Below are 287,153 nucleotides of genomic sequence, written 5' to 3' on the forward strand. Positions count from 1 at the left end.
TACCAATGAAACTCACCAAACCATCGTCGTGCACAAATTCATCTACTACATAGCTCTCTACCCTATATTCTTCCTCACCGATGGGTTGTTCTTTCAGGGTAGGTTCAATCTCAATAGGCTCCTGTCCTATGTGTAAGGCTCGAGAGGGGAACAGCGAGGCTCTATGGCCACATCCCTGGCACTTAAAATAGGTCAAGCCGGATGGGTCGAGTTGTGCTGGGTTAGGTTGAATTGGAGCCCTTGTGGTAAAATCGAGGGAGGAAGAGGTACCACTATTGTGAGGTAATGACTCAGGAGTGTGCAGTGTTCAGGAGTACAGTGTTCAGCAGGAGTATGCGTCGGAGTGGGGATGGCTGCTAGAAGAGCTAGAGGAGGCTTGCGTGGAGTTGATCTATTGGAGTAAGAAGGATAGGTGTGATTGCTAAGAGTGGGACGGCCACTAATGATAGGGTTATTGTAAAGCGTTTGGCAGAGTTTGAGATCCTCGACAATCCGTGCAGCCTTTCGATCAAGTAATTCTGTCTCCAAGTATGGATTAAGTCCGGTTTTAAATTTGGATATGACAGCTTGAGGATTCTCCTTGAATGGACAACTTATCTAAATTCTTCGAATTGGGTGATGTAGTCTACCCTGTTGTAGCTTATCCCATTGATCTAGGAGATTATCTAAATAAGCAACATGTACATATTTCTCACGCGACTTATCTTTCATTTGGGGCCACGTGTCTATGGGTGGCTGTCGTCAGTTATAGATTCAAAATTCATGGTTCTCCCAAAACATTTGCTTGACCCCCTGATTTCATTTTGGCGTAGTAAACTTTCTGCATCTCGAGCATATCATATCATTTGAAATAACTGCTAAATTTGGATTCCCAATCAAGGTATTCCTTAGGGTCTCTAGATCCCTCACAATACGAAATATCGACTTTGACACTCCTCTGAATCTGTTGCCATTGATTGTCAAGATCCGAATGATGGTGATCACGAGGTTGTACCCTATCCTCGGGAGGATAGGGGTCATCTTGTCCATGACAATTCCTATTCCAACCTTGATGTCTATCCTCAGGCAGATAGGGATCATTCGGTGGTGGATGATTCCTATCACGTCCTGTGATTCTATCCTCAGGCAGATAGCAATCGTCACAGGGTAGATGATTTCTATCTTGTGGATGTCGATCTTCTAGTGGATAGGGATCATTCCATGGTGGATGATTCCTATCACGTCCCAAGGTTCTATTCTCAAATTGATAGGGATCATCATGACGATTCCTATCGCGACCTAGGGTTCTAGCATCGAGAAGGTTCAGATCGTCACGCTTAGGATGATTCTGATTACGACCTCTAGATGTACTCTCAAGCCGATATGGATTATATTTTCAGGATGATTTCTATCGTGCTCTGGAGGCCTAGGATCGGGTGGGTACGGGTCATCACAATCACGTTGATTCCTTTCATGACTGCGAGTTTCTAACATGTAAGTTTGCTAACTAACCACATCAATAAAATTTGTTAGACGGTTGTCCATGATGGTTAGACGTGTGTTAACATCACGAAAACTATTTTGGACAATGTTCAACATGCGGTCGACATCCCCACGTGATGAGGATGGTGGAGCAAGTGGAGACGAGTCTTGGATCGGGATAGAGACCTCACGGTCATCTAGGAAAGGATCAGTCATTGCGGAGACGACAAGTTTGCATGAACGAACATGCATGCAAATGAAATGAAGATGGATGATGTCTACGAATGTGAAGTGCGTAGGCTGACACAGGTTAGGCTCTAATACCAATTTGATGCAGGATGATAGGACTAACAAAGGTGGGATGGCTAACTTGGCTAGGATTGGATGAATCAGACCACAGTTACCCATTCAAATTCGAAAACATGAGCCCGATGTAATTAATGATGGTGCAGCCTCTTTCCTTATTGGAGGACGGGGCCACTATCTTACAACGACCATAGTGAAAAGAAAGCAACAATTTCAAAATATTTGAGCGGTCGATCGCTAGAAGATTCAAAGGCCTAATCAACTAATTGCTAGAAGATTCAAAAGCGAAATCTGATAATCCGACGATAGTGGATAAACAACCGAGGAACATTAGACAAAGAACATGAACACCGAAGAGACAGGAAGTTGAGACGTTGGCCAGTGAGGGATGTGTATGAAGTTGATGGAGCGTAAGGAACAGTCGTGCACATGCGCCTAGAACAGTCGTGCACATGCGCTCTTGGGCCTGAGCCGCGGCTGGGACCATGCAGACGCGGGCAGTAGTTGTGCGCCCAAGGACACGATAGTGGTGATAACACCATAATTTATGTATTTATTTCATGTTATTAGCACGATTTTATGCATTTAAAGAGCTTAAAATGGGGTTGTTATCATATATTTACATGAAAATAGTGTTTTCAAGTGATTTCTGATTTTTCCCTAATTTTCTATTAATTTTATGAATTTTAAAGGACTTATTGAAGCTCAAAATAACTATTTTTGAATGAAAATGGCAAATTTAATATTTCATTGCGACATTCATCAGCATGGGGATGAATGAGTGAATTTTCTAGAATTTTCTAGAATTTTTTACGAATTTTTTGGATTTTTCTGAGATTTATTTGAAGAGGAAATGTATTTATTCTAAGGAAAAAAGGTATATTTATAAGAAAAAAAAAGTATTTATATAATTTTCGAACTTTGAAGGGCCTTTTTGCAACGTTTCATTGCAAAAAGACCCTGAAAACAGCTCTCGGTCGCCACTACAGGCGTAAAGATCTAATTTAAAATCTTCCAGGGTTCTATTGCAAATACTTTATTTATTGTTTTAATGTTTCAGAAGAAAAGCGGAGGAGAGAGAATGCGGGAAGGACAGATACACAAATACTTTAGGGCGGCATTCACTTGCAATTTTTCATTTTATAAAGGGCTTCGTCGGGAAAAAGAGCAAGGAATCTCTCGCGTGTCGACGTGGCACTTTCATGGCCGTCGGATTAGAATCCGATGGGGCGTGAAGAGGGAGAAGCTCCGGGAGGTAAGTTCACCACCTGTGCGGCACATGCGACGCGCACGCACGGGCGGTGACGTGGAGCATGCGGATTCATCCGTACGGTTTAAAAACCATGCGCCACGTGCAAGCTTAATGTATACAAATAGTTTTCTTACCTTTCTATTTCTATTTTTTCTTTTTTTGCCAGGGAGTACGTGGCGCAGCGAGGAAGCACCCGCCTGAAGAAATTGAAACGGCGTCGCCAATGAAATGGCGACACCTCAGCGTGCGGTTAGGAAAAATAAATAAATTAATAAATGAATTAATCCAATGGCTCACATTGGTTTAAATTCATTTATTCATAACTTTTGATCTAGAAGTCTGATTGCAATGATTTTTTATGGATTTGCTCGTATTGATCCCCTCTTTCTATCTGTATGGTTGGATCATTGAGATCAAGCCAGTATTGATAGATATTAATTAATTACTAATTAGGGGTAAAATAGTAATTTATTCCATTTTACCTAGGTACAAAAGCCGAATTTCGAGAGGAGGGGATCATTCTTGATGGTTCTCTATCACAGCTGCAAGACGGAGAGGAGCCCCAGCCTGGATCAACTTGTTTGGTACTTTTCCCTTTCATTGTATTTGGATTTTTGTGCATTTTGAATGAAATTAGTTCAATTTCTTGTTTCTTCTTCTTGATTCTGATCTGAACTTCTAAATCGCTTGGCTTGAGTGGCATGTACAAGCCCTGATTAGGATTGAGAGGAGAATTTGAGGGATTTAACTAGGCATTCAACTGCATTCCCATAGAAAAACTCTAAAAATTAGATTTAATTCTTAGGAGATTAAATTACCCACACTTCATTTCTGAATTATCAAACTTGCAAAAACCAACCAAACTCAAATCAAAAATTCCTTCCAACCTCTCTAGTTGAACTCTTTGACCATTTTATTCGGATCAAAGAAGCCAATTTAGAGCTCCCCATTTCTTCTATTCATCTCATCTCTTCTACCCCCCCCCCTTTTTCTAAACTTCTCATTTAATTAGGATGATTTGATCTTCATTCAAGATCAAATTAACTTTAATTAGTGTCAAATTATTCAAGTTGATCATCAATTGAATTAACTTACTAGCTTCCCTTGGACGACACTCGTACTTATCACTATACATCTTAAGTAGAGTTTTTTATAAATTTTATTGCATAAGCCAAAATTCACAACGACAAGGGCTAAAAACTCATAATTTCTACCCCTATTTTTGGCTTATCAAGTGGCCAGGACTGAGCGAGCGCGGGCAGCGGCCGTGTGCGCATGGGCATGCAATCATGGTGCAAGTGACAACGGTCCTGCACTCGGCTGAAAAAGGAAAAGGTTGTGCGCGCGTAGGCATGAACGCCAGTCGAGGGGTGACCTTTAGTTAACGACAGCGGTAGCGCCAAGAAGAGGCAACGGCGGCTCGAAAAGGAAGAGGACTAGGGAAATTTTTCCTTAATAAGAAAAAAATTAAATTCTTAAAGAAAATTCACCAAGTGTTTCTTACAATATTGACCTATGTATAGGTGTTAGGCCCCTAACTAGGCGGCATTCCCTGCCTAGAGGCCTGCGTGCTTATTGGGAGGGCGTGTCCGCGTTTTCAGCTCACGACATTAAAGGACTGAGTCATTATGGGTAGTGATGCCCAAATACCTGATCTTTCAGGCCATTGCCCCTGTACGTGGTGATACACTACAGACGGTGCACGTGCCCGTCCACGCCCAAGGTGGGACGGATCAGGTACGGTCTGCGTGTATAGGGCATGCGGGCTGACAAGCGTGTGCGTGCGCGCGCCAAATGCTATGCGCTAGAGCCAAGCGCCACGTGCAGGTGCCAACGCTACGCGCGAGCGCCATGCGCCACGCAGGAACGAGACACGCGGTGCGCAGTGCAGGATGCACAAGCCGGGCGGCATGCCATGGGTGCAGCACGCGGAGTTGTGCGAGTGCGCCGTAGCGTCCGCGTGGGCAGTGCGCGCATTGGGTGTGCAGGGTGCGGGGAAGGGAGACATCCCGGCTAGGAGACTAAGGCATGTGGTGCATTGAGACCGCCGGGATAGCACAGAGGATGCGTAGCGCTCCCACGGGTAGTGCTGGGTGGGCAGTGCCCAGCTTGGGGGCGTCGAATGCGTCTGGGCCGTGGAGAGTGTGCGCGAGGTTATTGACACGGGTGCTGGTGGTGTGTGTGATCGTCAAGGCAGAGGTGGTGTGTGTGATCCCCACACCCGCAGGCGCACGGTGCCCGGCCCAAGGCACTTGTGTAGCGGCACAGTGGGCACACGCGCACGAAGCAGCGGCCTCGAGGTGGTGCGGCGACACTGCATAGGCACAAGAGGCCTCGTCTCGTTCGTTGTATCACCCCTCGTCTTCCCCAATGTAACGATCCCAATGTTGATGTACTCTTTTATGAAATTAATGCGACGACCCTATTCCCTGACATGGTGCCTCCCCATCCTCTCCTCTAACCCCTTACATGAAATCTTAAGCATCTGCAAAGATTTCCGCTGCAAGAGATCACAGCTGCTCAGTGTTTTGCACCGAACATAAAGGACAGCACATATAAGATTTAACCATGTGATAATAGGCCTTAGAGGAAAGAGAAACTACGGTAACAATTAATTTAAAAATCTAATGTTTAAAAGAAAATGGTGACGTGTTGACATGACACACAAATGACTGTTCTGAAGCTAGCATTGAGGACGTGTCATGACGCGGGATGTCTCAAAAGAAGGTGGAGGCACGTCCAGTACCGGTGCATTATCGTGGTCGCCATCACTCTATCTCTATCTATATCTCTATCTCTATTTCTATACATATCTCTCTCCTTTATTGTATCTCTATTTCTATACATATCTCTATCTTTTACTCAATCTCTATCTTTTTTCTATCTCTATCTCTATTTCTATCCCTATCTCTATCTCCATCTCTATCTCTATCTCTATCTCTATGTCTATGTCTATGTCTATCTCTATATCTATCTCTATCGCTATATCTATCTCTATCTCTATCTCTATCTCTATCATTATTCCTATCTCTATCTCTATATCTATCATTATCTCTATCTTCGTCATTATCTCTCAATTATTATCTCTATCTCCTTAAAAATCTCTACTCTTTCTCTATCTTTTTTCCTATCTCTATCTCCAACTCTACCTCTACCTATATTTCTATCTTTATCTTTATTATAATCTCTATCTTTATCTCTACACATCTCTCTCTCTCGAGCTCTTCCTTTATCTCTATCACTATCTCTAGCTCTATCTCTATCTGGATCTTTACCTAGATCTCTATCTGAAACTCTATCTTTATCCCTATCTCTTTCTCTATCTCTTACTCTATCACTACATGTCTATCTGGATCTCTATCTCTATCTCTATCTCTATGTCTATCTCATTCTCCCTCTCTATCTCTATTTTTATCTCTATCTCTATCTCTATCTCGATCTCAATCTTTATCGCTATATCTAACTCCATCTCTATATCTATCTTTATCTCTATCTCCGTCATTATCTCTCTATTATTATCACTATCTCTTTATAAATATCTACTCTTTCTCTATCTTTTTCTCTATCTCTAACTCTACCTCTATCTATATTTCTATCGCTATCTTTATCATAATCTCTATCTTTATCTCTATACATATCTCTATCTCTCTCCAGATCATTTTTTATCTCTATCTCTTTCTCGCGCGTGGTATGATATTTGGCACGCCGACGCGCCACTTGCTTCCCATCCTCAGTTTGTACCACACCATGTGCGCCTCACTATAGCCCAGTTGCTTAGAAGCAACACACCCCACCTCTGGGAGCAGCACGGTCTCCCCTTGGACGCCTTCCTCGAGGTCCATACAACGCCCCTCGACCCTCATTCTGATGATGCTATCTGGACTCTCACACCCCATGGCACCTACACTTGTCGCTCCTCTTGGGAGCATTACCACGAGAATTTCCCCCCACAGGCCTGGGGTCCGCGCATCTGGCATCCAGCGATTCACATGCGAGTCTCCTTTTTCTTTTGGAGACTCATACACAGAGGCCTCCCGACGGATGATCGCGTGACTCGCATAGGCTATTCCCTTAGTTCACAGTGCCATTGCTGTCCCACCCACCCTCACGCGGAGACGGTTGACCACCTCTTCTTCCACAGTGAGACAGCAGTGTCATGTTGGCGTCTCATTACCGATCGCCTTCGACCTCTTACCCCGTCTGAGTGTTTTTGCAAGTTTATCCTCTCGCCAACTCGCTCTATAAGGAGCCCCATCCTCCCCATCACCATAGCTTACCTTCTATGGGAGATTTGGAAAGGGCGAAATTCCTCTCGTTTTGCAGGTACACCCATGCGTGCAGCGGACATCATGAGACGAGTTCAGTTGTGGCTTCGGCGGATTCATCCTCTTCTGCCCCCCCGAGTCGGCCGATCAGAGTTTGCGTGTAGGCTCCTCCGCTCCATTGGGATCTCGGTAACCCCCGTTGTGACCCGCATCCAGTATCGAGTTATCCATTGGCGTCCACCGTCCATAGGCTACCTCAAACTAAATGTAGATGGTGCGGCGAAAGGGAACCCGGGGCCCACCGGAGGCGGAGGCATCCTCCGAGATCACACAGGGAGTTTCCTTTTTACCTTCTCTTCCTTTTATGGTGTACAAACTAATACGGTAGCCGAGGCTATGGCGATACGTGACGGTCTCCTCCTCTGTGAGGAACAGAACCTTCATAATATCGTCATGGAATCGGACTCACAGCTATTAGTTGATATGTTTCGTACAGGCACATGCTCTCAGTGACGACTACATCGAGCGTGGAGAGACATCACGCGGTGCCGCTCGCGTATCGCGTGCTTTCGTCATCAGGTGAGAGAGGGCAACCAAACAGCTGATGCCCTCGCCAACCATGCGGTACAAGCTTGCACCCCCCACTTCACTTTTCTATTCTTGGCAGGAGCTTCCACCCATGGCCCGAGGATGACATCGGCTCGATCGTCTTGGCCTACCCTCCCTCCGCACACGCCGCCTCTACGTGAGGACAGGCCCGCGAGATTGGAGGATTGTCTGGAGCGCTGGCGTACGAGGCGTGGACCGCGCTTGCCCCGACTAGAGCGTCACTACGCACTACTTCCAGCACACATGACGACGGCAAAGACCCACCCCCACTAGAGCGCCGCCAAGCGCTACAACGACCTCGTGCAGCCGCCCTAGAGAGACGCCGACCTACACTCTTCCCCGAGCGTTCGTGAGGTACCACGTATGTATCTTTTCTTTTCCCTAACTATGGCCGTGGACGAGTGGGATCTGCGTGTAATTGGGATATATATACTCGATCCACGCCCACAAACATTGAAAAACACTACACTTTATAAATAAAATCTCCCTGGGTGGCATCCAGGGCACGGATGGATCGGAGTACTGGCACAACCTAGGGTTACGTGCACTCTGCACCGTGATTTTTGCTAAAAACAAATATATATATACATAATATATATATATATATATATATATATATATATATATATATATATATATATATATATATATATATCTCTTTCTCTATCACTATCTCTAGCTCTAATCTCTATTTGGATCTTAACCTAGATCTCTATCTGAAAGTCTATCTTTTTCCCTATCGCTTTCCCTACCTCTTCCTCTATCACTACATGTCTATCTGGATCTCTATCTGTATCTCTATCTCTATATCTATCTCTATCTCCCTCTCTATCTCTATCTCTATCTCTATCTCTATCTCTATCTCTATCTATATCTATTTCTCTATCTCTATCTCTATCTCTATCTCTATCTCTATCTCTATCTCTATCTCTATCTCTATCTCTATCTCTATCTCTATCCCTATCCCTACTTCTAACTCTATCTCTATCTCTCTCCGTATCTCTATCTCTATATGTAGAGATAGTATTAGAGATAAAGATAGAGATATGGATAGAGATCGAGGTAGAAATAGAGGTACAGATAGAGATAAAGTTAAAGATAGAAAAATATAAATAGATAAAAATAACAATAAAACTAAGGATATAGGTTAAGATAGAGAGAGAGAGAGAGAGAGAGAGAAATATAGAATAAGAGATACAGATAGAGATAGAGATAAAGATAGAGATTAAAAAAAAAGATAGAAAAATATAAATAGATAAAAAAAACAATAAAACTAAGGATATAGGTTAAGATAGAGAGAGAGAGACAAAGATAGAATGAGAGATACAGATAGTGATATAGATAAAGAGAAATACAAACATAGATAGAAATGCAGATTTTTTATCCAGATAAAGACAGACATAGAGATAATGATAGTGATAAAGATCCAGATAGAGACTGACATAGAGATCAAGATATGCATGTAGATAGAGAAAGAGATAGATATAATGATAACGATAGAGATAGAGATAGAGATAGAGACAGAGATAGGGATAGAGATAGAGATAGAGATAGAGATAGAGATAGAGATAGAGATAGAGGTAGAGATAGAGATAGAGATAGATATAGCGATAGAGATCGATATAGAGATAAAGATAGCGAAAGAGATAGAGATGGAGATAAAGATAGAGATAGAGAAAGAAATGCATCTAGAGATAGAGATAGAGATAGAGATAGAGACAGAGATAGAGATAGAGATAGAGATAGAGATAGAGATATAGATAGAGATAGAGATAGACATAGAGATAGAGATAGAGATAGAGATAGAGATAGAGATAGAGATAGAGATAGAAGATAGAGATAGAGATAGAGATAGAGATAGAGATAGAGATAGAGATAGAGATAGAGATAGAGATAGAGATAGAGATAGAGATAGAGATAGAGATAGAGATAGAGATAGAGATAGAGATAGAGATAGAGATAGAGATAGAGATAGAGATAGAGATAGAGATAGAGATAGAGATAGAGATAGAGATAGAGATAGAGATAGAGATAGAGATAGAGATAGAGATAGAGATAGAGATAGAGATAGAGATAGAGATAGAGATAGAGATAGAGATAGAGATAGACATAGAGATAGCGATAGAGATTGAGATAGAGGTAGGGATAGAGATAGAGATAAAGACAGAGATAGAGATAGGGACAGAGATAGGGATAGAGATAGAGATAGAGATAGAGTTAGAGAGAGAGATAGAGATAGAGATAGAGATAGAGATAGAGATAGAGATAGAGATAGAGATAGAGATAGAGATAGAGATAGAGATAGAGATAGAGATAGAGATAGAGATCAAGATAGAGATAGAGATAGAGATAGAGATAGAGATAGAGACAGAGATAGAGATAGAGATAGAGATAGAGATAGAGATAGAGATAGAGATAGAGATAGAGATAGAGATAGAGATAGAGATAGAGATAGAGATAGAGATAGAGATAGAGATAGAGATAGAGATAGAGATAGAGATAGAGATAGAGATAGAGATAGAGATAGAGATAGAGATAGATATAGCGATAGAGATAGATATAGAGATAAAGATAGCGAAAGAGATAGAGATGGAGATAAAGATAGAGATAGAGAAAGAGATAGAGTGAGAGATAGAGATAGAGATAGAGAGAGATAGAGATAGAGATGGAGATAGAGATAGAGATAGAGATAGATATACAGATAGAGATAGGGGAAGATGTAAAGAGATAAATATATTCAAAGATAGCGATAGAGATGAAGATAGAGAAAAATATTTAGATAGATATAGACATAGCGATAGGGATAGACATATAGGTAAATATGTAGATACAGAGAGGGATATGGATTCAGATAAAGGGAAAGATAGAGATCGAGACAAAGATAAAGATAGAGATATATCGACATGTAGAGATAAAGATAGAGATAGAGACAGAATTATAGAAGGCGATAGAGATAGATATAAATATAAAGATCGACTTAGTGATTGAGACAGATATAGACATAGTGATAGGGATGGACATATTGGTAAATATATTGATACAGATAGGGATAGAGAGAAACATAAATATGTGGATCTAGGTAGAGAAATAGAGATACAAATAGAGATAGATTAAAATATATCGATACAGATAGAAATACATTTAGATTTGGGTATAGTGACGCGTTTAGAGATTTACCTGTAGATAAATTTAAAGATAGCCATAGAGATAGAAATACAGGGAGAGATAGATATAAAAATTGAGATAGAGATAAACAAAGTTATCGGCATAAAGATACATATAGATATAGAGATAGAGATAAAAATAGAGATAGAAATAGAGACAGAGATAAAGATAGAGATAGAGATAGAGATAAAGATACAGATAGAAATAAAGATAGATCTAGAGATGGAGATAAAGATAGAGACAGAGATATGGATAGCAAATAGACATATAGTTACATATAGAGATAGAGACAGTGATAGAGATAGAGCTCAAGATATAGATAACAATAGAAAAAGAGATAGAGATAGATATAGAGATAGTGTTGTGACTGATGTAGAGACAGAAATAGATATAGAGATAGAGAAAGAGATAGCAACCAATGTTGAGTTAGAGATCGAGATTGAGATAGAGATGAGATAGAGATAAAATAGAGATAGATATAGAGATAGAGATATAGATAGAAATAGAGATGGAGATAAAGATAGTGATAAAGATAGAGAAAACGATAGAGATAGAGATAAAAATGTAGATATATATAGAGATAAATATAAATATTGACTTAAAATTCATGATAGAGATAGAGATAGATATAGATATAGAGTTAGAGATAGAGATAGAGAAAAAATAGAGATGAGATAGAGATAGATATAGTTATAGAGAGAGAAATACAGATGGAGATGGAGATAAAGATAGTGATAGATATAGAGAAAAAGAAAGTGATAGAGATAAAAATATATATAAGAGATATCGATAAATATAGAAATTGACAAAACATTTATGAGAGAGAGACACATAGAGATAGATAAAGGGATAGAGATAAAGATATATATAAAGATAGGGATCGAGATTGATATAGAGATAAAGATAGAATGAGAGATAGAGATAGAGCGAGCAATCCAGAAAACATTAAAGATATCGATAGAGACAGAGGTTGAGATAGAGGTAGAATAGAGACAGAGATGTAGAAAGAGATAGAGGTAGAGATAGAGATTGAGATAAATATTACGATAGAGATAGACATAGATATTAAGATAGAGACAAAAGTAGAAATAAAGATAGAGATAAAGAAACAGATAGAGATAGAGATCGTGATAAAGATAGAGATAGAGATAGAGATAAAGAAACAGGTAGAGATAGAGATCGTAATAAAGATAGAGATAGAAATAGAAATAAACATAGAGACAGAGATTGAGATAGAGATATTGATAGAGATAGATAAAGAGATAGAGATAGAGATAAAAAAAGACGTAAAGATATAGATAGAGATACAGATAGAGATAGAGATAGAGATAGAGATAGAGATAGAGATAGAGATAGAGATTGAGATAGAGATAGAGATAGAGATAGAGATAGAGATAGAGATAGAGATAGAGATAGAAACAGACATAGATAAAGATAGAGATAGAGATAGAGATAGAGATAGAGATAGAGATAGATGATAACTTGCAAATTAACATGATTAAGTAAGGATCTTTACAATATGTTTATGTGTTTTAATAACTATATTTGCATGTTATCATATAAAAATGAAGATAGATCACTTAGCCTTTGATTTTACTATTATTTCTGATTTTGTTATCATTTTTTACATGGGATTTAACCTCATTTCAGTGAATAAATATTTTTTACCGGGCCTTAAATACTTGGCTAAATGTTGGAAAGGGCTTTCTTAATGTTTCCGGAATTTGTTCCATATTTTTATAATTTGTTGACCATTATATAGCCAAGAAATGATTTTTATATATTTAAATAATACGTATTTAATTTATGTGGTATTTGATAATATATTTATATATATATCAAGGGGAATCCACATCATTTGCCCAAAATTTTGGTGAATAAATGGATTTATATTATTTAAATAAAATTAAGAGAGAGAAAAAACATTATTGTCTCATTATGGCATCGCGAATCGCGATGCCATCATGAGCACATGATTCTATATATATATATATATATATATATATATATATATATATATATATATATATATATATATTATGGCGGAAAAGTTTGGTTTTGATTTTTCTTTATATATATATATCTACCACGTCGGTTAGCTGCGTGCATTAAATGCAAGCGGCAACCAACACATGTGCTCTCCTTTGCACGTGAATCGGTTAGCCGGTGCATTAAATGCACGTGGTAACTGACACGCACGTGCGCAGCATATTTTTTTAAAGTCGTTAGCGCGTGCATTTAATGCACGCGCTAACCGACCTATTAAATGCACACGGAAATCGACGCTGCAAAACATTAAAAAAAGCAAGACGGTAAGCTTACCATATTTTTTTATTATTATGGACGATGCATAAGTCCAACATTGCGGCTCCTTTTGTCGTTTCTGCCTATTTTACATTAAAAAAAATTAAACGAAGGGCTTTCAAGCCTGGCTGTCCGAATTGAGGTACCTACATCCCGATCGCACATGCATAATTCTATATCAGCAGTACTCACTAGCCACGCCACCACTTCTGTGTGGGCTGGTAGAGACTCTCGCGATCTCTCGATCCTGAGCTTTCACACTCATGGTGTGATTTATATGTCGAGCAGGTGATTATGGTGCATCCTATAAATTTTGTGTACTTTATTCTAGATAATTGTGTGAAATATGTTCTATGTATCTACTAAATGAGATAGATGATCTGGTAGACTTAATTATTTTTGTACTGCTTAGCCTAGTCGTAAATGATATTCAAATGTATCAAGCCCGAGGTGATGATGAGCCCTAAAGAATTTTATGTGAATGCCCCCCAGGCCCAAGGCATGGGAATAAGGGTAACAATGATATGAAAACAAAATTCATGATACTTTTTTATCCTCATCCTCCAAATTATTCCATAGATTGATGATGTCTTTCTAACCATCTTCTGCCCCAAAATAAGGATCAGTCAATTCTGCCCGAAGGGCAATCTCCTCTTCTTCTTAAACAACTTCAGCCTTCACATGAAGTTATCATTGGAATTAGTAGACCGTCTATGTTATTTTTGAAATCTTATTTATGGCAATATTTTATTTTTCAAATACTATTCAGTGTCCCTTTTTTTTCACATCTGTACATTACACACAAACCTTACACTTCACCCATTCAACTGCCATGTCAACGACGGAGAGCGCTTTACCTCAAATAGATGAGGAGTCGGCATTTGAGGAATAACCAGTAGAGCATACTGCTGATGTGTAGGAGCCCCATGGACGAGCAAAACGTTCACCCATTCTAAAGTACTTCACAGTTGTTGGGGATTCGACATACGAGTGTGAAATTTGTCGCACGAAGAATGAGACAAAGGCAGTCTATTTGAAGTGCCCAATAGAAGGTAGTACTAGTGTCTTTTGGCATCATTTCAATTTTATTCATCCGAAAGAACATGATGGGCTGAAGGCCAGCACTAGTACGCAACGATGTAAAGATGACTTAGCACGCGACAAGACATAAGGTCTCTTCGGCAGAAGGCGACCATTGAGGGGTCGAACAAGAGACCAAGACGCCATTGGTAGGCTAGTTTGTTGCACGGACTTGCCATGGCGTTGGGTTGATATAGATGCTTGGAAGGAGACATGGTGATTTGCGATAGAGAGTGAGGTACCCTCCCCGAGTGCCCGAGTCATGAAGGCATGAACGATGAAATTGTTTGAGAGAATGAAGACATAGTTCATTCGCACATTTGCAGATGTCGATAGTGTGGGGGTGACATCTGATGATTGGATAGTGGAAAATGGTTGTGGACTTTTGGGCATAACAGTTCATTGGATTGATACTCGTTGGACGTATCGTGAACTTACCCTCGGCATTCTCGAGTTCTATGGGAAGCACGATGGGGATTCTATTACAGAAATTCTTGTCAAGGTGCATCAAGACTATGGGCTCGACTCGAAGGCGAGTAATGTTAGGACTACTGTATTTGATACTTTTCAATGTACACTCTAACGTTTAATGTGATTTCCATCATCGTTATGTGTCATTACCACTGATAACGCATCAAGCAACAAAAAAATGATGGCCATATTAGGAAGAAGACTGTGTGAAAGGAGCATAGGGTTCAGTGCCAGGCGACACATTCCATGTGTCACACAAATAGTCCACATCTTCATTTACATTGCATTAAAGAGCTTTTATGTACCCAATACGACACCCATAGACAAGGAGGAGAGTAATATCAGCATGGCTGCTGATATATATGATAGTGAATCAGACGTGGAGGAGGGCGAAGAGGACATCTCATTGTAGTGACGTGACGGTTCACTTGGGGACATTTGACTAAAGTGAGAATAGTAGTTTGAGATATTCGTCAATCAACAAGCGACGGAGATATTATGTTGGTATATGCATGACACATAAATTAAAGCAAAGATCGCCCTCACTTCCCTGCCTGATACGATGGAGTAGCAAGCACGAGATGCTAGAAGAAGCTATTGTCAAAAGGGATGTGATTGATGCAAGGGGTTGCATTCTTCACGACAAGGGGTAGCCAGACGAAGATCCCGCGTGATGAATGAGAGTTGCTTATAAAGTTTTCCTTCTTACTGTTGGGTTGTAGAGACCTTGACATGGATGAATAAATCAAAATATTCCCCAGTGGAAGACTTGAACTGAATCGAATGGCATCATTAAAACCATGAAATGAAGTACCTTTGCACATATCAAATCCGTGATTTCTTCAATCCCGGAGCTAGACAAGTCGAGCTGCTCAAGTGTGCAGCCTCTAGACATATCCACATGATCCTCGGCACGTCGAATCTCCTCCTCTTTGAATAGCCCCATTCAATCTTAATTGTCATTATTACGTTGTCTCGATCACATTTGGGATGGAGAGGGACTGTGGGTAGAAGGGCGAAGAAAGGGAAAAACCCTCAAACAGTTCTAGCCTTGGTGAATTTCGTTTAGGGCCTTCCCCTATTATACTAAATGGATATTTTTCACAATAACCCCCAAAACTCAAACATATATTCTGACGTCTAAAAAACTATTTGTGGGTGACCCTTTAGGCCAGTGTATTAGTCTAGTTAACGACTTTAGTAGCCCAATAACCTTTATTGGCCTTCCAAATTAATTAACGATATCATCATATAGATTAATTAACATTGGATCTATTTAACCCAATCAATAGGTCGAGTCTCCAACACGTGGGGTGCCAAGCTAAACCTCGTGCTTTAGAAGATACAAAGGAATGTGTATCGACTCACTCTTGGAACATGTTCATCATCGTTACCTTGCACGTAGAATCCCTCATTAACTTGAGGCTCCTTAGATGACTTAGGGTATGGTCAACTGTCAAACCCTAATCGATCATCTGAGTTAGTACCGATGCGTTCAGAAATCATCGTAGAACTCTTCTCCAATATTTCACTACCTTGGCCAAGGACTTCATTGCATCGTCTTCCTTGAGTTGTCACCTCTTATATCGAGGGTGGACGATCCCATCTAGACCACTCAATCATCTTCGTGAACTTTTTTATGTACCTGAACTAAGATCGTTTAGAATCCCATGATTAGAGACTCGTCGACTGTATTCCTTGGTGTACCTGAACCGTCCATCTACAAGACATCTTTGGTGTCTCAAGTCTACGGACCACTTAATCACAACGTGAATCAACCTGATTAAAAGTTTGGTATAATATCATTTTGGGATTCGTACGAATCAATTTAGTGAATCAATTAAAAGTTGGTACAAAAGAGCACCCACTATTTATCCTTAGTGTTTCCACACTAATGGCTATGGGACCGGCCATATCATCATATGAGTGAGGCTATATACTGTTATTCTATCAGGATACTTTGATGTCCTTCTTGTGTATCCATCGAATAGGAATATCTAGAACACATACTTGAAAACTAGTGATTTTCCTTCTACGATCTCATCATAATTCATTAAGTCTGATCGTGTATTCATGGACTTCATTATAAGCATCACATGTGCACTATAATGAATATGTAGTATTAATGAACATGGAACAAAATGTGGAATGTGTGATTGGCTTGTCGATCACATATATTTTCATCACTTACTGGGACCTTTCTTGTACACAACCGATCATGTTAGCATATCTAAGGAGTCTGTCATTGGGGATGTCCTCCTCCTCATGCGGGTATTAGCACGACACGTGGAGGACCTCATGAAGCGGTTGTTGAGTCCACACTGTTCACCAACCAAAGACTGCCACAGGATGAACGCGCATCATTGCGGCACGTAGTTGTTGCCATGAGACAAAACTAGCCACATTTAAGTTGTTGTGGAACAATGATGCCATGCTAGCTCCCTCATTACTTGACCCATTTTGCAAGGGGTCAATGTTTGACAAGGCATCCTATTTGAAGGCCCTATCCTTTGTTCAAGGAATTCTCCCTACTACACTGACATTTTCCCATGATCGACGTGACACAACCATGCCCCCGCAACAACAACCATCAAAGGATTGGGTCTGTTAGGCCCTTAGCAGCGAACTGTCTATAAGAACAACCTCGCCAGCTTCCCCTTTGAAAGAAATGGAGACATTCCTACGTAGTACATACAACACATCAAGGAGGGGGAGACTCTATGATGGCGTAGCCCTCAAGTTATCTAGTTATTTTTTTTTTTTTTTGTTTTTCTAAGTCTAGGTAAAAATTTCCTGTTTTCGCTTAGGGTTTTTCCTTTGTAACCCAAGGGGCCTATATATAGGACCCCTAAGGTAAGAGTAAGAACAAGTCTAATTTTGAATTTTTGGAAAGAAAGATCCCGTTCCCGTTTTGAGAGAAGAGAGTAACAGAGAGGGCGGACGGACGGGCCGACTTTGGCCACCCGTCCTGCCTCCCCTCCTGTCAGGACAGGCCGACGGAACCCTAGGCGCCGCCGCCGGGGTCCCAGGTCGGTGGAGCGCCGCCGGATCGCGGAGCCGCCGCGATGAGGCGCCGCGCAGTAGCGCCGCAGCCGTCAGCGGCGCCGCCGCCGCCGCAGCCGCCGCAGCCGCCGCGGCCGCGGCAGCGGCCGGCCGCAGCCGCCCGCGCAGCCGCAGCTCGACGCGGCCGCAGCTGCCGGCCCGCAGCGCCGCGCCGCGCCGCAGCTGCGCAGCCGCGGCCGCGCCGCCGCGCCGCCGTGGGCGCGAGCCGCCGACGCCGCCGCGAGTACGGCCGCAGCCGGCGGCCGCCGCCCCGCGGCAGCTCGCGGCGCAACCGCCCGCAGCGCCGTCGGCGCAGCAGCCGCGGCCGCAGCCGCCGCCGCGCGAAGCGGCCGCAGCCCGAGCGCCACCGCTGATGCGCGCGCAGCCGCCCGCAGCGCCGCGGCCGCCCGCGGCCAGCGCCCGCAGCGACCGCCACGCCCTCGCGGCGCCGCCGCGCTCGGGAGCCGCAGCCGACACCGCCGGCGCCGCCGCCGCCGCAGCCGGCAGCGCCGCGCCGCCAGCAGCCAGCGGCGTCGCCGCGGCAGCGGGTCGGCGCCGCAGCAGCGCGGCCGCCCGCAGCCGCCCGCAGCCGCCGCGCCGCGTAGCGCGCAGCACCGAGCGGCCACCGCTGACGCGGCGGCCGCAGCGCCAGCGGCCGCCGCCTAGCGCGCGGCCGCCGCACGCGGCCGCAGCTGCGGCGCGCCGCCCGCCCTGCGCAGCGGCGCGCGCCGCCACCGCCCTGGCGCGCGCGCCGCTCGACGCGGCCGCGAGCCGCCGCGCCGCGCGGCGCCGCGCAGCCGCGAGCGGCGCGCCGCAACCCGCGGCGCCGCAGCCGCAGCCGCCAGGTCGGCCGCAGCGGCCGCGGCGCCGTAGCCGCCGGCCGGAGCGCCGCAGCAGCCGCAACCGCTGGAGCGCCCGCAGCCGCCGGAGCGGCCGCAGCAGCTCGCAGCTGGAGCGCCGCAGCCGCCGGATCGGCCGCGGTAGCCCAGCGGCAGCCGCGGCCGCCGCAGCCACCCGCACCGCCGAACCGCGCCGACGTTGCCGCTGCACCGAAGTCGCAAGGCGCCCTCGACGGCCGCCCGCCGCGCGCCCACACTGGTCAGTCCTCAGTCGCGACTCCGCCCATTCGCCGGAGCATTATGGGTCGGTGCCTCTATTCCGGTCCAAGGCCCACTCGATGAACTGCCTCCGCGTCGCGCGTGCCGCATCTCGCGCCTCAAAGCGCCGCCCCTCCGAAGTCCAGCCGCCAGCCTTCGCGCCTCAAACCACTCTCCGGAAGCCCAATCGCCATGCACGCATCTCGAGGATGCCACGACAGCTCTATGCCCGTTACGGGCTAACCTAATGGACCGCCACCATCTCGGTGGTCTGTTACCCGAAGCGAGGCCCACTACCGCGGCTCAATATCCCGGCAATCTCCGCCGCCGCGCGCGCTATATCCGGCTGCCGCGCTGCCGCCATCTTGGCCGCTGCCCACCTTCGGTCATCGACATCTCGGCGTCGCCGCCACCATCTTCGCCGCCGCCACTATTGCTGACCATCGCCGCCGCCACACGACGCCGCCTATGGCCGTCTTATGTAGCGGCTAGTTCGCCGCCGTCCTCACCATCCGGCCGGCTGAACACCCCCCCCTTCCACCGGTAGTCGGGCCCACCAACGCCCTAACGACTACCTGTGGAGCGCAGACCACGTGGAGATAGAGTCTACTTCGGCCCTCCAACGAATTGAGGACCCCAGGACAAGATCTTTCAGGGACACCCACCAACAAGGCGGGCGTGCCGCCCAAGATGAACGTCCCCGAGAGGGACGAACGGACTGCACGCTCCCGCCGCACGACGTCGACAATGTCCGTCCTGCATCACTCTACACATGCCCAATGTTTTTGTCTATGCAACACTATCAAAAATTGCATGTAAATCTCTATCAATGCCTACTACAAGTGCTCCCTCAGAATGGTTGTTCTCCGCTAGTAGAGCAATTGTCATTTATGAGAGATCGGGTTTGGACGCGATGAATATTGAGGCACTTGTCTGTGTAAAGTGTTGGTGTCGAGGAGGAAAAACTAAATGGTATGATATTTTCCATGACACTGAAATTGATGTTGACCCAAATACATCAGGTATGATTCTAATTTATCTTCAGTTATGTTTACATATGGATGGTCAATTGAGATGGGTTTTTATTTCAGATGTCGTATTAGCTTCCAAGTGGTAGGACGCCTGTGATGATACATTACATGGGATTTACGATGAAGTTCATGCAGCATTGTGAAGACAAATATAACTTTTCCAAAGACGGAGAAACACATTTTTCAGAATTCTTTTCTTACTACAAGTACATTGTCTATAGCTTTTTTGACATATGATACTTTTTTACTTTATATTTGCGTGTTACAATGAATATTACCTATGCCATATAGAGCATGACAGGTGCCATGACATCATGGTGGCGACGACGTCAACGCATCGACGCCAGACGCATCACCACCATCGTCCAAAGTCAACGCAACCGCTGCAGACTTGCCGCCATCATCACCGAATTAAGTCAACACGCCCGCATGATAAACTCAAATAAGGGTAGTCATTTTCATGCATTATTCATCTTAAATCTCCTACAAGTAAGCACAACATTGCCAAAAATGCTTATTTTGCATAGTAATGAGATCATGCCTTTTCACTTTCCCAATGATTAAAAAGCTTACATTTTCTACTTAATTAATGTTTCCATCAATGCTTTGACATGCATTTCACAAGTTATACAGTTTTGGGATTAACTTTTAAGCGGATTTGAGTGATATTTCTAACCCCTACTTGATCATTGAGTCAAGTGGAATATGAATCTAACGATTTCCCTAGTGTGTTGACTCTTCAGGTCAATGTAGACTTTTGATGGTCATAAAATTACGAAATTTTATGGGGAAGTCAAGACAGGAGTCTTGAGGCTTGGGACAAAATTTCAAGTCAAAAGGAGCAATGAAGAAAAAGATGCATGCTAACAAGTGGAGTTGACTCAATCAATAGGCTTGGTATAAAGGAAGCTTGAAGGAGACCTTCTAGAACATCCTTGGAGGCTTCCAGGTTGATCAAGAGACATGAGAGTGACTCCAGCTGGCAGATCCTGTTTGGAGGAGAGCCCAGAGTCGAGATCCAGCCCAGGATCCATGAGGTGGAACCCATCCACCCATCCATTCCAGCTCAAATCCAAGGGCTAGAGATGACTTGTAACAAACTCTAACCAACTTGTTCTTTTCCCTCCAAATTCAACCTGGAGGGAAAGAATCTGGTTGGTTGGGGTCTGATCACCTGGATTGAGGCCTCAAGAACTCAATCCTGGACGTTCATCCATGATCCAACAACCAAGAATGGTGGGAACAAACACATGTACCCCTATAAAAGGGCCCCCCTCACCCTCCTTTAGGGCATCCAAGAATTCAGTATTATTTTGTTCACTTTCTTTCTTTTCTGAGATTGTTCCTGGGTCCACCTTCATTTTGGAGGTGCAAGGAGTCTTCTAGGAGCGTCCTGGATCTCAAGCCAGTTGGTAGGGACCTGGAGAAACAACCTTGGGCCCTTTGGGGTATCACAAAAAAAGGTCACGTGCTTATTCTTATCCTATCTCCTCCTGGAATTTTCCTTAGCTTCTTGGCTATCCTTAAGCAGATAGCCAACGTCTCAAGCTTTCCAAAGCCAACTCACACGTGTCAAACCGATATATGGAACTCCATATATCATTGTTTTGGTCCACCGCACGTGAGAGGACCTCCGTGCGCGTGACCAGTGGCAGAGCGCTGAAGCCCAGCGCACAAACAACGCTTCCGCCCGCACATTCAGCAGCAGAATCTCTCTCTTACTCTCCTTTTCTCACTCAATTAAATTCAGAATTTTTCATCTCTCCCTTGAGACAATAAAAAATTCTGAAAAAATTCTCAAAAATCATTCTCAGTCTAAGCTTCCTACGGAAATTTTTTTACACTTGGTAAAATTCATATCATCTTTATTAATTGAACATAAACCTGCTTAATCACTAAAAAAATTACAAAAGAGGTTTATACAAATCTTGAACTTGAAATACTAATTGAAATTCATCCTAACTAGTTACCTAGCTCCCTGAGGGATCGACCCTTACTAAAATACTACTAGTAAGGAAATAAAATTATTATTGGTACTTAACTATCCTTACAAACGACTTATGATCAATTTTACCCCTTAGTTTGGACCAATCACAGCATAAAGCACATCTCCACCCATGCACGCCCCCTCACACGTCCTGACACGTCGCCAAAGGCAGATCCAGAACTGCCCCCTAACGTGACACAAAACCACGTCGCTAGTCACGTCGCTCGTCTTTATTTTTATTTCTTTAAACTATATTTTCTCTTTCCTCCAAGGCCTATATGTATAGGCCAATGTTTCAAGAAACAGTTAGGCAAGTTTATTTCAAGAATCGAGTTATCTTTCTATTCTTGGAGTACTTGGCCCAACCCTAGCCTCCCTATCTCTACCTTCATTCGTCGTCACCGCCGCCGCCGTCGTCGTCGCCTCGCGCCACCAGCTACCCTCTGTTCCATCTCGCCGTCACCGCCCGCACAAACAGCACTAGGCTGCCCACCCAGGGCCGCCCAAGGCCACCCCTGGGCCGCCCAAGACAGCCCGCCCTAGGCCGCCCAAGGCTGTCGCCTAGGACAGCCCAAGGCCGCCGCCCCGCGCCGCCCTAGGCAGCCCGCCCAGGCCACCCTAGGCCACCATAGGAAACCCAAACTGGGCCGCCCAGGACAACCCAAGGCCGCCACCCAGGGCCACCTAAGGCCACCCGCCCTAGGCCGCCCAATGCCCGCCCAGGACAACCCAAGGCCGCCGCCCAGGGCCACCCAAGGCAGCCCGCCCCTAGGCTGCCCAGGGCTGCCGCCCAGAACAGCCCAAGGCCGCTGCCCAGGGTCATCCACGACAGCCCGTCCTAGGCCGCCCAAGGCTGCCGCCCTAGACAGCCCAAGGCCGCCGCCCAAGGTCACTTGCCCTGGCTGCCCAAGGCTGCTTGCCCAGGGCAGCCCCAAGCCACCCAAGGACGCCCGCCTAGGGTCACCCAAGGCACACCAGTGCCCTCGCACGCCAGCCCTGTTTGTGTTTGCACTCGTCCGCCTCGCTCTTTGCCAGGGCCGTATAACGCGCGGAACGCCCAGACCCTCTCGTCTAGTGGGCCATTCAATGCCCGGAATCGCCCAGTCTCGTCATGACCAGAATTCCATGCAACCTCTTCACGCACTACGGTGCCGAGGTACGCCTGAACTCTTTGGTGTCGAAGTGTTCTTCGTATAGTGTTCCGCGAGAATTCTCCACCGCCGACAAATTTGATTTGATTTGGAACTCCCTAAAATTCTCTCTATTGTGAATTTCCCTCGTGACGTGAATTCGAGTATTGGATTTGGTGCTTCGGTATCGTCGCGATGCTTGAAGACAGTACTCCCGCCCTCAGCGAGGAACGGGGCTACACCACCAGTATTTCATCGGTTTTTAAGTTTCGAATTCGATCGTGTGGATTCGTGTAGCTTCCACCCGTCGTTGTCCTACCCATCCCCACAGTCGTCTTTTTCCCTAGTTGTCATGCATCACATCAGGTAATGAACCAGAAACACATTGACACCTACCATGTCGGAGTATGCATCTACTCATTCAACGCCTGGAGAAGAAACCACAAGACTCAACTATGCACGTCATCAGCTCTGACTCTCAAGATGACGACGATAGTAATGAAAGGTCTAATCAAAATAACGAAGACAACACTATCAATGCCCCTCAATTCTCACAGGAGAAAATTGAGTTGATTGATGCCAGTACCATATGAATCCTTGCAAGCGTTCACTTCATTCCAAGTGAGCCCATACCAGAGGCGCACATCCTAGTGAGCAGTGATCCATTTTTTGGGCCATGGGTATACCACACCTATTGGACCCGCTATAACTTTACCCTAGCAATGATTAACTTTGTCAAGTTTTTGGTCCCCCTAGCATCTATAAAAGGCAACATCCATCACCGAATAGTGACGGTGGGGGAAATAAATGGCTTGTGGAATGAGAACATATGATCAACATAATCCATTATCTGCAACAAGCAGTATACAACTTTCCAAAAATCGTCTCAAACTCAACAATGGCTTCCATACTTTTAACATTTAGTATGGTTTTTCCTATACAACTTCATATAATCAACATAAGTGAACCATGTTCGTAATCCGTTATCTGTTCTGATATCGTAGACGACATCGTATCTGTTATCTTCTTAACAATATCGACATCTAATATCGTTATCACAATAACAATGTCCATAAACATTATTCGTTAATTAAGTCATAACAGTATCTGTTATTGTTATCGATATCGTCATCCAAAAATTGTCACGTCCAGGAGTCTCGACGATTGACGAGACAAGAAACTGTTCGTTGTCTAGGGACGGGATGATTGTAGTGTGCATGACCATCCTGTCGGGGCCTTGGATGGCGGATGGGACGATTTATGCGTCATGTGGGAGTCAAGTATCAACTTGATAACTCCAGCTTAAATTTGAGACCTGCTAAGCCACGTGTCAATTTCTGAGTGGCCAAATGTACTGTCTTCTCCCGGATGTGAGACGGGACGAACTCTGGAGAGGACGATTTGGACGAACTTCTATGAGTTAGGACAATCTTCGTACTGTCCCGTCCATCGTCCCCGTCCTTAAAGATCGTGCACAGGCAGAGAGGTATAAATATCAGTTCAAGAGTTGTTGGTTTATATTTTTCTCTCAGAGGGGAAGCGCCTCCGAGAGAGGGAGCCATGGCGGCATATTCGAGCGTCATCGGAGGCCCTTGCCGGAGCCAGCCCTCCATCTGCTGCACCGTATCATCCTCTTCGGCCTCGTTCGGATCGCACAAGAGGATCGCGATGTCGTCTGCTGGCAATCTCAGGTCGAATCTGTCTTTTTCGGGGTCTGTTTTATGGAGCAAGGGAATTTACCCGTGGAGGCGGGGCCTGTGGATCACTCCGGAAGAAAATGGAGTGTATTCAGTATGCCGTTCCTCCAATGGCATGTCCTCGATGGACGGCGGCGAATCGGAGGTTGCTGTTGATGCTTTCATGTGGAATTTACATTTTCCATGCCTTCCTTATTTTTGTTTGGGCTTAGGCTTCCAATTCGATGTTCTTTTTGCCCGACGGTTGGATTTCTGTTAATTCTTGCGTCGACGTTGTATTTGAGTGCTCCTTGGTCGCCTTGGAATTGATCATGACTTATAAGTAGGGTGTGGATTCAGTATCCTCTATATTTTATCTAAAACTCGTCCGTACTTTTTCCCTAAGCTTCGTACGAGTTCTTTATTGCGAATTATTTCATGTTCTTCTATGTTGTCGACCATTGCACATAATTAACCACTCATGTAATTTAACAAAATGTAAACTAAGGATGATTACCGACTTCAAATAATTTGTTAAATCTCTTTCAGGCGTATCTAATTTACTCCCATCGATAGCCCCCAAAAAAATAGGTTTCTTAAGAGACACAATTACGTTTCTTCAACTCTGTTTTGAGGAATTGTGACCCTAAATTTTCACTCATGCTTATTGATTTCATATGAACGTAATTAATTCTTCTTCAACTTGTCGAAACTCCTTCGAGATTACTTTTTCATATCCTTCCGCTTTAACATTTTACCTCTTATTTTGAAATTGATGGCGAGAAGTTATAGGAAAACACAGTCTCTGTCATGAGTATTGATACAGACTCCAACCGTTGTGAGGAAGATATCTATCATTTCAGCTCCTACAGGGGCATTTTTGTCTTTTCTCCATTGCATGTCTTTCTTTTGGATTTTGAAATTTGAAGCCCGGTCTAGGATTTTCCTTCCTTGTCTGGATCCTTTCAAACCACTACGTGCCCTTGTCTTAAAGATCGATCTCTCTTATTTCCCAACTTAGATCTCTTCCTCTTCAGTCCATCTTTTTCAATCAATTGAGGTGATATTCAATATATTATTCGAGGTTTACCTTCCAATAGAACATTTTTTTGTATCACTGAGAAAGATTGATTGTTGCCGCTTTTTATATTCATTCTTCTCCCTAAACAATCACACGATACATTATTACAGGATGAATTGGATAGCTTTGGTGTATGCGATCCCTTATGTTCTGTGGATGACATCAGCTCGGAGGACTACAAGGACAACTATCAACCTAAAACTGACCTGCTAAAAGCTGCTGTTGTTGTTGGCTCAGCTCTAGTGGGGGCCATAGCAATTAATCATTCATGGGTAGCTGACAATCAGGTGTGATTCTGCTAAACTTGATTTATTTTCTATTTCATAAATTTTTTGTATGTCATGCTCTGCTCAGGGCTGCCTTGCTCCTACACTAACAAGTAGGGTTTTGGATAGAGAAATTAAAAGAACTCTAAAAATAGAGAAATCAAGCCAGCAAAGTTGCTCCTCATTACAATGTGGCACACTCATATTTATTGGCAAAGGAAGAAGCTTCTAAACTTCTATAAGTGATTCGGGCATGGATGACTTATATCATTCGTCCAATACCCTACTGTCATGTGGCATCCCCCGGTCCTGGAGGTCTGGAATCCAAATGGTTCCAAAACGGGTACCATTTGGGATGGAATCAGTATGGGACAAATTTTCCACCTTCAAGTCCATTCCATGGGGGTTGTGTGAGGGGAGGGAGTGACAGCGTGCAGGGGCAGCAGCGGATAAGAGGGCATGGAATCAGTGAGTCAGCTAGGCAGGACGAGGGAGGATGGCGCAGTGGTGCGCTGCTTTTTGAGTAGTCGGAAAGCAGAGGGGAGGTCACGGGATGACATAGTGCTGGAGCAGGCAAGTGAGAGGGGAATTCGTCCCGAACTGTACCTTCCGTTTCAGACCATCCTCGATCCTGTCTGAGGGTTGGGATGTAGGGTGGTCTTGAATGGTAACAGTTCCCAGACTGGTCCCATTTGGGACGGAAATGGATCTTTACTGGTACTCTTACCTCTCCTGTGGTCCCTCACTGGTACTCTTCAACTGTCCCCTGACCCTACATCTTGATTTCACTAGAACTTCCCTAGGTGCTTCTACAGCTTGCTATTCCAGAAACATTTACCAGAAATCTGGAGAACTTTGTAGACCTGGGTTCAACTAATATTTTAACTAGTCTTAATCTCAGATGTATGCATCTTTGTTTTACAAGATTTTATTCAACGACAAATAATATTTGTCTTTCCAAGCAGACCATTAATTTTTTATTTTTTTGGAAAGAAATTAATTTTGTTTTGGTATGCATGGCCTAAGTGCAGGATGCTGCCATGGCACTGGTGTTTGGACTTGGTTATGCGGGCATTGTGTTTGAAGAGTCCCTAGCATTCAACAAAAGTGGAGTTGCATTGTTGATGGCTGTTGTTTTGTGGACTATCAGAAGCCTTGGGGTGAGAAGATAATGATGCTTCTAATTATTGTCACGATGGATTCCTCTCTATTTCCTTCAGAATGTGCAATCAATATTCCCGTCATTATATTTCTGTATGTGTACGTTAATCTTTTTCCAAAGAAAAAGGTAGATGACCCAGGATATCTGTCTGCGTTATTCCAAGGATATTTCTCAGAAGCTCCATTCTGGAAACCGATCGACCTGTTGACTCGATGCAACTCAACCAAGGGAAAATATCACTCCAAGAAGATGATTCTGATGCTTTGACGCGACAGAGAGAGTTAGACAACAAACAACTCAGGCGTCCCACATTGGCAAACTCCCAGCCCCTCTGATACCAGCTGACCTTCACCCAGAGACAAACCTAAAAACACAAATCCCTCTTAACCCTTGTCCTCAATTTTTGTATAAGGGAAGGTTAATAGGCTTAACACAAGAGTTACAAGCACTCACATGCTGGGTCTGATTGGGCCCCTTGCATGGAGGGAATAAGTTATCACGACTCTGACTATTATCTATATCCATACATGTTACCTAGCTCTCCTCATGTTCCTTTTGATGGACCAAGACTTGACTTATTAAAGATTGTGCATTTAGAAATCTGCTTGAGATTATTGTTGCCAGGATCTGAGGTCCTTGAAAGAGATGCATTGTGTGTGGAGCATCTGAGGTCTAAAATGTGAGAAGAGATAATTGGATAAGGGAAGACTCAGAGCAGTTGCAAGAGCCAAGGGTCCCACCAGGCTAGTGTTTGCCCGTCCTGATACCGGTACCGGATGCCGGTATCGGGACGGATGCTGTACTGGATACCGGAAATTGCCTTTCCGGTATCCGGTTTTTTCGATATCTGGATACCGAATATCAGTATCGGATATCGGTTGCTACAGTGCCGATATCCGATACCGGTATCCGTCCGATACCGGCATCCGTCTCCGTTTCAGGGGGGCAGATGACGGTACCGGATATCGGATGCGAATATCGGTTTTCGATACCCGCATCAAATTATTTAACACTCTCTCTCTCTCACCCGTTCACTCTCTCTTCCTCTTGTTCTCTCTCTCTATCCGTCTCTCGTTCGGGTTCTCGCTCTCTCTCTCTTTTCTCTCCCTCTCGCTCTAGCTTTTCATGCCCCTCTCTCTCCAAAAAATATGAAACGCACATTAACCCCACATTTTTCTCTCCTAACATTTCGGACCGCTAGCATCTCACATTTCGCAGAGGAATAGCTATTATTATAATATATCTCAACCTCATTTAATATATACTAGTAAAATTTTCTAAAATCTCCCATGTGGGATAACTGGATTCAGAGTTTACGTTAACTTTGAATCCTGTTATCCCATATGGAAGAAAAAAAAAAATTTGCACACTATATAATGAGGGGCATTGAATATATTTCGAATTCAAATATTGTGGTCGATAGCCGATATCCGATATCGGATATCGGTTTTTCGATATCTGGATATCAGTTTTCCGATATCCGGCATCCGGTATCCGTCTCCGACATCCGGATATCGGAAAACCGATATCCGGTATCCTATACCGTTCCTCGTCCTCACCCCCCGATATCCGGTACCGATATCCGTCAACCCCTGATAGACGGATATCGCCCGATATCCGATATCCGATATCTGGAACCGTCCCATTTTTTTCCGGATATCGGATATCGGTTGTCCGATACCGGATATCGGACGGATATCGGGACGGCGAACACTACACCAGGCATAGAAAACAACTCAGATAGTTTCCCCAGGTATTCCAGACCCATTGAGGTATGATGGCCTTAATGTTCTACTTGGGGTCAATATATCAAACTTATTCAGGAAGGAAGGATCTTTTAGATCATCTTTATAATGCTTTTGATCCAATGGAAGAGAGCTACAAGGTTTTGAAGAAGGAAGATGCTTTGGTTCAAGCTTAGCTCTTGGGCTACTGAAGACTGCTAAGGAGATCTGGGATCAGGCCCATAAACATAGTTCCAAATGACTTGGTTGGTGCATTTACAGCCTTGTATCAAAAGTGGCTAACCTGGGGCAAGGAGAGAAGACTGTGGCTGCATATGGCAACCAACTGCAAGCCATTTGGAGAGAAATCAATCGCTATCGTCCAGTTAAAAATCAATATGTGGAGAGAGACTTTACAAGTTTCAGATGGGTCTGATTATGAAGAGTGAGTATCCAACTTTTGAATAGGGAGAAGTTACCTGATATAGAGTAAGCAATCTGTTGAAAAACAGACGAGATCCCTGAGATCCCACTTCCTTCTCTGATGATGCTCATCTCTCTGTTGGGCACAGAGAATACCTGGTGGCTAGGGTTTGAATAAACAAAACAAGGCACACAGTCCTTTCTTCCACGCTGGATTTAATACCAGCCAGTTACAGAGTTCATGGGGCCCACATACTTAAGTTATATGGGCCACTAAACACAGGTATGGGCCACTTATAAGACGTGGCCCATTTACATTACTTATAAAGGGAAAAATAAAAGGAAATAAGAAATGCAACTAAGATAGATAGCTCTAATCAACACAATCAAACATATGCATGAAGAAGAGGACAGATTGGGAGTGGTGTTGGAACCATCAGAGGGAGAATGGTATAATACATCGTGATCTAAGGAACAATGTACAAGATCCCCTTATGACTTAAGTGGATAACACATTCTACTGTTATAGTTATATTTGAGACATGTGGAAATGAATAATTCTGACGTCAATTGGGTTGCTGACATGACCTTCTTACTCAATTCACTAAAAAAATAAAGGAAAGAAGTGTGAACAGCTTATAACATGTGGCCCACTTACATAACTATTTAAACATGAAAGAGAAAGGAATACCAAAAATAGAAGACAGATAGGAAACAGATAATTACGCTGTGGGAGCCCCATGCCTGCAGCCCTATGCTTTTCATGCCCGAGTATTTTCTTTTCAGGGGGGAACTCCAATGTGGGAGCCCTGTGCCCCCAGCCCCGTGAACCCAGTTGTTAGCGCATCCCTTTGGGGAGAACTGGCAGAGATGATCTCAAAATTCCAGGGATTTCTACTGCTGTTGGGATCACTTCAATGTGATGCTAGCAACAGAAGACATACCTCATGGCGCAGGCTGATGGGACTCGGGATCTGAAGATTTTTTTGGCACTCATCGCAGGGGCGTCTCTGAAGGTAATGGAGCCGGTTGACTGTACATACACATGGAAAAGCTAGGCGGGCCCTACAACCATATAGTGATTGGACGGCATCCTATGTTTGATAGAGCTCCTCAAGCAATTCCCGCGTGTAGATGTGCGGTTGCTTTCCTTGACCTCTGTCAGATCACACTCCAAGTATGGCATTCACAGGAGAGATCCCCACAATCCACATACTTTAGGATGGGCAGATCTTGGCTCCAGGAGGGTTCCAACGAGGAAATACCAAAAGGGTGGACAGATGGTCTACGGCAGCGGTTGGCAACAGGAATTGAAGAAATCTCAAATTATAAAATAAATATCTAAAACTCTAAATGCCCCTTATTAATTTTCTACTGGTTGGTCCGTAAAGATAAAAAATGAAATTTGATGCAACTTCTCATCACAAATTAGTCAAAATGCCCCCCCCCCCTTCCTCCTAATTCTCAGAAGTCCACAGTTGATGTCCTCCAATACTATGAGATCCCTATATTGTCCTCCCCAATCACTGGTTATAGGGATCTTGACTTTGAGTGACTGGTTCTACATTGGTTGGTTTTAGGTAAATACTGAGATAAGCGGGTTTCTACTCAGAAGCAGACATTGGTCATCAAAATTTGATGGAAATAAAATTCTTTCAATTACTGTGGGCAGTCGTCTTTGTCTCTTCTCACCATCTTTTTTTACCTTTCAACCTTGTCCTAGATCTCTACCGCTTCCTAAAACTTTACCTCAATCTATGTTTCTGTTTCTTCCTCTACCGTAGGCTTAACCTCGTCCTAGATCTCTATGCTATATCAATCTCTATCACTATCTCGAGCTCCATCCCCAACTACATCTTGTTTTGTCTGTATATCCCTATCTCTCTCCGTTTTTCATATTTTCATGTTTTTTTTCTTGTTTTTTAACTTATTTAGGGATGTCTTAACCTGGTTCACTGCGAATTTTTTTAATTGCCTTGCAGGTCCCTGATTCAGAAATAGCTGTTAATGAATTAACTCATGCATCTGCAGAAGTAAGTGAGATAGTCTTCTTCTTACTCGGGGCAATGACAATAGTTGAAATAATAGATGCACACCAAGGTTTCAAGCTTGTAACTGACAATATTACCACTAGAAAGCCTCGGACTCTCCTGTGGGTGGTATGTAGTCTTTTTCCAGTCAGATAATTTGATCAACTTGAGATTTTCGCTGTTCAATTCTTGATTAAAATTTAAGAAATATTGAAACATTTTTGCACCAATTTGTAGGTGGGTTTTGTCACCTTCTTTCTCAGTTCTGTGCTTGACAATTTGACGTCTACTATTGTTATGGTTTCCTTGCTGAGGAAGCTGACGCCACCTTCAGAATATAGGAAGTAAGTCATTTTTTGGTGCTTTATGGGTAGTATGCTGGAGTTGGGCAAGTTAGATAACTAGAAATCCTAGTATAACATGACGGGAAAAGGCCTAATCTCTCAATTTTTAGGTGAAAACATTTAATTTGCAATTTGAGAACTGGTCTCATTTGATCATTGCGTATCAGTTATAAACGTTTCAAGATAATTTCCTTTTTGATTATCCTCCTTTTGATTCTGCTGAAAACAGTTAACTGAAACATAAGTATTCGTCGATTCATATCCATCACGAATTTTGTCTATAATCTCAACTTTTAGTTGAGTTGATGTCAAGAATTTGTAGAGTCAATCTTGCTTCGTATACTGCCATTCGTCCAAGTCAGGGTTCTTTATAGGACGATAACGGTTAATTTATTGCCAAGTAGCTGGTAGTTTGTTGAGGTGGACGGTCACTGTCTTTTCTCCTTGGATAAGGCTGGCTGCCCTTCTGATCAAGCTGTATATTCTCCAATATCTTCCTTTAGAAATGCTCTTATGTGCTTGATCCCAGATCACCGTGGTTGTCTTCATAAGTAGGAAATTCTTACACCCATTGTCGAGCGTGCTCCCCAGAAACCAAACTCGTATTAGGTCATCACCTTGCCTCCATGACTTGTACCCTGCACTGCTTGGGTCAACAATGATAAATAAATGTGTCAGACAGAGATGCCAGGAATGATGTCTATGTATTGGGCCCAATCCATCATTCTTGAGTGGTTCAGAGATGCCAAGAAAAATAAGTTGTACTGTCGGCTCGCAGTCTTGCAGTGATCTTTGATAATTACAAATCACCTTTGTCATCTCTTTGGCCATCCTTTCAACCCAGGGAGTCTAACCTCTTCCCTTGGAGAACCTTCTAGTCTCCTTCGAATGGCAGGTTGCATCCTTCCGAGATGAGAGAACAGAAGTATTAAACTATTGTGGGTATTGAGGTGCTCATCAAATGGAGTGATCTGCCTCCTTCCAAGGCCACCTCTGAGGCAGCCGGCTAAATTGGGTGATGATTCCCTCCGTTCCTCCTTGAGAACAAGATGGGTCTCACAGCCAGCATAATGTTTTGCCCCCAGTTCTCTACTACCTCGCTGGACAATGGTGGCATTGCTGTGTGGCGGGTTCCCTTGCAGATGAACCCGTGAAAGATCAAAGTGGCCCAAAAGCATCCAAAGTCAACTCTGCATTCTCCACCAAGAAAGCTGATCAGCTCAAGGAGTTTCTCCAAGAGCTTGGGCCACAACAGGGCAACATGGATGTGAGTGATCCAAGAGATAATCTGCTGTCTACATGTTGCAGGAGGACAGATATCAGACAAAGGAGAAATGTCATGGCTATCCGCCAAAAGACAAACATCATGGCAACCCAGGTGAAAGGAGAAGACTTCCTCAAACTGAAGTAGGAGATTGACAAACTTGAAGGACTAATAAGCTGTACACCCATGGCAAGGTCTTGCAACATTTATGCCTTACCTTTTGCTAAGATTCTCGTACACAGAGAGAATAGAGAAGAGGGGAGGAGATATAAGCTCTTAGGGCAACAGAAGCAAGAACACAAAAAGAGTTATTTCATTTCATAAAAACACGATATTTATACAGATGGCCGTGTAATGGCTAGTAGGGGCGTATCATGTGCAGTACTCACGTGATACGCTCTAACACTTTGTACGAAGTTATCCAATTCACATAAAAATTTTCTGGTTTCTTGATGCTGGGCGCAAAAGATCATGTCTCCAAGTAGAGAATGATTTGATATTTTGTCAGTTTATGATCCACACAAGGTACTGATTGCAGGTGGATGATTTCTTTGAGGATGCATTGGTGATGTTGAACTTAATGGATTATAACTTAGTTTGTCTTAATGTGCCTGGACTTATGGCACATCTCGATGACAAGTGTTTTCTGTATGACATGGTGTGGATTCTGAGGATTGGACATCATAGGCTAGATGAGGGTCTCCTACTCCTAGAGGATAATACTGTGACATGCCTTTCATCGTTAAGTTCCTTGAGCTATGGTGGATAGGTTCTTGCTACTTCACAATCATGTGGGACACCCCTCTAAAATGTAAAGAACTTGGTTTCACTCAGTTTCTAATGGGATTGTTGTCAACACCCTGTCGTGTGAGACTTCTCATTTAGCTAATATGGACATTTAAATTTCAGATGAAAGAAGTTTGCATCTTCCTGATCACATTCAAAGGGATCTATGAAGGACCATTCCCTACCTCGAGCTTATTCAGATGGAAATGATTTATCTTATTTGTGGATATTTAACTTTTTCTAGTTTGGGTTTTGTATGTTGGATGGTATAATTTGCATAGGTTATGATAAAGGAGAGATTCAGCTACTGAATGAAAGCCTATCTCAACAACTTGATATTAGGGGACTTGGTTGCATTAAATTATTTTATGGGAATTGAGGCTGCTTGCTCCGAGGAGGGTACTTTCATATCACAACATACCTATGTCCTTGATTTACTCCATCATAAATATAGAGCTTAAAAAAGCAATAAGACATCCCGCCTATGAACAAGGACTATATTCAGGGAAACTGATTCATTTAAATCATACTAAATCAGGTATATCAATTCATCTTATCATGTTTGCCTGAGATGGCAACATCTGCCGAGATATACTTTGATGCTAATTATGTTCAACTGTGGGTAGATGATCAACATCAGTTTATCGTGCCTTCACTGGAGGAAGCCTGGTCACGTATATTAGGATTCCAATCTGTGGTTCATTATATACGTGATGCATGGTAGGTGTGAGGGCTGTTAGAAGGTTTGAACTTGTATTCTCAAGGGAAATTAAGCAATGAGTCTGCTATATATAATACTCTCTACTCTGTTTAACATGATAGACCCAAGCACATGGTGATAGATAAATGATCAGTTTTTGGTGAATTAGCAAGTATCATTCTCTTTTACTCTTGAACCTCTTGTATTAAGTCACTCACCTCTCTAAGTGGTTACTAAGATTTTGTTTTAAATTTCACTTCCTCACATGGGTACCTAAGTGGGGCCGGACCCTCTCTTGCTTGCAGATCGTATTAAAACAAGAATAGGTCGTAAAATTGAAGTTGTTTACGGTCAAACCCTCAAAAAAAGATGTGCCTCGCAGGAGAAGGGCTCCGTTGTTTATACGATAAAAGGAGTTTTGCTAAAGGAGTTATCAATTGTCTAGAATAGAATGTGATGCGTTCTTCACAAGAACGTATCATCAGCATTCAAAAAGAGGAAACCCAACAGAACACATGCAAATGTTTGCACGTGTGAATCACTTTAAAAGGAGGAACAACCCGCACCAAGAGGAAATGGGCATTGTTCTTGGGAACCTTGCCGGCAATGGGAAAGAAGCACTGGAGGCCAGAGCAGCAGAGGATTCGTCCGCGGCTGGAGGTAACTTGTCCATCAAGGGCGGTCCATTTCTATCTTTCTTTTCGTCTCTCTCTCTCAAGACAGATTCATCAGAGCATTCTTGGACATTTCTTGATTTGATTGGCAATTGAGTTCAATCAAGTTATTTCTGGTTAATTCCTTTTTGTGATACAAGCTGAATGTGTTAGACTGTCTTTGTTGTGTATAGCCCATTAAGTTCAAGCTCTGGGATTGTTTATTTTTTTTTTTGAGGAAAATAGAGAGAGTCCCCCATAATAGGGACCCCCCGTTGCCATTGATATAATGACATAGAAAATCAAGTCATGCATTACAAGGGGGACGAAATCAGGGGGCCACAGCCACCTCTCTTCCAAAAATTTGCCAATCCCCTAGCGTCGTGCAGAATAGCATCGACGGAGGGAGGCCTCCCCTTGAAGATGACTTCATTTCGGTGTAGCCATATCGCCCAAAGGTGGGCGAAGATCCGTTGCCACTCCGGCTCCCGGCGGAACAGCCCACCACTGATGGAGTTCCAAAAGTCCTCTTCAGTAGCGGGGTCAACGCTACCCACCCCGGCCGCCTGCCACACAGCCTGGGCCGTCGGGCATCGGAAGAACAGGTGGCCACAGTCTTCCACCGCCCCGGAGCATAGGACACATTCGGCAGTATTCCCCGGGTACCAGCGTTGATGGAACTGTCGCGTCACCAGTCTACGCTGCAAGAGAAGCCAGCCGAAGATTTTCACCTTCAGTGGGATTCGCCGCCTCCACAGTATTCGACTTCGGGGTATGAGGGAGCGGTCTGCTGGACTCCCCTGTCCCCGCAGAATGCGGTATGCAGTTTGGCCGAAAAACTGGCTCCTCGCCACTCCCAGGTGTCCCGCGCCCCGTCTTGCGGCTGCAAAGAGGCAATCAATCGCTGTAACTGGAGGAAGTCTTCCATTCGTTGCTCGGAAAGATGGGCAGGTAATGTTGGGCACCACGCATTGTCCCACATCCCCCGAACCGGGGCACTGGGAGCGGGCAAGAGACCATATAATCTGGGGAATAGGTCTCGCAGGGGCCCAAGACCGGTCCAATCGTCCAACCAGAACCGAAGGCTGGTTCCATCCCCTAGCTTCGGCCGAAAGAGAGGCTGAGCCTTGGCGAAGACTCCCCTCAGCCCCCTGATGAAAGCGGAGTCTCCTCGGAGGGGTGTAGCCCATTGCTCCCAGTCCATTCCCCTTCTGTAGCTGTCGTGCAGGACCGCCGTGACCTGATCTGATGGAGGCTGCATCAGTCGACGTACCCATTTGATCAGCAGAGCCATGTTGGTGTACTGAATGTGCCTGACACCGAGGCCTCCCTGTGACGTGGGGAGACATACAGTGTCCCAGCTGACGAGGGCCACGCCCCTCGATTCCCCTTGACTGAGCCCGCTCCAAAAAAATCGCCGCATGCAGCTTTCAAGCCTTCTACGAACGCTCACCGGCATCCTGAAGACTGACATGAAGTGTAGAGGAATCGCGGCTAGCACAGCCTTCACCAAGACCAGTCGCCCTCCTCGAGACAAGAGACGACCTCGCCAGCCTCCCAGCCGTTGTTCAACCCTCTCCACCACCGGTTGCCATTCTCGTGCTCCAACTCGGCCATCAGTGAGAGGCAGGCCCAAATACCGAATGGGCAGGGAGCCAATCGGCGTATATAGAAGTTGGGAGCACTGACACAAATCTTCTGGAGATAGCCCGATACCGACGAGTGTAGACTTGGCCCTATTCAGTTTGAGTCCAGAGAAATCGGAGAAGATGTCCAGCAAGATCGAGAGGTTCTCAGCCTCCTCCACCGATCCCTCGATGAAAAAAGTAGTGTCGTCTGCATACTGAAGGAGTGGGATCCCGCTAGGCCAGCCAGGGGTGTGAAATCCTCTGAGCAGCCCCCTTGCACACAACCGTTCCGAGCACCGCGTCAAGGTATCCGCCGCCAATATAAATAAAAGCGGGGCCAGTGGACATCCTTGCCGGATACCCCTTTGGGGGTGGATCCAGCCCCCTTGAGGTCGGCCATTGACTAGGACTGCAAAAGTGCTGGTCGCTACGCAGAGCTTCATCCATCGCACCCAAACCTCCGGGAAACCACGCTTGCGCAATACATTCCAGAGATATCGCCAGTCAAGCGTATCATATGCCTTGGCAAAGTCCACCTTCCACATAAATCCGGAGGTGCCTGTTCGCCTCCAGGCCGCAAGAATTTCCTCTGCCACAACCACACTCTCCACCATGTGTCTACCCGGGACAAAAGCAGATTGAAGAGGGCTCACTAAGTAGCCGATTACCTCGCGGAGTCTGTTGGCAAGTACCTTGGCGATGATCAGGTATATCGAATTGGAGAGAGCGATGGGCCTGAACTCTCCCACTTGTTCAGCGCCCGGACATTTTGGGATAAGCAGGATATAAGCTTTGTTCAGCCGGTCCATCTCGCAGGTACCATTCCGGAATTCCTCCAAAGTCGCCATGACCTCCGGACCCACCATATCCCAGCACTCCTTGTAGAAGAAAATTGGCATGCCGTCCGGTCCCGGAGCCCCTTCAGCATTCAACCCACGAATGGCCAGCTGAGCCTCTTCAGTTGAGAAAGGCTCGATTAGCTTAGTCCGTTGCTCTTCCGAGATCCTGGGTGCGTCGGCTCCAGACCACTTCCATTTGTTACGCGGTCCCCAACGGTAGAAAGCCCGAAAGTGGTTAGCTAGGGCACGTCCAACCTCCGTCTGGCCGCTGACCACTGTCCCCTCCACCCGTAAATGGTTGATCTTGTTCATTCTTCGTCTCCCACTTGCTGCTTGATGGAAGAAGCGGGTATTTGCATCCCCTGCCGCCAGCCAAAGCTGCCGTGATCGCTGTCGCCAGTCCATTTCAGTCTTTAAATCCTCCTCAGCCACTACGTCCCGATGGGCTTGACGCGTCGCCAACTCCTCCGCTGATAAAGGCCGGCTATCCTCCTCTGTGTCCCATTGTTGTATCTCCGCAAGAGCAGCGTCCCTGGTTTGGTTCCGGTCCTCGCGAATCTTCCGGCGGAAGTCGATGAGGTGTCGGCGGAGCCCTGTCAGCTTAGTAGCCAGCCGTGCCGACGCTGATCCGATAGCAGGAACGGTACCCCACCACTCGGCAACTCGCCTCTTGAAGCCCTCCTCTCGTAACCAGGAACGATCTAGCTTGAAATAGGGGGGCTTTGCAGTTCCTGTTTGTGCCTGCCAGGAAATAGGAGTATGATCAGAAATAGGGCGGGGTCGGGACGTGACCTCTGCGAGCGGAAACATCTCCAGCAGCGCGATGGAGCATAGGAATCGATCGAGCCGAGAGCGCGCCAGAGGGCCTGCTGCGCTTCGCCAGGTGAATCGTCGGTCCGAGGGCCCCATTTCTTGAAATCCACAGTTGGCCAGTAGGTTCCTGAACTCCGCCGAACCTGGGTCCATCCCCCCCAAGCCATTCGGCCTGTCCTCGGCCGCCACAGTCACATTGAAATCACCACCAATGAGAATCGGGAGCTCCTGGAATTTGTGGGCAAAGGCGTAAATATCTTCCCACAGTTCCCCTCTTCGCGAGGCCGGTGGTCCGTAGGCCGAGGCCACCACCCATGTCCGCCCGTCCTCACGGTTGGACAAACGGGCCGCAACCACATGCCGCCCTTTCCACTCCTCCAGCTTATCAAAGTCCTCCGCCCTCCAAGCCACTGCAATACCCCCTGATCGGCCAATTGCATCACCGGTTACGTGTGCTCCATCACCCCCCCGGCCGAGGGCGCCCCACACTTGGGGTAGATCCTGCTCTAACATAGTCTCTTGGATGCACACCACCTTTGCCCCCCATTCATTGATATATCTTCCCACTACTCCTCGCCTTCGCTCGTCACGGAGGCCTCGCACGTTCCATGAGAGGCAATTCATGGGGAGGCTACCGTGGCACCCTCTACTGTCGAAGCCATCATAGCTCCTGCTGCCTCCGCAATCATTCTCGTCTTGGGATGTTCAACACGTTCTGGCGCTGTCCCCTGGGAGCTGGGCTCAGCCGCGATAGGGGCAGCTGGGGAGGTGGCCCCTTCGTCTGCCATGACACCTTCCCTTGTTGCTTGAGTCCATGCTTCTCTCCCCTCTGGGATTGTTTATGAAAGGTTAATTTAAATAAAGTTCTGTTAGCTGGCGCATTATATGTCGTTCTTTTTCCTTATATCTCTTTCTGTATTTGGTCCAATATGAGGCACATTATGTAAAACCCGTATACCCTAATATATTTAGGGTACACGGGAACAATTGAAGAGTAATTATTATTGTTTTTCTGTTCTTCTCGTGAGTTGGTCTCCTTCCACCCGTCGCCTTGGGTTTGGCTGGAGGAGAAGCTCTCAAGGGAAAGTTCACAAGTTCTATGTAGTATTGATGTTAAAGGTATGGTGAGACCTCTCCCTGCCATCAAATATCTTCAATATACGAAATTTGATGCGGTATTATTTCAAAAAAAACGAAACCTGCTGTGGTCATTTCTGTGATTGATCTGTACAGTTTAATTTGATAGTAATGGTCATTATTGTGCTGCTTATAATATGTTACTCAGATTGCTAAACTGATATGTTGCCACACGACGTATCGGTGCCCTCTTCCTCAAACTTGGTGAACTGAAAGCTATTACCACCGAAAGAGAGTTCAACGGCAGGTAGTCCAGAGAGGGAAGGGGAGGTAACAACTGAGAACAGAGATGGGGTGAGGGGAGGGAATAGATGACGGTGGAACGTCGCGAGGTGGCCGCTGCTCGTTGGCGATTGAGACCTGCAAGTGGAGGGAGGGTGAGGACGACCAGACGAAGGAAGAAGATCGGGAGCAAAGGGGAGAGGGAGAAGGGTTTTACTGACCAAGCACTTGTCTGCCCTAACCCTATGGCCGTCGGACCCTTCAAACTCCTTTAGCGGGCTGGGCCTCCCTTGTGTTCTTGGGCCTTCGTTTGCAAGAGATAGGGGGCAAATAAACCATACCGACTGTGAATTTTCTCTCTTTAATATATTCTGAACATTTGTGAAGCTCCTTTCCTACAATATTCTAATGCAGGCTTCACTTATTTTGGGACTGATTTATAATCTTCATTGTTGGCTGCGAGTACCTGAAATTGCATTATCCCATGAAAAATATTTATAACTAACTCTTCCCGACTGTATATGAAAAGAAAGGCCTTATCTACACTTACATTGCATGTTGGTTTCTCGAATGTCCCAGGTTTCTTGGTGCAGTGGTTGTAATAGCAGCAAATGCTGGTGGCGCATGGACACCAATCGGTGATGTTACCACAACCATGTTATGGATTCATGGTCAGATATCTACTTTGCAAACGATGCAGGTGGCGTTTTTAGTTAACCTTCGGTTTTCATTCTTATATTGCTTGTGTATATCTTGTTTCATTCCAACTTAAATTGGGAAAGTTAAAGACAGGGGTGAGAGGCGAGCAGAGGTTTGAGGGGTGAGCATCACCTAATGGTAGTTACGGCAGAGAGAGCACAGAGAGTGAGAGAGAGAGAGAGAGAGAGAGAGAGAGAGATGAGCATCACTTATAGGTATTTACGGCTGAGAGAGCGGCGAGAGAGAGAGAGAGAGAGAGAGGTGAATGGTGGGGTGGCGTATTTAAGTGGTAGTCTCCTCTGACGTGAGGGAAGGAATCCTTTATTTACTCTTTTGTGTTCTTCAATCTGTTAATTTTTCAGTGGGTCGCATCATTCTTATCCGCTTGAAAGTGTAATACGGCATGAGAGTTTAGCTTTCCTTAGAAAGAGTTAGTGGATGTACTCCACTTTTCTTGCGACTTTCTGTTTATGGGTGAAAAAACTACAGGAAGTCCTTTTATAAGAAACTGCAGAAAGTCGTACATAATATTTTTGTTGTTTTTGGGCTCTCTGCATGGTTGTGCCAACTTTCTTTTCAGCGCATCATTCTTTTATAAGGATCCCACTTGTCTTCCATTATCCATCATTAATTTCAAATGTATCATCCAAGAACACAACCAGACTGATGACACCGTGCATAGATTTGTCAAGTTTTGATTAAACCTGTCATCATTCTATAAAGAATGATCTCACGTTCACCCATAATTAATTCAAAAAAAGACTGGTAACTTTTTGTTTCAATTTGAATGATTTAACGAAGTGAATACCATGCATTTATCTGTCAACTTTGTCAACTTGTCTCCATTTCGCCGGAAATCCAATTAGTTTCTCACTTTGACGCATCATCCACATCATTTAATTTTAAAATAAATAAAGAACTGACTTGAATGATTTTTTTTCCGGTTGGGCTGTTTGCGTAAGTATGTCAACTTTTGTTTCAACTCATCGTCATTTGGAGAAACCCAGTTGTATCACATTGACCACATAATCCGTATACCTCAATTTTTAAAAAAAACTGGTGACAGCTTTTCTTGACACTGGTCCTCTATATACCTGTCCCAAAGGCGAATCTAGTTTTTGCTAAGGGACAGCTATTCAACGTGAATCTTTTTTCTCCAATGAAGCAGCTTGGTTAGAGATGTCAGACTTATTATGCTTCAACACAGTATTGGAAACCCGGATAGTTGTCTCACATTGGATTTCAAGATATAACTGATGACAACTTTTCGAGTTGAATGTTTTTCTTCTTGATCTTTAAACCTTTTGACATATATCATCATTCTTAAATACTTCTATATTAATAATCCGTTACTAAAAATCATTTTTTTCCTGTCTGCCAGGGCTTGTTCATTCCCTCAGTCATTTCCCTGGCTGTCCCTCTTGCCCTCATGTCCCTGACCAGGTAGTCTAAACTCAATCACTAAACGCACACGACTTCCCTCCCACCCGCCCTCCTAACATCGCCTCCATTTACCCAAACAGTGAAGTCAATAACAACGGCCAGAGTTCTGAGGACGTGTTGGCTTCGGAGCAGATGGCCCCCCGAGGGCAGCTCGTCTTCGGTGTCGGCGTCGGGGTGCTAATCCTTGTTCCTGTCTTCAAAGCTGCGACCGGGCTTCCTCCTTTTATGGGTATGCTTCTAGGTCTTGGGGTGCTCTGGGTATTGACAGACGCCATCCATTATGGAGAATCAGGAAGACAAAGGCTCAAAGTCCCTCAAGCTCTGTCCAGGATTGACACCCAGGGGATCCTCTTCTTTCTTGGAATTCTTCTCTCTGTGGGCAGGTAACCTCTCCGACGGCCTCTTCTTTTCAATATTCAATAGAAGAAAACTTTCTTTACCAGTTTGAAAAAGAAGTCTCTTCTTTTGTGGCGGAAGAAAGTGTTGGATCGATCCTCTCAATGTTTGCGTGAATAATGGGTCATTATAAGAGTGAAGAGGATTGATTCCATAATTTTCTTATGGTAGAAGCCATATAAAAACTAGACAATGTTAATATATTTTTGCACGATAAAGATTATCGTAAATTTGAAGATTGAAAAGGATTCACCCCAAACTTTCCTCTGGAATAAACACCGTAAAAAATGTGCACTGATTTGGATAACATTATTTTTCATTATTTCTCGACTATTCATGTAGCTATTTTTACTCCACATGAGACCCTCTTCTTATTGATGACAAAAAAGGGGCTCGCTTTTGCTTAATCTAAAGTGATATTAAATTTCTTTCTCTTAGCATGTTGGACCAAGATGGACTTATATTTTAATAATGAAATTTCTCCTTGTAATCAAGAGGATCAAACCATTTATCCCTACTCATTTTCAGAGAGTAAATCCAATAGTTTGAAAAGCAGTTGGGAGAAATAGTTCGAGCCTCTTGATTATAAAAAGAAATGTAGCCATTAAAATTTATATATATTCCACCTTTTTCGTACACGCTAAGAAACAGAAAATATCTCTGTCCACCCTGTAATCTACCTTTTTCCTTCTTGTTTTCTCCCCAAATATTCACCCTGGAAGCTGCTGAACTGCTCAGAGAAGTTTGCCCAGTATTTAGATACGCTCATATTCCAAAAATACTGAATGGCGCACAGTGTTAATTTTCTAACTCCTTAAAAAAAGTCTTTAATCGACACTATGTTCTTCATGGTTGTTCTTTCCGACAGTTTAAAGAAGTGGGCATTAGATGCCCAAGATTCTACAATTTCTAATTGTAGACATTCTCAAACCATTTTTTTCTGGCTCCTAATCGATCTCATTCAAAACTGACTTGGCCTTAATCAAAGCTATTGTCTTTCCTGCCCTGTCTGAAATTTCAGCCTGGAGGCAGCCGGGCTGCTCAGAGAAGTGGCAAACTATTTGGACGCCAATATCCCGAACATCGAGCTGATTGCCAGCGCCATTGGGGTGGTGTCAGCCATTATAGACAACGTGCCCTTGGTGGCCGCCACCATGGGCATGTACGATCTTTCCGCCTTCCCCCAGGACTCGGAGTTTTGGCAGCTCATCGCCTTCTGTGCCGGCACCGGCGGCTCCATGCTCATCATTGGCTCGGCAGCCGGTGTTGCCTTCATGGGAATGGAAAAAGTCGACTTTTTCTGGTATCTTCGCAAGGTGAGAAATCCATCCATTCATGTTTCTACCACTTTGGAGCCTTTCTGTTGGTTTATTTTCCCCTTCCTTTGAATGGTACGCCTTAACGTTGATCGTTTCTTCGCCAGGTGAGCGGATTCGCTTTTGCAGGGTACGCAGCTGGTATAGTCGCGTTCTTGGCAGCTCAGAATCTTCACTTCTCGCTGCCCTCTGTTGCCCAGCTGTCATTCCTCCCTGGATTGTAGTAAATCCCCAGTGTATTGCGTATGGCACGTGGAAGGAGGCTGATTTTGGTGTTTCCCTATGGGCATTATTCAGATATGAAAGCTTCCAGGTTATTCATCAAATATTCTCCGACGTGCCATGTTTCCTTATTTTTATGGATTTTGAAGTGAGCATATTGAGCATTTTGAAGTGAGGACCTGATTGTAGACTAAGCAAAAAACCAACAGATGAAATAAAAGTTTATGTCATGTATTCATGAGTGGGCTAAATCTGGATGACAAACATCGTTGAATCAATCTTTATTCAAACATGGAAGTAAACAATCTTCAGAAGATGCAATCAATTGATTTTGAATATAGTGAAGAAAGATGTGATCACCTTTCAGAATTTTGAATACAGTGAAGAAAGGGCATGCAAAAATCATTAAAGTCAATCGTCAAACATGGATATAATCATCTTCAGAACATATAATCAATTGATTTGTTGACTAGAATGAAGTAAGATGCAATCATCTTCGGAGGACTCATACGGTATAAACATGGAACAGGGACTCACTAGACATTTCTTAACTTGTCGATGAGAGGGCGATATATTTCCCTTTTTCTCAGGGAGCCAAGAGACTTTGTCAGGGCTTGCCACCGAGCTGGGTTGCTTTGCCCCACAAGCTTGGACGGTGCCCTCAAAAGTTTCCTGCGCGTATACCATGAACCCCCTCGCCAACCCAGAGCATATCTGACATGGATAAAAAAAAGAGTACGTAAAACAAGAACATAAAAATATAAACACAATTTTTTTTAATCGCTCGATTTTGGCCGATGTTGGAGCATGATTCCAAGATAATGCTCTTGCGAACTTTTTCATTTCCTGATTATTTGTTGCGGCTTCTTAAGGCCCTGTGATTTTTTCCGGTTTTTATCACGGCAAAGTCAGCTTGTACAGAACTTGCAAGAAACATTGTTTTCCTAATAGAGTTTCAAAAATGACATCCATGGGAAGATTCTTGTCCAGATTCTTGAGGTTAAAAAATGACATCCAAGGGATTGAGTATTTCAATAGTCTGACATTATGGTGAAGGAAGAGTTGACTGTTTTGATGGAGCATGCTCCAATTCTTTAACAATGCTGGGCGAATCCAAGAACAAATAAACAAATAATATCTAATTTTCCGCCAAGAAATATCTGATTTCCCCATACACAAGTATTAATGAAATCAGAGGGCAATTGAAAAATTAATGAGGCAATATTCTAGAAGGTTCTGGCATTCCACTTGCTTGAGGGGATCACGGAGGCGAATAGGACCCCATGCCTGAGATTTACACTACTATTGACATGGAAGAAGATGACCCTCGAGAACCACACTTTGAGCTCTCGATGAAATCTGTGGTAGGACTCACGGCTCCTGGGTCGATGAAGCTTCAGTGTAACATTGGCCAGAGGACGGTCACAGTCCTCGTCAACTGTGGCGCTATGCATAATTTCTGGGCTCAAAAAAATAATTTTCAAAAAAAAAAAAAAATTTCTGGGCTCAAGATCTGGTGGACCAGCTGCTACTCCCCGTTTTGTCCACAGGGAATTATGGTGTCATTCTGGGCAATTTGGAAGCAGTGCGAAGGCAGGGCGTATGTCTGCACGTCAAGCTGACACTACAGGGGATTGACATTATTGAAGGTTACTTGCCAATTGAGTAGACGAGCACTGACGTGATCCTCAGGATGAAGTGGTTATACACTCCGGGAACCATCGCAGTAGATTGAGCATGACTGACCTTGACGTTCAGTTTGGGTAAGTCAAGGGTCACACTGCAGTGGGATCTCTCTGAGATCGTTTATGGTGGAGCTGCAACAGGACAGACCAGATGTCGTGGAAATAGTTGGTACTTGAAAAGGGATGTTCAATTTCTTTGATCATGGTTGGTAAATCAAGGGAAAGATGAGTCATATGTGGATAAAATGCCAGAATTATCATCCCTCTAATGTAGCATATGGCACATTCCCATGAAACCAATACATGTTGTCGTCGGGGGATGAAGGAAAATGTTAGGGCTCTCAGCTGTGTTGCAGAGAGCATTTTGATGAAGACAGGCATCACGAAAAAAATTCGTAGCGAAATAGGCATCTCTTAGTTATGTTGCTGGCGGCACTCTTTCATGACACAATAAATATCAAGGGATTGATGGGATTAAAGAACAAAGAAAAGGGGGGACCAAAACACCAGATCATTAGCTGGAATTAGGAGAGAAAAAATATTCACATTCTATGAGGATACTGATATTCGCATCCAGTCATTTCAATCTTCAAGTCATATTCTCTTATTTCTATCTAAATGCTAACGTAAGTTTAGAGCCCTCCTTTCAGAAAAACTTAAGTATAGAACATGTGTTCTGAGATGCCCAGAGGAAAGAGAGAAGTCCAGGTTATGCGTGCACACATACATATTATTTCATTAAAAAAAAGAACGGTGGCAAGGCCAACAGATTTTGATCTTAAGTTGAGAAAAAAAATAAAGAATGGCAACATGTGAGCACCCAAAAATTGGACTCACCCAACAATCAACGATGTCCATGCACTTGCCAGACAAGTTGCCAAGCTCACACCTCCAGAAGCGACAATCTTTCTCATCCCTTCATGGTTCACATCGGAACTGTTTCGCATCTGTGCATGTAAATATAAGTATTAAACACGGTATATGCAATAATCGCAGGGAACTTGCAAAGTCAGATTCTTAATTCGACGCAACCAACATAAGCAATAAATAACATCAAGAAAACAGTTGATCAACTAAGCACTGGCGCGATGATTTAAAACAGATAAAATAACCTCCAAAGGTCTTACAACGACTTGCTTCAAAGAAGTGGCCGACGGAGACCAAAAGAGAATGATTCTGAGAACAAGAGGGCAAAACCAAAAAATAGTGAATCAAGGAGAATATCGATGGCCCAAAGATCTTAAATTGACGTCAACCTTGAAAATCAACGTCATTCCATGTAGAAAGATTTGGAAAATGTCAAATATCCAGGTACGCAGGATGGAGAAAGGGAAGCAATTCGTAGGATAGAGAAAGAGAGAGGATAGTTTGGGGATCTCGATGGTCGAGCTTCCCTCCTGGATTGCAGGCCTGGTCCTGCTCCCCAGCTTCCGGCTGCAGTCTGCAAATGATTCTTGAAGAGAGGTATTCGATGCCCCCTCGCTCTTTGCTTGGGCTTTGTTGGAACCCTCACAGGCCTTCCCATTGGTCGAATCTTTATTTCCGTCTTTGGTAGTTCTTGGAAACAAAGTGTCGCGAATCAGAATCTTTCTTATAGAATTCACAAAAGCACAGATGAATACAAAGAATGTTTAATAATTTCTTATGTATCACATTTACTGCTTTTCCGTTCAGAGCTCAGGTTCCCCCTTAGTTCAACAAGGTGCTGTATGTGCCTACTGGCACACGCGTGCCTTCCTCTGATAGGTCTTAGGGAGGTTTGTATCATCATCTTGGGCCACGTAGGTCATTTGGTCACTAGCCAATTTGGGTTTGTTTCTCCCTTTAAAAAGGTATGTAGTCCTTCACTACGGAGGGTACCGAAGTTGAAGATGTGATATGGACTAAACCCTCTCGTCTCTTATGTGTCTCAATCCCCTTTCCTCCCCACTATGATTCTCTTCCCACACCCCCCCCCGCAAAAAAAAACCCTGCCTCCTCTGTTTGGCCGCTTCTCTTCCCTTTACCCAATAAATCAAGGTTCATATCATATTTTAGCAAAAGACATAGTTGAGGGTGAAAATAAGAGATTTCGAGCATTTTTATTGCGTAAATTAAAATCGGTTTGTCTCTAAAGTTAAGTGTTTCCAATCGGACAACAGATGACTGTATCTTTAGTTCAATACTCTATGTCTGAAGGCATAATTTACAGTTTCCAGGTACTTTGTACTCTGATAGGATCCTAGGGGTAATTTCGTCATGTTAGCCCACAGGGGCGTTCTAGTCATTTGAGGTTATGTATTTCCCTTTAAATAGGGATGCCCTCCCTTTAGGAGGGCAGCCAAGAAAGAAGAAGAATAATGAAGTAGAGCCTTGTCTCCCCTCTCCAAGTCCAGGTCTGGCCTCTCCTCTCCATTCACGATCCCCGTTCCCCGAGATCGTCTCTACCTCACCGCATCTTCACGCGGCTCGTTCCCGGCTGGTCCCTACCCACTCAGCTCGGCCTTTCCCCGACCATTCCCATTCCATTATCATTTACCTCAATGCCTATGGGTCGATATGGTTCTCGCTGCTTCTCTCCTCACTGATGGACATAGTAGTCTGATCGACCTACTGCTATTCATTACCAGCATTTTTCACAAAAATTTATTTGACTCCAAACAATCTTTCAGCGGACAGATTATGAGCACATCCATAACCCACAAAGGGTAAATAGATCCTCATTGCATCAACTGCCCCTTCGCTAGTTATTTCTCCACTTAAAAATTTTAAAAATTCACTCTTGTAGCAGCAATTTTGCGTCTCCACGGATGTAAATAACTCATTTTTCCTCTGTTGAACACCAGCTGTCGAGCTGTGGTGGCTAGGGTTTGGAAGAAGAACAAAACAACACTTCATTAACCTAGCGAACAGTGTTTTCCCCCATTTATGGGCTTACAAGTGGGCCCAGAAATTACAGGGCCCATTACAACATAAGTGGGCCCGAAAAATAAAGAAAAGAAACTAAAGTAAAATAGAAGAACAAATGGTTGCTTCCAACACTCCCCCTCAAGCTGGTGAGTAGATGCTTTGGACTCCCAGCTTGCTCAGCAACCGGTCAAATAGAGATCTGGACAATCCCTTGGTAAGCACATCTGCTGTCTGTTTAGTTGACTTCACATATTGAATATAAACGTGTGCTTGGTCCATCTTCTCCTTGATCCAATGCTTGTTCAGCTCAATATGTTTTGTTCTATCACGTAGGACTGGGTTATGGGCAATGTCAATTGCTGTTTTACTATCACAGTATACTACCGTAGGTTTGTTCGGTGCCACCCCAATCTCTGCAAGGATATTTCGTATCCATAGGGTCTCACTGATGCCTTTGACTAAGGCTCTGTATTCAGCTTCAGCACAAGATAATGCAATTACTGATTGTTTCTTGCTCCTCCGCGTAACCACACTGGTGTGTTCCCATTTCAGCTGAAGAAAATTCCATCACCTGCTGAGCCATTACATGGAACGCTGCCTGCAAATGAGACTGGCGTGTACTATCCATAAATCTGCTCAACAACCCTACTGCAAAAGCTATATCTGGTCTTGTATGATTCAAATAGATGACTTTCCCAATCAACCTCTAGAATTGCCCTTTATCCACTTGTACTTCCTCTTCACAAGGACCCAGTTTTGTATTGGGATCGACGGGTACAGGAGATGGTTTGCATCCACTGATTCCTGCTTCTTGAAGGAGATCCAGAACATACTTATGTTGTGAGATGAATATGCCCTGGGAAGAGTAAGCGACTTCAATACCCAGAAAATATCTTAGTTTTCCAAGACTTGATTTCAAATGTTCCAGCTAACTTGGTACTCAACGATCGATTCTCAAGATCATCATCACCTGTAATAACAATATCCTCAACGTAAAATAATAAAATCGAAACTTAACCAGAGGTAGAGTGCTTCAGGAAGAGTGAATGATCACCATTACGTTGCACATAAACCATGGACTTCATGCAACATGAGAACTTCCCAAACCATGCTCTTGGGGATTACTTCAGTTCATAAAGTGTCTTCTTCAACTTACAAACCTTTCCTGATTCAGACTCGTAGTATCCGGGGGGTTGCTCCATATAAATCTCCTCATTTAAGTCACAATGGAGGAAGGCATTTTTGACGTCATACTGTAACAATGACAAATCCAGATTTGCTGCTAGGGAGAGAGGGATCCGCACTGTGTTTATCTTTGCAACAGGCACAAATGTCTCCCCATAATCGATACCATAGGCTTGTGTATAGACTTTAGCCACTAGCAGGGCTTTGTACCATTCTAAACTGCCATCAGCCTAATATTTCACAGTAAAGACCCATCTGCAACCTACTGGATGTTTGCCAGGTGGTGTATACACACAAGAAGACTCATAAATTACTCCTTGTGCCTTGAAGTACTTGATTTTTCATTAATGAAATCCCTTGCATTAGCAGAACGCAGTCGTTTAATGGAAATATCAAACTGATTTTTCACCATGTGACATAACGTTTGAAATACAGCAGCAACATCTGACTTGGATTCAAATAAATATACCCAGGTTAGCCGTGTGCAATCATCAATGAACACAATAAAATATTGTGCACCTGTTAACACTATAGTAGACGATGGACCCCACACATCACAGTGAACAAGAGCAAATGGTACTTCACTTTGTTTACTTTTCCCATAAAAGATGCGCGCTTATGCTTGGCAAACTGACATGTATCACAATAAAGATCAACGACATTCAAGTCTTTAAATAACACTGGGAACATATGTTTTAACACTTCAAATGACGGATGCCCAAGACGACAATGCATCAAATTGATCTGCTCCATTCGTCCGCCCTCCTTTGGCTCTTGTGTAGTGTAGCACAATGTAGCATCTCCACCACCTTCACTGCTGACATACAAGAACCCATTCTTCACTTTAAAAGGTGAAGTCCTCTGGTTCTTTGCCTTACCATAAACAAACACATCATCAGTTGTCATAGAAAATATAAGATTCAAATCTTTGACAAATCTCTGTGGAGATATTAGTTGGGCTTTGAGGCCAGGGACATGTAGAACATGTCTAATAAGGTCAAGACCTGTAACTTTCACATCCCCCAAACCTGTCACCGGAAGGACTTCTCCCCCCTGCCGTGAACACCCTTTTTTCTCCTTTATAAAACTTAGAATAATTGGAAGTCATATCATCAGTTGCACCAGTATCTACTATCGAGTCAGATAAGATATGATCAGGATAGGTAGATAGTTCACCAGCTTGGGCCATGGATGTAGAGCTTATCATGGTCTTGATCTTCTCAAATTCTTCCTTCAGAGTAGCATAGTCTTCAACAGTAGTCTTAGAGGCAGTCTTCTTGGAGGCTTGTCCTTGCTCTGCTTCATCACCAGATTCACTTTCTCTGGTGTCAGAGACATAGGCTTGTGCAGGTTTGGAAGGACGACCATGTAGGATCCAGCAGTTGTCCTTAATATCATTCTTTCTCTTGCAATAAGAGCAATATAGGTTGAATCTACCCTGCTGTTTACTTCCTTGTCCTTTCTGCTCTGGAGCTTTCATCTGCCTGCTTTCCCTGATACTTTGTAGTTGTGCCTTCACGTTCCTCTGACGCACCCTTCTGCTGCTGCTTTGTTTTCGCCATGAGATCTGCTCCTGTTTCCTTCTTGTCATTTCCATAAGCCATTCGTCTTTCCTCATCTATTACAAGTTGAATGGCTGCCTCTAAATCTGGAAATGTTCTCGGTTGAGAATTTGACTCTGGAGTCCTTCATATTTCTTATTTAGTCCCATAAGGAATCTAAGCATACGATCCTGTAGTGTAGCCTGCCACTCATATGGATGATTGATTGGTCTGAGATGATCAATCTCTCGCCAGATTGCCTGAACTTCTTCAGCAAACTCTGTAACCGACATTCCTCCTTGCACCACTGTAGTTGCTCTGGTCACCAGCTCAAAGATCCTCCAGGCATGACTCTTTCTTACATTGCTCCTGTGCAGATGGTCCCAGATACTTTTAGCTGTCTTCAGGTACAGGTATTTCCTGAACCGATCTCCAGCCATACTGCCCAGTAACCACGCATGTACACCTGCATCCTCCTTCTTCCAGGCTTTATACTTTGGATTCTCTGGGTCTATCTCTTCCTTGAGATGATAGACTACTCCTTTACTCTCAAGGATTAGTTCAATATACTGGCTCCAATCAAGTAAATTGAAGCCATTAAATTTAACAACTTCAGGGACAATAGGGAAGAGTATTGATCTCAGACTCTTCAGTTATTTCATCATTTTGTAGGGTTTTCTTCATTCAGTGTTTTCATACAAGGACATTGTTGAAGAACTTTCTAGCCATTGTGTCACAATGCTATATATAATGAAAGAATTTTTTTCTCGCGTGAGGGTAGCACAGCTACTTCAGTTAATTTGACTCTCATTCTTGTCATCTATTTTGCGACTTCTATGACGGTCATATCTTAGGCCACCAAGCATCAGAAACTTAATAAGAGTACTTCTGAGCGACTTTTTTGGGAAGGTATGAAGTGAAGGATTCGAAACATATAAAAGAATGCAATCTTTGTTTAAAAAGCAGCCACATCTGTTGATACACTCTTGATAATGCAACTTCGAACTGAATCAAGAATTGTATCGAAATTCCAAGAATGTCCACGGAGAAGACAATATACAGATGAGAATGAAGTAATGCAGGTAGCAGATCTTGACGACTCTCTGGACGCGAGAGTTCCTTCACGATCTCGGGCGGCGACTCCCTCCTTGGGCGAAGCTCCTCCCTCTTGGCGGCAGAAGAACCTCTGCCTCCCTCTCGACTCCTGAGAGCTGACTTGGGTTACAAGAAAAGATGGTTAGCCTTAACCTGTCCGCCTTTATTTATAAGGGCATAGCCGACGCCCTTCCCTTTCCACCCCTTTGGTCAGTAGGACTGGTCAACGGGCCTGTGACCCGATCTAGCTTTCCTTCTTTGGTATTTCTTGTAATAGCGCTTATCATCTGTCCAGCGGGATTTCTCCGTGCCATTCTAATTTCTCATCAAATATGTTTGATTAATCTGGCAGGTGAAATTTTATCTCGTATTTGTGGATCTCCTTACGACAACAGTCACTTCATAAAACCACAACCTACTATTTTTTCACCAGTTTCATATTTTTAACTCTTTAAACCTCAATTTTGTCTGTTCACAGATACGCCCTTCGAAAGCACATATCCAGACTAAAACGGGGCAGACCCCCTAATTAATGGGGATCGTATGTCCTTCGTGACCTAAAATAAGGGGGATTTCTCCCAAATCTACAAACGCAACATCTGCTTTCACTTTCTTGTGTTTTTTTCTTCACCTTCTTTTCCCAGCGCTAATCTAGCAGGAGAACCAGTTCTGGAGATCTCCATAAGAAAAAGGAGGGCTTCAATCTGCATCAAAACCAACATATTGATCTCAGGGCTCTTTCAATGCCCAAGAAGTGGTAAATAGTTCCATGTGCAACTCCAAATAAGCTCTATATGCGACTCGAAGTCCAATAAGGCAACTATGACCGACAGGGACAAAATTTTCACCAGTTCCTTCTAGCTACAAAATTTTCCGTTCATTGCTGCGATCCTCTATTCAGCTGCTTTGTCACCCTCAACAAAATTGGTGCCTATTCATTTGTTATCCAGTTATCTACAATTTGTTGCATCTTGGACAAACTCACCCGGATGTTTTGTTTTTATCGCAATAAAGTACTAGAAGTACCAACGAGTAAAGTTATATGCCAGTAATTTAGGCACTGTGTCTATGGTAGCAGACTGAGGCTGTTTTGTTCTTTACCCAGGGAGGTCCCAATCGAGATACAATTTTCTCTACCAGACCAAGAGGGCAATATGATTGTAAGACATAGATATAAACTACAATATAGATCTTCAAAAACAAAAAAAACTGATGTTAAAGCAGGCGGGTAGGTACTAAAAACAAATAAAAAAAAACGAAATTGGAAATGAATCTGGAAATAAAACCCAATAAGATAAATACTCACAGCTTCTTCAATTGACTCAAGTCGTGTTTCAATGCTTCTTTGATGGTAGTGCCGTAAGGAATATCCTGTGCAATGAAAAATCTGAAAACATAAGTAGCCCGTGTCTGATAAGATGATTGGCTTCACCGCGCAATGGGAATGCTAATGGAGCAATTTGAAATAAATACAAACTTAAAGAAATCATCTGAATCACAGCAAAGTTCCACTGTAGAGCAATCGGTTCTTATAATACAACTGTGTTGAATAAATCCAACGAATTAGTTGTAATCCCGCTACTGTAGCTACCTCACCCTTTTTCAATTAATCTGATGATCCAGGAACTCCATAAACGAATGATATCATTAAGTAAATGATAATACTGTGAAGAATGCAGAGAATTCTGCCTTTGGGAACAGATAGGACAAATGAGGCTTTTTTGAGACAAATGAGAAAGATGCAGAAGAAGTTTATTGAGATTTTTGATACAGAGAAAAGGGGAAAAGCTCACATGTAAACAGGTTGGGAAAGACTTTCCTTTATAGGCTAAGTCCTTTCTCAAGATAGCCGTTGGGGGCAACGGTCATATAGCCGTTGCCCCAACGGCTATTTTAAGGGGCAAAAAGGTCATTCTTTGAGGAGCGATAGAAAAAAGAAAGATAAAAAGGAAAAGAGAAAGGAAAAAGGAAGAGAAAGTAGGAGAGAGATAGGTGGGCCATTTATAACTCATGGCCCACCTTTTTACATGTGTGTCAAAATAGAAAAGGATGAAATTAGATATTTAACAAATACCAACAGTTAAAATATGTTTTCTAGAGTTACAAGATAACAGAAATAACGTCCGAGTATGGAGCTTAAGATTATTGATCGTACATTTTATTTAAATTACAACTCCTAAAATAAATGACTTGGATAATTAAATTACGACTTCTTCAATTTAGACCTGAAAATCGCTGGCTTCTCAGGCTTGTCTGATTTCAGAAAATATGAGGAAACAGTGATTAATTGCCAAAACTGGACCCAGTCTGTTGTTCATTCAGCATTGCTGTATATGCATTTTCCAAAATTAATATTTTTCATTGTTAAGCCTCCTTTTGGTAATCCACCAAAATAAATGGAAACTTTCTCTTCTTTAAAAATCTTCTTCAGACTGAGGTTAATTTTTTAGGTTTTAACATTTACAATTTAGGGTTTAGAGTATAGAATTTAGGTAGATGGATTCACGGATAAAATGTAAACAAATCTAGCGGAGAAGATCAGTACTAAGACAAAGTATCAACACCTCGATCCCACATGAAAATCACAACTGGAAACCATTTTGTAAATCATTCCACAACGCTGCGTAATGGTCACTTCATTCAATTGTTCTCTATTCCTCACGAAGTGCTTTATAATCAACAACATCGAGGGGAAATAAAGGGGTAGAAAAGAAAGCCGTGTCAGATAGCACCTGCCCATGCGGTAGCGAGTGATGCCACAGAAGTCGAGATGGTGAACACGACTCGATGCCTCTCAAAGATATCCTGGGATCACGTTCAGGAGAAAGGCAAACTGTAAAACTCATTCCACTAAATGCGCGCACTGACTATCAAATTTGGGAACAAATTACTCTTTAGTCAGTTCAGAATCAACTTCACCAAATTATTCAGCATATATCTCGAATAATAGCAGAAATTCGCAAAAAAACAGGAGATCAGGAGACATTCCAAGATGTAAGGCTCGAATCAAACCTTCGTCAAGATGTAAAAATTACTCTTTAGTCAGTTCAGAATCAACTTCATCAAAATAATTTCAGCATATATCTCAAATAATGGCAGAAATTCGCAAAAAAACAGAAGATCAGGAGACATTCCAAGATGCAAGGCTCAAATCAAACCTTCGTCGAGAAGTAAACGTCCTGAACTGCTGACCAGGAGTTGGATGCCCTCCTCCGTAGGACGGATAAGGGAGCGCGTAAGGTAGGATGATTCCCCAATCTCCCGAACCAGATCAGATTCACCTTCGGCATCGATACTCTCGCCGCACCCCGCCAATATCATCGGTCCATGGCGGAATCAAGCAGAGAAAGTTGTTCGAATTGCGTCGCCCCGCTCAAAGCAAAAAATAGAGGAGAGATTCTTGGCCACGAAAATAACCTTTTATACTAATCCGCAGTGCTAAGCCGTCTGTGATAACGGTATCTGATTTACCATTTATCATATACCGTACGATATCATATATGATTACGATATACCATAATATCATATAACATTTGGCAATCGTAAATCATATTTCATATAACATCGTCAGTTGCCTTCAATCTAGTATTGATAAGGACTACGTTATCATCATCGATGATGATGATGAAGAGGTGGCTACTACAGATGATGATGGTGAAAAAGGAGTAATGAATTTGAGCATAAACTTTAGTTTAAATGAATTTTTAACAACGAATATCAACTTCCTCGTATCTCTTTCCCTTATCTTTATATCTATCTCTATAATCAGTATAATATCTTCATCTGTGTATTGCCTCTATGTTGCTCTCTCTCCCTATATCTCTCACATGATATTGAATCAGAGCGATGGAGATAGCCAGAGATGAAGAGAGGCATCATGCAACTTAATGTTCATAAACACACTATAGATGAAATATTTTATAAACACCTTAATTTTTATATCAGAATTAACGAACCATTATGAGAATACATGGCTTAATTTATAGAATTTTCTACTTTTTATTAGTGAAGCTTTGAAGTCAAGGGCAAAATTTATTGGCCTCTCTTTTTTGGTCAAATTAAACAACTTTTTTAAGAGTTAAATAACCAACCGTCATATTTTAAGGTATTGTTTAAGTACTGTTTTCAAGTAATCTCGGAAAAAAATGTTTAATGTATATCGGGCCATCTAAATGTAAAATCAAATCAAACATTGCTTTGAGATGTGAGAACGAAATATATCTTGTATAGCATCTCGAAACAGTTACAAGGGAAAACAATTCGTAGCACTCCACATATGTGGAAAGTCAATCCACTATTAGTTGGGTTTTAGAACTTAATTTAATTTGTATTCTATAATGAAATTCAAAAAAGGTTGAAACATAAATTTATAAATATTTAAGAATGCACATTCAATGTATTTTGGTATACAGCCTACTAGCCAAATAACAAACACCATTACAATATTCTACTCTAATCTTTTTTTATACACTCAATGTGAAGACTGAAAGAGAGAGAGAGAGAGAGAGGGTCTTTGCCGGTCGTCTCAGATACCTAAATAGAGCGCCACGTACCTTCGGATAGCCGCTGACCTTTCGTGGAATTGACCGTTGCCAGCACGAACTTTCGGCAAATAGAATATACTAGCCACCGGCGTTTTTACCTCTTTAATTGTCAGCGGGTACGTCGCCCGACGCAATTACCGTATTTGATGACGTTTTCCCTCTCTTTACATTTCACTAGAAGTTTATAAAATTCTAATAAAATAGAACGATCGACAAGAAGGCCCGCATTTGATCGGATCATCCAACCACTAATTATCAACAGATTAAAGAGAGGAAGAAGCAATCGCTATCGTTTTCCAGAATCAAATACAGCAAAGAATAAAGATTAAGATGGGCCTCGATTTCATCGGATCATCCAACCACTAATTATCAACAGAATCAATCAAACACGGCAAAGAATAAAGAATTACCTGACAGCGATTAATCAAAAAGATTAAGAAGTTCCCGGTCGACGATGATTGAGGCTAGTTCCCCGCCGGAAAAGCGCACGGACCGAACTCTGCCACCACAGCCATGAGATTCCGCGATTTTGAATCAACGATGGGAATTAGGAAGGTTTTCGATTAATAATTACCGGGCGGTTGACGAACGACGACGGCGGCGTGGTGGAAATCGCAGGCGGAGGGTTCCCGGCGGTTCTTCTGATAGTAGCCGTTGAAGGCGAAGGAGGCGTGGGCCTCGAGCGTGTTCGGCTCGAAGCACTCCCCCCCCGGCTCGATCGCCCCGCAGTCCACCCCACCATCTCCGCACGCGAAGTCCAGCGCCGCCTGCAACGTCGCCGGCTCGGCCAGCCCCGCCGCCACGCACCAGCTCGCCGCGCCGCCCTCGACCTGGTCCCGGACCGCCGCGGTCGCTCTCTCGAGGCGGAAAGCCACCTCGTAGACCCGGTCCTCGCTGGGGTAGAAGAGGCCGTAGTTCCTCTCCGAGCTCGGCCCCGGCTTGCTGTTCTCGTTGAAGAGCGCGAACAGGAACACGTCGAGCTCGGCGAGCGGCCGAGCCGGGGTTCCGCCATCGCCGGCGAGGATCCGATTCGCGAGGTTACCGTTGTAGGCCGCCGCGTTCTCCGGCGAAGCCCCGATCTCGCCTTCGTCGCCCTTGGACGGCCATCCCGTCTCGGAGACCACCAGCCGGAGATCGCCGTAGCCGAGCGCGGCCATGGCGGAGTACACCGCGTCGAGCTGCGCGTCCAGGAGGCTGTAGTAGAGGAGCCCGCTGGCGGGGTCGCGGTCGCCGGAATTGGGGCGGAAGAGCGCGTAGTCGATCGAGATCTCGCCGGAGTTGGCGGAGTAGGCGAAGAACGGGTAGGCGTTCACCATGAGGTACGATCCCGTTCGGCGGAGTAGATCCAGCATCGGAGCCACGATCGAGGTCGCGAGATCTGGCTGGAACGCTCCGGCGGAGGGAGGATACGAGGTTTGGAGCGCGGTGAGAGCCAGTGGAGAGGAGATTTTGACGGATCCGTCCAGATCGGCGTCTGCTAGAGCTCGGTGGATGTTTGCCATGGCAGGGACTAGCGCCGGAGTGAGGTTGGCGGCGATCGGGGAGGCGAAGACCTCGTTTCCCACCGCGATCGCGCGGATCTGCGTGTTCGGGAGCCAGGCGGCGACGTTGTTCTTCACCCAGTCTTGCGCGAACGAGGGATTCGCTGCGGTGGCGGTCAGGAGCTCGTTCGGGAGGGCGATTACGACGCCGATTCCGGTGCCGGAGAGCGCGCTGAGGACGGCCGGATCGGCGTCGTAGAGCTTGACCTGAGAAACTCCCTGCGCGACCAGTAGCTGCGCGACCTTCTCCGGAGGCGGCAGATCGTCCCCCAATCTGCCATAGTTCACTCCGATCGCGCCTCCCGCAGCAGCGCCTTCATCAAATCAAACCAGAAAAACCATCACAAATCGAAAATTATCCGCGATTGCTAGCCGATCATCGTTAAAACTCCTCAATTTGGCACCGACAAGCTCGCGATCGTTCGCGGAAATTCTCACCTGCGAGCGAAAGAAGCGTCTGCGCCACGAGAATGAGATCGAGAGGAGAAATCGCCATCGCCGTCTTCTTCCCCGAGCAAATCCGCAGCGTGGAAGGAAAGGAGAAGGAGAACGAAGAACCAAGTACGGACAAATCGTACGAGGTATCTCCGAATATATATACTATAGCCCGGACTTCAGCGAGAAGAGAGGGTGAGTGGGTGACGTGGCAGTAAGTGGGCCCTGGAGGGATCGTGTCAGTGCAGTTAGTGTCTGTCGTGCGCCACGTATCCGTGCTATTGCTAAACGGTATATTAGAGTGGGGCCCGCGGCCAGCTGGCTATTCGACCGTTGCCGGCACGCTCGCGCCGCACGTGCCTACGAAACAACGGCTATCTTGCCTCTTTAATTGTCAGTTTGTCACCGGGCCAGTCGCGACTCGGACTGGAAGAGGGATGTCCTAGTGACAGATAGTGGGTAAATAAAAAACAAATATTTTCAAATTGGGTGATCTATTATTCTTCATTAGAACGACAACGTCATTGGGAAACATTGGTCGAAGCATCGCTGACTTTCATCTGGAGAAATGTCAAATTATGTTGACTGTAATTTCTTTGTCAATGACGGCTCTCGACCACCATGTCAACAGGAGCATCATCAATGAGATAAATGTTGACTCTGGCTTTTCCCTGTTATGACATCAGTATAGTGCAGGATCGTCCAGGACGAAGATCAAATCATCCTACCTCCCAATTTTTAGAAGTTTGATTAAAATGTCACATCCAAGGTGTCTTGTCCCAATTTTTCGTCCACGTCCCATCCCCTTAAAAAACCATCCTGTTCAGGACATTCTCATCCCGTCTGACATCCAGAACGAAACAGTATGTGTGTGTCAGCATGAGGCCACTTAGAATTTGACAGCTGGGAGCCGGTAATACACATGACTTTATGCACCAGAAAAGTAGCAGAGAGAAAAGGCACAAAGAGAGAAAGAATGAGAGAGAGAGAGAGAAGTAGAGAGAGTAAGAGACAGAGTAAGAGGTATGTCCTAATTTATCTCCCTCTCTATCTTCTATATTCTGTGAAGCAACCTTGAACTACTTAGTTGCTCAGTTTTTCTTTGGATCAATCATCCTCATTGTTATTTTTTCGGGATTTACTCTCATATAATTTGCACTAACTCATTTGGGCAATGTGATAGTTCTCAAAACGAAGGAGAAGCCTCACATTTTGATTCTCTCTCAGAATTTATCTGTAATATTTACTAGGGTTTTTTTGTAAACACAAATTTTACTAGTAAATATGATGCAAGACAGCTACATGGATGTGGGAAAGATGCGTAACGACGACTGAAGGTGGATTAAACAAGCTATCATTCACAAAGATGACTTAGATTACCTAAATCTGAGGATATTGTGATGGCGACCAAGACAACGCACCAGTACAGGGCGTGCCTCCACTTTCACATGAGACGTCCAGCGTCATGACACGTCGCCAACGCCAACTTCAGAACTGTCCATTGGCATGACACGTCGACACGTCGCAAATGTCGTTTAATATTAGAAATTTTAATTAACAGTTATCTTATTTTCTCCTTCCTCCAAGGCCTATACAGAGGCCAATGTTGTAAAAAAAACTTGATAAATTTCTTTTGGAATTGAAGTTTCTTCTTCTAAAGGAAGTTTGCCCTAGCCGTCTTCCCTTCCCAGCCACCGCCGCTGCCTCTTGCAGCCGCCACCCCCGTGAGAGAAGACCACTTGGCCTCTTGCGCCCGTGCGCGCGCAGCCACCTACCCTCGTCCACCGCGCGCACACCCGCCTTCCTCGCCCGTCACGCGCATGGCCACCTGTCCGCTCCAACCGCATGCACCACCCCTCATCCGCACCCACCGTGCACACAGCCGCCCGTCCGCACCGGCCGCCCACCCGCGCCCGCCACCCGCACGTCCGCTTGCCCGCGCTTGTCGCGCGCACGTCTACCTGCTGCGCCTGCCACACAGCCGTCCGCCCGCGCCCGCCGCGTGCACGACTGCTTCTCCGCGCACAGAGCGCCGCTTCTTGCCCTCTTTGTCACCACTTGCAACCGCTAGCACCGTTGTCCGCCGCTTGGCCATCGCGTGCAACCGCCTACCCCAAGTTGCCCACGCAGCCATTCGTCGCCGTGCATACTGTTTAGGTTTCGGGGGGCGATTCTCCCCTTGACCCCCTGCCAACTGACCGCGCAATTGGATCCGTGACACCCTGTCTAAGTGCACGTCACTCGCCCCGCCCCGCCCCCCTCCCCGCCAACGACACGTCAAGAATTACCCCCACCACCACAGCACATTGCTCTAATGCCGAGGTAGATTCTATCCTCTTTGGTGTCGATGTTCTTCATCTAGTGTTCCTCAATTGTTTTTCCACCGATGTCGGGTTATCTGATTTGGATTTTGAATCTTCTAGTGATTAGTTGATTAGGCCTTTGAATGTTCTAGCAATCGACCGTTCGATTTATTGAATTTGTTGCTTTGTTTTCACCACGGTGGTTGTAAGACAGTACTCCCGCCCTCCAACGAGGAAAGGGGCTGCACCATTAGTATTTACACCAGAATTAAATTGATATAACACGATCAGCGCCGGGATCGAACGGCTCGTGTTACACCACAAGGAGGGCGAGTGCACTCATGTTATATAGCGGAGACAAGTAATGATGATGTCAGGTTAATGATAATGTGATAATTAAATCAATGAGAAGTATAAATCTGACGTCGACGGACACCAACGACCACTAGGCTACGGTAAGTGTGACCTGGGAATGCCACTAGGCTCGCGATGACCCGGACGACGGGTTGAGGGCGTACGGTGCGAGTACAACTATTGCCGCTCATGCGAGCACCGTTCAAAGAGCCAACCAAGATAGTATCAATAGAAACCTATTCCCACTTATGTTTCCTTTCTATCACTAAACTAACCCCGGCGGTGGAGACACGCTCGGGAGGCACTGAAAGAAATAATTGAATGCTTAAGAGGGATGAAGTGTGGGCATACTCGATTCGTGATGGCTGGGCTGACTTTTATTTGAGTGATAGGGAGTCCAGTAGGCGACCCCTGGAGAGCAGTCAGGCGATGACGAGCAACGACGAGGCAATGGCGAACGACGACAATGCAAGAAACAACAAAGGCAGTGATGTGCGTAGTGGCAACGTCGATGAGCGCGATGGTGGTGTCAATAGTGTGATAGCAGAGTGGCGCGGGCTTGGGGTGGGGCAGCCGGCGCACCGGAGTAAGCAGCAACAGGCGTGGCAACAAGTGCAACAGTGGTAGGGCGCGGCGGCGCAGACGCAGTAGAGTGACGTGGCGTGGAGGCAAGGAAGTAAGTAGGGCGCGATGGCTAGGCGACAGCAGGGTACTACAGTTGTGGCTGCGAGGGGCTACGGCGACCACGGGCTGTTGCAGCGGCCAAGGGCAGCAACGACGACTCTGGTGGCTGTGGGCTGATCTGGCAGCCAAGGGCAGCTATTGCAGCTCCGGTGGCTGCGTGCTGATCTGGAGGCCAAGGGCAGCCACAGCGGCTCCCGTGGCTGTGGCGGATCCGGCGGCCACGAGCTGTTGTGGTGGCTGTGGGCGGCTAAGGGCAGGGGCAGCTGTGGGCAATCAAGAGCGGCTCTGACTACGAGCAAAGGTGGCCGCAGCGCCAATCGTCGAGCTGCCGAGAGGCGGCTGCGACGCCAGCCACGAGGGCGGCCGCGGGATGACCTGGCTTCTAGACCATGACCAGCGCCCGCGGGGTCGGCCGCGGGGTCGACCGCGGGGCGGCAGTCGCTGGATGGCCGCGGGATGCAACCAAGGTTTGAGGGCCAAAGGGTGATGGCGGTTGGAGTTCTAGCGAAGGCTACGGCGACAGTGATTTTCGGCGCAGGCAGCAGCGGTTCTCGGCAAACTCTAGGGTTTTTTTTTTTTTCTCTCTCTCTCTCTCTATTTTTGTAGTGGCATTTTCGTAAATATGATGAAAACTAAAAAACACTAAAAAATCAGGAAAAATCACGGGAGCAGTTTTTCTACAATCTTTCTTCTCTTCTCTTCCTATGGGCGGGCCCCACTTTTTATTAGGGAAAATATGGGCCTCCCCCTTAGGAATGAAGGGGAAGAAGGCCTAATTAAAATTAATTAGGTCCCCCAATAAGAGAGAGAGGCACACGAACATGCCAACACATGTGCTGACATACGCGCAAATGTTTAGGTCCGTACAACGGTCAAAACACATGTGAATAGGCAAGAAATAAACACATACGCGGCCGACATACAAAGCCGACTTAACAAAAAATATATATAGAAAGATAACGTCAAAACTTTGAGGTCGTTGACGAGGCTGGTACTCCGAAGGATGGTCTCACGCATGAGCTCTCACTCGACGAACTGGTTTGACGGGGTCTTCGAAGCTGGATGGTCCCCCATCAACAGAATAATTAAAAACCTTTTGAAAAACGTCCACAGTAAAATGAAAGTGTGATGTACCTATATAAAAAGGAAATAAGCCCCATTGGGAGTTTCATGGCTTACATACTGAGAAGTCTTATCTACTTCTAAACATTATGTTCGTCTTTTGACTTTCATCCTCACCAACAAGCAAAGTTTCAGCTTCTCTAACATAACCTAAAAACAAATGATAGAAAGGTTTTATGGGATTCTCACAACTAAAGTCTGGAAACATCCCAAACAGTTCCTTCGGTAATAAGACATATGGAGTAAAACACACAATTTTGAAACATGAAGCATAGTGAGCTCAAAATATGCTATAAAATGTAAAGTAATAATAATAATCTTCAGGACTCTTATTCACAGAAGACTCATATTCCTGAAAAAAATTGTCCTCTTCTACCTCATCCTCATAAGGTGAAAAAATTTGCTTCTTGTACAAAGCCTGAAAGTGAATGATATTCTTAGAAACATAAAAGAGACCTACGGATTCAGCAAAGAATGTAGGCACATCCCACCCTTACATCGACCTTCTAACTTTATAAATAAAAAATTGGCCTTCTGATATTCAGAATTATTATATGATTATAAATTCTCCATCTCATCTCTATGGATCCTCTGAGTTGTAAAGAGCTATCATGCCAAAACATACAAAATAAAATAAATCAGTACATTGAGCCCCGCCATGTCATATCCAAGTATAACATCATATTCTTCATTAGCTTCAATCAGATTCATTAATATTGCTACATGAGTATAATATCATGCTTCTGTACTTCAGGTATGATATCATACTCCACATCATATTCAATGACATACAGCATTACACAGAAAATGTTTTGGAAAGTAAGCACTTTTGACCTAGAATGATACCTCTCAATGGCTTCCATCGCTTCTAAATTTTGGCCCAATATCTGAGATTTAAAAACTGAACTGCTGATGGTGTCAGATTCTTTCTTTGAAAAAAATTAATAAATAAACACAAATTTCTTTTGAACTTGATATGCGATTCTTTCAAAAAAATATGATGTGCAATTATTAATGTTTCCAAACATTTAGAGGCAGCAACCGGAAGATGATTTCGAGTTTCATGTTCTTTATTAAAAATATAAAAATCATGAGATAAATGTAACAATTAATGTGTTGTCAGACCCCTCAACTAAATTCATTGCTAGTCCCATAGCAATGCCCTTAAATTTTCCTTGGATCATCCACTTACCTTACAAACCTGAGCGCATGAGTATATAGTGTTAGAAGTATCAATTACACCTCTAAGTACGAATAACCCCATGAAATACTAGAACCCCATGATCAACTCCCTTGAGGTTTTGGAAAGAGCTGGTGGTCATGAGGAGTGAAGCTTACTTCTCGCAGGGTATGATACTATAATCCAGGCAGTGATCAAACATTTCTCTCTCTCTATGTCACTCTCTCAAATATGGTGGCTAATTAGTGCTCGGGATTCCCCACTAACCTTCTTCCTACCTGAAAGTGAAGGATGACCATTCTTCTCCTCTTGTTTGAGCACAGAATATCAAATGTGTGTCAACGAAATAAGGTGGTGAGGATAAAATAATAGGTCTCTATGGTTAAACACGGAACAGAAAGGTGGAATGGCACAAGAGAGGGGTAAAAGGTGGATAACAAGAAATGAAAGATGAACAAAGGGCACATATTACTTAAGATATCCTACTCCCAAGATCAACGAATGTGCAGAAGAGGTATAGAACGAGGCGACGATGACTTTGCATCCTCAAGGATGAAGAAAATATTTTCAAAGTAAGCAATGAACACATGTAAAACATCAGATGAGGGAAGATGACGATGAACAAATATGGTGATATCCATGCAAAAATAAATAAACTACAACAAGCCCCCCACGAATTTTTTCTTTTGCTTCTCGGATTTTTCTTGCTATTGAGGACTTCCATTTTTTTGGTTTCTTTTTTTTATTTCTTATTTTTCTGCTTTCTTGCTTTTTCCTTTTTTTGCTTGCCTGCTTTTTTTTCTCGTTGCTTTTTTTCTTGCTTGCTTTTTTTCTTTTTCTTTTCTTTCAAAAGGGGCAGAATCAAATATATGAAAACAATCAATCCTACTTAAACAAAGAAAACATCACACAAATGATCTCCCTAACACGACGAACATGTCTCACAAAATAATAAAGGATGATAAATAACTAAAAAGTGATGACACCTCACTCCCATTCAAAGCGAGAATAGCTGGTGATATCTGAAGTAGAGAAGAAAAGAAGAAATAAGGAGGGAAAGAAGGAAAGATAATAACCGAGAGGGAGGAAAGAAAGGCTTGGGATTTGGGCATATCTTAAGTAATACGAAAATGGGTTCAAGTTGGGTTCCTATAAAAGATATGGTGTGGTACACATGGGTAGTCAAAGGTGAGATGGAGATGGTAATGAGGCGTTTCAAATTTTGGTTTTAGGTAGCTCAAGGAAAAGTGATTCTGTGCTCGAGACTTGAAGAAATGACCACCCTTACCCCAAGTAAGATTCCATTTAATGGAAATCCAAAACAATCAAGTAAGTTCTGCTAACAGAAGGTGGTACAATGAAGTTGTTCACTCAGCACTCAACCTAGGAAAATAGTACTTCAACCCCTTGATTTTCATGTCTGTTCGTCACCCTACCAGATATCCTAACAACTTAGAAGCTTAACATGTGAGTCTAGACCCATGGCTCATACCATCAAAAGGTACACTTGATCTGCTACAAGAGCTTAACTTTTGTACACATGCTTCTAAGGTGTAAAGTAAATGAACTCTCCAAGGCGGGTTTGATTAAATTCATGAATGAAAATTTTGAAACAATTCAATATCTTACACAAATTATTTCCCCACCCAATTTTGATTTGATGCGTGGAATTAAAAAAATGGATCTCATGTAATGGTGTTTTCTCATCCCCAACTTAAAACATGCACAGTACCTAGTGCAAGAAAAGCAAATAAATGGCAAACCACAGTTCCTTCTGTTCATTCAGCTTATGAAATGAAAATAATTTATCCTTGAATACTTGTGCTTCTTCTGCGTGCTTCCTCTTGATATCCTGGTTATTAAAAAAGTCAATCAAAAAGGTAAATATGAGATCACAGTAGCAAAGTCTCACAAGAATAATGTAGTGAAGATAAAATCTCGGACGAAACAGTGGAACTCGGTACTTTGCGTAAGCGGATGACTTCCCTGGTGAAAGCCAAGGTGATGTCTTTGGAAGAAAATAGATGTTTGAGGGAAATGAAGAGACTGTATTGGGACAGTCCTTCAATATTGATGAGAATAGAATCATACTCTTCCGATTGAAGGATACTCTATGTAGGTGCACCTTAGTACTCTATGTAGGTGGATGAATTCCCTAGAGAAAAGCCAAGGTGATGTCTTTGGTGAAATATGGATGATTGCACGATATCATAGTCTAAGATAACTCCCACAATGGCTTATGCGACTGGAAGACTAGGATAGGGTCGATCAAGTTCAGCAGGATGACATGGAAGTTTTGAGTCACAATGAAACCGTGGACTGTAATGGTGAGATTTCTACATGATAGATTTCCTCTCATCTTCATAACATTGCCCAGGAGAATTTCTAGATGGTGTGTCAATTCGCTGCGCATAAATAATGTGTCGCTTCGCCATTAGTGGGGACAAAAATGTTTTGTCATTCAGCTCGCCTTGGATTTTAAGCATGCCAATGGTGGTGAGGCCCACTGCAGATTCCAGAGAAAAAGGTCGTGTGTTTAGGCTCTAGGGATTTGCGGACTCCTATATTGTATGCCAAGAAGCTGATGGCCATAGGGCCCACAGTACAGATGGCAGGCAAATAACCCATTAGCTTTTTTCTTACTGTCTCTATCTAAACCCTAACCTTGGACTCTCGCCCGCTCCTTTATGTTAAAGATTCTTCACCCACTGCTCGAGAGAGGGAGTTCACAGAACTGGAGCCCCTAGTGGCTAGGTGATCCTGCTCCCCTCATTCTCTCCTTTTTTCCCCACTGGTGATTTCTTACGTCGTCTTGACAAGATAATTTGAAAAGTGCAAGTTCATTTGTAGGAAAGGGGTCTTACCATTTTGGTATTAGAGCTATACTCCAGTGCATGTCAAAGGACCTTAAACTGGCGCATATTGAAAATATTTGACAGGTTCAGCAGTTGACCATGCCTTCTAATAGCACATTTGCGACCAACACAGGACCAGTGACGGGAACCATCCCTGGCTGCCGCTACCAATCCTACCGACATATCGGTATACAGCGTGGACACCCACTCTATGTGGTAATCTGCTCAACGAAGATGTTAGTTTCGGTCAGGGACGTCAAGGGGATCATCAACATACATACGGCAAAGGAGACCATTTATTTTTAGGGTAGATTACAGAAGGGTGACTCCAGCTTGTCAATCAGAATTTCCATCTTCACCATATACTTGCGCATGAGAAGCTTCAGCTAGTAGCAATGCATCTAGACGGGAATGGGTAAGACTGATTTGGTTATCAGAATGATCTCTACTGGTTTTTGGACAGGGACAAGTATTGATGGCGATTCTTTTTTATTTGAAAACGTATGAGACAATCACCCACCTGACAAGTACATGGTTCAAGCCCTAGGGCCATATTACATGTATAAATTTTCCTCTTCATCTCCCGTCACGAGGAAAACCAAGATGCTATGAGACCTTCTATCTCATGTGCGAGCTCGTCTGTAGAGGCCTTCCCCCCTCGGAAGATCACCTCATTTCTGTGTAACCAGATTCCCCAGAGCACTGTCAGGGCTCAGCCCCCCACTTCTCTACGTTTGGGACCAGTCCTTTGCATGGACTCCCAAAAGGCCTCCTCTGATGACGCGTTCACCACCAACTGTGCTTTGGTGGCCCAAACTGCGCGTGCAAAAGGGTATCCAAAAAATGAATGATTGCATTCCTCATTGTCTCTCATGCACAACATGCGTACCGTCGGGGCATTTGGATACATCCTCTTGAGAAAGACGCGGGTCACCATTCTCTTTCGCAGCAGAGCCGCCCAAAAATCTTGACCTTAATCGGAACCTTAAGATGCCAGATGGCTCAACATGCCTGGATCGTATTGATGGTGAATCTATAAGAGCTTTGGGTATTCGACCGAGGAAGCTTACCACTGCCTATTCAAACTAGAGCAGCAGGGAGCCGTGGAGGAGATCATAGCAGAGATCGAGCAGACCCCGGATGTGCTTTTTCCATAATTTAAAACATGCTCAGGAAAACTTTTCTACGGGCAGTGCATCGTGAATTCAAGCCAAAGTCCAGCGTTAGAGGCCTCAGTCCTTGGATGAGCTCCAAGAGTATGCATTGGAAGTATTGGTTATCATCAGTTTTGTGGACCTTTGTTCAGCCTTGAAAGAAGTCATCACGTGCCTGTCAGGAAAGATGATATCACCATTTGGAGGGAGCTGGAGGCCGACACAACTCTTTGGAAAGTAATGATAGAAATCAGCAAGAGATCAAGGATCAGTGGGTACAACATCAAAGAGAAGTTTCTGGTTTTCAAAGGCGCCTCGTCCTCCCTTCCACGTCCACCCTTATGGAGGAGGATATCCTACTTGATTTCTATTCTCAAGCTATAGGGGGCCACACAGGATTCTTGTGCGCCTTCCAACAGATCAACTAGCAGTACTTTGGTAGCGCATGAATACTGGCACAATATAATATATCAGTATCACAAATGCCTCACAAAGAAGGCATGATACTGACTACACAGAATCTCAAATGAAAAATTCTGCAGACAAGCATTGGTGGACATCGCCTTTGAGGTAGATGTTCTGTGCTATATACATATATATAGAAGAAAGGTGGTCTGTATTATGTAAGCTGCACCCTAATCCGAAGTACTTAGTGGCTGACGATTAAACAAGAAATTGAGGCCCTCTGTACTTTAGTCCAAATTGCATTTTTTACCGGGGGAGCTGTGAAAAAAGCTTGAATTTCTGGCCCATGCAACAATTCAGCCCCTGTTCCATGCCTCTCAGCTTTGTAAAGCGATGGGCCTGGATCGAACGTCTCAAAAAGTGCCCAAGGTGCTGTCTAAAGATCTGCTATGGCAGGTCAAACCCAAGGTGCTGCTCCCCAATAAACCCATTGTAACTGGCACACATGCAATTCTTAAGTGGCCTCATCTACCTGATTTTGAATCAACATGAAAGGATGCTATACAGATCGAAGGATGCTATGGCAGCTCGCAGACAAGTTTGCTCTCCAAGAGGGAGAAATTTTTTGGAACTCATTCTGGGTCTACTGTAAGACGGGCCATGACCATCCAAGAACTGGAGGCCGGGCAGAGGAATCCAACAATTCAGGCCCATTAGGGCGAATATTGTGGGTTTGATAACTGGCCTAAATGGAGAAGGCGAGAGGAAAACAGCCAGCAAAATGGTGGAGCCTTTTAATATCCCTCTCTCTCTCTATGTGTGTGTATGTGCGTCTCTCCATCACTCTCTTGTCCTTCTCTAACCAGGTGGATCGACTTTCAATGATCAAGTCGCATGAGGACAAACTCGCTGCTGCTCTGAGTGTCCACAAGCCCCTTTCCTTCCTTGTTCCTCAGAATGTAATGAACATGGGTTGACATTGAGTTATACATCATCTTGGTACCGGCTGCCACATGGACTCTATCAAAATCTAGTGTCTTAAATAGCCAATTGCATCTTGGGGAAAGTTAAATTTCTTTGCATTGATCCATAATTTGTTAGCATGCAGGAGTTTGAACACTACTTGAAGTCGTTGATCATGCCCGGTCTAGTTCTTACCGTAAACTAAGAAATGATTGAAAAATGTGAAAAAACATTGATGAAGACATGGTCTTAAAGTTGAATTCATGAGAGCTTGAAACATAGTTGGCATGTTTGATGAGGAGTTGTCATCGTCCTTGTGATTCTTCCACGCCAGGTAAATTCATCTGTTTTCCTGAAGACTAAGATGATGACATGTCAACATCTATCATCCTTCTATCTCTTGAATGAGATAGAGAACTACTCACAATCGAAACTCAAAACTATGATGTTAAACTCGAAAGTCACTAAAAACCAAGTGATGAACAATTAATTAATCTTGAATCTCACAGAAAAAGGTCTTGATGAAAGGAAGTCACGATTTTTTGTGAAAAGAAGTTATGATGATGAAAATCCAGAATAAAAACGAGCTTGACCTCAAGAGTAGCCTTGGCTATGCAAGTTAAAGCTGCTTTCACGTATGATATTCTAGCTGCCTTCGAGTTAAAGCTGTCTTCTTCAGCATTAGAGCTTACTATAACTGCACGTTCTTTGTGTTGCTGAGAAAAAAAAGGAAAACATAATAAGAATATAGACAAAAGCAATACGAGATCGTCAAAACTAAGTTAGTAAAGACATAACGTAAGCTCTAAAAATCTTTATTTCCGTGCTCAACATAACCCAGCCCATGATATCAACCCGATTAATCTTTTCCCTCAAAGAATTCTTTCTCTTTCTCGTCCACTCATTAAGTAGAACACCAAGGGTATCGAACAGCACTTTGACAACCTAATAAGTCTGGATCGATACGATTGCAGAAAAATTAGCAAATTTTTGTCTCTTCTCGGAGGATTGTTGAGAAACACGAGAGTAAACAGTTAATTCCCGCCGAATCGACAGTCGCAGTGAAAAGCAGCCATTGCGAGAGTTCTAGCGGCTTCGAGCAAAAGGATGAAATGGACAAACGGAAAGAGGAATTTGAAGGCAGACCTTGTAATGTAGCAGGAAAGGAAACCCGGAGAAAATCGAAACCCCGAGAAAATCGACAATCTCTCTGGAAATCGACAATTTGAAGGCAGACATTGGAATGTAGCAGGAAAGGAAACTCGGAGAAAATCGACAATCTCTCTGGAAATCGACGATTTAAAGGCAGACCTTGGAATGTAGCAGGAAAGGAAACTCGGAGAAAATCGACAATCTGTCTGGAAATCGACAATCTTTCGAAGAAAATCGAAAAGGAAGAAATCGACAATCTCTTTGGAAAGGAAACTCGGAGAAAATCAAACAAACGGAAAGAGTAATTTGAATGCAGACCTTGGAATGTACCAGGAAAGAACACCGCCATGGCGCTCCCGCTCTCTCACACAGACTAACCTCTCACAGAAGCTTAAAATTCCATCAGATGAAATAGTGGCCCCCTCTGCAAGAAAATAAATCCTCCGCTCTCAACTCTGGTTAAACCAGTGTTAACCGGATTGGTTAACGGGATTGGAACACGTACCCCACGTATGGGAGTAAAAATTCATAGACGGCTAGGATTATTTGGCATCGAGTTGTAATCACAACGGCTCTCTTTTAACCATACATTTAACCCAGGACTGTAGTCTAGATCGGACATCCCTCTTACCCTTTCACTGTTTCTTACGCACTGTACTTCTCTCTCTCTCTCTCTCTCTCTCTCTCTCTCTCTCTCTCTCTCTCTCTCTCTCTCTCTCTCTCTCTCTCTCTCTCTCTCTCTCTCTCTCTCTCTCTCTCTCTCCCTCTCTCTCTCCCTCTCTCTCCCTCTCTCTCCCTCTCTCTCTCTCTCTCTCTCTCTCTCCCTCTCTCTCTCGCGCTCTCCTTCTCTCTCTCTCTCTCTCTCTCTCTCTCTCCCTCTCTCTCCCTCTCTCTCTCTCTCCCTCTCTCTCTCCCTCTCTCCCCCTCTCCCTCTCTCCCTCTCTCCCTCTCTCCCTCTCTCTCTCTCTCTCTCTCTCTCTCTCTCTCTCTCTCCATATATAAAAATATATATATATATATATATATGTGACTCCTCAATATCACAATCCTTATCTCATCTGTTGAAGATCTCTTTCTGTCCCACATTCACGAGAAAGAGAGATAAGAGTGAGAGTAGGAAAGTGAGAGAAGGGGATGAAAGCTACCCATTTACTGGACAGATCCTTGTCCTTCTGTAGGAAGTAGGGATCGGGGATTCAAACTGATTGTTCAAATGTTCGATTGGATCAGGCATTTGAACAATCGAATTTGAACCTCGATTAGACACAATTTAAATTTGATTTGAACCCGATCTTTGCATCGAGTTCGGATCGATTTTTTCAAACAGCCCAATGTTCGGATCGAATAATCAAATTTGATCCAAGAGACCTTTTAAAATGATTCAGATCCTCTAGAAGGGCACTAATGGGCCAATGGGCTTGGCAGAAATCTCACCAATCATTTGATCCATTATATAAGGCAGGCCTATAAATGCTTTAGACTCCTTAGTAAAAGACATCCTGAATTTTCATTTGGAATTTTAGTGAAAGTGTTAGACGATTATTTTTTTTCTCTCTCTCTCTCTCTAGAATTCTGAGAGTTAATGAGGGCCAAGTGGAAGGTGAGCTAACAAGGCCTAGGTCGGAGAGATAAGTCCTCTCTCAACTCCCTCTTCTAAGGGTTCCCTCCTCTCTCTCTCCCTACATTGGAGCTACCAAAGGATCCAAGACGTGAAAAACGTCCAGAGTTTGTGGAGGTGGAAGGAGAGGCCAACCATCTAGGGTAAGCCAATTATTTATGTCTCTACCCTTCTCCTCCTTTTGACTAATATTGATTTCTTAGGGTAGAAATCAAGGTTAGGGGTTCTTTCTCTCTCTTGACCACATGACTTTGTGGGAATTGGGTGTTCTTGGCCGAACATACCCAATCCACACACAACACAAGGCAGATCCAACAAGTGTGGGGTGGAACAACCTATCTTGCAAGTCTTGGTCAAAATTACATTTTCGACCAAGATTTATTCAGTTAAGAATAAGTCTATTTTGAATTTGTTCCTGATTTATTTCAAACAAATTAAATAAAAAAATATCTTAAAAACCTAAAAATCACAAAAACGTGTTCTGAAGTTACCTGAATTTTTTAACACTCATTAAAAATCATTTCAATGGGTAAATCCATAAGTTTTACACCCCATTCAATCAAAATAAACTTGAATATAATTCCTAAAATTCTTACACAGATTTTAGCTTAAATCCACTCAGATTTTAGTCCAGTTGCTCTATGTGGTTTGACCCTCACTCCCCTATCAATGAGAAATATAAGTTTATTGATAAATCTATGGAACTGCTCACTCGACCTAGTTTAGTTATACTTAGTATAAATAACGTGGAATCCTAGTTCCTACATTATCAGAAGTTAGGGCTGAAAATGTTTTAAAATGCAGAGCAGAGATTCTTCTACTAGGAATGAATGTTTTAAAGCAATGGACTGATGATAAACTAAATATCAGAGCTAGTGTGATGGCGCGACGCAGACCCCCTCATATCTCTATTTTGTAGTTTGAAAAGGGGCCCCATCCACCTCTCCCCTATAAAAGGGAAAGAAGGGAGGAGGGAGGAGAAGAGGAGCAAGGAGGAAGGAGGGTGCCGCTGCCGTCGTCCAGCCCGTGCCGCCGCTGCCGCCACTGTCGCCGCGCCGCACTGCCACTGCCGCTGTCCAGCCATGCCGCTGCCGCCCGCGCCGCACTGTCGCCGCCGCTGTCCAGCCCACGCTGCTGCTGCTGTCCGCGCCGCACAGTCATCGTCGCAGGAGCCGTGCGCCTCCGCTTCGCCGTCCGGGGATCGCACCGCTGTTGTCGCTACCTGGCGCCTCGCTTGCGGGTCTCCGCGCATCGCTGCGTGCGACTCTCTCGTGCGACAAGCCGCCACACCGGCCGCCACCGTCCGCGCTCGAGGCCCACTACCCACTCCTGTGCATTCCCGGCCGCTTGAGACTCCAGTCACAACCTATGACTGCCACTCGCCGCCCGCATCCTCGTCCCCTCACCTGCACCAGTCCAGGCTGACGGAGCCGCTAGCCACCCCCCTTTGTGGCCGCCGGCCGCCGCCCGCGTCACACTTCCTGGCTCGCACGAGGGACTAGCCGCTTGAGCCGCCAGCTGCAGCCTACAGCCGCCGCTCGTTGCCCACGCCATGCCCCTCGCCCGCGCACGCTTGGGCATCTAAGCTGCTCATGGCCCCCATGGGAGGCGAACAGTGCCCTTGCGTGCCCGCTCGCGCTGCCCCGGCACACAGTCCTTGTGGGCTCTCTGCTTGATTGCCCGCGCCGCACCGGAGCCATCGACCGTCGACGCCCCGTGCCGCACGATCCACAGCCGCCGACGAAGCTGCAACAGATTGGCGTGCTATATTGAGAGGGACATGTTGAGAGAACAACAGAATAGTATAGTGTCCTACCTGTTTGGTGTGACGAAATCCAGCGGGAACCATCCCATTCGGGTGCGTAGTCGTTCTTGACTCGTCGGACGAGGTTCGAGAGGTCTGACCTACCCCCCCTGGGTGACTCCGTCGAGGCCTGGAGATCGGCACTCACCTCGAGTCGGCACTTGCACATACTGCAATTAGACGCTCACGCATCTCATCGTAATTCGTATCTGCCTAGTATCATTATTGGACAATGCCTCAATCGTAGTCCGATACATGCCTCATTTCGACATCGAGCCGACACCCTCGGTGATGACCGGACGACGTTTTGACGACGTCTGACATCATAGTGTTAACATGTATAGGTTGGTCAACCATATAACTATTTCAGTAACTACTTTAAAAAATAATATTTAAGTGGATATTTAGATTGAACATAGATATTTTGTAAAAAGAATTCAGCAATTAGTTTGAGAAAATGTGAGCAGAGAGGGGCATACCTTTTCTCACTTTATAATGTTAGAAATCATAACATAAATAGAAAATTTAATTAGCAAATATTTTGTGATGTCAGCATGCCCAAATTCTTTAGTACTTTTTTATTTATATAGTCACTATGGAGGGAAATGCCTCATTAAACTATGTTTTGTGGAAGAAATTTGTCTAATGTAGTATAATCGTGCAGAATGGAATTATCGATTATAGTGTGGCACTCTGGAGGTTTCGCCATGTGGGGACTTAGTGTTGATCCATGGAGGCATGGTGGTTCAAGATGGCAAGGTTCTCTTGAAATTAAACTATATTTTATTTCATATCCTATTGTCCTTGTGAGGTCACACATAGTTAGGGGAATAGTCAAAGAACTCTGGTTGGGATATCCTTAGTTTTGGAGAAAGGGACTAGCCATACCAGAATAAAATTGTGTATCATCCCTCTGATCTGCCTCATTTGACACTCTTATGGCATAGCGTACTTAAAGAAACCAATTCACCAACCTAGAGAGATCACATTGATTAATAAAAAGTATATTCATTATTGTGGATATAAAAATAGATGGATGCTTCAAGATATATTATAAAGGCTCTTTACCTATCTCACAATCTTTTTTGCTTTGGCTATATCTTTACCACTATTTTATTCTCACACTACCTTTGGTTCTCTCTCAAACTCTCTTTCTTGCTACATCTCTTACTCTCTTGCTTCTTTATGTTCCCCTAGTTATTTCTCTCTTCTTTCTGACTTTTCACTCTTGTTCTAGGTCTTTCTCTCTCTTCTATAGCTCTTTTCCTCTCACTTGAGCTCTCTCCCCTGCTCTTGGTTTCTCAGTTTCTCTTTCTCACTCACTTCATATCTCATTATTTCCCTTCTCTCGCCTTCTTGCATTCTTTATCTCTCTCCTTTCTTTAGGTTTCATTTGTAAATAGGGTTTAATTTTTTACTCTAACACATCAGACCCAACATCAAACCACACGATCAAACATAATATAAGTGTTGTATTAATGTATCACATGATGGATATTAAGTGTGATGAAAATATATGTGGACGGAAATCCAATCACACATTCCACATCACGTTCCATGTTAATTAAAGGAACATATTCATTATAATGCACATGCGATGCTTATAATGAAATCCATGAATACATGATCTGACTTAGTGAATTATGATGAGATCGTAATACGAAGATCACTAGTCTTTAAGCATGTGTTCTAAACATTCTTTTTCGAAGGATGCGTGAGAAGGAAATCAAAGTATCCGGATAGAATAGTACTATCAAGCCTCACTCATATGATGAGTATGACCTATCCCGTATCCATTAATGTGGAGACACAAAGGATAGATAGTGGGTGCTCTTTAGAGGAAAGAGTTCACTGAATTGATCCGTACGAATCCCTGAATGGTATTATATCAAACTTTCAATCAGATCGATTCATGTCACGGCTGTGTAAGTGGTCCTTGGACCTGAGACATCAAAGACGTCTTGTGGACGGACAGTTGTCCTTTGACTATGGCCAACGAGTCTTTAATCATGGGATTCTAAATGGTCTTAGTTCGGGTGCATCAATAAGTTCACGAAGGCGATTGAGTGGTAAAGATGGGATCTTCCACCCTCAAGGAAGACGATGCAACAAAGTTCTTGGCTAAGGTAGTGAAATATCGAAGAAGAGTTCTCTGATGATTTGCGAATGCATCAGTACTAACTCGGATGATCGATTAGGGTTTGAATGTTTACCAAACCCTAAGTCATCCTAAGAACGTCAAGTGGATGAGGGATTATACATATACAGTAACTGGTGATAAACATGTTCCATGAGTGAGTCGATACACACTCCTTTGTATCTTCTAGAACATCAGGTGTAGCTTGACACCCCACGTATTGGAGACTCAGCCTATCGATTGGGATAAATCGATCCGATGTTAATTAATCTATATGATGATATAGTTAATTCATTGGAAAGTCCAATAAAGGTTATTGGGCCATTAGAGTCGTTAACTAGACAAATATATGGGCCTAGAGGGTCACACGCAAATGATCTTTTGGACGTCGAAAGATATACTTAAGTTTTGGGGGTTTTTATGAAAAATATCCACTTAGTATAAATAGGAGAAGGCCCTGAACAAAATTCAACTAAGCCAGAATTTTTCAGGGTCCTTCCCTTCTTCTCCCCTTTCCCATCACCCCTCTTCATGTCTGATGTGATCGGAACGGCGTAACGACGACGGTGGAGGTAGAACAGAGCTTGTCAACGACAAGGAGGAGATTCAACGTGCTGAGGATTGCGCATATACGTGTAGAGGCTGCACACTTGAGCAGCTCGACTCGTCTCACTACTGGATCCGAGAAATTACGGAAGCGATTCGTGCAAAGGTACTTCGTTTATCGATTTTCATGATGTCTTTTGATTCTGTTCAAGTCTTCCACTGCCAAATATTTTGATTTATTTATCCATGTCAAGGACTCAAGAACCCAAAATTGTGGTTGTCAAGCCAATCACACCACCATGTTTAGTTAAGTTCGTTATTATTTTGGTGTGATGTTTATAATAAAGTCAATGAATGCATGCAATGACATAGTGAATTATAATGAGCACCCACGATTCGTGCAAAGGTACTTCGTTTATTGGTTTTAGTGAATTATACGTGCAAAGACGAATATCAAATTATCCAGATAGAATGGCATTGCCTGATCCTACTTATGCGAAAAGTATAGCTGATACTAAGACTATTAGTGTTACCACACTAAGAACTTTTTGTGGGTGCTCTTTGGAGAAAGAGTTCACTTAATGTATCCGTAAAAATCCCTGAAGGGTATTATACCTAAAGGTCAATCAGGTTGATTCATGTCACGGTTGTATAAGTGATCTACTGACCTGATACACCAAGGACATATCATGAATAGACGACTATATTTTGACTATGCCTTACGAGCCTCTAATCATGGTATACAAACAAGTCATAACTCAGATGTAGTAATAAGCTTACGGAGATGATTGAGTGGTCAAGATGGGATCATCCACCCTCGGTATAAGAGGAGATTGATTTAAGTAAGACAACGCATAAAATCCCTAGCCAGGGTAGTGAGGATATTGGAGAAGGCGTTCTCGAATGATCCCCGTTACACATCAGTACTAATCAATTAAGGGATTAAGTTTTGACAATAAAACATACCCTAAGTCGTTCGAGAGTCTCATGCGGATGATGGAATATACATATACCGTAACCAATGGCACTAAAGGTTCCATGAGAGAGTTCAACACTACTCGGTAGCTTCTAGAGCATGAGGTGTAGCTTGGAACCGCAAAGGCTGGAAACTTAACATATCGATTGGGTTAAATTTATCCTTATTAAATTAATATGTACATTGATATACTTAATTAATAAGTTTGGTCAATAATTGTTATTGGGCCACTAAAGTTATTAACTAGAACGATACATGGGCCTAGAGGGTCACACGCATAAGGTCATAAGGGCATTGGTGAACATATTTTACTTTTTGGGTTTTTGAGAAAAACCTTTAAGTAAAATATAAAGAGGGAGAGGGCTTTCATTTCAAGCACCAGGCCACCCATATTCGATAGCCCTCCATTTCACCACTCTCTTCTCCACTCATCAAAGGAGAGTGTCTTGATGGTGAGAACATCTTCTAGATTTTCAAGAAGCGTTGAAGAAGAAGATGTGGAGATCCAAGCGTCGAGTGATCACGTAGATACTTCTTAGAGGCCGGACGTGTGAATGACTTCAGAGCAATCTCGAAACGACAAAGTCAAGGGTGGAATGAGTTCCTCAAAAGATACATTCAATGTTTGTTTAAAGATCGATTATGAATTGATCAACGCGCTTCCACATTCATGGAATCATGTTTTCCATGGACGAACCAAACCACAGAACTTCAACGCCACATACTCCTATGCCTTATATGAGATTAGATGTTATGATGCATTATATGTTTTAATATCGACCGTGCGAATTAAAGACAACAGGATGAAAAGATAATCAGGAGGAATTAACTTATGGTTATAATTAAATACCATACTGATTCCATTATAACATTTATGTCACTTGGTTTTATATATGCACCGACATAAATTTACATTCTCTTGAGAGAATACAATGATTCAAACTAATGTTCATGTATATGCTTCATTCTATTTTCTTTTGTGTATCTAAATTTCCTCATGTTCTCAAATGCTTCCCTAGTTTATTTATGGTATCACAGCACATATAATAACATTTCTGATTGAACATCTGTCTCCTAATCTGTCATTGCTAGGAATCAAGCAATGGAAACTTATATAAGACAAGTCCCAACAATGCTTCAGATTGGATATAGTGATGGCACTCAAGCTCGCCAGAAACAGCTATCAGTCTTGGAAGAGTTCAATTCTACCATTACTCAACAACTATGATCTAATCAAATATATTGAAGGAACTCCTCCATCCTTGTCTATTTCATATTAATATGGAAATATTGTAAAAAATCCAAGCTACAAATTATGGTGAAAGGTGGATCAGTAAGTTTTTGAATTACTTGATGTAACCTTATAAGAATATAGTATTCCCAATAACAATAGAGAAACGTTTTAAATGAAGTCTGGCAGAAACTATATAATGCTTTCTCAAGCAGAAATAAATCATGAATAATGGATCTTCAAATACAATTTCATAACATGAATAAGTTGGTGGAAGGTAAATCTTTTAGTCTCCACTCATATCATCGCTAAATTGGCCTCTTCATCTTATAATCTTGTTCTTCACAAAGGACGTAATGGTTTTCACTTTGTAAAATTAATTACTTTAGATAATTTTATTTGTAACAACATGGATATCCCATAAATCTATCATCATTAGAAAAATCATGAATCATTTTTACTATAGATACTATATTTAAAAATTTATTGCGATATAAGGAGTAATGATCATAGTTTATATAAACCTATAATACTATGGGAACCTAAACCTGTGAAACATTATCATGAATATATAACCTATATTACTATGAGACCTTTTACATGTTCTGAAATATGTATCTTCAACAGATTAAAATTTTTTGATGTGCTCCATAAAAACTAATTAGAACGGGGAATACTATGGAGTGGAGTATAATAATCAAAATTTAAAATTTAAATATCATAAGTATTTTATGAGTTGACCGTGACAGAACCAGCACTTAAGTTGCCGCTAGGTGCTCCAATTGAAGCTCCGCTCTGAACCTCTCCCGCCCTTAGTGCATGAGCAAAACCCCCCAGTGGCGTGAGTTTATGAGCTGGAGTGGGAGGAAAAGAACTGGAAAAAACAAACATAAGAAACAAAGCAACTAAGTACTACCCCATTGTTGTACTTTATTTAAATCTCCCCCTGAGTTATTTAGTAAGTATTGGAGACCTACGGTTCAACTCTCTTTCATTTTTGTGTTGGAAAGTGAAATTAATTTAGTACGAGATCGCTTCACACCTCGCAACTTTTCACAAAGGTTTAAGAAAAGCTTAATGTTGTGGGTAATAAAAATTTAAAAACTATTTAGGAAAAAATCAATGACTAGAGCTATCAATTAATTACATTTCTTTCAAATTTTTATTATATTATTTTGATTGAATATATAGTTTATTGTTGTGAAATATTTATGAGAATATTCAAAACATTTTAACCAAATGGTATACTTTTAATATAAATTGTTTGAAATGACTATGTCAATATCATTTATTGGTATGGTTTATAAATATGCATGTAATATTTATGTTTTTTAGCATATCCAAGTTTCATATTATTTATATTATTTTTAAAGTACGTTTTTTACCTTCATAAAATAGGTATAAAAGAAAAATGTCAATTTTATGTTATTCTACATAAATTCATCTGTAAAAAGATATAAAAATTGAATAAACCATATTAAAAAGATATGTTTTTCCTTGGGCCTACCAGGTTTCCATGTCTGTTGACTCGCACGCACACACGCACGTGGAACTCCTTAGTCCGTGGATCAAGCTCTCTTATAAAAAATGAACTGCCCATATATTCTATTCTGTCATAAAAAAAATTAATTTCTATCAATAATGATATCCAAAGTAAGAGAAACGCTATGCTTAACATTGATAGAACTTAGATTTTCATGAGAGTTTATATTACGTATAGATTCATCCCATAAGAATTTATTGAAATTCCCACAATGGAAATTCCCACTTCAACGCTCACATATTCTCTAATAGTCAATCAAATTATATCGCTGATATCTTCTTATTCACAATTTAGTTAGATGACACCCTCTTTCATAAAGTAAAAATTTTATAAAGTTGACCTCCTATGGCCATGAAACAATTATTTTGTACTTTTATTAGAGAGTCGACGCCAAATATTTTAAATGAAATTTGAATAACTATTAGATAATGTACGTCAAATAGATCAGCCACAGCGCAAAATTTCCAACGAATTGTCTTGATTGATTGCCATCTTTAATACGACTTGACTAGGACGAGAGAACAAAAAATAATTTGTGACATCGTCTGAAAACAGTGAATATATAGATTAGAGGCAACAGTTGTAGAGGGTAACTTCGGCCACCGTTTTCGTTCACCCTTTTTTATGGGTTAGAAGATACCACTGATTTATGAATCATTGATAGATAAGGCCGATTAGTGACTCATCCATTGACTTGACATGAAGAAGCCAAAAATCTCTGATTTACTTGGTAAAACAACGGGGGAAAGATTAATAAGGTAGAAGGTAATATGGGGAAGACTTCAAGAATTAAGGTGGGTTTCGGAATAGTGAGGGCAACCAAACTAAAATACAGGTGTTGTGCCACAATCAATTGCTTTGATAACACCCCCAAAGCAATTGATTACTATTACATTCTATCAAGCCGATTCTTTGATAACACCCCCAAAGCAATCCTATTACATTCTAACACAGAGAATTATCTCCTTCTTTATTCGAAGCCTCTCTCTCTCTCTCTCTCTCTCTCTCTCTCTCTCTCTCTCTTCATTGCTGTTCTTGCTAGTAATGTTGATGTAACCATCTAACCGTTCATCGATATTTTTCTATATAATTAATCAGTCGGGCTGCCCGCATATCTACTTGTTTCCAGTGCTTGAATCCAAGAAGATATCAATGGTGATAATTAAGTGGGTAAGACTCCTCTGACCTCGTAATATGTAAATGAATGATCATATTAATTAAAAGATAAACAGCTAAATTAGAATTGTATGAGAGTTACGCCGAGAGTAAACGCGATGGACAGAAATAATATTCTTATATTAAAATAGTACAAGTGGATTGACCCATGTTTAAAGTAGAAAACGAGTCGTGAATTAGTTGTGAATGAATACGGGTGTTTGGCTTTTCCTCACGTACAAGCTACGACGGAGGTGCGAGATAAAGTCAACGCGCTTCGCTGTTTCCTCTTCCAGTTCCTAATAATTTCTCTTCGGCTTGATAGAATGTAATAGGATTGAGGCTCATGGATGGGAGCCCAAGGTTGGCCGGACGGATGAGGCTATGTGTTGGATTGGCAGCGTTGAGAAGGGACGTCTGGTTAGCAATTTTCTGGGTGATCTTGGTTGCTTTCTTCATTTTGGGAATTCTTCATCGAGCGCAAGTATCAGCTCCCTTTTCTCCTCATGCCCTCGACGATGCCAAGTTCTCGTTGCCGCAGCGGCCACCGAAGAATGGTAAATAGATAGATAGATAGATAGATAGATAGATAGATACATAGATACATAGATAGATAGATAGATAGATAGATAGATAGATACATAGATACATAGATACATAGATACATAGATAGATAGATAGATAGATACATAGATACATAGATAGATAGATAGATAGATACATAGATACATAGATACATAGATACATAGATACATAGATACATAGATACATAGATAGATAGATACATAGATAGATAGATACATAGATACATAGATACATAGATACATAGATAGATAGATACATAGAACAAAACTTATACGAGATGGTTGCGAAAAGTAGATACATATACATGTGTTATTACATTTTTAGGTTATTATTTTGTAGATAGTCTTGGAGAATAGAAAGAGAAAAAATAGAAATAACAATGTGTTTGAACCTTGCTCTCTCACTTCAGCAACTCACACAGAGAAGAGAAGCACAGGCCCTCACTCTTTTGATCTCACACAGAGAAAAAAGATAAGTTTTCACTTTCTTGATCTCACTCAGAGAAGGAAAGATTAAGCTCTCACTCTCTTGATCTCACACAGAGAAACAAGAAGAAAGAACACTTTGAGAGAGGAAGGAACTAATTGATGCACACAACATAGTAAAACAATAGAACTCATACATATTTATAGGCACTCCCCCATAACTGCCTATGGACTTAAACAAAGCCTAGTGATCCATGCTAACTTAGCTTATTCCTTGATTTATTCAAACTTTAACTCGTAAAAGAACAGACTCAAGATTAACTATCCAACACAATGAACAAATGCAGGTTTTCCAAGGAGCCCTGGGAGAGAAAGATTCGTCACCACACAGAGAGACGTGTTCCTGGGGGGGCTTCTCGCCAAAGGAATCAACATTGCTTCCTGCCGTTGCAGATACGAGGCAGTGAAGTACCGTAACCCTTCATCCTACAAACCTTCACCGTACTTACTAAAGAAGCTCCGGAATTATGAAGATTACCACCGTCAATGCCAACCCTTTTCCCATGGCTACAACAACGCCATTCCCTCCCTTCTCAGCAATAATGGCAACACCAAAACTTCAACTGACTGCAAATATCTTCTGTACACGCCAGTCTATGGTCTAGGAAACAGGATAATCACTCTTGTATCTTCCTTTCTCTACGCTCTCCTCACTCGTAGAGTTCTTCTGATTGACAAGGCCGGAAGTTTCTCCAATCTCTTCTGCGAGCCGTTTCCTAATTCCAGTTGGATTATCCCGGAAGATTTCCCTTTGAAAAATCTCTATTTCAACAGAGATGACCCCCACAGCTACGGTTCGTTGGTTAAGGAGAAGGGTAATTTAAGTTCGCTGCCTTCTTTCGTCTATGCTCACTTAGAGTCTAATTATGGAGAAGAGGACGCTAAATTCTTCTTTGAAGAGGATCAGAGAGCTTTGCAAGAGGTTACATGGCTGCTTATAAGATCAGATATTTACTACGCAGCGGGTTTGTTTCTGAATACAGATTTTCAGCCAGAGCTTTTTAAATTGTTCCCAGAAAAAGCAGTCTCTTTCCATCATCTCATCCGTTATCTCCTTCATCCTTCAAATAAAGTATGGGATATGATTGTAAGGTACTATGAAACTTATCTTTCTGCCGGGAGTGAAACTCTGGGCATTCAAATAAGGCTCATCGAGCAGTACAACGTTCCCTTCGAGGCCGTCTCGGAGCAGGTACAGTTTTTCTAATTTTTTATGTAACAATATCCTGGACCCGCTGCTTGTTTGATTTTAATTATACTTAATTGTTTTTATATTTTTTTCGAAGCAGGTACTTAACTGTACGTTTAAGGAGAACTTGCTGCCGGAAACAGCAAAAGATAGTGCACAGAAGGTAGTAGAAAAATCGAAGAAGAAGATTAAAAACGTTGTTGTAACAACATTATTTCCCGGCTACGCTGAAGTGATTAAAAACATGTATTTGGAGCATCCGGCGGCGAGCGGTGATCTGATAAGTGTTCATCAGCCCAGCCAGGAGCAAAAACAGGTAATGGGTAATGAACTTCATGATATAAAAGCATGGACGGAGATGAATTTGCTGAGCTTTTCAAATGCTCTAGTGACCACTGCTTGGTCGACTTTTGGCTATGTTGCTCAAGGACTTGGTGGTCTTAAACCTTGGATTCTTCTTAGGCCTGAGAGATCTTCATATCCGGACCCTACCTCTTGCTACAGGGATATATCTATGGAGCCCTGCTTTCATCAGCCACCAAAGTCTCTTATTGAGAAGATGACGAGTGGGGGAGACAAGGTTGCCCGTTATGTTGGGCAGTGTATTGATGCAGAGGGAGGAATAAAGGTTTATGATCTAGAAATTTAGATTTATGATGATGATAAACAGAGGTTCTGAACCGAAGGCAGTGAAAACAATTCTCATGATGCATTGGATACGAAAGGGAAAATGGAAATGAGAGAATTAAATAATTTCTGGAATAATGGGTACTCTTGTTACGTCCTCATGACCCATTTTCATTATATTGAACAGTAAGTTTTCAAGAAGAATACAGTGCATGAGTCAGAAAAGATGTTTGTCCGATTTACTGCTTTAATCCTCATTTGATTTTTTTTCATTTTATTCCTCAGTTTTGTGGGTCATAAAAGGCACTTACAAGTAAAGTGAGGATTTAATAGATAAGAAATAAATACCCCATAATGAAATTGTTTCCATGTCTCCTTATTATTTTTTTATTTAATTCAGCCTATTTTAAAGAAAGAATTATTTAATTGAAAAGTTTCTTATGTGAAAGATTCTGTTGAAACCACATCAATTCTTGGATATATTTTTTAATTTAATTTTATCCTATTTGTATTTTATGTTTTTGAGTATTTTTTAGGCCTCACTGGATGTAAAACTGCAGTTGATCACTGAAGATAAACAATATAACAGAAGAAATAAGGATTTTTAGATGAAAAGAATAATCACATAAATTTTATCTCTATACTGAATCAAACTTTGGTATGTAACATCATAGTTCCTTTTTAAAATTAAATTTCATGTAACTATGCCTGAGTCAATTGTTCTGGTACTTCATCACGCGGATGTCATTATCTTTGAGACAAAAGGAAAGCATAATGCTCAAGGCACGCTAATGTAAATATACAGATTTTAAAATCCAAAGTTATAAAATAGTATCATTTTAATACCTTTTTCTAGCGTAAGGAAATTGAATATTCAAATTGTGTAAGCCAGAAAGAACTGAATTGTTTTAATTGGTTGGTTTATTAATTTTGCACGTAGCAGTCATATGGTAATTATATAGATTTTTGTAACTATAATTCATTCTTTAATGATGATTAAAAAGTAAATGGAAAACATTTTAAGTTGACTAATAGAGAGAACTGATTGAGTGGTAAAAATTAGTTTGATGGTGTATACCTAACTCCAGACTTTTTTCACAACTTAATCACTTTGGGTAAAATAATAAAAATATGGACGAATATTATTTTAACAAGTGATAAAGTCAGATAAAATCATTAGTAGTTATACTATTACTTTTTTTTTCAAGAGAATTTTTGTCTAAATTAATTTTAAGAATTATAATGAACCTAATTTATCCCTTTGTTCACACCATTTTCCTGTTTTTTTATATATTTAGTATTATTGAAGAGTATTTATCATAAAAATTTGTGAATTTTCTTGATAAATCTTTGAATTTTAAGTAAGAAAAATCATTATAGTTTTTTTATTGCCTTTAATCCGAATTTATTGTTGTTTCAATGAGCCAAAGACTTTGATAATATCTGATTTGACATGCAAATCAGGACAATCATATTTTAAATTATATTTTTTCATATTCTTAATCTATTTTAAATTTAAATCTAGTTTTTTCTATATTTGATTAAAATATAGGCTAAAACACAAAATTTCTTGAGCATTACATGCGTTTAAGTTTTCGGTCAAGGTCAGATTGCGAGCAAAAGCAAGAGCGGGAGTGAAGCGACGGTGCCTAGGAGCGAAGGTTATGATATTTTGAACATAAAACATTATCTTTAGATAAGTTGAAAGCAAAAGAAAGTCACATTTTAACAGTATTGACTTATAAGGGATACTTGTTAATGAAATATAACTTAACTGCAATAAAAATTACATACTTTGTGCAAAAACAATTCACATAACTACATAGTTTAGACTTGAACTTGTGCATGTGTTTCAAGGCCTGCATTTCATAGGGATGTATGGAGCTCCCGTCGATGATCGTTTTTCACTATGATACGATTCATAACATGAATCTTGAAGACAAACTTTAGATTCATTGATCTCTTTTTTTACTACTAAAAAGTAGCGTCAATAGGCCCACCCAAGCTCATCACTCTTGGTAGATTCATATAGATGAAGAAAATGAGTAGTAAATTTGGTGGTGTGAGAGAACTCGTAAAAAGAGTAAATTAGTGATAAAAAGAGTAGAGTAGTCATAAACCTGAATTTGGGTCAAATAAGTCTTTTTAGGGCTCTGATTTATGCAACAATATTTGTAAAATTGTCCTTACATAAAATTGGGTGAGTAAGGATTAAATCCACAAGGAACAGGTAATTGAAAATTAAATTACATTTAAAATATATTTAAAACAATTATATTGTATGTGATTTATATTTTTCTCAATTTTTAAGTATTTTATAAATAAGAAACTGAATGAAATAAAAGAAAACTAGTCAAAACTATTTTAAATAGAATAACATACATGTTTATTTTATTTTATATAAGCTTTAATAATTAAATATGATTTTTTTAGGAATTATTGGGGTTTTTTAGGGCAAATAATAATTTTAATGTTGAAGAAAACCTTCAACCATAGTTTGTAGGCGGCAGCGCTTCACCAGGTGGGTAGTAGACTAAAAATGCTATAATTTTTACTATATGAGGAATTTTTCAATGCTATTTGATGCATGGGAAAGCTTGGAGTCTAGGATATCCATTGGAATGTTAACTAGATAAAAAAGTGATAAAATTTAAATAAATCATTCAGGAGATTACACAAACCTTGTTGTCACTTCCCCAAGGCCAAATGGTGATCTTTCTCCAAGAATCTTGATCACCCTAGAACTCTCTCTTCCACACTCGTGTAGAACAAGAATGGATCAAAGAAATATGATGTACTAGGACTCCATTTACAAGTTGGGAGCAGAAATCTAAGATAAGTGATAAGTCTACATGAAGCATTGTAGATGGAAGGTAATTACATCCGTTTGCGACAAAGTTGACCATGTTTGTGCATGATCAACAACAAAATGGGATATATGTCCATAACTAGCGAAATGTAATGAATGCTCAACTTTTATGTTTAAACTAATGGTTCTTTTTCTTAAAAGCACCACAGATGATTATTCTATTAAAAGGAATATTTAGCAGCTACAAAGCATCATGAGTGGAAAAAAAATGAATTAAATAATAAAACAAAATGACTATTATTTTCGGAGCAACATATGGAGCATTAGAGTTAAGTGTTTTCATTACATAGGCAGTTCCAAAACGTGGTGTCCAATTTTAATATATTTTGGTATTTTCAACAGAGCACTTGCAAGGAGTGCGACCCGACGAGTAGAAGGAATTAGTGCACACGACAAGAAGGGACACACTAGTTCAAGACTTACTAAGTAATGGTTGGCGGCACTTGTATTCCCACGCGGAAAAGAGAATTATTCCATATGGGATACGAAATATGAGCGTTAACGTGGCAACGTCCAACCAGATGACTCCAAGAAGACAAATCACTTTTGGGGAAAACAGAAAAAAAGAAGTGGGAAAAAAAAGCACGAGGAGTCGTCAAGAGGGGAAATAAGAAACGAAGAGAAATCGAGGGGGAGGCCCCAAAAAAATTGGAAATGAAGAATCAAGAAGAGGACGCGAGAGCGTGAAGAAGGAGAGGTAGCAACCAAAAGCAGAAGGCACGAAGGTGGAGCAGAATCTTCAGAGTAAACTTCTTCCAATCTGGTAAAAAGTTTCATTTTTGTGTAACTCGCCCAACTCCAAATGATATGTATGGAGTAATGAAACGAAGTTTGATTTTGGAGCATCACAAAGGAGAGGAACTTTAGCTTTCATTATCAACAGTGGTTGTGAGTCAAATTTACAATTTGACTAATGTTAGTAATCATTTTAATTTTCCTTGTGTAGGAGACAATACAGTTAGCTATTCTCATAAATTGAATATTCAGAGTGGTTGTTGGATTGAGTAGTTAGTACGTGTAGAAGAACTTCTAATTATTAGTTAAACTGTTAGCCTTTCCCAGAGGTTTGATACCCCACTCACAAGCTATACATTAAGTCTGATATGAATGTGATTAGGGAATTACTTTGTAAGTTGAAATGAGCAACGATTAATTTAGCAATCCTAAATTCGGCTTATCAATGAGATACAAAGAGATTGGACAAGAGGATAAATAGAATGTCCTAACTCTCCCAGCTATTGGATTTAATTCCAAGGGTTTGGAGTGCTAGGATTTATAGATTTCCAGCCTTGACCCAGATTTGAAAATACGTCTTTCAAATTCAAATTATGGGTTAGTTCCACAATTATTGAATTTAGTTGGCCTGGTCTTTTAGGATGTTTGAATGGGATTCGAGCCTGGGTGTCTCGTGTATTGGGCCTCCTCTTATATGGCTTAGGTTTCAAATTTCCTACCATTTGTATCTCAAAATAACCATTGTATTTGCCTAAGTCCTGTTTTTCATATAAATCTCCAAGAAGATATAAAACTCCAAGAAGCTATACATTCATATCAAAATAATTTAGAAATTATTGATAAACTTTATTATAAAATAACCGTTGTAACTGTTTTTCATATCTCAAAAGATTATGTTTTTCATATAAATCATAAATTCCTCATTTTATTCTTAAATGGTGAAAAATGCTAGTAAAAATTTAAAGTTTATCGACCAAATTTGATGTTATCAAGTAGAAAGAGGTCTCGTGGAAATATGGGAAGATAATAGGAGGATATAAGGGTATAGCATGAAAGATATAAATCAACATACTATGGATATGGAGGAAATAGTTACTTCGCCAATTCCATGTGTCACAACCTTACAATCTGATGCTAGGGAAAATTTTTTAATCATTCAGGTTCTAGGAACAGCCCATATCGGACGCCCCAATTCAATGTGGAACAAGATAAAGTTATGTTTCAGTATGATATTTGATCAAAAGTGGAGCTCCATCCTTTGTTACATCGAAGAAATACAATATTATCATGGACCATCAAATGCGAGAATGCAATGTAGGAAGATGATTGGCATGACAAAGTGTTAAATTCAGTGTCGACCACGTGCATCAGGAGAAAGTCTTGCTCAGGGTGAAAATGATGCACAAATAATATTGTACTGCATAATGTTAGCTGTTTGGTTCCCATTGTGTAGGTCCTAATAAATGGTGATGAGCCTTCCACGCCACTTCCTGATGTTCTTCTAAAGGTGTCAAAGAAAACAATGTAAACAGGAATCTTTAAATAATATATCAGTAATCATAGAAATAGGAAAAAAACAAAATATTGTGTTTGTATGGCTTAGAGCATAATGTTGTCTCCGAGAAGTCCCAAGTTTGACTAGGAGCATTTGATGCCAAATGACAGTGCCCCAGAACTGTTTAGGGGAATGTCCTTTAAAATATTTTTGAAGATGAATGACAATAGTAGTTTCCTTTTAGGATTAGATCCATTTAGGTTGGTCTACATTTAGGTCAAGTTGAATCACTAAGGCATCATTAAAGATATCTAAGGAGAGAATATGCTAGTCCAGCAGTAATCTACACCCCTGCTTAAGGAGTCAATACACCTTGTGATAATGGGATGTAAAAATGTGAGAGCTGGCCAATTGTGTATCACTAATGTTAATTTCTTTCACCTATTGGGTCAATTACTTAAGCAAGGGGTAGATTACATAAATCTACTAACTTATCCATCTCTGGGGTCATCAAATACCATCCATATACCAACCCAACTAATCAAATTTGCTGAATCAAAGGAGGCTATGGTCAAGCACAATACATAAATCTCATTCTACTATTGTAGGCAACATAATCCGTATGTGGAATCAACTTTACCATACAATACAAAAGTACTATTTGTTACAGTGGGCCCATCAACAGTCTCCAGTGAAAGAGGTCCAATGCAGTATTCTCCTCATAGGCAATTGCATTAAAGCTCAAAATAGACGCTATATTTACTTCCCCTTCACCAAAATATCTTTCTACATCATCATGATATAAGTCAAGAATAGGCGTCAGATGATCACTGTCATGATATTAAAGAGTCAAAGATGTAAAAACTCCCATAGACTCATCAATTCGTTTGTCTATATGATCATCATGGTTTTTTTAGGACTGATGGTGATCACTAAAGTTGTCATCATGATCGTCCATGCACAGTCAGAGCTCAAGATTCTTGGCCCATTCTGGAATTGATGGATGTACTATGTCTCCAATGTCCGCTTCATCTAGTGATGATGTGGTTTCACCAATATGATGAGATTCTAATGCATCCAGTCTAGTCATCAATTGATCATTTCTGTGGTTGATCATTAACATCTTCTACATCATCTTCATCATCATATCCTCCATAGAATAATTGGTAGAAGGTGACTGGGCATGATTAGGTGCATGCAAATACTCATGACTGGGAGGAGAGAGATGTAGTTCAGGGTTCCTCTCCTGCCTGAATGGAGTAAACATATGTACATAGGGTGAATTAGGGTACCTAATACATCCAGTTGACCTTCCTTTAATATAAATAGGTCTCTTGGCTGACTTTGGTCTTGGATTTCCATAGTGCCTCCATAAGGATGTACTATGTCTCCATAAGGGGTGTCCTCATAGGCATCCTTAAGGTGTGAACGATGAGTGTATTTTCTACCATGACACTGGTATTTTCACAAAATTTCATATTAAGTCTCTTCCCACTAATAAAATTATTTAGTTAGATCTCTAAACAATTCCCCGGCTCGACCTTTAAAGATGATGTGACATAACCTCATTCGAGCTATAATAAGTGAGACATGATGAAAGTGGTGTTTGTCACATACATGGGGGAAAACCCAAGATGCTCACATGGTTCTTACATGAGATATCCCTAAAGAATAGGTCGAAGGCTTCATAAATGACTCTACCCTAAAGACTTTGCATCCATCAAGGAGCACATCAATCCTAATGGCATGCATAAAAGACATTGATATTTAATCTTCTCCTGGTCCTGCTCTTCCATTGGATTTATAATTCTAGTACAGGTGGTATGGTTCAACAAGCTCTCCATGGAAGCATCCAAAATGAGAGGTGTCTCCGTAAGGATGATTTTGGTCAACATAATGAATATAAGCAGGGTGAAAATGATTTTTCCTAATAAAATAATTATTTTTTATTTTTCCTAATTCCTCTATCTAACCAAGTACTACTATTTTCAAAAATCACACTATAATCCTTATAAAACTATGAGTTACAAAATAGGGTAAAATAGGGTGGAACCAGTATTGAATATAGAAAGTACATAAATTCTCAAAGACAAATGTACCTGACTTCTCTAAATAAAATACTTAGTGGTACCAAAACAAAGTCTACCTATAGTGAGTAAAAAATTCAAACCAAAATACAAATTTACTTTGACATTTTCCAAAGATTTTTCTACTTTAAAGCTATACCAAAACTACATCATATAGACAAATTACAATGTATTCCTATTGAAATCAATTTTTTTTCGCAACTAAGATCACAAATGAAAAAAGAAAATAAAAGCTGATAAGAAAATAAATCCAACTAAAAAAATGAATCTACTCCAAGGTACCCCAATTGCTGGCAACGATGCCAGTTTGATGAAACAAAATTAGGGGTACCAATAAGTCATTGTAATTAATTTTACTCAACAAAATGTTTATAAAATTTTAATCTCACTCACTGATGTAGCAGAGAGCCAGGTCTATCCTACTGGATTTTAGAGATAAAGGGTTTGCCATACTACTTCAGGATGGAGGATCAGGTTGGAGTAGATAAAGGGGCAAAGTAAGAGTAACATGTTAAACAGGGGACATTACTAATTATGTCATGTATAGATAAGTTCTATATGAAGCTGTCATATCTCAAAAAGACCCTAACTAGAGAAGGGATCTTGCCTATGGTTGTCTGAATGGGGGTGGAGTCCTACGTGTGGCTTTCTAGGAGCCGAGTCCTATATGTGGGGTGATATCAAGTGGTGGAGGTCCTATAAGAGTGCATAATGGCGGGATCTAGTGCGTATCTATTGTCTCCCACCACACAAATCCCATGATCTAGTCGATGAGGAGCTAGAAGATGGTGTCCCATAAGAGGGCAGAACAATGGGAGCATCTAGAGCGTATTTTGGTCAAACAATGTGTCTGGTTGTTCAAATGTGTTTCAAATACCCTTCTGAATGGCAAAGCCTTGCGGATGATTGGATCAACCCCGTTCTTCACCCATGGGTGAGTGGAGGTGGAGTCCTAGTGCGTGACATTTTTTGGGAAAACTAATTGAACTGAAAGGAATTTTAGGATTACCATATGATTCCAATAATTAGAAATATGTGTGACATGCATGCCAATTTCACATTCCACATCTTCTTTTATATCCATTGATATCATATATATTCATTTTGATGCACGTGTGATTCTAATAATTGAAGCTCATGAATGCATGCAATCACTGAGTGAATTATGATGATATCATGATATAGATATCACTAGTCTTTAAACATGAGTTCTAAACATTCGTATTCATAGGATACTCAAAAAAGGACATTACAATCTCTAGATAGAATAGGACTGTCTAGTCGCACTGAAAAGTGATGAGTGTCGCCAATCCCATAAACATTAGTGTAAAGACATTAATGATTCATATTGGATTCTCCTTAGGGAGAAAGTTTGTTAAATTGATCTATATGAATCCTTGAATGTTATGGTACCTCTCATCAATCAGGTTGATTCATGTCATAGTTGTGTAAGCAGTCCTTAGACTTGAGATATCAAAGACACCTTGTGAATGGACGGTTGTGTTTTGATTATGAATTACAAGTCTCTAATTAAAGTATTCCAAACCATGCTACCTATGATTCATCTAAAAATCCACAAAGGTGATTGTGTGGTCAAGATTGAATCGTTAGACCTTGATACTAGAGGAGATTAACTCAAGGAACATTGTGTAGTTAAATCCCTGGCCAAGGTAGTGGAAATATCAAAGAATGTGGTTTGTGATGATGTCATCATGCACCAATAGTAACTAGAATGACTATGGTTTGACGATAAACAATATCATAAGTCATGTTGGAGTCTCGTGTAGATGAGGGATTAAATATACAAGGTAAATGGTGATAGTAAAGGTTCCACAAAAGAGTTGATATACTATTTCATCTCTTCACGGGCCTGAGGTGCATCATGGCATCCCACATGCTGGAATACTTTAATTAACCTATATGTGGTATACTTAATAATGTTAGCCAAATAATGATTATTGGGCCAATTGAGGTTATTAACTACACTACGACATGAGCTAGAGGGTCACATGCACTAGGTTCGCGAACTTTTGTTAATTTTCTCAAGGATATGGACTTTTATGAAATTTACACTACACAATATACATAAAGCGCGGCACCCTCATTTGATACTCATACAAGTTAGTTTATGTGCCTACTTCTTTATAATCTTCCTCTTTCTCGAGTGCTTTTTAGAATGGGGAATGAATGGAAAGGAAATCAGATTTCCAACGATAGAGTTCATGGAAATAAGATGAGACCTAGTGCTCTAAAGATCACATGGATAGGTCTACAGTTTGATCATCTCAAGGGCTTGAAGATGATCATTTGACGAACCACAAAATCATTGATTCTATCTACAAAATGGCTATGTATTTGTTTTTCTTTTGTTCTTGATATTCACATCCACTTTCGACTCAATATTGTGTTGCACAATGGAATTGGAATCTTCTCGATCAAACCCAAAAATTTCCCAGCACTGTCTAGCAATAGACACACATAACTAAAGGGAAATATATGAGTAGATGAAGCAAAATCACTTGGGAAATATATGAGCAGATGAAGCAAAATCACTTGAGAAAGAAACTCTAGCTTAGTAACATATTTTGAACCTCTGAATTTAATTTTTTAAATTTTATTTCAATATTTATTCTGTACTAAATTTTCATTTTTTGGTCTTTGACTTTTTTCATATATCATTTTAGGTGACACCAGATCAAGGAACGACTATGAACCTTAGTTTTAGTGACAAAATATTATGCACATGATGGTGGCCTCTGTTTTATAGACTAATTCCACTTTATGTATTTGATGCAGTTATAATACAAAAATTAATATATATATATATATTGTAGGTACTCTTGAGGTTTTTCTTCACTTATATAAACAAGCACATTACATTAAAGATGATCTTTCTACCTTTTCGAAGACACTGATTTAAATTCATCGTATATTATACTGATCTTTGGAAGCTGATGGTAGACTTTTGGATCTCATCATCTATGCCATGGCTCATGAAAATATTTTGGTAAAATGATTAATAAATTAATGATGTCATCTTTTCTATCTAAACCATGGTTTTTGTTCAAAATGAAGGTCACAATATTTAAAATTTTTTAATAAAATTGCATTTTCAGCAACAAATTATGAATTTAAAATTCACAATTTAATGATTAAAAATTAATTTATGAAATATTAGTATATTAAAGGAATAATTCCTTCAATGCTAGAGAAAAGGACAATTCAGAAATAAAATATAATAATTATAAAACTAATTTTATAGTTATTATAAAAATTTTAAGTAATTGTATCAGATAGTCGGGTCTCACAGCAAGAGATGTCTTTGTTAACCCCAAAGTATAGTCAAACAATAGACTTTATTCAATGAAATGAATTGCTTAATTTCATGACTGGTATGTGTTCTTAAGTACATTTTTTGGACTTTTTCACAAAAAATAATTATTAACTGAAAAAATATAAATTGTGAATATGATAATTTAAATAAAGCATTCAATAAACTGTTTCACGAAATATCTTCTTTCTTTTTATTACATTTACCTAGGGTATGTGTATGTTTGTTTCTGAACTTTATGGGTTAAATAGAATTTACTCCATGAAATGAATTGCTTAAATTCAAGATTGATATGTGTTTTTAAGTACCTTTATGGACTTTTTCAAGGAAAATAAGTATTCTCTTAAAAAAATCTAAATTGTGAATATGGTAATTAAATAAAGCATTCAATAGATAATTGTTTCACGAAATATGTTCTTTCTTTTTATCAAAACTATGTAGGGTATGTGCATGCTTGTTGCTGAACTTTATGGGTATTAATAGAAGTATGGGGAAGTAGGGGAAACCCTCTCCATAGGAGCAAAAAAAATGGTTGTTGAGCTCGTGAGGGGTGCAAACTCTAACCACTAAAGTCCACATATTACAAATCCAAGCTTTTGGAAAGTCCTCTAGATCAAATCAAATAGTAAGGCATTTGTAGTATTGTGCTTTGATGACCACTTGGCACTTGAAGCGATCTAGAGCTAGGTACCTCTTATCTATGTCATATCTAAGAAGTCATTTCGAGAAACCATCACACAAATGTGATATAAAACAGTGATGTCAAATGCAAAAACTCTCTGGAGGGTGAGTAATCCTTGAGCTTTGTGGGGATGTCGTCATGGATTGTATCCCTATCACCATTGGGCCAATGGCATGAACCATTTAGAAAATTAATTTGATGTTACCGATATAGTTTCTCCCTCATCATATCTTCGTGACTTGGAAAGTGGGGGACTTAGCTGGGACCAATGGTTACTCCTATATTAGGTTTATCTTCTGATCCATCCTCGATAAATAACATTACAAGGAAAGCAGATGCATGCTTATCCATGCTCTTTTTTGCATCTTTATCATTAATTTGAATTTGGTGTGGATGCGTCAATGTTCATGGGAGAGAAATGTGGAAATATGATCCAAAAAACCTATTTATGTAAGGTATGCTTTCCATCTAATTGAAGTCACTAGATATGCTCAATAAATGACAATCGAAATGCATCGTTGATAAATTCTTGAATACATTAAAAAATTGTTTATATTCATGGTAGATAAATCGTTTGGATGATTGATCTGTGTTTATATTCAAATCAACAAGAATTTTGTTATATAGAATCTAGACCCCTAATAGCTAAAAGTTATAATGCATCATCTTCTTGCAATGATGCTTTCTTATAATTATTCAAAAACTATAATAAAGTGCTCATACACATTCCCTATTCAAGGCAATTGTCAAATCGAGAGCCTCAACCTACCGTCTATTCACTCACAATGAAACCTCATACCTGACAAATATCTTGATTGGAGGATCACAAGGAGCGTTGGAAGAGAGTGTACATGATGAGTTACCTAGGCGATATCCACATCATAGAGTTCTTGCAAAAACATTCAATGAGGTGATGATGGCCCCTCCTACTCAAGCACTAACGCTTCGGGGCTGATCCCTTACTACTAGGATCCAAGGACTCCTTAGTGATCTGCTCTTGTACCACACTATATATCTTCCCTTTGTGTGGTGGGTGTGGACAAGTGAGGTCCAAGTGATTCAAATATTTATGTTCACTACACACCAAAAAACTCTTGCAAACACTAAACCAGTACATATATAAAACTTCCCTTGGTGGCGGCTTGGGCACGCCTGGATGAGTTTAAGAATGCGACCTTTGAGTTTGTCCTACCCTCCACCATCTTTTTCCATTAGAAAAACAATGCAAAGTTTATGTTTTGTGCAGTAAAATAATTATATATGCATGTTATCCAACTTAAAATGATAAAATCTAAGTTTGGAGAGATATTCCATTTTTTGTGGATTTGTTGGTATATTTATTGACTTCTCTAATATCATATTCTTAATGAATATAATTTTCTGAGTTGGACTATATTGTTTATGAATTTATGGAAATTAGATTCAGGAACATATAAATATTCTTCGTCAAAATCTGTATTTGTGTATTTTTATGACTAATTGGATTTGAAAATAATTTATTTAATATTTTTGGTTTTAAAGTCATGCCTTGCCACCTGTCTCCATTTGATTTGACCAAAATGGTGGCTAATCAACATTTTATGACAATTATTAGTGAAACTACTCATTACAAAAGCTGTCACGATGGCACCAAAAATTGAGATGCCATAGGGGCCAATTGATTATCCTAAGCCATTTTATTTTTTAATTCGTAGGGGTGATGGGAAAAAATAAAAAAGATAATATTGACATATTAACAAATGCGCTAGCCGAGATTGAGAAAAGGTGGCCCACTAGCGTGGTGCCACATCAACAACAAAAGACATTGACATGGCACATAAATCCGCATCACCACATGTCACGTGGTCAAATCTGGAGCTAAGAACACTGTTTTTACAGAACATGCGTTGGCCTCAATGCTTGGGCAAGATTGTTGAGCAGCCTTCACTTCTGCTGCATAAGTCTCTTTGAAGTACTTGAGAGTGCTTTTCTTTCTTGGCACGTGTATCATTTTAATGGATAAAGCATCTAAAATCCATTGTAGCAACTCAATAATTCACATGTTATAAATAATTCTATTCCAATTTAGGAATTTTTTCCACCTGCAATTAATGATATAAGAATACATGGCTGACATGTATTGGAAATGGATCCCAATTTAGAAAAGGAATTAAGTAAAAAATTATATCCATTTGCCAGTGATTGATGATGGGGATGGCAGGTTGTTGTATACCAATTTTGGAATGCTTTCTAATTGCAATTAGAGACCTCAGAACACATGCTCTAATTGAAATTTTAGAATACAATTAAATAATCTTAGATTTCTATTTAATTAGTGATTGATGACAGGGTAGCAGGTTATTTGTATGCCAATTTTGGAATGCTTTCGAATCACAATTAGAGACCTCAGAATACATGGTTTACGTCTAATGTGAATGGATTTCAATTGAGGAATAGATTCAAATAAACTTAGATTTCTATTTAATTACTGATTAATGAGAGGGCTAACTGGTTATTGTATTCCCATTTTGGAATGCATTAGAATTGCAATTAGAGACCTCGTAACATAGTTTACGTGTAATGTGAATGGATTTCGATTGAGGAATAGATTCAAATAAACTTAGATTTCCATTTAATTACTGATTAATGAGAGGGCTAACTGGTTATTGTATTCCAGTTTGGAATGCGTTAGAATTGCAATTAGAGACCTCATAACTAGGGTTTGACGTTGTGGACCGGGGACCGGTCGGACTGAACCGAACTGGGACCGAAAAAAGACCGGACCGGAAGTGGACCGAACTTTAGGTAAGGTTTAGGTCCATGCCAAAAAACTGGACCAGACCGGACCCTATCATCCCACAAGAACGAGCAAGACTGAGCTGGGACCGACCAAGACCGGACCGGAACCGGACCGAACTTCAGGTACGGTTTAGGTCCATGCCATAAAACTGGACCGGACCGGGACCGTCAAACCCTACACATAACACACGGTTTACATGTAATGTGAATGGATTTCAATTTAGGCATACAAATAAAGGGTTAATAGCAATTTAGGCATACAAATAAAGAGTTAACCTTAGCTTTTTTTTTGGCACGGTATATCCCAAACTCACTAAGTCGTCTGCGATATATCGCGGTAATGACGTGGAGTCCATCGTGGCTGCCAGGTGGATGTCTGGCCAGATTTTTACCTGGCGGAACCCACCTGGCCGCCATGCTGGATTACACGTCATCACCGTGATATGTCTATCTGTCAAGGGTTTAACTTAAAGAGAGAGAGGCATTCTAGAGAGAGAGGGAGAGAGAGGCGTGCTAGAAAGAGAGAGAAGGAGAGAGAGGTTCTAGAGAGAGAAAGAGGTGTTCTAGAGAGAGAGGCATTGTTCTCTAGAACACCTCTCTTTCTCTCTCTAGAACACCTCTCTTTCTCTATCTAGAACACCTCTCTTTCTCTCTCTAGAACCTGTCAAGGATTTTGTGATAAGAGAGAGAGGCATTCTAGAGAGAGAGAGGGAGAGAGAGGCGTGCTAGAAAGAGAGAGAGGTTCTAGAGAGAAAGAGAGGCGTTCTAGAGCGAGAAAGAGAGGTGTTCTAGAGAACAACGTCTCTCTCTAGAACACCTCTCTTTCTCTCTCTAGAAAACCTCTCTCTCTCCTTCTCTCTAGAACTCTCTCTCTCTCTCTCTCGCTCTCTTGGCAGGTAGACATATCACGGTGATGACGTGGAATCCAACGTGGCGGCCAGGTGGGTTCTGCCAGGTAAAAATCTGGCCGGAGATCCACCTGGCAGCCACGATGGACTCCGCGTCATTACCGCGATATATCGCAGACGACTTAGTGAGTTTGGGATATACCTGCCAAAAAAAAGCTAAGGTTAACTCACAGACTTTGGACATGGTTTGGGATGTACCGTGCTGTTAACCCACAAATAAATAAGCTTTTATTTCCATTTTCTCAGTGACTGATGATAGGGCTAGGAGGTTATTGTATACCAATTTTGGAATGCTTTTGAATTGCAATTTGAGATCTCAGAAAACATGGCTTACATGTAAAGTGAATGGATTTGAATTGAGGAATAAACTCAAATAAAACTTATATTTGCATTTAATTAGTGATTAATGAGAGGGCTAACAGGTTATTATTGTATTTTAGTTTTAAATCGACTTCCTGTAGATATATTGTCCAAGCTTGAACACTCTCAAAACCCTAAACCCCATGGCTACTGCAGCCATGGCGAAGTCGGGGAAGAAGAAGAAATCGTCGGCGAAGCCGGCGGACATGGACGGGCTGCTCTCCGAGGTCGCCTCCTTCGCCTCCTCCATAGGCCTCTCGTCTTCCATTCCCTCCTCTGGCTTCGACGACTCCGATTTCCGCAAGACCGGCGCAATGATTCCTCCAAAACCAGACCCCAAACAGCCGATTAGCGTAGCGCCAAGGCCCAACAAAACCGGCGGAGACATGCCCGTCAAGCCCAAAAACAACCCTCTTGATCGCATTGATTTGTTCGACGGAGACTCGAAGATGCTTGTCAAGGGGAAAAAGCTGGCTTTGATGATGGCGACCTCGCCGTTGGGATCTTGGTACGAGGAATCGAGTGAATTGGAGGCGAGATTGGGTAAAGAAGTGAACTTGACGGCGAAATCTTCGATGGGTTTGGATGAGGTTAAGCGGGTTGTGGAGTCGAAGAAGGAGCTTGCCCGGAGATTGATGATGCAGTATGCCGAGGATTATGAAGCTAGGACAAGGCAGGGCGAATGGAATCTTGTTCGGACTGCGGCCAAGTCGGGCACGACTAATGATAAGGTTGCTGCTCTGGCAACGCTGGTGGGTGACAATCCTGTCGCGAATCTTAAGTCTCTTGACATTCTTCTTGGTGAGTTCCTGTTGAATTGCTTCATCTGGCCATTTTTTTCTGACGCCAGTTTCTGGAAACGTTGACAATTTCTTTATTTACTTTCAAGCAGTGGGGTAAGCTTGAATTGTGGACTGTAAAGGCAGGCTTCTTGATTTAAAAATTTGTGTCGAATGAATAGTTAACATTTTGTTTTAAAAATTCATGTGTAGTGGTCAATCTCTGTCTAATTAATTGAATATGTTTTGCAGGATTGGTTAATGCGAAGGTGGGTAAACGCTATGCTTTTAAAGGATTTGACCATTTGGCTGAGTTGTTCAGAACCAGGTCAGTGATGGGATGTTTGTTTATTATTTCGTAAAGTAGGTTGAAATTTACTGCACGTGGGGAATGTTACCTCATTGCGTAGATTATTATTTTTGCGTTTTGTTGTAGCTTCAACTTTTTGGTGCTTCCTTCGTTTGCTTTCAGTTGTGACGTGAATAGTGGGATTATCAATGCAGGTGTTAGAATTGTGATGGTGTTGTGTAAGTTGACGAAACTTACACATTAATGTTCCTTGTGGTTAAACTCATATATTTTGATGACGCTACTTAAAATGTAAAACATCTTCTCCAATGAGTTGGCAGTTTACTTGGCCTATGTCTTTTTATATTTTCTTCTTGTCAATTCATGAATTCAAACTTTGTCTTTTTTTGGCATTGGTCTTGTTGAACGACGGAACCAGGTATTTCTTTGAGAAGGAACCAAAGAGTCAAGAAATTTTTTTTTGTTTTTTTCATATCTGTAAAAATATCCCTCTTTTTCATAAAATACGTTGTCCAAAAGGAATTACTTCTTTTAGTTTCTTTCATCTGAAAGGTTTTCTTCTTTTAAAGTGCTCTTATTACGAAATAGTGCTTTGTGCCTGAGAATCAAGGCACCCACTTTTGTGGATTCAAGGGCTGAACTAATCTTTTCTGTGGGCTCAGAATTAAAAACCTTTTAAGCAAAGTAAGGTTTTGACGTCTCAAGGCCAACTGCAAATTAAAGTGATATTGATTTGCGTGAACACCATTACCAGACCGCAAATTGAATTCATATTGATTCCAGTAAGGCTGTGGTCAATTGATATTGACCATCAATATTCCTGTAACTTTGATGACAGGTTGCACTCAATGTTCCCTTTCTTAAAAATCTTGAATTATTTGGTAATTATTGGTGGCTCCTGCTTTACTCTGTGTACTAATTGGGAACTTTTGCCATGGTATTAACTTTTCCTTGTGCTGGTGCGACAGGCTTTTGCCCGACCGCAAATTAAAGTGCCTTTTGCAACGTCAGGTTGATAAGTTACCTGAATCAGCTGACGGTCATTCTTTATTACTCTTCTGGCACTGGGAAGAATGCTTGAAACATCGGTATTCCTCCTTCTTAATTGTCTAGATGAACTATTTTATTCCGTTTTATTGTCGAAATGCCTAAATATTCATGGCCATGATTCATGGTACAAATTCGCTAATCTTCTGTTGTACCAATTTCTAATAGTCCTGTTCGGTTTTTTTGCTAAAAACATTAAGCCCCCTTCAGGAACTAATGCAGAACGATATTCCTTTATCTGCAACTTACATTTTATATTGTATCACAATCAACGTAGAAATCTTTGAGAAAGTTGGGAATAACTCATACTTTGCTTCCCTGTAATCATGAAAACAGATCCCTTGGGGCATTGTCGAGCCCTCTGCTCTTCTAATTCGAAAGGCAATATAAGCTCAATATTCCTTTGTCAAGATGTCAAGTGACCTAGTAATCAATGTGATGCTCTAGTGATGTTACTCAATATTTCCGTCTTGTTTGGGCGTGAAAAAGTGAAGTCAGTAAGGAGAACCGAAGAATGCTGAGGGGTTAGGCTTGGAGATGATTAGTATGACCTAGGAATTTGAGTACAATTTTGTTAAGAGACACGGTGTAGCAGGGTCTTCGACTAGGTAGTATTTGGAACCTTTGAAGTCCGTTTACAGGTAATTTTAGCCCTCCATGTGAGATCTCTCCTCTTCTACTCTCTGCTTTAGCCCTCTTCTCTTATGACTTTTCTTCTTCCTAGAAGAACCTTAGCATGTATGTGTCGACTCTTGGCTGAACGGAAGAGAGAATAAGAGGCAGGGTGGCGGGAGGAATTCCACCGCCCTGGGAGCGGGGGAATGAAAAACCTAGAAAAACAAGTGGAATTGCTCAATGTCATTCATGTTCTATCTGCCTTAAATAGGGAAATAGAGTTTTACACTCTTACACAAAACCCTTTGAGAATCTAGGGAAAGACATTTTAACCCTACAATCTAAAAGTATTAGACTTTTCTTTGTTACTTAACTGCGGCATGTGATGTTTGTTCAGAGATTTTCATATCGTTTCTCCTTGGTGTATAAAGTGTTGAGCCGCATGAAGTTTGTTGACGTTGATAAGGCACTCCTTTTTTGCGTGTCATCTGTCGGTTATATATCCTTGAGGGTTTATTCAGACTCATAACCAACGGAACCCTTGCATCATTAGTATATCAGTATTCTATGGGGATTATTTCTTAAAAAAAGTATCCTATGGGGATTATTTCTTAAAAAAAATATTCTATGGGGATTCTTTGTTGAGGTCCTAATATGTCTTTTGACTCAAACCCATTTTTCCTTCAGACATATCGGACCACAACTTATTCTGTGTTTTGAATTTTCCATTCCCTCTTTCATCGATTCCTCAGTAGTTTTTTAAAAACAGATTCCTAATGTAAGGAGAGCCCTTGGAAAGATTTTCATTGATTATTTATTATTTATGCACTCTACATGTTCTGGAAAATTAAAATTATCTATCATCTTATTCCGTGATTAAAATTTTAAATGTAGAAAATTGATGCATAGGTAGATGTGATGGAAGAATGGCCGTTTCTGCCCTTTTTCATGTCCCGAAGCTTTTTTCATTCTCTGGTTGATAACCCCATTAGCATTCACAAAGAACAGAGAAATGAAAACACCGGATGATCCTTAATCAGCAGCTAACTTTACAGGTTTCTTCATATTTTTTTGGGCATGAACTTTCAATCTTTAGATTTAACTTTAAAAAAGCAATGAAGTAGAAGCATAACATGTGAAGCACAAAGACACAAGTACTGCAAAGTGTTGACACACAACCAAACTTGGGGGTGGACGAATTCATAATTTAGCAGCACGCTGGCCTTGATCTTAGTCACAAAGTCAAGCAGCGTTTGCAATCGCAACTGAAGTCTTCGAATATATTAGAGTTGAGTAGTGGGGTCTGCCCCTTGAGAGAGAACACAATGTGCTATATTGCCAAGAGAATTTACTAAGTAGGCTGCGCAACCTTGGTAATCTGACACTTGGCTGATACATCAACAATGGCGGGTAGGCACCACGCCTAACCCACTGGATCATCTCACCCACCCACGACTGGAATGTTGATTCCACACTGCACGCTTGTGGTACTTTGGCAAAGGATATGCCTCAATGCTTACTTCGGATGTGACACACTATGTGCAGGATCCAGAAGCTGTGGTAATGAGCATGAATTCTCCTTCCCTGCGTCGGTGCCACCCCTGGTTAGCCAATGCTTTGCACAAAGACTGGTATTGACTCTGCATAAATCGTCACCAAAGAGTACGGCAGGTGTCGCCGTCCAATGGTGCACAGAGGGTGCGTGAACGGCACGCGTAGGTTCATTGTTAGTTGTGGCGTGTCCACTGTAGCAGGAGCGATCCGGGCACATGTGCAGACCTGCCTTCAAGAGCGCATGTGTGGCGTGATGTTTGCTGTCACTGCCTTCAAGAGCGCACGTAACAAGCTGGCCGGTCTGTGTGGGAAGCCGCCAAAGCGCACCTAGATGGGGCCCTGCCACCATGCACAACACAGCCAAGGTGGACTCCCCAGGCCTACGCTTGGCAGCCACGCTGGTGGTGTAGATGTTGGGTGCACGGCTGCTGCTACATTAACCCAAACAGATGGGGGGCCTCACTAGTGTGTCCCGAAGAAAGAGAAAGAGCCTATTATTTCCTTCTTCCTCTTGCTAGAGAATTATGTTTACGAATAGTGAAAGCTCAGGTTGACAAACCCTAGAGGGTTTGGAGGAGAAGAAGGGTCGATGGAGGTTGAGAAATGAGAGAATAGATTGACATAAGAGAGTAAGTGGCTTACATTGGGGTATTTATACCCTATGAGAGAGAGGAAATAAGAGCTCCTAAAGGGCTTATAGAATAGGGCCCAATAGGAGGATAAGCACTTAACTAACACCCCCCCGCAAGCGAAGTATGGATGTCGTCCATATTGAGCTTGGATACAGCACGTTGAAGCAGCGGCCGGGGCAGTCCCTTGGTGAGGACATCCGCTGCCTGGTCAGCAGAGGAGACGTATTCGAGGTCGAAGAGGCCCTCGTCCATACGTTCCTTGAAGAAATAGCGGTTGCGCTCCATGTGCTTGATGCGCCCTTGCTGTCCGGGGTTCTTGGCCAAGGCGATAGTGGATTTGTTGTCACAGAAGAAGTGGATTGGTCCCACATACTTCACGCGAAGATCGGCGAGGATGTTGTGGATCCACTGTCCCTCGGCTGCCCCATCAGCAAGAGCACGAAATTCGGCCTCGGCACTGGAGCGGGACACCTTGTCCTGCTTGCTACTTTTCCAGCTGACGAGGCTGCCAAGAATGAACGTGCAGTACCCCGTGGTAGACCGACAATCCACAACGGAGCCAGCAAAACCGGCATCGGTGTACACCTTCCCCGCCTTGTCCGAGCTAGGAGGGAAGAGGAGTCCCTTGCCCGGCCAGCCCTGGAGATACGAAAGTACCCGGTGGGCGGCTTGACTGTGGATCTCCCTCGGTGAGTGCATGAACTGACTGAGCAGGTTGACCGCGAAGGCAATGTCGGGCCGAGTGTGAGTCAGGTAGAGGAGTTTGCCCACCAACTGCTGATAGCAGTGAGCATTCGTCAAAGGAGAGTCCTCGCCCTTGCCCAACTTGACGTTGGGGTCGATAGGAGTGCTCACTGGCGCACACCCGGTCATTCCTGTCAAAGTCAGCAAGTCGACGGCGTACTTCTGCTGTGAAACAAAGAGGCCCCGTGAGGAGTACGCCACCTCAAGGCCGAGGAAATATCGGAGAAGGCCAAGGGCCTTGATCTCAAATTCCTTGGCCAGGGTGGTGCTAAGACGAACGGCTTCAGCAGCATCTGATCCCGTGATGAGGATGTCGTCGACGTACACAGCAAGGATGGAGATCCCGGTCGGACGGTGGCGGAAGAACAAAGTGGCATCTCCGTTGCTCTGAGTGTACCCTTCGGCTTTCAGAATAGCGGAGAACCGGCCGAACCACATGCGCGGAGACTGCTTTAGTCCATAATGGGACTTCCGCAGTCGGCAGACGTGGCCAGGGGGGCCGAGAGAGTAACCCGGCGGCTGCTGCATGTACACCTCCTCCGTCAAGTCGCCATGCAAGAAGGCATTCTTGACGTCGAACTGTCGGATAGCCCACCGGAAGTGAGCCGCGAGGGCGAGGAGGAGGCGAACGGTCTCCATCTTCGCCACAGGTGAGAACGTCTCGAAGTAGTCCACTCCGTAAGACTGGGTGAACCCGCGAGCCACAAGTCGAGACTTGTAGCGCTCAAGGGTGCCATCCGCATGATGCTTCTTGGTGTGGACCCACTTGCAATCCACCGCCCGCTTGCCAAGAGGGAGGGGGACGATGTTCCAAGTGCGGTTTCGGAGTAGAGACTGCATCTCCTCGTCCATCGCCGCTTTCCAATTAGGAGAAGCGATAGCATTGGCTAAGCGGCGAGGGATGGGATCCGACTCGATGCGAGCAAGAAACAGCCGGTCGAAGGAAAGAAAATGCGAAAGAGGATAACGGGGCGTCTGAGTGCACTGACGAACCCCTTTCCGGAGGGCAATGGGCCATCCCAACTGGTCGTCATCGTCGAGAGAGGTTGAGGATGGCTCGGCCAACGGAAGATGAGCGGAAGCAGTGGGGGAGGGGGAGTCCTCGGGGGGAGGACGAGAAACCTCCACGGGAGAATCAGATGACGGAGCAGGGGAAGAAGACTCGTCATGGGAGGGAAGGAAAGGATCATCAAGGGGAGGAGGCGCAACGGGAAGCGAGGAGGATGACTCGAGAGGGGACTGATCGGAGGAAGGAGGAAGAGGAGGAGCATGCCGGATGGCGGGAAGCGAAGATGGGGAGGACAGCACGTCCAAAGGCCCCTCGGGGTCACCGACGGAGAAGAATCAAAGGAGAGGGATCATGGAAGGAGGAAGAAGATGCGGAGCGGTGGGCTCCAAGAGAGGAACAGGCCCCAAGTGGGGAGCGAGGAGCCTCATCCAACGGGAGGCGGGATGAGGAAGAGTGGGCCCCAAAATAGGGTTCATGCTCGGCAAAGGTGACAGTTGCCGAGATGAAGTATCGCCGAGATGGCGGATGGTAGCACCGATACCCCTTCTGAAGAGAGGAGTACCCAACAGCACGAGCGTCAAGCTTTGTCCGGCCCGGAGACGTGTCGTGGACATATGCCGTGCAGCCGAATATCCGTGGCAAGAGTCCCGTCCGCCGGCACGCGTCGGGGAAGGCCGCGCTCATCCGGTCCAGGGGGCTAGAGAACGCCAACAGCTGGGTGGGAATGCGATTGACGAGATGGGTGCTCGTCAGAACGGCATCGCCCCAATACGGCCACGAGGCCTTGGCGTCGATAAGGAGCATCCGGGCCGTCGAGGTGACATAGCCGATGCGGCGTTCGGCTAGTCCGTTCTGCTCCGGGGTGGCAGGGCATGAAGATTCGTGGAGGATCCCCCGGTCGGCGAAGAAGGTGTCGAGGTCGTTGTTGAAGAAGTCGCGGGCATTATCCGAGCGAAACCGCTGGATGCCCCGACCAAACTGCGTCGCCACCATCGCACAAAAATGACGGACATTCTGCGCAACTTCCGACTTCGCGGTGAGGAGGTAGACCCACGTATAGCGAGTTGCCTCGTCCACAAGTAGAAGGAAGTACCGATGACCTTTCAAGCTAGGTTTCGGGGCAGGTCCCCACACGTCGCTATGCACCCGGAACAGCGGGACAGATGTGTGAGCCGAGGACGGAGTGAAGGAAGAACGGCGATGCTTCGCCAACTGACAAGCGTCACACACCAAGGTCTTAAGGTCCAAGCCAGAACATAATTCAGGGGAAAGACGCTGAAGAGTCGCAAAAGGCGGGTGGCCCAGCCGCTGGTGCGTCATCAGGAGTCGTCCCCACCGCTGCTCGGCCCCCGTCCGAAGTGTCCGGTGCACCGCGAAGCACTGCGACCGTCCCCCATCATCCAGCAACAGCAGCCCGTTCTCCCGCCTAATCCGTGTAGTCCGGCCGACCTTGTCAGACAGAAACATGCCGTCAGGTTGGAGATGAAATGAGCACTGGACGGCATCAACAAGGCGTTGTGGTGACAGAAGTACAGCCCGCAGGTCGGGAACGTGGAGGACGTTGCGGACCACACCAAGGCCGTCCACATAGACTGCCCCGATTCCAGCCACACGTAGTCGTCCACCCCCGGCCGTGAGAACAGTACGTGCACCACTATGCCGGACGTAGGAGACGAACCAAGTGTTGAGGGGGGTCATGTGCTCAGTGGCCCCCGAGTCAAGCACCCAAGTCGTGTCCGATACGACCGGCGAGTGAAACGCCGTATGGCCGCAATACCAAGTGTCGGCAGGGGAGGAAGACGCACCAAATGTGCCGAAGTAGGCGGTCGAAGAAGGCTGCATGGCTGCCACCTGATCACGGAGCCGGGCAAGCTCGGCTTGGATGCTGTCCAGAGCCGTGGTAGACGTGCTCGGGGCCGGGGAAGATTCAGATTGGGCCAACATGGCCTTGCTATCCGCCTCTTTCTTCTTTCGCCAGTCGTTGAGACGTTTAGTGCACTTGTTCTTCCAGTGGCCCGGCTTCCCGCAATAGGTGCAGACGGGTGTTTTTGCAGGGCGGGCAGCGGCTGCCGGAGTCGGTAAGAGGGCCGAGGACTGCCCAGCAGCGGCAGCAGGTGCTGCCAGAAGAGCAGAGGACTCAGCCGGGTCGGAGGTGGGAGTCCCATGGAGAAGGAGATGACTCTCTTCCTCCTGGAGCTCCTGAACCAACGTCTCGAGATCCGGAGGGCCATCTTTGTTGTGCAGGGCCCGACGACGAATGGCCTCATATTCCCGGTTTAGGCCGTTGAGAAACCCCATGATGCGCAGGATAAGCATGTTCTGATAGGTCTTGCACTTGGGGTCGTCCGTTGGCAGGTAGTGGTCCACTTCATCCCACGCCTTCTTGTGTGCGAGAGCATAATCGGAGATCGACAGAGAGCCCTGTTTCAGGTTGGAAGCTTGAGCAGCGAGGGCGTAGATGCGCCACCAATCATTCTCCCGCCCGCAAAATTTCGTGGCTTGGTCCCAAAACCCTTTGACCGTTTTCTGATGGGGAAAGCGGTCGCGGAAATCGGGGGCCAATGTGAACGTGGACAGCCACCCAAGAATGAACTGCTCCTCGGCGTCCCAAGCCGCATAGTGAGGGTGATCGGCGGTCAAGGGATCCTCGGTGCAGTGCTTGTACAGTTGACGGGATTTGAGGGTGGTCTCGATGAAGCGAGACCACTGCAGAAGATTCGGGCCGCGGAGAAGAGTTGATTCCGGGACCAGAGGCAACGGATGAGTGATCTTGTAGGAGAGCGGCTTCTCCGCAAAGTCGGTCTCTGTGTAAGGCATGGTTTCCTCAAGAAAAAAAAACTGGGGGGCGGCGGCGGCGGCTGCAGCGGACGGAGCGGAGTGCGAGGACCTTCACAGCAACTGACTGGCTGCGGCTTGCTGTGCGGCTGGCTGCGCGGCTGGCTGTGAGGCTGGCTGCACGGCTGACTGCTCGGCTGGCTGCGCGACTGGCTGTGCAGCTGGCTGCGCAGCTGGCTGTGCGGCTGGCTGCGCGGCTGGCTGTGCGGCTGGCTGTGCGGCTGGCTGTGCGGCTGGCTGCGCGGCTGACTGCGCTGCGGGCTGCGCGGCTGGCTGTGCGGCTAACTGCGCTGCGGGCTGCGCGGCTGGCTGCGCGGCTGAGCGGGCTGCGCGGCGGCTTGCTGCTGTACGGCTGGCTGGTCGCGCGGCGGCTGGCTGCTGCGCGGCTTGCTGCTGTGCGGCTGGCTGGTCGCGCGGCGGCTGGCTGCTGCGCTGCTGGCTGGTCGCGCGGTGGCTGGCTGTGCGCGGCGGCTGGTCGCGCGGCTGTGCTGGCTGCGAGGAGGCTGCTGCGCGGAAGTCCTCAGGTGAGAACGTGAGATCAAACCCTAGAGATCAAACCAAGAAGGCTGCAGAGAACAGCCTTTCTAGGGTTTCAAAGGAGAAACCCTAGAAATGAGGAAGGAGGGAGGGAGGGTGAGATCAAGGGGATCTCAAACCCTAAAGGGTGATGTCAAACCCTAGAGAGGAGAGGGAAGATCAGGAGCCCTAGGGCTCTGATACCATGACAAACCCTAGAGGGTTTGGAGGAGAAGAAGGGTCGATGGAGGTTGAGAAATGAGAGAATAGATTGACATAAGAGAGTAAGTGGCTTACATTGGGGTATTTATACCCTATGAGAGAGAGGAAATAAGAGCTCCTAAAGGGCTTATAGAATAGGGCCCAATAGGAGGATAAGCACTTAACTAACACAGGTCTTTTCCATCTATCCACACAATTACTTATGTTGTCAATCAAAGTTGAACTCTTGTCTGGATGATTATATACATTCAAATCTTCATTTTTATAATTTTGACGCCTTAAAATCTCTTGTGGCTTTAGTTATGAGAAATTTGTTGCTGTACTTGAAGAAGCTTCTAAGGACATGCTTCCAAGTTTAAAGGATCTGGCTATCAAGGTATCCCTTTTAGTGCGATTGAAGTATTTTTTGCATTTCTAGACTTTCTCTGTTTTAGTCCCAATGGCTTGAAGTCGCTTTTATGTTACATTTATGCAGCTGCTGTATGGTCTACTGAGAAGCAAAATGGAGCAAGAACGCAAACTGCTCTTTGCTCTTGTTAACAAAGTGAGTCGTCTCTGCATTTAGCCTCATTTTGTTCCTTTTTTGATAGGATTATCTATGTTCTGGGATACAAAAGTATGAGTTATTTTTATTGCTACCTTTCGTGGAGACATCGTCTTATAATTGATCCAGGATCGCTGAATCTCATTATGATTATGCCTACATTTCAAATGCAGCTGGGAGATCCAGTTCGAAAGGCTGCATCTTCTGCAGGGTATTATCTTACATGCCTTTTATCTGAGCACCCGAATATGAAGGTAATGCCACTGTGTCAACCATGTTCTGTCGAGCTGCACCTGCCCGTGTAAAAATTCATCAGTTTTTATTATCTTACTTTTGCTGTATCTAGATGCCAACAATGTTGTGGTAAAGCCAGTAATAGTTTCATTGAATTGATGGAGCCAGCCCTTCATTTTATGTTGATCACGTTTGTGCTTTTGTAATGGCTCTGAATATGATGACTCGATTGAGCCTCTAACAGTTAAGATAGTTCCAGAAATCAACAAGAAGATACAATCTCTCTCAGTTTTAATTCGGGGAAAAGTAATCAAGGACAAGGTTGCATTCAAGGATGGGGTTGGGGAGGATTGGGAATGGGAGAAGTTTGAGGGATGGGAGGTGAAGAAACAAGGGGGAGCACCGGATTGTTGATTCTCCTTCTTAAAGAGAATATCTCTCAGCTCCATCCGCGATGGGTAACCAATTTTTGATTGTTTAAAAGTTTCGCCGGCTCTTTTATAAGCTCAATAATGGCCAGTAAGGGCATTTGTTTGAATGATCCACATGTGAGTAAGATGCATGTGGTTGGTTGTTTCTTAGCACCCTTTTTGAGTGATGAGTCGTGGGAAGGACCTTATCAACTTTATCATTGATTATTAGTTTGTGTTCACTTGTGGACCCCATATGGTCTCTCTTTCTTGTACTTTCTTTGTATAGTTTGCGTTAGTGGGCCACGTGCTAAGTGGTCCACATATCTTTCCTTCATTTGTTAAGGATATGTATGGGAGGTCGCATGGTATAAGTGACTAGAGTTGCCTATTTCTCACAGTGGACATATGTGACTTAACCAGGTGAATCAAGATTCAAGATTAGGTTTTTAAGTACTCCCTTTTGTCTACCCTTCACAGGACAGATGGTGGCAGCTGAAGAGGAAGACGAAGAGGAAGAGGGAGATCAAGTGCACCACTGTCAATAGTGCTTCGCCCCAGAGAGACTTCGGCACAACTTGAAGGCGTCCCCGACGCATGTGGAAGTCCCTCTATGGACTCAAGCAGTCCCCGCGCATGTGGTTTGGGAGGTTCTCCTCTGTTCTGAAGACCGAAGGGTACACTCAGAGCAATGAAGATGCCTCTCTCTTCTTCCGTCACCGCCCGACCGGTGTCTCCATTCTTGCCGTGTACGTCGACGACATCCTTATCACGGGATCTGATGCTGCCGAAGCTGTCCGCCTCAGCACTGCCTTGGCTAAGGAGTTTGAGATCAAGGCCCTAGGCCTTCTTCGCTACTTCCTTGGTCTTGAGGTAGCCTACTCCCCCCGTGGGATCTTCGTCTCGCAACAGAAATACGCCGTCGACTTACTGGCACTGACAGGGATGACCGATTGTGCGCCGGTGAGCACTCCCATTGATCCCAACGTGAAGTTGGGCAAAGGGGACGATTCGCCGCTGACGAGTTCCCACCGGTATCAGCAGCTGGTGGGGAAGCTCCTCTACTTGACGCACACTCGGCCCGACATCGCCTTCGCCGTCAACCTGCTCAGTCAGTTTATGCACTCCCCACGGGAGATTCACCATCAGGCCGCCCACCGGGTCCTTGCTCTTCCCTCGCAGCACTGACCAGACAGTGAAAGTCTACACTGATGCTGACTTTGCCGGCTCCGTTGTGGATCATCAGTCTACCACGGGCTACTGCACATTTGTTTTTGGCAGTCTCGTCAGCTGGAAAAGTAGCAAGCAGGACAAAGTCTCCCGCTCTAGCGCCGAAGCTGAGTACCGCGCACTCGCCGATGGGGCCTCTGAGGGCCAGTGGATCTACGGCATCCTTCACGATCTTCGCGTGGAGTATGCTAGCCCGATTCCCTTCTTCTGCGACAACAAGTCGACGATCGCGTTGGCCAAGAACCCTGGACAACAGGGCCGCATCAAGCACATGGAGCGCAACCGCTACTTCTTCAAGGAGCGAGTTGACGAAGGGATCTTTGACCTGGACTTTGTTGCATCCGCCGACCAGGCAGCGGACATCCTTACCAAGGGACTCTCCCGCCCTCTTCTTCAACGTGCTGTCTCCATGCTCGGTATGGAAGATATCCATACTTCGCTTGCGGGGGGGTGTTAGTGATTGACTATCCCTCATGGGCTAATGGGCCCTATTCTATAAGCCCATTAGCCCTATTATCCTCTCTCCCTCTTAGGGTACATATACCCTTACATGTACTCTGTTCAAGTTATGTCATTATCTTCTTCTTCTCTTCCCCAACAAAAGGATGTCGTCGACGTACACGGCAAGAATGGAGACACCGGTTGGGCGGTGACGGAAGAAGAGAGAGGCATCTCCATTGCTCTGAGTGTACCCTTCGGTCTTCAGAACAGAGGAGAACCTCCCAAACCACATGCGCGGGGACTGCTTGAGTCCATAGAGGGACTTCCGCAGTCCATAGATGCTCCATCAGAAGGCGTCCCCGACGCTGCTCAGCCACCGAGAGAAGAGTCCGGTGCACCATGAAGCACTGGGAGCGGCCTCCATCGTCCAGCATCAGCAGTCCGTTCTCCCGCCTAATCGGTGTAGTCCGGCCCACCTTGTCAGACAGAAACATGCCGTCAGGTTGTAGGTGGAAGGAGCAGGAGATAGCATCAACTAAGCGCTGCGGAGACATAAGCACGGCCCGCAGGTCAGGGACATGGAGAACGTTGTGGACCACACCGAGGCCGTCCACATAGACTGCCCCGATTCCGGCCACACGGAGACGTCCACCCCCGGCCGTGAGGACAGTGCGGCCACCACGATGCCGCTCATATGATACAAACCGGGCATTGCTCGGGGTCATGTGTTCGGTAGCCCCCGAATCAAGGACCCACGTCGTATCGGAGACGACAGGTGAGTGGAAGGCCGTATGGCCACAGTACCATGCATCTGAAGATGAAGGAGGGGAAGACGCACCAAAGCCGCCGAAGTAGGCCGTGGACGGATTCTGCAGGGCAGCCATCTGGTCACGGAGGCGGGCCAAATCTGCCTGAAGCTGGTCCATGGTCACTGCAGAGGGGCTGGCGGAGGAGGAATCAGAATGGGCCACCATGGCCTTGCCTTCTGCGGCCTCTTTCTTCTTTCGCCAGTCATTCAGGCGCTTCTTGCACTTGTTCTTCCCGTGGCCCGGTTTGCCGCAATACGAGCAAATCGTCGTCCCAGCTGGAGGAGCGGCGGAGGTGGGCGTAGGGAGGATCGACGGTGCCTTGCCGCCTGAAGAGAGGGCAGAAAGTAGTGCGGTCGACTCACCCAGGGGCCGGAGGAGGGAGTCCCATGGAGGAGGAAGTGGCTTTCCTCTTCTTGAAGCTCCTTCACCAACTCCTCGAGGGCAGGAGGACCTTCCTTGCGGTGCAAGGCACGACGACGTACGTCATCATACTCGCAGTTCAGGCCGCTGAGGAAGCCTATGATCCGCAGAAGAAGCACATTCTGGAACGTCTTGGACGTCGGATCGTCGAGCGGTAGGTAGTAATCCACTTCATCCCACATCTTCTTGTGGGCAAGTGCATATTCAGAGATCGTCAACGACCCCTGACGGAGATTGCTGGCCTGACTTGCAAGGGAATAAAGACGCCACCAGTCGCTTTCCCGGCCACAGAAGGAGCGCACCTGATCCCAGAAGCCTTTCACCGTTTTCTGATGCGGAAGACGGTCGCGGAAATCTGGAGCCAGGGTGTACGTATACATCCAGCCGAGGATGAACTGGTCCTCAACGTCCCACGCTGCATAATGTGGGTGGTCGATGGTAAGGGGGTCTTCAGTGCAATGCTTGAAGAGCTGGCGTGCCTTCAAGGTGGTCTCGACGAAGCGCATCCACGGGAGTAGATTCAGGCCCCGTAAGAGTGTCGTCTCGGGGACCGACGGAAGCGGATGAGCCACCTTGTAGGACAGTGGCTTCTCCAGGAAGTCGGTCTCGGTGAACGGCATGGTGCTGTTACGGTGATGCTACGGCAGTGCTGCGGCTGCGGCTGCTATGCGTGCGCGGCGGCTGCGGGCTGCGGCTGCTGTGCGTGCACGGCGGCTATAGGTGGGCGATGTCAAACCCTAGGGAAGGAGGTCTGGAGCTCTGATACCATGTTGGGGAAGAGAAGAAGAAGATAATGACATAACTTGAACAGAGTACATGTAAGGGTATATGTACCTTAAGAGGGAGAGAGGATAAAAGGGCTAATGGGCTTATAGAATAGGGCCCATTAGCCCATGAGGGATAGTCTATCACTAACAACTGTCAATAGTGCTTCGCCCCAGAGAGACTTCGGCACAACTTGACAAAGGAAAAGAACCCTAACAGTGTCCATATTATGTCTTATGTTCCTCTCAGTAACACCATTTTGCTGTGGGGTGTTGACGCATGATGATTCATGGATAATGCCCTGCATTGGAAGTAGGTCGTCAATGTTCAATAGAAATAATCTCTTGCATTGTCTGACTTGAACTTCCTCACTTGAACGCCAAATTGTGTCTTCCCAGTGAGAGAAAATGCTTAACAACCTCAGTGACTTCTGACTTATTCTTGAGGTGATATTTCCATGCCATCCTGCCTGTTGCGGTCATCCGCTAGTATTATAAACCTCCGTGCCTTGTTTAAAGACAAGGTAGCACGCGGGCACTGTCCCCATACATCGGGGCGTACAAGATGAAATAGTTTGACTTGTTCTACAATAGAAGCACTGTCTTCTCCTACTTATTCCCCACCTACCATCAGTGCAGTGGTCACTCTATCATCCACGTTCAGCAGTCCATGTTTTTATATTGCTCTAATCCTTCGTTTGAACTTTGTAATGCATATAAAACCACTAGTGGAGTCAAATGTTAGTGAAAGGCACACATATTTTACCAACTTCTGAGGAGAAATCAAATGAGCTTTCAATTTAGGTACATGAAGAACTTGTTTAAGAAGACTGAGGCCTTTGATTCCTGTACCAATGAGTGTAACTTGGAGTATTTCTCCCCCTGGAGTATTCAACGAATTTGGATAAGACCGATCATATGATCTGTTGGCCCAGAGTCAATGACCCATTCTGACATTTTGTGTACATGAGATGTGTTGAAGGAAGCAATATACTCACTAATGCATGACATAGATTTTCTGGGTTTGTTGACTAAGTTCGTCTTGTCCAGCACTTCCTTCCAGCGGAGGAAATCAGGAAATGAGATTTGGGGTCCATCATCTGCTCTTGTGGCTGGTTCATTGCAATGACTCCTGTGTAGTTGTGACATGTGTTTGGCTTTGACGAGGTGGTTAACCATGTATATCCCAGCTCCTGGCTTTGACGAGGCGCTCCTTTCTTGTATAGTTGTGACATGTGTCTGGTTCCAGCGCCTGCGAAGTAGGCTTGGACCTCTGCAGTTTTGGTTATTCATCTCACACGATGGGTCATGGGTGCTGGTAAATTTTCTGTCTTGATTACAGGAGCAGTGCTCGCCTCCACTGTCACTGCGTTCTCCTTGCATCTGGTGTACAGTGTCCATGACTTCCTTCAAAAATGATCTGGATGGCCTTCTCCAGACGTGGAACCTTCTCCTGATTGAGGATTTGATTCCGCGAGGAATCATACTCAGCATGTAGCTGCACGAGGAACTTATATAGGCGATCTTGCACACCATACTTTTGACATGTGCATGTTGTGCCAAGGACGGATCTTTAGGGGTCAATTTTACGCTGTAGGCACTCAAGCTTGTTCACGTATTGTTGAACATTCTTATCTCCCTGCTGAGGCCGTGCCTTGGTAATCTTTTCTATAATCTGCCAGGAATTAGTCTTCTTCTAGCAGATTTTGTGTACTTGGTCCCCAACATTTTTTGTTGTTTCTAGGAGATACTTTTGATCAAATCTCCTCTCAAACTACCTAGAAGTGATGCTTTGACTAGATCATTATCCAACTTCCACTCACTATATTTTAGATCCGATGGTTTCACATTGTGATATGATGGTTCAGCCTTCGTCCTTCAAGAATAAGCTCCACATACTTGCTCCATGGTATGAGATTGAATCCAGTATGCTTCATTGACCCAGGGATGCCTTGATGTACCAATGCTGTCCTCACTTGTCCTTGCTGCTCATGTTGAAGAGCAGTTTTCAATCCATCCTCCATTTCTCCGAGAACGTATGTCCAACAGCCCGACCACACTTTGACAACAACCCGCAGCACGTTCTTTTGCATGTCCTTTCTCGTGCACCGCCAGCGAGATAACTGATGATACTAAACTTTGTTGGTTGATTGCAATATGGGGTTTTAGATGCAACTCCAGATGCGGCTCTTTGAGCATTAGCTTGCCGGCACTGTTCCATGCTCATCACAATATGTAAGATACGGCTACGGACAGGGGCGGTAGCACCTATGGAGTTCTTCTCCCCTCTTTGTAGGTTACACTCCCATGCAATCTGATACCATATCGTTCAAGAACAAGAGAGAGGTAGAGGAACCCTGAACAAGAAAGCAGAACAATAGAGCACAACGACTTTTTTCATTTTCCGTAAAACCTGGTTTCAATACCAGGTGTCAGTACAACATGGACAGGATAATGGGAAGACCCATTATCCTGGATCCGCTAAAGTGATCCGATATTCCGTGTTACAATGCGATTGGCTGACAGAGTGTTCTCGATCACTCTAAATATATTTATATGATGATTATACCTTCCAAGATCTTGGCCAACCAGGTGGTGATTGGCGACCTAGTAGGACCTTACAGATTTGACTTTTTTCCAAGAAGATAACTGGTTGATGGCTTAGTTGTAGCAGCCGAGATTATGATAGCGTGTAAAAGAAAGAAGGTTGTGGGGTTTATGTTGATGGTGGGATTTGCTAGAATTTACGGCTGACTTGAGTGGGATTTACTGTGGGCATCTTTTCAATGTCAAGGCTTTCCATGAGAATGGTGGGGTTGGGCTAAGAGATGTATTACATCCCCCTCTTTTCAATACTGGTGAATGTGGCCCATGAAGAGGGATGTTCTCAATTGCTAAGGGGGGTCAGACAAGAATGAACACTTGCACCAGTGCTTTTTGTCTTGGCTGCAGATGCCCTTGCTATAAGCACAATGGGATTTCAGACCCCTAGCTCCCCAGCAGGTATCCCTCTGCTAATAATCTTTCCACTCTGCTGGACCTGTTTGGAGATTGTTTAAGACTTCATTTTAATCGTGTCATGTGAGCCTTTGTTGGCTTTAGGTTATTGCAATGTGAGGCCCTATGTTCCAAGGCTTTGGGGACACCGATTAGGACAGTATCCATGCAATATCTGTGCTGCTGTTGACAGTGTTCATCTCAAGAACACGGATTGGTGGCAGGTACTAGAGAAGGTGGAACAGTTGTTAGAGGGATGGCAGATCAGAGTGCTGTCGAGAGGGGGGCACTTGGTGTTGCTGCTGCACGTGCTCTCAGCTATCCCCATGTTTTACTTCTCAATTTCAGCATTTCTGGTGGGGGTTGGCCGACGTCTAGAATATAAGATGAGGAGATTGCTATGCAAAAGTTCTAGGTCAGTGGAAGGGAGGGGAATGGCGCTGGTATCTAAGGACAAGGTCTGGAGGTGGATATGTCTCTACAGTGTGGAACTAGCATGGACTGGAAGAAGCACGCGGCTCCGGCACTAGTGTTGCCTACGTTATGGTAGGGGCTTAGGCAGATTTTCCATTAAGTCCTGGATTTCTTCTGTGCCAAGGTCTGGACAGCCTTCTGCTTTTGGCCTGAGGACTGGTAGGCTTGGGCACACTAGGGGCAGAATGCCTGTTTGCCCTTGCACAGACCCCTCAGGCCACAGTTGGAATTGCTGGGATGGTGCATGGCGGACACCTTGTTCAACCAGAGGCTCGAGGACTATACAAGTATGCTGCAGTCCATAGTAGACCTATGTCCACTGAGAGGAACACCAGAGGGTTGGGTTGGAACTACACATCCTTCTATGTCTGGGGGGGTTACGCAAGGCTGAGAATCAGAAACATAAAGGAAGAACCAAGGACCAAACCACGTATGGCATGCCATGGGGAAACAAAACCCTTCTAAATGAACGGTTTTTGGTTAGCTGCTCCTTTGTCAAAGACTCTGAAATAGGTCGTCCAGAAAAGCTGGCTCCGGGAAGCTTCGGTGGAATGTATTATGTGCGTAGGACATGAAGTAGACTGTGCCAATCTATTCTCCGAATCTCCATTTGCTGATCAGTATGGGCTCACCAGCCAAACACAGGTGTGGGTCTCTCCTCAGAAGGGACCTGGCATTCTATACAGGCCGGTGCACTCGGGAGAAAGCTGTGCATAGTCGACCATTTGCGGTTTTCTGGAAAATATGACTGCTGGGAAAGAAGGTTATCTTCGTGGAGACATCACTGGATGGTGTTGTTCAAGTAGTGGCAAGTATTGCCTCTTTATGGTTTTAAGGACCGCAGCCACAAATGTTGTGACACTTTAGGCCTTTTATGTACTTAATTATCAACTCTATTTCTCTCATCAGGAGGATTGCCGATTTTAGGTTGTCTTCCTTAATGTCTTCGAAAAAGGAAAAAAAGAAAACCTACTTGTTCATTCCTCTAAATTCCCAATATTTACACTTGGTTTACATTGGGTTGGGTGTCAGTGGATCTGTTATGATGGATCTAGTCTAATCAGATATTGTAAGGGTATTAACGCTGTACTGAATAGTTACATGTTGCTTGACAATAAGTAAACTGATAAACAATAGGAACATGAACTTGCGAATGCTGGCATTTGCACTCTCCCAAGAAATATGCGAGCAGTTATCCAAGTGTATCTCAGGGGCCTGAAAAACAATCTTCAATAGCTTATCCTGCTTAATGATCTTTTACTTTCGAATGGATAGAAGTTATTTGAGATCCTAGACTGTTGAAGTTGCTCATTATCTGAAAATTTCAAACCTAATCTCTTCTTTGCAGCTTGTTGTCATTGAAGAGGTTGATGCCTTCATATTTCGACCTCACATGGGATTGCGGTCAAAGTATCATGCGGTAAGTTCCACTGTCATACAGCCATGATTTGCCTATATTTTTGGTGTATACCTTTTCTACATTTTAGCTTTGTTTCAGCTGCCACTCTGGTGTATGAATAACATTTAGCATGGATGCTATTTTATTATAGTGTTAACGAATAGCCCAAATAACAAGTGTGTTGCTTTTGTTTCTTGTTTTCCACTCTTCATATTTTTTTTTGAAAACATATGGGGCTTTCACCCGAACAAATCAGTAACCACCTGACAAGTTCATGGTTCGAGCCCTAGGGCTCTATCACATGTTTCCACTGTTCATGATACTTGAACTATATCTTCCTCAGCTCACTATTAAAATCTTTCAACTATGCCTACTTTGAGTCTGAGAATTTTGTTGCTTTTTCTGGCATGATCTTTATCTCGTATCTTACTGATACACCTTGGTATAACTGTATCCAGGTCAATTTTTTGAGCCAAATTCTTCTGTCGAGAAAAGGTGATGGTGCTAAAGTGGCTAAGCGCTTAGTTGACATCTATTTTGCGTTATTCAAGGTAATTAGCAATAGATTAGGTCATCTTTTTGCACTGTGCTAGTTATTGTAAATTTTTGCATATCATATAGGTAAGTTGATATTGAAAAAAAACCAGATAGCTAAGTTGATTTTCTATGTGATGAACAGTTGCCTCAGAACGTATCTCACAAAATTCTCATTTTCTCATTTGTTTTATTATTTAGCTTCTGTATAATGGCTCAGTGGGAGTATTTTTATTCTCCATTTCTCCCTGTTTATTCTTACTGATGTTTTTGGCATTTAATCAGTTTTGTGAGTTCTGGTGAACTGGAGCCCTAGCCGACTGGTGGGAGAAAACAACAGAATACTTTATTAATTCTCACTACATACACGTACCAATATGGGCTACATATTAATGGACCTATTATAACAACCATATTATAATAGAAGAAAGTACAAAAAAGAAAGTACACTCTCAACTTCTATCTGATCCTGCAGTTGTGGAGCTTCTCCACCTGTTCAAACCCTAGCCGCCAGAGAGAGAGAAAGGAAGGGAGAGACAGATTCAACAAAAGAAAAGAAACCCTTAACGATTCAAGAAGGTTTCCCAGTATTTAAACTGGGTTTACAGTTATTGGGTCTCGCAGACCCAATACGATGGATCCGCCATCATAAGGGTATTTCTACAGTACCAAGACTTATAGGGTTTTAACAAAAGAAAGAAAAATAAAATAAAATTAAAAGACTGTCTGCTGACATACACAAAACAAGAAATGTAGATAATAATAGTTGACTGCCAACTAACATCCCTCCTCACGCGGGTAGGTAGATGCTTCTAAGTCTCTGCTTGGACGTGTGTTGCTGAAAGATGCTTCCCTGTAGGCCTTAGGTGAGTAGATCTGCCTCTTGTGAAGTGGTGGACACATACTGCAGCTGAATCATCTTCTGATCTACCTTTTTGCGCATGAAATACCTGTTGATTTCAATGTGTATTGGTTGATCATGTTGCGCTGGATTGTGAGCTATATTAATGGCTGATTTACTGTCACTGTATAACAACATTAGTTACCCATATTGTACTAAAAAATCATCCAAAATTAATTGTAGCCATATCCCTTCAGTTGCACCCTCTTTCAATGCTCTGTATGCAGCCAGTGCACTAGATAAGGCAACAACAGGCTGTTTGTTACTATTTCATGTAATTGAAACTCCCCCAGGAATGAACAGCCCTGTAGTCGATCAACAATGATCGTGGATCCTCCATAGTCTGAGTCTGTACTGATGCCTCATTCAACCATGTTTCTTGAAAATTAACCTATGTTCTGCGGTAGCTTTTCTGTAGGAGAATACTCTGTATGCTGCCTGCTAATGATGTTCTCTGGGGGTATGCATTGATTGACTTAGAAATTCAACAGAAAATGCAGTGTTTTGCCTTGTATGATTCAAATAGATAAGTTTTCCAACTAATCGCTGGTACCTCTCCGAATTCCATGAGGTGATTCTTCACTTAGAACTAACTTTGTATTAGGTTCAAGTGGGGTTGCAGATGGCTTACAACCACTCATCGCTGTCTCTTCCTATAAATCAAGGATGTATTTCCGGGGAGAGATAAAGGTAACATCTTTTGAGTATGTAACCTCAATACCCAAAAGAATCTTAACTATTTCTGAAACTTGACCTCGAATACTTCTGATAGATATCATCCAAAGATTCCATTTCTTCCTTGAGGTCACCGGTGAGGAATGTATCATCTGCATACATGAGATGGATTGCAATGCATCCAGATGACGACTGCTTCACAAACAAAGTATGATCATGGTTGCCCTGAATGTAATCCATAGCTTTTAGTGCTTGAGAGAACTTTCCAAACCATGCCCTTGGAGACTTTACAACCTGAGAGACTTTACAACCTGACACATGTATTCCAAGATTTCTGTGATTATACTAATGTCAAACAAGTAAAACATTTTTTCGCACTCCTAAGTTTTCTATCGTTCTCACTACCAAAACCAGTTACGGGTAGTGCTAGGTTCTGATGTCGTCCCTTCTTCTTGGTGACGCTCTTGAATGGCCAGAGTGAGCCTGACTTCTCGGACGTTGTTCATGTGGGTTCCCGTAATTCTTCTTTGTGTGGCCCTTCGTTTACAGTGATGACATACTACATTGCTCTGATAAACTTTCCTCTCTGTCCTTTAGGTGTTGGATCAAAATTCCGTGTAATACTGGTTCATGTCACACACTTGCTCCCTTGTCAGTTGTGGTTTTCTGTCCCTTCAACCTGTTCTATTTTCCTTTTTATGTGCTCCTGGAATCAGCTGTAGGCGACTATTGGGTACATTCTCGTGATTAAGAATTTGACTTTTCAATGCCTGGTATTTAGTATTTAGACCCATTGAAGATTAAAACATCTTATTTCTTAGAGGTTATTCCCAGTAATTTTGATTAAGAGTTTGTCCGTAATAGTCCATTTACAGCCAAATAGCTCATAATTCATTAAGACTTTTATGAAGCACATTTTTTGTGATGCTTCCCAACAGGAACGCATAGACATTGTCATTATCGGGTTTCCACACCTTATATGATGAATCATCTGGGTTAACATCAGTGATCGAGTGATCACCCAACAGTCTCTTGAGCAGAGTGAGTTCCACCATCTGACCCCACTGATCAAAATTTCGGGCATTGTATTGAAAGCTTTCTGCAATAGCAGGAATGAAACGCATTACCTTATAGGAAATGTGACTCAGATCTCCTTGTGTACCCTGGCATTACCTTATTGGAGGTAGCCATCCTCAATTGGTGCATGCATGTACAGAGTCACCGTTAATGGCAAATTTCTGGTTTCTACTACAAACTGTTGGACTGAGTCGCCGGCCTTGTTGTCGTACGCAGATGTGCTGCCTTGTAAAGCACTTGGTCTCAAACATCGTTAACCAACTTTTTCAAGATGTTGGCAGACTGGATTGTTTGGACCGGTATGGCCTTTTGACAAACACCTTGTCTCTGACCTTGTCAACCTCCCAGTGTTGAGCACACAAGATACTAAGGGTACATCAACTTTTGATGGCAACACTGGTGATACAATGATGATATCCGCCCAGACGGAGACACTGGGTCCAAATCTGTGTAATCTGACGACATTATCTGATGATGAAACTGAAGGAAGTTGACAGAGACACTCGCTGGCCGAATCTCATGACGACAGCGTGCGCTGACTTCTTCGGTCTCATACCATATGAGGTCTGGAGAACTGTATCCCACGCCTACAGGTGAAAGAAAACAATGGAAGACTCAATAGTGGGACCAGACTGATTGAGTCCTGGATTACAATAGGGAGAGAGTTCAGCGGATCAGATCTTTGTAGACCTGATTGGTTAACATGAGAAGAAATCCGATGACGTAGGGGCTGAGTAAAAATGAAGAAGAATTTATGGAAAATGACTATCTGACCGAGGATCATGCTTAGAAATTCCCCAGAGGGCTTCTCGATGCAGTACCTGATATTGGGTCCAGAATTATGCTTTTGAATATGTTAGGGTGAAGACTTTATCCTTTCAAACTTTGTATCAAGAGGTATTGAAATTAAAATCATGCTATTCCTGTTGTCATACTGGAATATCACATGTTATGCTTTGATTTCTTAAAAAAATGATTATTTTCTTTGATATCTTGTTTCCTTTATTAATTTATAATAAAAAGCCAATCAAAACACCAAACATCTGCCCCTTTAAGATTTTAATCTAAAATAATATTTCCATTTAAGCAGCTTAATTTTTTACGGCTGTGTCATCATATAAACAGACTAAATTCTAACGACATGATGATATTTAAATTCTCTTATGGACGAAGTAGTATCCTTCCATGATTGGGAAAAAGCCAACAATAAAAATATGCTTCTCGAATTAGACAAGTCTCCTAGATGAGGAAAGATAGAGAATGGATAACAATGGATGGAAGTCCGGATGCCTGAGAATAATGAAACATTCTGTCCTGAATAACGTACAACTTCCCGAGTCAGCTGCCTGACCTTTCTGGATATCAACTTCATGAAATCTCGCTACCCTACTTATTTATATTGCTTGTAAGATGTGCTATTTTCATCAATTCTAGTCAAGGAAATACATAAGAAAGAATAAATAAAGAGCTGTCAATCGCCGCTGAGCGTATGTGTTGACCAAGCAGGACGGGAAGAGACATAACCCTATGAATAAGGGAAGCGGAGATAGGGTAAGGCAGTCTTTTCTTTTCTTGGAACTCGAGGGCGACAGTTACACCGTCAAAGGTCCAGAGTAAGGGGAACCAGCCTGCTGATCTGGATGGAGCTTGTTGTGATCGAGGAGTTATTCAAGATCGAGGGCGGAGCTTCGCCAAGGGAAGGGTGCCATCCAGATCTTCTATTCTCAAAATCTTGTCACCGAGCTATTCAAGATCAAGGAAGGAGCTTCGCCAATGAAAGGGGGCCCGTCCAGATCTTCTATATCCAAATCTTCTCACCGTACCCATTCATGTTCAAACTTGGCCTACATTGGACAGTTATATCGACTTCCTGAATTTTCGTTAGAACTATTCCATTGATACTACATTGGCGTATGATATCACTTACTGGCCTTGTTAGTGTTTGGACTTAATGTTCTCACTCGCTTTCTTTATAGTTTCGACTATAGATCCTTCCATAAAAGGAAAAAGACTATGAAACTTATAAGTTCTTTTTTCTAAAGAAGAACTTGTAAAGTCTTAACTAAGGCAATTCTTTTTTCTAAAGACTGTGAAACCCTAACCTAGGTTAGGAGGAAGAAGATGAGATTGAGAGAAGAAGAATAATCCCATGATAGTGAAGGTACATGAGTTGGGTATATATACCCTAGGAGAGAGAAACGAGAATAAGAGGGTAATGGGCTAAACATAGAGGCCCATTACCCATACAAGATATATCTCACTAACAGCCCCCCGCAAGCGAGGTGTGGATGTCGTCCATGCCGAGCTTGGAGACAGCACGTAGCAGGAGGGGGTTGGAGAGGCCTTTGGTCAGAACATCTGCAGCCTGGTCGGCGGAAGGAACAAACTGGAGGTCAAAGATGCCCTCATCCATCCGCTCCTTGAAGAAGTAGCGGTCACGCTCCATATGCTTGATCCGACCAGTCTGGCCAGGGTTCTTGGCCAAGGCAATAGCCGACTTGTTGTCGCAGTAGAAGTGAATCGGGCCGGTATACTTGACGCGAAGTTCGCACAAGATCCCGTAGATCCACTGGCCTTCCGACGCCCCATCGGCAAGGGCACGGAATTCTGCCTCGGCGCTGGAGCAGGACACCTTGTCCTGCTTACTGCTTTTCCAGCTGACAAGGCCACCAAACACGGCGCAATACCGGTGGGGGATCAGCAGTCGACGACGGACCCAGCAAAATCAGCATCCGTATAAACCTTCACAGTCAGGTCATTGCTCCGTGGGAAGAGTAGGCCCTTCTCGGGGCAGCCTTTCAGGTATGCAAGGACCCGATTGGCGGCCTGGCGATGAATCTCATGCGGAGCGTGCATGAACTGGCTGAGAAGGTTGACGGCGAAGCTGATGTCCGGGCGAGTGTGGGTCAAATACAGAAGCTTCCCCACCAGCTGCTGGTACTGGTAGGGGTTGACCGGTGGAGAATCGCCCCCTTCGCCCAACTTCACGTTGGGATCAATGGGCGTCCGGAGAGGAGAGCAATCAGTCATGCCCATCAGTGCCAGGAGATCAACAGCATACTTCTGCTGAGATAGGAAGATGCCGCGAGACGAGTAGGCAACCTCAAGGCCCAAAAAATAGCGGAGAGGGCCGAGTGCCTTAATCTCAAACTCCCGAGCAAGAGCGAGACCGAGGCGAGAGGCTTCAGCAGTGTCGGAGCCAGTAATCAGCATGTCGTCGACGTAGACCACCAGGATGGCAACCCCGGCCGGCCCGTGACGGAAGAAGATCGTAGCATCACCGTTACTCTGAGTGTAACCTTCAGCGCGCATGACGGAAGAGAAGCGTCCGAACCACATCCGCGGAGACTGCTTCAGTCCATACAAGGACTTCCGCAATCTGCAGACTGTGCCCGGAGGACCGAGGGGATACCCGGGGGGGTGGCTCATGTAGACCTCCTCCTCAAGATCGCCGTGGAGAAAGGCTTTCTTCACGTCAAACTGCCGGATCAACCACCCATGATGAGCGGCGAGTGCCATAAGGAGACGGACGGATTCCATCTTTCGCCACGGGAGAGAAGGTCTCGAAATAGTCGATGCCGTAGGACTGCGTAAAGCCCCGAGCGACAAGCCGAGACTTGCGACGCTCAAGTGAGCCATCCGCACGGTGCTTCGGGGTGTGAACCCTCTTGCACCCCACGGCCTTCTTTCCCTGGGGGAGAGGAACGACGTCCCAAGTATGGTTTTTTTCCAGAGCCCTCATTTCTTCGTCCATAGCCGCCTTCCAATGAGGACAGGCAAGGGCATCGGCCAGGCGGCGTGGGACAGAGACCGAAGTAATGCGGGTCAAGAAGAGACGGTATGAGGGACTCAAGCGGTCGTAGGAGAGGTAATGAGAGAGGGGGTAGAGAGGTGTGCGGGTGCACTGGCGGACGCCTTTGTGAAGAGCGATCGGCCAGTCAAGAGAGTCATCGTCAGCACTAGAGGGGGCCGACGGAGAGGGAGAACCAACGGGAGTAGGAGCGGAAGCAATGGAAGTGGGAGAGGACGGCCTGGCAGGAAGAAAGGACTCGGGTGGAGTGGGAAGCAAAGGAGAGGGGTTACTCGGGTCCAAAGTGGAAGACAGCTGAGGAGGGGACGACGAGGGAGGAATCACGTCCGTAGGGGAATGACTGGCTGGGGACGCAGCAGGAGGAAAGGGATCTAACAAAGGGGATGGGGAAACCTCGCCAAGCAGAAGGCCGGAAGAGGAGGCGGCGAAGAAAGGTTGAAACTCAGCGAAGGTGATGTTGGCAGACACGAAGAAACGACGAGTGGGAGGGTGATAGCATTTGTACCCCTTTTGGAGAGAGGAGTAGCCGACGAAGACGCACTTGAGGGCACGGGCGTCAAGCTTCGTCAAAGTGGGCGCCGTGTCGTGGACGTATGCCGTGCACCCGAAGACACGAGGAAGGAGGCCCGTTCGTAATGTCACAGCTGGAAAGGCAGTCGACATACGATCGAGCGGACTACAGAACTGAAGAGTCTGAGATGGTAGCCGGTTGACGAGGTGGGTGGCCGTCAAGACAGCTTCGCCCCAGTATGTCCAAGGGACGGAGTAGTTCACGAGCAGAGTGCGGGCGGTAGATGTCACGTAACCAATCCGACGTTCTGCCATGCCATTCTGCTCCGGGGTGGCAACGCAGGACGTCTCATGGAGAACACCACATGTAGCAAAGTACGAGGTCAGCTCCTGGTTGACGTAGTTGCGAGCGTTGTCCGAGCGGAAACGTTGAATTGGGCGGCCAAACTGAGTCTGAACCATTGTGCAGAACTGCTGAACGGTGGCGGCGACAGCGGACTTGGTAGGCAGCAAGTAAGTCCACGTGTAGCGGGTGGCTTCATCAACAAAGAGGAGAAACCAGCGGTGCCCCTTCAGACTAGGCCGCGGAGCCGGGCCCCACACATCACTGTGAACACGATACAGCGGCACCGTCGTATGAGAAGTAGATGGAGAAAATGACGAACGTCGATGTTTGGCTAACTGACATGCCTCGCAAACAACGGTCTGAAGGTCCAAGCCCATACATAAGGACGGAAGCAAACGCTGTAAAGTAGAAAACGGCGGGTGGCCGAGGCGCTGATGAGTGAGCTGAAGGCGGTCGCGGCGAGAGTCAGCCGTGGTGTGAAGGCTGCGCTGCACCATGAAACACGATCGGTCCCCATCCTCGAACAGCAGCAATCCCCGATCCCGTCTAATCGGTGTAATCTTCCGCACCTTGTTAGACAAGAAGATCCCATCAGGTTGGATGTGGAAGGAACACTGAACCGCATCAACAAGGCGTTGCGGTGATAGAAGCAAAGCTCGAAGAGACGGAACATGGAGAACGTTGGGGATGAAACCAAGACCATCCACGTGGATAGTCCCGATACCAGCCACTCAAGACGCCCGCCCGGCAGTGAGGACAGCCGGTTCCCACCATGCCTCTCATAAGATACGAACCGGTGATTGAACGGGGTCATGTGTTCCGTGGCCCCCGTATCAAGCACCCAAGTGGTATCCGACAGGAGAGGAGCGGTGAGAGCCGTATGTCCGCAATACCACGAATCAGAAGTAGAGGCAAGAGGCGCACTGAGCGTCCCGAAGGAAGCCATAGGCTGAGTCTGGAGGGCGGTCATCTACACAGACAACCGAGCAAGATCCGCCTGTAACTGCTCCATGGTGACGGTGGCACTGCCAGTCGAGGAGAGAGCCGGGGCAGGGACAGCCGCAACATGAGCTTTGGCATCTTTGGCAGCTTGGAGATCAAACTGCTTCTTCCTGCACCGCTTCGCCGTGTGGCGGCGCTTGCCGCAGTAAGTACAAACCAGTTTGTCTCGCGGGTCGGCAACCGAGTCCGGGGGAGCAGAGTGGGAAGGCACCGGTGGACGCGGCAGTAACCCAGGCGAGTCCCCAGAGCGGGAGACTAATGCAGTGGAGTCGGCCGGGTTCGCCATGTCGGGACGATCACGGCGAAGACTGCTCTCCAGCTCAATCAGGTCCTTGACCACGGCATCAAACTCCGGGAGAGTGCCCCGGGTGTGCAAGGTGCGGCGACGCACCTCGGCATACTCCGGGTTGAGGCGATCGAGGAAGGACAAGAAGCGGAGACGAAGAGCATGACGCCGGTCCACTCCGTGCGGGTCACCAACCGGCATGTAGTAGTCAACCTCCCGCCACAGGGCATTGTGAGCCAAGCTGTAGTCCATGATGGACAGCGTCCCTTGGCGGAGAGCCTTCGCACGCTCCTGGCGAGAAGATGCGCCAGTGGTCGCATCATGGCCACAGTACTTGTGGGCATAATCCCAAATCTCCTTCGGGGTAGTCAAGTGGAGGAACTTATCGTAGACCGAAGTAGACAGCGTGTGATTCAGCAGCCAGGAGTGGATGAAATTTTGCTCAGCATCAAAGGCACCATAGTGCGGGTCGGTCGGGGCAAGCGGCGGGCATATCAAATGTTTGTGGAGAAGCCGGCCTTTGAGTGTCGACTCCACGAACTTGATCCAGGCCAACAATTGAGGAGCGCTCAAGCGACAGCACTCTGGAGCAGGAGGAAGAGGGAGACCGATCTTCGGAGAAGGGAGGTCTCTCCCGAAGTCGGCCGCGGTGAAGACGGGAGCCTGCACCGGGGGGTTCTCGTCAGACGAGGACCCTGAGTTGACGGTAGACATGAGGGGCAGGCTGGCGGCTGCTGCCTGCGGAGAGCGGGCGACGGCGGCGGGCGGCGGCCGAGGGCTGCGGCTGGCGGCTGCTGCCTGCGAAGAGCGGGCGGCGGCCTAGGGCTGCTGTTGGCGGCTGCTGCCTGCGGAGGGCGGGCGGCGGCTGCGGGGCGGCTGCGGGCGGCTGCGGGCGCGGGCGGCCGAGGGCTGCGGCTGGCGGCTGCTGCCTGCGAAGAGCGGGCGGCGGCCTAGGGCTGCTGTTGGCGGCTGCTGCCTGCGGAGGGCGGGCGGCGGCTGCGGGCGGCGGCCTAGGGCTGCGGCTGACGAATGCTGCCTGCGGAGAGCGGGCGGCGGCTGGCGGCTGCTGCCTGCGGAGAGCGGGCGGCGGCCTAGGGCTGCGGCGGGCGGCTGCTGCCTGCGGAGGGCGGGCGGCGGCCAAGGGCTGCGGCTGGCGGCTGCTGCCTACGGAGAGCGGGCGGCGGCTGCGGGCGGCGGCCTAGGGCTGCGGCTGGCGGTTGCTGCCTGCGGAGGGCGGGCGGCGGCTGCGGGCGACGGTTGCGGGCGGCGGCCTAGGGCTGCGGCTGGCGGCGGCTGCCTGCGTAGAGCGGGCGGCGGCTGCGGACGGCGGCGGCTGCCTGCGGAGAGCGGGCGGCGTCTGTGGGCGGCGGCCTAGGGCTGCGGTGGCTGCGAGACGGATCACCAGAAAGGGGAAAGAAGGGAGAAGCAAGGCTGGTGAGTCTGCAAGGCAGACAGTGGCAGCCGAAGCAAGGAGGAAGGTCTGGATCAAGAGCTTTGCTCTGATACCATGTGAAACCCTAACCTAGGTTAGGAGGAAGAAGATGAGATTGAGAGAAGAAGAATAATCCCATGATAGTGAAGGTACATGAGTTGGGTATATATACCCTAGGAGAGAGAAACGAGAATAAGAGGGTAATGGGCTAAACATAGAGGCCCATTACCCATACAAGATATATCTCACTAACAGATATCACTTACTGGCCTTGTTAGTGTTTGGACTTAATGTTCTCACTCGCTTTCTTTATAGTTTCGACTATAGATCCTTCCATAAAAGGAAAAAGACTATGAAACTGATAAGTTCTTTTTTCTAAAGAAGAACTTGTAAAGTCTTAACTAAGGCAATTCCTGAAAATGCTCTCATGAACTTGTTAGCAGTTTTGTACTGAACATGCTGATCTCTCATTTAATTCTTTATGCTGGTTTCATTTTTACAGGTCCTTATATCCTCAGGGCTTGACAAACCAGAGGATGGTAGTGCGAAGAAGACCTCTGGAGCTCTTGTTAAAGGCGGGAAGAAAAATAACCGGGACAAAATATTGACATCCAAATCAGTCAATAAAGAAGAAAAAATGGAGTCTTGTGTTGAAATGGACTCCCGTCTTTTATGTGCCATTTTAACAGTATGTCTACAAACTTTTAAAGTGCCATGATAAAGCATCATCATAATTTCTCTGTTGACAGTAGCTGAGTATAGTCGCAATCATTGTTCCTCGCAGCTAATGCAGATGCCATCGTCTGTCTATTTCATTACATCCATATATCTCAAGTTTTTTTAGCCTGAGTATCATACTGGTTTCTACTCTTTTATCTCGTTGATCTCAATGAGAGTATTTTCTATTTTTGGCAATATTTAATCGGAAAGTTTTAATTTTTGGGTACTTTTAATCGCAAATATTTTCAATTTCCAGTAGTTATTGCACAACAGACAAAATAGGTTTCGCCAATTTCCTGCTCTTTTTAACTGATAAATATTTTAATGTGGGCAATTCTTTTTCTCAACCAATGGTGCTCATTTTGGGTCACAGTTTCTAACAATATATATACATAGTTTTTTATCAGTTGTCGCTTCAAGAAAAAACTTTGAAAAGAAGTTTATGTTTAGAGTGAGGAATCATCTATTTTTATCCAATGTTACATTTGGTGCCTTTCGGATTCACAGATTGCTAATGTTCTCTTTTAAAAAAATTATCTTCTGTTAGTTGAGTGTTCTTTAACTTCTTTGGTTTTTCATTGATTGTGTTGGTTCTGGAAGCAGCCATACATAAAGCTAACTAAATATTTATTTTATCTTTGAAAAGGATCTGAACGTATGCCAAATTTAAAATTTTTCTTTGCTTTACGCTTCCTGAATCCTTTCTAAAGCTCTGTGCTGTGCTGTTCTTTGTATGCTTCGCAGGGGGTCAATAGGGCATTTCCATTTGTTGCCAGCGATGAAGCTGATGACATAATCGAAGTCCAAACGCCTGTACTTTTCAGACTGGTAATATTTTTAATCTTCTGTGTTTTAATACATTGGCGTGTAGTGAATAACGTGATAATATATATGGATTGCAGGTCCATTCAAAAAATTTCAATATAGGAGTTCAGGCATTGTTGCTTCTATATCAAATTTCTTCTAAGAATCAGATCCTTAGTGACCGCTTTTACCGTGCGCTGTACTCAAAGCTTCTTGAACCAGCTGCCCTAAATTCTTCCAAGGTTATACCTGACTGTTCCATGAATCGGTTCTTTATTTTTTCCCGTCACCATTGATATTATATAATCGTTGAAATGGATGAATTGAATTAGAGACCCATATCAGGATCACTGATAACATGAGTTATCCTTAGACCAAATAATGGTGTGAGCTATTGATCTTTAAAGCAGTTGGTAATAGCTGTCGCAAATGCTCTTAGTTTGCACTTTTTTTCTTGGAGCTGAAGTTTTCCTTCTTTTTTAAACCCTCTCATTGTCACTATTATTTCTGTTTAACAGTACATATCTTCCAATTTGTCAATTTTTTTTGAAAAGTGATTTAAGTTGGTCACCCGACAAAGCTGTAACCACCCAGAGTTACATGTGGAGATAGTTAAAGCTCTCCTCCCCGCCTGGCCAACCCCTCTCTTAACTGATTACCCCTCTAGCGAACCAGCATGCCATGAGGCCCTCGACCTCGTGGGCTAGCCCGTCCTTGGATACCTTGGCCCTCTAAATACCACCTTCCTTGGATATCTTCCAATTTGTCAATATGGCAGTCAATCTGTGTCTCATTTATGGATTAATTTTTAAAATATCAATTGAGTAAGCCTTCATAATGAATAGAGTCTGCTCATAGTTCATTTTCATCAAGCTAATACTGACGAGTGTTTATCAGCTTTTTGTGTTGACCAAGCGTGATACGAATTTATGGAAGTTCGTCTCTAGATTTTCTTCATTGTTTATGTCACAATGTGCCCATCTAATCTTGCCAGTCATTGAATTTTTAAGCAATGAAACGTGGTAAAACGGGAGGCGAATGTCCTAACATGACAGTAAATCAGTATGACGGAAATAAATATTCCACGTTTTTGTCGTCAGCCTTTTCCAATATTTTTTGATTCTTTAGTAGGATTCTTCATATGTCTTTGGATCACCTGGTGCTTTTTTCTGCTAACGGATGGACATTCAAAGGTTCATTGACATGTGTAGACCTGTAAATGTGTTCAATATTACCTTGTACATGGGCAATAAAAGTGTTCTAATTTTCTTTCTTTGATCAGCATGAAATGTTTCTTGCACTACTGTTTAAAGCACTGAAGAGTGACTTGAATTTGAAACGAATATCTGCCTTCTCCAAACGACTTCTTCAGGTGTGGAAATAACCTCATCTCTTATTCAATCCACAAATAGCCATTTTAATAGCTCTTTTACAAAAACCTTAAATTTGCTTTATTTGATTTTTAAGTTTTGACTGCGGACACAGTATTTTTGTTTAAGTAGGCGTCGTATTATGTCCAATTTTGCAAAAAAGTTTACCCTCTATTCCTGTCAGTTTATGTATAAAATGATATTTGATTTCCATGCTTGAAATAGTATAATTTTCTCCAACAGATCTCCCTGCAGCAGCCTCCACAGTATGCATGTGGATGCCTTTGTCTCATTTCTGAAGTCCTTAAAGCAAAGCCTCATATGTGGTGAGACCTGATACTTTTCACTCATTCAGTATTCTTCAAACCCCAATTTGCTTGCTATTTTCTCTAAATGTTTGTACAGTCTATTTAGATGTGCTCTAGAACTTCTGGGGTTGTGTATTCTGCAAAATGGTTTTACTCCTTTTTTGTTCATTTCTCACCTTGGTCAACATAGCTGGTGTTGTGTTCTAAGTCAGGTCTTTGATGTGGTCTTTTTCCTCTGAAGAGTCGATAATGTTAATTGATTTGTGTTTTTCCAATCAAAAAAACCGTGAGGTATTATTGTGAGTCGTTTTCCTATTTATCTCGCAACTCTGCAGGAGTATGATGCTTCAAAGTGAGTCCGCTGACGAAGACCTTGAACATTTTGTTGATATACGGGAAGATGAAGAAGAGGTGGCTGATCCCGCCACCGAAAGAATCGATAGAAATTTGTTAACTGCGGAGAATTGTGAACTTAGCTCCAGCGATTCCAAGCCTAAAGCTACAAATCCGTCTGGAGATGGAACTATTGATGCGAAAAATGAAAGGCTGAAGTCGGACAGAGAGGCTGCAGAACCTTGCATAGTGACTTCTTCAACTGTGAGATATAATCCCCATCACAGGGAGCCCTCGTTTTGGTATTTTTCTCAAACGTTTTGATTTGTTTATTCCCATTCATAAATAATTGGTGTCTCGTCTTTCAATGTAACAAGAACATAGCTCTGTGCCTTTTATTCTCCCTTTAATCCACGTCGACTTTAAGGGTTAAGCTCTTTTTTTTTGAAAAATAAAAGGGAGGGTCTCCTGCGAATGGTGAATAACCCAGATATAATGGCATATGTGCACGTGGTGAGTACCTGACTGATCAACTTGGCCCCTTTACTGTCCTTCACCCCCCGACCAACCAGTAGGAGACAGTAATCTCCACATCATGCAAAATTGAATCCATATAGACTAGCCTTTCCTTAAAGACGATACCATTACGGTGCCACTAAAGCACCTAAGGTACCATGAGGATCCTTCAGCCCGATCGTCCTATGCACGCATCTCCCCAGGGGAATCTGCAACATGCTTCGTCAAATGTCACATCCACCCTGATAGGATGCTGCAAGCTCAAAATGGCTCGGGCAAACAGACATTCAAAGAACAGATGTGAGCAGTCTTTCTCTCCTTGTGCGCACATGGCACATACAACTGATGTATTTGGTATTAGGCTCATATGTAGGACCTGTGTCATCAGTTGTCATCTAAGAAGTAGCCACCGAATCTCTTGATTTTAATGGGACCTTTTGCTTGTCTAGCTGACGACAGGTAGTATTCCCCTGTTGCATTCCCTCTGATTCATTTGTGGGCCTCTTGAATTTAAAATGACACGCTGCTCCACGTCCAGCCATTTGTGGGCCTCTTGAATTCTTGAATCACATCTTGTGCCTTAAAATACGAGGAAAGGTTCTCATTAAAGAAGTCGACTGCATTGTCCAAGCCAAATCTCGTTATAGAAATATCTAACTGATTCTTCATCATACGGAAGAAGTCCTAAACTACTTTCGAGAAGTCTGATTTAGATTTCAATAGCTATGCCCATGTTGACCGTGTATACTCATCAACAAAACTAATAATCCATCTGGCTCCCATTACGGTTGTAGTAGAGGATGGCCCCCACACATCACAGTGTATAACTACAAACAACAAATTACCCCTTCACTTCTTCCGCTGAAGGAGGTGCACTTACGCTTAGAGAATTGGCATATTTCAAAACAATAGAAGAGATATTCACATCTTTGTAAAACATATGGAACATGAGTATCAAAAATTCAAATGAAGGATGCCCAAGTCAAAAGTGCATAAGGTTGATGTGATCCACTTATCTGCTCCACTCCGAATCTTGTGCAGCATAACAAGTCGTCCAACCATCACCTTCCAAATCGTTCACATACAGGAGCCCGTTCTTCACCTTAAAAGGTGAAGTCCTCTGGTTCTTTGCGTTGTTATAAATAAGAATATGATACAACCCCGACATATCTAGGCCCTTTTCATCATTTAGCCCAATAGGGGCATTTTAGTCATTTGGACTTCTGTAATCCCTTTAAATAGAGCAGCCTTCCCATGAGGAGGGCGGCCAAGAAGTATCACAAGAATGTGTTTGGTTCTCTCGGCGACATCCATTCTGCCAGACCCCTCTGGTAGGCGACGCCCACTCCGCCTGGCCCACCTGCCGTAGTCCATCCCAGCTCACTGATGACCATCCCGGCGCCTTTTCCCTCCCTTCTCGTCTTCTCACCGATACGAACCAGCAGGTTCGTATCAGAATACCCTCAGGAGCCACATAAAAAGCAAAATTTAAATCTTTATCAAATTTCCGTGAGGATATATGCTGCCCCCTGAGACTAGGTACATGTTGGACTTGTTTAATAAGACCCAGGCAAGATATTTCCGCATCTCCAATACCAGTGACAGTTAGACTCTCACCCCTGCTGTGAATACTCGTCTATCTCTCCTGAAAGGAGTGTAATTGTAGAACTTGGAACGATAGGGAGTCATATGGTCTGTTGCACTGGTACCAATGATCCAATCAGATAAAATGTGATTGGGATAAGTTGGTATCTCACCTGTTATTACTGTTAGCAGAGGAATTTACATTTGTTTCTTCTAGTTTTTTATTTTTCCTTCTTTCTTTCTTTGTTTTTCTGTAAATGTTGGCCCCATATATAAGAGGCCCACTGACTCCCCAATCCGCTAGCGCATTTACTTGTGGGCCCAGCCCTTTTCCTTGTAAGTCTCTCTGGTTTAAACCAGAGAAACCCTAGGGAATAAGTTGATGAGGTTTTCTTTTTCTCCCGCCTCCTTCTCTTGCTCTGACTGGCGGGTAGGTCAAATGCCGACCAGCCATGGAGCGAGCTAACATGGTATCAGAGCCGGACATGGGAAGCTCATTGTCAATGGAAGAAGAAACCTGATCTATCTCCTTTCGATCCTAGAAGAAGAAGAAACTTGTTATTCCAAGGAAACGAGAAGGGTCTCCTAGATCGATCATTGGAATCTCTGGGCTTTGATAATGGCCACAGAGATGATGAAGGCGAGTTCCAGTGATTCTGTATTATTCCATGATCATGAAAGGATGGTACAACACACCTTTCCAGGCATTTCTGAACCCCTCAAGTAGGATGGGTTGAATACACTCCACTGGGGTGAATACGTGGAGATCATCCTTGAAGGTAGATCATCCTTGAAAGGAGATCATCCGTGGATACGTGAACACTGGGGTGAATACGTGAATACACTCTGATACCATGACGACTTTGTAATACTTGAAGAGTACAGAAGGGAGAGAGAGAGCAGCAGCAAGAACAGTAGAGAAAAATCTTATTAGAAAAAGGTAAAAAAACATATATTACACACATCCCTTTTATAGCTGCTGTCTAACGGCTAGTCGTCTAACGGCTAGTCGCCCAACGGCTGGTAATTACTAGCCGTTAACGATGGGACCCACAGAACCCGATAATGGGTATAGTGGGCCCAATGTATCTCCTTTATGTATTACAATCATCTTCTTGGGCTTGGGCTATTTTCCTTATATCTTTAACGCTCCCCTCAAGTGCAGGAATGTAGGTTCCTCATTCCAAGCTTGGATCTCAGATATTGAGTTTGTTTGATCGGTAGCCCCTTAGTCAAAATATCTGCACATTGTTCTTCAGAGCTCACGTACTCAGTCTTCAAGATTCCTTGTTCCAAGTGATCCTGTATATAGAATCTGTCAATGTTCACATGTTTCATCCGGTCATGGTCAACTGGGCCATGGGCTATACTGATAGCTGATTTGTTGTCTCAGCGGATAATTATTGGTTTTAGAAATGTGATCTTCAAGTCTTCCAACAGATTCTTGATCCATATGGCCTTATCAATTCCCTTTGATATGGCTCGAAATTCAGCTTCTGTGCTAGACTTTGACACCACACTCGGCTTTTTACTCCTCCATGTAACCGAATTCCCTCCTAGCATCGTGCAATACCCCGTGGTGGACCTGTAATCAAGCCGAGAGCCAGCAAAGTCAGAATCAGCGTATACAATAAGATCAATCTTACCTGTTCTCCTATGTGCAATGCCCAGTCCTGGAGTCCCCTTTAGGTACCTGAGAATTCTGTTAGCAGCTTGAAAATGCGAAATTCTAGGTGAGTGCATGAACTGACTTAACACATTTTGTCAGCCGCCTATGATTTTATCATGTATCTGTATTTGTACTTGTTTATATTTCCTGTATACTTATGTCCTTATCGGATATAAGTGAAGCGGATCCAGGCTATCGGGTCCACGATAGCCTGGATGCCTGAAACGCCCAGGTTACTTATAAAGAAACCCTAGGGCGCCGTCTAAATGTATGGGGTTCTATTACTCTTTTCTTAATGTGAGTTTCTCCTCCTTGTTCTTCCATTCTCTACCCTAAATCCGGATTAGGGTTAGACCTTGACATGGTATCAGAGCAGAGATCACTGGAGACCTTGCTCTCGGTCGGTTTCTAGCTGGCGTTTTTCTTTCTGCTTTGGGAGCTTCTCAACATTGAAGCTCGTGGGTTAATCTTCTGGTGAAGGCTTGCGAGTTCCACAGTCTACAGAAGGGTTGTATTTCAGATGGCGGCTACAACATCTGTTCCAGATAAGAGCTTGCAAATCTCGGAGACATCTCCTCATCAGTTGGTGATACAATCAGTTCCGGAAGCAGTGAAGTATACTGGCCTCAATTTACTTCATTGGAGCAAGTATGTAGAGATGATATTGGAAGGAAAAGGTCTGAGTCATCATTTGACCAAGGAAGCTAGTTCTTCAGATGCGAATTTCTTACAATGGAAAGCCAATGACGCTGCTATTCGTGCGTGGCTCCTTAGTAGCTTGAAGCCTGAATTTTTCAACAAGTATCTACTTTTGGGTTCTTCAAAAAAAATATGGGACACAGTCCATAAGAGTTGTCTGCAACAAAGCAATGAGTGGCGTATTTACGATTTAACAATCAAGATTGCTATGGTCAAACAAGGAGATCTAACAGTCCAACAATATGTTTCTGAACTTGAAGGTTTCTGGCAAGAACTTGACCATTTTAGAAGTGGAACCTTGGAAAACTGTGCTTGTCAGCAGTATATGCAGAAAGATCGACTTTATCGTTTCCTTGGTGGTCTGAAAAGTGATTACGACTTCCTCAAAAGTCAAATATTGAATCGTGAGCATGTCCCAACTTTGGAACAAGCTATTCAACAAATACTTGAAGAGGAATGTCGACTACACACCAACGAATCATCGGAGGATCTTGGCACTGCCATGGCAGCAAAATTCAAAACTCGAAAGTCTGCACTTCCATCTTCGGGTGATCAGCCCCGGGAGATAGTTGTATGTTCACATTGCAAGAAAAGGGGCCACAAGAAAGAAACTTGCTGGGATCTTCATGGGAAACCACAAGAGGTTTGGATCTGTTCACATTGTAACAAGAAGGGCCACAAAAAGGAGACTTTCTGGGATCTCCATGGACAACCAAAGAACTACACGCAAGCCCATGTCGCCAAGGATGTAAAGGCTGAAAAAGGTCAAGAAGCTGTCAGTGCCTCCGAAGTGTCAATGTCTGAATTCCTTCAACTCAAAGAAGAACTCGAGAAGTTGAAGAACATGAACTCTAATGCACCGAGCTCATCCATGGCATGCTCTGGTAAGAGCGTTGCACTCCTCGGATCTACCTCTATTTCTCCGAAATCGAGTTGGCTTTTGGATTCTGGAGCATCCAGCCATATGACTCCTCATCGATCTAATTTTTCGATATATTTTCCTAGAAGTAACCTACCTAAAGTGTTTACAACAAGTGGTGACAGATTACCCGTAACAGGGATAGGCACTGTTTCTATTCATGGGTTGGGAAAGATACATAATGTTCTTCATGTCCCACAAATTCAAGCTCAACTTTTTTCTCCTCAACGCTATGTGAAAGATACATCAACTATACTAACTCTGAGTTCTGATGGTTTTTTTGTATGGGACAAGAAGTTGAACCGAAGGATTGGCTCAATTGAGGAGTGAGATGGCCTGCTTCACGTGGCAGATTACTCGCCTACTGGATTGGCTGTCGGGGAATCGCATCTGTCGAACGACACTGAGCTGCCAGTGTGGGAACAAGTTAAATTATTTCATTCTCGTTTGGGACATCCATCTTTTGACCTTTTGGGAAAGATTTTTCCATGTTTTGCGAAGAAGTGTGACCTTTCTAAAATAGTCTGTGATGCTTGTCAATATGCAAAACATCGCCGAGCAACTTTTAATCGCCAGAGTAAGCATCAAAATGTACCCTTTGGATTAATCCATAGCGATGTTTGGGGCCAAGTCCTACGATCTCTCCAAAGGTTGCACGGTGGTTTATTGTTTTTGTGGATGATTGTACTCGTTACACGTGGGCATACCTGTTGAAGCATAAATCATAAGTAACTGATATAGTCAAAAGTTTCTGCATCTTAGTGCAAACTCAATATCAAACACAGGTTAAGATCTTCCGATCCGATAATGCCAAAGACTACTTCAACAATAGCCTCTCCAAATTCTTCAAGGAACGTGGTATAATTCATGAATCATCGTGCGTGTAAAGACCTCAACAAAATGGTGTTGCAGAACGCAAGATTGGTCATATTGTTGCTAAAACTCGTGCTCTTCTATTTCATCAATCGGTGCCAAAATATCTTTGGGGTGAGGCCTTATCAACTTCAATTCATCTTATTAATCGTCTCCCATCCAAGGTGCTGGAATTCAAAAGCCCAATTGATCTGATGTCCCAATCATTTCCTAATGTGACGTTTCATACTGGACTCAAGCCAAGGGACTTTGGGTGTGTTGTATTTGTCCATGTTCATGATCCGTTAGTTAAATTAAGTCCAAGAGCTTTGAAGTGTGCTTTCGTGGGCTATTCCTCTACACAGAAGGGATATCGATGCTATCATCCTCCAACAAAACGGTTGTAGGTATCTCTTGATGTTACTTTCCAAGAACAAGAGAGCTATTTTGGTGATTCTCCTCTATTAGAGGAGTGGTTAGTAGATACAGAAAGTACAGACCAGCCAGTGAATAAAGACTGTCAAGCTATAAATATGAACTATTCAATTCCATCCTCTACTATTCAATCTTGTGCAGAAGCTGAAGTCTCATCTATTCAGGCACTACCGGAAGTAGGTGACCGGATGGGAGATCCTCCTGAGGGGGAATCAAGTACTCCTGATGAAACGATGGAAACAACTCCTTTCGTCTCTGGCGAAGATCTAGAATCAGATTTGGGGTGGCCTATAGCTCTCCGGAAAGCACGGCGAGCATGTACTCAGAATCCTCGGTATATATTCTCTAACCTCGTCACCTATGAAAGGATACATCCTGAATACCGAGCGTTTTTAGCTGCAATTGATAGTGAAACCATATCAGAGACGTGGAGTGAAGCTTCACGTGACCCAAAGTGGCGAGAAGCCATGGATTTGGAGATGGAAGTGTTGGCCCAAAACCGGACATGGGAGATGGTGCAACTGCCGGATGGAAAGGAACCAGTTGGACGTAGATGGGTATATACCATTAAACACAGGGCTGATGGATCTGTTGAGAGATATAAGGCTCGCTTGATGGCAAAGGGATACACCCAAACGTATGGTGTTAACCCTAGGAGGGGGAAGTGGATCAAGAGAGATGGAGTGAGAAGGAAAATAGAATCATGTACCAAAGATGTTACAAGAAGAGGGTATATATATATACCCTAAGTGAGAGAAGAGAGATAAAGGGCTAATGGGCTTATAGAACAGGGCCCATTAGCCCGATATAGGAATATATCACTAACACCCCCCCGCAAGCGAAGTATGGATGTCTTCCATACCGAGCTTGGACACCGCACGTTGGAGAAGTGGACGAGAAAGTCCCTTGGTGAGGACGTCCGCCGCCTGATCAGCGGATGCAACAAAGTCAAGATCAAAAATCCCTTCGTCAACACGCTCCTTAAAGAAGTAGCGATCACGCTCCATGTGCTTTATCCGTCCCTGCTGGCCCGGATTTAAGGCCAGTGCAATCGCTGACTTGTTGTCACAGTAAAAATGGATGGGACGGGAATACTCCACCCGAAGATCGTGAAGGATCCCGTAAATCCACTGACCTTCGGATGCCCCATCGGCGAGCGCGCGGAACTCAGCTTCCGCGCTTGAGCGGGATACCTTGTCTTGCTTGCTGCTCTTCCAGCTGACTAGGCTGCCAAAGATGAACGTGCAGTACCCGGTGGTGGATCGGCAATCCACAATCGAGCCGGCGAAATCTGCATCAGTGTACACTTTCACTTTTCTGTCCGAACTCCGAGGGAAGAGCAGTCCCTTCCCGGGGCAACCTTTTAGGTATGCAAGTACCCGGTGGGCGGCCTGGCGATGAACCTCTCGAGGCGAGTGCATAAACTGACTAAGTAAGTTGACTGCAAAGCTGAGGTCGGGCCGAGTGTGTGTCAAATAGAGCAATTTCCCCACCAGCTGCTGATACTGATAAGGATTCACCAGTGGAGAGTCCTCCCCTTTGCCCAATTTGACGTTGGGATCAATGGGAGTGCTCACCGGAGCACACTCAGTCATACCAGTCAGGGTGAGCAGGTCAACGGCATACTTCTGCTGCGAGACGAAGATCCCCCGGGGGGAATAAGCCACCTCAAGGCCAAGGAAATATCTGAGGAGGCCGAGAGTCTTAATCTCAAACTCCTTGGCCAGGGCAGCACTGAGACGGACAGCTTCGGCAGCATCGGAACCCGTGAGCAAAATATCATCGACGTACACTGCCAGGATAGATACACCGGTCGGCTGATGACGGAAGAACAATGAGGCATCACCGTTGCTCTGAGTATACCCTTCGGCTTTCAGAACGGAGGAGAAACGGCCGAACCACATCCGAGGTGACTGCTTCAGTCCATAGAGGGACTTCCGCAATCGACAGACGGTGCCGGGAGGACCAAGGGTGTACCCCTCGGGCTGCTTCATATACACCTCCTCCTTCAGATCGCCATGTAGGAAGGCGTTCTTCACATCAAACTGCCGAATCCCCCAATGGAAGTGAGCTGCCAATGCCAAGAGAAGACGAACCGTTTCCATCTTCGCCACCGGGGAAGAGGTCTCAAATAATCCATTCCATATGATTGGGTGAACCCCCGAGCGACGAGGCGAGACTTGTACCGCTCCAGGGTGCCATCCGCATGATGTTTCTTGGTGTGGATCCACTTGCAATCCACCACCCTCTTGCCAGGAGGAAGGGGGACCACATCCCACGTGTGGTTCTTGAGCAAAGATTGCATCTCCTCGTCCATCGCCGCTTTCCAATGAGGAGAAGCGATAGCATCGGCTACACGGCGAGGAATGGGATCCGACTCGATGCGAGTGAGAAACAGCCGGTAGGGAGTACTCAGCCGGTCGAATGAGAGAAAATGAGATAGAGGATAGCGGGGTGTGCGAGTGCACTGACGAACCCCCTTCCGAAGGGCGATAGGCCAACCCAGCTGTTCCTCATCATCGATAGAGGGCTGAGCGGAATCGTCCGACGGAGGATGAGCGGAAGCGAGAGGTGGGGAGACAAAGGTGCGGAAAGGGAAGTGGAGTCACCCGCACAAGGGAGGATAGGATCATCCTCGGATGGGAAGAAAGAAGCCAACTCACCGGGAGGAGAGGAAGAGGACTCACCCGAAGAGGGGAGATCCTGTGAGGACGGAGCTGGAGAATCCTGGCCAGTGAGAATGCCCGGGGGAGGAGGCGGCAAGGGTGCCGGAAGCGAAGGAGGAGTGGACAGCACGTCCAAGGACCCCTCAGGTGTCACCGACGGAGAAGAAAGGACATCAACGGGAAAAGGATCATGGAGAGACGAGGGTGGCGTTGGAGCAGTGGGCTCCACACTCGGAACAGGCCCCAAGTGGGGAGCCGAAGGAGCCTCATCCAACGGGAGGCGGGATGAGGAAGAGTAGTCCCCGAAATAGGGTTCATGCTCGGCAAAGGTGACATTTGCCGAGATGAAGAAACGCCTTGTGGGCGGATGGTAGCACCTGTATCCCTTCTGGAGGGATGCGTAGCCGACGAAGATGCACCTCAGAGCACGAGCATCGAACTTCGTCCGTGATGGAGAGGTATCGTGGACGTAGGCGGTGCAGCCGAAGACCCGAGGAAGGAGACCCGTCCGCAGAGAAATATCCGAAAAAGTCGCATTCATCCGGTCCAGGGGGCAGGAGAACTCCAATGTAGGGGAAGGAAGACGATTGATGAGGTGGGTACTCGTCAAAATCGCCTCACCCCAATACTGCCAAGGCACCTGGTAGTTCACCAACAGCGTCCGGGCGGTGGAAGTGACATACCCAATGCGGCGTTCTGCCATACCGTTCTGCTCCGGCGTAGCTACACATGAAGTTTCGTGGAGGATTCCACGATCCGCAAAAAATGAGGCAAGTGCGGTATTGACGAAGTCGCGGGCATTGTCCGACCGGAACCGCTGGATACCACGACCAAACTGAGTCTGGACCATGGCGCAGAAATGTCGGACGGTGGATGTGACCTCTGACTTCGTGGTCAGCAAATAGACCCACGTATACCGGGTGGCCTCATCCACAAAAATCACGAAGTAGCGGTGCCCCCTCAGACTAGGCTGCGGGGCCGGTCCCCAAACATCACTGTGAACCCGATACAGCGGACTCTTCGTATGCATTTCAGAGGGAGTAAAGGAAGATCGACGATGCTTGGCCAACTGACAGGCTTCGCAAACAACACTTGATAAGTCGAGTCCAGTACATAAAGAAGGGAAAACTCGCTGCATAGTAGAAAAGGAGGGTGGCCAAGCCGCTGGTGAGCCAACTGGAGACGTCCTCTACACTGCTCGTCGGCTGGTCGAAGTGCCCGGTGCACCAAGAAAGTAGAAGAGCGCCCCCCGTCGTCCAACAGTAGCAGTCCATGTTCCCGCCTAATCGGTGTAGTCCTTCCCACCTTGTCAGACAGAAACATGCCGTCAGGTTGGAGGTGAAAGGAGCACATAAGGGCATCAACAAGACGTTGGAGACATGAGAATGGCCCGCAAATCAGGCACATGGAGGACGTTGTTGACCACACCGAGGCCATCCACAAAAACTGCCCCGATTCCGGCCACCCAGAGACGTCCACCGCCCGCCGTAAGAACGGTACGGCTCTCACGATGCCTCTCGTACGATACAAACCGGTCATTGAAGGGGGTCATATGCTCGGTGGCCCCCGAATCAAGAACCCACGTAGTATCAGAGACGAGAGGTGAGTGAAGAGCCGTATGACCACAGTACCACTCAGAGGAAGGAGAGGGCTGAAACGCACCAAAACCGCCGGCGAGGACGTGGACTGGGTCTGGGTCTGAGTCTGAAGGGCAGCCATCTGGGACTCCATTTGGTCACGGAGACGAGTGAAGTCAGCCTGGAGTTGATCGATGGTGGAAGCGGAACTGCTCGTGCTGGTGGACGTGGCGGCAACCAGGGCCTGTCCGTCGGCGACTTCCTTCTTCTGCTTGTGCTGGAACTTCGGGGGAACACCATGGAGTTTCCAGCAGCGGTCACGAGTATGCCCCACCTTCTTGCAGTAGGTACAACTGGGGCGAGTCGTGGAGTCGGAAGGTGTCGCCAAGAGGGCCGCCGAGTCAAGGGCCGGCGCCGACGGAGTCCCATGGAGTGCAAAATGACTTTCCTCCTCTAGGAGTTCCGGGAGGAGCTCGTCGATGGTCGGGAAGCCTTCTTTGCGATGTAGGGCGTTGCGGCGAATGTCATGATACTCGCGGTTGAGGCCATTGAGGAACCCAATGAGTCGCAAAAGAAGAACATCTTTCCAAATTTTGCACGTCACATCGTCAGGCGGTAAGTAGTGATCCACTTCGTCCCACAATTTCTTGTGGGCTAAGGCATAATCGGAGATGCTCATTGTGCCTTGACGAAGGTTGTACGCCTGTCCCACTAACGCAAACAGTCGCCAGTAGTCGTTGTCTCGACCACAGTACGTCTTCGCTTGATCCCAGAACCCCTTCACCGTCGTCGGGTAAGGAAAACGCTGCCGAAAATCATGGGACAGCGTATGCGTGTAGAGCCACCCCAGGACAAACTTCTCTTCCGCATTCCACGTGGCGTAGTGGACATGCGTCGGTTGGAGCGGAGCCTCGGTGCAGTGCTTGAACAGGAAACGTGATTCCAGGGTGGTTTGGACGTAGCGGGTCCATTCCAGTAGATTCGGGCCCCGAAGAAGAGTAGATTCGGGGACCGCTGGGAGGGGACTCACAATTTTGTAGGAGAGAGGCTTCTCGAGGAAATCGGCATCTTCGAACGGCATGATGTCAAGTTTTGGGTGCGGGACGGCAACCGGTTAGAGGGGCGACCGGCGTCGGAGAGGCAGACGGCCAGAACAGGGCCTGGAGGACGTAATGGGGCCGTCCAGGGGGCGGATGACGGAATGGATGACGAAAAACAGTCTCGGGATGACGCACAGATGAAGAGGATGACGGAAAAATCGTCCGGATGACGGTTCGGACGGGATCGGTTGACGGATCGACTCGGGATGACGCGCCGGGATGACGGTTCGGCGCTTGCTGCGGCTGCTTCGGCTGCGGGCTCCGGAACGGCCGTCAGACGCCGGAAATCGAAGGAGGAAGACGGTATGGAAGATTTTGAGGATGAAAATCGGAAGAGGAACGATTTTAAACCGAAAAAATGACTGGAATGAAGAAGAAATTGCGGAAGCGGAAGGGGAAGTTCCGCAAGAGAATGGAGACGAAGTTCCGCGTGACGAAGATAGTCTGCGCGGGGAATGTTCGTCCGGTAGAGGGATCTCACTCCTTAGAGAGCCATTGGCTCTGATACCATGTTAACCCTAGGAGGGGGAAGTGGATCAAGAGAGATGGAGTGAGAAGGAAAATAGAATCATGTACCAAAGATGTTACAAGAAGAGGGTATATATATATACCCTAAGTGAGAGAAGAGAGATAAAGGGCTAATGGGCTTATAGAACAGGGCCCATTAGCCCGATATAGGAATATATCACTAACATATGGGATTGACTATGAGGAGACCTTTGCGCCCGTTGCAAAGTTGAGTACTGTTCGTATTCTTGTGGGGGCTGCAGCTACCTACAATTGGAAGTTACATCAGTATGATGTTAAAAACGCCTTCTTACATGGAGACCTAGAGGAGGAAATATATATGCAAATTCCTCCCGGATATTATTCTAATTCCCCAAAGGGGTGGGTGTGTAAACTCAAGAAGACATTATATGGGTTAAAACAGACACCACGAGCTTGGTTTGGGAAATTATCCCAAACTATGTTGAAGCTGGGATATGAGCAAAGCAGTGGGGATCATACACTCTTTGTTAAATCTAATGCCAAGGGAAAACTTGCTGCCCTTCTAGTATATGTTGATGATATTATTATCACAGGAGACGACGAGGCTGAGATACAACGATTAAGTCAGAGGTTATGTGAACATTTTGAAATTAAATCTCTTGGACTGCTCAGATATTTCCTGGGTATTGAGGTAGCTTATTCTCCTGAAGGTATCTTTATTTCGCAACGCAAATATATTTTGGATATTTTACGCGAGGATGGAAATGGAAGACTGCAAGCCTTCAAAGATTCCTATTGATCAAAATGTTGCGCTGGGACTGTGTGAGGATTCACCTCTGGTTGATCCACTGAGATATCGAAAACTAATTGGGAAATTAATTTATCTGAATCACACTCGACCAGATATCGCTTATACTGTTAATCTATTGAGCCAATTCATGCAAAGTCCTCGAGAAACTCATCTGAAAGCTGCTCATAAACTGTTGGCATACTTGAAGGGGACAGCTGGACATTGCTTATTTTTTCGACGTGGAGGGCAACCAATCTTGGAAGCCTATACTGATTCAGATTATGGTGGTTCAGTGGTAGACAGTCGATGTACTGGTGGATATTGTACGTATTTCGGTGGAAATCTTTTTACATGGAGAAGCAAGAAACAGAGGGAGGTATGTCTTTCAAGTGCTGAAGCAGAGTTTCGAGCCCTACTTAAGGGGATTTGTGAAGTTATCTGGATTTAAGGCATATTGGAAGATCTTCATATTCCACAAAAAGCAGCTACCACAATCTGGTGTGACAACAAATCAGCAATTGACATGGCTCATAATCCTGTTGTACCAGATCGGACAAAGCATATGCGTATTCGAAGACATTTTGTTCGACAGAAAATCGATGACAAGGTTGTGCAGATCAAGCATGTTCCATCGGCAGATCAAGTAGCGGATATTCTTACAAAAGGACTATCTGGAAAGACTTTTCAGCGGCTATTCTCCAAGCTGGGGATGTGGAGCATCTACTTACCCGCTTGAGGGGGGTGTCAGCCGCCTATGATTTTATCATGTATCTGTATTTGTACTTGTTTATATTTCCTGTATACTTATGTCCTTATCGGATATAAGTGAAGCGGATCCAGGCTATCGGGTCCACGATAGCCTGGATGCCTGAAACGCCCAGGTTACTTATAAAGAAACCCTAGGGCGCCGTCTAATGTATGGGGTTCTATTACTCTTTTCTTAATGTGAGTTTCTCCTCGTTCTTCCATTCTCTACCCTAAATCCGGATTAGGGTTAGAGCTTGACACATTTACAGCATAACATATATCTGGTCGCGTGTGTGACAGATACAGAAGTTTTCCTATTAGACTCTGATATGAGCTAATTTCTACTTTAGGGTCACTTTCTCTTAGAGTTAATCTATGATTTACTTCAATAGGTGTCTCATTTATATGACAGTTCATATGTTTTGTTTCATTTAGAAGATCTAATATATATTTTTGTTGTGTCATTAAGTTACCCTCACGTGATCTTGCAAACTCTATACCTAAGAAATACTTTAGAGGTCCTAAGTGTTTAACTTGAAAATTCCTGTTCAAATGTTCCTCAGGTGTCCTTATTTCTTCCTGATTGTTACCCGTAATTATTATGTCATCTACATATACTATCAAAACAGTTAGCAGATCATTTGAATAATGTTTAAAAAACATGGTGTGTTCTCCATTGCATTGACTATATACTAACCCCTTCATTGCTTGGGTAAATCGTCCAAACCATTCCCTAGGTGATTGTTTTAACCCAATAATGATTTTCGAAGTCTACATACTTTTCCTTTGTTATGTTGGTTTTTCATATCCTGGAGGGATATTCACGTAGATATCTTCTTTCAAGTCTCCATGTAAAAAGGCATTTTTAATGTCATATTGGTTTAATGGCCAGTCTAGATTGACTGCCAAGGATATGAGGATTCTAATAGTGTTAATTTTTGCAACAGGGACAAAGGTTTCTTGGTAGTCGATTCCATATGTCTGAGTGTACCCTCTAGCTACAAGTCTTGCTTTATACCTTTCTAAACTCCCATCCGATTTACACTTTATTGTGTGAACCCATCTACAACCCACAGCCTTTTTATCTTTGGGTTTATCAACAATCTCCCAGGTATTATTTTGTACTAAGGCCCTCATTTCTTCATCCATCGCTTCTTTCCAATTAATATCATTCATTGCTTCTTGGGGGGGACCTTGGAATAGCAATTTCTTGAATTTTTGTCAGGAATGCTTGGTATGTGGGTGATACTTTCTCATAGGTCAAGTAGTTTACTATTGGATATAGAGGGGCTTTCACACATTCTCTAGTACCTTTCCTTAGAGCGATTGGCCAATGACCTTCTTCAGATTCTATTGGACCTTCAAGTGCTACTCCCTGCTCAGTGGGTACTACTCCCCCTTCAGTGGGTACTACTCCCCTTCAGTGGATACTACTCCCCCTTCATATGATGCTTCTCCCCCTTCACCCAAATCCATGACTTCTGACTGTCTATCCTTTTTCTTCCTTTGATAATATTTAGGATATGGAGTGATTCGAGATGATTCTCCTTTTTTTTCAGTTGCACCCACTGTCCTTGAATCAGATTCTGTTCTCTGTGTATTAGCGTGGGGACTCATCCCTTCTCCACTGTCAAATACTTGTAATCTATCTGAAAGTTGTGTAAGTTCATTGTCATCTTCACTTTGTGGCTCAAATCTTGTATTTCCAATGTTGAGTATAGGACTAGTGTCTAAGTATGATTCAGTACCTCTTGGTTTGTAATAAAAACTTTTTTAATCGAACACCACATCTTTAGTAACTAAGTATTTGCGAGTGATAGGATGATAAAATTTATACCCCTTCTGTGTGAGAGAATATCCCACAAATATACATTTGAGTCCTTTGGTAGACCACTTGTTTTGTTTGTGTGTATGATTATACACATAACCAACAAAACTGAATATTTTTGGGGGTAAGCCAGTTTTCAGTCTTACTTTTGGATAATATGTCTCATTAAGATCAAGTGGACTTTTGAAAGCTAAGATACTCGAAGGAAGTCTATTTATGAGATGTGTGGCTGTCATAACAGCAAAACCCCATAGATTTGTGGGAACATTTCCTTGGATTAGGAGTGTTCTTCCTTTGTCTACAATGTCCCCTATTTTCCTCTCTGCTACTCTGTTCTGTTGCGGGGTGTATGGGCATGAGGTTTCATGTTTTATTCCTTCTGACAAGAGGAATTCAGTAAGTTCAGTATTGAGAAAATCCTTCGCATTATCTGTTCTTAGTCCGTTTGATATGATTACATAATCCCTTTATGTTTTTGGCAACCTCATACTTGTGTTTTTGTAAGAAAATCCAGCTATATCTGCTGTAGTCATCTGTGCATACTAGGAAATAACAGTGTCCTAGTATGTCTGTTTGGGGAGATGGCCCCAGACATCACAATGGATAATCTGGAAGGGCTTCTGCATTCTTGTAGAGCTAGGCGGGTATGTTCCCCTCTTAAACTTCCCTAATTGACATGCCTCACAAACCAATTTTTCAATCAAAACATCCTTAAACAAGTTTGGGTACAAGTGTTTAAGTAGGTGATAGGATGGATGACCCATTCTTTGGTGAGTCTCCATGATTGTCTCCTCAGGATAGCTTCACTGCTGCAACTTTTGTTTTATCTCCTGGGTATTCCATGGGTAAGTAGTAGAGCCCCTGGTAAACTCTAGCTAGTCAAGTCCTCCACCCGAGCTCCTTGTGACATAAATAAGCATCAAAATTATCAAATAGTATATTATACTCCCTACATTTTGCTAGTTGTTGTACAGATACAAGGTTCATAGACAATTTAGGAACATGCAACACTTTTTCCAATTTACCAATATGTTTAATGTTCAAACTTCCAATGCCAATTACTGGTAATAATGTACCATCAGTGATTTGAACGTACTTACCTGGGTGCACTTCTTCATATGTCATAAAGAAATCTTTTCTAGATGGTCCATTGCACCTGAATCTAGGATCCATGCATCTGATAGATTTTTAGTAAGTAAAGTAATGTTGTGGTTTATTTCTTCCTTACCAGAATTGACGAGTGAAGTAGAACCAATGACTGCTCCAGAGTTGATAAATGATTTTATACTTTGCAGTTCTTGCATCATCTTCTGGAAGTCTTGAACTGAAGGAAGAGTACTAAAAAAATTGAGTTTCTCCACCTTCTCCTGGTTGCATCATAACATGAGCTCGGGCAATATGAGGTGGTTTGCCACGAAGCTTCCAGCACTTGTCCTTGATGTGCCCCTTCTTCTTACAGTTGTTGCACACAAGATCGTCTCTGTTTGGTCTTTCTGAGTCGCCCCTTTGTTGATTCTGAGTTTTGCTGCATGGGCTGTGCTTTCAATGGCTCCTCTAGCTGATTTGAGTCTGCTTTCTTCCTGCATGACTTTGGACACAGCTTCATCAAACGTAGGTTCTTCCTCTCTATTGTAAAGTTGGCTTCTAACCGTCTCAAATTCTGGCCGAAGTCCTTGCAAAAATTGACATAGTCGATTTGTTGCCTGATGTGCCCTTGCTACTGGATCTGTAGAGGGTGGTCTACAATGATCTAATTCATTGTGGATATCCCTCAGCTTGTTTGAGTAAGTACATCCATATCTCCTTGTTTAAGTGTATAAGCTTGTATGATAAGATCAATAATTTTGGCTTTGTCATTCTTCTTGGAGTGGCTTCGATACACAGCTTCCCATAGCCTTTTTGCAGTTCCATTGGATGAATATTGGACTAATTGTTCTGCAGATATCGAATCCAACATCCACCCAAACACATACTCTTCTTCAACTATCCATCTTGGGTAATTCGGATGAGTATCAGGTGGACAAACCTCTGTAAGATGGTGCACCAGCTTTCTAGGCTTTAGAGCAGCTTGGATCGTCCTCTCCCACAGCAATAGGTTCTTGCCATTGAAAATATTGCATTTCGCCATCACCGGAAGTGTAGCAATTCATCTATCGGTAAGTACCATCTGACTTCCCGATGATGGCATTACTCCTTCAGTCGAAGTTTTAGCCATGTCTTCTGCCATGACTTATGTGGCTTGACAAAAAAAATACTGACCTCAAGCTCCTTAAAAACTCGAAAATGAGTCCTCCCGTGGGATGACCTTGATGCCAGAGAATTCTTCCAGGATCACTTGGTAAGCTCTGATACCATGACGACTTTGTAATACTTGAAGAGTACAGAAGGGAGAGAGAGAGCAGCAGCACGAACAGTAGAGACAAATCTTATTAGAAAAAGGTAAAAAAATATATATTACACACATCCCTTTTATAGCTGCTGCCTAATTGCTAGTCGTCTAACGGCTAGTCGCCCAACGGCTAGTAATTACTAGCCGTTAACGATGGGACCCACAGAACCCGATAATGGGTATAGTGGGCCCAATGTATCTCCTTTATGTATTACAATCATCTTCTTGGGCTTGGGCTATTTTCCTTATATCTTTAACAGGGATCCTAGCATTGCAGGGTACAAAAGTTGGAAGCAGGATGATGCCCTATCCCGAGCTTGGCTTCTTGGAAGCATGCTTGGAAATGAATGCAAGAATTCTCTTCTTCTTAAGACCGCCAAGGCAATCCGGGATCATGCACCCAAAGGCAGCTCAAAGGGGAAGGATTGGAGAATAATATATAGCATAATTGCTAAGGCAGCCAATCTGGTTCAAGGGGACAAGACAGTTGGTGTATACGCCAATGAGCTACAAGCTATATGGCGAGAAATTGACTACGATGGACCTATCAAAGACCCTGAATTAAATGAATGGCAATACACAAAGAAGGATAGACTCTACAAGTTTCTGTTGGGTCTTAATGTGGGGTATGAAAGTATGCGGAGTCAACTGTTGAATCGAGAAATAGTACCTGACCTAGAGGAAGCCATTAGACTGGCGAGAGAAGAAGAAGAAAGACTGGGCGTGATGTCGGAATCTACCGAAGGCGAAAGTGGAGCCGGATTACTGGTGCAGAGGTCTCAGAAGTCTCAGGCAGTTCAAGGGGATCAGCGGAGTCAGAATTGGAAGTCACAGCCTCAGACACAGTCACAGTCCCAATCACAGGGGAGCATGTTCTGCAAGTACTGCAAGAAGTGAAACCCCAATATCAAGCAATGTTGGCAATTGCAGAATCGACCTCAACGTCAGGGTCAGGCAAATGCAGTAACAGTCCAAAGCAGCGCCCAGGAAGGCTGTAAAACAGTTGTTTCTGAAGAACCAAAAATGGTGCCCAAGAACCCAGGGGAAGTAATATCTGTTCTTAGGGAAGAAGTGGAAAGACTCAAGTCCCTGTTTGGATCTGCCTCCATGACTAGATCAGGTGATTATTTTATTTCTCATGCCTTTCATACATCCGTTCTGGGAATGAATTGGATTATTGACTCAGGAGCAACAGATCATATCACCCCTGATCACTCATATTCATATTTATTCATATTCTTGCTGTGAAAATCAGAGAAAAGTGATTACTGCTGGGGGGGGGGGAAATCCTCCAAGTGGCAGACATCGGCACGGTGCACATTAGAGAATTGGGACTTCTCAAAGGCGTTCTCCATGTGCCTCTGTTAAAGGCACAACTGATTTCTCCACAGCGACTAATCAAAGACATTAATTGTTCAGTTGTTCTAAGATCTGATGGGTGTTTCATGTTTGACAAGGTACTAAATATGAAGATTGGATCAATTAAAGAGAGAAATGGGCTCCTCCAGCTGGATGGCAGCACGGGAAAAGTGATGATGGTGGCAGGAACAACGTCTAGAAAGCTGGAGCAGCTGAAGATGGTGCATTTTGACATGGACAACCCTCTTTTGATGTTTTGAGAAAAATGTATCCAACTTTTGTTGAACATCTGGATGTTCCTAAACTAGTTTGCGATTCATGTCACTTGGGGAAGCACAAATGGGCATCATTTAAAAATGCTAGAGAGAGAAGCTCACTGCCCTTCACATTGATCCACAGCGATGTGTGGGGGCCCTGTAGAATCCCATCCATTTCAGGCAAAAGATGGTTCATTGTCTTAATTGATGACTGCACCAGAAGCACGTGGGTACACCTGTTAAAAAATAAGTCAGAAGTACCTGATATCATTCAGGGATTTCGCCACATGGTGAAGAATCAATATGGAGTTGCCATAAAAAAATTTCGGTCAGATAATGTGAGATTTCTTTAACCGAGAACTATCAAAATTCTTTTTCAATCAGGGCATAGTCCAAGAGTCATCATGTGTGAACACCCCACAGCAAAATGGGGTAGCAGAGAGGAAGATAGGTCATGTGGTTGACACCACAAGGACGTTGTTTATCCATGCACGTGCACCACAATACTTGTGGGCAGAAGCTCTCCTTTCAGCTGTCTATCTAATCAATCGATTGCCTTCCAGGAAACTGAATTATCAGAGTCCAATAGATATGATGCCAACCTTCTATCCTGACCAAAGGACAAAGAATGAATTGTCAATCAGAATATTTGGGTGTGTAGCATTTGCACATGTACACAGTCCAGGTAGTAAACTCAATCCAAGGGCAGAAAAGTGTGTGTTTGTAGGCTATTCCTCAACTCAAAAAGGATACAGATGCTTTCTCCCTGATCAGAGAAAAATTATTGTGTCTGTCGATGTGACGTTTAATGAGCAGCAGATGTTCTATGCCGAGTTGACAGAGAAAGTTCATGATAATTTGACACAATGTTGAGAAAATGTTGAGTGTCAGTTATGGGAAGAAACTGCCACCAAGAGAGAGTTGCCAGTGGAAGAACATGAGCAGACCAGAGACAGTGAAGATCAGAATGAGGAAAGGCTGGATACTGGAATCAAGAGCAGAGGAGACTGAGTTAAGACACCAAGAAGACCTAATGCAGGAAATGGAAGACTTGAGTTGGCCAGTTGCATTGTGGAAAGGGAAGAGAACCTGCACCCAACGTCCAAGATATCCTATATGTAACGTGGTTAGCTATAGGAAGTTGTCTTCAGAATACCACACCTTGCCAAATTGGATGAGATAATTTTACCACAGACTGTGGAAGAAGCTGTAAAGGATCCTAAGTGGAAGTCATCTATGGATGCAGAAATGGAGGCCCTCAGGAAAAATGAAACCTGGGAGCTAACACCACTTCCACAGGGCAGGAAGTGTATGGGGTGTAAGCGGGTTTACACCATAAAATACAATTCGGATGGCTCACTGGAGAGGTATAAGGCAAGGCTTGTAGCTAAAGGGTATAGTCAGTCATATGGCATTGACTATACAGAGACCTTTGCACCAGTGGCGAAACTCAACACAGTTCGGATTCTAATTGCACTTGCAGCAAACTCCGGGTTGGATCTGAACCAGTATGATGTCAAGAATGCCTTATTGCATGGCGACCTGGAGGAAGAAATATACATCCAACCACCTCCAGGATACTACTCTTCTCAGTTAGGCGATAGAGTCTGCCGGCTGAAGAAGACTCTCTATGGGTTGAAACAATCACCACGTGCTTGGTTTGGGAAATTTTCACTGGCCATGAGAACTATGGAGTACTCTCAGAGTAACTGGGATCACACCTTATTTGTCAGACACTCCAAGTCAGGGGGGGTCGTGGCATTGTTGATCTATGTATACGACATCATAATTTCTGGAAGTGATGGAAAAGCTAGTCAGGAATTGAGTAGACATCTGTCACAGCTATTTGCCATCAAAGCTTTGGGGCACTTGAGATACTTCCTAGGAATTGAAGTAGCTTTCTCAAGAGAATGAATATTCATCTCTCAACCCAAATATATACTTTATCTCCTAAAGGATACTGGGATACTGGAATCCAAGCCCGCCTGTACTCCAATTGATTCAAACTTGAAGCTAGGGGCATGCAAGGATGACAGTTGAGTCAGCAAGGAACAATAGCAAAGATTAGTTGGTAAATTTATCTACGTGAGCCATACCAGACCATATGTAGCCTTTGCCGTTGGAGTATTGAGTCAGTTTATGCATGACCCAAGAGAAACACATTGGCAAGTGGCTCATAGAGTGCTAGCCTATCTGAAAGGGACAGCTGGACATGGTTTGCTATTATGAGGAAAAGCGATTATTCTGTAAAGATGTACACTGATGCCGATTTTGCAGGGTCAGTAGTAGACCGGAGATCAACATTTGGGTATTGCTCCTTCATTGGTAAGAATTTGATAATCTGGAGAAGTAAAAAGTAGGATGTTGTCGCCAGATCCAGTGCAGAGGCAGAATTCAGGTCGGTTGCCAAAGGGATATGCGAAGCATTGTGGATCAAAGGGATCCTAGAAGATTTAGGTTTCTCTCAAGACTCTCCGATCATCCTGTACTGAGATAGTAAATCTGCAATTGATATTGCACATAACCCAGTACAACATGATCGAACAAAATATGTGGAGGTCGACAGACACTTTATTAGAGAGAAAATTGACTCCAGAATCATCCAGATGAAGTATGTTCCATCATCGGATCAACTAGCTGACAATTTGACCAAAGGCCTTCCTGGCAATAACTTCCAGCAGATGACATCCAAGCTGGGCATTGACAGCATCTATGCATCAGCATGAGGGGGGGTGTTAGCGGAGGAACTTACATTTATTTCTTCTAGTTTTTTTATTTTCCCTTCTTTCTTTCTTTGTTTTTCTGTAAACGTGGGCCCCATATATAAGCGGTACACTAACTCGTCAATTTGCTAGCGCATTTACTTGTGGGCCAGCCCATTTACTTGTAAGTCTCTCTGGTTTAAACCAGAGAAACCCTTGGGAATAAGTTGATGAGGTTTTCTTTTTCTCCCCCCTCCTCTTTCTCTGACTGGCGGGTAGGTCAAATGCCGACCAGCCATGAGCAAGCTAACAATTACCATGGAGGTGGATCTTATCATGGTTTTGGGTTATTAAAACTCATTTTTCAGGCTGATATATTCTTCTTCAGTGACTTTGGGAGGCACATTCCCTTCACATCAGCGGTCTTCTTTTGAGTCACCGACATAAGCTTGTGCTTATTTGGGGGCCCGCTGATGTAGGACCCATGTCGGACCAGTGTCTTTGGTTTTCTTTTTCTCCCACCTCCTTCTCTTGCTCTGACTGGCGGCTAGGTCAAATGCCGACCAGCCATGGAACAAGCTAACAATTACCATGGAGGTGGATCTTATCATGGTTTTGGGTTTTTAAAACTCATTTTTCAGGCTGATATGTTCTTCTTCAATGACTTTGGGAGGCACATTTCCTTCACATCAGCCGTCTTCTTTTGAGTCACTGACATAAGCTTGTGCTTATTTGGGGATCCGCCGATGTAGGACCCATGTCGGATCAGTGTCTTTGGTGTGATTCGGTGTTTTGGAATAATAGCAGTGTAGGTTGGATCTGTATTGAGCTTTACTCCTTGACGCCATCCGGTCAAGACCTTCTTCACCCCGTCTTCTCTTTTTCCTTGAGGCTCTGCTTTTGCGTCCATCTGTCAAGTTTTTCTTTGATTTAGCTGTAGCAATGAGTCCTACCCAGCGTCTTCTTTTTCGTTTACATGAGTCCTGCACCTTTCTTCATCCTGTACCAGTTAAATTGCTTTTTCCAAGTCTGGAACCCGTTCTTAGTGGAGGATTTGGCTTCGGAGTCCTTCATATGCTCTGTTTAGTCCCACGGAACCTAACCATGTAGTCCTGGAGTGTAGACTGCCATTCTTCTGGATTCTTGATAGGTCGCAGATGATCAATTTCCTGCCATAGTGCCTGAAGTTCTCCCATAAAGTTTGTGACTGACTTATCTCCTTGTACAAGTGTGGTGGTTCTGTATAGTTGATCCCCAATTCCCTTGGCTATCTTCCGATATAGGTATTTCCGGAATCTGTTGCCTGCCCTGCTGCCCAGCAACCATGCATGGACACTGGCATCTTCCTTCTTCCAGGTGCTATACTTCAGACTGTTTGGATCCACTTCCTTGGTGAGATGGTGAACTAACCCTTTACTTTCTAGGATTAGTTCAACATATTGGCCCTATCTTTCAAGTTGACACCATTAAACTTCACATTTTTGGGAACGATGGGGAGGATTACCTGAGCCATTTTCTCCTGCTCTTCCCCCCGTCCACCTTCGGGACTGCTGAAGGTTTGATTTCTGCCATAGTTATTACGCAATCTTCCTCTGCCATAGTCGGTCAACAATCTTTCTCTGGCTTCAACCTTCATAAATCTTGGTCAGCATTCTGTTTCTGTCATCACCAAGTTATAGGTTCCGCAAACGGGCAATCCCTGTAGTTGGCCCCCAAAATTTCACTCCAATGCCACCTTCAACAAGCTTGGTCGTTGCCAAATTGTAGGTGTTGCAGAAGACTGATTCACGTGGTGTATTTTCACCTCTTCAGCCTCTAATCCTCTCTCAACAGTCAGCCCTGACTTGTCAGAGATAAAATCCTGGTCACTGGTATTCGCCCACATGCCATGAGGTCCAGCTGACTTCAAAACCTTAAGTAAGATTGAGATAAATCAAGCAACAAAGTAGCCTAGGTGCTCTGATGCCATGTCAATGGCCTGATCTGTCTCTTCTCCAGCTGGAGGCCAGCTTTGCAGAAACTAGGGTTTTGGGTGCGAGAGAATTTCAAAGAAGACAAAAATCAACTTCTTAGTTCTTCCCATACTTATGGGTTACAAGTGGTCCCGAATATTATTAGGCCTATTGGATTGCGAATAAATATAGGGGCAAATAGGTAAAAATGGAAGACAAAGATACAAGGACAGTAAATAAGGAGAAATAAATACGGGAAACTCTTCGGACTAACAGATAACAGAAGCCCTGCACAGATCCTCAAGCCCTATCTTTCCTTTATCTACTTGCACTCTACCTGTAGCATATGGCTGCCAGAAAACCAAGAACCTGTTGAAGAATATGACCAATCAACTCAAATCATTTTCCCTGGCATCCTAGAGCAGCTGTGATATGGACTCAGTGGATTGCATTGCAGTCAGTACATTGAACTTATCCTGGAAGGTATGGATATCTCTGAACACCTATTTGTGTTCAGGAATCCTACAGATTCATTTTACAGAATTAGGAAAGTGGAGGATGTACTGATCCATGGATGGCTCCAACGAAGCATGGCTAGAGAGGAGTACAATTTTCTGCTGCCGAAGATGAGAAAAAGCTATATCGGATCAAGCACATCAAGAAGCTCGAAAGGCTGAGATTGGGAAGAATATAGTCTCTGTGGGATGGTACCCCCCCATCTTATGTAAATTATGTAAGGATCTCTCAAAGCTATCGTGCACTCTTTACCAAAATATATAGTGAAATCATGCCAACCAGTGTTGAAGAGGCAATACAAATACCACGATGGAGGGAGGCAATGGGAACAGAAACGGAAACCTTACTAAAGATAACACATGAGAAGTGGTTTCGGCTCCAAGAGACCAGAAAATAGTCAGCTGTAGGTGAGTATATGCAATCAAATATAATCCTGATGGTTCAATTGAGGCCTATAAATCTGATATACCCAATCCTACCCTACGGCATTAACTACAAAGAGATATTTGCCCTGTGGTAGAATTGAATTCAGTACTAGTACTGATAGCAATAGCTGCAACTTTGGGATGGCAGATGCATCAGTTTGATGTTAAGAATGCATTCCTACATTTTGACTCAGAGGAGAAAATATTTATGGACTTGACGCTTGGATATAATGCTGAACAGGGAGAAAAGAAGGTACGTTGGTTGAAGAAGGCCTTATGCAGGTTAAAGCAATCACCCATGGCCTGGATTTGGAGGTTTTCTATCTATGTGAAGGAAATAGTATATAGATAGAGTACTTGGGATCATATCCCATTTATCAAGCATTTTAACGTTGGGAAAGTTGTGGCCCTCTTTGGTTTATGTTGATTATATTATCATCTCAGGTGACGATGATAAGAAAGAGATCCAGCACCTGAGTGGCCACTTGGGCAAACTCTTTGATTAGAAATCACTGGGTCTTCTGCAACACTTCCTAGGAACTGAAATCATCTATTCTCAAGAAGGGATCTTTATTTTACATTGGAAATAGACCTCCTACTGGAGACAATGATGACTGAATGGCTAGCCATCAATTGTCACAATTGATCCAAATGGCAAACTTGTGTGTGAAAGGACGACATCCCAGTCAACAAAGATAAGTATTAATGCTTAGCCGGCAAGCTTAAATATTGAAGTCATGTGAGGATGACAGCCTGAAGGAACCAAATATGATTGCTGCACACAGAGTTACAGGTTATTTGAAAAGGACAGCTGGACAATGTCAACTCTTTCGAGAGGAGGGAAACATTTCCCCGATAAATGTTCAATAATGGAGACTATGGAGGGTCAATTTTGGACAGAAGGTTGGCATTGAGATATTGTTGCGTTACTGATAAAGGCATTATCAATATAAAATATGTCCAATCAGCTAATGCCTATCTGGAAGTACCTTTCACAATCTGGTGAGCAAGCTGGGGATGAAGAATATATATCTCCCGGCTTGAGGGGGGTGTCAGCAGGCACTTTTCCTCTCTTTATATTCTATTCTTTATTGCTAAAGCCTGTGTTCATCTTATTGCATAACTACCCAAATGAGTGAAACCCAGTGCTTATATTGGGTAGCCCTCGTTATTCATCAAAAGTGTATTTTATTATTCTCTCTTTTATTATTATTCGTTAGGGTTGCTACGGGTGCATACTGACTTATCAAAAGGAGTATGATGTTAAAGAGGATATAGGAATCAGTAAAACATTTGCATCACATGAATAAAAATCAGGAGTGTAACATATTTCTCAGTATAGCGTGCTATTGGGTTTTTAGAACACCAACATGTCTATTTCACCTTTGCAGTTGACTTATTATAGTATTTGACAGCAATGCAGAAACAGCAGGTTGGTGGGAATTAACACTTTTGGCAGCGCACGTACATCCATCGGTTGGGGCCATGGCTCAGACACTTCTGTCTGGCGTCAACATTGTGTACAATGGAGATCCTTTGAATGATCTCTCATTATCTGCTTTTCTAGACAAGTTTATGGAGAAGAAACCAAAAGCGTCTCACAGGGGAGAAGAAACGTGGCATGGTGGTTCTCAAATTGCGCCAGCCAGAAAGGTATGGGGCACCCAATTGATTGTTCCAAATCGATTTCCTGAATTTCCTGTTTTGTGCTTATTTCTGTCATGCTCCTTTTGTATTTCTCTATTTAGGGTGTTCATTACTTGTTTTGTGTCATATAGTTGTAGTTACGTGAGATTTGAAGTCTTTTGTAGATTATCATTTGGCCAGGCAACAGTTCTTGGAAAGCTCTTTGAATCTCCATGGGATTCAAAGATTCACTATCTTTCTTCTCAGGAAAAAACCATCTTTCTATTTAACGGTCTTGAGGTAATACATATTGCAATGACTAGTAAGCTTGCATTAATATTTATTTGTTGGTTGACTTGCAGAAGTTAGTCGATTCTTGTTGATAAAAGCTCTCCTCCTGCTTCACTGTGGTCACATGTCCTAGTAGGGTTGGACAAAAGAAAGAGACAAAGGAGAACGAAACAACAAAAAACCTGGATATTCGGCTGTTTTGGCCACTTTTTCAGTGGCTCACTGACACAAGTTGGAATAAGTCAGGCGGACCCCTTAGAACAGATGGCCCACTTACACAAAATAGACAAAAAGAATGATATGTGGATTAACTAACAAGATTTCTTTGTTGGTTATCTTGAAGAAGTTAGTCAATGCTACTATCGTAGTTGTGTTGCATGATGTTGAATCCTACTTCTCTAACCCTACTTCTCTAACAATCAAATAACTCAACATCCTAGAATTTAAAATTAAAAAATAATTTTCTATTTCATTCCTGAGTTTTGGAGCAATACCTGACTGATTCACTTATTTATGTTTCGATTGCCTTCTGCACTCTGTTTATTTCCTTTGTCTCCTTGAGTACGTCACTATTTATATCCCTATTAGATTCCTACTTCAACCTTTTTTGGGATTTTCTTAGATACGTAAAGCTGCAGGAAGATCCACATTTATCTTCTCATCCGGTTGGCTATGGATAAGTGCGTCTTAAAATATATTCCATGATTAATATGTTCTACAAGATAAAAAATGCACCCTCGACCCAGGGATCCTCATATCCTGTGTTCAATTCTCTCTAAACCAGACAGGGACTAAAATATCTGCATCATGTACTATGCCAACCAGTGATACTTCTCATCCTTTGAAAATGAGCTTGTTGCGGTGTGGCCAACTGCGGTCCCCGCTCCTGCCCCCTGGATACCTGATCCCGTAGAGTCTCAAAAGGCCTCATCTGAGGAGACATCCACCACTGTCATAGACTGGATGACCCACACAGGCCAAGCAAAGATGCATTCGAAGAAAAGATGGGAGCAGTCTTCTCCATCCCTGGTGCACATAATGCAGACTGATAAATTGTTTATCTCTTATGCTTTAGCATCCACTTGTAATGCAATCGATTCCCTCATTTTTCATGGCCTTCATGTTTTTAATAAGGTATTCGTTTTGATAATCTATTTGAACCGTTTACTCATTCATTTGTCCATAAATAATGACTAAATCGGTTTAACTTTTTTTCAGGGTGATCTAAACGCTGTCATGATCGGAGAAGAGATCTTGCGACTGGCTGAGAATGATGTTCCCCCTGAAGATATAATCTTCCATAAATTTTATGCTAACAAGACCACTTCATCAAAGAAAAAGAAGAAGAGCAAGAAGAAAGACATGGACGAGGATGAGGAACTGGCGCCTGTCGGAAGCGATGGCACTGATGGCAGCGATGATGAGGAGGTGGAAAACATGCTGGGTTTGGCACCGCTGGCGTCAAATGATATTGACAAAGGGTATGACTATGAAGATCTGGATGAAGTTGCTGCTGAAGATGATGAAGAACTCATTGGCGATGAAGATATCGATCTTGATGATGATGATGATTATGATGAGTTTGCTGGTACTGAAGATGATTTTGACTCTGATGAAGTAGACCCTGATGGCAATGGTGATGATTTTAGTGCATTAGGAGATGATGATGTCTGGGAAGATGGGTCACCACAGAAGCAGAAAAAGAAGAAATCCCACGTGTCGCCTTTTGTAAGTGTTGAAGATTTTGAGCGTAACAAGGATAAATACTTGGACGGCAGCGGAAGCAGGAAAAAAAGAAAATCCAGCCCAAAGCTGCAAAATGAGGAGAAGAAAAAGAAGGGGAAGAAAAAGGACAAATGATCTATCCACAGAAACATTGTTTCTGGAGTATTTACTCTTGGAGCTATTTACACTTGAAGCATTTACTCTAGGAGCTACGTTATTATGGCAATCTCAGATATTACCGGGAAAAAGTAAGTGATTTTATTGTGGAAAAGAAGAAGAAAAAGGGAAAGAAAAAGGTTATGATCTCATTTAGAATGCTTCAGTATGGGTGAGTTGTGGCCCAAATCTGTTCTAATCCTACCATCATTCTACTGTGTCTTTTCTTGAAATTGATATTGAAAATCCAATCGTGCGGACTATTCGGAAACTTTTATCTCCTGATTAATGGTGACCGTGGAGGTTTCATCCATGTAGCAGCTTGAACTCGAAGGAAACATAGTGCAACACAGTGCAAATATAATTGGATGAAACATAGTGCGCTTGTTGTATATTTGAAAGCTGTTCTTGAACTTGTTCATTTTTCTTGCAATATCAGAGTTTCCAAAAAATGAGTTTCCATTTTGGCTTGGGTTATCTTTGGATGACCCATCATTTTCAGCTTAACTGCTACAAAAGCTGGAGAGAATGTTTAGTTTCTTGATTCAGTGAGCCGAAGCCTACTGAATGTTGTTAAAGAAATCATGACTCAGAAAATCGCAGATTAAAATTCCTAAAGAAAGATGCCTTCTTTGACTCATCTTGTTTGGGGGTCAAACATCACTTGTTCTTCCAGGGGAGATGTCTAATCTGCCGAGTGTTGATTGGTTGGCGCCTGATGAAGTGGAGCTGCAGAAATAAGTTTACATTAAATCAGAAGAATGTCATTGAAATTTGCGGCGAAATATTTTCATGCATTATCCTACCAAGTGAATACATTTAGTATGAAGATGAGGGATGAAAAAAGTCCATTAGCAGAGCAATACTTAAGTTGCATTAGAAAACTGACAGGAATTATGTTGGGCATTTTAGTAGAGTAGATATGAATGAAATTACTTTTTCTGGAAGATTTTTCATTCATGATTACGCGACTAAGAGTAATCCATTTAGTTAGGAGGTTGAAATTAAATCAATTGTTATTTATTTGCGAGACTTAGTCCAGGTGAAGTAATATTTATGTCTACGGATAAATTGAATTGATTTGATGGGGAGATCTGGCATGTATGTTTGGCTATACTGATCTTTCAATTAATGAGGTAAATTCCTTGGGAGAATATTTCATGAACTTTTGGGGTAAGCATGAACCATATTTACGAAGCAAACTTTGTATGAACTTTCGTTCAGAATGAATCCTTTTAGTCAGATGCCAATGCATGACATACTGCTCATTAGAGTATGTTTTACATTTATCATTAACTTGAATAAATCTAATGAAATGACTAGAGTAAGGTTACATCTATCTCATAATATTCTCATAATGGCCAAACATCCATGACAGTGCAAATGATCCGTATGATCTGTAAGGTTCACATCTATCATCTATTGGAGTCCATAAAAATAATGTTCTCGTAATGACCAAACATCCATGAAAGTACAAATGATCAATATGATATTTTTTGGAAGTAAAATGATCAGTAAGGTATACATCTACTTGAGTTAGTACAAATCATATTTGTGTAATGGCCAAACATCAAAACCAGTACAATTGATCAATATGAGCAGAGTAAGGTTAGCACACATCATATTCTCGTTATGGCCGAAAATCCATCTACTCAAGCCAGTATATGAGACAATCTGCAAAGGCTGTCTGGCCACTTGGAGAGTGAAATATGTATTTGTGTTTCCAGAAGTGGAATAGATTAATTTGGGAGGTTTTGAAGACATGCGTCCTTCCCTGTGTTGTTTTATCTATTTTCCTTTTAATTAATGTCAGGCCATGACTAGGCCAGTACAGGATGACTTATGTTGTCTTCATTATTCTTTGCCCATTAGTGAGTTAACTCCAATGCTCCCTTCACCTATAACTGGTATTAAAGTTAGTGGTCATTGAGTGTCAAATTTGAGGTTCTTATTTCCAAATCCTAGCCTTCTAGTGTTACATCAAAAGGAACACTTCCCTAAAGCATTTCACAGGTCTCAGGTTAAAGGTAACACCCATATATGGCTGCAAGCGAACCTGTTTGCAACTCCAGAAGTACACTGCTTGCAATGTGCCTATTCGTTGCGTGTTTGTATGCTTTGTGTCTATCTACTGGTGTGCTACTATTGCTTCCCATCAGAACAGTGGGGCACATTGCTGTTGTGCATATGTCAACCTTGTGTGTTGCAGCAGGAATCTAACATGCTCTACATATTGTATGTTCAGATTTCTCTGGATGTTTGCTTTAAGATGCATGTTAAATGCAGATCGGGGATACTACTACTAGGGGAGGCGGATATGCTGGAGTTGTCAGCGGAGAGCCACCAGAGGAGTCAAGGGGTCTGGAGGTGTAGAAGAGAGATATTGCTCTACCATTGCCACTTGGGCAGCCTTCTTTTGAAATAATGTTACATTTACTTACCTCAGTATTGATTTATTGCGATATAAACTCCTTGAGTTGTGAAGCCTGTAAGTTGGCTAAAACAAAAGGACTGCTTTCAATAATTCGAGAGAGCCCACCTTGACTTTCTTTCATGTGCATAGGGATAGACTCCTCGAATTGTGGAGCCTAAAAGTTGGCTAAAACAAGAAGACTGTTTTCAATAATTTAAGAGAGCCCGGCTTGACTTTCTTTCATGTGCATAGGGATCTATGTGGTTTTGCTCCTCCATCCATTCTGTTGGGGACCAGTTAGTTTCTTATTTTTTTCCTATGACAGTAAATTCTTTACTTAGGTATACCTGTTGAGACCTTGTTTAAATTTCTTTCTGTGTGCATGGATATGTATGTGCTCATGCTCCTCTATTCAGTCTGTTAGGGAACAATTGGTTTATTTTATTCTCCCATGACATAAAAAAATTACTTAGGTTGGGTACCTGTTGAAAGCCAAATCCAAATTTGCAAAGGCAGTCAAACTAATCTGTTGATATCATACAAAATCAGTCTGACACCTCAATAAAGTGATTTTGGCATAACAATGCTGGGGACTACTTTCTTTTAAGGTGTCAAGCTACCTTGAACAGCATAAAATCCTCCATCAATCTTCATGTGTCAGCACAGCCCAATAGAATAGGGTACTATAATGAAGGATTGGATCTTTAATGACAATAACTAGATTGTGAGTTCTACACTGACATATTCCCAAGATCTATTCGGGAGAGGTAGCTTTTACGTGTACTCATCTCATCTTCCAAGCATATGAGAGTCCTCTGCACAAATTGGCCCAACTATCTTCCTCATCCAAAGTTGAGGGGGAGCTTGTCCTCAAGACTTTCCTATGACACACTAATGTTCATGACGCATCAATTTTAGTGGGAAAGCTTGATACCAGGTCTGAAAAATGTATTTTTGTGGCCTGCTGATCCCAGTCAAGAGGGCCACAAGTGTAACCACACTACATCTCGATGCTTATATATCTATGCTAACATCACATTGTGAACTAGAATTTTGGTAAAACCAGAACAGCCATAGGTCAGTTCAAACAGCATATACGAGGATTAGAATATTCATATGGTACCATGTTAATGAACAATCAGTTTTTGATAAGTATGCCCTGGTAATTGGCTCTCCTAAATCAGACCATATTGAGAGTTGACTGTAATGACAAGCACATTTTCTGAGCCAGTCATCCCAGGAGAATTGGCCCAAGGTTTGAGTATTGAACTGGAGAGGAGGTGCACATGGACAGATAGTTGTAATGGTCTATCACATTACACAGATTTCCAAAACTATACTAAAAGACACTGTTATTGAATCTCAATCTTCATATCCTATGGAAGAGTGCGCCCATTATACCAGAAGTTGTTGATTAATTTGGGGGCAGTTGACATTCGACGATCTGTAGAGAAAGACTTGGCCAATAAACCATGGAAGATCTAGGCAATGGATAAGGAATTGAAGGCCCTTGAGAGAAAAAAACCTCTCCAGGTAAGTAGGTGGTGGGATCCGAAGCACCGAGCTGATGGATCTTTGGAAAGACTCAAAGCTAAATCCTTAGACAAGGGTTTTCCTGAGTCTTAGAGCATGGTATCTCACCATGTTGCCTAATTCGGTGCTATTTTTGGTACTGATTCCTCTTGTAGCACAACTGAAATGAGATATGCAACAAAATGATGTTGAAAATGATTTTCTCAGTGTAGAGCTTGATGATTAAGTTTATATGCCCCTACCTCCTGGATCCAGGTATAGTGGAAACTAGGGTCATTTGTGTAGACTGAAAGACACTTTACTAAGTCAATGAAAACAAATGGGCTACAAACAAAGTATTGTGGATTATTCCCTCTTTTCATAAAGCTAGAAAAATCTAAACTAACTGCCCTACTTTTTTATGTTGATAAAATAATCATCGCTGGCTGCGAGGACAAGGAGCTAAGCATCTCAACATTGCTTTCCAGTGAGTTTGATACTAAATCTCTGGGAAGACTACACAACTTTCTGGGAATCAAAGAGGCTCATTCTAGGAAAATCATACTTATACCTCAGCATAAGTATTCCCTTGACTTAGGGAAGTTGGTCAACTTACTTGGGAAACATAGCCGTCAAGACCTCATATGGACCTTAATGAGAAATTGGGCTCAGGAGAAGCTAGTCCCATCCTAAATAGATTCATTTACCAGGTATTGCTGATTTAACAACACCACACACGACCCAATATTTGATTTGTAGTAAGTGTGTTCAGCCAACATATGCATGATCCCTGGGAGATGCATCTCAGTTCTGCCCATTGAGCCCTTGCATATTTGGAGGCACAAGTGTTAGATTTCAAGAGGAACTCAGATAGATGCGTGCAACTCTATGCCAGTTCCGAGTATGCAAGCTCAGTAACAGATATAAGGTCTACAACCGGCTATTTGCATTTGCATGTGGTAGTCTTGTCTTCTGGAATATCAAGATGCGACAAATAGTCTCTAAATCAAGTAGTAAAGCTGAGTTCAAGACATTGGCCCCAGGGATTTTGAAAGCATGTAGATCAAAGGTATCCTTTAAGAACTGAAGTTTCAGTATGATGGTCCAATCCACCTAAACCGTAACGAGTCAGCAATAGAAATTGCAGATAACTGGTGCAGCATGACCAGACTAATCTTGTTGAAATTTATTGCCATTTCATCAAGGAAAAACTAGCAATTGGTCCTGTTATCCTGCCCATGTTGTATCAGCTGGTTTGTTGGATGATATCTTCAAAAGGACTCCATCCATTAACATTCGACAAGTTAATCAGCAAGCTTGGCATGGACAAAATCCACCCACATTCATCCTTCTCTGTTGGGTATTATCTGTTTTCCTTATGAATGGTACTGGCCTAACTAACCAGGCCCATGCCAGAGAACTTAATTTATGTTGTCTTTTATTATTCTGGGCTCGTTAGTAACTTACTCCTAATGGCCCCTTCACCTATGACTGGCATTAAAACCAGTCGTCATTGAGTTATAAATGTGAGGTTCTTATTCTAAACCCTGGCCCCCACTGTTGCATCTATAAGAACACTGCCCCTGCAGTGTTTCACATGCAGTTTCCCAAATTAAATATCTACCATGCTTGGATGAAAACGTAAGAATTTTTTGTCAATTACACATTAAATGTCTTTGCGGTTGATAAAAAGAATGAATTCAGCAAAGATAACATCACCTTGTCCCCATCCTTCACCCCAAAAGCTTGAAGAGATATCTTGTCGTCGGTCATTTTTTGATTCATGTGGCAGAGGCAAAAATGCCCCCACACATGAGACCTGAACATAAGCTGACTTCACCAATAAAAGGTGCCATAGATCAAAAAATAGGAAGGAAATAAAACTCTCTAAAGATGTGTGGGAAAAGTTCTTATTCCATTCCCTAAAATATTTAATGACAAAACTTTCTTCGATCATCCTTGAGAGAGAAAAAGAGCGAATACCTAAAAATGATCGTCCTATTGCGGGAAAGCTTTCTACATCCATTTTGAAATTTTTTTAAAAAAATAGTTAAGTACTTGTGGAGACATTGACAAGCTGAAGGAGAAGTAAACATCTCAAAGAGCAAAGTATTGTTGAACTGGTTGCTCCTCGCGTTTTTGAAATCTCACGTTTTTTAGTTAGCGTTCATTCAATTATTGAAATCTTATAAAGGTTAATATATTAAGAAAAAAGTTCATGGTAGCACGCTCCAAACTTAAGGTTTCCAAGGAAAAAACATTAGAAGTGGATTATTCAACGTAATTCCTTTGATGGTAAATTTTTTTGGCGTGACTTAAGAAAAGGTTAAGATGTGCAGTATCCAAACTTATGAAATTTTTTTAGTTTCAAAACTCACAGGAAAGACTTCGTTAGTGCGTGCTCCAAAGAAGAAAATAAGAGAACCTCTCAAAACGATAGTATATCAAGAAAAAAAGTTCATAATAACACGCTCCAAACCAAAAAGTTTCAATGCTCAGTTTCCGAATCTCATGCATCTGAGGATGTAACTTTCTTATGTTATACTCCAGTAAATAAACTTAACCTACTTGAGGAGAAAACGCTCTTATGACATGCACCATTAAAAGGATTTGATGTCCAGATACTTTGCTAAATCTATTTAGGGTAAACTTTCTCATAGCATGCATGCTCCAAGAATAAGTTTCAAAGTGCATTATCCAAACTTGATACCCTCGAGGATAAAACATTCTTATGGCATGCTCCAAGAACAGAGTTCAAACTGCATTACCAAAAATTAATGCATTTGACCATAAATAGCTCTCATGAAATTTTCCAAATTTTAAACATTTTGTCTCGATTGATCCGAAGAACTGGTCGACGAACAGAAAATCCCAAGAATCATAGACTATATGTTATATATAATTACCAGGAAACATCTCCAGTGGATGATCCAGGCGACCCAGAGAAGATCTCCTCCACGGCCAGCTTCAGCTCCCCAACCGAGGCGCTTCTTAGCACTGTAACATCTTGGAAATGACGAACAAAAATAAGAAAAATGATAAAGAACTGGAACTAAGAAGAATTAAAGGACAATAGCATCGAAGAACTCAGAGCACAAAAATTCAGAGAAATTGAAATTCATGGGAAAAAAGCAAGACAAAGATGGAAAATGTACGAAGAAAGTTCGAAACTTACAGTTTACAAAAGAAGAATAAAAGGGCGAGGAATGCCGAAAAACATAAAAATCAAAGAACGTCGAAAATGACAAAGAATAGAAAGGAAAAAACTGAAAAGAAAGAGTAAAATAACGAGAGGATATGCGCACTTTCTCATATCCAGATCTTAATTGTCAAAAATTACAAAGAAATTGAAAGCCTCGGGGAAAAAAAGTTAAACAGAAGTAGAAGAAAGTACGAGGAAAACTTGGTCTTGATCGCCGAAAATTCGAAAAACAGCAAAATATAAAAGAAAAGACTAAAAGGCCGAGGAGCGCCAAAGAGCTTTAAAATCGAAGAACGTCGAGCAACAAAAAGCATAAGCCGAAAATGACGAAGAAGAAAATAAGAGAGGATCAAAGAAACAAAAACCAAAACCCCAAATCGAAGAACTAAATCGGAAGCCGACAAGAAAGAAAACTTTAAACAAAACAAGAGAAAGTAAGAGCAAAATTAAAACTTAATAACCCAAAAATAAAACAAAAAACAGTCCAGAAAGGACGAGGAAACGATCGAGCAGCGCCGAAGAACTTGAAAACGGAAGACACTTAAATCTTTCAAGTGAATTATCGTACCAAAGGAAGAACCATCAAGGCGAACAATTGATAAGCAAAGAAGCGGCTGAGGAAGACGATCATAAGAGAAGGTGCTCCGCCGAGCAAAGCCGACCTCCGCCGCCGTGCAATGGCGGCGTCGCCGGCTGCGTAGAAAGACAATCTCTCGCCTCGCCAGCTCGCCTTCTTCTGCCGCCGCCCGGTTAACGAAAGAAGATGAAAAAAAATTCAGATTATTCGTGTTAACTGTTTGCCGGCTTGGCGTTGATTTCGCCCCCAATTCCGCCAAAAGGAACGGAAAAGCGACCACCTGGAATGGAGATGAGTTGCAGAAGAGGCGCGTATCGTTGCGCTTGCATCCATGATCGTGTTCTTAACTTGTGCGCAAGTTTCGATCTTTGCATGGCTCGTTTATGCACGTCGTTTATAGAATGTGTGTTGCGGCAGCGCATACATTGTATGCACGCATATGCCTGTGTGCATGCATGGATGTATAGATGTATGCATATAATTCTGTATGTCTGTATCTATGTATCTCTGTATGCATGTGTGACTGTTTGTCTGTATGTTTGTATGTCTGTATGTATGTATGTATGTATGTCTGTCTGTATGCATGTCTTTCTGTATGTATGCATGGATGTATGCACTTATAGATGTATGCATGTATGGATGTATGCATGTATGCATACATACAGAAAGACATGCATACAGACATACATACATACATACATACAGACATACAGTCATGGATGCATGTACGCATGTATGTTTTTTATGTTTGTATGTTTGCTTGTATGCATGTATAATTTTTATGTTTGTATGTCTGCATGCATGTATGTCTGTCTGTAAGTATGCATGTATCCATGTATGTTTTTTGATGTTTGTATGTCTGTAAGTCTGTCTGTAAGTATGCATGTATGGATGTATGCATGTATTTTTTTATGTTTGTATGTATGTATGTATGTATCTCAGTATGTATGTATGTATGTATGTATGTATGTATGTATGTATGTATGTATGTATGTATCTCAGTATGTATGTATGTATGTATGTATCTCAGTATGTACGTATGTATGTATGTATGTATGTATCTCAGTATGTATGTCTGTATCTATGTATGTCTGTGTGTCTGTATGTATGTATGTCTGTGTGTCTGTATGTATGTATGCATGTATGTATGCACACATGTATGCATGTATGCATATATGTATTTCTGTGTGCATGTATGTCTGTATCTATGTATGTCTTTATTTTTGTATCTATGTATGTCTATGTGTATGTATGTATGTCTGTGTGTCTGTATGTATGTATGCACACATGTATTCATGTATGCATATATGTATTTCTGTATGCATGTATGTCTGTTTCTATGTATGTCTCTGTGTCTGTATGCATGTATGTCTGTGTGTCTGTATGTATGCACGTATGCATGCATGTATGGTATGAATGTATGAATGCATGCGTGTTTGTATGTATGGTATGTATGAAAGATGTTATGAAAGATAACGACAAGAATGGACCTCATGCGAGCTGGAAAATATCGTGAACGTGTCAACTAATCAGACCTGAAGGTCCCCTCTTTTAAGCCCACGCTTCCTTACCGCACGTTTGGTCCAGCGCAATCCCCCGAAGATATCTCCTGGTCAAATGGCAACCATGGGTTTCGGGAGATTCCTTATTAAAAAAAACAATAAACAACAATAAAAACGATGCATGATGAAATATGATATAGAAAGACTCTCAAAGACTTCTTCTTGTCCACGCAGTCACTTCATGTGAATTAAAGTCGTGGGCGATTAGAGTTAAAGAGAGATACTCCGCCTTTTAAACCAGATCGTCACGGGGTGCACTTGAGGGGCTCCACCTCTTATTTTCAATGGCTAATCATTTATCGCTTGTTTCTTCCTTGGAACCCCTTCCGGAAGAGGAAGAAGGCCCCAAACAGTGTACAGAGAAGAGGGAGAAAAACAGAGAGAGAGAGAGAGAGAGAGAGAGAGAGAGAGTAGAGAGATCAGCATGAAGAATAAGGTCCGCTTATTGTCTCTTTCCATTGACGACCTCCTCTATCTTCTCTCTCTCCTGGCACCCTCTTTGTTCCATTCGGCAACTACATGCTCTCATTCTTCTCCGGTTTGATCTTCTTCTTCTTCTTGTTCTTCTTATCCTAATTATTGTAATTGTCACTGTTATCATTAGTTTTCTATTATTATTCTGATTATTCTAACTATCATTATTCGCTTCCTACATCATCAACCTATTAGTATTACTCCTCATCTAGCTTCTACTTCATCATTTTCATCATCTTCAGCTTCTTCTTCTTCGTCCTCTTCTCATTATTATTGTAATTATTATTACAATTATTCTTTTTCGCTATCCGAGGATGCCCTGCTCGTTCCTCTGGAGCTTCCCTCTGGGGAGAAAGAAGAAGAAGAAGAGCCTGCCACACCCACTTTCTCCCTCAACCTTCGCTCCTTCTTCTTACTCTTCTCCCTCCTCTTCTGTGGGTTACGAGCCAGACTCTCCTCAAAGTGTGGTCGATGCCACGGAATCGTGGTCGACTTTACTCGAACCAGGTATGGGTTGAATAAATAAAAGAGAAACATAATAGACAAATATATATATCACATGATAGGCAAAGTTGATTGTATTATTCCTAAATTACTTCATGATATGTGTATTTATAGGTATTTTCTCAGCACCAGTTCCATTGAATCTCCAACGTTACTCTTTAGAATGAATCGTCATCGAGGGATTTATTACTGTGTAGTTTTTTTTCTATTGTTTAGATCATTTTTGTCAGTTGTGCGTTGTCCAATTTTGATTGATTGTGAGTTAACTCTGTTCTTATTTCATGGGCGTGTGATGTAAGTCAACTTACGTGTATACCAGGCTCATTTGAAAGCGCAGACTCGGCTGAATTATGGAAGGCAGATCTGTCGCAACTTCTAATCGGCCACATGTTCGCGGCTGGTTCACGAAGCAGGATATACCGAGGAATCTACAAGAACAGGGCGGTGGCGGTGAAGATGGTGAAGCCTTTAGAACATGAAGATGAGGAGATTCGGGCACTTCTTGAGAAGCAATTCACATGTGAGGTCGCCATGCTCTCCGGGCTTTCTCACCCTAACATTGTTCAGGTGAGTGAGTTTGAGTCTCTCTCTCTCTCTCTCTCTCTCTCTCTCTCTCTCTCTCTCTCTCTCTCTCTCTCTCTCTCTCTCTCTCTCTCTCTCTCTCTCTCTCTCTCTCCCTCTCTCTCTCTCCCTCTCTCTCTCTCTCTCTCTCTCTCTCTCTCTCTCTCTCTCTCTCTCTCTCTCTCTCTCTCTCTCTCTCTCTCTCTCTCTCTCTCTCTCTCTCTCTCCCTCTCTCTCTCTCCCCCCTTCTCTCTCTCCCTCTCTCTCTCACTCTCCCTCTCTCCCTCTCCCTCTCTCTCTCTCTCTCTCCATCTCTCTCTCTCTCTCTATCTCTATCTCTATCTTTCTCACTCTCTCTCCCCATCATTATCTCTCTCCCCCTCTTTTCTTCCCTCCCTCTCTCTATCTTTCTCACTCTCTCTCTCTCTCCATCATTATCTCTCTCTCCCTCTCTCTTCTTCCTTCCCTCTCTCTATCTTTCTCACTCTCTCTCGCCATCATTATCTCTCTCCCTCTCTCTCACACACTCTCTCTCTCCCTATCTCCCCGTTTCTCTTTCTCTCTTTCCCTCTTTCTCTCTCCTCTCTCTCTCTCTCTCTCTCTCTCTCTCTCTCTCTCTCTCTCTCTCTCTTTTTCTCTCTTTTCCTCTCTCTCCCTCCCTCCCTCTCTCTTTCTATATCTATCCCTCTCTTCATCTTTCTCACTCCCTCTCTCTATTATTATCTCTCTCTGTATATATATAAACATACCTATCAATGTACCTATGTATGTCGCAATCCACCAACCAATCTGCTTTATTTTCCTCATCTGTTTTTCGGCGCATTTGCCTATCTACTTTGTATCCACCGTTATGTTAATCGAAACATCGTATCTTCCTACACATCTTTCATGCTAAATGACCCATCTATCTTTCTATCCATCTTCCATGCCAAATTATCCATCTCTATTTCTATCCATCTTTCATGCCAAATGACCCATCTATCTTTCTATCCATCTTCCATGCCAAATTATACATCTCTATTTCTATCTATCTGTCATGCCAAATGATCCATCTATCTTTCTATCCATCTTCCATGCCAAATGAACCATCTATCTTTCTATCCATCTTCCATGCCAAATGATCCATCTATCTTTCTATCCATCTTCCATGCCAAATGACCCATCTATCTTTTTATTCATATTTCAAGCCAAATGACCCATCTATCTTTCTATCCATCTTCCATGCCAAATTATCCATCTCTATTTCTTTTCATCTTTCACGCCAAATGACCCATCTATCTTTCTATTCATATTTCATGCCAAATGATCCATCTATCTTTTTATCCATCTTCCATGCCAAATGACCCATCTATCTTTCTATCCATATTTCAAGCCAAATGATCCATCTATATTTCTCTCCATATTCCATGCAAAATGATCCATCTATCTTTCTATCCATGTTTCATGCCAAATGATCCATCTTTCATGCCACATGACCCATCTTTCTATCCATCTTTCATGCCACATGACCCATCTATCTTTCTATCCATATTCCATGCCAAATGACCCATTTACTTTTCTATTGTGCACGATCTTCGCAGTTCATTGCGGCATGCAGGAAGCCGCCGGTGTACTGCATCATCACCGAGTACATGTCGCAAGGCACTCTGAGGACGTTCCTTCACAAGCAGGAGCCCTTCTCGCTGTCCCTTCCCAGGATCCTAGCCATGGCCCTCGACATCTCTCGAGGAATGAAGTACATACACTCGCAGGGCGTCATTCACCGTGACCTAAAATCAGATAACCTCCTTCTAAATGGCAATCTACGCGTGAAAGTGGCTGACTTGGGAACTTCATGCTTTGATAAAAGACGGAGAGTAGCGTCCAAGGAAGGTAACCCCGGAACTTATCGTTGGATGGCCCCGGAGATGATAAAGAACAAGTCTTGCACTAGAAAAGTCGACGTGTACAGCTTTGGAATGGTTCTTTGGGAGCTCACCACTGCCCTCGTTCCCTTCCAGGAGTTGACTCCTGTTCAGGCGGCTTACGCTGCTTGTAAGAAGGTTCAAATTCCCTGCTTTTTTCCTATTTTTTGTTTTCCCGTTTTGGGTTTTTTTTTACTTTCTTGTTTTGCCGTTTCTTGCTTGGGTTATGGGTGAGGGTTTAAGATTTGTACTTCAATGAGGGTGAAAGTCAACTTCATCAGTTTTTTCTTCCCTTTGCTTTTTATTATTATCTGGGATTAGACTTTCAGGATTGTACATAAGCAATGTCAACATCCCCTCTCTCATTTTTATTTCCACTTTTTTTCATTTTTTGGTTGTGTTCATGCGATGATTTTGTTAAGATATAGGGTAGTGCTTGCATGAGGATTAACGCTGCCTGTGTTGCTCCTTTGTTTGATTTATTATTCTGCTGCTTGGAAGGATTTCATGTTTGTGTTCTAAGGATGATCAACTCCTCTCTTGTTTTTGTTTTGTCTATGGTTCCCATATTTCTGTGTGAAGCATTGTTTTCTTTCAGGACGGCCCACGGTCCCTCCATTTTTGTGTTGGGTTTGGGGTTTGGGTTTTGAAGAGGGTCCACATCTCCCCTAATTTCATATGGTTATTTGATTTGTTTGCTTAGCGTATTTACTTCTTGGAATTTGTTTCAAGTTTTATTTCTCTGATTTTGGGTTTTTGGCTTTTTCATATTAGAGTGTGAGATTTAGAACAGAGTTCTGTCTACTACTCACTTTGACAACTTCAGATTCAAGATGATAATATATTATGAGATTTTCCATCTTTACACATTCTAAATTACTCTATCAAGATGATAGTATATTGTTGAGGTGGCACTTGGAGCAATCATTGAGCATGGTGCATCAAAGTGATTTCTCCTAAAGATGTAAGGGTTTTCTAGGTACTGAGTTCTTACTATTCCATAATTAGGTGCGGTTTAAATTAATCTGTTACAGAGAGCCAGCTAGGGTACTCATTCTAAAATCGTTTTCCTTGGTTGAGTAATTTAATTTCATTACTACTCCTGCCAATGGTTTTTCCAATTATTTGGGTTTTCTGGCAGAAAAATCCAATACCTTTCAGCATTTATAGGTTTTTTTATTTTCTGCTACCGCTTTGGTTTTCTTGTTTTTGTGTTAGAGGAATTACAAAGTTTTTTCCTCCTCAGCTTTCTCTTTGTACTATAAACTTAAGCTGCTATGGTTTTAAATTTCTGTAGTTTGAACTTCAAAAAGATGAATGCCTAATGTCGATATTCTCACCAAGTCCTTTGCAGCTAAAGTACTTATGTTTTTCAAATATTTTTCTCAAAGGAAAGAATAAGATGTTTCATTTATTTATTCCCTTCATGATGAATTTACTCTACCTTCTTGACATGTTCCTGTCAAAACGGCAATGCCTCATGTTATTTTCAATGTTTTACTCAGCATTCTCTTTCACTTGTATCTTTTTGTCATTCTAGGTATATGAAGTGGAAATGATCATTGTTTTCATTTTCTAATATTTTGGTGTGTTCTATCCATGATACTTGCACATATTGGCATCTGATCCTAAATTTTAGCTGTTACTTAAATTTTATTCAATGATTAAGTTAATTTTTATCATTTTCTTGATGTAATAGGACCTTGAGTGACAAAAGGTCAATTCCCATTCTTAATTAGATCACAAGTCTATCAATACGCTCATGTTCTTGGTTTGGTGAACATGCAGAATCTGAGGCCTCCATTGTCAGATAAGAGCCCCCCAGTAGTCAACAACCTGATAACGAAGTGCTGGTCAATGAGTCCAAGGAAAAGACCAAACTTTGATTGCATTGTGGCCATGCTTGAGACCATAGACCAAAGCCTCCGTGAAGGCAGGCCCCTACCACCTACAACTCCAGAACATCACAGAATGTGTTACTGGTGGTGTGCTTCTAAACAATGAATATAAAAACAGATATAAGATGTAAATCAATAGTAATGGCATCTTAATGGGAGTGTCATCCAAAAAGTGTAGAGTCAAATTTGACTCATTTTTTTATGGAAACGTTTACAGCATGAGTAAAGGTAGCGCACCTTGTCAGTACTTATTTTCGAATGGGTTGACCAAAGGTCTCATATAAAAAATGATGCCTGTATTTAGAAAAGGGTTTATTCTTTGAGTAGAATGCCACTGTTCAAATTTGTAAAAGAGGAAAGACTAAATGCAAGTTCACGTTTAGTAAACCAAGATGTGACTTAGAGAAGAACTGATCAAAATTCAAATCAACACTTCTGTGATTTTGTGTATATTGACAAAAGGTCAACCACTTGAACACACCAATTGGTAAGCATTGACAAAGGGATTCTAAAGAGTAGTAACTCAATACCTTTGTCATATCCCCTATAATTTAGAGCCAAAATCAATGAGAGTCATAGTGAGATGCTATTGTTTGGCAAAGGCTGTCCTTTGGAGAGGACTAAAAATCTATGTTTTTGGCAAGTGACCATGGTTATTCACCTAATGATTTGGAAATGACCCAACAAAAGGGTTAGGTCGAGTGGGCCAGCCCTGCCAGTTTATACAACCAACTCTCTATGTCTGTATGTATGTCTACATGTCTGTATCTCTACTCGTCCATCTGTCTTTCCGTCTGTCTGTCTGTTTGTATGTCTCTCTCTCTGTCTCTCTGTCTTTTTGTCTCTCTCTCTCTCTCCTATACTCCCTCTCTCCCTCTCTCCCCCTCCCTCTACCTCCCTCCCTCTCCCTTTCCCTCCCTCAATCTCCCTCTCCCTCTCTCTCCTTCTCTTCCTCCTTCCTCTCTCCCTCCCTCCCTTCCTCTCTCTCTCTCTCTCTCTACCCTCCCTCTCTCTCACTAGTATCTATTCTCTCTCTCTTCCTCTCTCTCTAGTCTCAATTTTCTCTCTCTAATATCCCTTCTCTTTCTCTAGTCTCCCTTCTTTCTCTATAGTCTCCCTTTTTCTCTCGTTAGTCTCCCTTCTCTCTTTCTCTCTCTAGTTTCTCTTCTCTCTTTCTCTCTCTAGTCTCCCTTATCTATCTAGTCTCCCTTTTCTCACTATAGTTTCCCTTATCTCTTTCTCTCTCTAATCTTCCTTCTCTCTCTCTAGTTTCCCTTCTCTCTTTTTCTCTCCACTCTCCCTTCTCTCTCTCTAGTCTCCCTTATCTCTCTATAGTATCCCTTCTCTCTCTATAGTCTCCCTTCTCTCTCTATAGTCTCCCTTCTCTCTCTATAGTCTCCCTTCTCTCTCTATAGTCTCCCCTCTCTTTCTTGGCTCCCTTTTCTCTCTCTAGGCTCTCTTCTCTCTCTATAGTCTCCCTTCTCCCTCTCTATAGTCTCCTCTCTCTCTAGTCTACCTTCTCTCTATCTCTAGTCTCAATTCTCTCTATCTCTAGTCTAATCTCTCTCTAATCCCCCTTTTATTTATAATCTCCCTTCTCTCCCTAGTCTCCCTCTCTCTCCACTCTTCATTCTCTCTCGTCTTCCTCTCTCTACTCTGCCTTCTCTCTCTAGTCTCCCTCTCTCTCTCTATTCTGACTTCTTTCTCTCTAGTCTCCCTCTCTCTCTATTGTGCCTTCTCTCTCTCTAGTCTCCCTTGAATGGAAATATACGTTGTTGAAAGTTAATCCCACATTTCATATCTCATTCATAGTTTATTAATAGAATATATTTTTATTATAATTCACGTTTGATTCTTATGATTAAGTTGTTGAATACATGGTCAGACGTAATAAATTATGATGATATCATAATACTGAGATGACTTGTCTTTAAGTGTGAGTTCTAAATATCGTTATTCAATGAAGTTCATGAATATATGATCTTGATATTCATATTTGAAAGAGATTCAAGAAGAACATCAAAGGATATGGATAGAATAACACTATCTAGTCTCACTCATTTGAGTGGGTATGACCTTTCCCATAGCCATTTGTCGGAAGACACTAAGGAAAATAAGGGATGCTACGTAGGCGAAAGATTTCACTAGATTTATCTTTAATGAATCTCTTAATATTATTATACCAAACTATTAATCAGGTCGATTCATGCCATGGTCGCATAAATGGTCCTTAGACTTCTGAGACCAATGGTGTCTTCCAAATAGACAGTTATATTTTGATTATGATCTACAAATTATTATTTATGGAACTTTGAACCATCATACATTATGTGAAACAACACTTTCATGAATTTGATTGTGTAGTCAAGATGGGATCATCCACCCTCAGTATCCAAGAAGACAATGTGATGAAGTCCTTTGCAAAGGTAATTGAAATCAGAGAAGAGTTCTCCAAGTAGTATAGAATGTATTAATGCTAACTCGAATGACCAATCACAGTTGACCATTGATCATACCCTAAGTCATCTTAGGAGCATCAAACGGATGATGAATGATATGTACTCATTCATTGATGTCAAATAAGGTCCCATGAAAGAGTAAGTAAGCTCATCTATGTCTTCTAGGAAACAATGAGCGGCTTAACACCCCATAGGCTGGAAACTCAACCTATCGATTGGGTTTATATAGATCTATGATTAATTGACATGTATGATACAATAGATTACTTAGTTTGGCCTATAAAAGTTATTGGGCATCTAGAGCTGTTAATTAACTAATGCATGGGGCTTAGAGAGGTCATACAAGAATGGTCTTTTGGATGTTAAAAGATATACATAAAGTTTGGAGTTTATATGAAAATTTTCAATCAAGTATAAAAATTCTCATTAAGATATAGTTAAAAGGGAAGGCCTGAGAGAAAATCACACAGGCAAAAATTATTCAAGTACGCAATCTTCACTTTTGATGTGATCAAAATAGAGAAATGACAACAATCAAGTGATAATAGAGCCCATCAAGATAAAGGAAGAGATTCCAGGATGACTGATGAAACAGACTCAATATTTTTATAAACAGGCAAATAAGTGTCACCAAAATCATAAAAATAAAACAATATATGTGACTTATTTGAATTGCCTGGTTATGCAATCCGACCTAGTTTTCTCATCCCCAAACCAGCCCTCGCGTGAGTATACAGGCCCTAATCTAATTTAAGAAGCCAATTCCTGAATCCATAAAACTAGTGTGTTCAACACTTAAGTCTGCACAAGTCTTGTGCTTGACTCCTAAAGTATTAAAGCACTCTCTAGCAAGGAGAACACTAAGAGGGGAGAAATTCTCAAAAAAAAACTTCAAAGTGTCCTTGAAGGTTACAATAGGGCCTTATAAATGCCACTTTATACAGAGTGCCGTTGCACTATTGAAAAGACAACTTGAGACATTCGAGAAACAATAATAATAAACCCAATTAGAAGATCAACAACTTGATGGGCTTGATAAAAAATATTCTACAGATTCTACGACCTGTAGAATCTGAGAGAAGATTCAGACATGAGAAAACATATGATTTGTAACTTTGAAAGATGTAGCAAAGATTTGTGGAGACCTTGGCATGTGTACAATTGGTTTAAGAAATTTACCTGCTAGGTGATTTTCTGAAAATCTTGTCAGCTTCCAGAACATTTTCCACTGCGCACAATCATTAAATGGCTTCACAAAATGGGATTCTGGGGAACATCAATCTAAGACCCAAAACCTAAAAAAAAAAATTTAATTCATAGTAATGCCACTTAAATAAGTGCCATTTAAATACCACTTATTTCATTCTTTGATTTTGATAACATAGGAGGATGCTTTGTTGGCTTTATCAAACAGCTTAAGGGACTTCTTACCCATTTGAATTGAGGCTTTAATAGTCCAAATTCAACAGCATCCCCATTTGACCACCACAAAATCCACAGTAAATAATTCATGTGAGATCTTGATAAGCTCATCAGCAAGAAAATAAACATTTTATCAATTCCATTATGATTGAGCACGCCAGCTTACTCCATCGAAGACATCATCGGAGTCGCCATCATTGTCGTCGACAGCCCGCTGGCGTGTCACGCCCGACCGACACGCCAAGACGACGGTGAAGACGTCTGGGTTTAACACCCAGGGTGAAAAGCACGACCGTGCCATCGACCGTTTTGAATTTTTCGCGGGCTCGTTCTTGTTTTAGTCGTTTTACCATGCTCGTTCAGTTACGTGTTTACATTTTTGTGTTTTCGTTGTCATCGTGTTCATGTCCGTCATGTGTCACATCGTATTCCCATGTTGTTGCATTCATGTCGTCAAACACATGTCAAAATATTTGGTTTTGTATTAAGGGGGTCCTATGTATAAGACCCCCCCCCCCTAGTAAGGGCACTTGTGCCTTTACTAAGGGCAACCCTGCCCTTATAAGGGCCATCATGCTCCTATATAAGGGGCACAATGGAGCCCCAGCCAATCAGACCAGTTTATTTTGAGTTAAGAACTTTTGTTTCTTGCTGGTCTCATTGAGAAGAGGGAGAGGAGATGAGAAGACAAAGAGGGAAGAAGAGTGAGGGAAGCAAGGTCGAGCGCTGCCGGCTGCTGCCAGTCTCGCCATGACACCGTCCTGTTCGTGGGCTAAACCGCGTGCCTGGGCGTGACCCGTAGAGGCCATCGAGTCTCGCTCGACATAGTCAGATTCGCGGCAGTCAACACAACCGAGCGAAAGCGAATTGCTGCACCCGGGAACGACGTATCCCGGCTACTCGTGAAGCCCGACCCCTTGGTTGCCCTGCTGACGTAGCTAGTCGACAGGTTACTGTCGGCTGCAAGTCCACCATTCGGCCATCTGAAAACCGCCTACGGTTCCACTACCACAGCTGGAGTGGTTTTCGCCGCAAACATCCTCGCGCAAAGTTGCACCGCCAGACCCCGTTCCCTCAAATGCCTTTTTTTTAAGGCAAACGTTTCCGCAGTTAACTCTCTCGTGCACAGGTGGGTCCTCACACCACCCACGCGATGAGCTTTGAGCAAGGGCTCCACTTGGCGCCTGAAGGACTCTTTGACGCATCAGTCGACTGCGCCAACACAGGCATCCACCTTGCAGTTTGACTGTGCAATGCCTTTGACGACCCACGCGATTGACTCCATGTACCCACCGCCGATTGTAGCTGCTCGAGCTGCATGTGCCACCGCCTTGCCCCTGAGTTGTCGGTTGAGACGCCGTGCCACGAGGGCTGTGGTGCCGTCGATCATTCTGTTGTACCTTTCCCCGCGGTACCGCCGGCGTGGGCTACATCGCCGCTGAGTGCTGCAACGGTCGTCCTAGCTCCGCGTGGTGCCCTGTTGCCGCTCGCAACCACTGCCAGCCTCTGCTCGCGCCGACCACTATAAAGTCGCGCCCCCAGAGCACAGGTGTTCGTTTGAGCCGCCTCGCTGCTGATCTTGTCTCTCCTTGCCTCAGCTCTCCAACACCTTGCTCTAACACCACGCCATCGCCTGCTATCGAGCTATATTGTGTCGTCCCCAACACGCTCGCACCGCACGCGCTCGCCCCAGCCACACACCGACAAAGGCACCGACAATGAACGCCACCACCAACGAGGTACGTCGTTCCCCTTGCTCGCCAATTATATTACGTCTTTCAGTATATTTTTCGGTTGCGCTCCACTGCGCTCGGGTTAGAGATTATATCAAGAAAACTACGACCTGAGTGAATTCCCAGGTACAGGTCGATTCCGTCCGAGCCATCTGAAAGAAAGCAATATGTTTGAGTGATTTTGATTGATCATTTGGCCTACACGGCCATTTGGTCAATCCAATCATGCTCTATTTTGATTGATCATGATCGACAGATCATGCTCAACCCGATCCAGACATTCATTTGGTCGTGGATTGTCGATCAGATTGGACTGTATTGCACGATCATCAGTACCGTGAAATCTGACGACCAAGAAGTCAATCTGTTTGAGTGTTTCAACCGATCACTCGGTCTAGATCTCAATGGTTCTCAATCCGATCCAGGCAATCATTTGGTCTTGGATCGTCAATCAGATCGGATTAGATCTCACCATCGTCGGCACTGAGCAATCAGATGACCAGAAGTCAATCTGTTTGACTGATTCAATTGATCATTTGGTCTACATCTCGATGGTGCTCTATCTGATCCAGACCGTCATTTGGTCTTGGACCGTCGATCAGATTAAAATGTTCCTGGCAGCACATTTGTCCAATGAAAAGCTACCACATGTCAATGAAAAAAAATATGGCATTGGTAAATGAAAGAGTATCTAAGTCCTTACAGCCATTTCATGAAGATTTTGCGTCTCGCTGGGAGCTACACAGGGATCGTGCCAACTCGCAATTGACTACCTCGATCTATTTACCTGGCTCAATCGTGATAGCTGACGGAACCCACTGAAGATTGGCCAAATCATAGACCATTTCTGATCAATTGATTGAACAGACAGAATCCCTGAAATTTCACAGCCGAATAGTTTCTAGTTGTGCAAAGCTTAACAAATAACTTCCAGAATCAAAAAGTCAACGCCGAAACAATCTAGATATACACGAAGGATCTCGAGGGGGACAATGGTGAAAAGTCAACACTGATGTGGAAGGGGGCTTTGTGGAAAAAATTAGGAAAGCTGGATGACAAAAAGTTAAAGTTCGACTTAGATTGGAATGTCTTCCACTGGCATTTCCCAGTTGTCCTCTGCATCCTCCGACGCAGGTTTGGAACCCTCTGGCTTTGACGCCGCAGTAAAATTCGTCCTTGGCCCAGATCGCCTAACAAAAGATACAAAAATTACAAGAAAGAAAGAGCACTAATTAAACCAAAGCTCGTGCCCTCATACAATAAGCAAAGTTCCAGAAGGAGAAGGAAAAATCTATCATTTGGAAAAAAAATAATACATATAAAGAGACTAGGAATCAGTACTACCCAGACATAAACATGGTGATCACAGAGAGAACCCAATCGGAGGCCATGAAAATATATGATTGTCATGAAAATAGTGCGAGAAATTACTGAAAAGGGATGCTGACACATAAAATAGTCCTTGGTCCAGTTGAGTCCGCGGAAACAGCAGAAACTATTCAAAACCCAGTTGGAGTTCACTTGTGTAATATCCCAGGAGGCAAAGATAAGATGCAAACTCCTAAGGTTGCTTAAAATAGTATTAACTCTAAAGAGAAAGATAGGGAAAAATAAATAAGGAAGGGAGAAATCCAAAAAGTTGAAAAACTATATTAAAGAGATGTTGACAAATACAAAGAATGGGTAACCTAGGTATTATATCTGGTTAGAGATTTCTTCGAAAAAAATGATCTTGTCAGAGAATGGAAAGATGGGGAACAGAACCATGAAAATAGTGCAAGCAATAACAGAAAAATATGTACGTTCTAGCGGGACTGAAATTAAATACAAATAAGTTGGGGATAACAGTAGCCATCTAAAAATTATAGAAGACAAGCCGTCTTAGGAAAATAGAGGTTGTTGTCATGCAATAGGAAGAAAAATTATTATGAGAGGACAGAACAGAGGAACTTGATAGAGGCCTTGGTGTAAGTATCTATCAACGAAGGATCATGGAGGGAAAGAGAGAGAAAAATAGAAAGATAACAATGGCAATATGCCGGGATAAGTGCACACAACGCTCTTGAAAGGATCTCCGGAGCCAAGTTGGACGAATTCAACACATTCTTTACAGCCCTCCTTTGGCAAGTGAAACAGTGTAATTGAAGTGAAACTGTTCCAAAGGCCAATGGCGGAAATACCCCCGACAGGGATTTGGGATCCTATTGAAATTCCCATGTTTCTTAGGAATCCAAAACTAGGCGACCATGGGATATGGGATATAATCTGGTGATTAAACGTCTCTAGGAGGAAAATGAAAACATAAGTATTTTCTCATCTTATGAATTCAAGAATCCACAACACTAGTGCATCAGTGTTTTTTCCTATTCCCTCCCAGTTTCAGAGGAAGTAATATCAATCAAAAAATATGAATGTCAAGTAGGGCACAGCATCAGTCATGACAATGATATCATTGTCACCATCACCATCCTCCACCTGTTGATGACGAATCAATCATCTGGTTTTCTACGCGGCATCATTGTCATCATCATCCACCATCTAACAATCTGAGATAGAGCGTTTAATCTAGGCATTGCCATCTAGTTACCAACAGCAATCATTCTTACAGTCATTTATCTATTTTCAACAATAAGATAAAACATTTAATCATGTTGCTGCCATCATCTTCACCATTGCCATTCAGTTTCCAACATCCATCATCATCATCACCATTGTCATCAAATTTCCAACATCCATCATTGTCATTGTCATCCATCTGTTGACTAAGCCATTGTCATCATAATTATCATCATCCTTCGTCCAGCCCAAGCATGATGAAATCGCCATTGTGTGTCAACTCTTATGTCACATTTAGTGTGGATCTCAAAAAGTCCATCTATAAAACAAGTTGTGGCAATTCAAACAGAGTCCATAAAACCCTGTCGAAATTGCTTTCAGTTGATTCGGAAATTATTGGGCAAAAAATTCTTTCTTAGAGAATTAATCTAGGTCAATATCTCGGGACAAAAAGCTAGATCAGGGACATAGTGATCACTGGATAGACCACCATCCTTTAGGAAATCAGATCAAGGCTTCAGTTCATCAGAGACATGGAACCAAGATTTCGATTGGAGAACCAGAAATTTTGTCTAGGGCAAAGATAATAAAACGTAGCCATGATATGAACCAGTGTGGTTCCTATCGTGGATGGGATGGGAGGAAAGTCCTGCGGGAAGGACATCACCAAGACTCAGATACAACTAAATCATATAAAAAATCTTTTGGAATTTATAACTTGGGAAAACCTTCCTAATGGGGCAATACGATCTTGGAATATCAAGTTGAATTGAAAATGTAGCTTGTACAGTCACATGCGTAGATGAGAAACAAGATAAAAGTGATATCTCCCTCAAGAGGTCTCCCTCCTGGACGTTGTTACTCCCACTGCTCTGGTCTTTCGGTCACGCTGGACTGACTCTAACGACTTCTTGAAATATATATCCACTTATGTGTGAATTCTTAAAACTGGATGAATTATTTGAAGGTTCCCCCATATGTGTGAGTTTATCTGCATGTGAGTCCAAGTGGCAGCATTCTTCTTGAGCCTCTTGTGGTATGTTCTTCGAAAGAAAATATCAGACTCGATGACAGAGAAGATCGCCGAGTAGGCGTCGCCAAGAGGTGAGATCTGATGGGGTAAATGCCACTGATGATCTATGAAGAGAGCTAATTTCGACTATGCAAGGTACATGAAAGCTACATATTTTAAAAGGACATGCAGGAAAGGGGAAAAAAAGAAAAAATGCCTGTAGTCGGCTTAAGAAAAGATGGAGATCACATCACTACATTCCAGAGAAACTTCTACTGACAGCAAATAATCGAGAAAACAAGTTGGATGATCTGAAAGTGAATATAACCTACTCTAATGACGAGAGTGGTGTTTTTTTTAGTTTTAAGCAACAGCAGTCAGAACAACATTGCTTTTTGATCTATTTTCAAACTAAGAGGTGAAATCCTCATGTCCAACAGTGTTCAGTAGCACCGATCTGCTACTGAACTAGAGCAGAGAAATTCTGAGATTATATCAAAAGCCCAGAGAAATTCTGAGATTAGTTCAGAGAAATTTCTCTGAACTAGAGCAGAGAAATTTTGAGAGTATATCAAAAGCCCGCAAAGCCTTGCTCTCCACTTAATTCCCATAGACATAGATGAAATCCACAGTTGTAGCAGAGAAACGTGTAGTTCTGAGATTTTTGATTTTGGAGAACTAGAAATTCTGACTAGAGCAGAGGCAATCCAGAAGCATAGAGAGCAGATAATCGAGAAATCAAGTTGGTTGATCCCAAACTGAATATAACCTCTTCTGTCAGAGCGGCGCAATTTTGAGTTTGAATTGAACAACAAAAGCCAAAAAGACATAGCTTCTCGACATACTCTCAAAATTCAGACGCGACAACCAAAAACTGAGTGTCGTTCTGAGACAACTGAGTTTGGAGGACCATAGATTTTGACTAGAACAGAGACAGTGTTTACATCCCAGATAAACTTTAACGAATCCACCGGATACTCTAAAAATCAAGTTAAATCATACGAAACAGAAAATAAATTTGAGTTTAAGGCAACAACAACATCCAAAAAAGCACCGTTTTTCGATCAAATTTGAACATTCAGAGGCGAGAAGAAAAATAATCCTTTAAAGAAAACAATCAAAACACGAATTCACCTGCGGCGGTTCCTCTTCCCGGCTTCCCTCGCCTTGCGCTTCTTCTCTTCTTGCTTGTTTTCAAAAAACCTCCGGCGCTTACACTCCTGGATCACCCCAGCTTTGGTGACCTCCCGCCGGAAGCGCCGGAGAAGAACCTCGTCCGGTTCATCCTCCCCCACCACGACCTGTACATTGTAGCCAGTGCTATACGCGACCTTGATTGGCTCGATTGGGGCCGGCCCGGAAACACCAAAGATTGAAACTTTCCGCGAAGACGAGAGCAAGGAAGATGGGGAAGAGGCGGGGAAGGAGGACTGGCCATGGCGGGTGATGGGTAGGGTTGGGAATTGGAGACGGAGGAAGCTCGACGACGCCATGGAAGGCGAAGAAGAAGAAGGTAGAAGGAAAGTGGAGCTTATCCGGTTGGAGGAAAGGGTATTTATACTGTCCGTTTGGTTGGCAGGAGCTCAGCCCCGTTTTATCTGTTCAAGAACAGCACTCAATTTTATTGCATTATTCATTCAAAACATATGGAAGATTTCTCAGTATTTTACAGCACTCAATTTCATTGCACAATTAATTCAAAACATATGGAAGATTTCTTAATATTTTTTAGGCTGGGATTCATAATGTTTCATTAGTTCATCTTCCTGAAATACTATGTAATGTTGGTTACAAGGAGCTCAGCCCTGTTTTATCTGTTCAAGAACAGCACTCAAATTTCTTGCATAATTCATTCAAAACATATCCAAGATTTCTCAATGTTTTACAGCACTCAATTTTATTGCATATTTCATTGGTTGGAAAATTTTATCTGTTCAAGAACAGCACTCAATTTTATTGGATAATTCATTCAAAACATATGGAACATTTCTCAACATTTTAAAGACTGGGGTTCATAATATTTCATTAGTTCATCTACCTGAGATACTATATAATGTTAGATTTTAACTCTGTATAAATATAAAAAAGAGCAAAATTCATTTATGATGGTTGGAAAATTTTATCTGTTCAAGAACAGCACTCAATTTTATTGGATAATTCATTCAAAACATATGGAACATTTCTCAACATTTTAAAGACTGGGGTTCATAATATTTCATTAGTTCATCTACCTGAGATACTATATAATGTTAGATTTTAACTCTGTATAAATATAAAAAAGAGCAAAATTCATTTATGATGGTTGGCACATTTTATCTGTTCAAGAACAGCACTCGATTTAATTTCATAATTCATTCAAAACATATGGAACATTTCTCAACATTTTAAAGACTGGGATTCATAATATTTCATTAGTTCGTCTACCTTAGATACTATATAATGAGAGTTTTTAACTCTGTATCAATAAAAACAAGAGAACAAAACTCATTTATGATGGTTGGCACATTTTATCTCTTCAAGAACAACACTCGATTTTATTGCATAATTCATTCAAAACATATGGAAGATTTCTCGACATTTTTAAGACTGGGATTCGTAATATTTCATTAGTTCATCTACCTGAGATACTATATAATGTTAGTTTTTAACTCTGTATCAATAAAAATATGAGCAAAATTCATTTATGATGGTTGGCGTATTTTATCTGTTCAAGAACAACACTCGATTTTATTGCATAATTCATTCAAAACATATGTAAGATTTCTCGACATTTTCAAGACTGGGATGCATAATATTTGATTAGTTCATCTACCTGAGATACTATATAATGTTAGTTTTTAACTCTGTATCAATAAAAATATGAGCAAAATTCATTTATGATGGTTGGTGTATTTTATCTGTTCAAGAACAACACTCGATTTTATTGCATAATTCATTCAAAACATATGTAAGATTTCTCAACATTTTCAAGACTGGGATTCATAATATTTGATTAGTTCCTCTAACTGAGATACTATATAATGTTAGTTTTTAACTCTGTATAAATATAAAAAAGAGCAAAATTCATTTATGATGGTTGGCACATTTTATCTGTTCAAGAACATCACTGGATTTTATTTCATAATTCATTCAAAACATATGGAACATTTCTCAACATTTTCAAGACTGGGATTCATAATATTTCATTAGTTCATCTACCTGAGATACTATGTAATGTTAGTTTTTTACTTATGTTTAAATAGAAAATAAGAACGAAGCTCATTTATGATGGTTGGCAGGAGCTCAGCCCCACTTTATCTGTTCAATAACAAGACTTAATTTTATTGCATGATTCATCCAAAACATATGGAAAATTTGTGAACAATAGAAAACATTAGACTTAATTTGAATTCTGTATCAATAGAAAACAAGAGCAAAATTCGTTTATGATATTTTCATGAAGAATAGAGTAATTTAAGATGTAAAAAGTAACATAATTTTACGTAGACATTAATTTGGTTAATGAATTATTTTCCAGAAATATTACGCTTGTGGGTCAATGGGGTAACAGGAGAAAATGAATGATATTAAAACAATAGGCTCAAGTGTTGAAGAAGCAGATGGAGAAGTAGTAAGAAGAACATTAATGTTGCTAGAATCACCATGAAGAATAGAGTCATTTAAGATGTAAAAAGTAACATAATTTTACGTAGACATTTATTTGGTTGATGAACTATTTTCTAGAAATATTACTCTTGTGGGTCAATGGGTTAACAGGAGAAAATGAATGATGTTAATACAATAGGCTCCAGTCTTGAAAAAGCAGACGGAGAAGTAGTAGGAAGAACATTAATATTGCTAGAATCACCATTAATTTATGTATATTTACAGTGTATTGACCACTACATTGATCCATTTTTTCCCTCATATCACTAGATATTTAAGTACATAATGCTCTTTTGGGTTATATGAATTTTTGGCATTTGTCATTTGCTTGACTTTATGGCGTCATGTAACCTAGTTGTTGACCTAGAAATTGAAACTAAAATTTCTTTGATTTTATTAATTTCAATGAAAATAATCTCATGGACAATGTTTATTCATGACAAAACGTCTGACTTGTTTGATACCAATATGTAACCCATGACCTGTAAATTATATTTTGGAGGCCCCCATGTGGTGACTCATCTTGTGAAAGATCATCTCTTTACAACCACATCAAATAGTTTTTTCTTATCAGTATTGGTATTTATGGCTGGAATGAGATCTGAAGATAAAGCATATAAAAGAAGGCAACAAAATTCCTTGGTTCTAGGAGAATATAGGAATCCAAGGTAAGTTTCCCTTGGTTTCATCCTATGATATCCTAAGATCAGAGCAGATATTCCTATTCCATCTTGTTTCGATGCCTCACCATCATATTCATTCCAGTGATAATATTTTCCTAAAGGTAGCCCATCGGCCTCAATGTAGTTGCATCAATCACATATACTAAATTGGTCATATCTTATTTTCTTGTGAACCAGATATCTTGGATATACTAAGATCAGAGCAGATATTCCTATTCCACCTTGTTTCGATGCCTCACCATCATATTCATACCAGTGATAATATTTTCCTAAAGGTTGCCCATCGGCCTCAATGTAGTTGCATCAATCCCATATACTAAATTGGTCATATCTTATTTTCTTGTGAACCAGATATCTTGGATATACCCAGTATCATGACCCTAAAACTAGCATAACAAGACTCCATTTCACCTTTTCTATGAGGTAGTATAATTTTTTTTGATTCACATTCGACCCCGGATCCTAACAATAATCTGTAAATAAAATCACATCTCACCAAACATGAATAACTTTGATCACGTGAATAACTAAAAATATATTAATCAAATATCATTTTTATACAATGTTGTGACATTGGTTTTCATTTTCAAAGAATTACTTTGATTTATTCCCCTACAATCTGAGTAATACATAAATGATAAAATAAATATGAAATAAATGATTCAGAACAATTTTTTGAATCCATGATATAATCAATGTTTTGTATCCTGAGAGCGCCATTCAACAATCCCTGTAGAATGGAATAAGAGAGGGGAGATTTTCAATCTAATTACTACTTATGCAAGGAAAAGAACACTGAGTGAATAATGATTTGGTGGCAGCTAAAATCTGGAAGAGAGATGTGAGACAGATAGATATATCAGAGAGATATGATCATATAAAATCACATAATTGGTTGAGACTCTGCTTCATAGCATCCACCTGTCTGGTCACATAATCCAGCTTCTCAAGACAGATCTCATTGGTTATCCTAGAACTGTAGTCGCACATCTCAAATGGGCGGTACTCGCAAGCGCTTCTGACTTCCTCTCGTAGGTTTGTCTGGATATCCTGCTCCAAAACCGAAGAAAAAAATTCATCAGTAGCCAGAATCCCCATTCATATCCTAACTCATAGTTCTGACCTTCTCATTTAGATTCCTCCCCCAAAATACCACTTCTACAGCAGACTAGAATATGAAACTATTAAACCATCATTGGGAGCATAACGACATTTGTCATGCATCAGTAGCCAAATCCTCATTCTTGAGCTCTAGATGGTGAAAGAAGTATTTATCTGATAAACCTTGAACGAAGATGCAATCACCAAAGTGCCGTAAATGGCATAAAGTGCATTTATCATGCATCACAGAGTAGAATGGTTATTCTTGCAATCCAGGGGATCAGAGGACAATAATTCAGAGGACAGAAGAGAAACTCATTATTAAAGCTCATTCACCATTAAAGTGCAGGGATGCAGATGGGATGATTTTTTCGTCCCAGGACGAAAAAATCGTCCCGTCTGCGAGGTTTGATGAAAATATTGTTATCCACTCAGTATTGTTGACGGGACGGAAATTCGTCCCGCGACCTCCGGACGGGACGGTTTTCGTCCACCCGGACGAAAAAACCGTCCCGTCCGGAGGTCTCGGAGGAAAAAACCATCCCGTCAAAGTCGCTGCACTGATTCCGGACGTCGGACGGGACGATCTTCGTCCCGTCCTGTCCATCGTCCATGTCCCGGATGAACCAGAACTATATTCACCATATATCATAAGCCATAAATCTCATCAATGAGTGACAAGGGATGAGATGAGTAACTAGAAGACAGACTTTCTGCTTTGAAGTTTTCTGCCGGAAATGGGTCAGAGATGGAGTTATCAATCACCCATTGACAAAATAAAATGCTTTCACCATTCATTAATGAGAAGAATGATCGTTCACAAAGACTATTTTTCCAGAAAAATCACTGTGGCTAACTGGACGGAAGACCTACACTATCAAGTGCATTAGCCTCATTCATCATCTATCATTGGTCATGATGCTCATTTATGATCTCGAGATAAAATCATAAAATTAAGAGATTTCGAGCCAAACGAACCGATAACATCATATCCATCAGACAAACAAAACTGAGAACCAAATATCTCTGATGTTAAGTCTCTATCAAGGAAAGGATTTATGAGGGGAAAAAATAAAGAAAAGGGGGAGATCCATCAAGATTTGAGGGATGGAGAAGAAGAAAGATAGCATAGAAAGACAGTGGCAGCCACAGGCCCTCCTGCCTTCTTGAGGATCTCCCTCACAGAATCAGCCAACTGTGTTTGCAGTCGCTGAAGACGACGACAAGAGAATGACGAAGAGTCATCATTGTTCCCATCATTTGTCCATAACCAGACGTCGATGATGAAGACCAAATTGTTTCTCATTCTTCCTCCATTAAACTCGCCCAGATGACGAGAGCCAATAACAAAATCAGCATTGTCATCATCCTACATCTGGGGCCAGGATGCCGATGCGATAGAGTCCTGATAAGGACTCGTCACAGATGATAATTTGGCAGCAAAAATGGCCTATTCTTTGAATGATTGCACAGTTATAAATATCCCTCTGTAAAGACATTAGAGGCACTCTTGGATGAATGATCAATTGGGGCTTTCTTGGCATGAGATAGTGATATGTACTTTTCAAGAAAGTACCAAAGAAGGAAAGGGCGGGCGGGGCAATGGACCGTTGACCGGATGACCTGACCAGGGACTCGACCCTATAAATAAGAGGGAGTCATGGTCGGGGAAAGGAGGACATTTTCTTGATTCACGCCTGCGACGGTTACGTTGCCAGAGGACCAGAGACATGGAGCTACAACGCAGATCTGGAAAGGGGATTACGACGACGAGGAAGGAGCTCCGTCATGGGAAGGGCGAATTGTCCTATCATCTGATTCTACTATCTTTCTATCTCTCTTTTCTCTCTCTCAACATCAGATTCAGACTCACAATTGGGTGGATATTGGCAAATTCTTGAGTTTCTATTGGAGATAATTCATTGATACTTCATAGGTGTATCAGATAGCTGTATTCAGCTATCATAAGGGTAAGAATTTATGTATTCAGAAATTCTTGAGGCATAGGCCATTCTTTCTTCACATCTTATTCTTCTTTTCTCAATTTCCGACAGATCTCCACGAGGCATCTATCACGTTGACAGTGGCAAAGTAATCATCATCTCAATTTGTGGAAGATAACTGTGACAGGATTTTTGGATGAATTGTCGTCGCCTTCAACAAAGTTTAAAGGAAAACTATCCCTTTTTTTTAGAAAAAATAAACTATCTTAATTTAGATGACAAAGATACGCCTGACAGGGATTAGGGACCAAATCAAACGCACATTTCTCCATTGGAATGAATGGGATTGGCAGAGTGGGAAAAAATGACCTTGATGGACTGCATGAACTCAAGGCAGTGACCGGCAATGACGTCCCGCCTCGGACCGGTAGCAGCAGCGAGCTCATCCATCACAGTACCAGCCAGCTCGAGCACCCTCACAATCATCTACATCCGACCCAAAATAAAAGGAAAATTTAAACAAGTTTATTTTTAAAAAAAATAAATACACCAACTATGAACACAAGATTCCTGGAATTTCCCCTCCGCTTATGAAAGAAAACAACCTTCTCAACGTGGTTAAGTCGCTGGAGAGAGTTGTGATGACCCTGAAATATTATGAAGAGGAAAATTAGAATTTAGAAGCACAAGAGAGAATTAACGACTATTTTGAGAAAAAGGTTTACCTGAGCTGAAACAGGCATGGTGACTTGCTCTGCTACTTATTCTTTCTTGCCTGGTAAGATCAAATTTATTTTTAAATGAACAGCAAAAGATCCATTTTATAAAGTTCTGGAAATTCGGAACAATATTTTCTTAGAAGGCAAAGGTACTATGGAAGGGGGAAAACCTATTCTAAGCCATAAAATCCGTCACACGACTGATCAGACATGCATTGTGAGGTCGGCACATCTATTCAACAGAAGCAAGTAAAAAGAACAAATTTGAAGAGCCATGATCGAGGGCAAAGAACACAGATTGCCTTAAAGGTATGTTAACCGAGAAAAATGAAGAATTGTGGGACAGCCCAGAACATAGATGAAGGTACCCAACTGATTTTCTTAAATTAGAGTATAGCGGATTCGGGGATGCAGGAAGAATAACAGAAACTACGTTTCACTAATAATGATGAAATATCGTAAAAAACTCGATTTTTTAAAAAAACCCCATCGCGTATTTCAAATGTCTACACTGAAATACGATCCAAACATTCTCCAATCGAATTCTGTGGTCCAAGAAAAGAATAAACAATACCAAGAATCATACAGAAGAACGTTTAGCGAGGGTCGGCACATCTATTCAACTGAAGCAAGAAAAAATAACAGATTATAAGAATCATGATCGAAGGTAAAGCAACCAGATTGTAATCAAGGTGCGTCGCTTTTGAACAAATGGAGAATTGGGGGACAACCCAGAACAAAGATGAACAAACCTTTCGAAACTACTCTTCCACTGCTTCAGGCAAACGCAAGAGCGGACAAATGCGTCTAATCGGAGCTCTAACTTCTTGCCGAACTCCTGCCTTGTACTCAAATCGCATTAAATATATTTCTAAATCTACGCACAGTTATCTTCCTCGAGAGAAAAAAATTTGGATGTCCTGTAAGAATCCACCAGGACTAAACCGTGGAAAACTTTCAACATTTAATTATCACTGTACTGATTACCCATAAACATTAGGTGGGAATGATATCTCCTACGTGCTTTTTAGAGAAAAAAAACGTTTCTGAACTAGAACTTACTCTTAATATTTGCTAAGTTGCTTAATATGGGTTAATCCATACGTGGGTGCACCGACCTTGTCATTTGACTAGCCAAATCAATAACGATTGATATAAAACCTCTGGGATATATAAAGGAGTCATTAATGTTCACATCCTCAAATTTTCTTACTCAAACAGTCAGATTTTTATGCTTATGCAATATCTCAGATTATTTCACACAAAATGTGTAAAACAAGATTTTTTAAAGAAATATTTCACATGATGGAATTCGTGAGTTTAAAAAAAAAATTAATCCCTGGTTCTTGAATTGTAATAAAAATTTTTTAAAAATTTAGAACAACAAATATTTCTATTGAGGGTAAACTGGACCGGTATTATAAAGGAGTCATTAATGTTCACATCCTGAAGTTTTCAGACCCTAACTGTCAGGTTTTAACGCTTATGCAATATCTCAGATTATTTCACACGAAATGTGTGAACCAACCCTTTTTTAAGAATAATACTTCACATGATACGATTGTTTTCTACTTTTTTTTTTTAATTCAGCCTACTTCTTGAGTTGTAATTTATTTTAAAAATAATTTAGAACAACAAATATTTCTATTCAGGGTAAACTGGACCAGTATACAAAGGAGTAATTAATGTTCATATACTGAAATTTTCAGACCCAAACTCCCAGGTTTTAATGCTTATGCAATATCTCACATTATTTCACACAAAATGTGTGAAACAACCCTTTTTTTAACAATAATATTTCACATGGTACGATCTTTTTCTACTTTTTTTTTTGAAAAATTCAGCGTACTTCTTGAGTTGTAATTATTTTAAAAATAATTTGTAACAACAAACATTTCTATTCAGGGTAAACTGGACAAGTATATAAAGGAGTCATTAATGTTCACATCCTCAAATTTTCAGACCCAAATTGTCAGGTTTTAATGCTTATGCAATGTTTCAGATTATTTCAAACAAAATATGTGAAATATGCCTTTTTTAAAACAATGTTTCACATGATACGATTCTTTTCTATTTTTTTTGAAAATTTCAGCCCATTTCTTAAGTTGTAATTAATTGTAAAAATAATTTATAACAATGTTCTAAATTATTGATTCCACTAAATTAACTGCCAACTGAATTCTATGTTTATTTTGACTGCCATGCTATCCAAATTTCATGCCATTTAACATGTAAACTTCCTAAAAAGAAAGGAGACATAAATCTATCATAGTTGACCTCATTTCATCCCCAAGTTCTTTCTTGAAAAACTGGCCCTATTTCTTGAGTTGTAATTAATTTTAAAGTAATTTATAATAACAAAATAATAGCTAAAGAGGGTTAAAGATGGGAAGATCATTAACAAAATAATGGCTACAAGTGGGTTTTAAGGTGGGAAGGTCATTAACAAAATAATAGCTACAAGAGGGTTTTAAGGTGGGAAGGCCATTAACAAAATAATATCTACAATACAGTTTAAAGGTGGGAAGGTCATTAACAAAATAATCGCTACAATAAGGTTTAAAGGTGAAAAAATCATAAACAAAATAATAGCTACAAGAGGGTTTAAAGGTGGAAAGTGTTGGGTTCTAGAGGCCTAGATCTGGATGAACAGAACAAAACGATGCGCTGCAGAAGACATTTGCGAATCAAACGGCATCGACAAAAACATTAAGCAAAGTACCTTTGCACGAATCTCATTAATGTTTTCTTCGATCCTAGAGCGAGACGAGTCAAGCTGCTCAAGTGTGCAGCCTCTAGACGTATATGCGCAATCCTCAGCACGTTGAATCTCCTCCTTGTCGTTGACAAGCCCTATTCTACCTCTACCATCGTCGTTACGTCGTTCCGATCACATCAGACATGAAGAGGGGTGATGGGAAAGGGGAGAAGAAAGGAAGGACCCTGAAAAATTCTGGCCTAGTTGAATTTTGTTCAAGGCCTTCTCCTATTTATACAAAGTGGATATTTTTCATAAAAACCCCCAAAACTTAAGTATATCTTCCAATGTCCAAAAGACCATTCGCGTGTGACCCTCTAGGCCCATCTATCAGTCTAGTTAACGACTCCAACAACCCGATAACCTTTATTGGCCTTCCAAATTAATTAACTATATCATCATATAGATTAATTAACGCCAGATCGATTTAACCCAATCGATAGGTCGAGAGCACGACACGTGGGGTGCCAAGCTACACCTCTGTCCTAGAAGATACAAAGGAGTGTGTATCGACTCACTCATGGAACCTGTTCGTCATCAGAGTATGTATAATCCCTCATCCACTTGACGCTCCTTGGATGACTTAGGGTATGGTCAACTGTCAAACCCTAATCGATCATCCGAGTTAGTACTGATGCATTCGGAATCATCGGAGAGCTCTTCTCTGATATTTCACTGCCTTGGCCAAAGACTTCGTTGCATCATCTTCCTTGAGCTGTCACCTCTTATACCGAGGGTGGACGATCCCATCTTGACCACTCAATCATGTTCGTGAACTTCGTGATGTACCCGAACTAAGACCGTTTAGAATCCCGTAATTAGAGACTCGTTGGCCATAGTCAAAGTACAACCGTCCGTCCACAAGATATATTTGGTGTCTCAGGTTGAAGGACCACTTACACAACCGTGACGTGAATTGATCTGATTGAAAGTTCGATATAATACCTAGCAAGGATTCGTACGGATCAACTCAGTGAACTCTTTCCTCTAAAGAGCACCCACTATCTATCCTTAGTGTCTCCACACTAATGGCTACGGGATAGGTCATACTCATCATATGAGTGAGGCTTGATAGTGCTATTCTATCTAGATACTTTGATTTCCTTCTCACGCATCCTTCGAAAAAGAATGTTTAGAACACATGCTTAAAGACTAGTGATCTCCGTATTACGATCTCATCATAATTCACTAAGTCTGATCATGTATTCATGGAATTCATTTTACGCATCACACGTGCACTATAATGAATATGTTCTATTAATGAACGTGGAACGAGATGTGAAATGTGTGATTGGCTTATCGGCCACATATATTTCCATCAGGAAGTCATTAATAAAATAATAGCTAAAATAGGTTTAAAAGAGGTTTTAAAGGTGGGAAGCTCATTAACAAAATAGCAACTACAAGAGGTTTTAAAGGTGGGAAGCTCATTAACAAAATAATAGCCATCGAGAGAGTTATCAGGTAAAAAGTCATTAACAAAATAATAGCCATCGAGAGGGTTTAAAGGTAAAAAGGTTATTAACAAAATAATAGCCATCGAGAGGGTTTAAAGGTAGAAAGGTCATTAACAAAATAATAACTATCAAGAGGGTTTAAAGGTAAAAAGGTCATTAACAAAATAATAGCTATTGAGAGGTTTAAAGGTAAAAAGGTCATTAACAAAATAATAGCTATCGAGAGGGTTTAAAAGTAAAAAAGTCATTAACAAAATAATAGCTATCGAGAGGGTTTAAAGGTAAAAAGGTCATTAACAAAATTATAGCTATCGAGAGGGTTTAAAGGTAAAAAAAGTCATTAACCAAATAATAGCTACGAGAGGGTTTAAAGGTAAAAAGGTCATTAACAAAAGTATAGCTATCGAGAGGGTTTAAAGGTAAAAAAGTCATTAACCAAATAATAGCTACGAGAGGGTTTAAAGGTAAAAAGGCCATTAACAAAATAATAGCTATCGAGAAGGTTTATATGGAATCTCTCCCTCTTTCTCTATCCGTCTGGCTACATCTCTCTTTCTCTCTCTGCTCTCTCTCTCCTCTCTCTCTGTCTCGCTTGCTTGGTCTCCAGGAGGAAGGAGGAGAGGAGGTCTTCAGCCATGGCGACAACGAAGCTCCAAGCTCTCTGGAATCATCCGGCCGGTCCCAAAACGAGTTAAGTCGGCGTTTCCCTTCCTATCCTCACTTCTGGCAAATTGTCGTCTTGTAAGATCTATCCAAGTTCTGGGTATTTCTAGTTGGGGGTTTTATTTTTGAATCTGTAGAATTCAATATATATAATTGTTTCCAGAAATCGTCTTACTGTTTTCCTTCTGAAGGTTCAAGCGTTTGGATCTGCAGTGTTATACTTTTGCTAGGCTCTCTGATTACTCGGTTTTTTAATCTTTGAAAAAAAAAATCTTTGGTAGTTGACTCTTTCTATATAATTAATGTTCACTTCATTAGCTCGAGTGCATGTATGTGCATAGCATGTAAGAATTTTGCTTACGTTGTCAGCGTTGAGTGCGTACTTGAATTCGGCGGTAGTATGACTTAAGTGTTTTTATTTATTTATGAAGAAAGTATGAATTAAATGTTGTGATCTTTAGTATTTCATATTTCTTCCTTTCGGGAATTTTGGCATAGTTTCAGGACTTTAATTGCTCAATTGGAATCGAGTCTTGTCTAGAATTATGAATCTGCGCATGCTTTTTTACAATTAATTGCGAGTGTCCGCATTCTTATTTGCAATGCATTGTTGTTTTCTCTAATTAATTGTTGTTTTCTTTAAGCTCAGTTCACTTTTGGGCCCCTACCTTTAAATGGGGCATTAGCATCGCAAATATTGCGGATTTTGCAAAGCCACCAGAAAAACTCTCGTATCCACAGCAAGTTGGTTAGTCTTACTTGACACTATTAGTGGGATAAAATATTTTTATTTTTTGGTCCCTGTGTGATTTAACATTTGACCTTCAAATAGTTTACCATTATCCAATGATTTGCAGCTGTTGCATGCACGGGGATTATTTGGTCGCGCTACAGTACTGTCATTAAGCCGGTAAGAAAAAATATTTTTATGGATTCAAAAGTTTTTTACTTTCCTCTTCTCGCAAATTTGATGTCTTCCTTTTCGCCCTTCGGAGGATAACATTTATTCCATTGGGATGAGAATTTGGGAAAAAACAGTGGTTGCCAGTTAGAGTTAGAGACACTTGTAGGGAAGTGTCAAATACACTCTCTTTTGAGGAATAGAGCGGAAATTTTGATTGATGAAGAGTTAAATTGTTCAAATTGAGAGTGCTGTGATGGAGGTGAGATGGAAAAAAAGGTAAGAGTAGGGAGAAGAGAATGGGTTGGGGCCAATGGGATGTTGATGCTGTTCCTGCTCTGTTAAGGAAGCTAGGTAGCAGAATGCACTTAGATCTCTCCTCCAATAAAGGAGACAGAGTGCCTTTGAGGGGTGTGCTCCCTGGGCTTGATGGGCCTGATCATAATTACGGCCCTGTACTTCAGGGTTGATCCCCCATTCTATGTGATCTTCTCTTTTTTCTTTCAAAAAAATTATGTAAACCTATTTTAGTGCTGGATATCACCAGTCATTGGTTGCTGTCAGCTTCCCACCGTAGACTCCATTGGGGCACATTTAATCTTTAAGATAGGGAAGTCTTATGAAGCCTCTTATAGTGCTCCTCATAAGATATAAGTAATGAATATTTCAAAAAAAAAAAGATATAAGGAATGAAGACGTATAAAGGGAACATCAAAAAGAACTGCAAGACTGATACATGGCTGCCGCTTTTTTTCTTTTCCATACCTCAACTGTAGTATAGTATTTTCATTTGCCTCTTCTATAGTGTTTTTAACAAGAATGTCACACAGTGTTGATTATTTATTATTATATGTATAAACCTCAAGTCTTTCCGTCAAATATATTTTCACATGATTAGACCGAAGATTGATTTGGGATGCGTAATTAGTTTATACTGTTTTTGAATTGTTTACTGAGATGCCCATTTTTTTTTAAAAAAGGAAGATCATGATCACGGGGAATCTGCGATCAACCTGATACTGTTGTCTTCAGACACTCCCCTTGATCCACCTGTCTAAACCCTAGCCACCTTTCTTCACCTTCCTTTCAATCGTAGAATCCCAATATTTTTATTGGGTTACAATGTTATTGGGTCCCTGGGACCCAATATGATGGATCCGATAAGATGGATCTCATAAGGGCATTATTACAATATAGGAAGTTCCAGAGGTTTAACAGGAAGAAACATGAAAATAAGAAATTCAGGTATCCTCTTACAGATATTATCAAGATATTTTAAAGAGTTGCATGGAGAAACTAGCTTTTTCCCCCCTCTCCCTCCATCATTCACTTTCATCTAACCCCACATGAAACAAAATCCTCCTTGTCTTGAATGATGTTGTCCACCCCTTGAAAATAATCCCATCACGATGCAGCTTGATGGCCCATAGCATGGCTAGTAGCCTTCAACCTTCTGCCTCACTCCTGAATAGAGGCCCAGAAGGCCTCCTCGCCTGAAGTAACATTTGCCCTGGGAGTCTTCTGGCTGGCCCAAACTACCCAAGTCAACGGGCACTCAAAGAATAGATGAGATCAATCTTTTTTCATCCCCTATGCATAGATCACACTTTCTTGAAGTATTTGAGAATAGCCTCTTCCTGAAGGTTTGGGTCATATCTCTCCACCTTAGTATTAGCCAACCAAAAATATGCACCTTTAAGAGAATTTTTCACTTCCATATGAACCTGCATGAGCGAATGGTTGCCAACTCTTCCTCAGTCTGGTCATCTCTGATCTTCTCAAATATACCCCGGACAGAATAAGAGGCACTCTCCCACCCCTAGTCATCCTTTACCCTTTCATAGGTCTAACATGGGGTAAAGAATGTTGCACACAGTAAAATCCTCCACTCTCTGGGCTGACAGAGCACCCTCAACGATCCGATTCCATGTGCCATCCGAGCAATCCTCCACAAGCCTCTGTGCATTGGATCACCTTGATGTGGGATAACCCAAACCCAACAACGGTAGTTTGGCGCCATTAATTTGGAGACCTGAAAAATCTGAAAATAAATCCAAGAATGTGTTAGGACTCCACTCCAAGTCTACAAAAGGAAGTTCCATGGGCCTCCGGTGGGCTCGCAACCCGCATCTGCGCCCATTAGGGCTGAATTAACGGAAGGGCCGTCCCTCTTAAGGGGAGGGATGGAGACAGAAGAGGCTATCGACGAACTGGTATTGTCTCTTCCCTGCTCTCTCTCACTCCCTCACATCTCCTTCACCCTACCCCTTTCCTCGACCTAACAGTCTTCTTACCTGAGCCTCAGACCTTCCTACTCCCACCAGGTTACCTAGCGTACGACGGTCACGCCACAAGGAAGGGCGTCCCCGAGCCAAGGCGTCCCCTGTCTCGCCCCACTGGAACCCTTTCTCCTCTCCCCCCCCCCCCCCCCGTGTTCTGTACCTTCGGGAAACTAAGAAACCCCCTTTTGTTGCTTAACTCTTGGATTGTCTTCTCTTTCTCTCGACGGGAAGTTGGGGTTTTATCAGAATGTGAAAAGTTCCTTCGCTTCCTCTACAGAAGCTTCCATAAAAATGTGATGTCGTCAGCATGTTGTAGTGATGGGATAACTGAGGTGCCTGTTTAAGAATTTATGTCTTCCTTGTCCACATGGTATGGTATTTTCCCTCACTGGAGTTTAAAGGAAAATTCTGTTTATATTGTTCGGATGATAGCAACTGCAGGTCTCCAATTTGAGCATCGCATTCTCTTTTTTTGTCATGGGATTTTTTGTGATGGCCAAAGAACTTGGGGTTTTGCTTGGAATCACCAGTGCCTGGTTTTCTGGAAATCTGCCTAATGAACTGTTTTCATGCATCGAATACCCTTGCTTCATTATGATGTGGAAGACATAGTGTTGATTGGAGATGTTATTTTATTATATGTTTTAGTTCTCTTTCTTTATCAGTACTTTAAATAGGCCACTTACTATAAGTGGCCTATACCGCTCCAGTCTGTGGATCGGCCACAGTTATTATTTATAAGTGGCACACGAGAAATAAGTGGGCCCACCTAACTCTGTAAATTGCTGGTATTTAGTCCAGCGTGGAGGAATAGAAAGGGAGTCGTTTTGTTATATTCAAACCTATCCGCCAAGGTGTCTCTGAGTCTAGTACGCAGAGGAACATTAACTGAAGAGAAGGAAGAAATCTTGCAATTGTACTACGCAAAGCAAATTGATGTCTTGTTCCGATGCTACCCAACTCTGAAGATAAGAGGAGAATATTAATGCGAAAGTAACGCTTACAAAGTTGCAGAAAACACTAGGAGAACCCTCAATCTTTTGATTATGTGGGTTAGGATATGATAAGAACCTGGGGTTCTTATTGGGGAAGAGAGATGGAGAAGAGGGAGACCGTTTTTAAGATTGTCACAACGGCTGGAGGATCCTGCAGGGAAGGACATCTGCAGAGGTAGAGAGGGAGAAGACGGCTGCAAGGAGGTGATGAGAGAGATTGAACCCTAAATATATGGCCTCATAAAAGAAGTTTCAACCATATTTCTCCAATTAAGCCCACATCTTTGTTTTTACGACTTTCTGATTCATTACTCTCCACCTTCAATCTGTTTACAAAATAATCTATTAGTCCAATTCATATTCTTCCCTGTGATATCCCAAGTCATTTGATTTGGTCTCCTTGGATAGATATGCAATTGATCACTGAAATAGCAGAAAGATAACAATGATCTCTTCTTGAATTCAAGAAACTTTTAAAAGTGGTAATCTTTCAAGACAATACCTGAACGACCGGAACTCAAAATGATCCACTGTAGGGGAGAATGATGAGAGAATAGAGGTGGAGAGGAAAAGATTTGAAAGGGAGAGGGAGGAGTAGGGAACTGGCCAGACTTTGGGTCAATCAGATCTCCCAATGGCCAGCTGAGCTCTGCAATTCTCACTTCAAGAAAAAACTATCCCTTACTGTTGATCCTGTCTTATTAATAGGTGGGTCTCCGCCCAACTTCTTTTTCACACAAGCCTGAGGAGCCCCGGCGTGAGGACTCTCTTCTGCTTCTTTCTCTTTCCCATATCTGTCCAGGGAAGTCCCATATCAATAGTTTCCCCTTTGAAGACCAAATTGTCCTCAACTTGGAAACCAGGAAACTGCTTGTCCATCATTGGCACATCTTCCCAGGTGGCTTGATAATTAATGAGGTTCTTCCACTTGATGAACTATTGTGTACAGTGGCCGGTGAACCAGTAAGAGAGAATGGGTTAGGGGAAAACCTGTCATTCCCAATCTGCAGAAAGGTAAGTAGTTAAAGGTAAAATTTTTTGCCTCTCTCATATGGCCTTTAAAGATGAGAGATGTGGTAAACAGGGTGAAAGGTAGTGGTAGAAGGCAGGTCTAATTTGTAAGTGATGGGTCCTATTTGATGGGTGAAGATGTGCCAATATTTTGGGGATAGTCTTCATCCTGTATGGTTTAATTTTTACATACACCTTGGCCCCCACTTGAAACTGGATATCTCTTCTATGCTTATCATGCTGCCGCTTCATTATGGCTAATGCTTTTGGTAAGTGAGATTTGAGGAGATTAAGTCTGGTGTCTCGCTCTTGAAGCAGTCTATCTAAGGTAGTGTTTGCCCGTCCCGATACCTGTACCGGATGTCGGTATTGAGACGGATGCTGTATCGGATACCGGAAAGGCAATTTCCGGTATCTGTTCTTTTCGATATCCAGATATCGGATATCGGTATCAGATATCGGTTGCTACAGTGCTGATATCCGATACCAATATCTGTCTCGATGTCGGCATCCGTTTCTGTCTCATGGGGGAGGATGATGACATCAGATATCGGGTGTGGATATTGATTTTCGATATCCACATCGAAAGTATACTTAAAAAATATTATTAACTTATATGTGTTCAGCGATTAATGTGCGCAAGAGAGTAATAAGTGAGGTTTTTTATTGTTTACACATCTCGTTTAATATATACAGCCAAATATTTTTAATTTCTTCCATATGGGATAACAGGATTCGGGTTTGGTGTTAAACTCCGAATCCCTTTATCCCATATTGAAGAAAATAGAACTTTTTACTTCTATTTATTGGGGACGACGTATTAAATAATAAACAAATATGATGTCCATTAAATATGGCGAGTACAGATTAAAATAGCATTTTACCATTTAATGTATAGTCGGACTCATTTAATATATACAGAGAAAGGTTTCTAATTTCTTCCATGTGGGATAACGGGATTCTGAGTTTAGATTACACTTCAAATCCTGTTATCCCATATGGAAGAAAATAAAATATTTACACTCTACATATTAACTGAGATTGAAAATAGATTAAAACCATTTGATGCTAATGTACGTAAGTCATACATTGATAAGAAAGTCGTATTTTTACTGTCGATACCAGTTCGGATATCCGGATACCGGTTCGGATATCCGGATATCGAAAACCGATATCCGGCATCCGGTATCCGTCGCGTCCCTCTACCTACGGTATCCGGTACCAATATCCGTCTACCCCTCAGAGACGGATATCGTCCGATATCCGATATCCGATATCTGGCACCGTCCCATTTTTTCCCGCATATTGATATCGGTTGTCCGATACCGGATGACGGACGGATATCGGTTGGGTGAACCCTAATCTAAGGAATCGATGGGGGATGGTGTGACCCCATATCTGATCAAGTTTGGTGGCTCATGACCATATACGGCACTGAAAGGTGTCGTTTTGAGAGAAGAATGACGTGAGTAGTTTAAATGTATCCAGCCCAGGTTAGCCATTTAACCAGTGCTTAGGATATTGGGAAGTAAAACAATCAAGATAACTTTCCAAACTCCTGTTGGTGACTTTGGTCTGTCCATCTGTTTCTTGATTATAAGATGAGCTCATCCTCCTTGTTACTTGTGGAGTTCTTTCAAGAATGAACTGATAAAAACACTGGATCTGTCTGATAAAACCGAACTAGGTAAGTTATGTAGGCAGGAGATTTCATTAATGAAAAATCATCTATAGATTGGACCTGTAAACAGGTGTTTGGGAGCGAAAAAGTGGCTGTATTTTGAAAGTCTGTCAAGAACCACTAAAATAGAATCATACCTGTAGAAATGAAGAAATCGGAGGAGAGAGAAAGTGTAGAGAGAGAAAGTAGAGAGAGAGAGAGTGCACAAGATTGGGGCTTAAAGTATATTTTTACTCATACATTGTTCCCCTTTTTATACAAGAAATCCAGGGTCACTAGACCCTTTCAAACAGTGTTATGGAGGTTACTTGCTTAACAAGTAGCCTCCAACGGTTACCTTTTTCAAAAAGTAACTGTTGGAAGGGGTCCAACGGCTAGTTTCTGCTAGCCGTTGGACTCTGGGCCTGCCTAGACAGGCCCAGAACATATCAGGCCCTTATTGGGCCTGATATTTAGGCCCCTAGTGGGCCTTCACTAATGGACCCTTAATGGGCCCTTAGTGGGAGTGTAATGGGTCCTTAAGGGACCATTACTGGGCTGCTAATGGGCCTTCCAGTGGTCCATTAGCAGCATTCTAGGGATGTTAGTGGTTCCATTAATGCCCTAGGGTTAGGCTAATACATTTACAAGGCCTTGGGCCCAATAGTTAGTATCTCTGTCCTTAACAATACCCATGAGATGCTGGAAGACCTTAAATGAAATAGAGTGAGAGATCATCCCAGATTTGATTTAGAATAGGAACTGGCTATAATAAATCTGCTGGAATAAGGTGGGAAGACTTATGTTGCTGACAGATTTGGCATTGTGAAACATAAGCTTTGATATGTTCCTTCATTCCTGGCCAAAATGATGGATGAGAAATATGTTTATTGATTTTTTGGAATCCTCCATGACCCCATACCTTGGCGTCATGAAATTCTTGGAGGACCAGTGGAATTAATGATGATTGTGATACAGTCTTCTCAGAATGATACAAATTCAGACAAGAACAAGTAGATAAACAGCAATGTATTTAACAAAGTCTAGGGTACAAGTACACGAACCCTTGTTACAGAAACTATCTCACAAGACGATCACTCGCCTCCCAATCTCTTAAGGATATCTTAAGAGCCTTAGGAAACTCTCCCACTTCTTCTTGAGAGTCTTTTCCTAAACAATACACACATATCTACGCATATTTATACTATCCTAATTTAAGCAGTTATGCTGTTGCTTCAGTCTTCTTCGAACATATCCAAGGGTGGTGTCTGTTGGACGCCTCCCCTGGATTCTTCATGAGTGAATGCCTCATTGGGATGTGTCTCTTCAGATGCTTCAGTTGGGTTGTTATGCTGTTTGGACGCCCAGGAACAATCTAACGATATAAGAGAGTGGCCATCGTAACTGTCATAACTGTCATTTTTTTTAATCAATATCGATTTGTTTCTTCTCTTGTACACTTTAGGAAGGTTCATATCTGATTGTTTGGGCAGAACCAATCGCATTTTGTAAAGCAATGGATCTTGTTGTAGAGAATAATGTGGGATTGTTTGGGGGGTTGAGCTTAGAGACTGTAAGATAGTGGATAATTTGGGGTCTTCCCTACATTATTTGAGGATTGGTTTATCCAGCCAGTGTGAAGTCGATAAGGAGTTGCATTGTTCCTTGGATACATCGATAGAACGTGATAAGAAATCAGTGACGACATTGTTTTTTCCAGCTTTGTATCTGATTTCAAATTCAAAGCCCGTAAGCTTTGCTATCCATTCATGATATTGCTGTGGTATCTTGTTCTGATCGTTCAGGAATCTAAGACACAACAGGTTGTTATGAATGTAGTATTTTTGAAATAACTGGTAATGCATCCATTTTATGACAGAAAGGACAACTTCCATTAACTCTCTATCATAAGCTGATGTATGTTGAGGCTGTGCAGATAAAACCTTGCTTAAGCACGTGATGGGATGGGTGTCCTAGATAAGAACTGCTCCTATGCCTATCCCTGAGGCATCCATCTCCACAATGAAAGATTTTGAAAAATAAGACAAATTGAGAACGATAGGAGAGGACAGTGCGTGCGTCATTATAAACAAGGCTGTAGTGTCGTCCTCATTTCAGTTGAAAGCATTCTTTTTCAATAAGGAAGTCAACGGTAAGCCTTTGAAACATAATTGGCTAAAAATTTTCATAAGTAATTTGTAAGCCTTAGAAACCCACACAGTTTGGCTGAAGAAGGTAGGGCCCATAGTACTTCCTTCCTTTGGGTCATAACACCTATATCCCTTCTGTGTTGTGGAATAGCCAAAAAAAATACAATTAGTTTCTGTTGGGTTCAGTTTTTTGTGTAACAATCTACATATGCTGTGCACCCAAACACTTTGAGTGGGATTTGAGTTCTCACCTGAATATTCGGAAAGTGGTTCTCAAGTTCTTCAACTGGACTCTTATGACCTAATACCCTTGTGTGCCACTTATTCAGCAAATGCGTGCCTGTTAGTAATGCATCACTCCATAAGTAGGTAGGAACCTTGTTATTTATCATTAGTGCTCTGGTGACTTCCAGTTGATGTTTATTTTTCATTTCAGAGATTCCATTCTCATGAGGGGTATGTATACATGATGTCTCATGCACAATGATAGGAACCTCCCTAGGTCTTATCAGAGGAAGCAAGTCATGAAGAACAAAAAGACCATAAGCGTGGTCAAACAGCTTTGACCATGCTTTGAGTGGTTGGCTCAAAAGATTTTTACCAGATCTTGAGTCCTATATATGGAGAGGTTGGGTAAGAAGAATTCAGTAAGTCAGTTGCTGTTGCAGTGGACTGGACACTGAGAGATCTTTCCCAATCCGGAAGGGAAGAAGAACCAATCTGGTCTTCCTCATCGTTCCTACACCATTGTTCTACATTATTCTCTTCACTCTTGTTCTTACTCCTGAGATTTTCTTCATTCTTGAGATTGGATTATCTTTCGTGACATTCTTCAGTATTGATGCAGCCTTAGTACACAACCGATGTAGGAACAATACTTGAATCCATAAGCCTTGCTCTACTTGACGCAGCCAAGTCCTGAATCCACAGAACTAGCTTCTCCAACCCTTGAGTCCACTATGGGCTTGTGCTCGAGTCCACAAGCACTAAAGCACTCCCTAGCGAAGAGAGCACTCAGAGAGGAGAAACATGAGTTTCAACAAAGCAATAGACTTCAATGACCATCCTTCAAGGGTACATGGGGGGTCTTTTATAGGCCACAACAAGTGCAGGGTCGTCCATAATGACAGTGCCCTTGAAAAGGTAACTCAAAACATTGAGAAAAATAACTCTGACAAGCTAAAACAGCATATCAGCAGCCTGACAGGCCTAAGCAGACATATTATGCAAATTCTGGGGCCTGTAGAGTCTGTCAGAAGATATTGTGTGGCTCAAGAAGATCTTGATAAGACAAAACAGAAGATCTGCACCTCTGACAGGCTATAGCAGAGGTATTCTACAGATTGTGGCAGATGAAAAATCTGTCAGAGAAGAATATGTTAGAGAACAATATATCTGAGGATTTGTGGGTCTCTTGGTACTTTTCAGCAGATCTTGTCAGCTTCTAGAAGGATCTCCTTCTTGGACCACCAGTTGTTAATGGGCCTCAACAAGTGGGCTTCTACATCTTCTCATTTTCATCAACTTTCAATGACTTTCCATGAGAAGTGATCATTCAGATGAGGTCATTCTTTCAGCATGGCAGATCCATATGGTTCATTCAGCGTAAAGTTAAATTCTGGGTAGATCCATAGAGGATTGTACCACCTAACCCCCTGTCATTGAAGAATCCAAGTAAGTCAAGGTTTACATAGTCTTTTGCATTGACTGATTGAAACCTTCGAATATTCCTGCGAAATTGTAACTGAATCACTTTAAAAAACTTGAAAAGTATTGAGGTGGAGTCTAAGTTTTGAGTCATTAAATATGCCCATGTCATTCGAGTGTTGTAATCTATAAATGTAATAAACCACCTGTTAACCCCTGTAGTAGTTCTTGTAGACAGCCCTTAGATGACACTCTGTACAAGAATAAATGGCTGTAAACACTTTTGTAATGAAAGAGAATAATGAGTTCAAGTGTGTTTAGCAAACTGGCAAGTGTCGCATGCAAGGTCTGAATCTCTTAAACATTTACATGCTTCTGGGAATAACAAATGAAACTTTGAAAAAGAAGGATTGCCTAGTCTTTTGTGGAGCGAAATTGCCTTCCGCTTGGCGGAGCTGGTGCATTGGAAGGCAGTAGGTGCATTCTGGGTCTCATCTGCTGCCGCCTACACCTTGAGGTAATACAGGCCTTGGCGTTCCTTGACTAACCTACTGTCCTATAGTCTGATTCACAAGAAAACACCCACTTGTAGTATTTACGAAATTGTATACCATGGATTTTCTCAATCTACTTAAGGAAATCAAGATTGCTGAAATATATGGAACATTAAGGTTGTTTTCAAATCCGATGCTTAGAATTCTAATAGCACCAAACCCAGCGATAGGTGTAAGATGAGGCAGCCTTAATACAGGAACAGCGTAGAAATGCGACTTCTAGGCTACATCATAAGATGACCATTTGCTGTAAGAACATTTTGTTTTACTGGAAACAGAATATAGGTTATGAAAAGTCTTTTATGCGGTGTGATGTGATCTGTGGCCTCAGAGAATAAAATTCATAGATCTTTAGACTTCTGTTGTACAAGAGGGATGGTGACAGATGTTAAGCTAGTAAACGCACAAGATGGCATGCCGGTAGATGTGCTGGAGGGTGCGATGGATGCTGTTGCCATCATCTGTCTTATCCTTCCAAACGCTTGCCACAGCTCTCCACTTCCTCAGCAGATGCAATGTGGGATACAGTGGAGAGAGTAAGAGCCTTCCCAATTGACAAGCCCTGAGGTTGGCTAGTAGTGCCAGTCAGAGCATGCTCCTGTGGGAATATCTATGGTACTTAATCAGAAGTGTGACAAACAAAAGCTCTTTTCTGTCCAAATTGAGGCTTCCCATGAAGCTTCTAGAAGATTTTCTTAACATATCATGTGACTGCAACAGAGATGTGCTCTGGGATCATCATCAGTAAGATCTTCCTAATTCCTCTGATTGTGAGGACCTCCAGCACTCTTTCCTGCATTACCTTCACCCCAAAGGCAGTAGTCTCCTGAGAGAGAGCAACATTTAGTGATTGCAGGCAGCCCTCATTTGAATGACCAAACAGACAGCTTCCTCAAAGGTAGGCATCGTTTCTTTGTTGATCAATAAAGTTTTTAAAGTAGCAAAGTGTGAGTTAAGCCCAGAAATAAATTTGTCAGCATGGTCTTCTAACACATGGACTCTTTCTTCAGAGTCCAAATTTTTGATGGGCCACTAGTGATCCAGCTCATTCCAAATGGCTTCCAGAATAGCAGCATATTCAAATACTTTCATAGTCCCTTGGGTTAGAGTGATAGACTTCTGAACCAAGATTGTAATATACACTTTTTCATTGCGCTTAGAATGCATCCGCCGCGGATCAACCCTTGTGTATTGGATTGGGATAACTGTTGCTCAGTCATGTGTTTAGAGTTCCTCCGACCAAGCAGTATCATTTTAACATGTCCCAACCATTTTAAGAGGTTAGATCCTTTTAGCTAGAATGCATCATAGACTTAAGGTAGATCATAACATGACTTGACATACTCCATAGAGGACTGCACAGGAATGTGTATCAAGTGTGTGATTCCATTGCATATAGCCAATAATCTCAACAAACCAAACAGGTAATAGGCGCCTGAAGTTTAGCAAAAAGAAGATTGCAGAAATTAAAAGGGCACTTCCCTCATTTGAGACTATGATGCGACAGGTGATAGACACTCAAAAACACACCGGCAGCATATAGCAGAAGAGAAAAGTTGCACTTCCCTTACTGCGGACTATTTTTTTTTTTAAAAGCAAAATCACGGTGCCAGGTACGTCCAACCCGGAGGTTGTGCCCGTAGACCGATCCAGCCGTGCCCTGGATGCCACCCAGGGGGTATTTTATTGATGAAATAGGTTGTTGACAAGCGTTTTTAGGTGTAGTGTGAGCATAAATATCCCAATTACACTCGGACCCCACTCATCCACGCCCATGTGCAAGAAAGGGAAAAGATACATAATTGATACCTGGCAGCGGAGAAGGTCACTCATGCCAGCGTCTCTCTGGATCTGGGGACTATGACCAAACAGGTGATACACACTTCATAAAACATTGGCAGGAATTAGCAGAGGAGAAAAATGGCACTTCCCTCACTGGGGACTACTTCTAAACAAGTGATAGGTACTCCCTGTGAAGGAGGATCATGACTGTAGGAGGATAGGAAATCTCCACAGCAGGTAAGTTATAGCTCTAACCTGGGAATGATAATCGTGCTGCAAGTTTATCAGAAAAAATGTGTATGGTTTTAGAACGAGGTAACATGGGCATCCTGCTCTGATACCATGAAGGAAGAAGAGAAGGATGATGGGTTCAAGCAAGGGAGAGCACAAGAATCGTCCATAGTAAAGATGCAGCAACACTTGTTTAGGCCATGGCAGCCCAACGAGGAGAAAAAGGGGAAAGAACACCAAGAACCAATATATTTAATGACATAAGAAAGCCTTCACGTAACTCAGATGCAATATCCATTAGATACTGGAGTGAGAGTCATAAGTTGCGTCAGTCAAATGCCGTGAGGCCATAAACGCAAATGCAAAGTTTTGGGTACAGTGACAAAACAGCTGGAAAAACAGAAAACGACTTTCTTCCACCAACACCTAATCTTTGTCTCTGGGTAATATGCTGATCAGTTCCTTATCGACGACGCTTCAAGAAACGGAGAAAGCCCAAGGGTACTCGTGCTGGGATCTCGCAAGTGTGACCCTACTTATAAAGGCAACCGGGATGAGAAGGGTGATCATAGTTCACTTTCAAGATTGAGTTCGACGTAGGGGCCAGATGCCAGAGGCTGGAGCAGTTGGCGACCACGGATGGAGGGAAAGAGACGATCTGCTGAATCTTCCTTCATGTTCTTCTACTTATTTCCTACACATTACCTATGCGCAGTGATCTAGAGGTGGAGTTCTGCGAGATATTTTTTCAACAAGAGCTACTGAGTTGGGATATTTTATTCAAGATTCACTTAGATACACAACTGGTGTATCACGTTCTTTCTGTCGTCCTCTTGTCTTCTTCTCTCGGCAATTATCTTTCTGTCATTCTGTTCTCTTCTCTCATCTTCCTTTCCTGATTAGAACTAGTTTCTTATCTGTATCTTTTCGTAATGCAATTTTTCTGGTGAATGTCTCTCAACAAAGCTTTAAAAATTTTTTGTACAATCGCAGAAAAATTGGAATCTTTTCAGTGTCAACGTGGCGATGGCCGGCACTGGGCTTTATCAGCTATCTCGGAAGATCAGGTACCAATTACACGTGTATCCTTGAGCATATTGATGCGTTTTCAAGGGAATCTGTATCTTGATCTTGCTGAAGTATATATTTTCGGTGACATTTTTAGAAGGAATACTAATTATCGTGGGAATTTTCTTAGATTCTGTACGAATTTATCAAATCATGCGGTTTTATTTTATTACAATAGCTGTTAATTCTAAACAAAAAATTACTAGTTCTGTTTATTCCTACAGCAACCTACAGATGATCAAGTATATCTGCTCTTTTATTTATCAGGCATGACTATTTTTCGGAGGTAGATGCTGTCTCTGAGTCTGCTGATAAGGAAATTGTGGCATGATGCTTGTGGATGAGGAAGGCCAATATAGCTTTTATCATATCCATGGGCCATTAGATGTTTGTTTTTCCTTCTCCTGCTTATCATCATCAGTCTCGTCATCATCATCAGCAGCATTGATGCAATCTCTGGATATTTCCTCAGCTTTTGCAATGTTAAAAAATAAGAATTGGCGTGCTGTGAGGTTACATCGTCTATTCTGGTTGAATTTTATAATTACTCTCTGAAAATAGTCTCTGTAATCTGAACATTTTCCTCTCTCTCTCTCTCTCTATATCATCCACTTTAAATTAAGAATTTTATGTTTTTCTTTCTTCTGCCCTATTCATTCATCGTCTCCAAATGAATAAATGCTGTCAAATTTCTCTCAATAATCTTCAAATGGAGTAACACCTCTTCTGTTATCATTTTCTCTGCAGATAAATGAATTAAAAGATTTCTCTCATACTTTCATTCGCTTTCTCCATGTAATCCTAGTTTTCCTAAATAAAGTTATTTTTTTTGTCTTGCTCACCCTTCTCTCTTTTCTCTAAATGAAGTTACCTTTCTCTCTCCTCTAAAAAGATGTTATCTCTCATTTTTTCTCTTGTTCTCGATTTTTATTTTTCCATTTCTCTCCCCTTCAAAGATAAGTATCATATTTCATTTGGTGACTCTACTGTTCTTTCTTTTTTTCTTTTTCCGTTTCTCTCCCTTCTGAGTATTATATTTTATTATCTGACTCTCCTCTCTGTTGTTGCTTCTTTTCCTTTTTCTATTTCTCTTTTTTAACGCGATAATTAATATCAATTGCTCTCTCCCTCCCTCTATTTCCTTTTACTCTCATGGCTACTGTATTTAGGTTAGTTCCTCCTGTCTCTTCTCTCTCTGTCATCTCTCTTATTCTCACCCATTCTCTTTCTTCCTCTTTATCTCACCTTATCTCTCTCATTTTCTCTCCTGATGATATTTATAAATATATAAATGAGAAGAGATAAAGAAAGTCTAGACGGAGATGAGAGAGAGAGGGAGAATGAATAAAAAGAGAGACGAGACGAGATAAATATGAAGGAGAGCTAGAAAGAGAGACAAGAGAGATAATAAGAGGTTGTGAGGGACTAGAGGAATATGAGATAAATAGAGATAGAGTGAGACAATAGAGAGATGAGAGACAGACAAGGTTGGTAGTGTAGTGTAGTGTTTTCTTTTGGACATCTTTCGCGATATCTGATATTGGACAGTCTGATATCAGGTACCCGGCAAAATCAAGACTATTGAAGATGACAGTATTGGATATTGGGTATTGGATATCAGTATTGGGATGTATATGGAAGGGGTTGGGATGGTATTGCTGTCAGATGGTACCGGACTAATACACTGAGATCCAATATCTGGATATCAGATTTTTGTAAAGAAACTGTCCCAAATGAGAAAATTTGAAAAGGCTGTTGTGGACTTCGTTTCGTGCAATTACAATAGTGAATACATTTTCTGTCATTACTGAATACCTTCCACATTGACTGTATGTAGTGGTATATTTGACTTGTGTCTTGCATGGCCAAAGTCTTTCCCTTTTGCAAGCCCAAGTCCCTATGTGCACCTACCTTAATTATATCCCTACCTATATATCTAACTAACTTCATTTTATTCCTACATTGGGTGTTTCATATGTGAAAAATATTTAAGAATTTTGTTGGATATAGGAGAATCAGATATCCCTGATCAATATCATCATCCAACCCCTTAGACGAAGCCATATGCTGTAGCTGGCGATTGGGCAGATATCGGAATGAATATAAATCCAATCTCTGATATCAGTACCGGCAGAAACTGATCTCTGATATCATCATCCAATATCAGGGTATCAGTCTAAGATGTTATCAGATTTCCCCTTCCAATATCAAGTTCAGCATCTGTCCTGATATCAGCATCCAGTAACACCATCTGGATGGGTGCACATCTGGGCAGTGAGATAGGACACCAAAGACCAAGATTGGTTGAAGAGAGAGAGAGAGAGAAGATACAATGAATGAACTAATAGAGAGAGAAAGAACGGGAGAGAAATAGAAGACACCAAGAGCAAGAGGGAAACATAGAGGATGGGGGGAAGAGAGAGAGATGGGCAATGAGATAAGAAGAGTGTAAACGAGAGGAAGAGAGATGAGAAACAAGTGAAAGAGAGTGGAAACAAGAGGAAGATAGCGCCAAGAGAGATGAGAAACAAGAGGAGATGGGAAATAAGAGGGAGAGATAGAGGGATATGTGAGTGAGATGAGAAAAGAGGAAGAGAGGGGAAATGAGAGGGAGAGATATATAAGAGAAAGAGAGAGGAGAATACTTCTTGGAATCTTTTTACATTTAATTCAATTACTTATTCATTTCCTAAGTTTTCAATCGATACTACATAATAGTTGCAATCTTATTTAATGTAGCCATTAAATATTTGAATTACATTGGCTAAGTCAAATAATAGGAGGGGCTGTGTCTCATTGTGATCTAGTGAGAACTTAAAGCCTATCGTTAATCGTTCACTTATTTTGAGACAGTATGGGTCTCCCTGTGATTAAGAAATAGTAACTTAAATCATGTGGGTTGGCTTACTTCTTTCTATATAGGTGTCACGTGGTCAAATCGGGAGCTAAGAACAATGTTTGGATCAAACGTGTGCTGGCCTCAATGCTTGGCCAGGAACGTTGAGCAGCCTTTGCTTGTGCTGCGGAAGTCTCTTTGAACAGCTTTGGGTTGCTTGGAGTTTAAGGAGAGAGGGTATGACTAGGCTATTAGCATCAAAGGGACATTGCATTATAATAAACAAGATTACATCAGATAGCCATTACATGGAGGAATACCATGGATGCTACTGAAGTAATGAGACCTGGCACAACGCGCACCGTTGGGTGGTGGCGCTCTTGTGCCATGAGGCCTGCACTACAGGTGAGACCCAAGCCAAAGCGCCACACCCTCGTGGGTCATGGCCCTAGATTATTCGCATGCTCGGCCCAGCCTTAACGCTCCACACGCCACCATCACCTGCGCGGACACCTCTATCGCTTTGGTGCACCTTGGCGCGGCCATGCTCGGCGCCCCAAGCCTTGGTGTCTGCTCACCGCGGCACTATCTATCGGGGCGCTCCACGCTCCACAGCCGTCTCGGCGCTTTCTACATCATGCCTTAGTCTCCTGGAAAATGTCTCCCGCCCCACGTGCACAGCCTGCGTGGCCCGGGTGAGCACGACACGTCGCACCCATGCCCACGCATCCTCTGTGGCCTGTGCCCCCAGAAACCATGGCCTGTGCGCATGGCCTGCCCTGATCCGCTGCGCTTGCACATGGACAAGCACATGCACCTGATGAGCATTGGATTTAAAGATCAGGGTTGGGCATCACCACCCATGATGCATGCAGTGTCAACACTACGAACTCAAACTCCAATAATGAGCCCAAGTATGTGGGCATATCCTCGACAGTTAGCACGTATGCCTCTACGTAAGAATGACGCCTATTTTGGGGTCTTACAATAGGTCAGAGGGGGTATGTGTCTGCTATCTGTTGGCAGTTGGTTGACTTGTTTCTTATTTATTGATTTGGTGTACTTCTTTAAGTTTAATTACAGTTAGGTTGACCTGATTGAAGGCCCAAGCAAAGCCTTTCTAGGATTGTGGGCCTCAGGTCAACGCTGCTTTAACTGACCTGTTGACGCAGGTTGCCATTGACAATACGTCAAGTTGAGTTCTATTAACAGAAAAAGAGACACGGATGAGAGGGATAGAGAGATGAGAGAGAGTGTGAGAGGTATGAAAAATAAGACAAAGGAAGGGAAATAAATAATGTGAGAAAGAGGAAGGTGATTAGATGGAGACAGAGAAGGCAACAGAGTTTCCCGAGAAAGGAAATATAGTTTCATCTAAAACTACATTATAGGAAATAAATATATGATACGAGGAGAGATAATGGCACAAATAATTAGATGAAGGGTGTTGCATCCAATCATAACACATCGCTCAGAGTGTTGACACAGTTTTGCTGAAGCATACTTTATGAGGTTTGAGAACCAAAGACATCCAAATTCTTTAAGAAAATTGTAGTTAGGATATTTGGAATGAAGTACTTCTTTATAATCATGTTTTCATTTTAAGTCTATTGAAATGATTTGTATTTTTATTTGAAAGCATGGATATTGAGGGAAAGAGAGAAGGATGTCAGGGATGAAGTAGCTGACAGTAATTATGTAGCTTTTACATTGTGTTTCTCATCCCAAATAGTTAATTTGGTGAATTTTAAAACACTAGGCTCGACATCTAAATGAACTAGAGTATTGATCATCTTCTGCCCCCTTCTATCCCTGTGATGTCCTTGTACGCACAAGTAGAGAGATTGAAAGAGGACATAAGTTATAACTTGAATGCGGCATGTGCCCATCATTGGAGTCAAATGGAATTGGTCCACAGAAGTTGAATTATAAAAAGCAACCTTAGTCTCCAAAAGATATGATTACCATTAAACTAGTATTTAGAGGAAACTGATTACCATTAAACTAGTACTTCCTAATATTTATATTATATTTACTCATATTTATATTAATTTTAGGGCTTCAATATGCCAACCCACATGTCTGAATCATAGACTGTTAGATTTTGGCAGTAGCCTCAATTTTATGTATGTAACGCATGTGCATCTTCACATTAAATGTGATTGCACTGACAGGTAAATGACGTGGCTGCAAAAAATAGGTTGTCGATCATTACTTAATATTTTTCTTCACGCATGGACTGAATTGTTTCTACCAATATCTACATCTGCTTTTGCGATAATTTATGATTCATTTTCCAGATAGTGTAACGCACTATCTTATCAAATATATTTCACAGATCCTCTTGAGATATATTTTACTCATTTATACTGCACAACCCCCCTCATTATTTGTATCTTATCATTTGAAAAATCCATTCTATCAGCATCTACGTAGAAATTGTTTGTTTTTCAGAATTCGTAAGGGCACGCTTCCTATTGTCATTTGTTGCAATATCATTTATTTCTATCTATCATAGATTACTGATCGATGAAAAGTCCATAAGTTTTATTAAAGTAAGCTGATTACATCATACGATATTTTAAAAATAATTTACAAACCATAAACCAGATTATATAAAGTCATACAAGATGCCATCGCGCCAAAACATAATAATAGATCCTAGTATTGATATTCTGGTATTCTTTTTTTTATTTAAAAGTTAATCATGCTTTACGAAGCAATCCACACATTAGCCAGTTCCTTTCATGGTCCACTCCAGCTTTAATATTTCATTTCTTAAAAGCATCCCACAGAACTAGAGAAATCTGAATTATTAAGACTTTCCAGGTTTGTGGCTCTTCGGAAAGTGCAACTTTACGAGAAATGGGAGCTCAGAAAGTTCAATTTGAGACTTACCTAGCATGATTCCTTTCAACTTATCATCACAATTTACAATGTTCCCGTCCCTGGAGTCCTGAAATTAAAGCTACATTAGCAGAACGACTCAAAAATTACAAGTACTTGATAGGAAAAAAGGAAAAATGCTGAACTTTGAGATATCAAAGAAATTACATTTTTGATAAAGAACGAATTACGACCAAATTGATAGGATATTAATACCATCTCCAACATCTGACAGGGGTATTTTTGGCATTTGCATTTAGGATAAGGGCAGTTAAGAAGTTGAAGTGAAAAATTAAGAACTCCTCCATCCCAAAGGAGGTGCAATCTAGATGTGTACCATTGTTATCTTTCTACCTTTTCGTTCTACATGTTTCTCTCTTCTTTTCTTAGACCTTCATCGATAGAAACCCACACCAAGGTTAAAGTCAGATTCAAAGAGAAATTGAATTTTATATATAAACTGACTAACCCATGTCAACCCAATCGTGGGCAAGTGATGAACAAGATGGAAACAACGTAGCAAAAAATCACAAGGGATGAGTGAAAAGAGTTGATGTCTGATACCTTCTTTTCTAAGACATATCACTGACGCTCCAAGAAGAGATCCTGATAAATCAGGTGGCATGCGGGATCTCACATGTGAAAACACAGTCTCATGGTGACCCTATAAATAACTGGGAGCAGAGGAGAGCTGGGATGATCCTCTCCTCCTTGCTTACATCAAGGATCGTATCAGGCACCAGCAATCAGAAGGGAAAAAGGGTTTTTATTCCTTTCTCAATCTCTATCTTCTACTCCAAATTCTTCATCAGCAATCAAGGGAAAAAGGGTTTTTATTCCTTTCTCAATCTCTATCTTCTACTCCGAATTCTTCATTGTTGCTGTGTGCCTAATCCGAGGATTATCCTGCTTGCTTCTACCATTCATCTGAAGAACGCCAGAACGCATCAATATAAGTTCTTGAATTGCTGCATCGTTGATCTGGATGTATTTTTCAGACAAGTCTACTGCACTCTGCTTCCTCTTGGATACCTGTCGGTATCAATATCCCACAACTTCTCGGGGATGGAGAAATGAAAGACATAAAATGTCGGCAGACAACTGTAATGAGAGGATTTGGAGTTCTTGAGGATTTCGGCAATGATCTCCAAATGAGAGATTAATCAATGCCAATCCTCAAAATGAGAGAGATGAATCAATGTCAATCCTCACATTAGAAATTTGGAAGAGCGAGAGATAGACAGGGGGAGAGAGAGAAGATAGAGAGAGAGACCCACACAAGCCTCAGTTGAATAGTCATGAAGAACATGAGAACATGATAAGAAATTTCATCTAATTTCTTTTCCCATAGACTTGTCCATGTCGAATCATGAAGACATCATGATTAGCTATTTTCTTAATGGTGAGTTCTACAAAAATTAGCCTTCAGATTACGACCGGATTTCAATTCGCGGGAGAGAAATGCCCAAGAACATCTCCGAATCCGACAAGATTTTTTGCATCCGGGCAGTTTCAAAAAAACGAGGAATGAATTTTTCAATGATATTGAACTCTAAAAATTGAATCTTTTTTTCAAAAATAAGCTGTGATTGATCGATTCCGCGAACCTGGAGCTTGTTCTCCTTGATATTGAACTCTAAAATTGATTCTTTTTTCGAAAATAAGATGAGATTGATCGATTGCGCGAACCTGGAGCTTGTTCTCCTTGATGTACGTCCACAATCGGAGAAAGCAGCCAAGGCGGGAGATTTGAGACTGCCCGATGAACTCCCGAAGAGAGCCGGAGAGATTTGAAAGGTCAATGAGGTCCGCCACGGCCTTGGGATTGTTCATCATACCCTTGGCCGCTTTCAACACCATGGTTGCAGACTTTTCTCTTTCTCTTTGGAGCTTTCTCTTTCACCTTCTCTTTCTCTTTCTTTTTCTTTTTCTTTCTCTTCTCTTCTCTCCTCTTTTTTCTCTACTATATTTCTCTTCCTTTCTCTCTCACTCATCTCTCCTGTTATTTATCTCTCTTTTTTTTCTCCCATCTCCCTTAGGGTGCTACTACCCTTACCGGATCCAACATCTGGTATCGGATATCGTGATATCCATTATCCGTAAAAACCGGAAACGTCTCCGATAACGATGACAGATATCAAATACGGATGACGGTAGTTGGTCCCTAACCGGGTAACAATATCGGATGACGGTAACGGATATCAAATACGGTTTTGTTTCGATAACAGTTATCAGATACCGTGAAAAATCTTTGGCAGAATGTAATTATTTAAAGATTAAATTTGATAATCTCAAACTTGGAATTAAATTTGAAGGATACTTGTTGACAGAAGGGACAAAATATGAAATGTGAAATGTTCAGGATGCACTAAAATCTTGTTGACAGCAGGGACAAAAGAAATGCAAAAGTAGATTAAAAAAAGTTTTCTAAAAACTAACTGATGAAGTGCATTTTCTAGAGAGAGTTAAATGAAACTAAAGTCAAAGTCTGAGGAAGGCGGGACTTAGGCCAGAATGTATTTCAATCGTAGACCCATTGACATTGGGCTGAGTCAACCATTACCGTTGAGAAGTTGCAATGGCTCCAAAATATGTTATCAGCCCACCTGACAGAGTATGAGTCCACTCCATACAGAAGTGGGCCTAATTGCCAAACCAAGATGTAGGGCTCGATCGCGGAGTCGGCCAGAGCAAGGTGAAAGATGCCTTCAAGGAGGTGCTTGGTGCTCGCCTAAATAAGTACATTACGTTCCAAAGAGAATGCCCTATGTTCGCTCGTGTTTGGTACATTGTGCATTACTTAAGTGTTGTCATCGTTGTCAGTCTTCTTCAGAATCTGAGCTGACCACAATTACACTGGAGTCTTGGGGTTGCTTTGCCAATCGATGTAGGAGTCGCATGCTTCGGCGTGGTATCTGTTGAGTTTGGGCTAATGTTTCCTCTAGAGGCTATATTATGCCTTTCTACCTGAAAGAATACATTTTTCATGTTTGAATAATGTATATGTGTGCAAAACATTCATCGCATGCCGATTTACACTTTATTTTTAAAATAGAAGAAACATCCCAATGCCAAGCACATCAAATGTTCTAGTGAGTCTACAATAAATATGAGATAACATATTTTGGCGCCAATGAAGCCAATCTTCTCCTTCCCTCCATGCGCTATCTCCCACTAAGCCGTTGCAGGGCCTGATAACAAAGTCAAAGCAGAATAAGTTAATCTCTATGTGAAGTAGAATCTCTATATGGCCTACATAATGCAAAATAAATGTGTAGTACCCAAAGATTCTGGTTCATCACCGATTTCACCATTTAAAGAGATGTCAAACTATTTTATATTTTTTGCTTATATACCAACACTTCACACACACCAGTGCGTCAAAGATAGGAGCCTCTAGACAAGATCACTCATAAGTGACAATAGCACGCCCTTCCAAGAATAGTTTTTATGAAGGAGCACTTGTCACAGACACTAATAGATATTCACAAGCAATTTTTGCCTTGTTAGGTGATAATACACAAATTACAGGTTTACTTATATCATATTTACATGTTTGTATGCATTAAAATAATTAAATATGTGTGTTATCAAGCATATGAGACTTAAATGTAATTTAAGACTGATATTTTGATTTTTGTGGATTTCAGTGAATTTTTAAGGATTTTTTTGACATTATATTAAGAAATTAATTAATTTGACTATGCAGAATATATTTTTTTGGACGTACATTCAAAGAGATGAATTTTCTAAGCTGAAATATATATTTAGTATATTTTTATGACATAATTTATTTTAAAATATTTTATTAAACCTTTTCAGGATTTAAAATGCGCCCACCACATGTCACCATTCATTTCGTCTAGTGGCAACCAATCACTCACTTCCGTAATGATTAGATGCGTGAATCATTACGAAAGTGCATGCTTGGTTGCCACTGGGCTAATCATTATTAAAAGGCACAATTACGGCATAACAGATCATGATACCATAATGTGCCAATCATTATCTGACATGCTGACATTTTTTCACACGGGGCAACATGCTTCAATAAAAAAGAGTTATTTTTATCTCAATAAATGCTACCGAGAATTGATAAAATAAAAATAAATTATAATTCAGAAAATAAAAAAATCAAAAGTTGTGGCAATGCTCGTGGCGCGCACGTGTACCACCGCAAATCATTAAAAGAGCAAAAAAAAATAGTTCGTGACGTGGTGTGCGGCGACAATTAGTTAATCAAAAAGGTTGTTTTGTCCTTTCCCCTATAGGTACACATGGTGGCTTTGAAGGGTGTGAGCATGGAAGATGAGGCGACGTGGAATATGGATGATTTGACAGGTCAATCAAAATGAAAAAGAGGAAGCATCAGCGCCAATGATGAGGAGAGAGAAAAAAATAAGGGCTAGGATAGCACCAAATTCAAATCGCTATATCTGACAATCCACAAGTCCGATTGAGCTGAAATTTTCAGGGTTGCTTCATCTCCCCCTCCTCTTTCAATCCATACCCTCTGATCTTTAGATATAGGCCTGGATCATTGTGAAAATTAGCCTTGAACTTGTTCTTACTTATGTAGGCTGATTGAAAGATGATGAGTCAGTAAGATCCATCAAGTGTATTCTTGGTGTCTTGGGTGTGTGGGAAGAAGCATTAGAGAAGAGGGTGAGCTTACTGAAACACATAAATTAACATGATCCTGATGGAATGTAAATATCTATGGTAAGCATTTTCGCCTTACGTTGCTCTTTCGCGACATCATCAATAGCATGAGGTTTAGTCGGGGATAAGGGTGAACTTGTTTCCTACTCATAAGGATCTATCGAGTAAGTGAACAACATCATTTGATTCTCCGATAATCTTTCATTGTCACACCACCTCCATAGGTCCCCATAATATCATCTCTCTATCATCATATCGTTCACCTACTCATTCATTATCATATTCGACTTGTTCTCTACCTCACTCACGTCAAGCTTCAGGTCATTGTACTTTCATTTATGCTTTTCTTTTCCAATTTCAAGTTTGAATTATAACTGTCTACAATCTTTGACTTGATATCACCATCTCCCCTAGTATCTTCTCATCAATATCTCTTCTCATATTGATAATCACTAAAGTAAGAATATTGAATCCTTAATCATTGTCCCCTGTGGAGACGATCTGTACTCATCGCTAGCCAAATATTCCTTAGCACTGTTATATATATATATTGAATAATCTCAATTACCAACGACAAGTTAAAACCCTAAAATTGAGATCATCAATTGGCGCCGCTGCCGAGGAACGGTAACCATTAAGACTAAACTGATCAATTAGATTTTGATGATTATTCTTATCCTAAGGACAAATGGCAACATTTGGGAGAGGAGGAAGCTGTTGAGGGTGATGAAGAGGGAGGGAGTATGATGCAATAAGGATGGGAAAGAGGGAAACATGAGGTTGAGTAGTAGGGGATAAGGGTGAGGGAGGGATACATAGGATGCTGGAGATGAGGCGGATGTAAGGATGATGTGAACAACTAGAGAGGGTAGAGAGGCAGAGAAGAAATTTGTGGGATGGATGGAAAGAAATGTATGGAATAGAATTGATGGTTACAAGGGAATGTGGGACAGGGAGTGAGAAGGAGAGAGGGTAATCGCGTGAAGGAGACAGAGAGAGGTTGAGCGAGGTCGATGGAAGGAAATTTTAATGAAAGACATAATCAGGCTTCCATCTCTCTGCCTCCTTTCCCCCGTCATAGCTTTGACTCTTATCACTTCCCCGTTAAGAGAGTGGAATTTGATCAAATCCACAGTTAAAAATTACATTAGGATAAGGAGAGACATTAGAGAAGTTTGTGTTGTGATCAATCACCTTGTCCAATTTTCTGCCTTAAAGTATTTTTCACAAAATCTTGTGCAGATGAGAATTTCTTTGAACAATCTTTGCCTCATTAAAATTTCCATTCTTTGTCTATCTGATCTCACCGTTATTTCAAAAACTCTAAGTTTCATCAGCAAAAGTTTAGTTCAGTTTTTTTTTCTAAATCATCTGTTATCTATATCATTTTAAATAATAGAGAAAATGAAATAATGTAATCACAAATGAACATTGTGCACACACAGAAATTATTGATTCTACTCCATTACACGCCACTGCCATCGATGGGAAGGTTTGGCACCTCGATGTCGGCTCTTCGTCACTCGGGGTTGGGCTGTTGGCCCATTAAAGTGGTACGTAACTTGGGTTTAGAACAGCATGAGACAGTTCGATCCACATCCGGTGTGGGTATTAGAGAATTGAGAAGACCTTTCCCTAGTACGAGGATACCGGGAAGGACATACCTCTGGCGTACCAGTTATCGTGCCCTAGTTAAATGCTGGGTAGCCAAGTGCGAATCGGATTAATGCTGAAAGCATCTAAATAGTAATCCCATCCTAAGATGAGTTTCCCAAAGTTCCCCAGTGTTCCTCTAACAACAACATTTTCTCTGCCCCTGTGGAGATGGAGTGACAGAAGTATTTCACTCTATTCCCCTCTTTCTCTCTCTCTCCCATCTCTCCATCTCTCTCATAATTTATGGTTAATGGGTTGATGTTAACACATCTCTTATCTATCTCACACATAAGAGACGATCATAAAGATATAAAGATCATGAATATCCATGTCAAGAAGAACACTTTCTGCCTAGATGCACACTTACTCCCCCTCTGAACCTCGGCTTCCCCGTCATTGACCACGGCGACGAGGATCCACCCTTCCCCTTCGCCACCACCCTTCCTTCCTCACCCAATCTCCACCCACATATTCCCCTTTTTGTATTCCATGTCTCCATCTTGTCAGCAGCTCCTCATCTAAGTCATGGATCCTGCAGGTCCATTGAGTCTAAGGCCATCTCAAGATTGTATAATAGTGTTCTACAAACCACCTGTACGTTCATTTATCTCGCATAATAGTAGGATTTGGGGTCCCAGTTCCCATCTCAGTGAGATGGATGGCCCATCCCTCTCCCTCTCTCTCCCTTTCTCCCTCCCTCCCTACCTATCTACCTACCTTTCTCTCCCTCCCTCTCTCTATACCTCTCCCCTTTCTGCTTCTCTCTCTCCCTCCCTCCCTCTCCCTTTCTCTCTCTCTCTCTCCCTCCCTCCCTCTCCCTTTCTCTGCCTCTCTCTCTGTCCCTCTCTCTATCTCTCTCTCCCTCCCTCCCTCTCCCTTCCTCTCTCTCTCTCTCTCTCCCTCTCTCTCTCTCTCTCTCCCTCCCTCCCTCTCCCTCCCTCTCTCTCTCTCTCTCCCTCTCTCTCTCTCCCTCTCTCTCTCTCTCTCTCCCTCCCTCCTTCCCTCTCCCCTCCTCTCTCTCTCTCTGTCCCTCTCTCTATCTCTCCCTCCCTCCCTCTCTCTTATCTCTATCTCTCTCTCCCTCCCTCCCTCACTCACTCTCCCTTCGTCTCTCTCTCTGTCCCTCTCTCTCTCTATCTCTATCTCTCTCTCCCTCCCTTCCTCTCTCTCCCTTCCTCTCTCTCTCTATCTCTATCTCTCTCTCCTACCCTCCCTCTCCCTTCCTCTTTCTCTCTCTGCCTCTCTCTGGCCCTCTCTCTATCTCTCTCTCCCTCCCTCCCTCTCCCTTCCTCTCTCTCTCTCTCTCCCTTTCTATCTCTGTCTCTCTCCTGTTCTTTCTATTTATCTCCCTCCTCCCTTTCCCTTTCTCTCTCACTCTGCCTCTCTATCTCTATCTCTCTCCTGCTTTGTCTCTCTCCCTCTCCACCTCTGTCTTTCTCCAGTTCTCTCTCTTCCTCTATCTTTGTCACTCTCCAGTTCTCTCTTCCTCTCTATCTCTGTCTCTCTCCAGGTCTCTCTCTTCCTTTCTGCCTCTGTCTCTCTCCAGTTCTCTCTCTTCCTCTCTATCTCTGTCTCTCTCCAGTTCTCTCTCTTCCTCTCTGCCTCTGTCTCTCTCCAGTTCTCTCTCTTCCTCTCTATCTCTGTCTCTCTCCAGTTCTCTCTCTTCCTCTCTGCCTCTGTCTCTCTCCAGTTCTCTCTCTTCCTGTCTATCTCTATCACTCTCCAGTTCTCTCTCTTCCTCTCTATCTCTGTCTCTCTCCAGTTCTCTCTTCCTCTCTATCTCTGTCTCTCTCCAGTTCTCTCTCTTCCTCTCTGCCTCTGTCTCTCTCCAGTTCTCTCTCTTCCTCTCTATCTCTGTCTCTCTCCAGTTCTCTCTCTTCCTCTCTGCCTCTGTCTCTCTCCAGTTCTCTCTCTTCCTGTCTATCTCTATCACTCTCCGGTTCTCTCTCTTCCTCTCTATCTCTGTCTCTCTCCAGTTCTCTCTTCCTCTCTATCTCTGTCTCTCTCCAGTTCTCTCTCTTCCTCTCTGCCTCTGTCTCTCTCCAGTTCTCTCTCTTCCTGTCTATCTCTATCACTCTCGGTTCTCTCTCTATCTCTGTCTCTCTCCAGTTCTCTCTTCCTCTCTCTCTCTCTCTCTCTCCAGTTCTCTCTCTTCCTGTCTATCTCTATCACTCTCCAGTTCTCTCTCTTCCTCTCTATCTCTGTCTCTCTCCAGTTCTCTCTTCCTCTCTATCTCTGTCTCTCTCCAGTTCTCTCTTCCTCTCTATCTCTGTCTCTCTCCAGTTCTCTCTCTCTCTCTCTCTCTCTCTCTCTCTCTCTCTCTCTCTCTCTCTCTCTCTCTCTCTCTCTCTCTCTCTCTCTCTCTCTCTCTCTCTCTCTCTCTCTCTCTCTCTCTCTCTCTCTCTCTCTCTCTCTCTCTCTCTCTCTCTCTCTCTCTCTCTCTCTCTCTCTCTCTCTCTCTCTCTCTTCTCACCCCTCTTAAAAGATATTTCTTACACACACATCCATCATTAAAAGATAGCCTCCTTCTGAATCAGAAGTACTTGCCATAAAACCTAATTTTTTCATTCATCAGAAAAAAAACTTTAAGATAGGCTCGTCCTGATGATAGACAAATGAAAGGCTATGACTTTATCCTCATAAACATAATTACAGTAATGATTTAATATATAGTCAAATTCTATTGCAGAAAATTTTATCGACGAATCTCAGGTCATGCACTCAGAGCCGAGACGGCACCCCACCTGCCACAACCAGGGTCTCTCCTGTAATATAAGAAGCATCATCAGAGGCCAAGAATGCAGCCGCTGCTCCAATATCATCCACCGTTCCAAGCCTCTTAACTAAAGTCCGGTTCTCAATTTCGTTCTTCTGCAGGAAAATAAAGAAAAATATTACAATGTTGATTGTCCAGAATCAATTTCCGTCATCATATTAATTCGACTTACAATGGCCTCATTTGATAATAAAAAATTGGAGAAATGGGTGGGAACAAATCCTGGGGCAATGCAATTCACCCGTGTATCAGGAGCCATTTCAGCTGCCAGCGCCTGGCCCAAAAACATCAACACATTTTTTGTTAAATTTCAAGGAGTAAAAAAAACAGTTCAATTTATACTGGAGGAAAATGCAGATGCGGCAAGTAAGCGAGTGTCGCATGGGGAAAAGGATTTTTATTATTATCCATTAAAGAAAAAAGAAATTAAATGGGTGGAAGACTTCAAAAGATCTGAAGAAACCCTTTTTTTCTCCGGTGAGACCCACATTTCCATCAACCTTTATCTCTGTCCGGGGAAATCATAGTTTACTTGGGTTTTCGTTCTTTTGACTATTTTTAAAAGTAAATTTGATAGAAGGAAGGCTTCTTTCCGCAGAACGTCAACGCAGTATAGTAAATTCAATGTAACAAAAGTGATCTTATAACTTGAAAATCAAGCGGGGAACTACAGAGTATTTTCAGGGTTCTAAAATAAACATAAACAAACGCCAAGAAAATCACCTTAAACCTAATAGAAAAGGCAAGAACTCTTTTTTATAAAAAAATTCACCTTGGTAAGCCCCAACAGAGCAGTCTTGGTAACTCCATACATGAACATCGATTCACTTGGATGGTAAGCAGTAATCGAGGAGACAAATATCACAGAGGAGCCCTTCTTGAGATATGGCGCTGTGTCCTGGCAGACAACTGACCTCGTGAGGCTAACAAGAAGGGTATAATAAAACCACTAATTAAACCAGATTAGTTACCTTTATGAGCAAAATTGAACCCTTCACGTTGATCTCCCATATTTTGTCAATAACAGATTCTTCAGAAGCCAGTATGCCTTCGATGGATGGATTAGCGGCAGCATTCGAGACAATAATATCTATATTCTTATATTTCTGAAAGAATAAATAAATTTTAGTTTCACAAAGTAAATAACGTTAAAAGTTAATGTGGAGAAAAAAAAGATGACTCGTAAATTTTAGTGAACTCGGCCTCACAAATCAACTGCGGCTTTACATACCAACATTCATATTTAGACACTGATAAGCGCTTCAAGCAGGCCTACAGGAGACGCCGTTTTAGGAGGGCGGGAAACGGCACAACGGGCGTCGTTTTAACTTCAACTCACTTATAAATTGAGTGGTCTGAGAAGGAGCGAGCATGAAAGATTTCAACAAGAAGCCCAAGCGGCTAGAGGGGGGCGCGGAAGCTGGAGCAGTCGGAGCAGTTCCCGTCGGCCAGCAAGAGATCGAGACCAATCTCTCCCTTCATCAACTATCTTCCTCTTTCCTTTTGATTTGAGTTCTTCTATTCCATGGACAAGATCTGGAACTAAAGAGATTGAGATTAGGAACTGGAATGCGGAAGCATGGCTTTGAGAAAAGAAGGGCGATGATTTCCATCAAAACTACAAACCGCAACCCTGCATCTGAACAGATAGGCATCTCATTCGAGTCTCTCAAAAATGTATTAGAGGATGTGGAAATCCAAATAGTACCCGCTCAAGATTTTGGAGAGAATGTCCACCAATTGGCCAGCAGAAGCCACATGCATGGAAGGTCAGACTGCTAGCAAAATGGAGATAGCCACCTATTTCACAGTATATACACAAGGGTGCACATACCTGAAAGTTAATCTTGACACATAAGGACTGAATCCACATCATTTCTGGTGCGGTACCAGCCATAGCGCGAAACTCTGATTCTGAGCTGGAACTAGAAACCATATTTTGCTTCTTGCTTCTCCATGTTATAGGGTTTCCACCGAAACTTCCTGCCGCCTCTGTCTCTAGCATATACAGTATCCGTGTAGGTGGTAAGGTCCTGGGGAAATCTGTAAGAGAAGAGCATGGGACAAGCAAGATCTCGACACTGAGGTCTAATAGCAACCACAATATTCAACCACAAACATGAGAATAGTGTGAACCTGATGCATTCTTCACTCGTAAGTATCAAAGAAGGAGAAAAAGACAAAGAAAGGTTGTTACAGACACGTGCGGGGTCGCACAGGGGAATGTGCTTTAAAAGCTCCATCGAGTGGGAAGAATAAGACAGATTTTTCAAGAACCAGCGGTCAAGCGACCGGAGGCCAGAGCAGCGGGAGCCCACGGCCGGAGGGAAGCTGTTCGAGTCAAATCCAGTTCCACCTATCTGAAGTCTATTTTCTATTCTTGTTTCTGTTCATGAATCAAGCTACATTGTAATTTGGAGTTTCATATTACATTCCTAAATCGAGATCCACAATCTCCTGGGAATTACTCTGGGAAGTGGTGGTATCAGAACCAGATTCCAAACGATAGAGAAGGAAACGATCTAGAGTGTCTTTGATAGAATATAGAGAAAGTTCTACGGTAACTTCCCTGATCAGATCGAGGTGGCTGCTGCCGGATCAGTCTGCACAGCAACAAACTTCAAGCGGGAAGAATCTCCCTCCTCACGACGAGATGACACAAACAAACTTCTTGCCCTTTGATAGGAAGGCCGCCCCTTCTTTATATAGCAATTCCCGCGCTTATTTGAAAGGTTGCACGTGCACATCAGTTCGCGCGTGCGGAGGTAGTCTGGAGCCTTCTCTTGCTTTGGTAAGTCTTCATCAGAGACTTATCAGCCTATACTTCAAGATGTTCATGCCACTTCTAAACAAGACCTCTACCCCAAGACTGATTTACAAAAGTACGCAGAGATGGCATTTGATGTTTTAGGTTAGATTGCTTCTTTTCTCTATAAATAGCTTTAGGAACCCCCTCAAGGTGGGCAGTCAAGAATTAATGTAAGATCGGCTGCTTGGCTCATTGTCTCAATCCTCTCAATTTCGGTTGTGTCCCCTCGACCATCCAGCAATCCCCTACCCCCCGGATAGCCGTACCAAATCTTCACAAAGCACCCTCCAATCTGATGCATACCCCAACGATCTTAGACGATCCCAGCCCCTGCAAATTGTCAACCCGCACTGTGTCTACAGATGGCACGTTCCCCGTCGATCCATGTCTCCTCCATTTGACCCCGCCGATCATTCCTATTCTACTCTCCGACCATTCTATTCTTATCAGAGGGGTCACAACACAAGGAGAGACAGGATGGAGAGCCAGGAACCTTATCTGAGGGGTCACAACTCCTACAGAAAACACTCTTCATTGATCATCCGTGCTCCAGCCATGCAGTATTCTGCTCGCACAGACACTTGTAATGTTTTAGGAGTATTGAATCAGAGCTCTCGTTCTAAGGAAAAACAATTAAGATTTGAAAATTTGTCAGATTTCAAACAGAAATTTGAGCGCAGTTATGGTTTTCCCTCGAAATATCTTCGACAACAATTATTCAACCAGCATCAGACTGGCACCATTTCAGATCATAGTATGAACTTTGAGCTACTTGTGGCTTATCTTCCTCCGATGGATCAAGAACTTGGAAATGGCACATCTTAATAGACTCACTCAATCGAAAATTTTGCTCCAAAATCCCGTGGTACCAACCATTTGGAATCCAGCAAGTTATGTATCTCTATCAAAGCAGAAGCAAATCTGACAGTCCTGTGGCAAACCTGGCCGACAGGACGAAATCAATCGGCTATATTTCTGTCCATAGAGGCATGCTCAAGACCCTTGCACGCAACTACTATCAAATCTTCATCTTCTTCTTCAAATCTTAGTCATCTCCCTCCTAAATACTATCAAGAGGAATCTGGTCAGAAAGGAGCCCTGTGAATTTCCTTTACAAGTCTCTAGATGATAGGAAGAGTTTAAATAATAATCTGGTTCATCGATTCCAAGGCTAAATACCAACCATGTGCTCCTTGATATGCTGTCACATTCCTGCACAAAAGATTTACTGAGAGATTCTTTTGTAGCTTTTGTGAAACCTGCCACGACTGCCGCTGATTTTGGCATCATAAAACTTGTAAAGAACAGTGGGGATCAATGACGATTTAAGTAGTAGAATGATGAAGCTTTTGAAGGCACAATAGCCTTTGAATGTATTTATATTTGCTGCCAATCGGGGCCCTACAATTATTGGGCCCAGAAAAAAAATAAAAGCGGGTCGATGGCCAATGTGAAGGATATCAAAAATGGAAACTGGACGACAACGTCAATGATGAATCATCCACTCGATCGCTCCTTCTTCGTCTCCCGTAGGCATGACGATCAGAAGAGTTTAATCAAGGGGGAAGTCATCTTGGTCGGCACTGGAGCTTGACGATCTCCGCCGTCGGGCACGATCTCCGCCGTCGGCCCCGACGGTGGCCCACTCGTCGTCGGCACTTGCCTCGTCGCCGACGCCGACGGCCCCCCCTCCGCCGTCTGCTGCAAAATCTCTCGCCTCCTCCAGCCTCTCCGTCGGCTCCCGACCCAGCTTCCACATCCAGGGTGATGAAGATTTCTGCCATGGAAGGGAGCTCGAGCGAGAACCGGAAACCCTAGAGCCCGAGGAAGAAGAAAGAAAGGACTGGGGGCGACGCTGCCGGTCGGTTCAGGGCGGCCGTTTTTTCCTGAAGCAGGGTTCCACCCCTCTCGCCGACGTGAAGGATCTGCTGAGGGTTTCCTTTGGCGCGATTGTGCAAAATACATGGCACGGATATACGTTGGAAACCTGGACGCCAGTTTTACTAAAAGGGAGCTTGAAGACAAGTTTCGGGCCTACGGCGCTTTGAGAAGTGTATGGGTGGCCCGTAAACCTCCAGGTTATGCTTTTGTTGAATTTGCTGACAGAAGGGATGCTCTTGATGCTATCAGTGAGCTTGATGGCAAAAATGGATGGAGGGTTGAGATGTCTCATGGGGGAGGTAGCCATACTCGGGAGCGACATGTGGGGTCGGCTATGAAGTGTTATGAGTGTGGCGAGCCGGGGCATCTTGCCAGAGTGTGCCGACCTAGCATCGGCTCCAGAGGGATGGGAAGTGGAAGACGCCCGAGTCCTAGCCCCAGGCGACGAAGAAGCCAAAGCTATGGCCGTAGGGCCTGGCGGGCCCCCCCGCGCCACGGACCGAATGACCGGGAGGGCAAACGGCGAAGTCCAGGCCGTGCGGGGTCGGAGGCCGACGCTGGCAAACGGAGTACTTTTGCAGACATACTCCGAGAAGCTCCGCGTGGGGCTGGCTCTGGTGCGCACCCTTTGACAGCCCGATTTGCCCAGCGAGAAGAGCATTCCACACAACAGAAGCGACGGCTTGAACGAATCAACGCGACCCGCTGCTCCCGGTGCCTGGGACGCGGACATGTCGCAAAAGACTGCAGAGATCCAGTAATCTGCCGCCGATGCCGACGCACAGGTCACCGCCGATCCGAGTGCCCAATGAACCTAAAGCTGGGAGGCCGTGCTGACTCGAGAAGTTTCGCGGAGTTCAGAGTCACCTCTCTCATCGGGGAGGTTCAAGGAGGCGCTCCGACATTGGAGGCAGTTCAAGCAGGTTTGGCGGAACACTATGCCCCGCTTTTTCAGGCGGAACTCCAAATGGTGGACGAGAAACAATTCCTACTTAGAAGATTGCCTCGGGCAGCAAGAGAAAACATCTGTGGATGGCACCAGCAGATGCCGGCGCAAGGAACAGTCAAATGGCGGGGAGTCAAAAAGACAGACGGGGGATGCAAGATAAAGAACGGTACGATCTTGGTGGAGGCTCATGGCATTCCGTTCGGATATCGCTCAGTGGAACACGCAGCCCATATGGTGCGAAAATTTGCTCGCCTTCGCCGGATTATTTCCACCAAGCTGGAGAGCGGAGACCCTCTAATCACAGTGCTTGAAGTGGAACCCCACAACGTCGGCATGCTCCCTCGATCAGTTTTATGCGAGGCGGCCCCAGGGGCCCCGGTTGTCCAGCTCTTGGTGGTCCCACCGCCTCCTCCTCTTCCTCGATCGGCCAACTTTGTGATGGTCGGGAACCCCCCCACAGGCATCGAAGGGGACGGACGGTCCACCAGGGGAACCTCAGGGCCTCAGGCAGGCCGAACAGAGTGGAGGTAAAAGTCTGCGGCGCTTTCCACGATTGGCTCCGAGAGCGTTTCTTCGCTCATTCAAAATTTGGGGCGCAATCCTCCGACAACGCGCGATGCAACTCCTGAGCAAGCAGCCAAGAATGACTCATCGGAGGGGAGAGAAGCATGGACTCAAGCAACAAGGGAAGGTGTCATGGCAGACGAAGGGGCCACCTCCCCAGCTGCCCCTATCGCGGCTGAGCCCAGCTCCCAGGGGACAGCGCCAGAACGTGTTGAACATCCCAAGACGAGAATGATTGCGGAGGCAGCAGGAGCTACGATGGCTTCGACAGTAGAGGGCGCCACGGTAGCCTCCCCATGAATTGCCTCTCATGGAACGTGCGAGGCCTCCGTGACGAGCGAAGGCGAGGAGTAGTGGGAAGATATATCAATGAATGGGGGGCAAAGGTGGTGTGCATCCAAGAGACTATGTTAGAGCAGGATCTACCCCAAGTGTGGGGCGCCCTCGGCCGGGGGGGTGATGGAGCACAAGTAACCGGTGATGCAATTGGCCGATCAGGGGGTATTGCAGTGGCTTGGAGGGTGGAGGACTTTGATAAGCTGGAAGAGTGGAAAGGGCGGCATGTGGTTGCGGCCCGTTTGTCCAACCGTGAGGACGGGCGGACATGGGTGGTGGCCTTGGCCTACGGACCACCGGCCTCACGAAGAGGGGAACTGTGGGAAGATATTTACGCCTTTGCCCACAAATTTCAGGAGCTCCCGATTCTCATTGGTGGTGATTTCAATGTGACTGTGGCGGCCGAGGACAGGCCGAATGGCTTGGGGGGGATGGACCCAGGTTCGGCGGAGTTCAGGAACCTACTGGCCAACTGTGGATTTCAAGAAATGGGGCCCTCGGACCGACGATTCACCTGGCGAAGCGCAGCAGGCCCTCTGGCGCGCTCTCGACTCGATCGATTCCTATGCTCCATCGCGCTGCTGGAGATGTTTCCGCTCGCAGAGGTCACGTCCCGACCCCGCCCTATTTCTGATCATACTCCTATTTCCTGGCAGGCACAAACAGGAACTGCAAAGCCCCCCTATTTCAAGCTAGATCGTTCCTGGTTACGAGAGGAGGGCTTCAAGAGGCGAGCTGCGAGTGGTGGGGTACTGTTCCTGCTATCGGATCAGCCGCACGGCTGGCTACTAAGCGGACAGGGCGCCGCCGACACCGCGTCGACTTCCGCCGGAAGATTCGCGAGGACCGGAACCAAACCAGGGACGCTGCTCTTGCGGAGATACAACGATGGGACACAGAGGAGGATAGCCGGCCTTTATCAGCGGAGGAGTTGGCGACGCGTCAAGCCCATCGGGACGTAGTGGCTGAGGAGGATTTAAAGACTGAAATGGACTGGCGACAGCGATCACGGCAGCTTTGGCTGGCGGCAGGGGATGCAACTACCCGCTTCTTCCATCAAGCAGCAAGTGGGAGACGAAGAATGAACAAGATCAACCATTTACGGGTGGAGGGGACAGTGGTCAGCGGCCAGACAGAGGTTGGACGTGCCCTAGCTAACCACTTTCGGGCTTTCTACCGTCGGGGACCGCGTAACAAATGGAAGTGGTCTGGAGCCGACGCACCCAGGATCTCGGAAGAGCAACGAACTAAGCTAATCGAGCCTTTCTCAACTGAAGAGGCTCAGCTGGCCATTCGTGGGTTGAATGCTGAAGGGGCTCCGGGACCGGACGGCATGCCAATTTTCTTCTACAAGGAGTGCTGGGATATGGTGGGTCAGGAGGTCATGGCGGCTTTTGAGGAATTCCGGAATGGTACCTGCGAGATGGACCGGCTGAACAAAGCTTATATCGTGCTTATCCCAAAATATCCGGGCGCTGAACAAGTGGGAGAGTTCAGGCCCATCGCTCTCCAATCGATATACCTGATCATCGCCAAGGTACTTGCCAACAGATTCCGCGAGGGAATCGGCTACTTAGTGAGCCCTCTTCAATCTGCTTTTGTCCCGGGTAGACACATGGTGGAGAGTGTGGTTGTGGCAGAGGAAATTCTTGCGGCCTGGAGGCGAACAGGCACCTCCGGATTTATGTGGAAGGTGGACTTCGCCAAGGCATATGATACGCTTGACTGGCGATATCTCTGGAATGTATTGCAAGCGTGGTTTCCCGGAGGTTTGGGTGCGATGGATGAAGCTCTGTGTAGCGACCAGCACTTTTGCAGTCCTAGTCAATGGCCGACCTCAAGGGGGCTGGATCCACCCCCAAAGGGGTATCCGGCAAGGATGTCCACTGGCCCCGCTTTTATTTATATTGGCGGCGGATACCTTGACGCGGTGCTCGAACGGTTGTGTGCAAGGGGCTGCTCAGAGGATTTCACACCCCTGGCTGGCCTAGCGGGATCCCACTCCTTCAGTATGCAGACGACACTACTTTTTTCATCGAGGGATCGGTGGAGGAGGCTGAGAACCTCTCGATCTTGCTGGACATCTTCTCCGATTTCTCTGGACTCAAACTGAATAGGGCCAAGTCTACACTCGTCGGTATCGGGCTATCTCCAGAAGATTTGTGTCAGTGCTCCCAACTTCTATATACGCCGATTGGCTCCCTGCCCATTCGGTATTTGGGCCTGCCTCTCACTGATGGCCGAGTTGGAGCACGGGAATGGCAACCGGTGGTGGAGAGGGTTGAACAACGGCTGGGAGGCTGGCGAGGTCGTCTCTTGTCTCGAGGAGGGCAACTGGTCTTGGTGAAGGCTGTGCTAGTCGCGATTCCTCTACACTTCATGTCAGTCTTCAGGATGCCGGTGAGCGTTCGTAGAAGGCTTGAAAGCTGCATGCGGCAATTTTTTTGGAGCAGGCCCAGTCAAGGGGAATCGAGGGGCGTGGCCCTCGTCAGCTGGGACACTGTATGTCTCCCCACGTCACAGGGAGGCCTCGGTGTCAGGCACATTCAGCACACCAACATGGCTCTGCTGATCAAATGGGTACGTCGACTGATGCAGCCTCCATCAGATCAGGTCACGGCGGTCCTGCACGACAGCTACGGAAGGGGAATGGACTGGGAGCAATGGGCTACACCCCTCCGAGGGGACTCCGCTTTCATCAGGGGGCTGAGGGGGGTCTTCGCCAAGGCTCAGCCTCTCTTTCGGCCGAAGCTAGGGGATGGAACCAGCCTTCGGTTCTGGTTGGACGATTGGACCGGTCTTGGGCCCCTGCGAGACCTATTCCCCAGATTATATGGTCTCTCGCCCGCCCCCAGTGCCCCGGTTCGGGGGATGTGGGACAATGCGTGGTGCCCAACATTACCTGCCCATCTTTCCGAGCAACGAATGGAAGACTTCCTCCAGTTACAGCGATTGATTGCCTCTTTGCAGCCGCAAGAAGGGGCGCGGGACACCTGGGAGTGGCGAGGAGCCAGTTTTTCGGCCAAAACTGCATACCGCATTCTGCGGGGACAGAGGAGTCCAGCAGACCGCTCCCTCATTCCCCGAAGTCGAATACTGTGGAGGCGGCGAATCCCACTGAAGGTGAAAATCTTCGGCTGGCTTCTCTTGCGGCGTAGACTGGTGACGCGACAGTTCCGTCAACGCTGGTACCCGGGGAATACTGCCGAATGTGTCCTATGCTCCGGGGCGGTGGAAGACTGTGGCCACCTGTTCTTCCAATGCCCGACGGCCCAGGCTGTGTGGCAGGCGGCCAGGGTGGGTAGCGTTGACCCCGCTACTGAAGAGTACTTTTGGAACTCCATCAGTGGTGGGCTGTTCCGCCGGGAGCCGGAGTGGCAACGGATCTTCGCCCACCTTTGGGCGATATGGCTACACCGAAATGAAGTCATCTTCAAGGGGAGGCCTCCCTCTGTCGATGCTATTCTGCACGACGCTAGGGGATTGGCAAATTTTTGGAAGAGAGGTGGCTGTGGCCCCCTGATTTCGTCCCCCTTGTAATGCATGACTTGATTTTCTATGTCATTATATCAATGGCAACGGGGGGTCCCTATTCTGGGGGACTCTCTCTATTTTCCTCAAAAAAAAATAATAATAAAAGCGGGTCCCTTTATAAGGGAAGCATATGAACGAATTTTTGGCAGTTGTTGGCGCAGCTAACAAATGGAACCACAATCTATTATTTCAGAAATTTTTTATCAACACAGATCAATTTAGACTCAAAATTTTGAATTACCAAAAGGAAATTTTGAATTACCACCATCAGATGATCAAAGTAATGGGCCTGGACTTTGGAATTCAGTTCAAGTCAAGGAAAAAAAATCTTAACCAACACCTTATCCAGGTCCATGGAAAACTCTGAAGAAAATACAAATACAATTGTCGTAAGCCAATGGAGAGACTGGACCACCACTGGTCGTGAAATTTCTTCCCATGCAAAACTCTCACAGATTGAGGCTGAATGCTCATCAGACCCATCCAAATATCCCATACATTCCATCCATCAAGGACTATTGTGCCTACAAAAGATGAATCATTCTACAACAGAAATCGTCATTGATCCCCACTGTTCTTTACAAGTTTCATGATGCCAAAATCAGTGGCAGTCGTGGCAGGTTTCACAAAAACTACAAAAGAATCTCTCAGCAAATCTTTAGTGCAGGAATGTGACAGCATGTCAAGGAGCACATGAACAAATGTGACCATTGCCAAAGGCATAAATTATCCAATCTCAAATCTGCCAGTTTACTTCAACCATTACCTATTCATACAGAGGTTGTCTATTCATCAGCCAATTCTGGAAGACCTCCACAAACTACCAGGAACTAGTTTATCATTAAGCTCTTCCTATCATTTAGAGACAGGGGTCCAGACAGAAGTCACCAATTGCAGCCTAAAATGTTGCTTGCGGTTGTTTCACAGCTGATCATCCTAAAGGTGGGGTGGAATTTCTTCCTTGGGCTGAGTACAGCTACAATACATCTTTACACACTTCAATTAGCATGTCTACTTTAAAGGCAGTTTATGGACGAGAACCATCATCAACCACAGTTCACCCAGTTTTTCATGTCTCATAATTAACGCTTTGCACAATGTAATTCGATGTCCAACACGAAATGATAATCCAAGATCTCAAAGCGCTTACAGAGGGACGAGGGAGGGAAGTGGCGAGAGATAATCCCAGGGTAGAGAGAGGAGAAATGGGGAGGGTGAAGTGGCGAAGGATGGCCAACGAGCGGTTGTTGCTCGACGGGCGACGACATCCGGCCCCCGAGCACAGAGAAAGGGAGAGTCACAACCGGAATGAGGGGGGGAGGAGGGAACTAGAGAGACTCACGGTGCATCATACTTCCTGCCCTTCCTGGAGGTAGGGCTTAAGTAGGAGCTGAAGTGGGCTGTGCCTGCACATCCGAAATGGGCTGCTGCCGGTTTTCTGGCATAGACACTCCGGCGAATCATATCAGATATCCTCATGGGTTGTCGATGTATGAAAGGCTACCGTATATTAGTTCTGATAACACAGCGGTAGCTACATTACCACTATCCATTATTAGATAGTGGCATCCTATAACATCATGCTCGATGCAGTTCAGACCGAGAACATCATCCTCATCGTTATCTATATGATAACCATTTCCTCATAGCAAATGGATGGTTAATCCTTACTCTCACGACTTTCCGCATCCATGTCCTCTTCCTCTCCGTCATTGATAACACTTAGCAGCTGAGGTTTGGGAAAGAGAAAAAATATCACATACATTAACTCGTTGAGACTCGTATAATTACAGATTACATGGTAACAGGCCAGGCACAATAACTGTCCTCAAGTATCCTCACATGCAACAGGCCTACTTAACCATATTTTTAAAAAATACATAAAAGAAGGGGTTGAAAGAAATATAACAACAGGCGAGAGGGGCTTTAAGATAAAACAGAAAGAAACGGAATATAGAGGAGCACTGGCCAACAGTGACCTCCTAAGTTTTTCCCTCTCCCAAGATTCTAATTCGAACCTGATACACTAAATTCGGTATCAAGAAATGGAATTATCCAAGAAGAATCAACGATTTACTCAATTCCAAGCCAAAGGCAAATATCCAAGAAATGTTCTGAGTTCCATCACTGATGCTAGAAGAAAAAAAAGACAATAGGATTGGCCGCCTGTGATGGACATAATCCTCTCCGGCCGCGGATGGGATCTGCTGCTGCAGCCTCCGGCACTCAGCTGCTTCTGTTCCCTATCTGAATTCGATTTGCTGGAAATGAGGATGGTCTCTTCTCCTGCGCCGTTTCTTCCCTTTTGAACTGATTGATACGTGCAAACACTCGGGCATGTGTGTCCTGATTTGCTTTCCTTCCCTTGAAACGACAACAGTACATTCTTGTAAAGAATGTAACAGAACCTCCCCACCACACTAAAAATAAGAGGGCAAACAACCATTGAATGTAATAGGCTAGAGCAATGGAAATTCTCGAAGATCCAGCGGAGAGGTAACCAATCTGGAGAGCTCTCCAACAAGGACACACCGATCCATCAGCGTACGGGCTATACTTCTATCTTGCCTGTAGTGTCTTGTGAACTATTCTCATGGCAATTCTTCTAATTCATCTCAGTGCATAAAATCGGTCCTGTATTTCTTGGTGCATAAGTGAAGGGTCATTTTTCTCTCTTATTTCTGTGTTTCTTGATCGGATCTTTAAGGATATATGTATCAGCTTCCCATCTTGCCCCTCATCCATCCTTCTTGTCAGTTACGATCATCTGAGCCTCAATTATAATCCTTCAAAGACTAAAAAATGAGGGCGGATCATATCATATCCTCCAGTCTCCCTTCATCTTCCAAAACTTCTTGCCCTCTTCAGCCAATTCTTACCGTACACAGAGCAAATCCTAGTTTTTAAATATTTGAATTTTGCCGGTTTGAGATTTAGTGGATGAATACACTAGACTCAGTAGGAAAAAAATTTGTATACAACGATGAAGAAACAATTCAAATAAGAATTAAGTATTACAAGTCGAATAAAAGACTTTTGAGTCTAAGATGTAAGTTAGTTTTTTGAAGATTGTGTAAATTATGAAGCTTCGCGTAGTAGTGACCCCAACATAATGGGTTGGCGGAAAGAAAGACAGACCATGTTCTTGAGGAAATGATTGTACTTTGAACCGAAAGAAATACGCCAAAGATTTTTGAGACAAAGGCAGCGCTTACTGCCATGCTTGTCCCCTCATACATTGATTGGCCAACATGACAAGATGTGCTGTATTTTTTCTTCCCATATTTGACTGTAAACACATGATTTAGGTGTCTACGATTAAGTTCACAATCAAAGTCAACACCTGTTAAAAGAGAAAAATTAGGCAAACAGGACGAAAATTCAAAGAGCGGGGGGACCCAGGGGAAAACTGGAAACTAAAATCAAAACGAACACTGCTCTGGGTTCCAGAAGAACACAACTTTAATGCAAGCAGGCGTACGTAACACGCTGTTAATCGGTTTCCAGACACCAGATTCAACCACTCGACGGCTAAACTCATTTCGGAGATGCGGATTAGCCATCAGAATTACAATTATACGTCGGTTTCAGCAGATTGGGTCCAAATAAAAGAAAATATACATTCGGATTACCTCAATGGTCTTCGTAATCAGATTTTTTCTATGCTGCGCGTTTGCAACATGGCAGACGACGCCCGTGACCTCGATCCCCTTGGCCCTCAGCTTCTCCACGGCCTCATCAACGTTCCGCTGCAAAAATTCCACGGAGAAAGATCTGAGAAACCCTATAATCGATCCGATCGGTGTTAGCTCGCAAGATTACAGGTTGAGGAAGGGCGTATGAAGCGGACCTGCCTGCGCGACGAGATGACCACTGCAGCGCCTTCCCGGCCAAGTCTCTCCGCGATCCCGAAGCCAATTCCTTGCGTCGAAGCGGTCACGATCGCCACCTTCCCTTCCAACCTCTTCATCTCTCAGAAACTCTGCCTCGCTCTCTCTCTTCTGATTCTCCCTTTCACTCTCTCAGTATCTCTTATGCTCTCGCTCTCTCTCTTCTGATTCTCCCTTTCACTCTCTCAGTATCTCTTAAGCTCTCCTCACGGTTTTTATCTGAGCTCCTCTCTCTCTCTCTCTCTCTCTCTCTCTCTCTCTCTCTCTCTCTCTCTCTCTCTCTCTCTCTCTCTCTCTCTCTCTCTCTCTCTATATATATATATATATATCTCTATATATATATATCTATCTATCTATCTATATATAACTCTCTATCTATCTCTCTCTCTCTATCTATCTATCTATCTATCTCTCTCTATCTATCTATCTATAAATATATCTATCTATCTCTCTCTCTCTCTATCTATCTATCTATCTCTATCTATCTATCTATCTATAAATATATCTATCTATCTCTCTCTCTCTATCTATCTATCTATCTCTATCTATCTATCTATAAATATATCTATCTATCTCTCTCTCTCTATCTATCTATAAATATATATATCTCTCTCTATCTATATATATATATATATCTCTCTATATCTATTTATCTATCTCTCTCTCTATCTATCTATCTCTCTATCTCTCTCTCTGTCTCTCTCTCTGTCTCTCTCTATATCTATTTATCTATCTATCTCTGTCTCTCTCTCCCTATCTTTTACCTCTCTATCCCTACCTCCCTCTCTAATACTTGGGTTTGATGGTCCCGTGTGGGTTTTTAGCAAAGACCTAAAACTTATCTAAGTTCATCTTGGGTCCAGGCCCATTTCTTGTTTGGTCCCCATCCCGTCAGATCTGATCCCGGTCTTGTCAGCTTGACTAATCAATGCCAAAGTCAAAGTAGAAAATTTATGTCGATGGTTATATTGAATATAAACATAAGAAACTTCAGATCCGCGGGTGGAATGTACTATTGCCTCCCTTATTTATTTCCACACTCTCTCTCAATCTTTCTCTCGAGGCCTTTCTCCCTCAACACCTTTTAAGTCATCTTTATTAAGTGTGGACGAATAAATCCTCTTTATTTAAATGGGTCAAATACATGGTACATCGGCTCTGCTGAACAAATTTTTGGAATTTTATAAAAAAATATTAAATAAATATTTAAAAATCCACTTTCGGTTTGACCATTAGACCTAAACCTGGCCAAACAACTGGTCCACCTCTCAAATGAAGAACCTAAGGTCCTTGTTCGGTTCAGTCTAACCAGTCCTTGGTACTAAATGTCCAACCCTATTCATCATTCTACCTCTCTCTCTCTCACCCTAATCCTCTACTCCCTTTCTATCGCCCTATCTCTCTATCTCCCTATCTATCTCTCTACCTCCCTCTCTAATCTCTATTGCCCTACCTCTCTCTCTCTCTACCTATTTACCTTCCTCTCTAGCTCTCAATCTGCCACTCCCTCTATACCTCTCTCTACCTCTCTCTCTTTACCTCTCTTTCCTCTACCTCTCTCTCTCTCTTGACCTAGAGAGAGAGAAAGATAGAGAGATTACCCCGCTCTCTTTATCTCTATACCTTTCTCTCTCTCTACCTAGAGAGAGAGAGATAGAGAGGTAAAGAGGACGGGGTAGTCTCTCCCCACCTCTCTCCCTGCCCTTCTATCTCTGTTTCTTTCTCTCTCTACCTCTATGTCTCACTACATCTCTTTCTCTCTCTACCTCTCTCTCTACCCATGTATCTCTACCTCTCCTTCCATCCATCTCTCTTCCCTTTTCTTTCTACCACTCTATCTACCCTTTCTCTCTCTAGTCTCTACTTGACTCTCCTCTCTAATGCAGTCAGCCATCCGTCATTACTTGTCGTCTCGTTCTACAGGGTCCCGTCTCGTTTCGTTCCGGGGTCCGGAAAATGACGGATGACGAATTGGACCCCGTCCCGTTCCCGTCGCGTTCATGAGGCTTACTGATGCGGAATCAACGAAACTTAGTCTATCAACATTCGCGGAGAAAACCGAAGATTCTGATCATGCGCGTTACACATTTGGCGGGAGATTTCGCAGAAATCCGCCATTCTTCGTTGTTCTTCCCCGATCCGCGAAGATGGTGGTTAAGGCAGCCAATCGGATCGAGGTTCGTCCATCCCTAATATCCTTTTTCTCCACCAGCAAATTTTGAAACAATAATTTCATGCCGATAGAACAATCAATCGGATCTCAGCAACGGAAGCAAGCGCAAATAAAATAATTCTGCAATCGCTCTTCTTGATCCGCAAGAAATAATAAGTAGACTCTGCGTGCAAATTCTCGGCGGCATGAATCGCGAACCTCCAATCTCCGATCGGTAAACGTCTTGCCGGCGAACCTTCAATTTCCCGCATCGATCGGGCTCAAGACTGGCGACAGAGAGAAGAAAGAGGAAAAAAAAAACCCCAGAGAAGGAAACAAAACGGGAGCCGTCCGATCTAGAGGCGGAGGGAGGGGGAGAGGGGATCGTCGTCCAAGGGGGGGAGCAGGTTGAGATCGAACGGCAGGCGGAGGGGCGGGATCTCGGCGCCGTCGTCGACGACGGTGGACGACGATCCGCAGTCGCTGTGGTAACCGTCGTCGGCGTCGTCCGCGGCCTTGGCGGGGGCGGGGGAGGTGGCGGTCTTGGGGCCGCTGAAGGACTCCACGGTGCTGCTGTGGCAGCTGCTGGTTGGTCGGTGCTCGGCGGCGAGCCGGCGGTGCGAGAAGGGCTCCGCCGGCGCGCCCGCCGTGGGGAAGTTGGTCCGAGCCTTGGGTCCGCGCAGGGCGAGCGCGGCCACGTCGTAGGCCCTGGCGGCCTCCTCGGCCGAGTCGAAGGTGCCGAGCCAGACTCGGCTCTTCCTGACCGGATCTCTGATCTCGGCCGCGAACCGGCCCCACGGTCGCTTCCTCACCCCTCTGAATCTCGAGCCCTCCGCCATCGCCGCGGCGAGGAAGCTCCGCCCTACGCCGCCGCCCTCGTTTTCTTCCCCAATCTCCACCCTCCTTTTCCGCTCTTCGTATTCCGCGTCCCCGTCTCCGCGCCCCATCTCCGCCGTCCATCTCGTGGGGTTCCGTCGGGTCCATTGACTTGACGGCCCTCGGAAGATCGCGCAGTCGCGTTCTACGGATCGGCAGTACGATCGGGTCGATTCGTATGATGCCGCATCTCGACCGTCCGTCTCGTGGATCCTTGAGGCCCATTGATTCAACGGCCCTCGGAAGATCGCGCAGTCGCGTTCTTCGGATCGCCAGTACGATCGGGTCGATTCGTATGATGCCGCATCTCGACTGTCCGTCTCGTGGATCCTGCTGGCCCGTTGATTTGACGGCCATCGGAAGATCTAACAGTCGCGTTCTACGGATCGGCAGTACGATCGGGTCGATTCGTGTGATGCCGCATCTCGACCGTCCGTCTGTGGATCCTGGTGGCCGATTGGTTTGACGGCCATCGGAAGATCATTAATAGGATCAGGACGATTCGTATGATGGTGTATCTTGACCGTCCATCTCGTGGATGGACTACTGAATGACGGCTGACGAAGATCGAAGTCTCGGGACGTGTCCCCACTAAAGGCCATTAAATCGCGTGGTAATGACCTCTCTCTCTCTCTCTCTCTCTCTCTCTCTCTCTCTCTCTCTCTCTCTCTCTCTCTCTCTCTCTCTCTCTCTCTGTCTATCTATCTATCTATCTCTCTCTCCATCTATCTCTCTCTCTCTCTCTCTCTCTCTCTCTCTCTATGTCTATCTATCTCTTTCTCTCTCTCTATCTATATCTCTATCACATGTTTAAACCATCGTTTATGAGCCATCAAAGTTTAGCCTAACTCTGACTTGTTTTGGAATTAAGGGAATCGATATATTTCGTTTTCACTTACCCAATTGGCTTCGCAGAAGTCGTAGTTAATCTCTGTTGGTATTTTGATTTATACTTCTTTCTATGGCGTGGGGAAATATTAATGTCCCATTCGGAGCTGGCACATTGGTCAAATGGGGCTCGGATGAGGAGATGGGCAAGGAGCATGGGAACGCCCATATCAATCATAAATCCAAACAACTATATTTTTGTCTGGCTCATCATGACCCTTCATCTCAGATAATAAAGATGATCCTATGCAAAAAAGAAATATGATCAGGGGAAGGTCAAATTAGAATCTAGCTAGCACATATTTGAATCTATGTAGTTATAATATTTAGTAGACATGGGCCATATGGCTATATCATGATTTAAAGAGTTAGAGAGGTATTTTAGGCGTATAAATCCCTACATACATGACATCTCTCACCCCTCATTTTTTGGAGCTCGCACCAACCATTGCTGGCCAGAGGAAAGAGGCATTCCAAAATTTCTTCACTACTTTATTCTTAATTCTGTTACTCTTACCTATTTGATGGAAATCATTAAGCAGGGGGAAAATATACAAGCACTAGTTAACTAACACCGGTGTGCCCAACAATATTGCTGATTGGCGTTGCAGACCACATGCTTGCCATACATGCACACTAGCACTCATGCTTCACCGTGAGGCACCACTTGGTTCCTTACCCCACAAATCTGTGTAAACCTCCGGGCTCGCATGAAAAAAAACTTATCCCTCGCCTTCTCACCCTTCACTTCATTTCCTGACCAAATAATCAAACTAGAATTTTAAAACATGTTTGTAATTGCACAGTATGATATGTTTAAAGTGATTTTAGAAATATTAGGTTACAATTTCATTTTTTTTTTCTTTGAGTGAAAATTGTATTTTTTAAATTAAGGTTTTTGTTGATATATCTAGAACAGATACAATGTTAAAAAGTTTTTCAAGCATTTATACTGATGAGGGGAATGTTTATCGAATCATAATCAAAATCAAAATTGCAAATTTAATGATCCAAATATAATTAAAAATTGGTTTCAGAAAAATAAAATTAAAATTATTTAATAATTTTTTATAAGGTTGACATTTCATTGAAATGTAAAAAATAAAAATAAATAATTAACAACATAAAAATAAAAAGTTATTTCCTGAAATTTTTATTGAAATATAAACTTAATTTTAATTGTTTTAAATATTTTAATTTGATATATTTATTTATTGAATACTAAACAGTTTACAAATATATTCATAACAATAATATGTGATGCTATTTAAAAACTAATATTATGTACCAAATAAATATTTCTAAAATTTGTTATAAAGACATTGAGTTAAAATTTTACATTGATTAGTTAAAGAGTTGGTAAAATTAATATATTACCTAAAGAATTAGTATTTTTGACATACTGATTATGATGTGTAGAAATTTTAATATATTTAGTAATTTAGTTTATTAAAGTTTGCGATTGAAGTTTTATTAACTGAAGTTTTTGCAACGTTTTTGTTCAACTTTTCCTTACGCTCTTTAGTTGGAGGCCAAACAAGGAGATCCTTCTAGAAGCTGGAAAGATCGGCTACGAAAGTTCTTGGAGACCCACAAAATCATTTGACATATTCTTTTCTCACAAGATCTTCTACTGCAACAATCAGTGAAATATCGATGCTACAGCTTGTTAGAGGTGCAGATCTCCTATTTTGTCTTATCAAGATCGTCTTGAGTCATACAATATCTTCTTACATATTCAACACCCTCCAGAATCTGCAGAATATCTCTGTGTATGCCTGTCAAGCTATTGATTTTCTCTTTTAGCTTATAAGAGTTCTTTTTCTCAATGTTTTGAGTTGTCTTTTCATGGGTACTAGGATTCCTACACTAGTAGTGGCATAAACAAGCTCATGTTATACCCTTGAAAGATGATCATTGATGTCTATTGTTTTGTTCAAAGTTTTGTTTCTCCTATCTGAGTGGTCTATGAGTGCTTTAGTGCTTGTGGAATCAAGCACAACCCCCTTGTGGATTCAAGGTTTTGAATAGCTAGTTCTATGGAGTCAAAACTTGGGTGCTTCAAGAAAAGATTGGCTTGTGGATTTTAGTCATGTTCCTATGGACATTCTGCAATTACCTTCACGAAAAGGAAAGAGCTTAGCAATCAGCAACATGGCACCTTTCCTTTACATAATGTATGTCGAGAACAACATTCACATCGCGCATGCTATAAGACTTGAAAAATATCTGGAGGCAACAAACAAGAAAAGACGCAATAAGGTTTTTGCTGGAAGTGATATGGTTATGGCCTTCCTACGCAAGTAGAGATTCCTCACGCAAGTAGAGATGCCAAAGAAGTATGGTATTTATAGCATTTTCAAGAAAATCAATGGAGATTCATACAAACATCATTGACCTTCTAAGGACATCAAAATTTCCAAAACATTCGAGGTAAGTGACATATATGAGTACTTTAATACAGAACGAGATAACTTGAAGATGAGTTCTTTTGAAGAAGGGGCCCCCATGTACTCGAGGAGTGATGGGGGACAATCGAGTCAACGACGTTAAAGGATGACATCAACAACCTCGAGCAGCCCGAGCCGACGTCCGCGACCCAACGTTCAAGTATACGGCCTAACGATCGGTCGTGATCATTTTATTTCTTATCGTATTTTCATGTTTGTATTTTCATTTCGAATTGTGGATGGGCCATTTGTGTTTGGGCCTCGTCCAATGTGTATGTTTTCACTAACTTTCGTTAAAGGAAGGCCGCTCGTCACGAGACGGTTCCTTCCCATTTGGCCCAATTGGGTATGCCCCCTACTCTATATAAAGGGAGGCATGCCCAAGGAAAGCCTTGGAGTTGATTTGAAAAGAAAAAACTTCTTCAATTTGGCTCTCGACTCTCCTCCCTTTGGAAGTTTTATTCGCTTTCTAGATTAGATCATCGGATCGCTCACCGCGTCACTTCTACATCCACGACAATGATTGCTCGTGGAGGAACCGTTGCCAGTGCCCACCATAGCAGCTTGCATAGCCATTGATCAAGAAGTCAAATCTTGATCTTCTTAGCGTCCAACAAAGCCCCAAGAATCCCACTTCTTGGATATCCCTGAATCCTGTCATCGCCGCCATCTTCACCAACAACGTCATCGATGCCCACAGGTTGCACCTGTCAGTTTCTTTGACACTGTCATCCCGTGAATTGATTTTGGAGGCCACTCGATGCCGTCGCTGGTGGCAACGACGTCAACACATCATCTTCGGACGCACCACCACCGTCAACCGAGACGCCCCACATCCTGACTTGTCGCCAACATAAACTGAAGAACCGTCGTGATAACGACTAAATCAACGCACCGGCACCAGATGCATCGGCATCAGACGCGTCTCCACTTACACACGACATGTCCTGTGTCATGACATGTCTTCAACGCCAGATCCAGAACTGCCCCTTGACGTGACACGATAACACGTCGTCCTCTTTATTTTATTTCTCGTATTTTCTTTTTCCTCCAAGGCCAATACGTAGGCCAAAGTTGTAAGAAACACTTCGTGAATTTTCTTTTGATTTGAAGTATTCTTCTTAAAAAAGAAAGTTTGCCCTAGTGGTCCCCTCCCGAGCCGCCAGCGCTACCGCCTCTTGCAGTCGCCGCCGTCGCCATCGAGGAAGGACCACTCCTGTCGCCCACCAGTTGACTGACCACCTCCTGCGCTCTCCCCGGCCGCCACACGGCGCCACGGCCACGCGCCGCGCCGCGCCGCCGCTGCGTCCGGCGCCGCTGCCGCCACGCGTCCGGCGCCAGCGCCGCTGCGTCGGCCGCCAGCGCCGCGCCGCAGCGCCAGCGCCGCCGCGCGCGCCGCCCGCCGCCAGCGCCGCGCGCCGGCCGCCCGCCGCTGCCGCGCGTCGCCACCCTCCGCGCTGCGGCGCCGCGCCCACCGCGCGCCTGACTGCCTACGCCCCTCGGCCGCTCGTGTTTGTCGCACCCCATCTGCCTGTGACTGTAGAGTCCCCGGCCGCCAACGCGCGCCTGCCGTGCCCCCAGACGCCTCACAGCCAGTTGGATCTGCGACACTCTGTCGAAGCGCACGTCGATCGTCCTGCCAAGGACACGTCGAGAATTTCCCGCAGCCTCTTCATGCACCGAGTGCCAAGGTACTTCTACACTCTTTGGTACCGTGTTCTTCGTCCAGTATTCTTCGAGTGTTCATCCACCGCCGTCGGATTAGATTTGGATTTTGAATCTTCAAGTGAATAGATTGAATAGGCCTTTAAATCTTCTAAAGATCGCCCGTTTGAAGTCCTTGATTTTGGTGCTTTGTATCACCACAGTAGTTGTAAGACAGTACTACTGCGCTCGACGAGGAGAGGGGCTGCACCATCAGTATTTTCACCGGATTTAATTTTTGAACTCGACCGTGTGATTTGTGGTCTGTTTTATCCCATCACCCCTAGTTGTCCTAGAATCCAGTTCCCGTCATCACTTAGCTCCGTCACATCTAGTCATCCTGCATCAGTCTCCATTGGTGCCGTCGTCCTCAGCCCTATGCCCTTGTTACTATTCTTGTCGTCGCCACCATTTCTTGCCTCAACAACGTCCGTGTGTGATCATCATTGACCACGTGGCCCGCCTTCTGCCGCATCTGCCAATTGCTCTCCCTGTAGTGTGCACACGAAACGATGTGTTTATGCACCGCTAGCGCGTTGTGCGTGCTAATCTTTGCACCCACGTGCGCTCATCATTGCGCCTGCGTGCGATAAGTGCCACGCCCCCACGCGCTAATCACCGCACCCGCGCATGTCCTTGTCGTGCCCGGACTGCCGCCTGCCGCACGCGTGCTCATCTTGTTTGATCGTGCCCTCTCGTGCTGTCCCTACTGTACCCGTGCTGTCAACCGCATCTGTGTCCCTTCAAGTGGGTCTCTATTTAGATCTCCGATCAGACCACCTTCTCGAGCTGCAACCAGTGCGACATATTCTCCACACTCCACCGTGGATGCCGGGCCTAGCCCTTCAGGTTCTACCACTCCTCTTTGTTTGCAGTTGCGTTATTTCTTTCAGTATCGTTGATTTGTGTTTTGAATGGCCTCCGAAATTCAATCACGCGGTGATAGGACTAGTCACTTAACATTTGAGAGAGTTAGGAAAAATCGTTGTGATATGGCTAATCCTTACCAGTAGGGGATTGGACGCCTTCGGGTATTAACCATACCCCTCATTTCGTAATCGTCTAATTGGTCCAAAGGGACATTGAGGAGTCCGATTGTGATTAATCACAACTCCGTCAACTTAATTGATCGTTTGAATTTGTCAGTACTGCGGCATATTATTTCATTGATTTTTCAAGTACAGTACACCGTCATCATGCATCATTGCTTGAATCTTCATTCCCATTGTGTTGTAACATGTGCCGCTTGATCTCAGCGGTACCGTGTTACATCATATTGGTATCATAGCAGGTCATGTTAGCCTTTGCGCTTAACACGGTCGGTAGCATATAACTCGTTTCTTCATCTCATTACTTAGTGAATTCACGTCAATTTTTGAAATTCATACACATCCATAACACGTCATATCATTGCATCTATAGACCCCGTAGAAGTTTAAAACGAGATAGTTGACCATATCATGGTTCAAACACGAGATAGTTGACCATATCATGGTTCAAACACGGGCTCAACTACTATCCACCGTAGAGAATGAATACGTCGAGGAGGATCCCATATTCGATCCCAATGTTGTGGATCTTATACGTGAAGATCCACAAACCGATCATTTCCAGGACGAACATCCTGAGGATGTCGAGGCAGAATTGCCTCCTCGAGTAGTTAGGGACACCGTACAATGGGTCCCTACTCTAGTTAGTGTCTAGCCCCGTTGCACACACCCCGTCCGAGGACCGCGTTTCAGGATCGGCCGGCTCTTGCCAACATCCATCAGGTGTAAAGTTTCCATGGACTTGCCTCATTTCATTGATGGTTCATTCAAAATTTTAGCGCTATCAAGGATCCAATTACTGAATGTAAGAAGTGGACAACTTCTGATCTTGAATTATATGCAATGGTGCAAGTATTGCAGACGTGGGAGGACTACTTGATCCTACATGAGTTTATACTATTCACTGATTGCCAAGCTTGGAACTCATTGAAAATCCAAAACTCAATTAACCACATTAATCCAATGTTTCACTTTTTTCATCAAGCACAAGTATGGATAGTCCAATAAGGTTGTTGACACTTTAAGTTGCAAGACTACTTGTTTGGTAAGTCTTCGCACTAAAGAGTTTGGTTTTCAGTACCTGAAGGAGTTGTATCCAGATGGTCAAGATTTTTCTATTACCTAGAAGGCCTCAATGGAGGGAAATGAAAAAAAAGGTTTCATTTTTTCTAGGATGATTATTTGTTTTGACGATACCAGATGTGCATCTCCCACACGTCAATGAGGGAGAAATCGATGAGGGAATTGTATTCGGGTGGTCTCGGTGGTCACTTTGGATGCCACAAGACCCTCTAGTTGCTTGAGGTGCAGCACTATTGTTTGTAGATAAAGAAGGATGTGGAAAAGTATGGATGGATATACAACAAACGACAAGCTCAGAACACATGCATGTACACTCCTCTACCAATTCCTGAATATCCGTGGATGGATATATCCCTAGACTTTGTATTTGGATTACATGCACACAACCAGTTGCAGACTCTAGTTTTGTTGTAGTTCTTAGGTTCTCCAAGATGTCATATATTATACTCTACAAGAAGACCAATGATGTGGTTCAAGTGGGAAATATTTTCTTCAAAGAGATTGTACTTCTTCATTGAGTCCCAAAAATGATTATATTTGATTGTGATTCCAAGTTTTTCTTTCACTTCTGGGTGACTCTTTTGAGATGATTTAACTTTATTCTAAAGTTCAGCTCTAGAAGCACCCTTACCCTCAGACAGATGCCCGTATGGAAGTAGTGTGAAATTTGATTCAGCATGGGAAATTTGATTCAGTGTCTCACTAGAGATAAGCCAAAATAATGGGATCTAACGCATGCACAAGTTGAGTTTACTTACAACTCTATGGTGAATCTCTCAACTAAGCACTTCCAATTTTCTGTTTTGTATCTTTATCCTTGACATATATCTTCCACCTCCTGAAATTACCTTAAAAAAAGGGGAAAATCTACGTGACCAGCAACATAGCTGGCTACATCAAGTTTTTCCTCCAACTAATAAGGTGGCCGCGAACATTTAACAATGCAAGAAGATTTTTGTTGAAGGCCAGATGCTTATGGTATTCTTGCGTAAGGATACATTTTGTGTGGGCACCTACAAGAAATGAAAGCCAAAGAAGTATAGTAATTACAAGATTCTAAAGAAAATAATTGACAATGCATATGTCATTGACCTTAGACAGGACATGGGAATTTCCAAAACATTTAACGTAAGTCACATTATGTGTACTTTGCTACAGAAGTAGATAACTCAGGGGCCACTAATGTATCCCAAAATCCATTTTCTAAGGGTCATTAGCAATTGGTGGGCCAAGAAGGAGATTCTTCTAGATCTAAGAGGATTTGCAAAAAAGTACCTAGACACCACAAAATCCTGTAACAGATTTTCTCTAATAGAATTCTCTAAAAGATTTTGTCTAACAAATTTGATGGAAATATATGTGGCCAGCAAGCCAACTACACATTCCATATCTCGTTCCATGTTTCATAGAGAATATATTCATTATAGTGCACGTGGGATGCTTATAATGAAATCTATGAATAAATGATTACACTTAGTGAATTGCGATGAGATCATAATATGGAGATCACTAATCTTTAAGCATGTGTTCTAAATATTTCTATTCAAAGGATACTCAAGAAGTACATCAAAATATCTGATATAATACTATTATCTAACCTCACTCATATGATGAGTATGGTCGTTTTTGAGTCATTAGTGTGGAGACACTAAGCATAGATAGTATGTGCTTTTTAGTAGAAAGAGTTCACTTAATTGACACGTAAAAATCCCTAAATGGTATTATATCGAACTGTCAATTAGGTTAATTTATGTCACGGTTATGTAAGTGGTCCTTAGACCTAAGACACCAAAGACATATTGTGGATAGTCTCTAATCATAAGATTCTAGAAGGTCTTAGTTTGGGTGCATCAAGAAGTTATCGAACATGATTGAGTGGTCAAGATGAGATAGTCCACCCTCTGTATAAGAGGTGACAGCTCAAGGAAGATGATGCCATGAAGTCCCTAGCCAAGGTAATGAAATATCGAGAAGAGTTCTCTGATGATTTCTGAATGCATTACTACTAACTCAGATGAAAAATTGGGGTTTGACAATTTACCATAGCCTAAGTTGTCCTCGGAACGTCAAGTGGATGGGAACTATATGTACATGGTAACCGATGATGAATAGGTTCAATAAGTTAGTCGATGCCTGCTCCTTTGTATTTTTTAGAGCACGAGGTGTAGCTTGGCACCCCATGTGTTGGATACTCGACCTATCGATTGGGTTAAATCAATCCAACATTAATTAATCTGTATGTAAATATTGTTAATTCTTTGACGTTGTTGGATCTGCTTGTTCATGACGACGGTGGGGACTCTCTTACACGATGCGATTAAGTGAAATGATACTCGACCTATCGGTGAGGATCTGCTTGTCCCCACTTCGTCGGCCTTTGAGTTGATCAATGGGTCATTGGGAGCTCGATAGTGTCATGATCCTCACCGTGTTGTCATCTGGGTTACGCCTCAGATCGTCCAGATTCTGACATATTTCTCGTTAATATTCTTAATCATACGCATCATTTCACTTAATCGCATTGCATTTCTTGTTCATTCACCTGTGGTGTACCACGACCCGCTCGATCCCGACAGTCATGTTAGATCATTTATGTTGTGAATCATTTTGATTTTTTGATAGAAATCATTTTGATTTTGTATCAAGGCCTCTAGAACCCAATGAGGATCCACTAACAGATTTATCTTTAACAGATTCTTCTTTTGCCAAGATGATGCAGGATGACTAGGGGAGATAGGATGCAGGATGACGAGGGGTGCTGGGTACTAGGACAACTAGGGGAGGGTTAGGATAAAACAAACCACATATCACACGATCGAGTTTGAGAATTTAAATTTGATGAAAATAATGGTGGTGCAGCCCCTTTCCTCGTCAAGGGCAGGAGTATTGTATTCAATCACCGCGGTGAAAACAAAGCAACATGTTCAATAAATCCGGACGACAATCTAGAAGATTCAAAGGCCTATTCAACTAGTCGCTTGAAGATTTAAAATCTAAATCAAATCCGACGGCGGTGGATAAACACTCGAAGAATACTGGATGAAGAACACGATCACCAAAGAGTGAAGAGAGTACCTCGGCACTAGAGTAGTCCATCGTGGCGATGCGAGAGATTCTTGACGCATCGTTGGCACTGGCAATTGATGTGCTCTTCGACAGGGTGTCGTGGATCCAATTGCGTGATCAATTTGTGGGGGGTTCAAAGGGGGAGTCGGCCCCTTGTGGGGTTTGGGGCAGCGCCCCGAAACTTAAATGGTATGCACGGCAGCAAGTGGCTGTGAGGGCGGCCGGGGGCACGGCGGCGCGCACGGGCGATTGCAGGCACAGCGGGCATAGGTAGTCGGGGCACGACGGGCGCGGGCGGCGGCGCGCGCTGGCTCGGGCGGCCAAGCGTACATCCAAGCGCGCGGCGGTTGCGGGCGGCCAGGTCGCAGGGTAGCCGCCAAGGGCGTGGGTGGCTGAGGGCGCAGAGCGCGAGCAGTTGGGCGCAGGGTGGCAGCAAAGGGCGCGGGCGATGGCCGGCGCAGGTGGCAGCAGCGACAAGCAGCGACGACGACAAATCGGAACAGAGGAGAATTAGGGCAAATTCTGACGTAGGACGACTACGGGGTAGGCGAGGAAGGGTGGGACGACAGGATGTACGGGCTAAGGGTAGGATGGGTGTGTGGGGGATAAAACAATCCACAGAAATTCACGGTTGGATTCAAATTTAAAATCGATGAAAATCTGGTGGTGCAGCTCCGACCCTTTCGAGGGCAGGAGTATTGTCTTCCCCCACCGCGACGATGCCTAAGCACCGAAATCAATACCCGAATTCGCGTCGCGAGGAAACACTCGAGAAAGAGGGAGAAGAAGTAGAAAATTCAAACCAAATCTAATTCTGACGGCGGTGGAAACTTCTCGAGAAAACACTGAACGAGGAACACTTCGACACCAAAGAGTTCAGGCGTACCTCGGCACCGTAGTGCGTGAAGAGGTTGCGGGAAATTCTGATCGTGACGGAGCTGGGCAAATCTGGGCGTTGAGCGGCCCACTGGACGAGGACGATGCTGGGCGTTCCAGGCGTTGAACGGCCCTGGTTGAGTACAGATGTCGTGCGCGCGAAGCGCGTGAAGGGTGCGCGGAGCGCACGGAGCTCGCAGAGCAGCACGCGCGGGCGCTGAGCGTGCGGAGCGCGCGGAGCGCCGGCGCGCACGCGGAGTGTGGCGGAGCGCACCCGGAGCGTGCGCGGCCCGAAACGTCGGACGGCGTCGACGACGACCATCGGCCTGGGACGCTCTGGGCGACGGCTTAGGACGTGCGTTGGGCGGCCCTAGTAGGGGCGGCCCTGTGTGGACTTGATCGGCCTGGTTGGGGCGGCCCCTGGACGGCCTGTGAGGGTGGCCAAGGGGGCGGCCTAGGGCGCCCTTGGGCGACCTGGGTGGGCGGCCCCTGGGTGGCCTGGGAGTGCGACCAAGGGCGGCCTTGGGCGGCCAAGGAAGGTGGCCAAGGGGCAGTCACGGGGCGGCCCTGGCGGGGCGGCCCTGGGCGGGTCTGGCGGTCTAGCTGGGGCGGCCCCTGGGCGGCTTGTGAGAGCGGCCAAGGGGGCGGCCTAGGGCGCCCTTGGGTGGCCTGAGCGGGCGGCCCTTGGGCGACCTGGATGGGCGACCCCTGGTCTGCCTGGGAGTGCGGCCAAGGGGTGGTCAGGGGGGCGGCCTTGAGCGGCCAAGGACAGTGGCCTGGTAGAGCGGCCAAGGGGAGGTCTGGGGCAACCCTTGAGGGCGAGAACGAGAGAGAGAGAGGGAAATGGAAGCGAGGGAAGAGGCGGTGACCGGCGACGGCGACGACGGCGGAGGATAAGGTTTGAAGGTAGAGGATAAGGGAGGCTGGGCAATCCTCCAAGAAGAGTTAAACAAAAACTCGATTCTTGAATTATGATTGCCTAAGAGTTTCTTGAAAATAATGGCCTTAATATAGGCCTTGGAGGAAAGAGAAATTGACGAGAAAGTAAAGACGAGAAAATAAAGACGTGCGCCGTGTCACACCAAAGGGCAGTTGTGGATCTGCCTTTGGCGTCATGTCATGACATGCGTAGAGGCGTGCGCGGGTGGAGACGTGCAAGTTAGCGGTTGTGGTGTGTCGGCTTTAGGGTTGACTCTGGTTGACCGTGGCGAGTTGACTTTAGTCGACTTCGATTGACCGTGGTCCAAAGCATGCGTGTTGACTCTGGTTGACCGTGGTGACGCGTTCGTCGATGAGATGTTGGCGTCCTCGCCATCAAATTCTTTAAGAGGAAGGAAAAATTCAATTCTTGAAAAATGATTCACCAAGTGTTCTTTAGCGACATTGACCTACATATAGGCCTTGGCGTAAAAAGAAAATAAGAAATAAAATAACAGTCAAAGACAAGGTGTCGTGTCAACTTGTCACATCATAGGTGGTTCTGCAGTTGTCATTGGCGACGTGTCATGACGCGGGATATTTCATGTGTTAGTGGAGGCGCGTCCATCGTTGGTGCATCGATGTGGACGCCATCATGGCGGTTCTCCAGTTGACATTGATGACGAGTTAGGATGCGGGACGTCTCGGATGGCGGTGGTGATCCGTCCGAAGATGGTGCGTTGACGTCGTCGCCACCACAAGATCTACATAAAATATATGTTGTAATTTGTGAGAGCAGCAGATCTTTTGTTTTGTCCCATCAAGATCTTCTTGACAGCTTCTACAAGCCCTAGAATTTACATTATATCTCTGCCACTGCTTGTCAGACTGCTTATTCTTTGTTTCAACCTACTAGAGTTGTTTTCCAAATGTTTTGAGTTGTCTTTTCATGGTACTGTCATTATGGACGATTGTGCACTTGTTGTGGCCTATTAAAGGCCCCCACGTACCCTTAAAAGATTACACTGAAGTGTATTTTTTAATTGAAACTCTTGAACCACAAGTTGCTAATGGGCATCATAAAAATGGCTTCTCAGCTACATCAAATAATATTGCACCTCAAGCACCTGGAGGGTCTAGGTACTTTTCCGTAGAGGATATTGTTAGGGGAAAAGGGCACAAGTTGCTAATGGGCCTTAAAAAAAGGGCTTCTGAGCTACATCAAATGGTATTACATCTCAAGCTCATAGAGGGTTTTGTCGCATCTAAAGTGACTAATGAGACCACCTGAAAGCAATTCCTTTATTAATTTCTACCTAAATGACCAATTGCTGGTCTCCTCAAAACCAGTAATCATTTCCATCCATGCAGGCCTCTAGGTAATAGAAAAATAAACCTGAAATAATTTTTCAAAATCAGAGAAACCGAAAAAAATATTTTTGATTTTTCCAAAACTCTTCCCCACTTCTTTACCCCATGAGAATTTTCCTTTCTTCCTGTTTTCAGTAATTGAAGCCTTGAGAATTTTCCTTTATTTTACACTTCTAGTCATAAAACAATACTTTTTGGAATTTATGTATAGTTCATTATTGTGCAGCACAGTTAACACTTCTCATAGATGCACCATGTGTTCACTCTCAATTGTTCTATAGACCAATATGTCATGAAAGTAAACAAAATCAAATTCACCAATAAAGGGTAATAGTACCTGATTCATCATTTCCCAATAAAGTAACAACACAATGGCTTACACTCTTCCTTCTAAGTCCATTACAGATTGGTAACTTGATCTTGCAATATTTAATTCTCCTTTTGGGCCATCTGGAAAATTTGTCAAACTCTCTTGGAACGAGGATGATGTGATGATGTATATCCCTCATTCGGTGGAAGATCAAATGGTGTATCAATAAGCCTCGGGTTAAGAGCGTTTGATTGCTTCTTCTGTGTTTAATTTCCTCTACCATGTCTAACATCATCTTGCAATGGGAAAGGTCCACTTTCCAACTTGAGACTTTGACTACCTTTGCATTAGCTGCTCAACATGCTCTGCTGATAACAAAACATAAATCAGGATATTGAAGTGCTGAACTAAAAGGCTCTCTTCAATATCAAACCGCTAGGTATTCTTGTATTATTGTTTTAGTTCCTCTTAATAATCAGGAAAAACTCTACTTTGTTGTTGACAGTTTTCAAATTTATGATTTAAAACTTGCGGATAATCCGGTGGAAGATATATACCTTCATCTTTTCAACAGTTTCACATATGCTCTTTATTGGATCGTGTTCACATCATTTGCACCTACACTCACCAAGTGAATTCACAACCTTTGAACTTGTAGGGGGCAACTTCACTTGTTTCTCTTCAGAGATCTTTGTGCAATTGAAGAGTCGTTCAACTTCAAAAGCCAATCCATGAACTCTATTTACAAGTTGCAACTAAAATGAGAAATATCAATCTTGATGCAATATTTATCATCATATCTGCTTCTGACAGTTTTTGAGAAGAACTCAAGGTCCTCAGTAACTTTGTCACACCTTGGATCCTCTCCACAAGATCTTCCATCAAATCTGGTTGGCATCCTTTGATGTTGATATTCTTGCATGTTGACATTCTTTGACATTGATGACGGAACGATTGACTTAGTGGATTAAAAAAGTCAGAAATAGAATCCACAAACCTTACTCTTTTTGAAGGAGCTAAGTCCTGAATCCACAGCACTAGCTACTCCAGCCCTTGAGATCACAAGCGATTGTGCTTGAATCCACAACCACTAAATCACTTTCTAGCGAAGAGAACACTTAGAGGGGAGGAACAAGAGTTTTAATTAAACAATAAACTTCAATAATAATCTTTCAATGGTACAAGGGGGCCTTGAATACTAACATTGTGTCATGGGTTCATCCTCATGTATGCTACACATAAGTATATAATGAAGGTAAACAACCACACATTTGATAAAGAAGGATTGTAGAACCTGAATGGCATCACTTGTACAGACCTTCCTTTCTCTTAAACTTATCCCCTTCACAGCTACAAATATGATTGCTAACAGAATGGGAAACAAATATTTAGCCCAGAATTTTTGGAAAGCTCGCCTGTCGATGAAATTTTCCAGCTCTTGTCTGTCTTGGAAACAACAATGTAGGAAATGTACAGTGAGTCATACTCTCTTTTGGGTTGATTCAGTAAAATCTCATCAAGTTGACTCTGAAAAATAAGAGCTTTAAAACTCAAGTGCTTCCGCACCTCTTCAGGGACTTACTTCAGATTCACATGAGTTAAGCACAAATTCCACCTTTATTTAAAGAAGGTAAAGGAATTTTTTGTACCCATCAGACAACATTGGCTGCCCAATTGTGACATGAATTCATATCCGAAACAATATCATTGTCTCATTGACTTCGGTTCCATTATCATCGTGTATCCGGTCAGTGTTGTAACATTGCGCATAGAGCATGGTTCTATTAAGAGGAACACTATTTTCAATACTACCCCCATTAAAGAAGGCATTGCATACCTTCTAAGTGTCGGTGCATGAGAGTCTCTGTTTGTGATGTTTTCTTCAAATTCTTCCTTTTCATCTCTTAGTTCTTCATTGACTCTAGTTTCAGTATCATTGTGTATCTAGCCAATCTTCTACGGTTCTGCATGGGGCTCTATCTTCAATGCCAGCTTCTTCACCATGTTAAGAAAGACAATATTTTAGTACTGCTTAAGCATATGCAGGTTCCTTCATATTGATAAATCCCATGAAAGGACAACTAAAAACATTCACAAAAACAATTGTGACAACCAAAAACATAGGATCAGAAGCCTAACAGGCCTAAGAATTAATATTCATCACTGGAAGGTCGATGACATATTCATTGTCATTGATTTTCTTGAGAATCTTGTAAGTACCATACTTCTTTGGTTTCAATTTGGTGTAGGGTCCAGATGAAACTTCTCCTAGTGTAGGAAGACCATATCCATATCAGTTTTTGCAACGACCTAGTTGCAAGAAGTGTGCCCCTTAGCAATTTCCATTTTGTAAAGGTTATTATAGGAGGTCCAAGGGTGTTTGTGGACGATAAAGATACAACATAGAAAACTGGGACTACTTGGATTCAATGCTTGTGGATTCAAGCACAACGCTTGTGAACTCAAGGGTTTAAGATGCTAATTCTCCGAATTCAGGACTTGGCTGCTTCAAGTAGAACCCTTGTGGATTCAAGGACTGGTCGTGTACTAGGAACAAGTAATTTTCCTTCAATGAAACACATGGAATGGAAACCTTTCCTCAAAACAAGTAGTTATCTAGAAAATGGAAACCTTTCTTTTCATTTCCCTCCATGCAGGCCTTATAGGTAATGGCAAAATCTTTATCATTTGCATACAACTCCATTAGGTACTCAAAACCAAACACTTTAGTAAGAGGACTTATTCGACAAGTATTATTGAGACTTAAAGCTTCCTCAACCTTATCTGACACTCCAAACTTGTGCATGATGACAAAGCTGAAAAACTAGATGGCAAAAACCCAACGTACATGCATGTGGTTAATTGAGGTCTGTTATTCAACGACTTCAAAGCTTAATCATGGGTCGTTGCTCCATTCTCCAACATTATTTCAGGGATATCCAATAACCTTGGAACGATGCCGAAAAAATCAGCATGGTGGGGGGAAGGGGTATGATGTAATACAACCTGCCAGGATCGGTCGGCTCGTATTACGCCACAGGAATCGATGAGTATGTTTGTGAGTTATATGAATGTATGTCGATAAATGAAATCGTCGAATGAGAAATTAATCGGTGGTCCACAGATGGGGAAGAAGATCCTCGTCGATCAAAGGGAAGATATTGATCCTAGATCAAACTCCCAATGACCCTGATGACCAACTAGACATCTAAGATGAGAGGGGCGTTTGACGGCCCAAAAGGAGTTTGTCGTCCAAGTCAGTAATTAACTTTTTACCACAAAGAAGACCTTACCTCTCAACGATGGTGGCTATCCAATCAACGAGATGATGTAAATGGGCAGCGAACGAGATAGCGGAAGACGAGTCCATAATGAGTAATAATACTGGTATTAAGGGAGAGGAGACGAGTGGGTATCTGATTCGTCACTAATCCACGGCACAATCAACGTGTAATTCCCCAAGTTGATGTGGATCGGAGGTAGTCCACGAAGAGGAGCCTCATGGTCGGCGACAAACGATGAGTCTGGAAGAGATCGCAGGGCCGGTGGACGACTGGAGCAGAACGAGCAGACAGAGGCTCCCACACGGAGGGGAGGGAGCGCACGGGATACAGGCTCGGATGGGTGCCCTGCGCGGACCGGCGCGAAAGCGGGTGGATGTGTAGCGTGTGGGCGCTAGCGGGCGCGCGGGCACTGGCGGACACGCGGAGCGTGGGCGCTGGCAGTCACGCGGCGGGCGGGCGCTGGCAGTCGCGCGGCAGGCAGGCGCTGGCGGTGCCGCGCGGCGCGCTGGCGCTGGCGGTCGGCGGCGTGAGAGCGCAGGTGAGTGCGCAGCACACGGCGCGGGCGGTCGCGGACAGGCACACGGCATCCTGTGCGCACGGCCGCGTGGGGCGTGTGGCCGTAGTTTGAGGCGGGTTGGCGGCGACTCGCAGTTCTGGAGGCGGGCGAACGTGCGGGCGCGCGAGTGCGTGACTGCACGGGTGCCAGCCAAAACCGTGACTGTCGGCGGAATTGGCCGACGACGGCGGGGAGTTGATAGAGGCGGAGACGAGGGGGCGGTGGCGTCGGTGGTGGAATGGTGAAGGTGGGGATGGCGGGCTGAGGCGGAGATGGTGTTCTTGAACCGCAAGAGGGGAATTCTTGAGCTATAACCGCTCAAGAACCCTCAAAGAAGAGGGGTCTTCTTGACGTTCTTGGAAGCTCCATGGTGGAATCTTGATAATCCCGTGGAAGGAGAAGTTTCAATGACGTGTCTTGAACCGTAGGCACCTTCGGAGTGATCTCGACAAAGGATTCTTCAGCTCCAGGCGGCGTCGTCTTCTTGAAAATCTTTACTCATTCCGGAGTGATCTCGACGGAACGCTTGGACACGTCGTCACGGAGTGATCTCGACGTGACGACGAGGGCTCTAACCACGGAGTGGTCTCAGCGTGGGCGAGGCTAGCCGGACCTCTTTACTCTCTACTCTCTACAATAGTGGAGACACAAGTTAGAATTTTCTTTTCAAGAAATGACTCAAATGTTCTCTTGGGCATGCTATCCCCTTATATAGTGAGGATAGGTGCCAAGTGAATGTGGGGGGAGGACGAATCGTCGGGAGATGTGGTTCGGTCTCTCCTTACAATTGAAAATAAAAAGTAAAAGACGAGAACGAGGCCCACACCGTCCCAGTCCATGAAATCCAAAAACACAAGCAAAACAGAAAAAAAACAAGTAAGATAAGGATGCTTACGCGGGGTACTTGAACCCCAGTTGGCGAGCATCGGCGTGAGCAGCTCTGCAAGGCTGATGTCGACTGGTCTTCGCATCTCCTGGATGGTCCCCCATCAGGGTAGAGGAATGGAGATGTATGGATCGATGGATGAATATATTGTTGGATGGATAGATAGATACACAAATAGAGGCAAACTCAAACTAGGGTGATTCAGTGACCGAAGGGGGGGGGGGGGCGTACATCCTTTTTCAAGAAACTTTCTTGAAGTAGGACGGTGTGGATACCGGGCAGACAATTTTAGGCTTGTTCTTCATCACAAAACCCCCATAGGGTGTGGGCAGCAATTTGCAACTGAGATAGGTTCTTCTTCAGAATATGAAGTTTCTACCACCCATGATAAGTCACAAATAGTTCAGTTGTGAATCATGAGTGGAATATATTCCTTGGTGGGTTTATTGTTAGGACAAGACTTTAGAGTACTTGGCAGTCATAGGAATAAACAAAAGAAAAATAAAAACAAAAAGTGGTAGGCAAGCAAAGAGAAGCTTTTGTATGGAAATCATCAAGACATTTTTTCTCTCACATATTCATATGAGACAGTGTTGCAAATCCAACAACATAGTTGTTTTTCAATGAAGGTGCCTTCAGAGACCAAAAACATAAGAGGAATCCTACAAAGTCTTTAAGAAAGAGTGAAAGTCACGTTAGTTTTTGATGCAACCTTAGTATATGTGAATAACATAGGAACATGATTCCAATCCACAGGCCTTGCTCTACTTGAAGAAGTTAAGCGTTGAATCCACAAAACTAGTTCACATGGGGATTTTCTTGAATCCGCAAGCACTTAAGCACTCTCTAGCAAACAGAACACTCAAAGGAGAAACAAGAGCTTCAACAAAATTATACTTTTCAATAAATAAACCTTCAAGGATACATGGGGGCCTTATATAGGCAAAAACAAGTGCAGAGTCATCCATAGTTACAAACCCATGAAAGGGCAACTCAAAACATTGAGAAAACCATGAAGGGGCAAACAATGAGTTTTATTGTGGTTGTTTCCAAAAACAACCATGCTTCTGCCCAACCTTTTTTTCTACTCATCTTAGATTTTCACGATCACTCCTCTTAATGATAAATATTGGTAAAAAACTAAAATATTTATACACTAAGCTCTGTGATTTGGGATTCAAACATACACACTTCTTGGCATAATTATCGTACACAACCACCTGAGCTATACTTCACTGGGACTATTCGAACTTATTTGATGTTTCTAACATCTAAAGTTAGGAAACTTTGGCAGAGCAAATTGAGAAAGGGAATTTGTTATTGAAGCTATAAAGGCATTCCATCAAGAGTCAAGGAGGATCTCTATTGTTACACAAAAAATTCAACTTGAGTATTGCACACCATTTTTTTCGAATTATATAGTGGCGATGTAGTCCAACACCATTGTTTTCACTATCAAATATTCTTCCCCTTTCAATTGGTTACATATTTGTTGATGGTGCTTATAGCCATCAAGTGAATGGAGCTACCCAAATGGTGCTCTCAGTTATATTGATGGCATGAATATGGGCTGATTTCCTTTTAACAATAACATCCATTTTTGTGATCAGATACGATACATAATCTTGCATGGTTCCCATTTTGAGAAAAGTAACGAAGTAAACGGGGTGGACTATCTTACGGAGAAAGAGTTATTGCTGAACTTTTGAAACCTTAGATAGAGTTAAAATGGTGGGTTGGGAAGGAAGGCATGTAGCACTGGAGTTTGAGCATTTTTTATTTTTATTATTTATTTCTTTATCCCTACTTTGATTTGCTTGACTTCTGATAAATTTTTAATGTTTCTTTATTTTTATTTTGAATTTTCTTTCTTTTAGAACATTCTAAAAGAACGTGTTCTTTACTTTGCTCCTAAACGCTCGTAAACTTGCGCCTGAATCTTCATTGACTTTGTAACATTCATCTTCATTGACTTCGTGACCCACTCATAAACTCGCGACTCATCTTCATTCATGATGAATTGATTTCCAAATTATCCGCTGGATAACGTTCTTCAATAATTTTTTTGAGCTGGCATAAGTCACGCAATCTCTAGCAGAAGAGATCAATTTTTAAGCATCATCAAGAAATTGATAGATTGGGAAGAAATACTCATATTTCTCCTCCAAAAATAATAGAACATATTCAATCAGAAGAAGTAATTCATATGAGACAGGCAGAGATTTCCCTAAATCCTACAGTCCTATTTGTGATAAATGCTTGTGCCAATGCTGAAATTGTTTCCAAACAAGTCAAGAAAACCTGCAGAACAAGATATTCAAGTTCAGAGTTCCCTACTCACAAACTTTCTTCATATTTGACCGTACCAGATATATCTTTTTTGATTTTTTTACTGATTATCTGTACTATTGCTGAGAAATCTATTCGGTTGATAGCCATGTCGATGTCTTTATAAAAAAGGGCTTTGTTTCTGCAGCCTCCCTGTGTGGAGCAGACAAGATTGATCTCTGAGAATCAAGCTGAGCTTAAGCAATTCAAGATGTTTTTATCTATTCATTGTCATTTGGGTTCTAGTATTGGTCACACCTCAGAGGTTTTGCGATTCAATATTTTAATCAAGATTGCCGTTGAACTTCAATACACTGTTGCGTATCAAATACTTACCTGTTCTGTTTATTTTTAGCATAGTATTCTATCAGAGATTTTTTTTAGTTTAATTTTCCTCTTCTTGAATATAAGATGTCCTATTTAAAAAGTACAATTTCCTACTGACAATTAAGCAAAACTTCTATGGAGCTAAATCAAAGGAACTCAATCCTGATCAGTTAGAACACTCCTAGGAGAAGACCTTATTGGTCTGTTCTTGTCAATCTTTGATATAAAGATTTTCCTGCAAATTTCCTTATGAATGTGGACATTGCTTAGCCAGGTTATGTCAAAGATGACTCAAGATGAACTAGAGACGACATGTAAAAACTACTAGCCATAAAATCCTCTATTTGAAAGGCAAGGTGGAGGTGCTCCCCGACAAATACTTTGATCCTATAGAGGAACAGGACACTGTTCGCATGACGGAGAACCCACAACTCGGGAAGGTGGTGCTTAACCTCCTCACAAAAGTAAGGAGCTCAAGATTGCTTGCAAAGAAGCATAGGTAAGAGGGTCAAGATTCCCTGGAGCTGACCCCTTTTGGTGGTGCACAAAAGAAAGATGAGTTTATGAAATTCCTCTACGACATGAAAGGTACATTTGCAGGTCCTGAACCTTGAAAGATGAGATGGTAGAAGTGGCCAAATGCTACCTATTAGGTGACACCAAGCTGTGATGTGACAGCGCTTGAAGGGAAGATGTTTGTCATGGATTTTCACACTAATTATAAATCTACGGAACTAGCTTCTCTAACCCTTGAGTCTACAAGGAGTTGTGCTTTGAATCCACAAGCACTAAAGCACTCTTTAGCAAACAGAACACTTAGAGAGGAGAAAAAAGAGTTTCAACAAAATTATACACTTTAATAATAATTCTTTAAGGGTACATGCACAACTGCATGGCCGTCATTAATGATAGTAACCATGAAAGGAAACTCAAAACATAGAGAAAAACAACTCTTATAGGCTAAAACAAAGGATCATCAGCCTAATAGGCCTGAGCAGAGATATTATGCAGATTATGGGGCTTGTAGAAGCTGCTATGAGATATTTGTGTCGCTCAAGAAGATCTTGATGGAACAAAATAAAAATCTATAGCTATGACAAGTCAGAGCAGATATATTTTGCATATCCTAGCAGAAGAAGAATATGTTCATGGATTCTATCAGAGAAAATATATCAATGGATCTTGAGGGGCTCTAAGTACTTTTATTCAAGTCCTCTCAGGTTTATAAGAATCTCCTTCTTGGACCATTAGTTACTAATGGGCCTCAAAAAATGGGCCTCGGGGCTACATCAAAGGTTGCAGTACCTGATTCATCATTCACATAAATGTGCTCAGAGCATTTGACACACCAAAAGGCATCACTCACTATTCAAAGAAACCTATTGCTGCCTTAAATGGACTCGTCCACTCATCCCCTTGTTGAATCCAAATTTGATGGTATCCACTATTCAAGTCTATCTTCAACCCTCCACGATGATATCTTATGATGGCATGAAGACCGCTTACACTCCATGCATCACCACTTCCACGGGACACGAGCACGCTATGGGTGTCGCAGCCTTCTTTGGGAATTTCACCGGTATCACCTTTGTATCTTTTTCTTTTTGCATCATGGGCGTGGGCGAGTAGGGTCGGGGTGTAATTGGAATATTTATGCTCCCTCCACACCTATAAATGCTTATAAACACTTTACTTAATATATAAAACCTCCCTAGATGGCTTCGAGAGAACTGATATTTTACCGTAATCTTGTTGATTGCTCGATTGTTGTGTATTTGGAACTAATAATACAAGAACAACGCACTGGATCATCCTCTCTTGTATGAGTCCATTATGCAAGAGCTCATTAACTCAGTCCTGTGAAATTTGATTCTCCTTGGGCTCATTGTGTAGTGGCATAAATTTGGCAAACTTGCTTCTCGAATGAGGCCGATATGGTGTTTTATATTCCTCATTGGTGGAAAATCAGATTGCATATCCTGAATCTTTTGAAAATCAAGTATGAGTTTTTGTACTAGTTTAGGAACTTCTTGAGAGTCATATGGGTTAGGATCCATCTTATAAACATTGAATAAAATATCAGAGTTCTCATCAATGAAAGAAAACAACTCCTTTTTGTCAATCAACATCATCTCTTGTTTAGAACAAACCGACATCCTTTAAATAAGGTAAAGCAATTTTTTCTACCTCTATGGGTTGTATCGCGATCAGACTGCCACAATCACCCAAGTATGATGTGAGATGCATTTGTGCCCACAACATTACATTGTGCCTCATCCATGTATCATACCCCAAACAAAAACTTCACCAAAGAAGTCTCATTGACTTTGGTTCCAATATCATCATCTATCAAGTCAACCTCGTAAGGTTGCGTATGGGACTCTGTCTTCAATGCAAGCTTCCTCGCCATGTCAAGAAACACAATATTTTCACCACTGCCCCCAAATAATAATGACATCGCAGACCTTTTCCCTAATAGTGCATTGTGTGCAAAAAATAATCCATCCTTTTGAGTGTTGTTCCTTTCTGAGGGCAAACATAAGCCTCTTCCTCATAAGGGTTAGAGCTTCACCATAGTCTCCCTCCATGACATTTTATTCAACTTCTTCATTTTCACCTCCCAGATCTTCATCTTCATCATCCTTCGCATCTGCAAAATTGATATGCTTTCGAGTAGGGAAAACATAATATTAGTGCCCTTCTTCATTGCACCAATAATATTTCGCCACCATATTTGATGCATATGGGACTTTGGTAGTTGAGCTCCTCCCAAGTGGCACTGAACCACTCGGCCTTATGGTGAAAGAATTAGACCGCCCATTCTGTGTTTGGTTTCCTCCACCGTGTTTGACACTATCTTGCAATGGGAAGGGTCCAATTTGCAGCGCTCGAGACTTTGATATTCTTTGCATCAGTTGAGTAACACCCTCTACTCATAACACTATATCAGTCAGCTATTAAAAGAGTTGAACAAAATGCTTCACTTCAATATCCCACAACAAGCCATTCTTATACCTTGCAATATTGTGTTCTTATATTTTACTCAAATTAAGCCTCGTTTGCGATCAATACAATTACTTCATATAGGCACAAACAGGTCTACTATTCTGTTGAAAAATTTAAGAGACACACGAAATTGGCTTTTCAACAGTTTTTTCATATTTTCCCACTTACAAACAAACTCTTCACAAGATCGAGTTTGCATTGTTTGCTTCGGTTCTCGCAAAGCAGATGCACAAACCCTTGACCTTGTAGGCAATCTTTGTGTAGTCTAAAATATTTCAACTACAGCAAGCCAATCCAGGAATCCTCTATTTCAAGGTTGCCATTAAAATAATGAATATCCATATTCATGCAATACTCATCATCATGCTTGCTTTTGACAGTTGTTGAGGAGAAGTTCTCAAGGTCCTTAGTAATCTTGTGACGCCTTACATCCTCTCCAAAAGATCTCGCATCGGATCCTCTTCTAGGTTTCAACTAGGAGGGAATTATTTCAACGTATGATTAACATTGTCAAACAGTTCTTCAACCATATCGCTTAAAATTATGAAGCCCTTGCCTTAAGATGGAGCATGCCTCAAGTGAAGCATCATCCTCAAGCTTCTCCTTGCTTGCCAACCACTTCTTGTTTTTGTTTTTCTTTTGTTTATTTGTATGACTGACAAGTGCTCTAATGTCTTGTCCCAACAAGAAACCCAGCAAGTAATATATTCCATTCATGAATCACAACTGAACTATTTGTGCCTTATCATGAGTGGTAGAAACTTCATATTCTGAATAAGAAAAGGCTTTCCCAATTGTAGAATCACCTTTGCTGCCCACGCCCTATGGGGATTTTGAGATGAAGAAAAATACTAACATTGTCTTTCTCTATCTATGTATCTATCTATCTATCTATCCATCCAACCATTTATTCATCCATCGGTCCATCCATCTCCCTTCCTCTACCCCCCCCCCCCCCCACCATGCTGATATTTTTCGGCTTCGTCCCAAGTTTATTGGATATCCCTGAAGGAACATTGGAGAATGAAGCAGCGAATCTTGATGAAGCTCAAGAAGAAGATGATCGGGGACCATCTCACTAGCCGGACCACGGGATGTCAACAATCTCACTGTGCAGCCCAAGCCGACGCCCGCGACCCTAACTTCAAGTACTTGGCCTAGCAACGGTCCTGAATGTTGATGTTATTTTCTTGTATTTTTCTTATATTTTTATTTCCGAACAATTGAATGGGCCATTGTGTTTGGGCCTCGTCTGTTGTTGTTTTCGTTTTATTTGCTTTCATGTACATTTAAGGGGAAATTTCTCATCATGCGATGGTTTCCCCTCTTTGGGCCCACTTGGGCATCCTCCCTACTATATATAAAGGGAGACATGTCCAAGGAGGCCTCTTGGCGTTCATTTGAAGTTAAAAGAGATTTTCTCATCTTGCCTCCCGCCTCCTCCCGTTGGGAGTTATCTTTACCGCTTTCTAGTGTAGATCTCGAGGAAGCCGCACGTCGCCGCCATGTCAGTTTCACCAAGTTGAAGCACGTCTTCGTGGAAGAACGAACTTGCCGCCACGCCGTTTCTTGATCATCGTAACTGCTCTTGGAGCTTTCTTGGAGCCTTCTAAAGAACGCTCCCTTCGGATCTTCTTGAACCACCTCCTCGCCAAGAACGTTCCTTGGAGTTCTTTTCTTGGCCGAGTTCTCTTCTCAGCGTTCGACACCTGCTGCGCTCACCCACGCACATACAACCGTGTGTCCTCCATGTCGCACGCCATTGAGGCCCTTGCCCACGTGCTCATGCAGCTGCGTGCCCGCCTTCCGCACCTATTGCTTGCCCACGCTCGTGTGCCTGCGCAACCATGCACCCCGCAGTGGCTCAATCGCGTGCTCATGCGCCCACGCCCCCCGCGATCCCATTCACGCGTGGCCCTTCCTCGCGGCTCCCACATGCCTCGCATCTGCATGGCCACCATCGCCTGGCCGCCAGTTGCAGCCGCTGTCGTCCGATCGTCTGCCACCAACTTCATCACCCCCCCCCCTGCGGGTGCGTTTCGTGCCCTCCACACACTCCTCGCGCGCGTGGAGTGCCTACTTCCCTGCCTACATGCTTCGCATGCTCCGCGCTTGCGTGCACGCTCCGTGCGCTCCACTTGCCCTTCGCGCGCTCTGCGCGCGTGGGACCACACCCACGGCTACCACCCGCCCATGCCTACAGCCCGCCTACGACCTCCGTTCATCTTCAATGAAACCACGCTCTCGCCACAGACCTCAGGTTTCGACCCCCATCAGGTACCATCATTTCCCCCCCATTTACTTTGCAGTATCATTACTTCTTCCAGTGCCATATCAATCTGCTCTGCTGCCTCGTGATATATCATTCATAGGAATAGCCATCATCGTCAAGAGAAAGGATTTTCTTGAGATAACAACTAGGTCACCTAGCAGTAGAGGATGTGGACGCCCACGTCGTGTCCCTCACCACGTAGACGCCTATTTGATCCTATCAGGTCATTGGGAGTCTGGCCGTGATGGTCCTCTCCCAAATCTTTAATCAAACACCAAACTAGTCAGTAATCGCCACGTCATTTCTCAGTCGATTTTCTTGATACGTTGCATTAACACATTTGTTTCATTCATTTACCGCTTCACTTGTGTTGTAACACAAGCTGTCCAATCCCGGCGCTCATCGTATTACATCAGACGAAGAAGAAATTTTTCTCCCCTCCATCTCAAATTTTTTCCCCTCCCCGCCATGCTGGTCTTCAACTGAATCATTCAATTTTATTGAGTACCTCTGAAGGAACAAGAAGAGGAAGACGATGAAGAAGGCTTTCCTCCCCCTCATTGCCAGCTAATCTTCAACTGAACCCTGCAAAATTGGATGTGGATGAAGCAACCCAAGAAGAAGAAGATGCTTCATCTTCCCTCCCTTCCTTCCTGCATATTTCAATTTTGTTGGACGTCCCTGAACGAAAGCAGGAGAATGAATAAGCGGCTCTAAACACCGCCCTATAGTTCTGGATCGTCCGGGACGTGGACGATGGACGGGACGAAGATCGTCCCGTCCGACATCCGGAAACAGTTTTTTCGTCCAAGTGGACGAAAACTGTCTCGTCCGGAGATCTTGAGACAAATTTCTGTCCAGATTTTCGTCCAACATCCCGGACGGGACAAATTTTCCGTCCTGCTGCACAAAAACTGTCCCATCCGCATCCCTACATTTGTATAGTTCAGGATCGTCAAGGATGTGGCCGATGGACGGGAGGGGTTGAAGATCATCCCGTCAGACGTCCAGAAACAGTACAGGGGCGCAAATGGGACGGTTTTTTTGTCCTGGGACGGAAAATCTGTCCCATCCATGTCCCTGCACTAGCATAGTTCAGGATCATCCGGGACGTGGCAGATGGACGGGACAGGACGAAGATCATCCCGTCTGACGTCCAGAAACAGTGCAGGGACGTGTACGGGACAGTTTTTTCGTCCGAGACCTCCAGACAGGACAGTTTTTTCGTCCTAGTGGACAAAAACCGCCCCGTGGGGGACGAATTTCCATCCCGATTTTTGTCCAGGGACAAAAAAACCGTCCCGCCCGCGTCCCTGCACTATACTAGTGATCACCCCAAGAGAAAAAGACACAAGCTTTCTTACCACTAACCCATGATTTCCCTGCTCTTCCCCAACGCAGCTCCTCCCAAAGTTCATCATAAATCCCGAAAGGAACGCCGGGGAAGGGAGAAGAGGCTCCTCCTGAAGCCCCCTCCTTGGACCCTCTGAAGCGCCTTCCTCGCTCCGGCGACCTCCATCTCCGCCAGCTTCTGCAAGTACCCACAAGCCCCGCTTTCAACAAGCCTTCTCCGGCAGCCCGCGCCACCCCCCGCCATCGCCGCCACCACCGCCACCACGAGCTCCTTCTCAACCCCTCCCATGGCGGGCTTAAGCAGCTCCACCACCCTCCCCAAGCTCTCCCCATCCCTGGCCATCTCCCTCTGGTTCGACCTCGAAGAAAGCAGCGATATCAGAGCAGCCGCGGCCGTCTCCTTCGCCATGGCCGGCTTCTGAAGCTCCATCATCCTCACCAACCCGGCCATGGCCCCCGCCATGGCCCGCTTGGCCTCCTCCGAGACCGCCACCTTCACTATCAAGCCAGCCCCGAGCTTCTGCAACCCCGGGCTCCCCCCCGCGACCATCTCCCTCAGCCGGAGAACCCACGGAGAAGAGGAAGAGGAGAAGGCGCAGGAGAGCGCATCCATGGCGGAGGGAGAAGAAGAGAGGGCGAGGATCGAGCCAAGTACCTGCTCCACCATGGCCGAGCTCGAGGAGCTCGTCTCCAAGAACAGTCGGAGGAGCTCGCGGAGGCCTCCGTCTCGGATTACCCGCTCGCCATCGCTGTCGGAGAGGAAGGAGAGGCATTGGACTGCCTTCTCCCTTGCATCTTCCTCGCGGATGAGCTCGAGGAGGATGGGGATGGCGCCTTCCTCCGCCATGACCGGCCTTTGGTCGAGCACGTAGGCGGCGAGGTTTCTTAGAGATCCGGCTATGGCGGATCGGGTCTTCGGGTGGGGGGATCGCGCGCAAGCCTGGAGGAGGACGGGGACGCCGCCGTGGGCCTGCACGGCCCAGGAATTGCGGGAATCGGCGGTGATCGCCTCGATCGCCATGGCCGGCTTCGCCATTGAAGAAGGAGGCCCGAGCTCGAGGAGGCGGAGCAACGCCCCGAGGCCGCCCTCCTCGAAGACGGCGGTCCGCGAGACCTCGGAGGCCATGGCGAGGAAGCAGACGGCCTCCGCGGCCAGCTCGCAGTTCGCCTCCATGAGCCGGACCAGCGCGGCCACGTCTCCCTCGCCGGCGACCAGAGCTCCGAGCTCGGCGGCCATGGCGCCGCCGACCTCCCCGGCGCCGGCGAAGAGCCCGACCAGCGACTCTATCGCCTTCTTCCTCGCCCCCCATCCGCCGATCCGGAGGCGCGCGAAGAGGTCCCGCACGAAGAGGACGAGGTCCGCGGAGGAAACCCTGGGTTGTAGGAGGAGCTCGGAGCGGAGAAGAAGGTCGAGGTCGGCGGAGCGGAGGGAGAGGGAGGCGGCGGCCATGGCGAGGTCGCTCTGGAGCAGCAGCTTCCCCCTCGGGAGACCGCGGTCGTGGCAGCGATCTGAGAGCGAGAGGAGAGCTCGGAGCGAGGTCAGCAATGGCGGAAGGAGGTCTAGGAAGAGCGGCTGCGAGAGGCAGCCCGAGCAGGCCATGGCTTCGGAGAGAGATCGGCGGAGGTGTTCGAGATCTTCCCGCAGAGCCCGCCATCGCCCGGGGAAGAAGACGACGGTGCGAGATCGGAGGAGAAGGCGCGGGATCAGACTGTGGAGAATCGCCTCCGCGGCTGGGGAAGAAGTAGAACTGGGCGGAGGAGATTCCATGGAGCAAGCGGTCTGCTCCGCGACGGAGGCTGGAGGAAGAAGACGACCCCCCACCCCCCCCCCCACGGCCGGATGGAGTCGCACGATGCGGAATCGACGGCTCAGATTTCTTCCCTGTCCGAAGAGTAATTATCGATCGATCACATGGGAAGCAAGTGAAAAAGGTCTAAAAATATCATACTTTTTTGTTTGATAACCGATCGAGTCCGTTATCATCATAGTCCGGTCACCGGTGCCAGAATGAATAAATAAAAATAATGGATGACTGATAAATAAAAATCCGGTGTTGACATAATGTTGGGTTTTGTCGGTCATGTTGACTAGTCAATGTAAAATGTTGACTAGGATAGTCAATGGGACGGATAGAATCCGTTATCATCATCATCCGGTGAAAGGTGCCAGAATGAATAAATAAAAATAACTGATTATTGGATAATGGGGGTAGACCACGGTCTAGTCTTACCGAAAACCTAAATGTAGACCTAATGTTGGGTTTGGTCTCAATCTGGTCTTGGTCTGTCATGTTGACTAGTCAATGTAAAAGTTAATGTCAAATTAGGATGAAATCTGAAACATTTGAGGCTCTAGTTTCTACAACAAGATTTATATTTTTACTTAGAAGCACCTGAAAGCAACGGTCAAATCCGCATGGAGATAGTATCACATGGGAAGCAAGTCAAAAGGGTGTAGAAATATCAAACTTTTTTGTCACTTCGGGACAGATCGAATCCGTTATCATCATCATCCAGTGAAAGGTACCAGAACGAATAAATAAAAATAACTGATTATTGGATAACAGGGGTAGACCACGGTCTAGTTTTACCAAAAACCTAAATGTAGACCTAATGTTGGGTTTGGTCTCAATCTGGTCTTGGTCATGTTGACTAGTCAATGTAAAAGTTAATGTCAAACTAGGATGAGGCTCTAGTTTCTACAACAATATTTATATTTTTATTTAGAAGCAAATGAAAGCAAGGGCCAAATCCGCTTGCAGAAACTATAGCATAATTAATTTAATCTTTAATTTCTATTTTTATTTATTTTAGGAATTAAAATAAATTTAATGCAAGCAAACTAGTAAAAATTAATTTAGAATAATTTAGGGAAAATCATAAAATATTACTCTTATTTAAAACAATAAATTCCAAATGTATTGAATATATTTGGGAATTTTTTAGATAAGTTTACAGTAGAAATTATGAATTAATTCTAATTTAAATGCCTTATCTTGCACTTAGGAAGTGTCAGGTGACGGTTGAGGTAAGGACAAGAGTGGAGTGGAATGGATGAAAGAGATATTGCTTCCAATTAAAATATAGATGATGGCGACTACACGCCAATGAGTGGTAGAAGGGGATGAGTGATGAAGATTTTACTATTCATGGTCCAAGGGAAATGGAGTCAAATACATGCCGACGAGAAACAAAGTTGGAGGTGAAATGCTTGATAGTAGAAACCTAGTCTATTGACAATGATAACCTAGCAAATAAGATGAAGACGTGAGTCGAGAAAATATGAAGATCACGCTAGCCTCGTTGTCACAAGCCCAACATTTTCTCTTCATGTGTATTGATCTCAATATGATTCCTACAATCATTCACTCTTCATGCTAAGCACGGAGGTTAGCACGATCGGCTCTGATACCAATTTGATGTAACACGACGATCAAATTTGACACGTCGTGTTATGTCTGGCAGGTGGATTCTAAAAACGATGAAATGACTTGGAATAATGCATAGGATTTAAGAGTAAAATTTTTAACGAAAATACGTCAGTCGTCGGATGATCTGAGAGGCAGTCAATTGATGACACATGACGGGTGTTGTCACCGGTCAAGCTCCCAATGATCTGAGTGTTCAGTTTGTGAACCAACGTAATGGGGAACGGTCACCGGCCGTGAGCGTCCACACTGTCAGCGTGAACGAACAGATCAAGCACCGTCAATGAGAATCACTATCACTAAACAAATGGCTAATCCTAAATTTGACTAGGTAGACGAGGAAGGCCGGAACGACTAGGTATATGGGTAAGGGTAGGATGGATGTGTGAGGGATGACAAAGGGGAAAGGACGACAGACATGTTGACGAAGGGAATTGGGTTTATAAGGAGGGATAAAACAATCCACAGAAATCCACACGGTCGGATCCGGACTTTAAAACCGATGAAAAATCTGGTGGTGCAGCTCCGACCCTTATCGAGGGCAGGTGTACTGTCTTCCCCCACCGCGACGATGCATAAGCACCGAAATCAATACGTCAGATTCGCGTCGCGAGGAAACACTCGAGAGGGAGGTAGAAGAAGCAGAAACTCAAAACCAATTCAGATTCCGACGGCGGTGGAAACTTCCCGAAAAACACTGGACGGAGAACACTTTGACACCAGAGGGTTCAAGCGTACCTCTGCACCACAGTGCGTGAAGAGGGAGCGGGAAATTCTGATCGTGATGCGACTGGACGAATCCGGGCATTGAGCGGCCCAGTGGATGAGGACGAGGCTGGACGTCCCGGGCGTTGCATGGCCCTGGTTGAGTGCAGTGGGCGCAGAGTCAAGCGTGGGTGAACACCCGCACGCGCGAAGCGCGCGAAGGGTGCGCGCAGTGCACGGAGCGCTGGCGCGCGCGCGGAGTGCAGCGGAGCGCACCCTTTGCGCGCAGCACGCGCGGCTTGAAGCGCCGACGGCGTCCGGACAGGGGCAGCCTGAACGCGGTCTCAGGCGGCCCGGTTTGGGCGGCTTGGGCGCTCTTGGGCAGCTTTGGCGAGGGCTGCCTGGGTGGCCTTGGCGGGGCTGCCTGGTGGCCTTGGCGAGGCTGCCTTGGGCGGCCTTGGCGGGGCTGTCTAGGGCGGCCCTGGCGGGGCTGCCTGGTGCCCTCGTGGGGCTGCCTTGGGCGGCCTGGGCGGGGCTGCCTAAGGCGGCCCTGGAGGGCAGCCTGGGCGGCCCTGGCGGGGTTGCCTTGGGCGGCTCTGGCGGGGCTGCCTGGGCGGCTCTAGCGGGGCTGCCTGGGCGGCTATGGCGGGGCGGCCTGGGCGGCTTGGTCGGGGCTGCTTGGGCGGCCTGGTCAGGGCTGCCTTGGCGAGGCTGCCTGGGCGGCCGCGGCGGGGTTGTCTGGGCGGCCTTGGCGGGGCTGCCTAGGGCGGCCTGGTCGGGGCTGCGTGAGCGGCCCTGGTGGGGCTGCTTGGGCGGCCAAGGCTGGGCGAACAAAGAGAGAGAGAGAGAGAGAGAGAGAGAGAGAGAGAGAGAGAGAGAATGGAGGGGAGGTGGGAGGCCGACGTCGCGAGGCGGCGGCGGCGGCGGCAGTAGCGGCGGCGGCGACGACGGCTAGGGTTAAGAAGGATAGGGGAGGCTGGGCAGTCCTCCAAGAAGAGTTAACAAAACTCAATTCTTGAATTAATGACTGCCTAATGTTTCTTGAAAACAATGGCCTATATATAGGCCTTGGAGGAAAGAGAGAATGACGAGAAAATAAAGACGAGAAAATAAAGATGTGCGCCGTGTCACGCCGAAGGGCAGTTGTAGATCTGCCTCTGGAGTCGTGTCATGACGCGCGTAGGGACGTGCGTGGGTGGAGATGTGCTTGTCGACGGTTGCGGGGTGTTGACTTCGGTTGAGTCTGGTTGACCATGGTCCATAGCAGGCGTGTTGACTCCGGTTGACCATGGTGACGCGTTTGATGCTGAAGTGTTGGCGTCCTCGCCATCAAAATTCCACTCTTAAATTCACTCGAGGCAGAGGACAATTAGACCAGCACTGAAAAAAGTAATTAATTACTATAAAGAAAGGAAGGGAAACGGATGACCTATGGCTTGGAGTTGGAAGAGTCCCTAACAGAGCACGACAGATCCAATGGAAGTCCCGATACACAAGCCCAAGAAGTTGTCGTCAATAGTTGTGAGGATAAAGGAGAGTGAACGTAGCAGGTTAGCACCCAACAGGAGAGCAGCAACGAATCTCTAGGCTGAAGCTGCGGAATGGAGCCGTTGGATTGAGATAGATCACAACATGACGAGTCAATTGTGAATAAGTAGGAGACGAGGAGCTCTAGATACAATGGATAACTCAACCGAAACTCTCGTGGACAAATGGTTATTGTTATCAGCGAATGGTGCCTGATAGCTTCCAACATCAATTCGCAATCTCCATCTCAGAAAGTAACAAGAGTCTGACGGATATTTTTCTTTGGCTAGTAACAGATTTTTTTTTGATTGATTATTCCAGACAGAAGACGTCTTAAGGGAAGCCCAATAGGCTCTCCCTTAAGAGGACTCTTTAGGAGAAGAGAAACCCAACAAGGTTTTCTTCCCCTAAAGAGGACATTAAATCAAATTCAAATAAAGGAAACATTCAAGAGGCCGGTACTCGTGTAGGAGGGGCCTCCCCTCAATCCAACAACGATGAAAACATAAAACCATAAAATTGTGCACCTGGACATTGGACACGTAGCAAGATGACGATGCCGCTCGTCAAACCTGGTAGTGGAACTGTGGATTTTTCACGTCAGCTCGGGTTCCACGACTAGGCTGGTGACGGGTCGGGGCATAGTTGGCTGGATGGTCCTCCATTAAATGTAATGCAAGCGACTAACCTTAGATCCCTATTTTCCATCAGGATCACCACATTTTTGTAATATAGAGAAGTCTCTCTACTTCTTTGTTGATCTTCCCAAGAAATCATGACTCCAAGAATACTCTTGATGCACTTTTAAAACCTCAATTGATTTCTATCAGCCTCTCTAGGAAGAAGTGAGTTGAAAGTTAGTTTTTACAGAACTATGAGACTCTATGTATAAATCCAACCATATGGATGGAAAGAGGCATGAAAAATAAAGGTACTCTCAAAACTTCAGGGTTGATAACTCCTTTCTGAACCATCATATATCATGATTTGAATTTGGATCATTCTTAGACCTCCAATTTTCTCTCTCCTGTGATTTTAGAAGACTAGAAAAAGTCAAAGAGACGTTTAATTGTTCCAGAAAATTAGATATTAATTCATAAAAAATTTTAAATTTTAAAATAAAAATAAAATGACATGTCTTCTAATATAATGCCAAAAAAATCAAGAAAAATTATATTATTACTCAAAAATCATGTTATTGCAGACTATGATGTCATAAAACTGCTTATAATAATTAAAAATTCATAAGAGTCAAAATGTATCTCTAAAAATTTTTTTTTTTGGGTGGATAACACACACCTCTAAGTCAATTTTATGCAGATAAACAAGTAAATATGATCACATTAACCCAATAAAAATGTGTGTTATCAGGGATGCACTTCAAATAGCAAAAAGAGTCAGCAATTTTATTAAAAATATTTAAATACATTTAAATTTATATGTTCAGGCGTATAAAATTATTTTTTTATGAGTTTAGTATTAGAAAATCCAACAACAATACCATAAAATCCACACAAAATGCATGAAATTAATCTCATAAAATGTCATGGAATTTCGACATAGTTTTATCACATTAATTTCATCAATAAAATACTTTTCAATGGTAGAAAATATTTATTTAGACTTATGATATATGGTTCAGGCATCCACCACATTTGGAGGTCCATACTATATGCCTTATAATTTGGCATCTAAAGGATACTGGACATTTGTCGGATATCTGATATCCAATATTTGAAACCAATCTGATTTTATGCGAATATTGGATATCGAATGGCCAAACACAAGACATTACGGACAATCCTAAACTCTTTTTGGCCTATGTAGGGCCCCATTCTAACCTTGAAGTGTTTTTTTTAAGGAAACAGTTTTCTTAACCCTTGGTTATCTCTTCATAAGAGAGTGCTCTTATGTTGTGGACCCATGCGCAACCCCATTGGACGCTCTAGGGTTGAAGAGGCTAGTTATGTGGATTCATGACTTGGATGCTTCAAGTAGAGGAAGGCTTGTGGACTTAAGTCTTGTTTTTACATTAGTACTGTGCTAAGGTTGCATACCATTTATCTCCAAATTCCCATGATCTAGCGAATAAAATACTGCATTTTAAGTAAAATCATATAATAAAATTCACACTATAAATTTATCATCAATGGATAATGATGTCATCTTACTCTTCCTTACCACTCCGTAGGTGCAGATTCGACGGAGACGGTTGCCGCCTGCCACTTGAGGACAGTATTGCCCATCCCTTTTTTTTTCTTCCTTACCAGAGAGGCCATCGCCACTAACTTGAGGCTGGCCACTGCCTGCCTTTCCATGATCTTGTGAATAAAAAAAACATGGCATTTTTTTAACAAAATCTACTAATAAAACAAACACTATTAAGTCGTCCTCTCCCATCCACAACCCTCCGTCATTGCTGTCATCATCGAGGAAATCGTCTCCATTTTTGTCAAAAGAGGACGACTAACTCTTGTGCTTGACAGCCCCCTGAGTGGCGTATCATGTGGAACATTGGAGGCGAGAATGCACGAAGTCCCACCTAGACACTATACCCTTTGCGGAGTTCCAAGATGATACTTGATGACCGTGAACATAACACCTGCTCCACGTATCGCCAACTCAGGGGGAGACAAACTAGCTACTAGTGCCTGAGGTCTCCACAACAACATACAACAATATCACTATTGTATCTTATTCCTTTGTGTCATGGCCATGGGAGAGTTGGGTCCATGTGTAATTAGAATATTTACATGCTCCCCGCCTATATACTCTTCTAAACATTCAACCTTACATCTATAACACCCCCTTGGGTTGGTCGCCCGAGTACGAGTGACGAGCCAAAGAACAGTAAAAATAAAAACCACTGAGTGCAAGTGATGAGTAGGGAACGTCAGCCGTCATCCGTCACTTCATACGCCACGGTGACAGCAATGTGACGGATGACATGACAGTGACGGTGACGAAATTAAGGGCCCGTGACGGTGACGGATGACGAACTGGACGTGACTGTGACACGACGGAGGGCCTTGGACGAGTGACATGATGGGACAGCTGTTACAGATGATGGCCGTGACGGATTTTTAAAAATGACCAAAAAAGCTTTAAAAATTCTTAGATTTAAGCTTTTCGACGGCCGAGATTTTGCCACGTGGTGTCAGTAACTCGATTTCTTGACATTTTGCAGAAAAGTCCCTGCATTAATTCAGGCGCGCAAAAGGATGCCGTCTAAAGATAATTGGAAATATGCCCCTCCAATTCTCTCTCATCTGCATGGTTGTTTTTTCCCGTCACACGTGAGGGTGACTCCATCAGGTGACGGGGACGCCGCAAACCATGACGGTGATGCGAACGTGACTGATTTTTCCGAAATTCTAGGACGTGTGACGGGTCGGTGACGAGACGAGAGTAAACTTTCGTCCCGTCATCCGTCACGTTCCGAGACCAGCCATAGAACAGGCATGGCCACGTCAAAGTGGTCTACTTTTCTGTTAGGACAGTGGGAAGAAAACAGAGAGAGAGAGAGAGCAAGAGAGAGAGAGAGAGAGGGAGAGGGAGGGAGAGAGAGTGAGGTAGAGAGAGAGTGAGTGAGAGAGAGAGTGAGTGAGAGAGAGAGAGGGAGAGAGAGGTAGAGAGAGAGTGAGTGAGAGAGAGGAGGAGAGGGAGGGAGGGAGAGAGAGAGTGAGTGAGAGAGAGAGGGAGGGAGAGAGAGAGAGGGAGTGAGGGAGAGAGGGAGAGGGAGAGGGAGAGAGAGAGTGAGGTAGAGAGAGAGTGAGTGAGAGAGAGGGAGGGAGAGGGAGAGAGAGGGAGGGAGAGGGAGAGAGAGGGAGGGAGAGAGAGAGAGTGAGAGAGAGAGAGAGAGAGAGAGAGAGAGAGAGGGGGAGTGAGAGAGAGGTAGAGAGAGAGTGAGTGAGAGAGAGAGGGAGTAAGGGAAAGGGAGAGGGAGAGAGAGAGAGAGGGAGAGAGAGAGGGAGAGAGAGAGAGGGAGAGAGAGAGAGAGAGAGGGAGGGAGAGAGAGAGAGAGAGAGAGAGAGAGAGAGAGAGAGAGGGAGAGAGAGAGAGAGAGAGAGAGAGAGAGAGAGAGAGAGAGAGAGAGAGAGAGAGAGAGAGAGAGAGAGAGAGAGAGAGAGAGAGAGAGAGAGAGAGTGACGAGCCCTAGAACAGGCATGGCCACGTCAAATGCTTGACTTTTCTGTTAAGAGAGTGGGAAGAAAACAGAGAGAGAGAGAGGGAGAGAGAGAGAGAGATATAGAGGAGAGTTCAGAAGCTCTGGTCGCGGTCGAGGGAGTCGCCACCTCGACGTGGGCTGTTCCTGCCCTCAGAAATCTGCAGAAATCACCAAGGGTGGTAAACGAGGTTTTGATCGATCCGTGGTGATCGCCCATGGTCGGGATCGGAGCTCGCAGATCGGCTGATCATGGCGGACTCGTCTTCCGGAGCTCTGGTCCCGTCGGTGGTGAAGGCAGAAGGAGGCGGCAGCGCGATCTCGGCCGGGCTTGGCGCCGAAGCGAGGGTCGGATTGACCGATGGTGATGCCCTCGCCGTCGCCGCGGCGGCGACCGCCGCGGGGGACGCCGGGATGAGCGGATCTGCCGTTCCCTGTGAAGAATCTTGCGATCGTGATCTGTTGTGCCCGATTTGTATGGGGATGATCAAGGACGCGTTTCTGTCGGCTTGCGGCCACAGCTTCTGCTACATGTGCATCGTCACGCACCTCAACAACAAGAGCGATTGCCCCTGCTGCGGGCACTACCTCACCAGCAACCAGCTCTACCCTAATTTCCTCCTGAACAAGGTTTGGGCGTCTTAATTTGCGTCGAGTTCTTCCGATGAGTCGTCCTTTTTTTTGAATCTTCGAGAGAGTTTCGAGAATTCAAGTTTGAGTTCGTAAATTTCAAAAGTAGTGTGTCGGAGCTGTGAAGTTCGTACTTTTGGACAAATCATCATTCCCGTAATTCTGCTCAAAGGAGAGTGCAGAAGCGAAGTTTATGTGCAATCGAGAGTGGCGATCAGCTTCTGAGGTTGGGTTGAGGGGGAAGCCGCTTATCAGCTCCTCGGAAAGATTGAAATTTCGAAAAAATTGTTGTGGATCGAAATGCCACTTTGATTTTATATATGAACATGTTCTTGGGGTACGATGTTTACCATACAGCACATGCCGCTTACATTAAATTATCGCATAGTTTATTTTTGCTTTCTGTATCTGTGTTTGGTTTCACTTTAATTCGGATTGTGCAGCTGCTTAAAAAAGCATCCGTTCAGCAAATTGCAAACCGGGCATCTCCTGTGGAACATCTTCGCATGGCCTTGCAGCAGGTAATTCGGCAAACACAGAAGAATAATGCCTCCTTAAATTTTCATTTCGTCATATATTTATAAATTCTCTTTTCGTCGAAGAACAGTTTATCTTTATCCGGATTTTATTTTTCTTACCCACACCGATATAGAAAAGATGCGGCTGTGCCTTGTTTAAATGGCTACCTCTTAATGCTTACTAAAATTTTCTATGACTAAAAATCCCCTAGATTTAAGGAGTCATGGTAGCTTATGGAGTTACCATGGGAACGAAATTATAAATTAAGAAGCTTTATGCTCTAAATTGGCTTTTAACATGGGCCGATGAACAGTATATCTCGGCCTTGTTTCCTTAGCCATCTTCGTCTCTCTCTCTCTCTCTCATTGTTCAAGAACGAGAGAGCAAGCCCAACACTAGGATATATTGGACTTATTTTTCAAAAAAAGTGACTGAAGGTGCCAGGAAAAAGAGCAACTAACCCTCATGATCGGAGATGAGAAGAGTCTTACTTTCATGTTGATCTTAGATTTTAATTTCTTCATAATTTCGTTCTTGGATGGTGTTAGATCATCAAGGCCCATTTAGGGCAGATTGGACTGACTTATGGGCCAAAGGCCATGTACATGTAATAGAACAACCCTAGGAAAATGAATAAAAAACCTAACTAAAATCAATCTAAATAAGGGCCCGTTAAGGGCCCATTAAGGGCCCATTAAGGGCCCAATAGTGAGGGGCCCATTAGGGCCATATATTAGGTCCATTAAGGACCTAACATATACTGGGCCTGATTTACATCAGGCCCAGACTCCAACGGCTAGAAAACTAGTCGTTGGACATCCAGTTGCAAAAAAGGGCAGCTGGATGTGATAGGTCCCAACGGTCATATTTTTAAAAAATATGACCATTGGAGGGACTGTTTTTCTCTCTCTCCTCAGTGCATATTTGTATAAAAGGGCAAAGGATTAGTAATGGAAAATTCCAACCTTTTGTGCCCTATTTTCTGGTGTTCCTCTCTGTCCATCCTCTTCATCTCATCATTTCCTCATCTCTCTCAAGAATTACAGATGGTCATTATGGTCATTACTTCATTTGACTGATTTTTTTTCTTTTTCTTGGGATGCGTCCATGCCATTTGTCTTAGACTTTCAGTTGGTAGTTATTAGAGACAACAAAAGCCTTTTTAGCGACGAAAAGAGATAATGGATTGATAGTATAACTTTCTTTTGTGATCAGGGATTTGAGATGTCTGTTAAAGATCTTGAAGGTTTAATATATCTTCTGACTGAGAAGAAAAGGAAGATAGAACAGGAAGAGGCTGAGACAAACATGCAGATTCTCCTTGACTTCCTCTACTGCTTGAGAAAGCAAAAGATTGATGAACTTAATGAGGTAATCATAATATCAGAATCCGCGATCATCCTTTGTTAAAAAAATTATTTGCAGGAATATTTTTATCACAAAATCATAAAACGAAATCTTTAAATATAATTTCGTCCCAAATCTCGTAGGTTCAAACAGATTTACAGTGTATCAAAGAAGATATAAACGCCGTTGAAAAACACAGAATAGAGCTGTACCGAGCTAGGGAGCGATATTCTGTGAAACTAAGAATGGCGTTGGAGGGTCCCATCGCTGCTAAAATGCAGTCGTCAGGAACAGATAAGAACAGTAATGCCATGGTGTCCAGCTCTCGCAGTGCGTATGGCGTGGTTTGCTCCAGTAATTTCCAGAACAAGAAAACAGAGCTGAAATCTAGAAGCAGTTCTCAGGGTCAGCTGAGGAAAGAGTTTCCCTCAGGCTCTGATGTCCATCATTCTCCCAGCCATTCCGGAGCAGCAATGGCTGGAAAAAGACGAGTTCACCAGCAGGTTGGTGATTGGCGCTCTGTAATTCTCTCATTTAGTTTTTTGCTTCCTATTTTAATTTTATCTGGTGGCATTAGGCGGCACCTTTTTACTCTGCTTTTTTTCCCCTAATGTGGCCTATTTTTATGTTAATATGTATCCACT

General features: G+C 43.3%; 16 protein-coding genes and 1 long non-coding RNA gene across 41 annotated transcripts in view; 6 read left to right on the forward strand and 11 right to left on the reverse strand.

The window, feature by feature from the left end:
• Window positions 1-24,715: 24,715 nt before the first annotated feature.
• On the forward strand, window positions 24,716-44,262 carry LOC144713090 (sodium/proton antiporter 2-like). Its single transcript, XM_078587578.1, has 10 exons — window positions 24,716-25,042; window positions 26,068-26,244; window positions 27,255-27,383; window positions 31,515-31,691; window positions 31,800-31,906; window positions 40,528-40,648; window positions 42,029-42,090; window positions 42,171-42,473; window positions 43,508-43,802; window positions 43,910-44,262. Exons 1-10 carry the CDS (start codon window positions 24,761-24,763, stop codon window positions 44,024-44,026), a joined length of 1,770 nt encoding a protein of 589 aa, XP_078443704.1. The 5' UTR covers window positions 24,716-24,760; the 3' UTR covers window positions 44,027-44,262.
• A 143-nt stretch (window positions 44,263-44,405) lies between these two features.
• Window positions 44,406-55,823, reverse strand: LOC144713091 (triacylglycerol lipase-like protein). 2 transcript variants are annotated; one of them, XM_078587579.1, is made up of 5 exons: window positions 55,578-55,821; window positions 55,152-55,224; window positions 53,726-53,790; window positions 46,547-46,656; window positions 44,406-44,738 (listed from the first exon to the last, which is right to left on the reverse strand). In XM_078587579.1, exons 1-5 carry the CDS (start codon window positions 55,707-55,709, stop codon window positions 44,561-44,563), a joined length of 558 nt encoding a protein of 185 aa, XP_078443705.1. In that variant the 5' UTR covers window positions 55,710-55,821; the 3' UTR covers window positions 44,406-44,560. The 2 variants fall into 2 exon arrangements, with proteins under 2 accessions (XP_078443705.1, XP_078443706.1); XM_078587580.1 differs by lacking the exon at window positions 44,406-44,738 and adding an exon at window positions 46,837-46,885 and having other exon boundaries at window positions 55,578-55,823.
• Window positions 55,824-57,190: 1,367 nt separating this feature from the next.
• LOC144713288 (glucan endo-1,3-beta-glucosidase 7-like) lies at window positions 57,191-59,068 on the reverse strand. Its single transcript, XM_078587852.1, has 3 exons — window positions 58,943-59,068; window positions 57,538-58,818; window positions 57,191-57,462 (listed from the first exon to the last, which is right to left on the reverse strand). The coding sequence occupies exons 1-3, from the start codon at window positions 58,998-59,000 to the stop codon at window positions 57,428-57,430; spliced, it is 1,374 nt and encodes a 457-aa protein (XP_078443978.1). The 5' UTR covers window positions 59,001-59,068; the 3' UTR covers window positions 57,191-57,427.
• A 4,022-nt stretch (window positions 59,069-63,090) lies between these two features.
• LOC144713016 (uncharacterized) lies at window positions 63,091-71,775 on the reverse strand. 2 transcript variants are annotated; one of them, XR_013583938.1, is made up of 7 exons: window positions 71,617-71,775; window positions 71,430-71,535; window positions 70,553-70,675; window positions 66,315-66,434; window positions 64,249-64,308; window positions 63,415-63,552; window positions 63,091-63,338 (listed from the first exon to the last, which is right to left on the reverse strand). It is a non-coding gene; the product is annotated as an uncharacterized LOC144713016 (long non-coding RNA). The 2 variants fall into 2 exon arrangements; XR_013583937.1 differs by having other exon boundaries at window positions 64,249-64,303; window positions 71,617-71,773.
• A 10,575-nt stretch (window positions 71,776-82,350) lies between these two features.
• On the forward strand, window positions 82,351-85,211 carry LOC144713051 (putative fucosyltransferase 7). The gene is made up of 3 exons (XM_078587532.1): window positions 82,351-82,678; window positions 83,479-84,383; window positions 84,481-85,211. The coding sequence occupies exons 1-3, from the start codon at window positions 82,468-82,470 to the stop codon at window positions 85,027-85,029; spliced, it is 1,665 nt and encodes a 554-aa protein (XP_078443658.1). The 5' UTR covers window positions 82,351-82,467; the 3' UTR covers window positions 85,030-85,211.
• A 15,153-nt stretch (window positions 85,212-100,364) lies between these two features.
• EDA25 (CCAAT-binding factor) lies at window positions 100,365-164,085 on the forward strand. 2 transcript variants are annotated; one of them, XM_078587780.1, is made up of 16 exons: window positions 100,366-101,053; window positions 101,284-101,359; window positions 102,310-102,429; window positions 110,816-110,891; window positions 110,991-111,059; window positions 111,233-111,313; window positions 120,187-120,258; window positions 120,696-120,788; window positions 131,314-131,499; window positions 132,276-132,359; window positions 132,434-132,577; window positions 133,618-133,707; window positions 133,949-134,031; window positions 134,349-134,648; window positions 161,233-161,470; window positions 162,953-164,085. In XM_078587780.1, the coding sequence occupies exons 1-16, from the start codon at window positions 100,396-100,398 to the stop codon at window positions 163,592-163,594; spliced, it is 3,012 nt and encodes a 1,003-aa protein (XP_078443906.1). In that variant the 5' UTR covers window positions 100,366-100,395; the 3' UTR covers window positions 163,595-164,085. The 2 variants fall into 2 exon arrangements, with proteins under 2 accessions (XP_078443907.1, XP_078443906.1); XM_078587781.1 differs by lacking the exon at window positions 134,349-134,648 and having other exon boundaries at window positions 100,365-101,053.
• LOC144713302 (uncharacterized) lies at window positions 107,929-109,897 on the reverse strand. The gene is made up of 2 exons (XM_078587880.1): window positions 108,748-109,897; window positions 107,929-108,391 (listed from the first exon to the last, which is right to left on the reverse strand). Exons 1-2 carry the CDS (start codon window positions 109,757-109,759, stop codon window positions 108,369-108,371), a joined length of 1,035 nt encoding a protein of 344 aa, XP_078444006.1. The 5' UTR covers window positions 109,760-109,897; the 3' UTR covers window positions 107,929-108,368.
• Window positions 164,086-164,120: 35 nt separating the features above from the next.
• On the reverse strand, window positions 164,121-171,761 carry LOC144713249 (uncharacterized). Of its 5 annotated transcripts, none has more exons than XM_078587784.1 (5): window positions 171,600-171,761; window positions 171,311-171,475; window positions 170,447-170,546; window positions 169,260-169,374; window positions 164,121-164,344 (listed from the first exon to the last, which is right to left on the reverse strand). In XM_078587784.1, exons 1-5 carry the CDS (start codon window positions 171,739-171,741, stop codon window positions 164,276-164,278), a joined length of 591 nt encoding a protein of 196 aa, XP_078443910.1. In that variant the 5' UTR covers window positions 171,742-171,761; the 3' UTR covers window positions 164,121-164,275. The 5 variants fall into 5 exon arrangements, with proteins under 5 accessions (XP_078443910.1, XP_078443909.1, XP_078443911.1 ...); XM_078587783.1 differs by having other exon boundaries at window positions 171,311-171,478; XM_078587785.1 differs by having other exon boundaries at window positions 170,447-170,537; window positions 171,311-171,478; window positions 171,597-171,761.
• Window positions 171,762-173,152: 1,391 nt separating this feature from the next.
• On the forward strand, window positions 173,153-178,469 carry LOC144712914 (serine/threonine/tyrosine-protein kinase HT1-like). 12 transcript variants are annotated; one of them, XM_078587320.1, is made up of 5 exons: window positions 173,153-173,862; window positions 174,179-174,426; window positions 176,001-176,454; window positions 177,214-177,303; window positions 178,113-178,251. In XM_078587320.1, the coding sequence occupies exons 1-4, from the start codon at window positions 173,670-173,672 to the stop codon at window positions 177,282-177,284; spliced, it is 966 nt and encodes a 321-aa protein (XP_078443446.1). In that variant the 5' UTR covers window positions 173,153-173,669; the 3' UTR covers window positions 177,285-177,303; window positions 178,113-178,251. The 12 variants fall into 12 exon arrangements, 10 of the variants coding, with proteins under 10 accessions (XP_078443446.1, XP_078443447.1, XP_078443445.1 ...); XR_013583902.1 differs by having other exon boundaries at window positions 173,154-173,862; window positions 176,001-176,462; window positions 177,214-177,288; window positions 178,113-178,193; XR_013583901.1 differs by having other exon boundaries at window positions 173,154-173,862; window positions 176,001-176,462; window positions 177,099-177,288; window positions 178,113-178,186.
• Window positions 178,470-184,752: 6,283 nt separating this feature from the next.
• Window positions 184,753-188,944, reverse strand: LOC144712882 (small ribosomal subunit protein bS21c-like). Its single transcript, XM_078587251.1, has 2 exons — window positions 188,539-188,944; window positions 184,753-185,026 (listed from the first exon to the last, which is right to left on the reverse strand). The coding sequence occupies exons 1-2, from the start codon at window positions 188,895-188,897 to the stop codon at window positions 184,912-184,914; spliced, it is 474 nt and encodes a 157-aa protein (XP_078443377.1). The 5' UTR covers window positions 188,898-188,944; the 3' UTR covers window positions 184,753-184,911.
• Window positions 188,945-192,489: 3,545 nt separating this feature from the next.
• Window positions 192,490-196,485, reverse strand: LOC144713303 (mediator of RNA polymerase II transcription subunit 11). 2 transcript variants are annotated; one of them, XM_078587882.1, is made up of 6 exons: window positions 196,248-196,485; window positions 196,070-196,118; window positions 195,502-195,551; window positions 195,382-195,423; window positions 195,146-195,262; window positions 192,490-192,782 (listed from the first exon to the last, which is right to left on the reverse strand). In XM_078587882.1, the coding sequence occupies exons 3-6, from the start codon at window positions 195,517-195,519 to the stop codon at window positions 192,606-192,608; spliced, it is 354 nt and encodes a 117-aa protein (XP_078444008.1). In that variant the 5' UTR covers window positions 195,520-195,551; window positions 196,070-196,118; window positions 196,248-196,485; the 3' UTR covers window positions 192,490-192,605. The 2 variants fall into 2 exon arrangements, with proteins under 2 accessions (XP_078444008.1, XP_078444007.1); XM_078587881.1 differs by lacking the exon at window positions 196,070-196,118.
• A 3,742-nt stretch (window positions 196,486-200,227) lies between these two features.
• On the forward strand, window positions 200,228-215,212 carry LOC144713108 (mitochondrial pyruvate carrier 4). The gene is made up of 5 exons (XM_078587600.1): window positions 200,228-200,400; window positions 201,023-201,121; window positions 201,231-201,283; window positions 214,580-214,653; window positions 214,922-215,212. The coding sequence occupies exons 1-5, from the start codon at window positions 200,346-200,348 to the stop codon at window positions 214,983-214,985; spliced, it is 345 nt and encodes a 114-aa protein (XP_078443726.1). The 5' UTR covers window positions 200,228-200,345; the 3' UTR covers window positions 214,986-215,212.
• A 5,021-nt stretch (window positions 215,213-220,233) lies between these two features.
• LOC144713318 (SWIB/MDM2 domain superfamily protein) lies at window positions 220,234-222,324 on the reverse strand. Its single transcript, XM_078587899.1, has 2 exons — window positions 222,066-222,324; window positions 220,234-220,446 (listed from the first exon to the last, which is right to left on the reverse strand). The coding sequence occupies exons 1-2, from the start codon at window positions 222,234-222,236 to the stop codon at window positions 220,306-220,308; spliced, it is 312 nt and encodes a 103-aa protein (XP_078444025.1). The 5' UTR covers window positions 222,237-222,324; the 3' UTR covers window positions 220,234-220,305.
• Window positions 222,325-229,299: 6,975 nt separating this feature from the next.
• IBR1 (indole-3-butyric acid response 1) lies at window positions 229,300-243,630 on the reverse strand. The gene is made up of 6 exons (XM_078587185.1): window positions 243,394-243,630; window positions 243,176-243,292; window positions 230,442-230,576; window positions 230,243-230,368; window positions 229,643-229,744; window positions 229,300-229,565 (listed from the first exon to the last, which is right to left on the reverse strand). Exons 1-6 carry the CDS (start codon window positions 243,511-243,513, stop codon window positions 229,416-229,418), a joined length of 750 nt encoding a protein of 249 aa, XP_078443311.1. The 5' UTR covers window positions 243,514-243,630; the 3' UTR covers window positions 229,300-229,415.
• A 2,251-nt stretch (window positions 243,631-245,881) lies between these two features.
• Window positions 245,882-246,791, reverse strand: LOC144713117 (ethylene-responsive transcription factor 3-like). Its single transcript, XM_078587611.1, has one exon. The coding sequence runs from the start codon at window positions 246,530-246,532 to the stop codon at window positions 245,942-245,944; it is 591 nt and encodes a 196-aa protein (XP_078443737.1). The 5' UTR covers window positions 246,533-246,791; the 3' UTR covers window positions 245,882-245,941.
• Window positions 246,792-273,312: 26,521 nt separating this feature from the next.
• LOC144712913 (ARM repeat superfamily protein) lies at window positions 273,313-276,005 on the reverse strand. Of its 6 annotated transcripts, none has more exons than XR_013583900.1 (2): window positions 274,200-276,005; window positions 273,313-273,420 (listed from the first exon to the last, which is right to left on the reverse strand). XR_013583900.1 is itself a non-coding variant. In XM_078587314.1 (2 exons), exon 1 carries the CDS (start codon window positions 275,954-275,956, stop codon window positions 274,253-274,255), a length of 1,704 nt encoding a protein of 567 aa, XP_078443440.1. In that variant the 5' UTR covers window positions 275,957-276,005; the 3' UTR covers window positions 273,313-273,420; window positions 274,207-274,252. The 6 variants fall into 6 exon arrangements, 3 of the variants coding, with proteins under 3 accessions (XP_078443440.1, XP_078443439.1, XP_078443438.1); XR_013583899.1 differs by having other exon boundaries at window positions 273,313-273,488; XR_013583898.1 differs by having other exon boundaries at window positions 273,313-273,516.
• An 8,068-nt stretch (window positions 276,006-284,073) lies between these two features.
• The window catches only part of COP1 (Transducin/WD40 repeat-like superfamily protein), a 7,080-nt gene continuing 4,000 nt past the window's right edge, over window positions 284,074-287,153 (forward strand). Inside the window, exons 1-4 of the mRNA XM_078587143.1 lie at window positions 284,074-284,643; window positions 285,087-285,164; window positions 286,378-286,533; window positions 286,653-287,012. Coding sequence (XP_078443269.1) covers window positions 284,266-284,643; window positions 285,087-285,164; window positions 286,378-286,533; window positions 286,653-287,012 — 972 coding nt within the window. The 5' untranslated portion in view covers window positions 284,074-284,265. The remainder of the gene's footprint in view (window positions 284,644-285,086; window positions 285,165-286,377; window positions 286,534-286,652; window positions 287,013-287,153) is intronic.

This window comes from Wolffia australiana, chromosome 15 (genome assembly GCF_029677425.1).
Source record: "Wolffia australiana isolate 7733 chromosome 15, ASM2967742v1".
Lineage (NCBI taxonomy): Eukaryota > Viridiplantae > Streptophyta > Magnoliopsida > Alismatales > Araceae > Wolffia > Wolffia australiana.

Coding starts and splice junctions, on each gene's coding strand:
- LOC144713090 (XM_078587578.1), top strand. CDS start 24,761: ATGGCGGCATATTCGAGCGTCATCGGAGGCCCTTGCCGGAGCCAGCCC. Junction 26,245..27,254: donor CATGGGTAGCTGACAATCAG/GTGTGATTCTGC, acceptor GCCTAAGTGCAG/GATGCTGCCATGGCACTGGT. Junction 27,384..31,514: donor GGACTATCAGAAGCCTTGGG/GTGAGAAGATAA, acceptor ATTGCCTTGCAG/GTCCCTGATTCAGAAATAGC.
- LOC144713091 (XM_078587579.1), bottom strand. CDS start 55,709: ATGCCGAAGGTGAATCTGATCTGGTTCGGGAGATTGGGGAATCATCCT. Junction 53,791..55,151: donor ACTCGCTACCGCATGGGCAG/GTGCTATCTGAC, acceptor TTCATTGCACAG/GATATTCCTTACGGCACTAC. Junction 46,657..53,725: donor TTGAGTCAATTGAAGAAGCT/GTGAGTATTTAT, acceptor TTACATGCACAG/ATGCGAAACAGTTCCGATGT.
- LOC144713303 (XM_078587881.1), bottom strand. Junction 195,263..195,381: donor GACTTAACCACGTTGAGAAG/GTTGTTTTCTTT, acceptor GGTCGGATGTAG/ATGATTGTGAGGGTGCTCGA. Junction 192,783..195,145: donor AGTTCATGCAGTCCATCAAG/GTCATTTTTTCC, acceptor GTTTTGGAGCAG/GATATCCAGACAAACCTACG.
- LOC144713108 (XM_078587600.1), top strand. CDS start 200,346: ATGGCGACAACGAAGCTCCAAGCTCTCTGGAATCATCCGGCCGGTCCC. Junction 201,122..201,230: donor CTCGTATCCACAGCAAGTTG/GTTAGTCTTACT, acceptor AATGATTTGCAG/CTGTTGCATGCACGGGGATT. Junction 201,284..214,579: donor ACAGTACTGTCATTAAGCCG/GTAAGAAAAAAT, acceptor GTACAATCGCAG/AAAAATTGGAATCTTTTCAG.
- LOC144713288 (XM_078587852.1), bottom strand. CDS start 59,000: ATGGCGATTTCTCCTCTCGATCTCATTCTCGTGGCGCAGACGCTTCTT. Junction 58,819..58,942: donor GACGCTTCTTTCGCTCGCAG/GTGAGAATTTCC, acceptor GATTTGATGAAG/GCGCTGCTGCGGGAGGCGCG. Junction 57,463..57,537: donor CGTCGTTCGTCAACCGCCCG/GTAATTATTAAT, acceptor CTGTGGTGGCAG/AGTTCGGTCCGTGCGCTTTT.
- EDA25 (XM_078587780.1), top strand. CDS start 100,396: ATGGCTACTGCAGCCATGGCGAAGTCGGGGAAGAAGAAGAAATCGTCG. Junction 120,789..131,313: donor TCTATTTTGCGTTATTCAAG/GTAATTAGCAAT, acceptor TCATTTTTACAG/GTCCTTATATCCTCAGGGCT. Junction 134,649..161,232: donor CACAGGGAGCCCTCGTTTTG/GTATTTTTCTCA, acceptor AGTATTTGACAG/CAATGCAGAAACAGCAGGTT.
- LOC144713051 (XM_078587532.1), top strand. CDS start 82,468: ATGGATGGGAGCCCAAGGTTGGCCGGACGGATGAGGCTATGTGTTGGA. Junction 82,679..83,478: donor GCAGCGGCCACCGAAGAATG/GTAAATAGATAG, acceptor GAACAAATGCAG/GTTTTCCAAGGAGCCCTGGG. Junction 84,384..84,480: donor TCGAGGCCGTCTCGGAGCAG/GTACAGTTTTTC, acceptor TTTTCGAAGCAG/GTACTTAACTGTACGTTTAA.
- LOC144713117 (XM_078587611.1), bottom strand. CDS start 246,532: ATGGGGCGCGGAGACGGGGACGCGGAATACGAAGAGCGGAAAAGGAGG.
- LOC144713249 (XM_078587782.1), bottom strand. CDS start 171,741: ATGCGCTGCCGCAACACACATTCTATAAACGACGTGCATAAACGAGCC. Junction 170,547..171,310: donor CCTTGATGGTTCTTCCTTTG/GTACGATAATTC, acceptor GTCATTTCCAAG/ATGTTACAGTGCTAAGAAGC. Junction 169,375..170,446: donor TCCACTGGAGATGTTTCCTG/GTAATTATATAT, acceptor TTATTGGTGAAG/TCAGCTTATGTTCAGGTCTC.
- LOC144712913 (XM_078587314.1), bottom strand. CDS start 275,956: ATGGAATCTCCTCCGCCCAGTTCTACTTCTTCCCCAGCCGCGGAGGCG.
- LOC144713318 (XM_078587899.1), bottom strand. CDS start 222,236: ATGGTGTTGAAAGCGGCCAAGGGTATGATGAACAATCCCAAGGCCGTG. Junction 220,447..222,065: donor TCAAGGAGAACAAGCTCCAG/GTTCGCGCAATC, acceptor CTTTAATTTCAG/GACTCCAGGGACGGGAACAT.
- LOC144713302 (XM_078587880.1), bottom strand. CDS start 109,759: ATGCCTTACACAGAGACCGACTTTGCGGAGAAGCCGCTCTCCTACAAG. Junction 108,392..108,747: donor CGCCTACTTCGGCACATTTG/GTGCGTCTTCCT, acceptor CTGTCTGACAAG/GTCGGCCGGACTACACGGAT.
- IBR1 (XM_078587185.1), bottom strand. CDS start 243,513: ATGAAGAGGTTGGAAGGGAAGGTGGCGATCGTGACCGCTTCGACGCAA. Junction 243,293..243,393: donor TCATCTCGTCGCGCAGGCAG/GTCCGCTTCATA, acceptor GAATTTTTGCAG/CGGAACGTTGATGAGGCCGT. Junction 230,369..230,441: donor GTTCAATTTTGCTCATAAAG/GTAACTAATCTG, acceptor GTTGTCTGCCAG/GACACAGCGCCATATCTCAA.
- LOC144712914 (XM_078587316.1), top strand. CDS start 173,670: ATGCCCTGCTCGTTCCTCTGGAGCTTCCCTCTGGGGAGAAAGAAGAAG. Junction 174,427..176,000: donor CTCACCCTAACATTGTTCAG/GTGAGTGAGTTT, acceptor CGATCTTCGCAG/TTCATTGCGGCATGCAGGAA. Junction 176,463..178,112: donor CTTACGCTGCTTGTAAGAAG/GTTCAAATTCCC, acceptor GTGAACATGCAG/AATCTGAGGCCTCCATTGTC.
- LOC144712882 (XM_078587251.1), bottom strand. CDS start 188,897: ATGGCGTCGTCGAGCTTCCTCCGTCTCCAATTCCCAACCCTACCCATC. Junction 185,027..188,538: donor GGGAAGAGGAACCGCCGCAG/GTGAATTCGTGT, acceptor ATCTTTTGTTAG/GCGATCTGGGCCAAGGACGA.